The sequence below is a fragment of the Hydra viridissima genome, unplaced genomic scaffold (genome assembly GCF_058129835.1).
Source record: "Hydra viridissima isolate aposymbiotic clone 2 unplaced genomic scaffold, HvirCarnegie_v1 scaffold_10, whole genome shotgun sequence".
Classification (NCBI taxonomy): Eukaryota; Metazoa; Cnidaria; class Hydrozoa; order Anthoathecata; family Hydridae; genus Hydra; species Hydra viridissima.
The window spans coordinates 6,017,402-6,280,277 of record NW_028324309.1 but is presented as its reverse complement, the minus strand read 5'-3'; the positions used below and the strand labels follow the sequence as shown (position 1 = coordinate 6,280,277).

The 262,876-nt window shown below is 29.7% G+C and overlaps 30 protein-coding genes, 2 long non-coding RNA genes and 5 pseudogenes across 56 annotated transcripts; 18 read left to right on the top strand and 19 right to left on the bottom strand.

Annotated features, from left to right (window-relative positions):
* Window positions 1-6,815: 6,815 nt before the first annotated feature.
* LOC149882862 (ubiquitin carboxyl-terminal hydrolase 10-A-like) lies at window positions 6,816-20,928 on the top strand. Of its 14 annotated transcripts, none has more exons than XM_090100714.1 (11): window positions 6,837-7,137; window positions 7,331-7,440; window positions 15,349-15,426; window positions 16,675-16,876; window positions 18,212-18,356; window positions 18,517-18,675; window positions 18,826-18,951; window positions 19,246-19,338; window positions 19,451-19,595; window positions 19,691-19,750; window positions 20,650-20,928. In XM_090100714.1, exons 4-11 carry the CDS (start codon window positions 16,704-16,706, stop codon window positions 20,826-20,828), a joined length of 1,080 nt encoding a protein of 359 aa, XP_089956840.1. In that variant the 5' UTR covers window positions 6,837-7,137; window positions 7,331-7,440; window positions 15,349-15,426; window positions 16,675-16,703; the 3' UTR covers window positions 20,829-20,928. The 14 variants fall into 14 exon arrangements, with proteins under 14 accessions (XP_089956836.1, XP_089956837.1, XP_089956840.1 ...); XM_090100712.1 differs by having other exon boundaries at window positions 7,306-7,440; XM_090100713.1 differs by having other exon boundaries at window positions 7,250-7,440.
* A 4,746-nt stretch (window positions 20,929-25,674) lies between these two features.
* On the bottom strand, window positions 25,675-35,266 carry LOC149882861 (uncharacterized). The gene is made up of 12 exons (XM_090100532.1): window positions 35,086-35,266; window positions 34,300-34,408; window positions 32,373-32,587; window positions 31,856-32,038; window positions 31,016-31,189; window positions 30,620-30,709; window positions 28,338-28,531; window positions 27,846-28,107; window positions 27,368-27,688; window positions 26,680-27,156; window positions 26,277-26,459; window positions 25,675-26,187 (listed from the first exon to the last, which is right to left on the bottom strand). Exons 1-12 carry the CDS (start codon window positions 35,144-35,146, stop codon window positions 25,817-25,819), a joined length of 2,640 nt encoding a protein of 879 aa, XP_089956658.1. The 5' UTR covers window positions 35,147-35,266; the 3' UTR covers window positions 25,675-25,816.
* A 2,597-nt stretch (window positions 35,267-37,863) lies between these two features.
* On the bottom strand, window positions 37,864-39,260 carry LOC145193282 (uncharacterized). Its single transcript, XM_080070731.2, has 2 exons — window positions 38,601-39,260; window positions 37,864-38,364 (listed from the first exon to the last, which is right to left on the bottom strand). The coding sequence occupies exons 1-2, from the start codon at window positions 39,203-39,205 to the stop codon at window positions 38,058-38,060; spliced, it is 912 nt and encodes a 303-aa protein (XP_079926857.2). The 5' UTR covers window positions 39,206-39,260; the 3' UTR covers window positions 37,864-38,057.
* Window positions 39,261-40,419: 1,159 nt separating this feature from the next.
* On the bottom strand, window positions 40,420-45,406 carry LOC145193208 (uncharacterized). Of its 2 annotated transcripts, none has more exons than XM_090100136.1 (3): window positions 44,288-45,406; window positions 41,034-42,306; window positions 40,420-40,928 (listed from the first exon to the last, which is right to left on the bottom strand). In XM_090100136.1, the coding sequence occupies exons 1-3, from the start codon at window positions 45,156-45,158 to the stop codon at window positions 40,622-40,624; spliced, it is 2,451 nt and encodes an 816-aa protein (XP_089956262.1). In that variant the 5' UTR covers window positions 45,159-45,406; the 3' UTR covers window positions 40,420-40,621. The 2 variants fall into 2 exon arrangements, with proteins under 2 accessions (XP_089956262.1, XP_089956263.1); XM_090100137.1 differs by lacking the exon at window positions 44,288-45,406 and adding an exon at window positions 43,209-43,387.
* A 2,385-nt stretch (window positions 45,407-47,791) lies between these two features.
* On the top strand, window positions 47,792-52,892 carry LOC149882860 (uncharacterized). Its single transcript, XM_090100135.1, has 2 exons — window positions 47,792-51,197; window positions 51,736-52,892. The coding sequence occupies exons 1-2, from the start codon at window positions 47,792-47,794 to the stop codon at window positions 52,449-52,451; spliced, it is 4,122 nt and encodes a 1,373-aa protein (XP_089956261.1). The 3' UTR covers window positions 52,452-52,892.
* Window positions 52,489-54,795, top strand: LOC145192747 (uncharacterized). Its single transcript, XM_080070069.2, has 2 exons — window positions 52,489-54,067; window positions 54,247-54,795. The coding sequence occupies exons 1-2, from the start codon at window positions 53,020-53,022 to the stop codon at window positions 54,447-54,449; spliced, it is 1,251 nt and encodes a 416-aa protein (XP_079926195.2). The 5' UTR covers window positions 52,489-53,019; the 3' UTR covers window positions 54,450-54,795.
* Window positions 54,796-55,377: 582 nt separating this feature from the next.
* LOC149882859 (uncharacterized) lies at window positions 55,378-55,868 on the top strand. 2 transcript variants are annotated; one of them, XR_016444545.1, is made up of 2 exons: window positions 55,378-55,530; window positions 55,664-55,868. It is a non-coding gene; the product is annotated as an uncharacterized LOC149882859 (long non-coding RNA). The 2 variants fall into 2 exon arrangements; XR_016444544.1 differs by having other exon boundaries at window positions 55,378-55,534.
* A 2,327-nt stretch (window positions 55,869-58,195) lies between these two features.
* Window positions 58,196-63,778, top strand: LOC149882858 (contactin-associated protein-like 2). Its single transcript, XM_090100793.1, has 3 exons — window positions 58,196-58,577; window positions 59,717-61,215; window positions 61,339-63,778. The coding sequence occupies exons 1-3, from the start codon at window positions 58,324-58,326 to the stop codon at window positions 62,892-62,894; spliced, it is 3,309 nt and encodes a 1,102-aa protein (XP_089956919.1). The 5' UTR covers window positions 58,196-58,323; the 3' UTR covers window positions 62,895-63,778.
* Window positions 63,779-72,457: 8,679 nt separating this feature from the next.
* LOC149882857 (uncharacterized) lies at window positions 72,458-77,918 on the top strand. The gene is made up of 7 exons (XM_090101142.1): window positions 72,458-72,712; window positions 72,898-72,959; window positions 73,297-73,530; window positions 75,543-75,626; window positions 75,748-75,778; window positions 76,129-76,157; window positions 77,280-77,918. Exons 1-7 carry the CDS (start codon window positions 72,571-72,573, stop codon window positions 77,409-77,411), a joined length of 714 nt encoding a protein of 237 aa, XP_089957268.1. The 5' UTR covers window positions 72,458-72,570; the 3' UTR covers window positions 77,412-77,918.
* LOC145192751 (uncharacterized) lies at window positions 77,881-81,145 on the top strand. Of its 2 annotated transcripts, none has more exons than XM_090101144.1 (8): window positions 77,881-78,112; window positions 78,257-78,343; window positions 78,757-78,829; window positions 78,938-79,018; window positions 79,168-79,194; window positions 80,070-80,224; window positions 80,343-80,380; window positions 80,518-81,145. In XM_090101144.1, the coding sequence occupies exons 1-8, from the start codon at window positions 78,026-78,028 to the stop codon at window positions 80,669-80,671; spliced, it is 702 nt and encodes a 233-aa protein (XP_089957270.1). In that variant the 5' UTR covers window positions 77,881-78,025; the 3' UTR covers window positions 80,672-81,145. The 2 variants fall into 2 exon arrangements, with proteins under 2 accessions (XP_089957270.1, XP_079926201.2); XM_080070075.2 differs by lacking the exon at window positions 77,881-78,112 and adding an exon at window positions 78,457-78,636.
* A 2,549-nt stretch (window positions 81,146-83,694) lies between these two features.
* On the bottom strand, window positions 83,695-91,907 carry LOC149882856 (phosphatidylinositol-3-phosphatase SAC1-like). Of its 2 annotated transcripts, none has more exons than XR_016456572.1 (17): window positions 91,780-91,907; window positions 91,279-91,382; window positions 91,001-91,081; window positions 90,727-90,854; window positions 89,342-89,491; window positions 88,143-88,202; window positions 88,032-88,065; window positions 87,272-87,352; window positions 86,859-86,965; window positions 86,397-86,483; window positions 86,101-86,300; window positions 85,759-85,844; window positions 85,287-85,667; window positions 84,905-84,998; window positions 84,702-84,794; window positions 84,240-84,300; window positions 83,695-84,133 (listed from the first exon to the last, which is right to left on the bottom strand). XR_016456572.1 is itself a non-coding variant. In XM_090100922.1 (17 exons), the coding sequence occupies exons 1-17, from the start codon at window positions 91,806-91,808 to the stop codon at window positions 83,982-83,984; spliced, it is 1,797 nt and encodes a 598-aa protein (XP_089957048.1). In that variant the 5' UTR covers window positions 91,809-91,907; the 3' UTR covers window positions 83,695-83,981. The 2 variants fall into 2 exon arrangements, 1 of the variants encoding a protein (XP_089957048.1); XM_090100922.1 differs by having other exon boundaries at window positions 86,101-86,169.
* A 3,520-nt stretch (window positions 91,908-95,427) lies between these two features.
* On the top strand, window positions 95,428-99,092 carry LOC149882855 (cytochrome b-c1 complex subunit Rieske, mitochondrial-like). The gene is made up of 2 exons (XM_090101358.1): window positions 95,428-95,701; window positions 98,320-99,092. Exons 1-2 carry the CDS (start codon window positions 95,506-95,508, stop codon window positions 98,928-98,930), a joined length of 807 nt encoding a protein of 268 aa, XP_089957484.1. The 5' UTR covers window positions 95,428-95,505; the 3' UTR covers window positions 98,931-99,092.
* A 1,091-nt stretch (window positions 99,093-100,183) lies between these two features.
* Window positions 100,184-102,399, top strand: LOC149882854 (uncharacterized). Its single transcript, XM_090065378.1, has 2 exons — window positions 100,184-100,703; window positions 100,836-102,399. Exons 1-2 carry the CDS (start codon window positions 100,343-100,345, stop codon window positions 100,976-100,978), a joined length of 504 nt encoding a protein of 167 aa, XP_089921504.1. The 5' UTR covers window positions 100,184-100,342; the 3' UTR covers window positions 100,979-102,399.
* Window positions 102,400-109,038: 6,639 nt separating this feature from the next.
* LOC145193371 (uncharacterized) lies at window positions 109,039-112,184 on the top strand. The gene is made up of 5 exons (XM_090100819.1): window positions 109,039-109,481; window positions 109,608-109,845; window positions 109,942-110,126; window positions 110,215-111,189; window positions 111,885-112,184. Exons 1-5 carry the CDS (start codon window positions 109,089-109,091, stop codon window positions 112,104-112,106), a joined length of 2,013 nt encoding a protein of 670 aa, XP_089956945.1. The 5' UTR covers window positions 109,039-109,088; the 3' UTR covers window positions 112,107-112,184.
* Window positions 112,185-115,421: 3,237 nt separating this feature from the next.
* On the bottom strand, window positions 115,422-119,708 carry LOC145193174 (uncharacterized). Of its 2 annotated transcripts, XM_090065687.1 has the most exons (4): window positions 119,561-119,708; window positions 119,186-119,483; window positions 116,385-116,478; window positions 115,422-115,947 (listed from the first exon to the last, which is right to left on the bottom strand). In XM_090065687.1, exons 1-4 carry the CDS (start codon window positions 119,581-119,583, stop codon window positions 115,562-115,564), a joined length of 801 nt encoding a protein of 266 aa, XP_089921813.1. In that variant the 5' UTR covers window positions 119,584-119,708; the 3' UTR covers window positions 115,422-115,561. The 2 variants fall into 2 exon arrangements, with proteins under 2 accessions (XP_089921813.1, XP_089921814.1); XM_090065688.1 differs by lacking the exons at window positions 119,186-119,483; window positions 119,561-119,708 and adding an exon at window positions 118,381-119,137.
* A 5,869-nt stretch (window positions 119,709-125,577) lies between these two features.
* LOC145192741 (nucleolar protein 6-like) lies at window positions 125,578-140,037 on the bottom strand. Its single transcript, XM_090099418.1, has 26 exons — window positions 139,921-140,037; window positions 139,372-139,494; window positions 138,811-138,930; window positions 138,543-138,725; window positions 138,277-138,442; window positions 138,010-138,153; window positions 137,627-137,778; window positions 136,663-136,783; window positions 136,497-136,546; window positions 136,096-136,197; window positions 135,796-135,911; window positions 135,152-135,329; window positions 134,674-134,796; window positions 130,659-130,807; window positions 128,782-129,028; window positions 128,536-128,641; window positions 128,300-128,454; window positions 127,983-128,146; window positions 127,696-127,848; window positions 127,491-127,588; window positions 127,261-127,382; window positions 127,054-127,140; window positions 126,620-126,811; window positions 126,407-126,508; window positions 126,272-126,331; window positions 125,578-125,842 (listed from the first exon to the last, which is right to left on the bottom strand). Exons 1-26 carry the CDS (start codon window positions 139,993-139,995, stop codon window positions 125,729-125,731), a joined length of 3,402 nt encoding a protein of 1,133 aa, XP_089955544.1. The 5' UTR covers window positions 139,996-140,037; the 3' UTR covers window positions 125,578-125,728.
* On the top strand, window positions 131,877-134,610 carry LOC149882853 (metabotropic glutamate receptor 3-like). Its single transcript, XM_090099419.1, has 2 exons — window positions 131,877-132,082; window positions 132,195-134,610. Exons 1-2 carry the CDS (start codon window positions 132,034-132,036, stop codon window positions 134,564-134,566), a joined length of 2,421 nt encoding a protein of 806 aa, XP_089955545.1. The 5' UTR covers window positions 131,877-132,033; the 3' UTR covers window positions 134,567-134,610.
* A 152-nt stretch (window positions 140,038-140,189) lies between the features above and the next one.
* LOC145192750 (DNA replication complex GINS protein PSF3-like) lies at window positions 140,190-141,374 on the bottom strand. The gene has a single exon (XM_080070074.2). It carries the CDS (start codon window positions 141,027-141,029, stop codon window positions 140,409-140,411), a length of 621 nt encoding a protein of 206 aa, XP_079926200.2. The 5' UTR covers window positions 141,030-141,374; the 3' UTR covers window positions 140,190-140,408.
* Window positions 141,375-141,451: 77 nt separating this feature from the next.
* Window positions 141,452-143,634, bottom strand: LOC149882852 (transcription elongation factor SPT4-like). The gene has a single exon (XM_090099421.1). The coding sequence runs from the start codon at window positions 141,884-141,886 to the stop codon at window positions 141,536-141,538; it is 351 nt and encodes a 116-aa protein (XP_089955547.1). The 5' UTR covers window positions 141,887-143,634; the 3' UTR covers window positions 141,452-141,535.
* Window positions 143,635-148,039: 4,405 nt separating this feature from the next.
* Window positions 148,040-151,045, bottom strand: LOC145195963 (zinc finger MYM-type protein 1-like; annotated as a pseudogene).
* A 2,245-nt stretch (window positions 151,046-153,290) lies between these two features.
* On the top strand, window positions 153,291-154,161 carry LOC149882851 (uncharacterized). Its single transcript, XM_090065711.1, has one exon. It carries the CDS (start codon window positions 153,291-153,293, stop codon window positions 153,999-154,001), a length of 711 nt encoding a protein of 236 aa, XP_089921837.1. The 3' UTR covers window positions 154,002-154,161.
* A 1,988-nt stretch (window positions 154,162-156,149) lies between these two features.
* On the top strand, window positions 156,150-163,623 carry LOC145192745 (phosphoenolpyruvate carboxykinase, cytosolic [GTP]-like). Of its 2 annotated transcripts, XM_090100404.1 has the most exons (8): window positions 156,150-156,438; window positions 157,831-157,973; window positions 158,753-159,000; window positions 161,087-161,271; window positions 161,354-161,742; window positions 161,987-162,302; window positions 162,388-162,858; window positions 162,984-163,623. In XM_090100404.1, exons 2-8 carry the CDS (start codon window positions 157,971-157,973, stop codon window positions 163,274-163,276), a joined length of 1,905 nt encoding a protein of 634 aa, XP_089956530.1. In that variant the 5' UTR covers window positions 156,150-156,438; window positions 157,831-157,970; the 3' UTR covers window positions 163,277-163,623. The 2 variants fall into 2 exon arrangements, with proteins under 2 accessions (XP_089956530.1, XP_089956529.1); XM_090100403.1 differs by lacking the exon at window positions 157,831-157,973.
* Window positions 159,754-168,056, bottom strand: LOC149882850 (uncharacterized). Its single transcript, XM_090100405.1, has 3 exons — window positions 167,850-168,056; window positions 163,962-164,171; window positions 159,754-160,863 (listed from the first exon to the last, which is right to left on the bottom strand). Exons 1-3 carry the CDS (start codon window positions 167,927-167,929, stop codon window positions 160,779-160,781), a joined length of 375 nt encoding a protein of 124 aa, XP_089956531.1. The 5' UTR covers window positions 167,930-168,056; the 3' UTR covers window positions 159,754-160,778.
* Window positions 168,057-168,548: 492 nt separating this feature from the next.
* On the top strand, window positions 168,549-170,314 carry LOC149882849 (uncharacterized). The gene is made up of 4 exons (XM_090100402.1): window positions 168,549-168,657; window positions 168,908-169,205; window positions 169,290-169,386; window positions 169,740-170,314. The coding sequence occupies exons 1-4, from the start codon at window positions 168,602-168,604 to the stop codon at window positions 170,129-170,131; spliced, it is 843 nt and encodes a 280-aa protein (XP_089956528.1). The 5' UTR covers window positions 168,549-168,601; the 3' UTR covers window positions 170,132-170,314.
* Window positions 170,315-172,763: 2,449 nt separating this feature from the next.
* On the bottom strand, window positions 172,764-176,654 carry LOC149882848 (uncharacterized). The gene is made up of 3 exons (XR_016456078.1): window positions 176,469-176,654; window positions 173,513-173,938; window positions 172,764-172,940 (listed from the first exon to the last, which is right to left on the bottom strand). It is a non-coding gene; the product is annotated as an uncharacterized LOC149882848 (long non-coding RNA).
* Window positions 176,655-182,334: 5,680 nt separating this feature from the next.
* LOC149882846 (xaa-Pro dipeptidase-like) lies at window positions 182,335-191,565 on the bottom strand. 2 transcript variants are annotated; one of them, XM_090099940.1, is made up of 16 exons: window positions 191,424-191,565; window positions 190,558-190,735; window positions 189,959-190,086; window positions 189,562-189,625; window positions 189,264-189,311; window positions 189,118-189,179; window positions 188,848-188,892; window positions 188,696-188,771; window positions 188,432-188,478; window positions 187,706-187,774; window positions 187,544-187,621; window positions 187,211-187,359; window positions 183,185-183,369; window positions 182,972-183,079; window positions 182,754-182,837; window positions 182,335-182,664 (listed from the first exon to the last, which is right to left on the bottom strand). In XM_090099940.1, the coding sequence occupies exons 1-16, from the start codon at window positions 191,432-191,434 to the stop codon at window positions 182,533-182,535; spliced, it is 1,464 nt and encodes a 487-aa protein (XP_089956066.1). In that variant the 5' UTR covers window positions 191,435-191,565; the 3' UTR covers window positions 182,335-182,532. The 2 variants fall into 2 exon arrangements, with proteins under 2 accessions (XP_089956066.1, XP_089956067.1); XM_090099941.1 differs by having other exon boundaries at window positions 190,645-190,735.
* LOC149882847 (metabotropic glutamate receptor-like) lies at window positions 183,479-187,014 on the top strand. The gene is made up of 3 exons (XM_090099939.1): window positions 183,479-185,273; window positions 185,416-186,140; window positions 186,247-187,014. The coding sequence occupies exons 1-3, from the start codon at window positions 183,901-183,903 to the stop codon at window positions 186,849-186,851; spliced, it is 2,703 nt and encodes a 900-aa protein (XP_089956065.1). The 5' UTR covers window positions 183,479-183,900; the 3' UTR covers window positions 186,852-187,014.
* A 1,445-nt stretch (window positions 191,566-193,010) lies between the features above and the next one.
* LOC145183192 (uncharacterized) lies at window positions 193,011-199,511 on the bottom strand. Of its 2 annotated transcripts, XM_090099937.1 has the most exons (8): window positions 199,255-199,511; window positions 198,480-198,645; window positions 195,664-195,968; window positions 195,063-195,191; window positions 194,633-194,779; window positions 194,127-194,323; window positions 193,675-193,834; window positions 193,011-193,349 (listed from the first exon to the last, which is right to left on the bottom strand). In XM_090099937.1, the coding sequence occupies exons 2-8, from the start codon at window positions 198,521-198,523 to the stop codon at window positions 193,231-193,233; spliced, it is 1,101 nt and encodes a 366-aa protein (XP_089956063.1). In that variant the 5' UTR covers window positions 198,524-198,645; window positions 199,255-199,511; the 3' UTR covers window positions 193,011-193,230. The 2 variants fall into 2 exon arrangements, with proteins under 2 accessions (XP_089956063.1, XP_089956062.1); XM_090099936.1 differs by lacking the exon at window positions 198,480-198,645.
* LOC149882845 (uncharacterized) lies at window positions 196,506-197,516 on the bottom strand (annotated as a pseudogene).
* A 2,462-nt stretch (window positions 199,512-201,973) lies between the features above and the next one.
* LOC149882844 (uncharacterized) lies at window positions 201,974-202,915 on the top strand. The gene has a single exon (XM_090100963.1). It carries the CDS (start codon window positions 201,974-201,976, stop codon window positions 202,913-202,915), a length of 942 nt encoding a protein of 313 aa, XP_089957089.1.
* Window positions 202,916-205,026: 2,111 nt separating this feature from the next.
* Window positions 205,027-210,823, top strand: LOC149882843 (uncharacterized; annotated as a pseudogene). The gene is made up of 5 exons (XR_016456576.1): window positions 205,027-205,135; window positions 205,255-205,422; window positions 205,580-206,339; window positions 208,961-209,886; window positions 209,969-210,823. The product of XR_016456576.1 is annotated as an uncharacterized LOC149882843 (transcript).
* Window positions 210,824-213,273: 2,450 nt separating this feature from the next.
* LOC149882842 (zinc finger BED domain-containing protein 4-like) lies at window positions 213,274-214,028 on the bottom strand. Its single transcript, XM_090100962.1, has 2 exons — window positions 213,734-214,028; window positions 213,274-213,671 (listed from the first exon to the last, which is right to left on the bottom strand). Exons 1-2 carry the CDS (start codon window positions 214,026-214,028, stop codon window positions 213,274-213,276), a joined length of 693 nt encoding a protein of 230 aa, XP_089957088.1.
* Window positions 214,029-217,361: 3,333 nt separating this feature from the next.
* LOC145201721 (uncharacterized) lies at window positions 217,362-220,244 on the bottom strand. The gene has a single exon (XM_090099902.1). It carries the CDS (start codon window positions 220,007-220,009, stop codon window positions 219,206-219,208), a length of 804 nt encoding a protein of 267 aa, XP_089956028.1. The 5' UTR covers window positions 220,010-220,244; the 3' UTR covers window positions 217,362-219,205.
* An 8,603-nt stretch (window positions 220,245-228,847) lies between these two features.
* Window positions 228,848-229,575, bottom strand: LOC149882841 (uncharacterized; annotated as a pseudogene).
* Window positions 229,576-229,595: 20 nt separating this feature from the next.
* On the bottom strand, window positions 229,596-231,202 carry LOC149882840 (uncharacterized). Its single transcript, XM_090101271.1, has 3 exons — window positions 230,355-231,202; window positions 230,063-230,257; window positions 229,596-229,953 (listed from the first exon to the last, which is right to left on the bottom strand). The coding sequence occupies exons 1-3, from the start codon at window positions 231,168-231,170 to the stop codon at window positions 229,699-229,701; spliced, it is 1,266 nt and encodes a 421-aa protein (XP_089957397.1). The 5' UTR covers window positions 231,171-231,202; the 3' UTR covers window positions 229,596-229,698.
* Window positions 231,203-234,209: 3,007 nt separating this feature from the next.
* LOC145193870 (uncharacterized) lies at window positions 234,210-238,587 on the bottom strand (annotated as a pseudogene). Its single transcript, XR_016456277.1, has 9 exons — window positions 237,654-238,587; window positions 237,348-237,480; window positions 236,965-237,257; window positions 236,702-236,884; window positions 236,251-236,494; window positions 235,579-235,912; window positions 235,115-235,273; window positions 234,901-234,997; window positions 234,210-234,598 (listed from the first exon to the last, which is right to left on the bottom strand). The product of XR_016456277.1 is annotated as an uncharacterized LOC145193870 (transcript).
* Window positions 238,588-248,473: 9,886 nt separating this feature from the next.
* Window positions 248,474-252,214, top strand: LOC149882839 (cilia- and flagella-associated protein 418-like). 2 transcript variants are annotated; one of them, XM_090099332.1, is made up of 6 exons: window positions 248,474-248,668; window positions 248,755-248,893; window positions 249,447-249,522; window positions 249,781-249,899; window positions 251,027-251,178; window positions 251,516-252,214. In XM_090099332.1, exons 2-6 carry the CDS (start codon window positions 248,760-248,762, stop codon window positions 251,617-251,619), a joined length of 585 nt encoding a protein of 194 aa, XP_089955458.1. In that variant the 5' UTR covers window positions 248,474-248,668; window positions 248,755-248,759; the 3' UTR covers window positions 251,620-252,214. The 2 variants fall into 2 exon arrangements, with proteins under 2 accessions (XP_089955458.1, XP_089955456.1); XM_090099330.1 differs by lacking the exon at window positions 248,474-248,668 and having other exon boundaries at window positions 248,682-248,893; window positions 251,516-251,823.
* The last annotated feature ends 10,662 nt before the right edge of the window (window positions 252,215-262,876 follow it).

Sequence of the window (262,876 nt, the reverse complement as noted above, 5' to 3'; positions counted from 1 at the left end):
AAAAAGAGAATGCTTTTAAAAAAATAGAAGCATATTTAACATATATTTAACACGAAGTTTTAACATCTTAGCATGCATTTGAATCTTAATCAAAAAAAATTATTTTTGGACATTTTAAAATGTAAATAAATTAAAGGTATGGCGTGTGTATTGCACAAATTTATCTGAGAAAAACTTTCTTAGTAAAAAACTTATGGATTATGAGAATATAAAAGATAAAAAGGCAAAGACCAAAATATTAAGACATATGAAATCTAAATTTGTGTTGCAAAATTTAAGTTTTTCTGATCTTTTATTAGAGACAAGGGTGTTAATTATGTGTTAAATTGCGCATGTGTTGAATTGCATTTGAGAAACGATTTTTGTACTCATGAAACTTGCGGTTGAAAATTTAACTTGGATTCAGCTTTCAAATTTTAGCATCAAAGAAAATATTTCAAAATTGGTTACCTTAATTTTCTTCATTTTTAAAAAGTTTAACTTGTAAACCAAGAACCAAATTGGTTTGAAAATTCCAGATATTGCCGCTGAATAACTGACTGTATCAAAAGAAAATTGAGTTCAACAGCATAGAAAAACTCTAACAACAAGCATCACAACACCATTAATTATTTGCTTGCTGTTACCTTACCAGGTTACCAGTTAGTTTTCTATTGTTTGAATAAAGTGAACAGATTTCAAACAAAGAAACTACACTAAAGTTTGGTAAAGATAACCTTAGGTGACTGTGTACTAGCAGATGGAGGCTGATTGTATACAGATGGAGGGTTTCTTATTGAAGAAAAGCTAGCAGTTTAGACTTCTGAACTTAGAATACCACTTGAATTTTTGCAAAAGGAGCGTAAAAGTTTGGTAAAAATTATACCAAGCAAATTTCTATATATTAAAAATATATTTAGCCGCCTAAATAAAAAAGCACATGCAACTTATTCATAATGTATGAACGGATTTTTATATATGTAATGGCTACAACAACCCAGGTTACAGAAAAAATATGTACTTATTCTTCTTAATCTTCCAATAAAATCAGACTTCAATTAAAACAATATTAATTTTAACGTCAGCAGTCATAACTTCTGTACTTGATTTAAACAGGTTTATTCAGCTTTAGATTATTTATTAAAAGGCATTGTCATAAATATAACACATTACATATATATTATATAACAAGGATACAAAGAGTTTATTGGATATTGGAATGCTTTAAAACGATTCTGAGTGGTTGAAGAAAAGTTTTTGTTCATGGAAATTTTCCTCTAAAATGAAGCAAAGTGGGATTGAAGTGCGCAATGATTTTTACTTCATTGAAGACTTGATAACTCAATAATGACAGAGTGAACCTATATAAAATATTACCTATATTTTATATAGGTTCACTCTGTCATTTATTGAGTGAACCTATATAAAATATCAATAACTTTGAAAGCGTAACAAAATCACTTGCCAACTCATTTGCATCAATATCCATATCATTACCTACAGCCAAATTATTTTACAGGTCACTGCTGTGTTTCTTCATGCTGCTGCAATTACTTAGCTGCAAAAATTGCTGTCTCACTTTTTTGTCAACAAAGAGTTTCATTGATATATTTGTCAGCTGCTTTGACAAATGTTGGACTTAGATTAAGGAAATGTCTTTGTCAAGATCGTAGGAGTTACATTGATTTCCAAGCACGATGAGAAAGTAATACCTTTTCCAGTCCAAAATTTCCTTTTAATTCAGTCTATGTTTTTAATCAGTATGAGTTTGAACGTTAAGAGATCTAGTATTTTTGCAATTTAGAAAAACTTTTGATCGCTGAGTTTGACATTTTTGGTTGCTTTTGGTTGGCAATTCATGAATTAATTAAAGAAATCTTCATCCAGAAGTATTTTGTTATTTTTGTTTTCCTGCACGCTTATTTTGTTAGTTTACTTCGTTTTGTTTCTCAGAACCATAAGTTCCACTCGTTACGGTAGCACATACTAACAACCAGGCTGCCTGTTAAGCATCCCCATAATAATGCTTCAAAGAGTTTAATTACTTTTACTTCAAAAAATTAGTTTGAATTCAAACTTTTTATCAAGCATGATTCAACTTATTTATACAAGCATGATTTATACAGCATGATTCAACTACCCGCTGTCTCACCAGCATTTAATTTGACTTCCTTTTCTGATAACACCAACACTTTTCATCACTATGCGGTTACAAATTTTATACATTTTTGATCCCGGTTCTTGGATACATCAAGCATGAACCGCTACGGGGGAAATCCTGGTTAAATCAAAGCTGTGCTTGTGGAAGCCTGTTGGATCACATTCTCAAGTGAAGTGTCCCACATTTCCGAAATTTAAACAGATCATAATGCTTACATCAGCAAGATCTATTCGCCTTTGTTGTACTGATTGTTGCTGCAACCTTCGATGAAGATGTACTTATTGTCTTCAGCCACCTTATTATTACCTTATTGTCTTCAGCCACCTGCTCAAATGTCATAGCTGTTTCAAAAATCGTAGGGTAAGATAAATTTTTAGTTTCCAATAGCAGACATTTTCTTACCACATCATTGAAATCCATTATAAAGTGATCCCTTAACTTTATCATTAAAATTCTTCAGTTGATCTTAAAAAATTTTTCAAAACTCCTACACGCTTTTGTTAGTTGATATTTTATTGTTGAGAATTTGAAGCGTCTAATTAGGGTATTGCTTTCTCATGTGAGCATGGTTGCCTTTATAAATATTTTACCATTTACGCAATACGCAAATCAAAATCACAAGGTATCAGAAGAGTTTTTTCTTCAATTCTATTTACGTACATTTTCATAGTTTCTTATGTGCTTTATAAAGCATTTATCAGTATGGTATAACATAAAAAATTGCTAATATAAATTACAAACAAAGCATTTCTAAAAGTACAAACAGTTAAATGTAAATATTTTGGAGTAATTAAAACAACACTTAGGTAAAAGAAAACAAAAACCAGTCAATAATAAGAATTTAAAAAACAACCATTATTAACAATTAAAAATCAGCCGATTAATAAAAACGTTTTTATTCTTGTAATGATGTAGTGATGAGAGGTAGTAAAGTTTGAGCAATAAACACCGACATCTAGTGGCTGCAGAATGTGTGATGAATGAGCTGGTAAGCAAATTAAAAAGATATTGGTTTCAATTCAAATAAGTAAGACCCGATTGGTGACATGTATCACATCCATCTACGACTAAAATAACAATGCCTACAATTGGTAACCATAATTAGATTTACTTAGTTAAATAACTAATTGATTAAAGTAAAGATTAAACTAATTACCTGGAGTTTTTTTTAATAACGGCAACATACACTCCAGTGAGCCACTTCACAAATTGCTTATCCTCCAACCATCCGAATGGAGATATGGCGTATACGGCATCTTTTGGACCACTTAAGGACCAAACTTTGTACAGAGGTTTTTTTGATTTAAAAAGCAAGACGATTACCAGTTAGTAATCGTCTTGCTTTTTAAATGTAAGTTCTACCACTGCCAGCGCAACTTGCTCTTCGATGTATGGTTTATCTTTTTTCTTTAAGAGCAAGCTGTTTCGAGGTATATTTTTTATTAGAGTAGATTTAATAATAAACATTTTAAAATTTATTTTAAAAAATTATAGAGATTGATTGGACACATGAGAATTAATAAATTCATAAAAGCCGTATTTAACAAGTGAGCGTTATATTATGTTATATTACCCCACAATTCTCCGTTTTCTTTTTTAACTCATCACTTTTTTCCGTTTAATGGCAAAATTAATTTTGAGAAAAATTCTTGACCAGGGGCCAATGCTATAAACATAAAAAACGAAGTTTTTTCCGTAAAACACGAAGTTTTTACCGTAAAAAGCGAAGAAAAAAAAAGTCCATTGCTATAAACATTCAAAAAACTCCGTTTTTAAGATAAAAACTTCGCTATTAAATCCAATGCTATAAACGAACAAGGGAATCGCCTTTTCAGATAAAAAATGCGTTTTTTCGAAAAAAAACTTCAGATAGATTTTTGATCTCAATTTTAGATATTTTCTTCGTGATTTTTGGCGGCCATTGTTGGAACAACGTTAGCGCTTCAAAATCATTGAACATTCTTTGTTTGTGTTTTTATGCAGATATTTTATAGATAAAGCTTAAAAGGATTTTGGTAACTTCATAATAAACTAATTACTTAAAATCTGCATTTAATCGATTATTCAGTTCCTTGTTGTGCTTCGTTAACAATGCATGCATGAATTTAAAATTCCATACTTATTTATGAAGGTTTTCGATAGTAATTCTGGTTAAACAAATTTTTCATAGTGTTTGACTAAAGAAAAGTATAAAGAGTTGATAAATATGCCATATAATACACAAATACACAACAAAATAATACACAAATACACAACAAAATAAAATGCTGTTTAAAGAACTTAAAATGTTACTAGCAATAAAGATCAGAGAAAACAAAGAGGTTCTTCTTGGGAAGCTTAGTATGTTTTAATTAGCAAACTATTTAAATAAAAATATGTATTGCTACATTATATTTTATATATATATATATATATATATATATATATATATATATATATATATATATTTACAAATGTTATAGTATAAGTATGTAATATATAGTATATATTAACATAATATAAGTATGTAATCAATCAATCATATTTCTAAATAAAGATTTTACATTCGAGTTTATATACAAATAGTTATAAACTAATGTAAAGTAAGCTACTAACAGTGCTAATGATATATAACAAGGGTAATAATAATGGCAATTTAATCATTCTATTCAAAAACAGCAGAGATATATTACAGTATATAAAATTAACAGTGATAACATGATGTAATGTATAGTATATATCAATTTTATATATATCTAAATATATATATATATATATATATATATATATATATATATATATATATATATATATATATATATATGTAAATATATATATACTTCCAATAGTTTTATTAACTTAATACACTAACATTGAAAATAGCTTCTCCTACACTGTATAATACGATAAATTGTGTTGGTAAAGATTCCATGACAGTCTCTGAGAACATGAAAAAAAACATTTGTGCCAATAGAATGAAGAAATGCTTTGTATAATGTTGCAAATTGCTTAGTATAATGTTACAAATCATCTTTAAGCCTAGTTTCTAAAAAATCTAATACAGCTCTTGGGACTCGATACTGCTCTCGAAAAACGTTGTCAGAAACATCTTCGTTAAAAAAGCGACCATTAAACTAAAATGATATTGAAAAACAAAACAAAAATATAATTTCTGCGCCTATTTAGTTTGATTTCTGATTTTGTTCGATAAAAAATCATTATATATATATATATATATATATATATATATATATATATATATATATATATATATATATATATATATATATATATATATATATATATATATATATATATATAGTAATTTTAAGTAATGTTTTAAACACCAACCTCTCGAGGCAATCGGTGGCGAAGCTAATTTTCTGCAACTTCGAAATCTAAGTCTTCGCCCGAAAAAATTAAATTCATGTTCCTACTTTAATTTTACACAGCTTTTTTAAACACCAAATACTAGAATGTAAAAATATTCATAAAAGTAGAATAGACAGCACAGCATACTTAATGACTAATAAAATTCATTAATTAGGCCTAATAAATAAAAATTACAATAAAAATTACTATTATATAACTACTATGTATTACGGATAAAAAAAGTTCGTGAATTTCAGTGACGTTTACGTTTTATGCTTTATAGCAATGGGCGAAAAAAATACAAACAGCGATAAATTCTTCGAGATTACGAACTTTTTTTCGTACGTGAAAAATTTCGTTTTTACGAAAGATTTTTTTTCTCGAAAAAAACTTCGAATTGTTTATAGCATTGGCCCCAGTATACTTATTAAGTTCAATGATATCAAGTTTCATCTCCGAGATTTTCATGTCCATTTATCAAAAAAAAAGAAAAAAAAATCATTACAAATTCGAAAACTTAACAATTAATCAAAAAAAATTTTTTTTTTTTAAATTAAAATTTGTTATCTTATTCATAAAAATAATCTCTACAACGTGTTCAAAAAATATTTGCAAAATATTTATTTAATAATTAAGAGCAAAGGAGTAAATATTGTCATAACTATTTCATTTTACCCTGCTTTTTTTTTAACAAAAAAAAATGAATAAATTTCAGAACTTTGTAGAATGCGCTTTATTTAATTTTTAGCTGGTTATCTTTATGATACTTGAAATATTTGTTTAAAATCATGTTATAATTTGTTGCACTTAGATTGCAGCAAATTATATTAGTATATAGTTTTCCTTAAATTTTTAAATTAGAAGTTGATTACTGTAGATAAACTTACCTATATAATATTATTAAATAACATTTTACAGTTGCATTATTAAACTGTTAAATTTTTACAGTCAGGTTACCCTAGAAGTAAATTTTTACAACATTAAGTTGTTCTAATAGACATTTGTTCTAATCATAAATTGTTTTTATTGAGGGGTATGTAATCGTTTTAAAAAATCATTTTTAAAGTCTTTGTTTAAAAGAAAAATACTTCTTTATTTTGTGAGCTGAAATGAAAAAGACCAAAATGCCTTTCTTAAATTTTGTTCTGAAATCTTTTAGAATATTAAAACACCTCACAAACTTACACTTTTTAATTCTCTTAATCTTTTCAGCTATCAGCAGATATTTTTAACAATTTGGTTTGATCAGTATTTTGAGTGAAACTTATCAAATACTGTAGTTTTAATAAAAGTAGTTATTTAACTACTTTTATTAAACTATCATTTTTTTATTTTTTTTTATGAAAAGGTACTAAGATAAATGTTTGCTGAAGTGATTGGCACTTTTTTATTTCCACCTTTAATTTACATTTTTTCCCTTTGCATCAAACATCTCATTCTTTGCTGGAGGCATACTCAAGGAACATTTATTAGAAATGTTTATCTGCTAAGAAATAAAGAACTATACGAGGAACTTATTGAAATTGGAAAATTAAGTTGGGATGTCTTTTGTTTCATGATTGGTGCAATTAGATATGTTGTTACAAAGAGCTTTGAAGGCATTCAAGAAGTTTTAATTCAGAAAGGATCATTTGCTGGTTATCGAAGTAAGCATATTAAGCATTCTAAAAACTAAATATTCATTTTATTCTTTATATCAATTTAAAAATTTAAATTTTATTTCATCTTTCTATGAAATTTTGAAATTAATTATTTCAGATAGAGCAGGTCATTAACAGTGACCCTAGCTCTCATTTCAATCTCAAATCTTTAAGGAAAATAGCATCCTCATCTTTAAAGGTGTGCCCAGATGAGTCAGTAGGAATCATAGAAGTGGGAATAAAGGAGAGCTCTCACTTCAGAAGTTGTTAATAACAGATGGACAACAAGAATTGTTACATGAAAGAAGGGTGAGTGTTATTAAACAGTGATTGTTACTGATTATCAGGTCAATAGATATCAATAATTTCTAGTTAACTTTATTGATCTGATATTCATTAACAACCAAGCAATTTAGGGTATTATCTAACGATTACTGATTACAAAAGATCAGCAATGAGTTATATATGCTTACCTAGGACCTTAATAAAATTTTGCTACTTGGTGAAAAAGAAGTACTTCCATTGTTGTGTTATTAGTCATGTTTATTTATATCATTAAAACAACTCTTCAAAAAAAACTTGATTAAGTGATTAACTAGACCTACTCATTACTTACTCCTGTTGATGATCTGAAGTAAAAATAACCATCAGCAAACATGATTAACCTCTGTTCCTAAACATCAAACATTCAGGTAAATTGATTTCTGCTCATAACTGAATGTCGAAGTTCTTATAATGTGACTGAAAAAAACTTTATTTAAAATGAGGCTTAAACATAATTGTGTCTCAACACAACTGGTTAACTACATGATTTACATCTGATCTACATGATCAGCATTTGTAAGAGTCTTCTAAGGATTTTATGAAAGGAATTAGAATGTTGCAGAGAAAATAATTAGAAGGGCAACTTCTTATTTTGGATTTCAAGAGAAAGAAAGAATGATTTTTTTTCTGAAAGCATCCTTGTTTTGGTTTTTTAGAAACTTAGTCTAAGTTACTTAAATAGTGGTAAATAATTTTCAAACAGAATTTACAGAAGCCTAGTAAAAGCTTCTATTAATGTTTTTAAACAAAATATTTAAAAATTGATATTTCCAATATTTCTCACCAGTTAGAATGCAAAATAAACAACTTCAGATTCAGTATTGCAATTTTTACTGGGTTCATCAGCCATATCAAAGTCTGAAGATGTGTTGTATGGCAGTGATAATGGCTCTGGAGCAGAGGATTTTTGCCCAGATGTAGGTGGCATACATTCTTTTTCAAAAGTTGTACATTTCGAGTTGTTGGAAAGTTATCAGTATTTTTGAGGGCTGAATTGTGCACAGTAAAAACTATTTTAGTAGCTCTTTTGGTTGTTAATCTGTGGCAGTCAGAGGAATGCATGAAGAAATGGTGACTAAAAGATCTCTCAACTTAAGTGAAGCTTCAAATGCCTTTCCACCAATTTATTGGACTTGCACAGTGCATATCCTAATTTGTTTATCTAACTATCAAAAGCTAAAAAAATTTCAAACATCTCATCAGGAGAGTCTGATGAGAAACAGTAAATAATAACTTCACTACTCTACATCAGCTATCATAGAATTTTTTATTAAGAACGGTCTAAACAACACACACAAGTAACCCAAATATGGTCTGTTATATTTTTGTCCTGAAAATGTATATTCCTGGTCTGAACTTGGTCTACATCCAGTCTGGTTCAGTACAATCAGTGAGCTGGTGTAATACTTTTATTGTTTATTCCAGACTGTTTTTTATGTCTTTCTCAACCTAGAGTTGAGAAAGAAAAAAAGCTCATTTTTTGTCTTTCTCATCCATAGGTATACCACAGAATATGTACTCAGATTGAATGACTTTATTTGTTCATCATTTTAAATTGATCATTAAGTTGTTGGTGTTAAAACTGTACATTTTATTGTAGCAAGTATTTTAACAATGAACAAGTGTTTTAATGCACTAGGCCAGCCAATTCTGTATAGAATTTTTATATTTTTTTAGTTTTGTTTTTTACACCCAATCATTTGATGACAGTATGACATGACAGAAAAAATTACAGGTCAATCAAATAACAGAAAAGGTTCCTCAAGATTTTACTCATGATCCAGTGCAACTAATGGTAAAATAATGTATATTTGCTTTTAACCAAATAGTGATAAATGGGTTAAAAGCAAATTTATTCACTCCAGACTTGGATGACTATAAAGATGATTATTAAATGAAAATCCATTACCATCGAATTATGAACCTTAGCCAATATATTTTAAAACACGCTAAATGCTCCCAAAACTATTTCAGCCTGTTTCCAAGTACAACACTGGACAACTCCATATCAGACTATGATGATTGATACTCAGGCTTTTGTAGCAGTTGAAGTTGATGTTATGCAGTTATCTATGTTGTTCTCATCTTTGATGGATGCTTGTAAGTTCAATGGAATGCCTGCAGCAGCAATTTTTATTTGGACTGAAAGTGTTTTAGCTTGTTCAAAAATGGCCAGGAGTATAAGAAAATGTCAGGACTTTGTTTTGATATACCAGCGATTCTCACTGTCATAATCTCTTTTCTTAGCTTGCCGTTGCCATTTTTTTAGATTTTTTTTAAATGAAATATAAAGTATATGATTAACATATGCCATGATATTTTTTGTTTAAGTGATCATAGAGAAAGAAACATTGGTTTTATTACTTATCACAAAATTTGTGCAGCTGTTGTTTTTTTTTTTATATATATATATAATATATCTTTAAAAAGACCAGAGATTGAGCTATTTGCTAAACTTAATGGGTGCCTATATACAGTTTTAAGTTTGATCAAGCAGATTTCATTGACAGTGGTATCTTGTCAGGGTATTGTAATATACAACTTGCAGTAACACTTTTCCAAATTTTAATATTAAGAAAATTACAAAGAGTTAGCTAGGCTTGCATGACAAATCTTAGATGACAAAGAGAACGGTTCTGATGAATGTATACAATTTTGTTTACCGTAAGACTTCCTGACAGCTGGAATCCTGAGATTAAGATATGACATGAACTATCATCTTTAGTATCAGAATGTGGAACATAGAAAGATTCAGTTTTTCAAGACCATAAGTGAATAACCATGAGGCTCCTAAGCAATTTTATTCTGAATGACTGATTTTTTATAACTTTTTACATAATTTTAGCATATATATATATATATATGTATATACATATATATATATATACATATATATATATTTACATAATTTTAGCACATATATATATATGTATATACATATATATATATGCTAAAATTATGTAAAGACACACACATTATTATGATATACATATATATATATATGCTAAAATTATGTATAGACACACATTATTATGACCTTTCAACTTTTTATTGAATGATTAACAAAAGCTTAAATTTCCTTTGTCATAAATCAATGAAAATTTCCTCAAAGATAAAGAAAATGGGTTTATATTCTGCTTTTATTTTTTTTAAATGTCACACACAACACTACATTTCTAAAATGGTATATAAATAATAGTTGTGAACAGTATAAGTATGTCTTTCTGCATCCTTCTAGAAATTTCTGAACCTCTTGGAACTTTAGGGAGTTTTATGGAATGCTTTGGATATTTTTATAAATATCTGGAACTTTCTAGCACTCTCTGGAGTCTAGAAGTTTATGGAAATTAGAAAGATTAAAAGCTGTCTGATAGAGCAACGCTAATAATAATTATTATTGTTTTTCAGAAATATATCTAATTATTATCTTCATTCATATTGTCATAAAAGAAAACTGCTTCCACTACTGATAGAAATAAGATGATTGGGGCGCAGAATCTTGTAAGATTTTATAAGTGACATAAGAAAAGAAGAACTGTTTCACTTGAAGAAAAGTCATTTGAAAATAATATCAAACTCAAAATTGTTGCTCACTATCTGTTCCTGAGGGAATCCATCTAAGCTAGATGCGAATGCATAAAGCAAATTGAGAAAGAATTAACAAGCTTACGGCAAAAGAAATTAAATTTTCCAACCAAAAAAGCAAGAACCATTTGTTGACAGTTATCTCAAGATGGGATTGATGCTCAGACACCTTCACAATCTGGCATATTCAGATCCACTATTAAAGAAGCTGATAAACTTAAATGAAGAGAACATTACATTTTGAAAACTGATCACTGCATTTTACTAGTAAACATATTAATCACCAAGGATATCAAGTGTTAAAGAATGAACAACAAGAAGTTAATTAAAGAATGAACAGAGAAAAAAGCAAATACTGTTGTCAAAGGCATAACAGCCATTCGATGAATACAATTTGTGGAAGAGTATAAAGATGATTATAGAAGACATTACAAATGTGAACTCTGGAAGAAGGAATGGGTTCATTACTCAATTACAAAGACTTTTTTTTTTAAAAGAACGAGAAAGAACCACATTCATTGGTTGTCAATACCATGCCCTAGACAAATTTCTTCACATAGTAATGGATGAAGAACTTGGAAGAAACAACACGTCACCAAACATTGAATATCCTCTTATTCCGGAACTTATAAAGAACTACAAACAGTTCAGGATGTATTTCAAGAATGGTAAAGAAGTTATCACTGAAACAGCATGATGGTGTCATGACATGAAGTTTCTATTTCATTTCACTTGTGTTTTTCAGTTTTTTGAAAAATCTGGAGTATTTCCTAAAGTAAAATTTTAGAAAATACCCATCTTAAGCAATGCAATATGGAATTTCCGAGCAAATGATGAAACACCCAGAAAAAATCAGCCAATCAAGTGTCTTTAAGAACTTTTCAACATCTGTAAAAAGAAAGAAAACCTTCATCTTAGATTTATTTTGTCTAACAAAACACAATATTATATGCTCTGCTTTAGTTGGACTAAATACTTCACATTCTTTTTCATTTTATACAGTAGTTTTTTCTTCTTATAGATTTGATATTTAAGTTTGTAATCTTATACTTATTTGTAATTTAATGTGTTACAGTGTAACAATAAACTGTTAAGTGCTTAAAAACTAAACAAGTACTCTCCATTTACAAAAATTAACAAATTTTAATGGTAAAATTGTTTATTTCTTTATCTATACGCGTGGTAAAATTGAATTTTTGGTTTGTGCATGAACTTTTTCAATAAGTAGATCAAGTTAATGTCTTTTTTATGAGTTTTGAACAAATTTTTTTAATCTATGACCCAGAAATATGAAATGCAAAAAGTCATAACCCTAATATATATATATATATATATATATATATATATATATATATATATATATATATATATATATATATATATATATATATATATATATTAGGGTAGGTCGAATTTACCATTTTTTTTCATTATCAAATTAAGTAATGTTGTAGTTACTGTAACTAGGGTATAACAACAACTCCACCAAATTTCAGGAATACTGTATTAAAAATGGCTTGCAGATTTGCATTTAAAGTTTTCAATTATGCCCTAAATTTGTAAGTTTCTAAAATATTTGGAATTTCAATCTTTGTAAATTTAAATTCCAAACAAGTATTTCGATTCAAAGTATCTCGTTTTGAATATATAACGCAACCAATAAAAATGTTTGTTAAGTTACAGCAGCCAATCAAATTTGTCGCATCTGGCAATTGTTAAATGAATAAACAGATAAATATAAGATAGTAAACAAAAACTTTAACAAGAATTACAAATATTATAAACTATAAAAAAATGCCGAAAATTATTGTTACACCTATAACACGAAAAACAAGTGGTAAGAAGTATGGTGGTGGTCCATGTGAATTATTAATGATGGAGTCAAGTACTTACAGACAGGTTATTCAATACTACTACTATCTTATTCATGTAAAGCCAACTATCATAGAAGTTACTGAGTAAATTATAAATGATTTAAAATCAAATAGGGCTGCAGTGAATCCTAATCTACCTCTAATAACTGACAAATCTATTGCTAGAAAGGTAAAGGATCTTCTCATTCTAGTAAAAAACATTAATCGCAAGTATGGTAGAGCAAGTACCAAATGAAATCTTGATGCAAATTTGGAAAAGCTTTTTGATATTTCTGATTGTTCTTACTCATTGAATATGCTACCTTGCAGTGATAGAAAAGTATCATGCAATAAAGCAAATTGCTCAGAAGAACATACTTTATGTATTTGCTCTCAAAACACAAAAGTACCTCTTGAAGATAGAGTTTATATTCGAGATCAGAGGCAGAAGACTGGTCCAAAAGGAGCTTATCAACATTTTTCAGTTGATAAGGTAGCTTTCAAAAGAAACAAGAGGATTGATCTCAAAGAGTAGTTGATGAAGCAGAATCTCTCATACAACAAACAATGTCATCTGAAGAAGCTAGCTGTTCAACTGAAACTGAGGTAAACTTATTGTGACTTTATTGATATATTTTAAGTACACACAAATTTTGTATGCTGCAATTTCTTTTAGGAAGAAGCTGAATAGCAACCAATAAAGAAATTTCCTGGAGACTACAACTTAATTAAACTTCCCAGGTTTGCTATGGAATTAGTCAGAAATGAGTGTTCGTCAAACTTAGGTGCAGCTCTTGCAAATGCTTTACTACATGACATTAAACATATTTTGAGAAAAGATGTTGATATCAATCACATGTTGATTGACAAGTGCAAGTTAGATAGGGATAAAGCACAAGTAAAGATAGTTAGTGAAGGTAAGATCTAGAGAAAAAAAATCAGTTAATTTGCCTTGGTGTGGATAGCAAACTTTATCAGACCACTCGAACTTCTTGCATAATAAACTCACCTGAAGGGGAATTCCTCAAAAAATTTATTGAACCTGAAGATCACCTCACATTCACTTATGAAGATGGAAAATCTACTGGAACCTATTTGAGTCACCAGGAACCTTTAGTGGCCTTCTTGGCAAAAGATGTGCTGAAAATATTCAGGATTCACATCAAATTTTGTTTGAACCTGTCAAAAATCCTATAGTTGATGGGTATATTCCAAAAGAAGTACTGAAAGACCTTAGTGGTGATCAAAGACTTTTATTTGAGTATTGCAAAGGAGTAGGGTCTAGTAAAGTTGGTGATAAATGGGCTGCTTATAAAATTGGTCCACTTAATCATGCAAGGTGGTTAACTCTAGCTATTCGCATTCTCTGTTTATATACAAGAGACAATCAACCAAACCAGTCTTTAAAAAAACAAGTCTACTTTATTGTTCAAGTTTATGCTCCAGCATGGTTTGAAATAAGGACATCATCCAAGCTGCACGACTCTCCTCATCTTCTTTTTTCTGCTATCGTTCGACTAAATTTGATTCTCCCATTTAATGATGTGATACATATTGTGAAGCAGAACATTAAAAATAATACAAGACCTGAAAACATTCTCTATGCCATGATTAAAGATGATGATTACAAGATCTGAAATCATGATTTTCAATCAATACTGAATCTTAGACAAAGGTATCTTTTTAAGTTATTTAATTGATTTAATAACAAACAAAAAAATTCTTATCTTTTAAACACAATCATAATTCAGTATTGATCACAATTTTATATTTACAGAATGAACTTTACCAGTTTTTAAAATGAATTTTAAAAAATTCCTGTAATAAATTCTGTTAAGCCAGATATTCCGGACTTCCCATCTCACTCCCTAAGTGTAGAGCAAACTGTTAAACTAGTATCGGAAGCATCCCATTACGTTTACTGGCTTGAAAATCGATACAGCTGCATCTTGACAAAGTTGCTTAGCAGAAAGATGCGTCAAGCTTATATGTCAAAAGGATATTATTCCCATTCATATGATGATATTTTGAATAAATTCAAAAAGTTAATAAATTAGATAAACAACTTTTTATAAGTTTAGAATAATAAATTATAAAAAAGATGTTTAGAAAACTTTTTAACATATTCTCACAATTGAAAATTTTAATTTCCGATTATCGCGCTTTTTATAGCATTTTTCGCACTAATTCGAAAAACGCTATAAAAAGCGCGATAATCGGAATATCACAATAGTCTTTAAAATTAAATCCGCAAACCATTTTTCATCAAAAATCACTGAAATTTTTTGAGGTATCTCATTTCAACATTACACAATGGGCCAGGGTAAAATCGACCTACCCTAATACATATATATATATATATATATATATATATATATATATATATATATATATATATATATATATATATATATATATATATATATATATATATATATACTTTCTTTTTATAAAGTCATTCCTGTAAAAATTGATGGAACAGAATTTACAACTGTTGTTGGAATAAAGGATGAGAGAGCAATTAAACTTGCAGGTATCTTACTCAGATTTTATTAAAAGGTTTGTGCATTTTGAAAACATACTAAAATTGATAGTTTACAAAATATTCATATTACAAAATGTCAAAGTTAAAAAAAAAAATTACAACATTTTTCATGATTAAAAATGTCAAACAAAGAATGTTACAACTTTTTTATTTCTGTTCAATAAAAACGCCTTAAAACATGTCAAATTTTTCAGGTTTCTACTTCTTTCCCTATTGAAGCAATCTGCTAATATACTGTAGAATTGTGTTTCCACTTTTTTGAATGATAGAAATAATTGTTTTTGCAAAACTAGCTTTTGGTTAAGCTGAAATGTCCTTTCAACCAAAATTTTATACTTTTTGATAGTAAGTAAAGTACTTAGGCGGTTTTGTAAGGTTTTTTATTTGTTTGTCGCTAGTGACAGAATTATTTTGATTCAGAGAATAGTCTTCCTTTGCCTATTGCAAAATAAAAACAATTCTCAAGTTGTCTTTAATGTTTTAAAAAATAAATAGTGTATGGAATATTAGCAACATTCTTATTCATTTTGAATGCATTTGAGATAAACTGTTTTCTTATTATTATAGCCAATAAGTTTATAATTAACAATATTAACTAGTTTAACAATGAATTTTTTCTTTTTTTTTTTTGTGAAATTGTAATTTTTGTTTTTATTTTTTTCCCACTAAAAAAGGAAATCAGCTCTTAAAAGCTGCTTAGCAAATATTGTGTACATAAAAAATGAGCAGAGTATAATATAAAACAATCAAGTTGCTTGTCTTACATAAAAAGAGGCAACTTATGTAATGCTTTGAAGCTTTTTTTTCTCTGTGTTTGTGAATAGACTTAGCATCCAAGTGCCCTGGATACAATTGGAATAATCTGAAATACTGTTAGTAAATTACCAGCAACAAAATACCAAGACTGAATAATAATTTTGATATTATCAAAAAAATGTATTTTTCACTTCTTTATTTATCAAATATTTTTGTTGTCAAATATTTTTGTATAATCTTCTTTGTATTGCTTTTAAATTCAAGTATGTCAAGTGTATAACTGATCTATTTTTGTAGATTCTTTTAGAATTTAATGAATATTAAAAACTTAACTTATATTTGAAAGAGAGAAAGAAGTTTGAAATGTATAAATGTGTTATTGCTTCAACAAATAAATAGTAAACTACTTAACATTTGTAATAGTAAACTAGGTTGGTTTAAGAAAAATAGTAAAAGTTTTTAAAACTCTGGTTCTTTTAGAATGCATATGCAATTCGAAGATAGATTTAATGCGCTCTCAACTTATACCTTGTGGCTTAATCAATCAAGGTAGTTGGTGTTACATCAATGCCACACTACAAGCTCTTCTTGCAATTTCACCAATGTCTAGTTTTTACAAGTCCCTCAAAGAATTTCTGAATACAAATGTAAATGATACATCAACTCCTTTGACTGATAGCATGTAAGAACTTCTTTGTAGAGATTTGAGTTTGTTTATTAATAATATAGGGAGTATTAATAAACATATCAATGATTTTTATGTTAAGACTAAACAGAAATTAGTTTCTTGGAAAAAATTAGGATATTTGAATTTAATTAGTCTCTGTTACTAATTACAAAATCTATGACCATTATGATATCTTTTTGATAACTCTACAAAATTGTATCTGTATTATTCAGGTTGTACTCATGGCCCGCATTTCTCTCGGCGGCCATGGTTGTACTCATGCAATTTGTTTTTCTATCTAAATATTACAAACTGTATGCATTAAGTTGAAGCAAGAATAGAGTTCAATATATTTATTGTGTCATAGCTCATTTGTTAAACTGTATTGGACCTGTAAAAATAGTTCAGATCCCTAGAAATTCAATTTGAATAACATGATTACAAAGTTGTAAGATTTTATTGAGTATTATAAAACGAATGAATAAATCTTCAATTGTTATTTTTTAGATTTATTTGTTATTCTTTCTCATTTAAAGTACACAATTAAAAGGTGTTAAATTACACTAAAAAGGTGTGCAGCAGCATGAAATCACCAGAAACCCTTTTAATTTACACTGTGCTTAAGTTTTATGAGAAAATTAAAACATTCTAAACCTTCAAAGTAAACATAATAGTTCTTATTTTCAACGTTAGGGACATACTCTGGTCAATTTTTAGAATTAATGAATAAAATAAATTTAAAAAACTGTAATCAAAGTCAATTTCTTACAAAAAATGGACATGTTTTACAATTAAGCTGATAATTTATCATATTTTTGTATGTTTATATTGGTTTATAGATACATAACCTGCATGGTTTTAATAATGACTTGTTTCCTAATCTACTAGAAGGTTCTTAATAATCCCAAATGAACTGGTGCACTGACTATTTTCTCTTTTATAGACTATTACTATAATGTATCATTACTAAACAAGTATGGATTTCTTCATTGTTAATCTTGTAAAATATGGTAAAAAATCAAGTGGGGTGTTTTTAATATTCTGCTAATTTGATTTGCAATTCTTTTTGAGGCAAATTTACTGCTGCATATAAAAGAGAATTTCTTTGTTCTTTTTATAAAATTTATTTCTTGTTTGCTACATTTGCTTAATAGAAAATAGTTTAAAGTAGTTTTATCAGCAGAATTGTGATAACTACAGTTATGTACCCTTATGTAGATAATTAACAGTGCATAGATTTAGCATTATTTGTGATGACATGTAATTGGTTAAATAAAAATTGCTTACAACTTTGCTAACAAAGACTTAAGTATTTTTGTTTTTTATTTGAAGACTTCCCAATTGATTTAGGATTGCTTTGTTCAATGAATTTGAGTGCATGAATCAAAGTGTTATGTCAGAAAAGCAAAGTGAGGAATTGAGAATTGGTCCTTCATTTGAGCCAAAATGTATTTACAATCTCTTAACTGCAATGAAAATAGCTTTATTTGAAAAGGTTATATATTTGTATTGTTTGAGTTATTTTAGGCTACACTCAAGATTGTTTCCAAATACTTTGTTCATAAAAATGAGATAGAGACAAAAAAATTTTTTTTTAATTTTTTAGTTTCCTAATGAAATTCTTGTTGTTTTTATCATTACAATATTTTATTCAGGGTCGTCAAGAAGATGCTGAAGAGTTTCTTTCATATTTATTGAATGGCATTCATGATGAGTTAGCTGCATTAAGTAAACTGCTGTTGAAAAAAATAAAAATTTATGATAGTTCTTGGTTTCATGTTGGTCCCCCAAAAAAAGAACTAGCTGACAGAAAGGTTTAAAATGCATATTAACTGCCATGTGCTTTTCTAAATAAAAATAAAATATTTTTAATGGCTTTTTTTTAACAATATATATATTTTTTTATTTTCTGATGTAAGTAAATAATCAGCTAAAACTTAAAAGCTTGAAAACTTTTTTTATAGATAATACCAGATAGTTCCATAATAAAGCAGATATTTGGCGGTATGATTCGATCATCTGTTGAGCAAAATGGAGTAAAAGAGTCAACAACTTTGCAGCCTTTCTTTACTTTACAATTAGATATTCAAGTATTTTAAAATTTATTTTTTTCAACAGAAATTTACACATTTTTTAAATAAATAATTGAAAGATAATTGTTTGACATCACCACATGGAATAAAAGCAGTATTTTAATGAAAATGCTTTTAGATACACAGAATTGTGATATTTAAATTTGCTGAAGTTTATTGTTGTCTGGTGAACTAAGTTAAACTTAGTAAATTGATGTGTTGTTTTTAAAGAACTAAAAAGATATCACCATGTATTTTAGAATATACAAAAAATGTAGTTTTATTTTTTTTTATTAATTATTAATGTTTAAGGGAGAGAATATTTGGTCATTGGGAAATGCACTTGAAGCATATTTTGTTAAAGAAAATCTTCAAGGTTTTACATGTTCAAAAACAAATGTTGAGGTTTTTTTCTAATTTTTGAAGAATTGCTTTAGATTATGTTTTTGATTGCATATTTTGTTGTTATATAGTTTTGATTTGTTTAGTTATTTCAATAAACATTTCACAAATGTAGGTGGAAGCTTCACGTGAATTGTCAATTGAAGAGCTTCCATTAGTTTTTATCTTCCATTTGAAATATTTTGTCTATGATCGAACAGGCGGAAGTCAAAAATTATATAAACCTATTGATATACCTGTTAATCTTAAAATACCCCAAGGTAAAGATTAAGTTGATATCAGAATTTATCATAAAAAAGTTTTTTCACACTTATATTATTATTATGTTGTTTTTTTTTTCGTTTTTTTTTTCCAGATTTTTTATCACCCTCACTGAAAGATTCTTCATATGGTTTTAAGTATAGACTTAAAGCAGGTAAGTTTTTTGTATGTGGTTATGTTTTACCAATCATTACTACTGAAGCAATATTTTAAATATCATAAAAGTTTTTTATAAACCATCAAAATTTTTCTACATTATCTTTTGGATCACGCAAACAATGAAAGCAGCTATTTTTTAAAGTAAACAAATATTGTTTTTTTGCCACAAAGTTCAACTTTTTTAATACAATAAGATATATTATTGTAATGCAGTATGCTGTAATACCGTGTAATACCAAATAAGTCAAGAATTTGAGCCATTCAAAATGGGCCACAAAAGTAATCCAGGCTAAATATACTAAATCAAGTTATATCTGTTGCTAACAAAATTTTATTTTGCTTTATAAGTTTAAAAAATATTTTTAGTTAATGTAGTACTAGAATTATTTTAAAAACTTACGTAATCAAAAACTCCCTGTATATCCTATTCTTTTTCTTTTTTCTTTTCCTTTTTTCTTTTTCTTTTTTCTTTTTTTTTTTTTTTCTTTTTCTTCTTTTTTTTTTTTTCTTTAGTTTTATAAAAGAACTCAGTTAAAAAGCTACTTGTAGTTTTGATACATCTCTTTTTGTATTTATGCAATTATAACTTCTAGAAGTCTTGAAAAAATATATCCACAAAGTTCTTAAGATTTTCTTTGAAAGCTCCAATTCATGCTATTAACCCTAATTCTAACCCTGTCCCTATAAATCCATTCCTCAGTGCGAAAAAGTGAAAGCTCTTTGTCACAATTCTAAAATGTTCCTGGAATCCAAGAAATTAGCACATCTCAAGAAGACCTTAGAAGATGTTTAAAAAATCGTGAAAATCTGAGAATATTTATAAATTTTTGCAAATGTGCTTACAGACATGGAATGATTCAAATTTTTTCTGTATTAATTTATTTGCTGTTTTAGTTATTTATCATCATGGCGAGCATGCAGTAGGTGGTCATTACACTACAACGGTACATCACAGCAGTCAGTTTGGTTGGGTCAACTTTGACAATGATATGATAAAAACACTTTGTGTTTCTGAAGTTTTGCGTAGACAGCAAGGCAGTGTTCCCTACTTACTATTTTATGAAAAGCAATAAATAAAACATTTTGAAAGTGTTTTGAAAACGCACATAGAAAACAAAAGTGCTTCTTGTTGTAACACATTAACTTAAAATACTAATTTACCATCAGTCAGAATACTGTTGTTTTTTTTTTGTTTTGTTTTTTTTTAATATTCTGCATAAAAAAAAAATAAAAGCTTTTTTTTTATATAGAATATAGGTATTTGTTAGATTTCCTTTGTTTCATATGGAATCTATTAACTATAGAAGATCAGAAAAACATGAGTATTTAGTCTTAGTATAGAGTTGTCCAATGATCTTCTAACATTTCGATGAAATGTTAGAAGATCATTGGAAAGAACTGATGTATTTATTTGGAAGTCTTAACAAATCTATACAAAGATCTGTTAAGACTTCCAAATAAATACATCAGTTCTTTCTGGATATCCAAATGTAATATTCAATAAAAATATTTAGTTTCTAAGGATGCTGGTGTTTTTCTTTTTTGTCTCTTGTGTCCTCTAGTATGACGTAGTAATTAGGTACACACGTAAACGAAAGAGTTTTCCAAACTAGGAACAACGAAGGTTGTCACACTGGAGTGTTGACCCCTTTCGTATCTGAATAAGTAAGAAAAAAAAGATATTGACTTCCAAGATTTTAGTTATGACTAATAAGAAGTTCAAAGTTCAGAAAATTAGCTTTTCAATTTCAGACTTCAAAATCTGGAAGAAGGCCTTTCTGACACCTCGTAAGTGTCTTCTGCAACGTTATATATATTTATTTTTTGATATTTTTATAATTTTCTAAACTTTTTATACACTTAACCGCAAAAATAACGCACAACTTATACATTTCGATTTATGTTAATTGTCGTCAATGTTATTATATATTTTGACAAACATTAAGAATAGAATAATGAACACAACTATTTCTATGATAATAATAAAATTGACTTTGAGAGTGGTGAAAAAAAACAAACTAAAACCAACAATATGGTTCGTTTAACAAAATAAAGTAAAATCATTATTATTGTTATGCACACTAATACAGCTTAAATTGAAACATTTTTGACTTATCAATAACTAGTGTTACCACCTCTTGATGTTACTACAGCCTGACTGCGCTGTGGTATACTTTCAATTAGAGATCTAATCGTTTCTTGAGGGATATCTTCCCATACTTGGATAAGACTTTGTCGCAGCTCGTCTAGGCTGTTAGGTGATGGATGTTGGCTTCTAATACGGCGTCTCATTATGTCCCTAAGATGCTCTATTGGGTTCATATCTGGACTGCAACAATGTTTAAGTATTTATATCTGGACTGTAACAATGTTTAAGTATTCATGTTGTCTAGCATTATCCTGCATAAGAAAGAATCCATCTCTAATGTACGGTGCAAAAGGTACCACAAAAGGTTCTAAAATGTCTGCTATGTATCGTTAAGAAGTCAGACGTCCACCATTAACAATAAAAAGTTTTGTGCGAGCTGTTAAAGATATTGCACCCCATACCATCAATGAGCCACCTCCATATAAAGTGGTTTCTCGAATGTTACAAGCAAAATATCTTTCATTTGGTCTTCGTACACTCTTTGGCGGCGATTAGAACTTTCAAGGCAAATCCTTGACTTATCTGTAAATAAGACCTGTCCCCAATCATGTATCCTCCACGGCATTGGTAGCTGCCTTGGCCAAGTCGTCTAGCGTGATCATTGGTCTCTACAAACCTTTGTAGAACCCTACCGGCTGTTGTATGAGATACTCCAAATCTTCTACCAAGTTGGCAATTTGTTAATCCTTCATTAGATAAAGTAACAATTGTAACACATTCATCACAACATAAATTTCGTCTAGAACGCTGCATTGCGAACAGATGTGTTGCTTAAATGACAGTTATCTTTTCTACTGCTAAAATAATTAAAAACCATTTTGGGCCAAGGATATCCCCGATGTGATCAGATCATAAATTCTGTCTAAGTAATAATATTCGGGCCTGATGCATCTGATAAGAAGAAAAAAAGCAATCTCTTTCTTTATTAGATTAGCCCTGAAAATGGGGGTTAAATAGTTCTTCAACCAGGGACCGTATTCAAAGAACATTTGTAAAACCTACCGGCTAAAAATCGTAAATTTTACCTACATAAGTTGTAAATATGATTTGTGTGCGCAAATTTATTATCACAAATCTAAAAAAATGTTAATACCAGTGAAAAAGTTTTGGTTAAAAAGGAAAAGTAGGTAAACTTTGTTTTCTTACCAATTCAATAAAGATGCAATAAGTGACTTTTAAAACGTTGCTTTTTATCTTTATTTTATTACTGATTCCAACAAGGTGAAGAATCCACCGATTATTGATGCAAAAATAAAGTTTTCTTTACTCATTGACAGCTGGTGGTCCACATTAACTTGAAATGGTTCACATTAATGGGTTAGAGGTCCATATTCTAAGATTCTATACATGAGTTTTAACTTAAGAACTTGATGAGTCAAATACGTAAACAATATATATATATATATACATTTAACTACATTGAGACAAGTAATGTTTAAATTATGCAAAAAAAAATAAAAAATTCAATATCTATTATTATTATTATTATTATTACTATTATTATTATTGTTATTATTATTATTATTATTATTATTATTATTATTATTATTATTATTATTATTACTATTATTATTATTATTATTATTATTATTATTATTATTATTATTATTATTATTATTATTATTATTATTATTATTACTATTACTACTATTATTATTATTATTACTATTATTACTATTATTATTACTATTATTATTATTATTATTACTATTATTATTATTATTATTATTATTATTATTATTATTATTATTATTATTATTATTATTATTATTATTATTATTATTATTATTATTATTATTATTATTACTATTACTACTATTATTATTATTATTACTATTATTACTATTATTATTACTATTATTATTATTATTATTACTATTATTATTATTATTATTATTATTATTATTATTATTATTATTATTATTATTACTATTACTACTATTATTATTATTATTACTATTATTACTATTATTATTACTATTATTATTATTATTATTACTATTATTATTATTATTATTATTATTATTATTATTATTATTATTATTATTATTATTATTACTATTATTATTATTATTATTATTATTATTATTATTATTACTATTACTACTATTATTATTATTATTACTATTATTACTATTATTATTACTATTATTATTATTATTATTACTATTATTATTATTATTATTATTATTATTATTATTATTATTATTATTATTATTATTATTATTATTATTATTATTATTATTATTATTATTATTATTATTATTATTATTATTATTATTATTGTTATTACTATTATTATTATTATTATTATTATTACTATTATTATATAATAGTAAGTGCAATTTGTTCCTAGAAAATTTGCTCTTTTTATCGAAATTGGTTAAAAGTAAATCACGATGAATAGTAAAATATGTAAAAATTCTGAGTTTGTGAATCAGGGAAAAGTGTCCTAAAAGATCTTTCCTTCGTTAGCAAGCAGTAAAACTAAAAATATTGAAGTTAAAGCTGCCATTTCTTAGATTTGCTGGGGAATAACGGATTCTTCTGACGTTTTTAGTAAGATGCTACTTTTTGCTTGAGTATTCAAATAATTTTCTTCGTTTAAAACTTAGAAAATTTCTCAAAAGTGAAAATTTCTCAGCTCGCCGTTTTTCCCCCTTGGACTTTTCATTTGGTAGTGATCTCTTTAGTAATGTGATATCTTTAGTCACGAAATCTCGCACTCTATTAAATACTTTCTTGTGAGTTAGAAATTGATTGTTGGAATAACTTTAGTTCTTGAATTCTTGTATAAGTTTATGTTTTATTCTACCGAAACATCAAATTCTCTTGATGATTTTAAAAAAAAAGCGTGTGGTATGTGTTTTGCACAACAGCGTCCATTTTCCCCTATATCAGCCTTTTAAGATAAAGCGAATTTCTCTAATTTTTATACGTAAATTTGTTACTTAAAACTTGTCATCAAAGTAAGTTTAAAGGCTTTAGTCGAATAGCAATTCTGCAACGTCTTCAAGGATTGAAGCAAAATAATTAGGTAAACGAGATATAGCAATTTTATTTCTGAAATGTTATTACTTTGTAAATATATAAAATTATTTAAATTCAATTTATTTCAAATGACTCATATAGAAGTTTGTATTATATTCGTTATAAACCGAAAAATCCAAACCTAATGGTTAATTATGCAACAAATTATTTAGGAATTAACAATATTTTATCTTCTTTGTTGGTTCCTGCGCCATTCAAACTTATTCCTTGTATTGTAGGTTGTCCTTGTTTTAGGGTTATATTTACAAAGATTTGGAAATCTGACTAATCGAGGCCAGTTAACAGGTATTTTTTTTTTTTAAAAAAAAAGAAAAAGAACGAAACATGAACGTACCGAAGAAAATGAAATTTAAGAAATGGGTGGGTCATAAAGAATAATAATAAATCATTAAGAACTGATAGTGAATCAGAAATACATTGTAACAAAATGGATAGTTACTTATAGAAGTCTACTATAAGCATGAAAAATAGAACACCATACAAGGTAGAAGAAACACCATGCATGTTAAAAGAACACCGTACAAGGAAAAGTCAAACAACCAGTCCGTTTGTGTTATTCAACCAAACTAGTGATTTTATCTATGATTATATATGTGCTTTATCGTATTTAAAAAAACTGAAACTGGACGTACCATAACGAACAACGTTAAAGAAATATTTGATGTTGCAAAATTGAAAGGCTTCAATGGTGCATAATATGGTGCAATAATGGTGCAATATAATGGTACATGATATTCTTTAATAACGATTTAAAGTTCATTCGTATTTATACTAATTGCGTTTACATTTCGAGCGATCTTAAATGTTTGGAGTTACCAATAAACATTGATCATACAAACGAGAAACAAATTCAGAACAAAGTTAAACAATTAGCAGACTAAATGTTGACGAAAATTCTTCCTTTGAAACATCTCGTTGCGCACTAACTGTGATTCGAGCTGTTGTCCCAACTAATCTGGAATCACTCGGTGCACTATATTGGAACTGAATAAAGGTGTTTTTTCGAACGGTCAAAGTTTGCTTAGATGGCGAAACACTTCCGTGGCTGGCCTTCACACTGAAAGTAATAGATTCTTCCTCGCCAAAATTGAACACCATCATTTGAGCATTGGCATTATTAGATAATCGTACGGTAAACATATATCCGGCATATGTGGGAACCATAAAAGCAGTTTTTGCTGTTGAAACCCCGAGAGATAGGCGTTCAAATTTAGAACCGTGTTTAGTCTTACCTAAAACATAAAACAAACATTCGATGTTCTTTTTTCGAGGTTCATTTTTAAAAATTTACTTCATCAAAAAAAAAAAAGAAAGACCCTACCGTAACATCTCACTTTGAATGGCGAATTAGGAGGCATAAGCTTGGCAGAAAGCATGTCAGCTTCTCGTTTGACTAAAGATAAATCTAAAAGGTTGTTTCCTTTCAAGTCCAAAATTTGACATTTAAGAGAATTTGATTCAACATTCTCGCCTCCGAATCGTATAATTATATCGTTTTCATAGCCTACAAATGTAAGAGAAATAATTATTATCAAACTATAAAAACAGCGATGATAACTCCAATTGCAATAGCAATTAGAAAACATAATAATAAAAATAGAACGGTAATCACAACTATAAAATTGCTAGTGTTAACAGACGATAAAAGATTAATAATTTTATAATTATGAAAACAGTAATAGAACTTTTTTCAGCGAGTTTAAACTTTGAATTTTTATAAAAACCTTTGATAGGATCACTGAAAAAATAAGCGGGGCTATTCTTTGCGGGATGCTGCTGATAAACAAAAGAAGTAGCAAACTCAATTGGATCACGTGATACTGCTTGAACACTGTATTTGTAATCTCCTACACTTGATGGGAAGTTAATGGTCCATTTACCAAAAAAACCTTTTTCAGAGTTGGATATTTGGTAAATCAAGGCCATAGAGGTAGTTGTAGTTGGTGACACTGGTAAACCATTTTCATAGCGTAATTGAACCAGGTCAGCTGGACTTTTGCCACTTGTAGAAATAGATACAATGATCTTTTCAATGCCATCATCAACTACAAAATCATGACTAGTAGTCTCAGCTTGCCTTTTAAATTTGCTGCGCTTTGACGTTTCACCTGCTGCAATTACCGTGTCTTGCTGCAAACTAGTTTTCACATATTCTGTAAAACTTAATATTTCTTTGTCATCTTTCAAAGGGAAAACCTGACCTAAGATTAAATTATTTTACTGATTTTAAAATATGAAAAAATTTTAATGTTTTATAAGAAATCAGCATATGATAAAAACAGCAAAACCAATTTTATAACAAGAAAAAAAAGCAGAAATATCCAAATTTGCAATAAAACAACGCAACAAAAAAAACCCACATTACAAAAAAAAAAGCTAACTGGGTAAGAATAATAAAAACTTGCAATATACCTGATGTGTATGATGCAATCTCTTTAAAACTATCGATTCCCGACCCACACCCATCTAGATTTGCAAAAAAAGTAATTGGTGAGGAATAAGATGAAGCAGCAGCTTTTAGAGCATCAATGTTTGATCTTGAATCGTCTTTTGCACTGGCATCAGTAAAAACAAACATAGGGCTGCTGTATTGTGGTCCAGTGTTAAAAGCATTTAACATACCAGCAAATGCTAGCTCAGGACAATCACCACCACCGTATATGGGAAGACTGGTGATTGCATTTATGACTTCTGCTCGCTGTTTTTCACTTTTATAAACAACTGGTCCAACATCTGATCAAAGAAAATACATAAATATTTATATCTGGACTTTTCTTCGAATTTGAGAAGAAAAAAAATTTATTACACAACCATAATGATCAATCTTTAGTGATCATTTAAGTGATTAATTTCAAAACAATGAAATGTAAGAAACTCTAACAATATTTACCAGGATCATTGAATGGGGAAAGTATGTAATCAACAGGAAACTCCCTAGTTGTTTCAATTATAGCCTTAGCAATTCCTTTTGCAGCATTAATTTCTTCAGACATAGATCCAGTTGTATCCATCACAAACATCAAAGTACTGGCACCTTGACTTGATATAATCTGTGAAAATTTCTCTTCTCCAACTTTTGATTTTATCGTTTGCAAATAACCTTCTGATGCTTTATTAATGTCATCAATTGGAAGTCCATTAACGATCTCTTTCTATAGAGAGATGAGATATCTCTACATGAACATTTCATTCTATTAAGTGAATATAAATACTGCTCCACTTTTAACCTCATTTTAGGCCTAAACAGTGCTTGTTTATAAAATAACCTTTTTTACTGCATTATTTCAATAGATTTGAAATAATACAGTAAAAAATGTTATTTTATAAACAAGCACTGAACAGAAATCTTGGCAACTTAATTTTTTGACATATTGAAACTTACTTTCATGAAGTTGAACAAAGATTTCCCTAGAGTGACACGAGCAAAATCAATTGATCCTCCTTTTGCAGCAGTTACTAAAAACTCTTCTAAGTCTTTCAGAAGAATTTCAACATTTTTTGGAGATGTAGGATCAACTGAGATAAACTCAGCTGCAACAGCTTTTTGAATTTCAAAGATTGCTTTCAAGGATTTACCTAAACAATCAAGAAACTTACATTGAAATTGAAGTTTTTAAAAATCCCCTGCAAAAAAATTGTTTTTTAATAGCCACTAACATAAATAAATTTATTGAGATCATTGTATTGCTCACAAGAATTCCATATTCCAAAGATAATGAAGTTATGCATTTAGAGCCAATTTTTCATGAGGAATCAATTTTAATGTTTTAAAGCCTATTAAAAACTTTAAAGTTATTATATTATTAGCAAAATACATCTTTTCATGATTAAGCAAGTTTGCACACAACTTTGCAAAGAGGCAAATTGTCAAAAAAAAAAATTTTTTTAGTTCTTTCTCTTAAGTAACTTTAGTAGATGCTCTCTTTCAAAAACAATGGTGCTATTTACACCTTGGGAAATAACTTTCAAAAACAATGGTGCTATTTACACCTTAGGAAATAACTTTTAACAACTGTACTTTTCAGCAAGTTTATTTGTAACTGATATTTAAACATCAGTGAATTTGAAGAAATAAATAAAAAATTACAAAAAAGTTTTAAAAACTTTTCTTTAATGTTTAAAACATTATTTTTAAACATTATTTTACAGTTTATTCAAAGGTTTAGCTTTTTAGATTGAAAAATCTTTCAGTTATCAAATCAAAGTCTTTTAATCTTATTTTATGTTGTTCAATTTTTAAAGATGAAATTATGTTGCTAGAACATAATTCATTGATAGGCATGATATGCAAGTAATGCACAAAAATTAAATAATTGTAAAGGTTCCACAACCTGCATTTTTAATGGTTTCTGAAGACTTGAATCTATTGTGGCTCTTTTTAATGTGGCTTTTATACCATCAAATGGAGATTTACCATGGCAGGTAACAAAAAAGGTCTATTGTCTTTTAAGCAAATTCATCCTGATGCATGCATAAGTTTCTAAATTTTTTGTTTGCTTGTATATTGACCTACACAATCATTTGAAAAATTTTCAATCTTCATGGCATTTAGTCTTGATAAAATTAATAATTTACAAAGCTGTAATTTATAATTTACAAAGCTGTTATTATCCGCAAAATTATCCAGTGAAATGACAATTTCATTGTCATTATTTGCTTTTGTTTGTTGTAAATATTGAGCTTGTTATTTCAAAATATAAGAACAAGAAATCAAATTATGCAACAAATTACAAATAGTATCAAGAAAATCATTAAATTGAATAGCCATAATTTTAAGTGAACAGAAATCTGTGTAACTAAGTTCTTGGTGACTCTTTTACTCAAAAAAAAATTTTTTTTTAATGATCAAAGAGTCAACAGTAGAACAAATAGGTCATTGATGTATCACTCCTAATTATCAACAGAATATACCAAATGCTTCATTAAATTTTTGTAGTTTTTAATTAACTTAGCATTTTAGTGAATAAAGCAAACATGGTGAACATTTAGGTATCTATACTGTGGATACCTGACTGTCCTCCATTAAAATATCATTTTGGTCTTAATGAATTAACAATGATCTAAGTCTTGTGTAATTTATATAACTTCTTTTGAAACTTTATCTTTCTTGAACATCCAAATGATTACATTTCAGTTACAAATAACCTTGCTGAAAATTTTTATTAAAAGTTGAATATATTCTAAAGCATAGATGACACCATTTTTGTTTTTAAAACAGAGCACCTATTAAAGCTACTCTAAAGAAGCTTAAAAATTTTTTTTGACATTTTTGCTTCTTTCCTAAGCAATGTAGAAACTTGGTTACTTGTAAAAAAAAACTATTTTCCTAATAAAAAAAAACAAAAAAACTTAAGGTTTCATTAGAATCAATTTTCTATGGCGAATTCATTAAAAATGGATTCACCATAGAAAATTGATTCTAAATCTCATCTTTAGATTTTATGAAATGTATTTTTTAAGTTATCATGTAAATCAGCCTTAAATGGTAAATCTTATTTAAAATTTAAGTATATCAAGAACTACTTTGAACTGGGTGCCCAAATTTTACCCGAAAGATTATTTCATCAAGTTTAGTAATTGTATCAAATTTCAACAAAATTGAAGTAGTATAGTTTAAAATGTTTGAAAAATGAGTTGATATTTATTTAGTTGAATTACTCTTACCTGATAAAGGTTTTCCTGGATTCGATGAACTATAAAATGTTTTTAAAAAATCATCAACAAGTGCTTGAGCCTTAGTGACACCATCCGCACCTAAACAAAATTTTAAAATTTTTTGAGCCTATTAACATTGTCAATCTTTTTTTTTTTTCCATTAAACTTTTTTAAATTTTATCTCATTACATTTTAAATATGTATAAATTCAATTTTAAAAAAATTGTACATTCTAACACTGTTCTAAAATATGTTAGTGAAAATGTCCATAATTGAATATGTATTTGCATAATTTAATATGTATTTGCATAATTTAATATGTGTTTGCATAATTTGGCACAGGAATTTGGCTGACTATGTATCATTAGTTTAAAAAAAAAAAACTCAAAGTAAAACTACACCTACCAGGACAAAAACTATTTTTACATCCACGACTTTCCTCTTTTAATCCAACACAATCTTTACCTCCATTTTCAGGTTTCGGATTATTGCATTGACGAGTTCTAGTCTGAATGCCTCCTCCACATGTAGTAGTACAAGTACTGAAATCTGTCCATTCACTGAAACCACCGTCCACTTCTAACAAAACATACTACTTTATATATACATCATATATATTGTATACATATATCATTTAAAAACATATGCATGATTTTTCTAAAGAAAACTAAAATGATATGCATGGTTCAATGAAACATAGTTAATGATGATTTTTATTGTAATGTCAATTTCCCCTGACTCTCCATCAAATTATAAGGAATCATAGAAAATAACTTCATGCTTTTATTGAAAAAGTGTTTACCTAAAGAAGCCACTATTTTAATTATAATACTTGTAGGTAAAATATCTTTTGCAAATTGCCTTTTTTTTATTTTTGTTTTTTTGTTGTTTTTTTTTTTGGACATAAAATTAAAAAAAAGCATAGAAACAGAAATCATTAATAACTATTCACAAATCATAAATATCAATTTCAAAAATTCAATAAACTTATACTCTTTTAACAAAAACCAATTTATTTACATAAAACTTATATATGTAAAATTTATGTTAAATTTATATATGTAACACTCATACTCAATTGATTGACATTATTATATCACATACCTTAATAACTTACTTACATACCTTAGTACATCTCAAGAAAACAAAAGTTTCATTTAATTACCCTTGTAAATGTTATCAAACATTCCTGATGTACCAAGAATATAGCAAAAATACTGCAGTAAAAAGATAAACTCTGCTTACCTTTCACACATGATGATCTTGTACAAACACTTGTTTCAGTATTTGGCCCAAGAACAGTGCATGGGTTTCCATTACCTAGCTTAACAGGATTATCACATTCCCTTCTTCTTTGCACAAATCCACTGCCACATGTAACACTGCATGTTCCCCAATCACTCCATTCACTATAACCGCCATTTTGACCTAAACATAGTTCCAGTTAGGTACAGGTAAGTTATCTGCTTCTAGGTTATCCTATTTTCAAACTTAATTCTAAAAAGTAAGGATACAGGCACAGAAACAGTGTTAGGGTGTAAGAGTCATTTTTGAAAAGGAGATGCTTACTAAAGCAGGCTGTTTACTAATAATATTGTGGACTTAACAAAACTGTAGACAGAGGTTAACTAGAAAGTGAATATTCACATCACTTAATTTTTTGATTATTATGAATAGAGCTATTTTTCAGAAAAACTAAGTTTTTTGGCCATATATGAACATCAAAAAAGAAATTTAATAGTATTTCTTAATTATTACTTACCAACTAAATAAACATATTCACTCCAATCAGCACCCACACATTCAACATTAGTTAAGTCATCACATGCTTTATATGAAGTGTTAATGCAATTGCTTTTGGTTGTTCTAGCATTGCTGAGAAAATTTTTAAACCCATAGCAAATACCATAAAAGCGAATTGAAAAATGGGAATAGCCTTGTGCTTTTGCTTTCTCTTCACACACGGATGTCAAATTTCTAGATACATTTAAAAAAATTTAGGCATGTCTTTTTTTTTGTTTTTTTTATTCTAACATTCAAATTTAACAAATTTGTTACTCTCAGTTAGTGAATACAAAAAAAAATTACAGTTACTTTATTCCATAAATTTGATATTGGCAAGTTTATGTTACAGTTGTACCAAAAATTGTTTAAACTATTTGTTATGGATAGAAAATTTAAAATATCCTATTAAGCTCAGCATAAATCTGAGACCATTGGAGAGAGAATGAAGAAATTTTAATTCAAGTGAAGTTTTGATGAAATTTTCAAAAACACTCCGATATAATATCAAACTTGCACAAGTATACTAAAGAATTAGAGAAATTCATTAAGTTAGAATTTAGGTTACAGAAAAAGTTTTGTTATGCATGCTTGTCTTCAGTGTCAGAGGATATGGATGTTAGCTTTGCCATCTGAGGTGATTGTGGAACTTTTTCTGTTATTCTGAACCTTTTTCTGTTATTGGAAAACTATTAGCAAGTAAACAAAAAAAGATATAATAGGGTCCACAAAGACAGTGCAAAGATGTTAAACTAGAAAATTACAAATATCAAACATCTAAAAAAAAAATCTATTTTGGAGTGGTTTTTGCTGTAGAAAACTGTGAACAGCAACCTAACTGAAATTATTATAGTTGGAAGTGTAAGTGTAAGTTAACTGAAAATCAAAAGCCAAGAAGTAGAAGTAAAGTTATTTGAAAATTAGAAGTAAAGAAGTAAAGATATAAAATTTTGGTGTTGGAGGTGGAATGGGATTACAATTGAATATAAAAATTTAATTCAGGAAATAAAATAATATTAAAAACAAATATAAAGATAATACAAAAATGTAAAAGCCCAGATAACTGGAACATACTAGGTGAGATATCAAAATATTTCCATGAGCAAGACAAATGCTTGGAAAATCTGAGTCATTAAAAAAAAAAATTAATGTAATTGGTTTTAAAATACTACAACAAGATCTATTAAAGAAATCAAGGAAGTGCAAATACATTTAATGAATGCTAGTGAAGTAACTCACATTATAATAAAGTGCTATTAATTTACTTTTGACAAACAAACACAAACAAAGATTTAAATAACATACTGCTTTGCTATAACTATATGCTTATTACTATAACTATAGAAAATTGTACATATTGATGACTGCTTTTTTCTATTATATCAGTCATTTTTATTCTGGATGACTCATAAAATGGAAATAAACAATCATGCTAAAATGTAGTAAACGTTTTTTGATGGTATCAAATTTTAAATACTTAAATCTTCAACAACACTATAGATTGCAATAGATTGCCACACATAATTTAAAGGCGCTACTACACTTTCTCCCCCCTCCCCCTCCCCCCCCCCCTCTGTTTATGATTGATTCTGATAGAGAATTTTATGCTGATTAAGAATCGTATAAAAACATGGGTCTCAAAATCAATGGAAAGTGCTCTAATCTGAAGTTGAAAGTGCAAAAATGTACCACAAATTGCTAATATTCGCCATCTTGAATTCACTATCTTTACGGTGGATTTTGTTTTCAACGTTGATTTTGAGACCCATGTTTTTATATGATTCTTAATCAGCATAAAATTCTCTATCAGAAAATCAATCATAAAATTAGGGGGGGAGGAGGGGGGGGGGAGAAAGTGGAGTAGCGCCTACTTTTAAATAACTAATTGGTAGAAGAAAGATACTGACCTTTTAACAAATGAAGAGAAATTCACCCAATCAATTTTATCTCTAAGGTTAAATAGAAGTTTAGCATCAGGGTTTTCTGAAAAGCAACCGACCTTTTGGTAAGTAGAACCTAAGGAGTCAAAAAACATTTTATGTATATGTATATATATATATTGGAGCTTGGTGCAACTTGACCTTGGTGTAAGTCATTAGTTACTAATGACTTAAAATGACAAATGCAGATTATCAATTGATTTGAAACAAATTTTTACAAAAAACACAAGTGCTCCACTGCCAAACTTTGATGATTGCACTATTAGACTTTTAATAAATTTGTGACTTGTTAAGATTATGGCAAAGCTCTCATGAATACAAAACAGATTTTTAGAAATAAAATTCATTTTTATCATTAATTTTTAAATAAACAACTTTTAGAATTTCTTTAGTTTTAAAGTTTCTCCACTATGATACTGAATTATTTTTTTTATTAGTAAAAGAGCAACTTTATACCCGGATGTTAAAACTTTTAAAAAAAGAGCTTCTTTCAAACCCGTTTCCAAGGTTTGCTAAAAAAAATTCTATCAATAATCAAATCCATATTAGAATAAATAAGTAACACATCACCTAGTTACACATCACCTAGTTACACATCATCCTAGAGAAGATTTTTTTTTCGCATATAACCATTAATAGTTTTTAGCAATAAAAAAACAATTTTCACTGTGGTTTGTAAATGATACACATTTTTCTTGTCTCATTAAAGTTATTGAAAGCTGAAACTTCACTTAGCGTTGTAACTTCACTTACCTGAAACTTCACTTAGCGTTGATCCAATTGCTAATAAAGCAATTAAACTCTTCCAACTCATAATTTATTGAATAAAACTCCCTCAATAAATTTACATGAATTAATTACCAATTTTATGCTTAAAAGATCATAAGAAGCAGCTCTACTTTTATAAGTAAAAAGACCATTAAGTAAATATCTGGATTCGTTTACAGGTGTAAAAATATTAATCCTTACTCAATTATACCGCGTTTGTTGATGAGTTTTACATCGATAAAAAAAAAACAGTTTTTGCAGCTGTTCAAGTTAGATCCAGCAAGAACAATGCCATTTTCATTTACCGCTTATGCACAAGGTAAAAGAATAATATTCGCACAAAGTTGCTGAAAGGGATTTCACATAACCGTGAAAGTTTTACCTACAACATGCGAACAAGAATGGAACAATTTTTTTTGTAAAAAAATTGTAACATTTTTGTTCGCATGTTGTTGCAAAATGGAAGAGAACTTTATACATTAAATTCCCTTCAGCTTAAAATTTAAGTTTGATACAAGAATACAAAAAATTTAAATAAAATGAGATGTTTATTTCTGTAAAAAAGACACCTTTTAGGCACGGGAAGTTATTTGTAAAATACGTTTTAAACACATTTTTTCATAACTCTGGGTGAAACACTGTACAACACTGTACTCCTTGGCGAAACATTGCACTCCCTGAGTGAAACGTTACACTAAAGCTCCGAAGAAGAAATCAACAGCAAAAAAACCTTTTTTTTAAAAAAAAAATGAAGACCATTCAATTTTATTCTTCTTAAAAGCAGATAAATAAAAGTGAGTATACGTTTGATAAAAAAAAAAAAAAAAAGATTTTCATTCCTTTTACCATCCTTTCTAAAAAGTAAAAAAAGATTGGAAATAAAAATATGATGTATGATTTTTATGTGGAAGCTCCAAAACATATACTTTGGAACTAAACATTTTTGTTTTGTTTTTCCGTCAATAACTAATGACAAAGAATAAAGTAAAAATACCAGTCATTTAGAATAAATCGAGTTTAAAATGATTCATACATTTAGAGATACAACGTAATAAGATTCCAGAAAAAAAAGTTACGATGCCTCGCACAAGTTTTTTTTTTTTTTAATACTTTATATTATTTTGCTTTAACTCTTCAAGACATCGCGCAGAAATGTAAGAATTATCAGAAATTTAAGAATTATCAGAAATGTAAGAATTTAACTGCTACTCGATTTAATTCTTAAACTTATTTTTCAAAATAACAAATTAAGTGAATTTGTCTCACTAAAACCTTTGCTGTTTTAAATTCATAAAGACTTCTAGTTTAACAAACTTCAGAAATTTCGATTTATCTTAAAAGACTGATATAGAAGTCGTGTTTAGCTTTCTATTGTCAAGAAAAAGCTAAACATGGCATCTTGAAATTAGACATCGGCGTTTTGGTGTATTCCATATATGGATTATTTCTTAATATTAAAATTATAGCTATGTAATATTACTCAGAAAAATTGAAAATTACTTAGCAGCAATCATTAAAAAACTTGTAAATGCGTCATAAAGAATGATCAATAACAGGTTTTGATATCTCCTTAATGCATTAATGTCCTTATTAATTATCTAATTTGACGATGAAATGTGCAGTTGTCAAATTTTAGAGAACTTTGGAGGTATGGAAATATAGAGAAAGTTGTCAAATTTTATAATAAAATATTTCATACTCATATAAAAACAATATTAAAAACATTTTAAAAAATGAAAAGAAAATATTTAATGCTTAAAATCCAAGAATTAGGACAATTACATTGTAATTGAACCTCACCTTTATACAATTTTGATTTCAGAAATGAAAGACTGTCCTTGATTGGAGAGCTTTTGAATGATTAGCTGTACTGAAAACGAATTTAAAACTAAATTAAAGCTAAATACCTGAGAAACCAAATATCATGCACAAGGTTTATTAAAATAAAGATGCTTAAAAAAAGAGACAACAGTAAAAAGAATAGATGTTACTGCAGGGAGGAACAGATGCTACTATAGGTCCAGGTTGAAAAGAATGTCATGAATCAGGAAAAAGTTATACAACTTTGTTGTTTTATTTGTATAATTATGGAGCGATAGTAACAGGATTGTTAGCTGATGGAAATCATTATGTATCATTGGCTCTGTCATGTGTCAGGAGTCTATTAAGAGACTCATCCAGAACAAATTTTATTGTCTGAGTTAAAGAATCTGCATGAATTGGTTGTCTGAACAAAACATAAAGTTGGACTAATCAGGTCTAGTATTGAGCTTGGGCCTGTCCACCCATCGTTGCTAGATACGATGTTTGAAATACATCTTGCACATTGGATACAAGATGGATATCAAACTCTAATACGCAAGAACGGTTGAACAAAAGAATTATATTGAACTGAGGAAGAAAGCCCTTTCAAACGTGTTTTAAAGAAGAACTGACCAATAAAATTGCAACACGACAAGAGGAGCTTTTGGTAATGATCTCAATACATTTTACTGCGGTAGAAGTGGAAGCTATAATTAGATTTTGGATAATACTTAAAACATATTGTTTTGAGTATCCACAAGACTTGAATATCTTGACCTCAATAAACTTTTTTTTATTCTATAACATATAACATGACCAGTTTTGACTTTTTTCTCTCTTCTGGGTAACTGTACGCAAATGAAAATTACGCTACAGATATAAGACTGTTTTTGTACTTTCTCTGTGTTTTAACTTTTGCAAGAAGAAAATTTTTCTATGAAGAGTTTTAATATAATCATTATGGGTTTATCTTTTTAAAAACACACAAGTTTTAAATATATACAGTAAATATCTTAACTATTATCTTCTTTTAATTTTTTCAACGTGGAGAAGCTTTATAAGTTAATAATACCTAGTTCATTTAGATTTTGAGGACTTTACATTCAAATCTTTTTGTATTTAATTGTTATACATTCTTTTAAAATAAGTGTAGATTACTTAATTTGAAAATGATTTTGTTTATTCGAATAAAATTCATCAATAATTTGGTTTGAATACATTTTTATAGACGCTCCTTTATTGATTAGGAAGTGGGCCGCTTCAAAATTTCCGGAGCAGATAGCATAGTGTAGGGCAGGCCATCCAGCAGCATCTTCTTCGTTGAGATCGACACCGATATCGCACAACGTTTTTAAAAGTTCCAAATTACCATCAGAGGCAGCGACATGTAGCAGCGGGCTTGAAGAACTAGACTCTTTACGACTTAACTTCGACCATAAACGGAACGGAGTTGACGGAAGTCTGAAGAATATAAACCTTTACTATAAAACAAATTTCCTTAAAAAAAAAAAACACTGCGCTGAAGCGCTTGTATGTAAAAGAAATAATAAAATAAAATAGAATAAAACAATATGATTTTTCCTCAGAGGAAATTATTGTCTTTAAGAGGAAAAAAGCAATTTTCTTATCAAATGCTTAACGAAATTATCCATCCTGCAACAAAAGAGATAAGAAACCGCAAGCAAATCTATTTTTACCTGTTGTTGATTGAGTTTGAATCTATGATGTTCGAAGACTTCTCCTCTCCTAATAAATTCCCTTTGTAGAAATTGAGAGAAAGAGAAGCCGATCGATACTGGATTGTGCCTACACCTAAACGTCGTTTTAAAGAGCCGATACTCCCGACTGAATAAGATCTATCGTTTTTTACTATTTGGTTACTATGGTTATCAAGGCTATCGATAGATTCTCGACTTCCTGATTTCTTTTTGCTCATTTTTTCCCACTTTGATTTCATTTCATTATTTACTTCTTCTGATGGGCTCCTACTACCACTATCCGTTAAACTATTTCTGTTCCGTGAACGTACGGCAATTTTAAATACATAAGCGATGTTTAAGAGCCTATCTGGCGTCGTAACTTCTGTTCCTTTTGTATTTCGCAGCTTATTAGTCATGGAGGGCGAACTCGGTTGAGAATGTACCGCTTGGGGACTTTTTTGCACTGAACAATTCCCATCGCTCGATTGAACTTTATTTTCAGACGAATCGTTATTAAACGTTTCAACACTATGTTTTCTTTCGTGATTTTTTTGAAACTGAAAGAAGCTTGTAAAGCTTTTTTTTTTTGTTGTTGACGTCATTTTAGAATTCGCATGCAACGATTTTACACAAAAAGACTTTAAAAAACATTTTTTTTTTTAGTTAACATTTCATTCTTATGTAATTTACTAAAACGCGCGCATGTCCAATATAAACTTTGCTATCGTTTTGTTCGGACGGAAGTCTATTAAATAAATTTTTTCTGTAACTGTTTACAGGGATTTTTCAGGAGTCGATTATTTCAATTTGTAGCAATATCTCAAATAGCTTGAAAAACAGTGGAGACTTTTTGTAGTGAAGTTTGGTAATTTTGCTCTGATGAAACTTTCATCTTTCAGCAACCCTATGATCAGAAGTAAGATTTCAGACGAGACAGTCCATGTTTTACCCCATGTGATACAATAACATTCCAAGTGATGAAATAAAATGCATGTGATACTTTAATGTTTTATCTGCACTCAAACAGAACCCTAGAGGGTAGTTTTAAAATTATGGACTGTGTGTCTAACTATTCGATGAACATTAAAGCGCTGCTCGTAAGAAATAATTTAGTATGGTTTTGTTACGATACAATGATTTACTATACTGCCGGTTTAAAGGTTTCTGAAAGTTGAAACTTTCATATATTGAGTTGCATACTTGACTTAAAATTTAAAATTTATATATAATGTTAACTTATTACAAATGAATAATAAACTGTAAATCATAAAGTATTTTTTATATATAACATAATAGGTATAAATATATATAATAGGTTATTAAATAATTATAAATTAATGATAAATTAATTATAAAGATTTTTTTTAAGTCTTTTTTAGGCAGGAAGGGTTTTATAGGTCTTAATTTTTTATCATTTTTCAACTCATTTTAAAAACTAAACCAAACAATAATAATAAATTTTTGTTGTAGCAAATCTCGTACTCCTACTCTCCGAAATTTTGTTTTAATAGCTCCATATAAAAGTTGGTGAATTTATTTAGAGTTATTTTTTAGCTCCTTCCACATTAATTTAAAAGTCACTTCTTTTCCATATTTCTATGAAAATCAATTCTTATTATATAACTAAAGACCGTTTTCGTCTGAGCGACAAAATTTTGAGCAAAAAAAAAAACGGATAAAAGTTCAATTAGACAGGCTTTTGCATTTGAGAAAAAACACGCAAACAAACATTTAACTTATTTGACCATAATCCTATTTTGCTGAAAATTTTGTTGAGTTTTCGGATTTTAGAAGACAATTAACATGAACAAAAACATGGGTTTATTGGAAATTTATTGAACACATCATGATAACATTTTCCATAAAGTGGCTTTCAAATTATGATTTGAAAACTGTCGAAAAGTTATTTAAATATCATCTATCTTTATTTTTATATTGCATTTAAAACTCTTGTATTTGAAATACGTCTCAGGTTTCTATGAGTAATCTCTGTAAAATGCTGTTGTCTATAGTGTTTGCTATGCAGTTTGAATGCAGTTTCTAATACTTGCACAATAACTATTCGTAACCTTCATAGAGTAGTCTTTTATTGAGGCCCCATAATCAATTAAAATTTGTGCTGCTCGGAAGTTTCCTGAGCAAACAGCATAGTGTAAAGCTGGCCATCCTGAGTCATCAAGCTCGTTAATGTCAACCCCTATATTGTTGAGAGTGTTTAAAAGTTCAATGTTTCCCTCTGAAGCAGCAACGTGAAGCAGCGGAAGAGAGTCTTGATTTTTTTTAACTTTAATGCTTGACCAAGTTTCAAATGCAGGAGTTGCAAAACTAGAAAGTAGAAAATATTATCAAAAACAAATGGATTAAAGAACTAAAGGGATTATATGAGATTAGAAATATAAATAGGGTTTGAAAATGTTTAAAAGTAGTTACCCATATAAACTATCATTCTGTTTCTTTTTTGCATATGTCGAATCAAATATTGTGCTCTGATTGAATTCAAGAGATAGATGATGGCGAGTCGGTTTTATGTTTGCATGCTTTCTTGACGGGGCATTTTCTGTGCAATCGATTGTTACTGTAGGTAGATTTTTATTCATAGCGTTAGCTACGCATGTAGATCCATTGGATGGTTTCCTTTCTTTTTTATTTTTCTTTAAACTATCCCTTCTAGATTTTTTGTCATTATTATTTTCATCGTGTGAAAATCTTCGTTCTTCTTGCAAGCTGTTTCGTCGAATCGCAGCCTTAAACGATTCTGTTAAACTTGTTTTACGCTCTATTTTTTCGTCAACTGGCGTTTTAAAATCAAGCGTACATCTTTTTAAGATATTATTTGTTTTACTAAATTGAGAGTCATCAGTGCTTTTTCTTTTAATGAAATGAGAGTTGTCAATACTTTTTCGTTTAATAAAGTGGGTGTCATCTGCGCTCTTTCGTTTAAATAAAAGAAAATCGTTGAAACTTTTTTTTTTTGCTTTAGATGTGTAGTTCATAGAAATAGGCTCATCATCAACATTTTTCTCTGACCCAGAAATATAAGTCATGTCCGGTAAGCTTAACTTCCTTGTTTTAGGCTGATGGTTTGTCTCATTATTTGATTCTTTATTTTTAAAAAAGTTTTTTAGCAGATAAGGATTGTTTTTTGAGTTAGGAACGTTTGTTTCGGCGATCTCGTCTGTATTATATTTGTTTGCCGAGTTTTTATGGGTTGTTGTAATGGGTCTTTTTAAACTGAAATTTTCAGATGCGTATTCGTCGAACAACAGTGATTGAAACTTCTCTTGTAAGTCTTTAAACTGGTTTTCTTCATCATTACAAGAGTCGTTAAACTTGTAACGGACATTTTCAGTTTGTTCATTGACAGAATTGTTTCTTCGGCGGTTGTTGGATTCCCCTGCATTAGCTGTTTGAAACTTCTTTGTTAGGAATTTTTCTGCACTTAAAACAGCCGGTGCTGAACACCTTCGAATTACTGTCAATTTACCTAATTGAGCTCTGGAATGCTGATTTTCGCTATCAGTAACAGAAGAAGATCGAAATGAGCTACTATCACCTTCTGAGCATAAGTCTTGATCAAAGATTTCTTTATTTTTTAATAAAATAGAAGACGCCGCAGACGATGTTTCTCGATATGTAAAATCATCAAAATTTTCTGCAACACCGTTTTTGTTTTGCAGATATATAGGTAGGTAGTTAAGCTCACCTAAATAAACAACAGAAATTTTTGTTCGTTTAATTTAGTCTGTTACTCTACTAATGATCGAAGATAGTTACTTAAAACAGATTATAATCCCAAAGATTCTCCTGTTCAAAAACATTGAAAAAAACTTTTTTTTTTTTAATCAAGACAACTCAGGTCCACGAAGCTAAAATTACTTTAGTGAAATAACTTTATAGCAACTAGTTAAAACTAGCTTCATTCTTTTTTTTTTTTTTTTTTTTTTTTTTTTTCAACTATTTTTAATTTCGAGAAATTAACTATTGTTCTTCCAAACAAAGAAACTCAAAGAAACAAAGACAATAAGAAAAATGTTAATTATGTAACGCTGTAACAAAGCTAAAACTTAGTATCCTGTTAGATGCTTTATATAACGATATTACATGTTAAATAAATCGATATTACATGCTTGATGTATCAATATAGGGATTTTTAAAAATGTAAAATTTCTTATGAGCAAGTGTTTTGATCACAGAAGTAAATGAGAAATAAATAAAAATCTGATTTTAACGCCAGTTCGATTGTACTTAAGTTTATGAGGTCATTTGTTAACGTTTGAACAGATTTTGCAGATTTTACAAACAGATTTTACAAACAGATTTTATTTTTAACAAAACCTGAAACGCAGAAAACTATAATCATTAAAAAACTGGGCAAACAAATGTATAAAGTTTTAAATGCTTTAAACTTAAATACTACAAAATTGTAAAAAAAATTTAAACAAAGAAAACTGAAGTAAAAATGAAGTTGTTACATAACCAGCTCCTAAAAATGGACACACGTATTAAAATCAAATTTAACTCCAGCATTCGCTTATTTTAGCGTCGAGCTTTATTTAAGCACGGTTTACCTGTAAGAAAATATTTGCAAATGAAGAAGTTCCGTACCGTAATCTTTACTCAAACCATTACAGTCACGTACCGCGTACATCGTTATTCACAAGAATTGTTTGCGGACTTTTTAAATGAAGGTTTATTAAATTGAACTTTCACCAGTATCACCAACCACCTATCAACACGACCAGTAACTAAGCAGCACCATAACAAGTATTCTCTCAACAATACAAAGTGTGCTACCAATAAATATTATATATAAATAATTTTAAACAGTACGCCGTTTTTAAATGCACAAAATTCGTACAAATCATTAAAATAATTTCCGTCATTAAACCAACCGACATACAGTTTCCGTTAATAAAGAAAATGCAAACAATTTCTTGTTGAACTGATATTTCAAAAAAAGGCAATTGTATATCCGTTTTTTAAAAAACGGAATCGCAGATTGGTTTTATGAACTTGGTGAATTGAACCAGATATATACGAAATGCCAGTCGTCGTTAAATCATTATTTAGAGCTAACAATTTTTAGAAATAAATGTTTATCCATCAAAAATGACATTTAAAATTATAAACTGTGTTTTGATCGTTAAGTCCTCTGCGAGCCTAATTACAATAAATTTTGAAAAAAACGTTGCACTGCATGTAATTATGACTAAAAGTAATAAGAATTAACAAAAAATTTCTCTTGATCTTAATTCTTGTTATTATCAGTCATAACTAATAGTAATAACTAATAGTAATAACTAATAATAATCATGAGAAATTTTTAATATTAATTATTAAATAAGTAATATTAATCATGAGAAATTTTTTGTTAAACTATTTTATTCGCAAAAGATTTTTTTATGTATAAAACAAGAAATTTGCTAATGAATTTCTTTTTTATTTAACATTTTAAGAAGAAAAAAAAAAAAAAAAAAAAAAAAGATTTAAGCGGTTCTTCTCGAAGTTTTCTATAAAAAGTTAAAAGGTAAAAAAATGAACTGAGTAAAGGTGAAGAAGTCATGCAAGTTGAGCTAAATTTAGTAAAATTTTCAACTATTTTTCAAATATGTAAAAAATGTTTAAAGATAATTCACATCCTATTAATTATTCTTTTTGTTAAGTAAAATATAACATAAATATACCTTGCGGCAAGGTTCGCTCATTTTGCTCATCGCTTTCATTTATTTTCTTCATAATTGATTCTGAGTAAGAGTAGGAATGTGGTCGAATTTTGAGTTGAAATGGCTTCTTTAAAAACGTATTTGTTGAGAAAGAGGCAACACGTCGACAGTCTGTTTTGTTATATCGTGCCCGACGTTCTTTACATCTTGCAGAAACGGCATTCATGTTTTCTATGAGAAACTCACTTAGCATGCTGTCCTCGTGAAAAAATTCATGCTTTGGATGAGATTTGTTGACTTGTGATTCTTGAAACAACCGGGAACTTTCACTTCCAGATGAAGAATTCATTTTCTTCGGAGGAGCCTCTTTACATATATCAAAATCATTTTTATCCCATTCAAAAACGTCGTCTGAAAGTTCAGAGTTCAGTATCTCGGACGATTCGAAGAGTTTGTTTTTATTAAAGTTGTTTAGGAAGCATTTTGAATTAAGATTCAAAAATACGTTTTCTGATTTATAATTTTTGTTTTTAACTTGAGTTTCAATATTTAGATTTTGAAACTGAAAGGAATATTTCTCTTCTCTTTCTCTTGGCCTCAATTGCATTTTTCTAAATTTCGGTTCTGAGTTAGTAAAGGACTGAATAATACTCTTAGTTATGCCTCGATTGTTTTCTCTTTTTTTATTCTTGATGCCACCAAAATATGAACCATTGTAAAGTTCACATGGTTTAAATTGGCTTTTAGCATTCAAAACAACCTTACGTGATATATTTTTTTTATCTAAAATCTTTGAGCTCAAGTCTCCTTTCCTAAGCTCCCAAGCTAAAATTTTTGCCTGCAGCTTATTATCCGTAATATTGTTCCGAGGACTCATGCTTGTGTAAACCATTACTGTGGCTTCAAATTGCGAGAAATTATAATTTTTATGTAGTAAATTGAGGAATGTCACAGCAAAATTACACTCGGAATTTATGAAATTATTCGCTTGCTGTAAAAGAAAAATAAAGTTAACATTTTTGTATAAAAACAGAAGAAAACTTTGATTATAATTTTGTAACTTATCATCTTGATAGCAATACCTGCAATACAACGTTACTAAAATCTTCAGCTATTCCACATGTAAAGACTTTTTATTAAGATCATAAATATTTTATAAAAAAAAAAGCTCAACGAGGGGAAAAGTTTAACGAGGTATTAGGAAACAAAATAAAGTTTTTTTAGTTTGAATAAATAAAGTTTAATATATTCACACATACTAGAGTTATATATACCATATGCTTGATTTTATAAGCAAATAAAGATATCAATTTAAAGCAAACATCATCATCGGCAAAATTTAAGAGCAGATCCTGGAAATAAAAAGCTAACATTTTAACATAAATTAACATTTTAGCATGAATTAATATTTTAGCATAAATTGATACTTTAGAATAAACTAGCTTGACAGTTGAAAAAGAAAAGAAAAAATTGAAAAAGGACTCTCTGTGTTCCGGCTTATATTAAATAGAATAAAATTTCCAATTCCTCTCAAAAAATCAAAAAAAAAAAAAAAAAAAAAAAGAAAAGAAAAGGAAATCAAAAATACCTTAACAAATTCTTTTTTCTATATACAGTTTACATTTTTAAACTGAAAAAAATCACTCTAATCGTATATTACCAACATCAGAAATAAAAAAATAGGGACTACATTATTACAACTACATTATTAATACTATGGCTGCTGAAAACAATAGCTTAAAAGAAAAAGAAAACTGGTTACGTAGTCACATGAGGAGAAAACATTACACAAGGAAAAAGTATTTTTAAAATGATAAGCAAATTCTATAAAAAAAATTTTTTTGATATAAAAAAATTTTGCGCCGTTTGTTGTTGTTCAAAGAGAATCAGCCAAAAATTTCTTCTTAAAAATTTCTTCTTAAAAACATTTTACCGTTTTTTCATATACTTAAAACTTTTTCTGAGATTAAAAACTGATTTAAAACGCTAATAATAAACCTAAAAATGTTGATAACAAGTTAAGTTCTATAAACCAACCACAAGACATGAATTATCTTGACCCTTCAATTACGACGCAAAATGAGTTGCGTTTTTTGTAGCCATATACAACTAAACAAATTCATAAATATTTTCTTTCTGCGACAAGTAGACAGAAATACTAATATTTCCTTCAACGATTGATAGCAAAGCAAATAGTTCGTAAGTACTCCCCAACCACGTCATTATTGCAAATAAACCAACTTAGCAGGAACATAAGCCGATGAAACCTTTTCTATTAACTTACCTTTTTTATATGCATAGTGCAACAGCGATTTGAAATCCCGCAAAATATTTTCACTCTAAGTCGAAAGATGTGGAACAAAAGCCATATCTTATTGGTACCCAGTTAAAAAATGAAATGTTTGTTGCAACGAGTCCAAATCGTTTGATTGGATCAGGAAGCAAACATTCTACGATCTTTAAAGGAGCGATAACAAAATGTTGCGGTTGATTCGGTTTTAAGAAATTTCTAAATTTATACTTAGCATTTTGCTTTTCTCTGACTTTAAAAGCGTGTTTGCTCTCCTTAACAAATAAACATTGCAGAGCTTCATTTATGAACTTTTTAATAATCGATTTTATATATATATATATATATATATATATATATATATATATATATATATATATATATATATATATATATATATATAAAATCGATTATTAAAACCAGAGTTAAAAGGGTGGGTCTAATCAGAGTTAAAAGGGTAGGTGTCATCTAACACCAAGATTTAATTTTAGAATAAATCAGCGAGAAGTAGGAAAAAGTAGAAGCTACAAGATCTGTTTGTCCATGTTGGACAACTAAAACAGAAAACCTGTTCTCAACTTTTTTTTTTTTTTTTTTTTAATTTTTATTTTTACTTTCAAAGGAATGAACTTTTAATAAAAAAACAATAACAACAATAAAAAAATAAAAAGGTTTTTATCAAAAAAAGGTGTAACTGGTGCTTATCACTGCGACCAAAAATTTTTACCCAATTAAATATTAGTCTATATTTTGCAAGACATCGAATCACGCTTTTAAAAAAACACTTTGATAAGAAATTATTTCTCACCAACAAACTTCAGTTGAGGATGATTTGTTTAAATCTTAAAGCGTGTATTCGAATAAGATAAATTAACCAATGAAGCATCAAACAAAATCACAACCCGTTCACTGGACGATATAAAATTAGTTGTTACTCTGAGGCAAACAGATTGTTAAAAGGATGTTATTTTATGGAAGATAAATAAAATGCTAAACACTTTAGTTAACCTCATGATTTTAAATAAATTTTTCCAATTTTTTTTTTAATTTTTAACTTTTAAAAAAAAAAAAAAAAAAATGTTGCAGAAAATGTTTTAAAAAGAAACTTGAAAATTTTGTTTTTTAAGTTGAAATTTTAATACCAAACAAACACGTGCAACTATTTTTTTATAATCTGTTAAAAATAAACTTGACCTTTCATATGTTTAGATGCAATTTAATAAGGTTTAAAAAAAATGGCACGAGAGAAAACCAAAAAAGAAAAATCGAGCAAACACCACGTGAGTGCAGCTAAGTATAGAATTTTGAAAGAAATATCAGAGAGCGAATATACGAGCGATACAAAAGCTGAAGATTATTCTAGAAAATACAAGAAAGACGTCTGCAGCTGCCGTAGCTGCATCAGAGGATTATACACAGCTTCTGGTCGAATGGTTGTAATATCAAGTCCTGCTTCAATGAATAACGACTCCCAACTTGAAACAATCACTACTGAAACTTCGGAAAAACAGATTTTAAACAAGCGACGTTTTAACAAACCGCCAAGATGTCTTCGACGCATTGAAGAAAACGAATCAAATGTAAAGCGTTCAAATTTTTCTCATTTACCAAAAGAAATGAACACTGAATGTCACAAAAGAAGAGAGAAGAAAAAGAAGCTTAAAAGCGTGGATCCTTGTTGCCCTTTATGTTCAAAACCCTTTGTCTGTCCAATACTGTTGCCATGTGCTCACACTTTTTGTAAGGATTGTGTGACAGTATTTGTAGAAACAAGTGACGGGAAGAAATTTGCATGCCCTGTTTGCTCCACAGATATATCATTAATGGGTTCCGACGAAGAACTCTTTTGCCCAAACTTCATAATTTTAAGAACAATTGAAAGCGATGAAGGCGACAATAGATTATGCTCTGTGTGTGATCTTGATCAAGAAGCTCGATATTTTTGCGAACAATGCTCAGATTTGTTGTGCCACGAATGCAAAGAAAGGCATCGTGTAGTAAAAAGTACAAAAGAACACCCTGTCAAGCGAATCACATCTGATACAGATATATCTAGCGCCGTTAAAAAAAGATATTTTTGTTCTGAGCATGAAAAGGAGCAGCTATTACTGCACTGTTTACAGTGCCAACAATCTGTATGCAGAGAATGTGCGTTAAAGCATCATCGCGGTGACAACCATAACTGCATTCCAATTACTGAGGCTGCAAAACGGTACAGAGAAATTTTACAAAGAAAACTTTATTCGTTAAAAAGTCGTTCACCGAGTTTACAACTCTCTTTAATGGATGTTAAGCGGGTCAAAAAACTTCTGAAAGACCAAGTGAGGATTGTCAGACAAGAAGTAGGAGAGAGCGTAAAAAGAATGATGAAAAACATCAAAGAAAGAGAGAAAATTCTGTACCAAAATGTTGTTCAAGCGTACAGAGTAAAAGCAAAATCGTTAAACGAGCATCGAGATGTTATCCTTATTGAATTAGAACAATATGAAGCAGCGAGTCGATTGCTGCAGCAACTTGAACACCACGAAAATAACGTTGAAATGCTCCAAATGAAAACGACAATCGATAAAACTTTAACAAAGCTTGATAAACCAGTGTATTCTTTTGAGTTGGAACAAGATACTTTGTTGTTTAAATCGAACGAAAAAGAAGTATTAGCAGCTATTGATAAACATGGTGAAATATTTCATTTTTGTGATAAACATAAAAAAGATACATTAAATGATTTACTCAGTAAAAATCAGGTTAAAAATCTCCGCACAAACGAAAATAAATCCATAATTGTAAGTGATTTTGATGAAACAGTCTCTTCTTCTGTAGGGAGTAGTCAAGATGGTCGAGTTGAAAATTTCTCAAATGCTCGAAAACTGCGAGCTAGAGCCCACTGGAGAATCTTGCAGTTTCGTCTTAAAGACATAGCTGACTTAGGTAAAATGAATGCTCAAACAAATGACAGTTTTAGCATATGCCACGGAACACTTTCCAATGGAGTTCAAAGTAAATTAATAGACTTATCAAAAAAAACAGAAAATCAGTCAGCAAAATTTAAACTTCAAGAGCATAACACCAAATGCGAAGTTAAAAGTATTGAAAATGTTAAAATGTTATTAGCTCCTCATTCATTAGAAAACCAAGCTAAGCGCGAACGTGCTTTCTCTAACTGGCTTCTCGTTCAATCGAAAATTTATGATATTATTGATTATGGAAGAATGAAAGGTTTAATACCATTTAACTCCAGAAACATATTTGTAAAATCCAATCGACGACGTGAAAATAGATTTTTGCTAAAGATCCGGCACTATAGAGCTACAACAATACGTGCCCGGGCAAACTGGAAGATCTTAATTTCAAAGGTAACTTTCGAAAATAAAAAGCAGTATGAAATAACACAAAACTTGACTTTGGATGATTACAGAAAAAAATTGATAAACACAAAAAACAAAGCGGCCAGTAATAAAATTATTGCAGGTAAAGTGAGAGCATCTGCAAATTGGCTTCTTGTTAAAGCAAGGTTAAGAGACGTCCTTTTAATTGAGAAGTATGGCACACCCAAAGACTGCAGCACTTCAAAAACTGCTATTAAAAATTCAAGCCTAAAGGAAACTTATGAGGGTTTTCAATCAAATAAAATGATGTCGTCTGACAAAAAATCAGAAATTGAGACTTTAAAATCTTTATACAAAAAAGAGGAAAAAAAACTAACACAAATTAATGCATTAAAAAACTGGAAATGGTTGTGTGATAATAATTCATCAAAAAAGGAAGAAATTAGTTCTTCACTGAACAAAATAGACTTTGAAAAAGTTGATGGCGAAAGAGACGAAAAATCTTTCAATATTTCATTGAACCAATCAGCGAGTAGCTTAAATTCAGATTTAAGTAATTGGAGAAAACTAGTCGTTGGTAAAACTTTGAACGCAAAAAGTGATCTCATTTGCGACGATTTAAAGGACTCTAAGAACTCAAACGCTTGGAGCAATTGGAATTCTTCGATAAAAGGCAAACAAAAAAACGAACACGACGGAAGTTTAACACAATTAAATTCAATTAACTCAATTAAATCAAACAGCATGGCAAACGTTAACGAAGAATTGATGGTCTTTAAAAATTTGACTGCTCTTAGCAATTGGGACAACCTCATAAAAACCGATCAGCAGTATGTTGAAAGCACTCCAATCAAAACTTGCGCAAAACCGCCTAAAAGTAAGTCAAAAATACCTCGTCTGAAAAATCACACGCCTGAAAGTGTCAAAAAGCAATCCAACGGAAACCTTTTAAATCGCTCTAAAAGCAGCGATAACTTAGTGGTTATCAAAAAAAATTATAATGGACCGTCAGGCATACCTGTAAGTGCTAAACCTAAGAACTCGGCCGTAGGTACATGTAAAATCTCTTCAAGCGCGCCAAATTTAACCAACGACTCTTTTAATGATAATGTTGCCTTTGAAAACTGGATTAACTTGATAGAGAAAGCTAATGCCACATCTATCTTGGCTGACAAAGAAGCTTTTAAAAATTGGAAACGTTTTTTGAATAGCAACAACGCAAACTCTCTGTCTGAAAGTAAAGAAAAAGATGCCATTAAAAATTGGTCAGACTTAATGAATCAAGGTACACCAAAAAGCAATACAAACGGAAAAGGTAACGCAGTTGAAAAGAAATAAATCTGTTTAATAAGGCAAATTATGACATTTTGAATTTGAATTTTTAGGCCTAAAATTTAAAGCAAACTTTATCGAGCCTTTTTTAAAGATTTTTTCTTTTTTTTAAACTACATGTTACTTCTTTGAAAATCAGTGAATTAGAGGTTTTTGCATAAAGTAAAAAGAATAATTTTAAAAGTAATAATGAACAAGATGAATTTTAGAAGTTCTAGCTTAACATTTAAGAAGTGAAACAAGATGAAATAAAAAAAATAAAAAAAAGTTTTAAAAAATTTAAGAAGGGGTTTACATTTTTGTAGAAAGTTTTTATTTAGGTGTAAACGAAGATGTAAACGAAAATATTATGGAAGATCTAATGATTGGTGATGATCTGTCGAAAAAAAAAACGACAGATGCGCACATTTGTCGTTTTTCATCATGTTTTCCATCATATTTTTTATCGAATTTTACATTTTTTCAAAAAACTTGAGTTCATTTTAAAAGAGGTTTTCTACAGAAAATATCTTTAATTTTAGAAAAATCAAAAGAACCCACTGTTCAAGATGAAAGCACGCAAAAAAAACCTTTTCCTACACCACATAAAAATTTTACGGCTGACGATACACAAGCTTTCTTATATTGGGAAAAGCTGATTGAGGGAAAAATAATTCGAGATAAGTTATTACCTAGCGTTGACCTTAATGAAGGTACAAAGTTAGCTGAGCAAAAAAACATGGAAACGGCGCTCAAATCACCTTCGGCTAGTACAAGCTCTATTAAATCTAGAAGTAGTAGTGTTTTTAAATCGTTTAAGCAAAAGATCTCTCGCACAAGCTTAAAAAGCAAGTTTAAAGAAGAAGCAGCTGATAATATTATCCACGATAAAGATGGCAGAATACTTAAGATGAAAGTAAAAGATTCAAATAATGTGTACCAAGAGTTGCAGGTTAAGTTTACATCCCCAGATAATAGTATACTATCAGCACACGTTACCTCAAACAGTGACGGAACGTTCACTATTTATTCTTGCCCTCGAATTGATAACGATTTCAACATGTTTGTCAGCATACATGGTGATCAATTTACTAAACAGCACCAAGTAATCAATATATATGGGTCATTTGCCACAATGAAGAAAAAAGAAAGAGACTTAGCTTGTAAAACGATTAGTCTCCTTCGCTGGCATTTAACTCCAGGTTTGCTGACAAAAAGAGGTGATAAAGTAATCGCAAGAGTTGAGCGCAAAAATTGAACCGCCATTTTTTCAACATCTGATAAACAACCGGAGTATTTCCAGTGTACAATTTTAAAAAAATTTGAATACACATTTTCTTATGCAAAAAACTCATAAAAAATGTTTTCATGAAAAATTTAAACTGCTTCAGTTTTTGCTGCGGTTTTAATTGTTAATAATTTAATTGAGCTTTCATAAAAAAATTATAAAAAAATATAAAACTTGGCTTTTAAAAGAGAAGACAGGGTTTTCGACGAAAATGTCCAGAAAAAACTGTTCAAAATGTTGCTCCTTGGAAATAAGATATAAACTTGCTGTCAATCAAAACAAAAAGAAGTAAAACAATTCTCGTACTTTGAGTAATACAAATTTGAATAAACTGAGAGCCTTTCAATTGTAAACCAAACTACGTTTAAAAGGTTTTCCAGGTTAATAAAGTTTGGTTAATGAAGCAAAAAATGGAGGAAACCGAAAGAAAAAATCATTAAAAGTTGAAAAAAAAGTTTTTTCAATCTGTCACGTAAAGAAATTACTTACTTGGAGGGCTATAGTCTGAATCTGGAAGAAACTTAAGGTGTTCACATGAATGAATGGTCAATTACGCCCAGAGCCACGATGCATTAACTGCAGTTATATTAGGGCTCGATTATCCAACTATTCACTTTGTATATTTTGGAGGCAACTCTTTAAAGGAAAGAGGAAATTAGATAAGAGTTCTGACCATAACGAAGAAAAGAATGATGACAGAAAGAACCATTATTCATCTTATGAGAGTTGGGCGAAACTTATTGATGGTGTGCAATTGACTGAAGAAAAATGTAGAAACAAACTGCTGAAAAACTCACCAAAACTAAATCAAAAGGTTTATAAAAACCGAATGGAGCTTGTTGACCGAATGCAATCGACCGTAGAAGAAAATGCATTCGAAGCACTGAAAGATTCGACACGTTTTAAATCCGATCAAAAGATTTATATGTCTCTTAAACATTGGAAGAAACTCATCCGTGGTACATATGTGACGACAAAAAAAAATAGGGATGAAGAAAGGAAAAAACCTGATCCGACAGACTATTTATCTTATAAACGTTGGAGAAAACTTAGTAAGGGTACACAGTTGACGGCAATAGAACATAACGACGAAGAGATGAAAAGATCCAATCAAACTGCTCTAAAAAGCTCCAATCAAACAGTTCATTTATCTAAAAAACATTGGAGAAAACTCATTAATGGAACTCAACTGAAGGCAGAGGGTCAAGAAAATGAAACGGTAAAAAATTCTGCAAAAGTTACATGCGATACTAATGACGAGAAAAGTTCATCCTTAAATTTTTGTAAGAAAATTGATATTGTTCCTGACTTGAATGAAAATCAAGCTCCTCCAGACATTTTAAATAAAGTGTTTAAAAAAGACAATGGGACGTTTTCTAATAATGGTCTAACTCCTGCTGAGCCTAAAACAGAAGTGCAAAAGCGATGGGATGCTGTTAAAACAAGCTTAGGTTTCCCTGAACGTAAAGTTTTTCTAAAAGAACGGCGACCGATGCCGATCGAATTAAACAATATTTTAACTAACGAGACCTGCGATGAAAACTCATTAAACAAAATCAATGAAACTCATGCACAAAAACTTTTTGGTGAGAATTTTTAAGTTAAAAACAATGAAAAATTTTGTTTTTCTCTTGCTTTGAAACTGTTTTTTTTAATCGAAGTTTTTTGAAGAAATAATAATAACATTAATAATAACAATAATAGTGATAGTAACAATACTACAGTAATTGTAATTGTAAAATTCGTGAGAATTTTTTCTTTTTAGGAAAAACCAGAAATGAAGAACTTGAAAAGAATTACGAAACTTTTTCCAAAAATTTAGAGGGATGTAAAGATCTTCATAATTGTAAACCACCTCGACCACCTTTACCGATCTTAAAAAAGACTCGACACATTCACAATAAAAAAGCTGAGGTGAAACCACCAAGACCTTCCTATCGACCAATCCTAAAAATCGACCAATCCTAAATACAAAAAATTCAAGCCGTCAAGGTAGCTTGCACCAACCAAACAGACGACGAATTTAATGCGAAGTGAAATACGTTAACAATAAACTAAAAACCAAAATTTGTTGAGAAAAGTAGGTCTCAGGTCTCTAATATATGATCGCTTCCCAGCGCAACCCTTTTGTAATTCTTTCATATTTATTTCATATTTAGAGTACTGAACTCATTCCTACTTATTAGATTTTTTGAGAAATTTTTTAACACGTCAAAAACTTGTCAACAAATTTAATTTTGATCCTAAGGTACATCTTTATCTTCATCAGATAAACTATCGTGTTCTGAGAAAAACTATCGTGTTCTGAGAAAAACTATTCATTTTTTTCTCAGTAGAAAACCTTTGAATTTATCAACAAACCGTTTACTGTTGTTTTTTTCTAGATTATCCTTCTAAAAAATGTGATTCTAGAAAATAGTGAAAAGTTAATTTTTCTAGATAAAAGATAATACCGTAAGATGGTGTAACCGTAAAATGGTGTAACTGGGCCCTTTTTTATTTTTGTTATTAAGTACTTTTTCGAAGTTTTTATTTTTGTAATAAACCTAATAACAGAGGAAAATTTAAAGAAAATGTGACGTTTTTTTAAATACTAAAATTAGGCTTCCTTTTTACACATTTTTAGAAAATATATTAGTAGATATGATTCAAAATATGAGGTTACCAATTTGTACTACGGTTTTGGGTAAACAGGCACCGTGATACTTTATTAAAAAACTTAAATGAAACACTGAAAGAATCTTAAAATTTGTAAGATATTCTGGTTATTAAATTATTTAGAAAAATAATAAAATTAATAGCAACTTAGAAATTAATTTAAAAAAAAAAAAAAAAAAAAACCTAATGAAAATTAAAGCAAAACTTTAGGAAACAGTAAGAAATAATAAGAAACAATATCTTTTTTATAAATGTTTAAATTCATAATTCAAATGTTAAATTCATAATTTAAATTCTAAATTATTTATGCCTTTGTTAAAACATATCATCTGGAAAATTGAAATATAAGAATAAAAGATGATGGCAGACAAGAAACCGTGGTATCGTTTTGGCATGTGTGCTTTTTTTGAAAATTGCTTAACTTTTTTTTTTGCCTTAGGAAACGTTAGCCGCACATCTTACGTCACAATGTTGACAAATGCTTCTTAAGAGGAAGTCTATTAATTTTTTATTTTTGTTTATAGAAAAACCGTTAGTTAAGAAAATGAGCGAAGCGGTGAAGCAAACAAAAAGATCTCAACTCAACTGAAAAGAAAATCAAGGTTTTATGATTAAATTACAACAGACGTCACAAAACCATTTTCAATCTACGGGAATTATTTCGTTGTGATGAAAAAGTTGTAAAAAGATTTATTCAAAGTATTAAGGAAAATTTTTATCAAGAGAAAACATTCTGGTGTTTTAATCAAAAATCAACAAAACGAGAAAATGGATCTTAAGTCGTACGAAGTGTTTTATGTAGCGCGATATTTATAAAGGAAAACTTTAGCTAAGCTCTCTGGCGTCAAATTCAATATCTCTAGGATCAATTTTTCTTTAAGTTTTGTATTGACAAGTTTTGTGGGTTGGCTATAGCCCTCTTCCGCGTCAGTTGTTATCGCAAAGCTTCCGTTTTTTTTTGTTTTTTATTGTTTTGTTTTTTTACAAAACATTTTTTTTGAGCTCACACTTAAAAATGTTTTTTTGTTTTGATATTTCAATTTTTAAAAATTAAACCGTAAATGTTGAATATCTTATCAATTTCAAATAATTAAAATAAATTAAAAAAAAAATAAAAATTGCTGCGTGTTCAGTCGTACTGACAGTAAACTAGTAATAGTAAACTAGCAGTAGTAAACTAGCAAACTAGCATAGTAAACCCACAAAAATTTCAAAAACGAGTTTTACGCAGCAGAAGTGCGTCTCTATGCTGCATCTAACTGTAAAACTTCGAGAAATACAAATCAATATAACTGTAAATGGCTTCAGCTTAAAAAAAAAAAAAAAAAAGAACTTAGCATTAACTTCTATTGAAACAGTTTTTATGTCCTCTTATTAAAATTTATCAATGTTTTTATAGGAAAAAATGACCATCTCTAAACCTTTAAGTACTAAATAAAGTGAAAACTATATATAGCAAAACTTTAGTAAAAGTATATATATGTGAAACTTTAAACTTTGTTTTATTCTTCGAGCATTATTATGAAAATTCAAGATATATCCTTAACTCAAGAGTATAAACATTAACTCTTTTGCTGCGCAACACATTTAAAGATTTTGTGCTCGCAATGCGCACATATTTTAGTGGTGCGAGTTTATTTTTATTTGACGAAGTTCGATACAGCGAGTTAGATAAAGTTTGATACAGCGAGTTTTTTCCTGTAAAACAGTTAAAAATTACTTTTTAAAAATAAGAATCATAAATTATGACGATGTTTATAATGTTAAAAAAAAAAAAATTTAATACAAGTTTTTTTCAAATATTAGTTTATAGTACAATCTTAGATTTAAAAACCAAACGACAAACGCAAAATCAAATACGAACACGCTGATATCCTTTCAAACTATTGATTATCTGGCAAAAATAGTCGTGTTAAGCAAGAAACTATTTAAAATCAAGATGCGAAAATAGTCGGTATGAGCGTATGATGAATTTATCTCACGAACGTATGTATTGCGCAGCGAAAAGTATATTCGTTTTGTGCAGCGAAAGGATTAATAGCTTTTAGCAGCTTCTTATTCTTTTGCAATAGGAGTAAAGTTATGATGCTAATCTTCAGATTTTTAATTTTAAGACTTTTTATCATTTGTTATGAATCAGGTATATTACATATATTTATTACAAATCTGGTATATTACAATTCTTTACTATTTAATTAATTTTTATAAAAGGCTGCAAACCTGGAGTCTTTTAAAGTTTCATTTAAAACAATCATTTAAGCTCAGAACAAAAGTGTATAGATAAAGCTAGGTTCTAGGCTTCCTTTGAAAAAGATGTTTACTTCTAAAATTTATCTGAATATAAAAAATAAACATCGAAGTAGAAAAAAATCAACCTCTCTTTCATTAATTTAAGCCTTTTTTAAAGCAAGCGCATTTTAAAGTAAACACACAGAAAAAAAGAGTTTTATGGTTTACGCAATTTACCTGATTACTATTCTATTTTTTTTTTTTTTTTCATAAATATATGCGTAGTGATTTTAAGCTGGTGCTTGTAACAATTCACCTGAATATCTTGCGATCAGTGCTCTTAAACAACTTGTATATATAAAATAACACGTTTCTTTTTCATGAAAGCTTTTTTTCTATAAATAACTTTAGGTCATTTTTTAAACTCATCAAAATCTTTTATGTATTTTAAATATCGATAGAGAGAGTGGAGTGAGAGAATGAGCAGAGTTAAAACTTGCAAATTAAGTTTAAAATTTTTCATAAAAGCGTCCTTTTGTTATAGAGTAACGCATTATATCATTTTATGCATATTTAATCAACCCTAACATTTTAAATGAACCAATTTTTAAACAACTGTGTCGCTGTTTTTCTATTCAATCTCTTGATCGAATTTTTTTAAGTTCTCCGAGCTTTTCAAAAAAGTTCATCAATATCACCTGCCATTTTAAATCCACGAGGTGTTTGGAAAAACACCAAAGAACGTTCTATCGTTTTGAAGGAAGTGAGATAAATATAGACATCAGGAAAAAAAAGTCAACGTCAGCGTTCTGCACCGTTTATTTTTTCTTGAACCTGAAAGATAAAAAAGAACATTGTTAATACATACCAGTGACGTAATTTGGAGAATCCCTTCTATTAAAAGTTTGTTATAGCAAAGATTAGAGATTAAGCAATTGTCCTGAAAGGGACCAAGATGCAGAATTTATTATGGGTTACTTGTATTTTTTATCTGATACTTGAGGAAATAGTTTGGGTAAATGCTGATGAAACTACTGCAAATTTTGGTGGTAAAGATTACATTGCGTTCAAAATCGCAAATAAACAAGAAACGCGAAAAGATAAAGTCACCTTACGTTTTAAGACGACGGAAGCCTTCGGTGTACTCATTTACAGCTGCGGAGAACAAGGCGACTTCCTTCTCTTGGAGCTGCAGCGAGGAAAGCTGGTGTAAGTATTAAGTTACTGAAGTACTTTTCTCGTATTTAAAAAGTTTGTTGTAAATATAAAAGCGTTGTAAAACGAGAGATTGAGCAGGTAGCATCATACAGCTAAGATATAGATATCAACAACTGTTTGATCCAAGTTTTAGCATTACAAACAACTTTTTATTGAAAACGCGTAAAAACGTGTGGGATTTTGACACGCGAGTAAGAGGAAATTTGTTCTAGTTGTGAAAAATTACCGCTATTTTTAACTGGTTCCAACTGCATTTGTGGCTTATCAACGGAGACATTTTAATTGCAATTGATGCGTTATCCAGTATTGCAATCGCCATTAAATAATTACACTTTAACGTGTATTTTTTAAGTTAAGGATAACTATTGTGATTGTGTTGTGAATTTTCGGATTAAAAAAAATTAAAGTTTTCAAAAGTTTTAAAACTTAAATATTTAAAAAAAAGGAAGTTTAAAAATGATTTTTTTTTTAAATTTTAAAGTTTTAATTTTTATAAAGAACAAGAAAAGGGAAAAAAATTTTAAAAATTGCAGAGTTTTAGCATCATTTTCCTTAAAAATACGAAAACCTGCCCAGCATGTATTAGAAAACCTGCTAAACAATAAATTGGAAAACCTAATATTTGCATGAGAACATATGTCAGCGAATCTTCTCAGTGAAACGCGCTCCCGTGGAAAAGAAAACGACTGTTTTAGTGAATCGATCAATTGTTTAAACGCGCTCCCGTGGAAAAGAAAGCGACTGTTTTCGATCAATTGTTAAAAGAAAAATAAAAGTTCATCAGGATTTTTTATGTTTTAACAACCAATGGGAATTGCAGTGATTTATATCGATTTACACCAAATTGTACCTAAAAAATAAAAATGGGCCAGCTGCTGGATATGTGGTCCTTTAACTCAATAAACTCAATTTTTTTAGATGGATATAATATATCCACCAAAGAAAAGACTCGAAATAACTCCCATGAATTTGTAACAATAACATCACGTTGATGGGGTTAGCTAGATGATCGAGTTGATGTGGTTTATTTAAATTAAGTTAAATGAATTAAAGAAACTTTATTAACTTTTAAGTAGGTTAGGTTTGTTTTATTGTAAGGTTTTATAAAGAATAGGTTCTTTTCTATTCAGCTACACTGGAAACTTCGGTTCAACCTTAGAAGAATCTGGCGCTCATCAAATAATTCACCCAAAACAATGTAACGACAACCTTTGGCATGATGTTGTTATTTTACGAGAAAATGGTACCCATGTTTATTTTACGGTAGACGATAAAACTCAATCTCACGTTTCACACTTGGACTTCGAACAACTTAATCTGGATGATCTTTATATTGGAGGTCTGGATTTGATTCAAGAACACAATGCACGTTGCTTAAACACAAAAGAAAAAAGTAACTTTATAGGCTGTTTGTCAAATGTGAGATTTAATAGCATTGATCTACTTTACGGTGCAATTGAAAAATTCACGAACTTCAAAACTTTTGGTCAACTTTCTTTTACATGTCCTGATCGTAAATTTGATATCTTTGGATTTCATTCAAAAAATTCTCTCTTGTTGTTACGAAGAAACATCCTCAATGTGAACGAACTAAACTTTGCTGTAGAACTCCGAACATTTGAACCAAACGGGCACATTGGAACGCACAAATGCACGAACGGTGCAATCGAGCTCATACTTGTAAACGGAAAAATTAACTTTATCATTTCCTTTATCGGCTTGTCCGCTCACACAGCTATTAATATAAAATCAGAGATAAAAATTGATGACGGCAACTGGCACATGATTAGGATTCTTGTGCAACGGAATGAAGAAATTATTAAACTTCAAGTGGACCATGTTCCGGAAACTCATCAATTTAAAAGTGATTTTCGATTGGGAAGCAGTGATGGTATAGGAAATTTCATGGGAGAGATAACAATTGGAGGCAGTACACAAGAGTTTCCAACTTTAATTGCTTGTTACAGAACGATTGAGGTTGAAAGTGAAACTGTTTTTTTCGAATCTAGTAAAATAATAATAAAACATGAGGTCACCAAAGGCTGCAACATTAACGATTTGTGCTTCCCTAATCCATGTCTTCATAAAGGAAAGTGCTCTCAATCTTTGCAGAAGTATACCTGTAATTGTACTAACACTGACTATTCAGGAAAAAATTGTGAAACGTGCGTTTACAAACGAACCTGTTTCGAATTAAAAGCATCAGGCTTTTACGCGAGTGGCTATTTTAAGCTATGTGCTAATAACGAAAGAGTTTTTCAAGCATATTGTGATATGCACTCAGGGGAAACTATAATAGAACATAATATAAAAAACGACACGCAAGTAGATAGGGGTGAAATAGTTGGGCAGACACAACCTATTTATATACACTCTATCAAGTATTCTGTGGATACAGTTGCCATTGTGGATTTGATGGAAATGAGCATTTCATGCAAGCAATACATTAGATTTGATTGTTTCCAATCAAAGTTATTAGATGGAGTCGGAAGGAAGCGATACGACGATTACAAAGGAGCACGATGGTTGTCCAGAGATAGTGTACGGCAGCATTTTTGGGGTGGATCAACTCCTGATAGACAAACATGTAGCTGCGGGATGGATCAATCGTGTGCAAGAGGAATTGATGGTAAAGAACGTTATAAACTTAATTATCACTTACTTTAGGAAACGTAAAACTTATTGAAATTACATCAAACAAAATACTACTTTCAATTCACTAAGTTTTCTTTCTTTTTTTTTTTTTACTAAGGTTCTACCTACGATTGTAACTGCGACGTTGGTGACGCCACATGGCGTCTTGATGAAGGATATTTAACTCAGAAATCACTCTTGCCGGTCACCGAAGTTCAATTCAGTATTGGAAAATCAATGAACATTAAATCTTACTTTAGTGTAGGACACTTAAAATGTTCGGGTATAAAAGAAATTCCATCTGAAGTCTTTTTGACGACAGTGGCTTCAAACATTAAAGTTGATCAACCAAAAATTATTAACACTTCCATGATTTACGACAAAAGAAGCTTTCGAAACGTAACTATTGTTACTTCCCAAGTTGTAAGTGAGAACATCGATACTCTCTTTTCAAAACCGTGGCTTATAACCATTGTATGTGTCGGAATTTTGCTCTGTCTATTATTAGTTGTGCTAGTGTTAATTCTATTTCGGCAACATGTCGGAGATTTGTTAGTCAAGTGTGTATATGGAAATCACGTGAATAAACCTAAAATAGAAATTGAGGATTATAAAAGATATTCTACGGTGACCGAAAATCAATCTGATTGGGATATTCACCATTTGTCAACTACTTTTCCTACAAGCACGCCAGCTCCATCTTATGGCTTAACTGATGACGAAGAAAATACAATTGACATGCGTTGTCGCACAGTGGAGGATGTAAGAGTGAAACGCAGTTTTAAAAGAATTAAAACCTGGGGAAGTCATACTGCTTCTGCGCCAACAGTTATGGGATCAATCAGCAGTCTGCAATATGCAAATGATAATGTGCAGGCGACAAACTTTGATGAAACTTTATCCAAGTCAAAGTGCGAAAAAATCTTCGGCTCTTCTGATACAGCGTTTAGCACAACGGCAACAGACGGTGAGGCAGATTCTATAATTGATAGTAGCGCATCGGAATACAGTCAAAAATCAAGCACCAATTCAATTAAAAGCTCTCTTAAAGAATCAGAGCATGAGTCTCCTCGAGGAAGCAACAAGTTTGAAAAAAATACCGTCAACTCCTGCTTTAAAAAAATTGAAAACCACGAAAAGTCTCAGAAAAATTCTGACAAATATTATCACATCCCTCCAACTATATATGCTGATTCGATGAAAAACTTCGTTCCTGTAATGCCGCTGCCAATAGGTGGTTTCCACAACCTTAAGCCGATTGTAAGATGTGGTCTTCCACTCGAATACGGAAGCCATTTAACAATGATTAAGAATGCTTCGAACAGATGTCACCTTAAAAACGCTTCAATAACTAGACTAATTCCAGTAAAACGTGTTTCGGTTGCATCGGAGCCTTATAAGGCGTATACACATCCTACAATTCAAGAGAGGTGCGAAGAGACATCTGATAGTGAGCATGACACGCTACATTATTTCTACGACAATCCTCGTAATTCAGATGGATTTTACGATAACAACGATGGAGATCAAGGTTCCTCACCTTCCTCGGAAACAAGACCTTTATTTGATGAGATAAACTCAAGAGATGAACGCGAGAGAGAAGCCGATGAACAAATCAAGTTACTTAAACGAAAAGTAATTGAGAAAGCAACTTCAGTTGATGAGGGATATTAAAAAAAAAAAACACGCAGCAAAAAATCAGCAAAAACCGAAAGATTTTGAAGAGATTACATTTACTTTACGCTTACGTAAACTAAAAATAAATACGTTCGTAGCTAAAATAAATCTTTAAAATAACTTTGCTAAATGAAAAAATTATGAAATAGTAAGAGTACAAAAAAAAAACAAAAACTAAAACCTTTCAACATGCAGGGCTCCAAATTTATCTTTTTTAAAAAGAGTTTTATATTTATTTTGAAGTTTAAACCTCGTATTTTTATACCACTTTGTAAATAGTTGTTGTTACCTAAGATTTAAAACGCTGGTCAAAGCGAATTCAATATAATTGGCAAACTGACCTTTTAATGGCCGGGATTCTTAATAGGCCAAGTATTCTTCTTATCTGAGAACGCGTTTTTCGACTTGCATCTATCATTAAAAAGAGTCTTTCAGACGTCAATAAGTACTTGTTATGATTTTTGTGTTTTACTGAATCTATTTTTAGTCATTTTTTTCTGGTATAAATGGATTTAAAGTTTTGAAATTGCTTAGAAATCTTTATTGCTGTCGGTAAAAATTGCTTAACAATTTCTCGAAGAAAAAGCCACAATATTTACAGCATGTTTTATAATTTTTCAGCATATTTGGCTTTTCCACAAGTCCTTTGCCGCATGTTTGGCAAACATTTTCAACTTTGAAACAGTATTTGTAAGACTATATTACGTGACTTCGTAAAATATACAAGCTTACTAAACACCTAAAACCATTATGAACTCGTTTGACCAAATAAACCTCACGCTTAAAATAACGTGATTATTACTTAAATATTTATTTATAATCATTTGTATTCGTTTGCTAATTTTTATGAATAGGATTACATTATTATATCATTAACTAAATATTTCTATTTTTTCTTTTTACTTATAAAAAGTGAGTTGAATAGGAACAATAAAGAAAATGAACCTTTAGACAAAACGAAGCGCAAGCATTTTTGTATGGATGTTTCACATTCTTATTCGGAAATTTACCTTGAGGTAATTAAATAGGATAAAGATTTATCCTTGCCCATAAAGATATAACCTTGCCCATAAAGATATAACCTTGCGCATAAAGATTTAACCTTGCCCCCTTGGATAAAGATTTGACCTTGCCCACAACTAACAGACAACTTAAAAACCAATTTAGGGAATTATACCAAAAAAAGATCTGGTTTTGAAAAAAAGCAAATAACACAATAGATGCACAACTTAGTAAAAAGTCCACAAAAAAATTCACGCACTTTACTCCTTCATAGGAATGGTGATGTTCTTGCAAGCTGCATAGTAAAGACATGGTCTTGCAAGCTGCATAGTAAAGACATGGTCTTGCAAGCTGCATAGTAAAGACATGGTCTTGAGGAATCCAGAAAGAATATCTACTGTTTGACATCAGGGCTAATCAGTTAAAAATGTTTTGCAAAAGAGCAGATAATTCATTAAATCATCGTCAATTTGGAACATAGATGGGTCTGGTCTTTAGTTGGATAAAAACGCAGCAAATGCAGCAAAGAATACTAATTATGCTAAATCAATTGACATCTGGCCAACGTAAAACTATTACACATATAGTTGCTGTAAATGCTGCCGGTGGCAGAATACCACCACATTTGATACCTAAACAAAATTGGGAATGGTTTAATATAATTTAAAAATAATTCAAATATTCAATTTTTATTTTAAAATTTTTTATATTAAAGTATATAAAATTTTGATTAAGGCTGAATACGTTGAAAACAAACACACGCACACAAACACACAAGAGTTGGACAAAATAAGCAAAATTTTCAAATGTTTATAGTTTCTTCATGTACGTTATCATGTTCTACTAAAGTCTTTGTTTACTTTCAGATATCATAAGCAAGAAATAAAAAAAGTAAAAAAAAGCATAATGACGAACTTTTCAGACTTCAAAAGATGACATTGTTGGTGCTTGTATGGCAAGCGTTTGTGTTACAGATGTGGGGAATTATTATAGGTTTCCCAGAAACATTAATGAATTCACCGTTTTTACGAACTTGTTATTATTGTGTTACCATGTGAGAATAAACTGTTTACAACATCAACTCTTTTTTATATTTAATTCACAACCACAACATATTCATTAGTACCCTAAAATAGATTGCAATTATAATGCGTAATTCCCCATAACCCGCCCAAAGCTAACATAACATAAAGTAAACAGCTATTATTATAAATACCCTAAATAATTGCTTTCTAGTAGCTTGGAAGAAGTTACTCACGACATACTCCCCCGATTAAAGCTGAGATTTTGGCTTTAATCAACTTCCTTCAATCTCGTTTCCATGATGTAATTGATCTTCTGTATTGCATCCAATTTCGCCCGTCTCGTTGTTCTTTTCAAGGTATCCCATTTTGATTGGGTTATCAAGTTCTCACCCAATTCAATTTCTATTGTGCCTCACCATCCATTTCCAGGCTAAACACTAATTGAATTGGTCGTTCAATAATATAACCACTTCCTAGTCGAATTTTAATGCCACATGAAACTCTGTCCTTCCGTTTAACTTTGTTTCATACTTATCCAGTATTGAGAAGTGCCTTGTCTTTCACATTGTCTTTAATAAGAGCCAAGCTTCCGGACACCTGGCAGTTTCATGTTGCTTCTCTTTTTCTTTACTTGTTGTGGTTTTACCATCGCGTGTACGTGTTCGTTCATCTATCTTTATCTTAGGCGATCCTTACAATTTTTTTTTCTAAACTTGACTCTCTGTATTGTACAATCACCTTTTGTTGTTAAATCGATATCTTCTTCAAGCAAGATTGCAGGTCTTTCCCTCATTAATACGGTTGGTGATAGCCGAATTGGTCACCTTGGTAACAAAATGGTATATTGTTCAGAGAGCACTCCACATACAACTATACTTCCTTCAATTCATAAAAATTTAGTATTTGGAAATTTTACCGATTGTTTTTGATAAACTTTTCTTCCAATTAATCTTGCAAATAAATACTGTATAGTATTTTTCCAGTGATTAAAACAGTTGCACTAAATCCCAATACGTCAAACTATAAAAGTTTGTTTTTGTAATTATAAATCTAATTTGTATTTGTAATCGCAAATGTAATTTTTATATAATATTTTTATTATTTTAAATGTTTTCAAATATTTGAGAAGTTACAAAAGTGATTTTAATCGACGTCACAATGATATTTTATTACATATAAAAAAAAAAAATGGTAAAAATTTTCCCATTTTAAAATAAGGAAATTTTTAGAAACGTCATCTTTAACATTGACCAATCAAATTTTAAATAACTAGCTTTTGATATTGCAATATATAAATATTATACAACTATTTAAATATTAATTGGCGACAACAGCAATTAGTGATGGTTCCACGTGATGGTTCTACACTGTTTGTCAAATGAAGAATGAAAAATCCACGATGAAATTATTGTTAAAAAATGTACCTTTCGTGTTCTTTGAAACTAAAAAAAAGTCTGACGGCAACAAAAGCAACGTGTTTCAAAAGTACTTTTATTGAGTGGATCTTTTTTAGCCTGATGATCTTAAAGATGAATTAACAATCACTTCTAAATACAGACCTCCGTACAGCTAAACAGACTAACACTGAAACACACCGCTTTTTGATAACATCAGGGTGACACATATTTAAAACATCGATTGCATATAAACTTAGAAATTATGAAGTAATGTTCATCAGTTTTAACTTTATATGTAATCGATGTTTTTAAAACGTGTTTAGACTCAACAACTGGTTCTCATTTGACTTTTGCTGGTGTACTCTTTACATTTTAACACGTTCGCTGCCGAGCTATTTTAAACTATGCGTTATTTCTTTGCCGAGCTATAATGTCTGCAATGATTGATTTTTGCCGAGGCTGTTTTGCGTGGTTTTATTCTTATTGCCAAGGCTAGATATCAACATTTTAATCTGAAATAATTCTTTTTAATTCTGAATATAACTGACAAAAAAAAAATTGTATTTCTTAATTACATCTTATGTTTCTTAATTACAACTTTCAAATTCTCACTTACATCTTGAAAAGGTGTAGTAATGTAGCTTATTTTATGCATTATTATTATAAATAGTGTTTCAATTTTTTTGCACATGCTCATTGGCAGTTACAATGAGTAAAAAGGTAATTTATATTTTGTTTTCTTAATAATAAATTGTTGTGTTTTTTAGACTAGAAGTGAAAATGTATTTGATAACTACATTATACTGTATGTTATTAAAAATGAGAAAAAAATTTTGAAGTACACGATGTTTTTTAATACATTAAAATACATTTTAGTGTGCACTTCAAATTTTTTACACAGTATACTAATTAATGTGTTTTATAGATGAGTAATTTCTTTTTTACAAATAGATGATTTATAAATTTATCTATCTCCTATTAGCTCAACATAGATATTCCACAATTGGATCAGCACATATGATTATGGAAGAATGTGAGGATAGTGAAGATGATGATATTGAAGATTCGGATTCATTTTTCGCTTATACTACTAAGTTTTCGAGCTTGACTGCATCAGAATCAGGTTCTGAAGATAATAACACTGAAGAAAGTGATGACAATCAGTACACAGACGTTTATCTAGCAGCCACTGCAGATGATTTTTTAATGCCGCCGAAAAGAGCTAGAACAACGTGTGGTCCATCTAGAAATTCAAACCAATAGAAAGATGAGCTGAATATTGTAAAACAAATTCAATTTACTGCGGATCCTGGTTTGAAGATAAACATGGAGAGCAAGAAACCATTAGATTTCTTTAGACTATTTGTTACTGAAGAGCTTATAAATACTATGGTAGTTGAAACTAATCGCAACGCAACGCAAGAAATAAATAAGGAGCGTCCCCCCAGAAGAAGCTCACGTTTTTAAAGGTCCGAAACCAATAAATTCGGACGATATGCGGCAGTTCCTTGGAGTTCTTCTTCATATGGGGTGTGTCAAAATGCCATCTTTAGAACACTATTGATCTAAGAACAGTCTCTATAGATTTCCCTTATTTTCTAGAATAATGTCACGAAACAAATTCCAACTAATATCACTTAAATAATGCAATTTATAACACCTACTGCCCTAATAAAAATATATCAATCGATGAGTCGATGATGGTTTGGAAGTGACGTCTTGTATTCAGGCAGTAGGTAAAAAGTAAAAGACATAAGTATGGTATCAAGTTCTATGAGCTTTGCTAATCAGATGGTATTGTATTAAAAGTAAAAATCTACTCTGGCGAGACAACTCTCGATAAACATTTGTTGGGTCAAACGGGAGCTATTGTTTTAGATTTAATTTAAAAATTTCTGGGAAAAGGTTATCACCTCTACACCGATAGTTTTTATAATTCCTTTGAATTAACAAAGCACATGATAAATCAAAAAACATATATTTGTGGTACTTTAAGAACTGACCGAAAGTCAAATCCAAAAGAGTGTACAAAAGCAAAACTGAAACAGGGAGACGTTATAAGCAGAAGCAGAGAGGGTGTAGTGGTTGCTAAATGGAAAGACAAAAGAGATGTGTTAATAATTAGCCACTTGGATTCGTTGCAAATGATTGAAGTGAAAAACAGAAGAGGTGAGAAGAAAACGAAACCCAACATTATTAAATATTACAATCAATATATGTCAGGAGTAGATAGGGCGGAACAAATGGTATCATATTATGATTGCCGAAGAAAGACAATTAGATGGTATAAAAAAGTAGCACTTCATCTCTTTGATACTTTTTTGTTTAATGCTTCCTGTCTAAATAGCAAATATGGGATAGATCAAATAATTTCCTTGCTTAAGTTTAGAGAATTAGTTGTTACGGATTTATTGGGTGAACGTTTGAATAAAATTGTGCCTCGAATCACCGATATAAGTTTCCACTACTTGCCTTTAATACCACCGAATGAAAAGAAAAAATTCCCAACCAAACCATGTCGAGTCTGCTCTAAAACAAAACGTAAAGAAACATGATATGAATGTGCTGTTTGTGAAAATAGACCTCCGTTATGTATTGGCGAATGTTTCAGAATGTATCAATTAACAGAATAGGTTTACACTTAAATTTTCATGAAATAAAGATAAATAAATACCAATGTTTCATTTTTATCTGTTTTAAGCTATTTCTGTCTTTATCCGCATTTAAATTAGGTTCCCTGGATTTTTAAAATAAAAACTTGAATGTAATATTTTCTGAAACCAAATGTGAAGCTAAGAAAAAAAAAAAAAGAATAGAAAAAGCCAGTCATGCACAAATATCATTTGAAATAAGTTAGTATAACTACGAGTTTACTCGTAATTGGCAAGCTAATGACGCCGGCTTACTACGAGTATTCTCGTAGTTGGCAAATAGCAAAGTCCCGCTAACTACGAGTATGCTCGTAGTTGGCAAATAAATGACGCCAACTTATTACGAGTATACTCGTAGTTGGCAGCGAAAGTGTTAAACTCTCAAACACCACTTTCACACTTTCGTAATTTTCTATGAGAATTACGAAATTAGTCAAAGAAAGAGAAGGCGATCCATTTTCAGTGTAAAGAAGGACCACTTTAAACTTTTTATGAAAAAGACGCCACTAAGGAGGAATACATGAGACTTTGATCTCTTTAAACAAGTCTTTAATAGCAAAAAACAAAAGCAAAGTTGTATTTTTTTTTCGTAAAAAGCAAAAAAATTCTTCACGAAGTTTTTTTTGGTCATTTATTAAAATGTTACTCGAAGTCAAATTCCTCTGTTTTAACTAAAAGCTATAATTTTTCTCATTTACTTTTGGCGAGTTTTTTTTATCTAAATTTATCTTAATCTATCTTAATTTTATCTTATCTTGTCTTATGTTAATCTTATCTTATGTTATTCTTATCTTACTTTATTTAATCTTATCTTATCTAATCTCAAACTTTTTAAGTCTTTTAAGCCATTTAAGTCTTTTGATTAATAAATTGTGGTTTGCATAATACAGATTTGATCACGGTACTCTTGCTGTCATGTCTGGTACTAGAACTTTCCAATACATCAACTTTAGAATCAATTAGTTCTCGACGAAAAATTACAGAAAACTTTTGACACAAATGTTGAAATCTTTTGGCATTTTACCAGCCAAATGTCAACTTTAACGAGAAAATTAAATATTCAAAAACTGTAATCGTAAACATGACCAACAGATTCTTTCCATATTCTAGGCACTGCAAACCTCAAAGATTTTTTTTAAATAAAAAAAAAATTTCGTAAGCAATTGAATAATTAAATTGAAAGAGGAGCTGTCTCTAAATAAAACTGAGCACAAATAAAATAAATTAGATATTATAAACCACCATAAATTACAGTTACAATATTTATAATTTTTTAAAACATTTATACGAAATACATTTAACAAAGGATTTTGAGTTTGTTTTAAATAAAGATCAAAACAAACTCAAAAACCTTTCAAACCCCGATTTCTATATTCGCCCAGCTTAATTGAAAAAAATAGTTTTTTTTGTTAGACCTATTATGAGATAATGAAGTATGAAGATTCGAGAAAATGAAGGATTTGAGAAAACTTGATGTATTGGAGCTGGATTTATTGACGGCTTTTAATTGGGTCTATTAGAACTTCCTGGGTAACCATGACTATTTTGAAACTGTAAATAGCATTAGCTATCCATCTGACCTGATTTGTCTCCCCTGGTTTTTTTAAATTTCAAACCTCTCGACGGAAACTCCCCAAGAAAGATCGAAAACTTCATGTTGCTTGAAGCGTTTGAAGATTATGTTGTTTGGCGCAGATGATAAGGACATGCATTTATTGAAAATTAATGCAATATTAAGTACTAGATTATGATGACCCATCCTAGATGTAACAATTTTTTATTCAACTTCTGCTCTAATATAACACACGTACGCAAACTCACACCCACGCGCATATAATGTATAAGAGAGATATTAATGGATAATATTAGTGTTGTTACGACTTTAAAATTATTTGACTGTCGACTAAATTGGTCAATGTATTTTCAAAGTCGACCAAAATTGACTAATACATTTTTAAAATCGACTAAGTTGACTAAAAATCCATTTAGTCGAAATATTTAAATAAAAAATTTTATTATAATTATATACTTAATGTTGCTTGACAGTTTATTTTTTAGATGCTAAGAAACAAATAGAACTTTAAGAGAGTAAACAAAAAAACTAGGTGGTATGTAATACTGTTATAAAAACACATGCTGTTGTTATATCAAGAGCCTTTTCTTTGTTCAATTTTAATTCATCTATTACATGAATTAAGATCGAATAAGCAAACAAAATAAAACGGAAATTACAATTACAAAGTAAAGAAAAAAAAACAGATGGGCATTTTAAATCATTTTTCAATACAATTAAAGCAAGAAATTAGCAAAAATATTAATTAATAAAAAATGGTGGTGTAGAGAGTTGGGGTGAGATGGGGCGGCTAAACATTTTTTAGGGTGGCAGATTTATAAAACTTTTTCACATTCTCAACTGAGTACCATAACACATTATTTAGCATTTTATTTTAAAAAGCATTAGCTGGTTACTATAATGAGAAAAAGTAACATTAATGAAGTGGTGCTACATACAGTAAGCTAAGGTTTAAGTTTATGTGATGCAGCAAATAAGGTTCAATGTTCAGATATTTTGGTTGAATTACAAAAACCGCTGTGAATGATATTCTTATGCATGGCTCAACCTTTATAAATAGTTTGTTTTTACAAGATAAACTTCTTTTAAAGATACCTCTTTACTCATTTGTCAGCATCATAACAGTATTAAAGATTAACAAAATTAAATCAAGTGAAAAATTGAAATAAGGTTATTAGGATGTTTACCCAACTAAATCAAGTTTTAGTCAATTAGTAGGAGACCCATAGTCGATTAAATCGACTATTCGATTTTTTAAAGTCGACTAATTTTGACTTTCGACTTTCGACTGATCGACTTTTAGTTCATTTAGTCAAAGCCGATAACAATACAAGATAATATAGATAACAATACAAGATAATATAGATAACAATACAAGATAATATAGATAACAATACAAGATAATATAGATAACAATACAAGATAATATAGATAACAATACAAGATAATATAGATAACAATACAAGATAATATAGATAACAATACAAGATAATATAGATAACATTGAATTTATTATTTTTGTAAAAAGTTATTACTGTTTAACATTTAACTTTACAATCTGCTAAAAGTGCAATAAACTGTTCTTTACTGCTAAAAGTGCAATAAACTGTTCACAAACAGAGAAATAGATGATTTGTGTTCTAGAACCCAACCAACCCCCAATGTCCTCCTCCGTCATGTTTTTACTGACTATGGAAAGCTCATCAACGCGTAAATCTAACTCATTACTGTTTTAGGAAATCTAACGTGCTACAGTTAAACCAATTAAAGATTCCTAATTAACAAGAAAATCTGATCTTTGATGATTACTTTTGTTCGTGAAAAAAAATAAATAAATAAATAAATAAATAAAAAATATTGTTGACATTTTGTAACACGTGCACATAATTGTTGGTTCCGTAAAATGCGGATACATTTAATCAAATATTTTTAATCACAATGTTTAACTTCGCTGCTTACATCGAAGGAAAATCAAATTACAGAAAAATCAAACCCTTTATTTTGTCAAATTTATAATGTTTTAAAATGACCAATAAAGAAAATGAATCTGACAACATCATATCGGTAGAAGCAGTTAGGGAATTTCTTCAAAAAAACAACGGAAAAGTAAAACAAACTGAACTTGTTAATGAGTTTCGAGTCCAACTAAGTACTCCTTCAACAAAAGGCAAGAATTTGTGTCTTTTCTGTCAATCTCTTTGTTCGTACACAAGCAGTATTAAGACAGTTTTTCAATTTTTCTTAAAAATAATAATCAGATTAGTTTTATGTATAAGTATGTGCTTTCTATTCCCACAATTTAATCAAGCAATATACAATATTATTCATAAATTTGTTTTATTTTATTTTTAGTTCGAGCTCGTCAAGAATTTAAGGAAATTCTGCAGTTGATTACTGCTGTAAAAACTGAAAATGTAAACCTTTTTCTTATATATGCATATATGCATTTATGTATCCATCTATCCATCCATCTCTTACATACATAGATACATAGATACATACATACATAGATACATAGATACATACATACATACATAGATACATACATACATAGATACATACATACATACATACATACATACATACATACACACATACATACATACATACATACATACATACATACATACATACATACATACATACATACATACATACATACATACATACATACATAAGAAAGGGTTGTTTTTTAATGTTTTTAAATCTATTTGTGTTAATATTTTTGTGAAGACACTTTTAATTCTTCAGGGAGAGAAGTATATTGTTCTTATAAAGCAAGCCCAGGAACATTTTCCAACATCAATGATTAATCGGAAAGCTCAACGGCCAGTTTCAGTACGCAATGCTCTTGTAAAATCACGCTATGATTTTCTGCAGTCAGTTGACAGAGGATCCTCAAAAGAGACAAGTGATGACGAGGATTCTGTTTCTCAGCATAGCTCTAATACTCTTCACTCAGATTCTGGTGTTTCTGATATTTCGGTAAAGAAGTTTTTAAAATAAAATTTCTTAAGTCTAAAACAGACCTATTTACACAGTATTTTTTTTTAAAAAGCAATAAAATAAAATGTCTTATAAAAAGTTTTTTAACATAACTTAGTTTTTTAAGTTCATTCACATGCTGTTTTAATGTATAGTAGAATTTTGTATGAAACCAGTTTTATGAACTTAACAGTATTATTTTGGATTTGAGATAGATCCTATGTGATAATGGTCTAATGTCTTTTGACAGTAAAAAATATCAATGTATGAATGAAATTTATCATGTGTATAAATGAGTATTAAATGAATACAAAAGTGTTCACAAAAATTTAGTTTATTTGGGCTTTATGAGATTTATAGTTATACAGTATATCACTTTCATAAATCAGTCCCCAAATGTAGTTTTCATGTATTATAATTTATTAAACTTTTGTTAATAGTAACATTCAAAGTGTATTTTGTGTGAATAAAATCATGGTGGCAGTAAATAAAGTATTTTAATAGGAGAAACAATATCTACATATTTTAAAGAATTAGAGCAATTTACTTAAGGATTTTGGGGTAACAGTTTACTAAAGTGATTCAGTGGTATATACCAGTTACCTATGTTGTATGGCTTTATAATACTGTTGTTTGAGCTTAAAGTTGTTTGCTTTTGAATGGGTGTGTTAGATTTGGCTTAAAGCAAAATCTTTCTTTTGATGTTGATATTGGATTATTAAATTTATATAACTTTATTCAAAATAAATTTAGTATGACATCAAAAGATCTTAAAGACATCTTTGGAGAAGTAATATTTTAAAGAATGCTGTCAGAAAAATAAAAAATTTTAAAATGTTAATTGTGGAAGATTATAATTTGATCAAATATAAAAAAATAATGTGGAAATAATTGCAAGCACAAGTGGTGCCAGACTATCATCTGTGGGTTCAATCGAGACAATCATTAACTGATCTTTAAAGTTTGATTGCTGAGCTATCTGGAATAGTAACAAGTGTTGAAATAGTTTATGAATAAAATCACAATCTGACTAACATCACCACTCATCCTGAAGTTTCCAAAGTTGCATATCAACCCTATAAAGAGGTTTATATTGAAATTTTACTTGATGATCTCTGGGAGGTTCTCACAATGACTCTGATTTAGATAGTTGGTTTATGTAATTAAAATTACATTAACATGTAGCTTAATACCCACAAAGCACTTTAAGCCACACATTCATGTCTGGAAGCTCTTTTTTAGAGAGTGTTTTGTGTAATCCAAACAGCTAACTCTGGGAAATTTTATGTTTTGGAACTTAGTTGATTTTTATGACTGGAAATAAGGCCATGTTTGCATCACATGGTTAAAGTCACAGTGGAAAGTGGTTTAATTAGTCTTAAATATAAAAAAAATTTATGTGGAAAAGGTGTTGATCTTGATTGTTAAAGTTTTACTTAAAAAAAAACAGAATGGTTTTATTTCTAAATTAGCCATTTCAGTTGAGGGGTGGTACAGATAAAAGAAAGCAAATTTTGGAAAAACTTGTCTGTCATTTGCTTTTAACTGGTTTGTGTACCACAGCATTTTTTTTTTTTTTTTTTTTTTCATGATATTTATTGTGCAACTTTTCTATTCAATTTACTTTTTTTTTTTTAAAAAAAAAAAACATTAAGTTTTAACTAAACATACTTTGATGTATCTGTAACTCAGTACTCAGTACTACAGTACTGCTATATCTTCTTAAATTTCTTAGTAAAAATATATTCAGAGATGGAGAACTATATTTTCTGTATGTTTTCCAAATAAATATTGAAATAACAAACATAAAAAAAGTTGTTTTTATTAAAAGAATTGTGACATCCAAAATAATGCAAAACTACAGAAGAAAATCTTGACATCTGTTTAAAAAAAAAAAAAAGAATGTCTGTATGCTGGATCTCCATTTCATCCCAACTGCAGATACCTCATTTACACTTAAAGACAGTATTCCTGGGGGTAAGACTATTAACTGTGATGATTTTTTGTTATAGTCACGATTATCAGTGGCATCATCGCAGAACAGTTTATCCTATAGAATGCAGTGTACTCCAAGCATGGATTCTATAAATACTATGGTAATTTCTGCTTTAAACATTTCTTCCTAAATTTGAAAGCTCTATATTTTATTCATTTGATTGCTGTAACATTTTGGTTATTTGATATGTTTGGTAAATTTTGAATTCATAACTTCTTTAGTTAGTAGAAGAAGAAGTTGATGACATTGAAGGTATAACATTGGATTCTTGTTTCTATTTTATGAAATATCTTAGTATTGAATTATCTCTTCCATTTAAATGGATCAATACCAAAAAACTTTAGTTTTGAATTGCAAATATTTTTTAACAAAAACTTTTATACTATAAAACCACACAAAGATAGCAAAAATAATTCTCATGAAATTTTGGATTGTATATTAACATGATTTATGATATGAAATGAAATAAGATTTTAGCAATTAAAAAATGATTTATTAGAACTGCTTAAAACTTAGTACAGTTATTTTTTTCTGTATTTGTTATCAAAATGAATAATATATGTGTCAATGCAAATTTTTATAGGATAAATTTTCTTTTTTAGATGTCATCGGTCTTAATGATGGTTTAGATGTAAGTTGTTTCTGTTGTATGAATTGATTGTAATTTCATAAGTATTTCATTTTTTTAATATCAGAAAGATTCAATTCAAAATTCAAAAAGATTTCTTTTTAATATCAGAAAGATTCAAACATAAAGTTATCCAAAAATGTTGTTTTTTCTTGTAAAAGTTAAAAAAGTTTGACATTCATCGTCTTGAACTTTAAATAAATTTGGTACATTTTTCTTGCATCAACAAAAAAAGTTTTAAATATATACTGCTCCCAAGTGACTAACATTAGATTTGACCTAATTTCCTAAAAACTTACTAAGGATTTTGTGAAGCTGGCATACCTTATGTAAAGTTTTTTCAGTAGAAAGCCTGAAATATCAAAAACTTGAATACTATAATTAACCCCTTAGCACACACTCTTTAATTAACTTGAGTGGGTTTAATTTTCCAAAATGTACAAACTTGTTAAATCAAGCATTGATATTTTTGTATTGCTATAACAATCACATTTGAATAAACACTAGTAACAAATAATGGTAAAATACTTCATTGTACAAAATAAAAAGGTTTAGTAAGTAATGGATTTATAAGTAGTATAAGTAGCTAATTTCATAATGATCAGAATAAAGACAAAAAAAAAAGACAAATTGGCTTAATGAAATTAATTGTAATTTTTAATTTTTGCTTCTTGATAAAATTAAGGTTATGGTAATGACATGTTTGTCAGTGTCAATTTAAATAGAATATCCTTTTGAACATCCATAATTGAGATTTAGGATTTTTTTTTTTACACGCATGAATTGAAGATAATATTTACCTAAAAGTAGAAAGCTTAATAAACAAATCAGCATCATTTACTTCAATCTAGTTACCAAACAAATTATTGATTTGTGATTGGATGTTCAGGTAGTTTAAAAATTTGTGATTGGGTGTTCAGGTTTACAGTTTTAGTTTCAAAACATTTTGTAAATAATATTGTTTTACTTTAAACCATCAGGTCTTACCAATCTCAATAAAATATTTGCTTTAAATGCAAATCACTTTTCAAAAATAATCCACCTTTATGATATCATGAATAATTTTTTTCAAATGATGTTCACAGCCTCTAACATCATCATCATTATTCCATTGTAATTCTTTAGATGCTCCCGGAAGAAAAAGAGTGGATGCTGGCTGCATGCAATGGAAATTTAAACAAACTCACTGCGATTTTAAAAGACCATCCCAAATTAATCAACAAAAAGGATTTTATTATGGTTTGTGATAAGTTTTGATGAATATGTAGTGTTATATATACATATGTTATATATGTTTTCAAAGTTTAAATAAGTTGCTTTTGTTTTTGAAAAGTCAATAATGATACAACCTGCCATTCCTGTTATATATAACATTAACTATTCATTATTATAAAATTTTTACAATTACATTTTTTATTTAATTCACTTTTAATTATCTGAATTATTTTTCTTATTTCAACCTGCCAACATTTGATGACAACATTTGATGACATGGTTTTTTGCAGGGTGTAAGTTTTTTTTTCTCTTTCTTTTTTTGTAATGAAATTATTGCAAATGATTTTTTAAGTTTCTATAATATTAGTTTAAGTTGACTATGTTTTTTTGAATTCTATGACGCTGTTACATTCTATGATGCTGTTACATTTAATTTGAGCTAATATTTAATACTTTAGTCTATAAAAGGTTGTTGTTTCAATTGTAACTTTTTTGTCCATATAAAATACATTCAAATTTAAGGTCTTGTTTACAGACTAGAGTCCAAAATTATTTTAAAAAATGAAGCATTAAATCAGCAGCTTCAGTGGCTTATCATGGTTTTAAATTTAAGAACAACTAGAAGCAACAGAGTTTATCATTAGCTAAATCTCTTAATGTTTCAATTTCTTTTTATATGCTCATTGCTCAATGCTCATTTACTCTTGCTGATGATCTCAAATACTACTTTGGTTTTTAAGTATGTAAGTGAAGAATTGTATTTTTTTTTTTTTTCTACCTTAAATATATTTAACAAATAAAATATATTCTTTAGTCTTATGTAAAATTAGACAGAGGGAGGAGGTTGGTTAAGTTTGTTTTTTTTTTTTTTTTTTTTCTTCTTGTAGACAGCACTTCATTGGGCTGCTAAACTTGGTCGTCCTGATATGGTAAAGTTCATTATTTCTGCTGGTGCTGATATTCACTGCAAATCGGTAAAATTATATGATTAAGTAAATATATGAAGCCTTAAAATAGTGTTTTTGTACTATCTGTTATCTTTCTTAAATATGTTTTTATTTTTCATTTTATGCTTGGCTCATTGCAGCATGTAAGTAAATATGTTTATTGCTGTGATAAAGGTATATTACAAAATTCTTTTTTAAAACACTTATGAATTTTGTTTATATTAAAAAAAAAAAAAAAAAAAAGAAGAAAATAAATAATTTTTATATTTATGTTACGATCTGTTTTCTTTTTATATTTTGGATTGGATTCTGGTTAGATGGTATGAGTTGCTTTTATAAATATTTAAAAAATATTTTGTATTTATATTAAATTTATCAAGTTGTTGAGATAAAACATTTAAAAGATTAATTTTTTTTTCCTCTTTTTTTTTACCTACTAGGGATATACTCCGCTTCACTTAGCAGCTATCAGTGGCCACAACCAAGTCATTGTGCAATTAATCGAACTTTATGGTGTGTTATTTTAATTTTCTAAGCAAAAATTTGTAGTTGTAGAAATTTCTGTCCCAGGTTTGAATTTACTCCATTCTCTTTTAATGCATCATCTGCTATTTAAACTAGGTGCTAACATACATAGTCGTGATCACAGTGGAAAAAAACCAAAAGATGTTGTTAAAGACACAGTTCTTTCTGATGTTCAAAGTAAACTCTTATATATAATCAGCTCTTATATGTAATTCTGTTTATCAAAAATTTTAAGAAATAATGTTGCAAAATATTTATGTTTATGTGATGTTGTTTAAACTTACATTACATTATTGTAATTATTTTCATTTTTTTTCATTTTTTAGGAAAGCTAGGGAGATCATTAATTCTTGGTTGGTGCTTCAGTTTCAAGTTTTTTATTTTCAAAAATTGCTTTTAAGATTTTTTGTTTTGCGTTTGTTTTTTTGTATTTTTTTGTATTTAAATAAAACTACTTTCGTTAAAGGAGTTCACCGTTCACATTTCTAAATTTAAAAGAAAATTTATAAGAAAATTTATAAGAAAATTTAGTAGTTTAAAGTTCCAATCTTATTTTCTTCGCCACGTAAGTATTTCTTTTTTCTTTTTCCAATAGAACCAGATTGGGTAAGGTCGAATGCCATCCTTGAAAGACGAGGTTCTTTACAGAATCAACACTCGATTAATATATCTCCGCCCATCAAGCCCAAAATGTCAAAAGCGTTAAGACAAGAATCTGTTCCGCCTTAAACATTCAGGACTTAAAAAAGATTGTTAAATATCTCTTAAATATCTCTTTTTTTAAATTTACTTGAATTTTTAATGAATATCTTTTTGACTCCGTGTGTGGCTGTCAACTCCATTAACGTTAGTATTTAAGAAAATCTATCGTCTCAAAATATTACTTAGAGGGTTTTTTTGATAGCCGGTTTTCTTGTAATTTGATTTTTCGTGATTTTCTAGACATATATATATATATATATATATATATATATATATATATATATATATATATATATATATATATATATATATATATATATATATATATATATATATATATAATTTTATATATATTTTTATGTACGAATAGATATTTTAGTCAAATATATGCAGATTTTATATTGTGCAATTTCTTATAATTTCTTTGCAAACGGTCACTAAGACGTCCCATAAAAATGATTTTTTTAACGATGATCAAAAGTATATTTTATGAAGTGTACCTCCAAGTGTACCCTTGATATTACAGCTTCTGATGTCGTTATTCGCCATAACTCATTGATTCCTGTCTCCAATATGCGTCAAAGAAGTATCGGTAGTTCTGACACTGAGATAAGTCCTAGTAGCACCCCTGAACTAACCAGATCTCACCTAAAGTCAGTAAGCGCCGTTTCTCAAAGATCGGTAAGAATTACTCCCAAGTACTTCCGTAATTATGGTGAATCTGTTTGATCTGATCGTTTTTTATGAAAGTTTTCTTTTTTTTTACTACTAATTCATATTTACCTTTTTTTCTTTAAAGATGTCTTTCTTAAAAATAGCCAAAAAGCATGATACCAGGTGAGTAAGCTTTGAATTTGTATGCTTATTTTTGATGAAGCAGGAGCTATTGCATTATAAAAACCAACAATCGTTTGTTTAACCGACTGATTTCTTTATTTACTTACGTTTAATGAGACTTTAATTGGTTGGTTTAGGTTGAAATCGGAAAATTCCCGCGAATCTCCAAAGTTACCGATTCGACAAATAAGTAAACCAATAGTTAGAGAAAGACCAAAATCGCAAGTTATTTCCATTACGCCTGATGTATACCACCAGCTGATCCAACCAAAGCCTTCCTTTGAGATATGAATGATATGCAGATGTGTGGTCTCTTTGAGTCCAAGCCTTTGCATTCTTGTTATGGTCTTTATTTTTATTTGCTTGAAAACATCGATAGCAATTATTTTATGATTGTTTAACCGTTTTTAGGTTAAGAATTCTTGATGAGATTTAGTTTCACTATTTGTAGGTATTTTAAAACTTAAGTGCAAAGCTTTCAACTAAAGAGCTCGACATTCAATCTGTAGTACATGCAATAAAATTTTTTATTCACTCTACATTTCATACTTTTTTGCATTTATAAAAAATTTCTGTAACGAGTAATTATTTATTAACCATGTCACAAAAAAAAATATTTTAATTTTTAACGATTTGTAACAAGTCATTTTTCGTTTTTGTTTGGAAAATTGTCTTTTTATGATAAAGCTGCCATTTTGTACACATACAGCACTCCTTAAATTATGTACAAATAAACATAAAAATATAAAAACAAGAAAAGCGTGATATGTTCTTCTGATTTTTCTACCATTTTGGTCGTTTTCGGATTTATATTTTAGAAAATCTAGTTCATGGCTAACTATACCAATGAGTCATTAATACAAATTAGCTAAGTGTATACTTGGATAATTTGTATCGATAACTCATAAAGTCCTATTTCTTATATAGGATTACAAAAAATAGAACATTCTCTATTATCCTTTTCAGTTAAGAGTTTAATCCAAATTTTTATGAAGTGGCTTTCGAGTGATTTGCACAATTCAACTTGTGGTTGAAAGTTTTTTTGGAATTCATTAGGCCGCAACAAGATGTTTTGCAAACTTTTTTATGCTGAAATTCAACAGTTTTCTTGTGCACATTTTTTACAAGACCTTTTTTATGCTGAAATTCAACAGTTTTCTTGTGCACATTTTTACAAGACCTTTAATTTAATCACGTTCCTCATTAAAGGAAGCCATATTCTTCTTTGTGGTAAATCTTTTAATAGCCACGGAATCCCTTGATAGCATTTACAAAATTATTTTGAATGGAAGCTTTGTTGCAGGTGTGTGCAACCCCCTTGCCAATTATTGATAATTTCAATAATTGGCAAGGGGGTTGCACATATCTACAACATGTTTCTTGCGAGCATAGACGTCATATTGGCATCGTTTGAATATCTGTTATGATCGATGATAACCCTAATGAGTTTAACATGATTGCATTTACAAATGGTTTGCTTTATATGGAGTTGCATAAGAGTAGAGAAAATTGTTTTCTATTGTAATTTGGTACTGCATACAGCGTCGCTGAAAAAATTCTTTTGATGCGAAGAACAAACCCTCAAAATTGTTTTTAACGCCTAAAGCTTATTCACCATATTCTTCTCAAGTAAAGGGTTACGAATAAAAAAACTCTTTTTGAATTTTAGTTTTATGTTAAAATTCAAATTTTAACATAAAGTTAAAATTCAAAAAGAGTTTTTTCAAGTGTTGGCAAAAAAAGCCGTTGTATTAGGTTCATATCCATATATGTATCCTTTGGTAGATTAATCTTATATACTTGCTGTTTTAAAATAGCCTAAACATTTTCTATTTGGCAACATTCAGGTACATTTACAGGATTTTCATTTTTACGGACGAGATCTAGGTTATTTTCGTTCAACTAGTTAATCATACCTTTAGCATAATGAGCTCTTGTTTGATCTTTTTGAGCTTTTGTTTGATCTGGCTAAAAGATGTAATTATTGTCTACGTGATGTTGTTTTATAAATGATATTACTCTTTTTTGTAAACATTCCTTTAAGTAGTTGTACTGATTCTTTGAGATTTTCCTATTAAAAAAGTAAACACACACACACACACGTATATAATTTTCGCTTCCCTTTGGTATCCATTATTTTCAGTTTTCTTCCACTTCTAATCCTTCTTTTTGATCCTAATCTTTTCTTTGCATGTTGAATTAATCTACAAATGGTGTTTTTTGACATTTTTTTTGCTTTAAAATGCAAAAATTTTTAAATCGCTTTTTTTAAAATTATTTAGATTAAATATGCTTTATAATGCAATAATGCACGAGTGATCACGTGGTCATGAAGGATAATAAGGGAGCCTCAAAATTTGTATCATTTTTTAGTTGTAACTGTTTATTGCGTTTTGCATTTTTGCAAAAATATTGCCTCAGGCTTATGTTATTTTTATTGAAAAAGCTGTGCTCACTTTCTTGATGAAACACATCTACGGTAATCTTTTGAATACCACAATGGTAGAATAATTGCATAGAGTATCGAAAGTAACCTCTACACAGGTAAAATGTCTTTATGATTGTAGGTCTTAAGAAATTAATGCTAAGTGCAAATTAATTTTGCCCATGACTAGTGCTGCTGGAGACTTTGTTATAAATGAAATAGAACGAAGATTAGTAACATTAAGATCTGCTGGATTTAAGATATCAGATTTATTCAGCATTGATATCAGGTTGTCATTAAACAATTTCTAAATTTTCGAGTATTTATATCTAAAGACCAGTAAAAATATTTTTTGACATCTAATAGTCCATTAGGTGTCCTAAAACTAAAGCCCAAATTTTGGGTTTAACTTTATTCAGGTGGTTCTCGTTCTATTAGTCTAAGTATAATCATTAGGGTTTCATGATGACTAGTAAAAAGCAGCAAGATATGAAAAGGTTAGTGATATTAAATCGATTGATAATTTAATCGAAGGAGCTGTAGATAAAATTTTCTCTCGAAATAAGAAATCAATTAAAGCCAACTGGAATTGTTATTGCCCACGCAAAGAATTGTTAAAAAACTAAAACGTGAATCATAATACAATCTGTTACTAAGAAGTGGTGTCATTGACTTAAATATAAAACACATAAAAATATATTATCCAGAGGTCTTGTTGGTGAACCCCTAATAAATTTCCATTCAGTAAAAAACTTTTCGATTTAGAACAACTCGTATAACTTTGCAACTCTTTGATACAAAATACAAACATATTGAAATATATTGAAAGAGTAAAGATTTTTCATTTGAATTGGAGTTCTTTTTCGGGAAAACGAAATGAAAAGAAACATTTCCAATCTTGATTGCTATGTTAATGTTGAAAAAAATTCTTTCTTAAAATTTAACAAATTTTATGTACAATACGAAACAAAGCAAAGAAATATTTTTAAGGCAAAGGGCATTTGGAAAATTAGAAAACACGTAACATTCGTTCGAAAACTAAAAAAAAAAATCGAATTAGGAAGTGTAAAATGAAGGTACTTAAAAAAACCTTCATTAATAAAAATTTTCTTTTTCGAAAAATTTTTCATATGGGTTCATTTCTAAAAGAAAACTTTTGAAAACTATTAATAGATGTTAATCAGATTGAGGTTTTACAGCTTTGTCCCATTTGTGAATCAGGCGAGGTTTATCCACAAATTCAGTGCCATATAACGAAACGAAGTATAATGTTATTAAGCAAGCAACTCCCCAGAACAAAACGTAAGTAAGTTGCAAACGGAAATCCGCTGAAAAACGAAAACAAGCATTTTTATGCACAAATCAATTATATTGGCAGTTGGTCAAGTGTTGGTCGAGTGCATGAAAAATTCATTCAAAAAATTATTTACTCACTTGCAGGTAAAAGAAGACTAATGATGAACATCGAAAAACCAATTAACAAAATTGCAGGTAGCTACAAAGTAAAAATAAATAATAATGATGATAATAATAATAATAATAATAATAATAATAATAATAATAATAATAATAATAATAATAATAATAATAATAATAATAATAATAATAATAATAATAATGATGATGATGATGATGATGATAATGATGATGATGATGATGATGATGATGATGATGATGATGATGATGATGATGATGATGATGATGATGATGATGATGATGATGATGATGATGATGATGATGATGATGATGACAATAATAATAATAATAATAATAATAATAATAATAATAATAATAATAATAATAATAATAATAATAATAATAATAAATAAATAATAATGATAATAATATGAACCCCATCTAAATTTATACTGAAAAAAAAAATCTAGTAAAACTCACAGCAAGAAATTTATAACCAGTTTTAACTTGTAAGGGTGAAACTTTATCATTAACAGATATGTGATAATTTCCTAGAATAAAGTCAATTCCATCCTGAAAAAAATATAGAAATATAAAGCAATAAGTAAAAGTTACATTAATTTGTAAACTTATCTTATGAACCTTCACAACAAACAAACAAAAAAAATAACTATAACAAGTACCTGCCTAAAGCCATCTGCGAAATTATTTTTGTAATATCTTATTAGCGAATTTAAACCATCTTGTAGTATGCCGTAGCCTGATCGTTTACCAGTTCTAAAATTATCAAACTACATTTGACAAAAAATCTTAACAACAATTCTCTTTAAAGCCTGTATGATGATTAATCAGTTTAAAAAAGTAGCACTAACTTGTTGATTAATAATTATGTTTGTATATGTTAATATTATTGTTGCATATATCAATATTGGTGCCTAAAACCAAGAGACTAAACATAACTAAATAAAATAAATACAAAACAAGTTCTAACATAGTTTGTTTTTATTTAAAAGAAAAAAAAACAAATCCTTAATAAATCTTAGTAAAATTAATTCAATACAAAACCTAGTGAAGTCTGTCTTTAATGCTCCTGTCCCAGTATACTGATGTGCAATCATATCAGCATTGTCTGCCCACACATTTTTAAATATATACTCAAAATCTGAATAATCTGTTATATGGTTTTCAACTCCAAGAACCCCTATAGCTTGTAACTGCTTCTCAAGAACATATCGTGCAATCACACTTTGTACAACATTAGTACGATCTAAACAGTCTATACAGTTTGTGCGGAAAACACCGTTTTGTTGCTCAACAACATTACGATCACGGTTAACTCTAAAATAAGACATCATGAAAATTGAGCTTTTCAGTTGATCTAAAAGGATGTCAAGACAATGCCAACGCATTTTGCTACACTCCTTGTGAAAATCGAACGGCACATATCTAAAAAATACAAAACAAGTCATTAGCAATTAACTTTTAAAGACTAAACTCTAAAACAAATAACTAAACTAATAAATAAGAAATTACAAACTTCAACTGTATCTCATTGTAACCACTTTGGAGAACTGTATCTTTAAATTTGTCACCTATCACCTTTTCTGACCCTTTCTGATCAATCTAAAACAAAAAACAATAAAGAAAATATTCTCTACAGACCTTTTGATTTTTTACCATTTTTATCAACAATAGCAACAATTAGTGCAAATTTTGTTCTGGAAATGTTATGAGAATATCTATATAAGAAATTTTTTTATCAAGTTTACATGCTAGAGCTGTCTCTAACCATTTAAAAAAAACAACAAGATCAACATTTATTTTTGAAGTGGGACGTTAAGCACAGATAATCTAAAATTAGAATAATGATAAAACTTACTAAATTCACAAGAATTTGTTTTCCGTAATAAACAAGTTGACTATCAATATGACGCTTAAAACCCTCTACCTGTAATAGCAATAATAATAATAATTAAAAAAAAAAAAGATAAATACAGCCTACTTTTGAGATGAAATTATCCTAATGAGTACTCAACATGTAATTCTCCTCAACATGTAAAAGACTCTTATGTCAGACACCTAAAGCCAAATATAAATGCAAGCAATAAATTCTACCAGCATTAAAAGAAGATATTTCAGCAATATTTAGCTTTGATGCTAAAATGAATAACTTACATGGTTGCAAGATGGCATAAGCATTGGTATAGGTTTATACTTTATAGTAGGGTACTGTGACCAATACAGTGGTATAGAGCCTCGAGTCTATAAAAAAAACTATAAAGTTATTTAAACCAAAACAGCAACAAAAAAAATATATAGCTTCGTAAAGTAAAAGAATAAACTATTTTGATGAAAAAATTAGGAAATTGTGAATAGAAATAAAATTTCTTGAACAGAACTTCTAACTAAAACTATAGCAAAAACATTAAAAATTAATAAATTGGATGCAGGAAGTTTAAAAATGAAAGTTTTAAATTTTATTTTAAAAAAAGAAAAAATGGAATAGTTGTCATATTATTTCAAGGTAATTAACTTTTAGAAAAAAGATTTTATTCAAACTTTTTAATATAATACTTTTAGTACATTATATTTTTTACAATTTTAAATGCATAATTATCTGTCTGTATTAAAAAGTACCTGAATGAAAGATGCTATTTCACCGTTGCAAGCTATCAGCTGCTCTGTTTCAACAAAGTTTGCAACCTCACCACTTTCATCCAAACCTCTAATGTTGTAACGAGTACCTAGTTAAAAAATTTTTTTGCAGGGTTTAGCTCTTGTCCATTTTTTTTTTAAAGTGAAAACTTTTAAAAAGAAGTAGAATTGAAAAATAAAGGCCTTTAAATATAAAATGATTTCCAAAAACTTGTGATAAAACTTGTGGCAAAAAAACTAGCTGCTACTATGAACACATTTTACTTGAAAAAATATTTCACAATAATCCACACAACACTTTTCTTGCAGCTTAAATAAAAAATTTGCATCAAGTTTGCTGAGCATTGAATTTACACAGTAGTTTGCCTTATCGTACAAACTAGTAGAACTCTCACCTGCTCTGTAACAACTTCTGCGAGATATCAAAACAAAATCTATTGGGTATTGTTTGATGGAACATTTTTTTATCGATACAACTAAGTATTTGTTAAGCAAAATTATTGATTTACAGGCAAATAAAATAGTGCACTATTGTCAAAAATAGGGATAGTGCCTTTTGAGCTGATTTGAAAGTGCCACCTACATGGAGTGAAAGCAGAAACATTCCACTGTCCAGAAATGCAAATTTTGTAATGCAACTATAGCATTTGCAGAAATAAATTGACTTTGAAATTGTTGAAGTGTCTTTGTGCTTAAAATTGTGTTAGAAAAATGCTTGTTAAATCTGCTCACAAGCATCCAAATGAGAATTGATGGATACCTAGCTGATGTTTATACCCTCAGTTATAAGTACTTATGTTTAAAACAGGAGTAAATTCAATTTATTTCCACAGGTTTCATAGTTGGTTTTTTCAAATTTGTGTTTCTGGACAGTTGAATGTGACACTTTTGGGTCTGCTTAAAGGGCACTATCCCTATTTTTTGACAATAATGAGTGTGGCAACGATATGAAAATACTCAATCAAAATAAAAACAAACAAGATTTTAAAATTTATATTTAGAAACATTTTGAAGAACTTTACAACAAAAATAGTAAATTTATTTAAAATAATAAACAAAAACAACCACCATTAACTTAAGCCAGATGGGCAGTAATAAAACTTGGGACTAAAACATTACTAATTCCCAAAATTTTATTTTAAATGAGAAGGATACATCCATGCATAAGTGGAAGTACAAATGAGCTGAGCTGAGAAAGTAAACTGTTTCTTTAAATTAAATAAATTAAATTTAAATTTATTTAAAACATAAGCAAACAAACTTTACCTCAGGTTGTACAATAAATAAATTCAGCATGCTTTGATTCCATACAAAACGATGATCTGCCTAACAAAAAAAAATTAGTTTCTCATCTGAAGTTCTAATAAAAGGCTTATGACTCAATAAAGATGAGCAACCCCTAGAATATGATTTTTCTTGATGTCAAGGAGCACTTTTTAAAAAGATACAACATGTTAAAACAAACAAAAACCACATGATATAACTGTTATTTTAGTGCAAGACTACTAACTGTAAGTAAACTTGCAGGCAATTTTACTTTTTTCAAATATTTTTAATGTTAAAGCAGAAAAATATAAAATATTTTTATAATTAAACAATACTAAACAAAACTAAATTAAAACAATCTATTTCAGTATTATAGAGTATTTTTCACATATTTGAACAAAAGTTCAAATGTGAAAAATATCAACTGGTAGAGATATAGCCCAAGGCAAACAGAACATGCATCTGCTCAACTTGTGCAAACTATGAAGAGCAATTTTATGTATCAGTCTGAATAATTTTAATTATTAGAACTTTAATATAATTTACAAATACTACAAATGAGTTTAATACTACAATGAGTTTAATATAATTTACAAATACTACAAATAAATTCAGTCATTTGTAGCAGTTTACAAATTTGGCCGCTGTATCAATACTTTTTTTAACTTTACCCTTCAAGTACTTTAAAATGATATTAAAATAAATATTACACCAATAAAGTTAATATACCAAACATTCTTTCTGAAAAGTCCTTTGACACCAAGAAAAAAATTTTCTTGACTAAGCAAGCAAGAACATGTATGCATACATACTTGTTTTTATGTATGCACATATATACATAGATACATACATACAGATACATAATACATACATAGATACATACATAAATTTCATGCTCATATGTATGTATGTACTTATGTATGTATTTATGTATGTATGTATGTATGCATGCATGCATGCATGCATGCATGCATGCATACATACATACATGCATGCATGCATGCATGCATGTATGTATGTATATATGTATGTATGTATGTATGTATGTATGTATGTATGTATGTATGTATGTATGTATGTATGTATGTATGTATGTATGTATGTATGTATGTATGTATGTATGTATGTATGTATGTATGTATCTATGTATATACATATATATGTATATACATATGTATGTATGCATGTATATCACCTACTCTTTCATAAAGAGGTGCATCTTGAAAGTCACTGCTTGTGTTGAATAGCCTCTGAGCAGAATGAGTTATATCAAATGTGTATGAAAAATAGAAGCCATCAGTTTGTAAAGCACTCAGTGCCATTTGAACAAAAACTCTGTTATCCCTGATCTAAAACAAATATACAATAAATATATCCAAATATTAGTCATTTGAGTCATTTTACATAAAATCAATGTGGGATGTATTTGTATGTTTAAAATCAATTAGGTTTTAAATCCAACCTTATTTTGTAAAAACATGCATACAAGAAGTTAGCATTTGGTCACCTATGTTTTCAAAGATATGTTAGATAATTTTTTTTCAGTGCTATATTTGGTGGGTTAGGCATTCAGAATTTTTTTTCAGTGCTATATTTGGTGGGTTAGGCATAGTATTTTCTTTACATCTTTGGATTTATTTAAACAAAAAAAAAAGTTAAATTATACTCTGGTAGAAAAGAGAAAGGTAACTATTAAAACAATCTTTTAAAAAACACATCAGATCACATAGTGTTACCATAAACAAACCAATCAGTTTTAAAATAGTACAAATAGCTTTAAAACTTATTTTTAGCTTTTAAACCGTAAATAAGTTTAAAATTGATAATATATTTCTCGGAAATCATTTTGCTTTTTTTAATGCAAATCATATACATCTTAATCAGATAAGCAGAATTGGTATTCAATGAAGTTAACACCATCAAATTACTATTTTCTTATGGCTCATAGCAAAATAATGCCACTTAGCTTTTATTTTAAAATTTTCAACGTGATGGTAAAGATTACTGACCAGACCTACACATCTATCACTAAATAAACAAACACGAGGAAGTCATGATTATAGAATCTTGATTTGTTCAAAATAGGTATTACAGGATATAAAGTATCTAGGGAAATGTGTCAACTAACCCTTGAAACCCTTAACTATAACACCAAAGTTCACTTTCAACTTAGTTTTTACTTTTCTAAATGTTTTGATTGAGATTTGTTTATAACCAACTTACTTATAACCAATAAATAGTTCAGTAAGAAGGTAATCTTTGATTCAAAACATCACAAAACATACTATGCATTCCATATTACTTTTATCACAATTACATTAACAGCATTAACTAAACCGTGAAATTTTTTGCGTTACATAATTGCTCATGAGTATTTTCGCAGCTTGACAACTAAAAAAATTTTTTTTACCAAAATTATTAGCTGAACCTGCTTCAAAAATATATTTTACCTGTTTTTAAAAAAAACTATTGCTTCAACCAGTAAGTAAAAAAAAGACATGATTAGGCAAAAAATAAAAATACAAAAACTAAATCAACAGTGACTAGAACAAGATACAGCTAGGTTATTTTATAGATATATTACCTGGTTTTCTGTGAGGTGCATAGTACCTTTTGGAAAAGGTATCAAATCAGCTTCTTTCATTTGCCAAATTTCTTCCCCATTAACATGACCAACAATTTTTCTTTTTGAAACAACAACCAGATATGGACCTGAAGGGGAGAAACAAAACCTAAGGTTTTTAAGATATCTGATATCTAACTCTGATCAAATTAAGAAAACTTGTAAATCATTTGAGTATAAGACTATAAAAAGATAACTAACATAAAAGATGCAACAAATTTATCAAAAAAGTAACCTGCAATTAACTGGAGAATCCCAAGTATTCCATAAATTTCTCTTACTTCTGCAGATCTTGGAGGAATTTGACCTTTATTCTCTATAAAAATAAATAAATAGAAAATAACTTAATACAAAAATTAAGAGATTAAAGTAATTAAAAGATTGTAAAAAATCAAGAGAACTGCAAAAGCATAAAATAAAATTTAAAAGCAATAAATTTATTAAATATATTTTCTTTTTGAGTTTCATTAAATAAAAATACTCTTATTTGAAACTATAAAAAAAATTTATCACCATTAAGAAACAGCTCATGTGTAAGTCGATCAATTTCTAAAATTTTTGGGTTTTCACCAAGTTGAACTAGTGGTTGCACATAAAACTTCTCATTGGTAGTGTATCTAAAAGTATTTAAATGTAGTGTTTAAAGTTTGTGTTAAATAAAAGTATATATGAAGAAAAATATCTCAGAAAATTATTTTTATTTAAAAAAAAAAAAAAAAAATGAAAAAAAAGGAAATATTCTTGTTAGTAACATATAAAAAATAATAGAATATATTTCAAGATGTATTGATCTTAGAGCATGAAGGAGATTATGTTAAATTTGTTGCAACAAAAAAATCTCTCATGAACCATGAATTCATTTCTCTGGCCGATGAATTTATTTAGTGTATGAAAATTTATTTACTACATTTGTAAACATACTTCAATTTTTAACCTTTAATTGATTAGTATATCCTTACATTGCACATTTTTATGTATATATTATGCAAATAATAAGGAACATAAGACAGTTACAATCTTAAAACTTTGTAGATCCCCATCATGTTATCCACTAATGATCAGGTTTCAGAACTCTGTGTAAATAATTGCTGAAGAACAAAATAAATTTAAAAGCAAAATATAACATTTAGGACAGTAATATTATATGTAGACATAGCCTAGATAGCTCATAAACTTAAATGAATAGTGTAATTATAATAATTCTTTATTTACACGTGTAACAAATATTCAAAACTTAATTTTTTCTCAAAGGTTATTTTATTCACTTTGCTGTAAAAGAATGCTGGTTTACTGATAAACTACATATAGTCATTGTACTAAAATTCCTAATCTTTATATCATCTTATACATCTAAGTTTTTATTGAATAGCATCATCCAAAGAAAGATATTTTGCACTGCTGTATTTTAAAAAATGAAAGAAGCAGTTTGTTATGAGTAGACTATGGACTTGTATGTATAACATAAACTTTGAAACGCGCATGCGTAGTAAACAGGAAAGGAAACTTACAAGAAAAAAAGCTCAGGCCAACTTAAACAATTTTTAAGAGGATCTTAGAGGAGATTTTAGGAAGTTTGCCTACACCTCTTCATTATTAATCTCCTTTATTAGTACAAAATTATGCCAGAATGCAAAGATATCAGAACGGAAGGATTTACCCTCAGCGTAATAAAACGTCAGAACTGCAAAATATCTGAAAAGAAATATTGAAATTAAATTAGATTTGCGTTTTCCTGAACATTGTCCTCACGCCATCAATTTAGAGGTTATAGATCGAGTTGAATTCAAAAAAAATTTTCTACAAACCACCAGAAATAATTTTTTTTGAAAAAAAAAAAACACAATATATTTAGAAGTTTTTTGCGTTTTATTTATGAAACTCTAGTCTTTCATTTGATTTGAAAAAAAATTAGTACTTTTAAAAATTTATGTCAAAGCTCTGATTAAAATACTTGGTGGTACTAAAAGACCAGAAATTAAAAAACAAAAAATTTCTTTTAAAGAAAATAGGCTTAAAAAGAGCTTTTTATTTAAAAATCATATAAATTCTTAAATTTAAAAATTATTGAAACGTATCTAGAATAAAACAAACTGATTTCAAGATTCAACTTTATGCTACCTTTTTTATTTGCCAAATCTGAGATAAACTCAACCATCCATGACCATCATGTTGTTAAATTATGTTAAGCATAAAAAGAATGCACATGCAGCGTCTATTTTACTGTCACCTTAATTAAGGCTCTTCCTTGGGTTTCAGTAGTTGCGGTTTGACTACAACTCACTTTGCATTCCTGGATAAATACCTAGAGAGGTGAGAGGTCTAAACCAAATTTTAAGGAGAAGTCTTGTAAGACAAAAGACGAAGGATAATTTAGGTCGCTTCGTTGATGTACCAAAAAGTCTGGGTTCTAGTACTAAGTATGATAGAAACACTGCTCGATGAGCTTTTAGAGATCATGAACTACTGCACAAATAATATAAAAAAAGTTTTACATCATTCTTTTTATTTTTTTCTCAAAACATCCTGTTAGTCCTGTATAATATACTACAGTTTCAACAGAGGTATAACAGAGTAGCATGTTACACTATATCCCAGGTATCCTTTGCCATTAGTTCTTCATAAGATGATTCACAGTACTCAGGTTATCAGAGAGAAAGCAGCTCCTGTCAGCATTCCGTCTGAGTAGACCCAGGAGGGTTTTAATGAAGATTACAAAAACTTACAAAAACATTTTATCAACAAGTTTTAAAATATAGAAATAAAAAGGACCTTAATGCGGAAACAGTGACCCATATATTCGCTCTTTGTGTAGGATGTCAACCTCACTATTTTGCATCAAATCCCTATTGAATTTTTTTTATAGTTTAATATGTATTTTATAACTTATACAATACATAACTTATACAAGTATTTACCACACCCAAAATGTATGTTACATAAAAAACGGAATGAATGAAACCCACACATCCTTGCATTAGAAAGTTATCAATTCTATATTTAAAATTAGTTCTGACACCCTAAAAATTCTGATATCGGCCCGCTGCTGAATTTTGAATATTTTAGACGTTAGGTTTTTATGTGGCATTGAAAGTTAGGGCACTAAGTTTTTATCATCTTACAAATTATCCTTAAACTTGAAAAAATCTTTCTAAAATAAAAAAACTCTTTAGTGCTAGGAAATCATTAATTGCATGCAACTTTATTTTAAATATACATATATACAGTGTGGAAAAACCTTTGTTCCATACACGAAAATGATATGACTCTATGTAAAAACACAAAATATTATTCGAGAATAAACGGAAAAATCTTTTGCAGACTGATAAATCAAAACTTCTTTGAAATCTACACAGATTTCATCTTCTTTTCAAATCTACCCCAGTATTCTTAAAATCAAAAAATCCTTGCAAAATTATACAAGTCTTTCTGATAGAACTTGATTTAACAGTGGCAGCTTATTGCAACCCCATATAAAAATATGATAATATTAATTTTAATGCTTAAATGATAGTTTAGCATACCTTTACTATTTAATTTAGCATTTAAAAGTTCGAAAAATCTTCACAGATGGTCTTTATTATTACAGCCTCCAGACAAGAGCTGAATTTCTTACAAGTGTGCTAGATGTAGTCAGCTGAAAGATTGTCCCTAGAAGTCTTGATGAAGCACCCTATTTAAGTTTGGGTATTGCTTGATATAAGCTCATGGTTGAACTCTTAGTTGAACTTGCACCAAGTTGCTGTGTAATAAGGTTGAACTTGGACTAAGTTTGCTGTGTAATAAGGTACTCCATCCTTGATTAAGACAAAGTTTTTATTATTATTAAAGTTGACTCGTATTGAGTGAACGAATGGGGTTGAAGAACATTCATTAGGTGCTCTTTAACAACCATAGAAATTTACATGCTTGCTCTGATGCTGTGATGGCTAACGATGAAACACTTCTTAACTCGGAAGACGACTAGAGTTTTTTTCTTGAGAATCTAAAGAATGTTTTTTTTCTAACTTGAGATTGGCTTCAATACAATCTTTTACCACTCTTCTAATAGTCTTCTCTGACACATTCATGTTTGTGGCCATTGTCCTCATAGCCTTTCAGGCGTTCCTCTTGATGCAGGTCACGAAAATTTTGGTAGAAACTGAAGACTTTTTATCAATGCTGGGATTTCATTTTGTGTTACCATCGCTCACCAGACGTTTTTTGATGTTGTAGACTCTTCTTGATAGATTAAAAAACTTCACAATGTCGCTCGAGGTTATTATTTATAAATGTTCTCTTGCGTTTTTAAACAGAAATTTTTATGCAAAAGTTAATGTTGACATTTTTTAATGTTGACAGATTTTGGTTTTAAAAAACACAGCAAAGTAACAGTTTCAAAAGTTAGTTTAACCACCCAACCAAATAATTAATGTTATTGTTTTTTAAGTTCAGATTTCTCAAATGTAGATTTTTTAGTACAAAATGAATTTTTCATAATAAAAATGATTACTTGATCAAAAATGAAAAAAGGGTTTATGTTGATGGCAATTTTACTAAAAATTATGCGTTAAATCACTTTATTTTACTGAATATCAACAGGTTTTTTAATTCTGCATAAATTTTTAAATTAAGAGTTGCGTTACCCAGTTATTTAGAAATAAGTGATATATGCAAAAATCATTCGGTAACCGTTCAAAAGGGTTTTAATGTTACAGAACTCTGTGGTGTTGATGAACTGTGTACAACATCATACAAGAAAAAATGATGTCCAGTCGAAACTTGTCTCTAAGTTTTTCCAAACACCTTTCCCCGAAGCTTATTAACGTTAGCAATTCGAGAGTAGTTCTTCCTACTACAATTGATATAACGAAGCCGCATGTTTTTACAAAGCCAATGTATAAACTTAGTGCTGTGTCCGGTCCTACTTCAAGTTTGTCACTACTTTCCACAGGATTAGGTATTCACTTAATATGTAACTTTTAGATTTTCTTTTTTGTTTTTAAATTAAATTACTTTTACATAGGAATAATCCAAACAGTTGTAGTTATGTAAAGTAATAGAGAGTTACAATTTGAGATTTGTCCTTCTTTGTTATTACATATATGACTGAGCTGACATGATATAGTTACTGAACACAACCTGTTAGTAATGCATAAACGATTTTCTAAACTGTTATGCAAATGGTTTTTTAAGTTGTTAATCATAGTTTAATGCCTGCATTTCTGCCATTGTGCTTACCTGCAATGTCTTGATTATGCTTTGGTTTACTCTTAAATATTTTGTGTAAGCTTTATTATTGTTTACAGAAAAGAGTTTAAACCAATTTTTAGGATCTAAATCAATTATAAAACATAATTTTTTTACAAAGTGAATTCATTTTTCTTTTTTATGAAAAATTATAACATGATTTTCATGGTTATTGTTGTTTTTGTTGGTATTGTTGTTGTTGCTGCTGTTGCTGTTGCTGTTTTTGTGTATAAAACATTAATTGAAGCAATGTGTATTGAATATGTAAAAATATATATGCCAAAATGTCATGCTCTGTATATAAGATCAGCAGCCACGTAAAAGGGCATGAGCAGAAATTTATGATATCTGAATTAAAGCATTCATGTCAAGATCTGAAGAAGTAATACAAGCATATTAGTTTTGAAAAACTAGTAAATTTTGAGATTAACAGTGTTTTCTTTAATTTTGTTAGCTTAACTTTAATAAAACTATTTCAGAGTCTGTTGTGTATGCTGATTGCTTCACCTGTTTATATTAGGAACTATACATTACTATTCTGTTCTTTTTTCAAAAAACTTAATTTTCAATTTCTAAGCTTTTTTTTATATTTTAATATAAAAATCAGAATGAATATTTAAATGATGTTTTTATGGAAAAAAATTTATACTTTTAAATTACAGAAAGTGAATTTTACTTCCTCAACTAGAATGTTTATTCAGTAATCAATTATTGGATAATATTGCAAGTTTTTGTTACAAGCCTCTGAGCAAAATAATGTTGACAAAAGCAAAAAGATAAAAGTCCAAAGCAAAAATAAAATGCCTTAAAAATTAAGCACACCAAAACAGTTTTAAATATTTATAATTAATTCATTACATAAAGTTTAGGTCTTAAGCCATATCAATTTCGTTTTATTAAAATTCATAATGCTTTAGAAAGGAGTCAGCATTTTTACGTTTTCACTGTCTTTACAATTCTTTGTGCTAACCATATTTAAAATAAAAATTGAAGTTATCCATTACTTAATATTTCTGTTATAATCACTGATTGAAATATTTTTAGCATCACTGTGCATTTCTTATTTTGTTAAAAATCCTTAAATTGAACCATAAAAACTACCAGATTTTTTTTATCAATTGATTGGCATAAGTTTTTTTTACAGTTTTATTTGCAGAAACATGAAATCAACAAATTTCAGAAAATACTTATGAAGGCCTTAAGATTGGATTTCAAAACCTAAGTGTTAAATAGGTATTTAGAATATTTTATGAAATCCATCAAAAACTGCATTATGGGCTGCAATTGTGAAGGAAACTTAAATAAATTATGTTCCTTATACATGAATCATGATCTTCAGTTGTGATCTTCTGCATCAATCATGTTCCTGCCAACAAAAATCAGGTTTTTATTGGGAGGAAAACCATTTTATTGTTATTTTTGAGAAGTATTCAACTGTTTAAGACCTTGCCTATGGATAATGTTTTTACTCTTAAAATTTGAAGAGTGAAAGCAGAAGTTCACAACTGAAAATTATAATATTTGTGAAGATTATAATTTTTGTGTTTCCTTTTTTAATTGCAGTCCATAGTACAGTTTTTGAAAGAGTTCATAAAGTATTCTAAATACATGTTAAACACTTTGGAACCCAATCTTGAGGTCTTCGAAGTATTTTCAAAGATTCTTTTAACAACATGCAATTGCTATGACAGATGTGGTATGACTTGTAATCATGGAAGCTGCACATTTAGGAATTTTTACCGATGAACATTTCTGAAAGCATCCATTTCATGTTCAAATTAATGTAGTCTAGGTTCAAATTGTTTACAAAAGATTGTAAACATAACCAGGTATAAACAGTGTAAATCCTCTTGTTTTAAATATTTTTGATTTTATTATAGGCTCTTTAATATATGCTATCAACAATTAAAGTATATCCTATCAAAAGTTATTTATAATATTGTTTTTAACAATTTAATATTGTTTACATCTTGACAGGACTTTTCTTTTAACATTATTTGCTTTACTATCATTTCATAGGTAATATTTATGTGGTATAAGAAATCATATTTATATTTCACTGAAAGTAAATTACTTATATGCATGTAATTTATATATCATGGTGAATTTTAGTATAGATTTTAAAAGCCATAAATCAAACGTAGCTATTTGTATCTGAGGTTAACTCAGGCGGTGTTATTGACATAATTTCTGATTTCATGCTTTTGCAAATATAGTTTAACATATAATAATCAAACAATTGATGAAACAGATGGTGTTTCTTCTGTTGTCCCATTGATTTTATATATTATGATTGTATTTAATTTTTTTTTTCTTTTTTTCTTAAAGGAAAAATGCAGCAGCGCTTTAGTCACACTGATATATCAGTACCAGATTTTACTTCTTATCGACGAGATTCTACCAAAGACCCTACATCAAAAAGCTCTGAGAGTGATATTTCTCGTCGAGCATTCACTTACATTATGGTTGCCGGTCTAGGAGTTACTAGTGCTCATGCTGGCAAAAACATTGCCCTTGAATTTATATCATCAATGAGTGCTTCTGCTGATGTCTTGGCTGTTGCAAAAGTAGAGGTCGACTTGACAACCATTCCTCCTGGTAAGAATGCTACCATTAAATGGAGAGGCAAACCTCTATATGTGCGCCACAGAACTCAAGCTGAAATTGATCAAGTGCGTGCTGTTAATATTGCGAGCCTCCGCGATCCACAATTGGATGAAGATAGAGTAAAAAATCCAAGTTATCTTGTAATACTTGGAGTTTGCACCCATCTCGGTTGTGTACCAATTTCCAACGCAGGAGATTTTGGGGGTTATTACTGTCCCTGTCACGGCTCTCATTATGATGCCTCTGGAAGAATTAGGAAAGGACCTGCACCATTAAATCTTGAAGTTCCTCCCTATGAATTTACATCAGATACAACAGTAGTGGTGGGATGATGAAGAAGAATTTAAATTTTGTTTAATTTGATGATTGAAAATGAAATAAAAGTATTCGAAAGTTCTAAAAGTAAAAGTCTTATTGAATAATATTTTTACTTATTTTTTTTGGATATATATGCCATGTATCCCATTGATTATCTTGTGAAACCTTTAACTCGCTCATAGTCTAGTTTCTTTCCATGTTGGTCAGTAAATCTAGTTTCTTCTCATGTTGATCAGTAAATTAAATTTTATCGAATGTCACAGTTGATATTTTTGGGGATAGTGCCCTTCTAGCTAACCCGAAAAAGCCACCTATATGGGGTGATAGTGGACACATGTAGGTGTCCATAAATGGGTGTTTTGAAACCAATCTATTATATCTGAGAAAAAAAATCAATTTTAAGTTGAAAATTTCCCAATTTTTTTACTGTTTCGATTATTTACTAAACATGCCATAAAATTGAAATGGGTCATTGGAACTTCATGAATTTTTATGGTGTTGTACCTGTATACTAAGGCTATCAATGTATAAAATTTCATGCAGATATCTTGCTTGGTTATAAAGTTATAGGCCAAACGTTTTGCAAAATCATACATTTTGACAGTGTTGGTACCAAAAGTTTTTAAGTTTTGGTAAAAAAATTCTGTTTAAGATGGAAATGTTTTTCAGCGGAAAAAGTAAGAAGTGGTAAAAAGTATTGTATTTTACTGAGTATAGTGCGCACTTTTATTTTAAAAAAAATGATTTCAAAGAAAAAGGTGCATAATTTAAAAATGATATTTAATAGATGTATTCCATATTTATTGTTAAAAAAGTTGATTGTGTACTATACTCATGCAAACTATACTATATAAAATACTGTAAGATGTGTAAGTGGGTAAATGAACTAAAGAGAGAGTAGATATGAAAATAGTTTGCTTTTATATCAAAACTATTTTAATCCTAATAAATATACTTTAAAGCTTGCTTAAATTTTAGACCAATCTCCAAATAAAAGGTTCACCCTCACTTTTGTGACCGTCCATATTTCTGCATACAGGTAAAGTTTCGATTTGTTTCAGTTGCATATATTGTCAATAACATCAATTATATTTTGGCTTATAAGTCTACAAGCTCTTGCCTATTTTTTTAAAATTCTTTCCATTTGCACAACTAAGAGACAGTTTAAATTTCAAGACTGGTAAAACTATTTGAATACTGTTGCATTTACAGGAGACTAAGCAATTTCTCACAATGCCAAATCATGCAAGAGGTCACGAGGTCAAACAGAAAAATTGTCTAACTTGCCTTAAAAAGTTCACCAGGCAAATAACTTTATTCCAATCGCAACGTTTGTCAAAAATCTATGGGATCAACTTAGACTTGGGTGATGGAAGAGTGCCTCAAGGAATATGTTATAAATGCCGGACAATCATGAAGAAGCGAGATGAAGGCAAAGAAGTTGTTCTACCATCACTGTATGACTTCAAGTGGCGAAAACTGTGACTGTCTCGTCTGCAGGATTGGGCGTCTAAAGCTGAATGAGAAACATCCGCTACATGTTTCTCGAGCTGATGAGAAAGGGCCCACTGTGCGCTGCAACGATTGTCTGAGTCCCATCGGGAAAGGCTTTCCTTACAATTGTAACCAATCCACGTTTCGTGAAAACCTCAAAGGGCTAGCTGCTCAAGATGAAAAAGTTGCAGAACAGATTGCTGCAAAGGTGATTGCAAGCAAAACAGCTTCACCAAAAGGCACTGTAAGGCTATCAAAACCATCTAGAGGACCATCTCTTCCTGTGACGCCAGGTGCTTCATTTAGTAATGAATACCTTAAGTAATGCTACATTGACATGACAAATATTTTTATTCAAGAAGCATTTTTCTCCTTAATAATTTAGTAATTGGAAAAATGTTTCATAAGCCAATTTGTAATTACAGGGCCAAGTGGAGATATACCAAAAACCGTCTCTCCTGCTTTGAAGACACAAGACATGGTCAATGTTCAGCTCAACACAGGTTTATCTAATGTGGGAATAATTGGCAAAAGTAGTAAACCAGACTTCAGGCACAAAGCTTGTTGAGCCGAATTTTAACAAACATTTTCTATCTGCTGGTAGAAAACTGAGTGATTTTTTTACCCACTCAAATATAAAGGCTTCTGATGCAAAAGGTGAAACTGGTTCAGATCACACTGTTGCCCACTGTAAAAACATCACTGACCTTATCAGCACAATCAGCACATCTCGAAATGTTTCAACTGAGCGAATTAAAAAAATCGGAATCGATGGTGGCAAGGAGTTTCTGGAGTTTTGTTTGGGAGTCATCAACAGAGCCACAAAAGAGTCCCCACCTCAAAAGCGTCTCTTGACTGACAGGCTTGCAAAAGATACGGGTGTAAAGCGCCAGATGCTCATGGCAGTTGCAGAAGAGTTTCCCGAGACTTATGAGAATGTCCACCAAATTTGGTTGCTCATTCAAGTTGATAGAGTGAAGGCCATTGTTGCTTGTGACTTAAAACTGGTCAACATTCTCTGTGGGCTTCAAGCTCACTCAAGCTCTCACCCTTGCTCTTGGTGTAGCGTTGATTTCACAAATCTAGAGAGGGCTGGAGCCTTGAGAACACTTGGGTCACTCAATGAGAGCTATAAAAGCTTCTTGAGTGCTGGGAGCATTCTTGCCAAGGCAAAACACACCGGCAATGTTGTCCATCCACCTATCCTCATTGGAGCCGATGACACTCTCATTATGGACATTTTGCCTCCACCGGAATTGCATCTTTACCTTGGAGTTGTTAACCACATTTTTCAGAAGATGAAAAGTGTACGGCCCAATGCCGAAAAATGGCCAACTTCTCTTAACATGAAACTGAGCCCATGAAACATGAAATGGAGGCATGTTTGAAGGAAAAGATTGTCGCAAACTTCTTCGGAATGTGGATAGGCTTCAACAGTGGCAGAAGCTGAGTCTTTAGAAGTTTTTAGATTCATCGAAGCGCTCAGGAAGTTTGATGCTGTAGTGAAAAGCTGCTTTGAATCAGACCTTGAGGATGACTTTTTGGACAAAATCCAACAATTTCAAGACTCATATCTTGCCATCCCGAATGCTATTGTCACACCCCAGACCCATATGGTATTTCACCACATCAAAGACTTTGTGAACTGCCACATGTCACCACTTGGAATTTACAACGAATAGGTATTTGAAGCAGCTCATCAAGACTTTTCTCATCATTGGTAACGATACAAACGACTCCCATCTCATCCAGAATACGCTCTTAGACTTAAAAACTGCCTTGTGGACTACAGCAAAAAGCACCTTTAATAGTCTTACTCTGCCAAAAATGCCACATTTTATAATTCTAAAATTGTGCAGCTTATTTAGAACTGTTTAATTAAATAAGAAAGTAGGTGTTTCTTGAATCAAGAAAAAAAACCTAAGTTGTGATTGAGAGAAAGTTGTTAAGTTATCAATTTAAGAAGAAAATAAAATTTTGGAGTTAAAAGCTTTAACCTCTAATATTTAAGTTTTCTTCAACTCTTCATTTCAACTATTTCAGATGACTTACCTGAAATAGTTGAAATGAAGAGTTGAAGAAATTCAAGTTTTATTGCATCTAAAAGTTTTTTTCAGCTTTGAACCTTTACTAAAGACCCAAGGTGCATGAAGAGGAAGCCTTAAAATTAACTTATTGGGCAAAACCCCTTCAATTTGTGTTATGTGTGCATGAATTCCGTTATATTTTACAATCTAACTTTATTTTTTAGTTTTTCATGCAAAAAAAGCCATGGTTACTTATAGATTTTCCATTTTGAACCTATACTAATGCATAGAAAATGTACACGAAAAAGGCCTATTTTTTAAAAATCTATAAACTGACCTAAAAGTTGCAATTTTTTGTTATTTTTCAATAGGCTCTACATTTTTTTATATTGATTGGTGCTCAGGGTAGCAAAAAATGCAAAATGGACCCCTCAGTTAGTCATTTTCATTGAAAATCAATTTGCCAATTTTATAAGGAAATTTTGGGGCTCGAAATGATTTTGTGGCCACAGTTTTTTAGCAAATGGTCAATTTCAAAATTCTAATAACAAAAGTTGTTGCCTATTGCCTATAGAGTATACATACAAAAATTCAGGGCAATCAGACAAAATCTTTTTACCAAAACTAAAAACTTTTGGTATCAACACTGTCAAAATGTATGATTTTGCAAAACGTTTGGCCTATAACTTTATAACCAAGCAGGATATCTGCATGAAATTTTATACATTGATAGCCTTACTATACAGGTACAACACCATAAAATTTCATGAAGTTCCAATGACCCATTTCAATTTTATGGCTTGTTTAGTAAATAATCGAAACAGTAAAAAAATTGGGAAATTTTCAACTTAAAATTGATTTTTTTTTTCTCAGACATAATAGATTGGTTTCAAAAAACCCATTTATGGACACCTACATGTGTCCACTATCACCCCATATAGGTGGCTTTTTCGGGTTAGCTAGAAGGGCACTATCCCCAAAAATATCAACTGTGATGTGTCTGCCATTTATTTAACAAGAAACAGTGAACGTTTTATTACCTTTTATCTCTTAACACTGGGGTGTAAATTCCAGAAAAGAATTTTAACTTTTAATCTACTAACTATCAACCTTTTCTTACACCAGAAACTAATTTATAAACTGCAAACACGACATCTAGCTAAGGAGCTGTTGAAATAAGTTAAGCGGACTGGTTTAATTTTTCGTTCCATTAAACCGGATTAAAGTTTTAAAATCGAATATAGTATATTGGAATTTATGTTTTCTATGAGATTCTGAGCATTAAAAAAAAAAAATTATCTTTTTTATCAATACCCTCAAGGGCCAAAAAAAAAAAGTTCAAATCTAAAAAAAGCGATAATTTGAGTTATTTTGACCATGGGGGATGTGTTAGCGCGGTCGAAAACTAAGAATAAAAAAGCTCTTTTAAGCATAAGAATGAGTTACCACATGAACTTCCTCTTTCTGAAAACAAAGAAATTTGTATGTTTGACAAAAACATGCACTATTTTTTGCACACTAAAATCCAGCTTTTCTATTTTTATTGCAACTGAGAAAATAAAGTTCCATGAACATCAAGAACCTGGACGATCTCTGAGTGGATGCCTGACACACTTACCATTACACATCGCTGATAATTTTGAATTTTTCAAACTTTAGCAATTAGATTTATGATCATCGACAGAGGATTGGACCATTCAAACTGTACGATGGATGCACTGAAAAATAAATTTTTCATTGTTAGCTGCAAACCAGGGTCATGAATTTATAAACACGGAAGGAGAAACACTTTCAATTCCAAAAAATATATTTATTAATTCCATATCAAACGCACAAGAATATCGGTTGATATTCACAAATAGCAGTACAATTATTTTTTTCAGGTTGGATTGAGACTCAATTTAATCTACTACAAGTGCTGCTATAATAAGTCAATTTACTCTACCACGATTGCAGCTCTCTTTACTTATGCCTTCCGGTTATCTGATATTTTAAAGGATGCCATCTCAAAAAATTGGTGTTGAAGAATCAGCTAACAATGTTTTATTTTGTCGCTGCACAGTAAAAAAAAAATGTTCTTTGTAAACTTAAGTTTATTTCCTTCTTCAAATTTTCTTCATATCTTCTTTTAAATTTTCTTTCAAATTTTAAAATGCTGAATTATAGAACTTCTCACATCTAGAAATTAAACGTTTTATACCAAAATATTGTTCATCACATAGGCGCCGAGTTCACGGGGGCGACAGGGGCAGTGTCCCCCCCCCCCCCCAGGAAATTTATACTAATAATATATTATCACGGATTATCATGAGGGCGAGAGTATCTATTCGCCCCCGAGATAATCCGTGATAATATATTACTAATTTAATTTTCCTGGGGGGGGGGGGGGCACTGCCCCTGTTGCCCCCGTGAACTCGGCGCCTATGGCTCATCACATAAAGGATTATTGCAAAAACTAAAATGAACAAACAAAACAAAAAAATAATTGGTTTTATACAATATATTTACAATTATCATTATTGTCCGTCCAGTTTTATTGTCTCGATGTACAATTTAACTGGTGTGGCAATTCTGGTCCAATATTATTTCTACACTCCTTGCATATTTTAAATCAAAAAACCTCTAAAATCAGTTTTGTAAACAGTTTTGATTCTCAAATAATATAATCCAATCCATCTCAAATATCAAACACGTAAAGTTTTTAGTTTCTACTGATAGGTGTTTAATCAAAAAGAAATCATAACAGCCACACAATGCACCACTGATGGAGTGTTGATCTCAATGCACCACTGATGGAGTATTGATCTCAATGCAATCTCAAACCTTTTGAAACTGTTATTTTTCAAAACATGATTGTAAACATTTTTCAATACATTATTGTAAACATTTTAATTTTTAGAATCTCAACCTTTTTTGAGAGTTTATTATTGTTGAAAAGACGTTGGTTCTTTATTATTTTTGGTATTTCTTAATTTTGATGTGGAAAATTTAAATAACATTTAACAATTAAATTTTTGTTTACACAAAAAGTTTGCTGAATTTTTTAAAAGTGGTTTATGGTTTTTGGTAAAATACGGTGAGTTGTGGTGAGGGTGTTACTGATGCTAGCTTGTGTGATGCTTCGTTTACTAGTAGCCACAGAATACTCGAGGTCTACGGGTTTGATAAGCGGGCAAGTTCAGGGAATATTGCCCGTTAAAACTAACATAATTTATACAAATACTTGTATATAACTCGTACAATTTTTTAGGCATATACAAGTATTACTTGCAGTGGTGGATTAAGACTTTTCGGGGCCCGGGGCTATTTAAAGTAGGAGGCCCCGTTCCACTAACAACGACAAAAATGAGTAAAACAAAGACTTTCTTGAAAACGCTATCACGGATATTTATTTATATACAAATTTTATATTTATCTTATTGAACTAAGTTGAGTGATTTTTTTTTTTGCTTTTCTTCCCCGCAAACTCTGCAATCACATCGTTGAAATCCAAAGTTTCTAATAATTTTGACTCAATAGTTAATCTTGCTATATTACTTAAACGACTATGGACCATTGTTGATCGGTGCATGTTCTTAACTCTTTTAAGAGAAGAGAATGATCTCTCAGCCTCGCAATTTGTTATGGGAATAGTTAGAAACAAGCGATATGCTATATAAACATTTGGAAATACATCAATAATATCGGTTTCAACAATCCAATTTAAAACATGCAGAGGAATCAATGTGTTTTCAGTCTCAGATTTATCTTTTTTATGCGAAAAAAAACCCCGGAGGCTGCAACTTTAATAATGTTACAAATTGTTCTATTTCAAATATGAAACTATCTTCTAAATCATTTGAGTACACGCCTTCAGTTTTTTTCGCGCTAACTTGCAAATCCATGGTACTAATAGTTAACAGCTTCAATAGAAATCCAAATAACTTATTTACGTGGTTGTAACCATCACTTCTTACAGTTAATTTAATTTTGGCTCTTTTAAGTTAATAAAAGATTTAATTTTCAAAGTTAATAAAAAGTTATTTGCTTTGAATCGGGGCCCCTAAAATTGTGGGGCCCGGGGCTATAGCCCCCCCTAGCCCCCTCTTGATCCGCCACTGATTACTTATATAAAAAAATGTAATATATAATAAATATAATATTTTAGCAATCGTAAAAGCTCGTTCCTTTTACCCAATACCTTTAGGATGCCCGTATATGACCGGTAAATTTTATACAATGATACGATATTTCAGCTGTTATTTAAATTATATACATTTATACACACAAACAGACACACACATATACAAAATTATACAATTGTTTTATCAGAATTGGTGAATGGGTCAATTAGCACAAATTAGTTGAATAAATCAAAAACTTCAATAAGAGCTGAACTCTGAAAGTTCCTTAATTTACAGTTATTATGGGGAGGGTATTTCTGAACTCTGAACTGAGAACTTTATAATTTTATTAAAAATTGAGACTTTCTGATTGCACGGAGCAAGAGGAGAAGAAGAAAAGACAGAAGTTCCGCCTCCTCTTGGGATTACAAAGTTCTTTGAGAAACTTTATTTAACAGTAAAAGTTCACTCTGAGATTTTTTAACCCCTTAAGCCTCAAATCTAACTTTTTTTTAACAGGTATATACGAGTATGAGTGAAAATGCACAAAAAAACCATCAAGCGTGTACAGGCAACCACACATTGTACGAGTAATGTCCGTACGTACTTGTGTAAGAGTAGGTAATGGAAATGCCCGTACACTTGTGCTTGTTGTATAGGCATTAATACTTGACCAGTACTCGTACCCATAAATATCAAGCATTCTATCAATATTCACTGGGAGTGTATGGAGTGTTTTGTTAAAAAGTCGTTTGTTGATTTTCAGAGATATTTTCAAGATTTTAGGTGATTATCATTAGTGCGTGGAAAACCGCCATAGTTTTCTATGAAAAATTCATTAGTAATTTCATTGGAAAAGCATGATAGTTCTCGATGTAAAGTTCTTGTCTAATTTCTCCTTTTAAATCTCAATTTTCTTTTTTTAAAATAACGTATGATTTATTGAACACCCCTTTTTATATTAAAACGATAAAGCAGAAAAAAAAGTCACTAGTCATTCAATAACCTTGCATCGCCAACCTTTTGTTCCATGTCATATTTTACTCCGTTTAAATTTTTCAGTAAAATTACGACGTTAAAATTTTACTGCTTTCGTTTTCATTTTACTGTCATAAACTAATACATTAAATAATAGGTTACTTTCCAGGCTAGATTTAAATTCATTTTTTTATATAATTCAATTTAAATGTAAGTTAGAAATAAATAATTTTTATAATGTTAAATTTATTTTTGAAGTTTTGAATCAATTAAAATTTTACGTTCCCAACGAAGTAAGTTTTCCTCACCTTGCCAATATCTCTATTGCAATAAATCAATTTGTTGCCTACAAGTATTAAAGTTTTGATATTGCCTTTTAAAGTTTTATTTTTTTCCTCTCTCGTTTACATCTTCAGGAAACTTCATGCCATTCAAATATTTCCTGATCATGAAAGCTAATATTTTTGTGCATCTTGAAAACGTCGCAAACTGTAATTTAAAAAAGTCTATAAAATAATTAAGATAACAGTAAAACTATAGCAGTAACCGTGACTTTGTGTAACTGTGACTTTAAATTTGCCTTTTTTTGCACATAAGTAACATCTTCATCTTGCTATTAAATTTTTTTAGTCCTGTGTTCTTATAAAACAACTTGCGTTCTATAAGTTCTAACTTGTGTTCTTATAAAACAACTTGCGTTCTTATAAAAATTGATAAAGTTGTTTAACTTCTTTTCCTTACAAAACTTTTTTTTTCTTTGAATTTTCATTCGTTGAAAAAAGTTTTTGAGAAGATTTGAAAAAGAAGCTAATAACCCTACTTAATTAAACGCTTTTCAATAAATTCATGTGTGACTGTGAAAAGTGTGATTGCCAACCTGATCTAGACTCTGCAAATTCAGCTGTCGTTTGCAAAAATTTCAATCAACAGCATGCTATTTCTTTTTACTCATTCAACTATTTAACTGTTTTTACTTTTAACAAAAAATAAAAAAAACCTCTTTAGACATATATCATTTTATTACTGTTAAATGTCGACGAATAAGTAAAGTTTCGCAAAAAAACTTTTAGTTCCAAAACATTAAAACATAAAATTTGATTCAATTGATTTATGCATGTAAAGTTTTTTTTTACGTCACAATGAAGCTAGCTGAATAAGGGGCTCAGAAGCATTACGGTTTGTCCCTAAAAATGTCGAAGTGAGATCTCTTCATTATTAAACTTACATTTGATTTTATTAGAAGCAATAAAGGATAATAAAGTAAAGGATAATAAAAACAGTTATTGATTGGAAATTCCCTTGTGATTTTTCCTTAAATCAACTTTAAAATATAAACTTCATAAAAGTTTACGTTTCATAAATGGATTTTAATTTAAAGATTGCAAAGGCAATAATAGTGTAGTTCCTGTTAATATTACATTAACGCTCCTTGTAAAAATCAAAACTATCATTACATTTAACTTTTATTGTTTTAGGTCCCGAGCAATTAGTTCTGAACAATTGTTTTTGATTGGTTAAATTAAACTACATTTCAATTTTTTTGTAATTTGATTAGTCTTTTGTCATCTGAATGAAATTTTATCTTTGTTTTAATGATCAGATAAAAACCTTGAAAATAATTTCTTTCATAAGAAAAAAAACATCTCGAAGTGACAACAGTTACTGCTTATTTACGGCTAATAACTTTGAAAAAAAAGAAATGATTGCAGAGTTGTTACTTCTATTGAGCAGTCTTAACGCAATCGAAACCGTAGGAATTTGTAATGCAGATTGGTGCAATCCTAGCCATGAACCATATCCAAATATTGTATCAGTGATGACGGGCTACAACATTCTCTTGGGTAACCCGTTCGCGTCAGGTTTCACACAAGATCCCGGCTTTTCAACAGGTTACATTTTTGTACCAACCTACCTGACAGCGGAAGGTCGATACGCGCTGCATGGCGGTGTCACTGTCCGTCAGGTAATTTTCTTTCCTCGTTTCTTTTTCTCTTCTCACAGTTTTCAAACTGTTAAACAAGTAAAACCTAGTCTAAAAAAAATCAGTAATTTCTTTCGAGAAAAATCAAAATTTGGATTATTTTCATAGGTTGTTCAATGCAGCTTGACACTGAGTACGGATATCATTACAACTGTGTCTGGTTACAAACAAAAAGTTGGGGCGAAATCTTCCCAGGGAACCACATTCACATCCAACATGGAAACTGAGGTCAGTGCAGAGCTTGAGGGTATTGGCATGAAAACCAAAGTTCCGCCTCTTGTTGATGCAGCATTTTCATCAAGCTCTGATTATCAAACGAATGAAGAATTTTTTACCAAAAATAAAGGTTTTTTTTTTCATGAAATTTTAATTTATAACATTTTGTATTTTTTTCAAAAAAAGAATTAAAATTTAAAATTCTTGTAATGCTTTTTTTTTCTAGGAGTTTTAACAATGAATGATGCCACTTGCTCCACGTATACGGTTAGAATAAGTCCGTTCGACCCTCCTCCTTTTACAGAAGGCTTTTTAAATGCAGTTAAAAAGTTAGATGGCGCGCCCATATCTCAAAGGCAGTCAGTTTTTAACAGTTTTATTGAAGAATTTGGAACTCATTTTCTTCAGCAGGTAAAAGCTTTAACCTAAAGTTGTTTGCATAAATATCCCAATCGAACTAATTGTATTTTATTTGTAAAAAAAAAATACTTTGTTTCAGACAACTATGGGCGCAAGAACTGCTATTTCAAGGCGATACTCACAAGCTGAATACAAACGAAACAACGATGAAAATATTGAGAAGTGCAATCAAGAACGACTAAATGTTCATTTAGGATCAGGTGTCGGTTTTGGACAAACGAGCCAATCCTGCAATAGTTTGGGAAATAGTGTCAACAGCGCTACCGTGGAAGGCTTTACTAGGGAATACATTACATCGTACGGTTCAAAACCAGCAAAGAGTTTGATAGACTGGTCTCAGCAAAAGTTCGAATCACCTATGCCAATTAAAATGGAGTTGAGTTCTCTCTTAAACTTGTTTTCTAGCTCATACATGAAGAGGTATCCAAATATTAACTACAAAGATATTTTAAAATGGATGGCTCCGCTCTATTACAACTATTGCGAAACGAAAAAACTTGATCTTGGAATCAAGACGTGCAATCCACTTACCAAAAATACCTGTGGGTGGGACGATAACTGTGTTCCGAAACAGCAATTCTGCAACAACATTTTTGGTGGTGGCTATTCCTGTTGCACGCCAAAATGTCTAAGCCTGCCATGTAAAAACGGTGGAACGTGTACAGACATTACCGATATCTCTTGTACTTTTAGATGCTCTTGTCCATCAGGTTGGAGAGGAAATACATGCGAAGAAAAATACGTTGTTCAAGAAATTTTGACTGGTGAAGTGGAAAGAGAAATGATCAGATACGTCGGAAGAACCAATGATGATTTCAGAAACATATTAAAGGACTCATTGAGCCAGTTATATCCTGCCTATTATTTTACAGTTAACTCTTATAACGAAGTATCAGGCTTCGATGCCCATTCTGTTACAGGTTGGTTTGTGAGTATTTTTCGAAAACATGGTCGAAATGTTGTTGTTGGTTGGGCCCAAAAAAGTTCAAGGTTCCCCCCTGGCGATAAAATGAATCAAATAAATAAAGCAGTACAAAATGCAGTTACTAATTACGTAAGTTTTTAACAAACAAAAATTTTAAATACTAAAAGCTCATTTAAAATTAAGGTGAATAACAACTAAAAAAAAAGAGGGATTCTTTGAAAAGATCAAATTTTTGATATTGAGGATATAAGGTTTTTTAATGATCCATTTTAACAATTGTAAACTTAGTTTTACCTGATTCATTTCAAAAATTTGCATGTTTTGTATAAATTGTAATAACTTAACATATTTTGTATAAATTGTAGAAGTATAAAAAAAGCATAACTAGCAACTAATCTATTGATACTTCTCTTGGCCTGCAACAGAATTCAGCTTCAGATTGGTTTAAGTATTTTACTTCAAACTTTCAAGAGCAATTTAATATATCCAGATCAATTTAAGCTTGTAGTGATTTTTTGTCCTTTCATTGTTTTGGGATAGCTCTATTGTCTTAAAGTATGTAAAAATTGTCTGAAAGTATGTAAAAAAGTATTGTAAAACATGTGTTAGCACAAACGTTTCAAGGGTTAAACCTTGCAATAACGTGAAAAATCATGTTACAAGTGTAAAATACTTACTTATATTAATATATCTACTAATTTAAATCAATAGACAATTTTAAAAGTTTTATCAAAATTCTGAAATTTTTATTTTTTGTTGGTTATCCAGAACCTGAATAATTAACACTCTAAATGTTGTAGAAGTATATCAACTTTTATTTTTAGGCTAAGGAAGCCAAGCCCACTATGGATAAAGCTTGGAGCACGGCAGTTAGCTTCGGATATCCAATTACAATGGTTCATGTGGTAAGATTTGGTTGTGGACTTCGTTCCAGTTGGAGCGGACATACATTTTTCGTTAACCTTGTTGCTAAAAGACAGTGTGATTGGTTGAATAAATGCGAAAACCACGAGTCGAGCGTTATTGTTATGTATGGTAGCCCGTGAAATGAGAAACTATTCGGGGCATTTCTTTTGTACTTGTTAAACGTGATTAATTTTAAGTAAGAATATTGAAGAACTCAATTTTTACTCTTTTTTTAGAAAGTTAGAAGGGTTACGACCATAAAATTAAAAGCGTAAATTAACTAATGACCATTTAAAAACCTATTCTTAAAGTCTATAAATAAAAGTCTGATACATTTATCATTTTAATCATATTTAACTGATTCTAGTTCAAGGAAATGAAAAATTGACGCACATAAGTCATTTGATTTAATTAGTTTTGAAATATGTGAACTAATTTAAATGTTATTACTCAATCACTTTTTTCTAAATCTAATCATACATTGAAAATTATAAATAATGTAATAACAAAGCATTCAATTTTCTTATTGAATTATGATAATTATCTAATACATCCTTCTGATAAGAAGAAAAGAAAAAGGCTTTTAGCCAGAGAATAGTGTAATATTTAGGGTTTGGGATTTTTTTGTTCATTTATTTTTTAAATCTCATAGTGAAAAAATATGCCTCATGACCTCCTAATCGCGTTGTAAAAGAATAACAGAAAAAACTCTTTTGAGGCTCCTAAACTCGGTCTTGAATTTTCATAGAATGTCGCAGTTAAAAAACAATTTAGTTTAATTTACAGTTAAGTAGGCATTTTCGATATACAGTAACAATCCATGTAATACAGTCTTGCATTTATGTAAACATTTACAATTAGCAATAATGCTTAAATGAGAAATGTAAAGACTATATCATGTTGTTGAATTGATGAATCAAGGAGGGGCTAAAAATTGCAAACTTCGATGGTGTTTTTTTCACTGGAACTAGATTGAAGTTCATTTGTTTCATCTAGTATAAAAATAGAAAAATAATTTTTTTTTAAAAAAAACATTTTTATAATCTTATTAGCATCATGAATAATTATATTAAAGTGCAACGAAATACTCATAAGTTTCTTTACTTTAGTTTTAGTTGAGAAATAACTATAGCGATGAAATTTGCTATAATCCTCTATGTCTGTCGCCTCAGATTAATGCCTTATGCTTGTTTTTTAGACTCAATTTTATTTCCGTATGGCTAATGATGGTTATTTTCTAGAATGAATGACAAAGTTGAAAGGAATTTTTAAATTATTCTCAAGATATTTTGATGTTTTTAGATTGATTGACACAGTTCATTTTATTTGACCAATCGGTTTGCTGTTTTTCTAATCATCTGTTAACTTATGACACAAAGATTAGAGGTTGTATAAAAGTTTGAAACTGGGGAAAAATTTTCTTATCAATTCGGCGTGCGTTCAAAAATAGTAGAGCTCTTTTGAAGTCAAATATTGCGATTAAAGAGTGTAAAGCGATAAAGACCGTTTCAGAAATCAGCTTTTTAACTAAGACTGAACTATTACTATATTATTTGATTTTTATTCAAATTTTAATTTTTGAAGTTGACAATGTAAAGTAGAAGAATGTTTTGCGTTTCTCCAATTATCAGTTAAGGTTCCTCTAACATAATCTAATCTAAAGGTGGAATAAGACAAATTAAAAACAACGACTGTTCTTAAGTTAAATTACGGCTAAATCACTTTGTAAGCTCTTTGTGGAGGTTCATCATTGTCAGCAAATGTTACAGTGTTTGTCTTCGTGGGTTTAGGCTGTAGTTTGGTCATTTTTGGTTTTCACAACTCAATTATTTGTTCGTTATTATCGTTGATAAAAAAGTTGTTAACTCTTGCTATCCTGACTGCTTTTGTATAGGTAGCTGGTGGACTTAAGAGGACTCTCTGTTTCAGATTAGGGTCTTGTGTGAATAGGTTTAACTTTGTCTCTTTGGTAACGTTTAGTTCTTGTGACATGTTTTCAAGACTGTCAAAGAATTTTTGCAGACCGTTATGTCAGGTTGTATATGTTTTCATCCATATAAGCTCTGGGGGCTAAAACTCATTTTAAAAAGGTCTGTATGAGTAAATATGCATGCTGTAAGGTTTTTTTAGGTAGGGATTTGTAGTATGTAGATGCGGACTTGTTTAGGCACTGGGGAAATGCGCAAAGTACTCTAATTACTAAAAACTACAAACTACTTTAATTATAAAAAGTGGCTATTCTTTTAAAATGAAGAAATTCATTAAGGCCCTCTTCGGAGCTTATACTTTCATTTTTTTACTACATTTCGGTAGGCTGGAGCTTTATTTAAACATAGAACGTTTATAGCATAGCATAGCCATTTTTTCAACATAGCCGTTTTATTTAAACATAGAAATAGACAGGAAAAAGTTATTTATCTGTGCAGAAAATTAGAATTGAACTCAAAAGTGAATAAACTGTTTGAAGTTTTTGATATGGCATTGGTTATGTAGTATACTAAGTGTTAAACCAAATATCAATATAAAAAATAAAGATTAGCAATCTTGTGATTGAAGAACGTTTTTGGTGGAAATTGGGGTAACTTTGCACAATGTACAAAGTTACAACAAATGTTGTTGGTCATCTAACATGCTAATAATCTTCGAACAAAATGAAATAGTGCCCGAATTAGACTTTCAATGGGGCAAAATAATACTAAAATAGATTTTTTGTTTCTAATTAAACCTTAGAGTTCTTAGTCTTTCATAAAGTAAAAAAAAAAGAGGTTACTTAGTACCAATCCCATCATGTATCAAAAAGCTATTCTTATTTAGGTAATGTTGTCCCAGACCCCTGATTAACATGGTACATTTTTTAAACAATCTTGAAAAATTACTTTTTTAATTTGTATAAAGTAACAATTAAAATAGATTTTAGATTTCTTAAGTAAATGATTTGCTGGTTTACATCAATATAGTACAAGTTTAAAACAGTTTTTTATTGATGAAAATTACGAAGTCAAATTTTTGTGCAAAATAAGATATTTTTACGGTATGAATTTTATTTTTTATAAATTTTTGTATTTTCTATCAGGTTTCTTTGTTTTATCTTTACTGGAATAACTCTAAATTTTCTTTCGTATCCCTCCTTAAAACTTATCTTTTAAATTTCTTCTTAATCATATTTCCGTTGGACCTCTTATGTGAGGCGGGTATTTTTAATTTGCTATAAACTGAGCTTCAAATTCTAATTTTCTTGAATTGTCAGTTTTTGTTGTACATTTGTAAAAAACGTCCAACACTTTTAATAACTTTTAGTAGAACAGCATTTCTTTAGCACAGTCGTTTGTGTAACTATAGTAACAGTAATTTGTATAACTTTATTTGCATAGTTTTAGTAAATTTACAGCTGCACGCTCTTTCGTCTATAATATATCTTTCTTTTATCATTGATTTATAGTATGTTATTAAATAGCTTTTATTAGTTCAGAATCTAGTTTTTTACGAATATTTACAAACGTTAAATAGTCATCAATTAGTTTTTTCTACAAAGTTTTCTGTAAAAAAGTCATTTAACCTGTCATTATAATAATACAATTATAAATGATAATACGATTCAAACCCAGACTTCGATCTCCGCAACGTGAAGATATTGATCATTACTGGGTACCTTTGTAATGAGTACGAAGCGCACGTTATTTGAGCAGCTAAACGTTTGCTGCCAATCTTTAGTTAGCGTTGCAAGTTGCTGATAATTTTCATCTTTTGTGCTTGTCATTAAGTTATAGCCAATCAATCTTTCGGGATAAACCAATCTGTTGATCACTTTGATACTGGTAATTTTATAAATATATAGCAAATCTACTTTAAGCCAGTTTACTGGATCCATTTGTGTATAAGATGTCGTCTGCAAATCACCATCAATCGCCATTTCTGGACGGGTGTTATAACTGTAAGTGGATGACTGAAACACCCTACTCAAGCTTGCGACGTTTTTGTTCTCTAAATAGAAACGTTTCAAACTTTATTCGATCATATTGAAAAAACCCAAAAACCTATTTATAAGTTTCTTCGTTTTGCAGGCCGTGATTTTTGCTATGAAAATAAGAAGGTATGAAGGTTTGAGAAGTTAGTGAAACTAATCAAAAAAACATGTTTTTAAAATAAACTTTTTAACAAAAGTTTAATTAAAATTTTGAATTAATTTGAAATTGAATTTGAAGTTTTTTCCAAATCGATAAAAGCTAACCAACAATTACAAGGACTTTGATTTAAAGGTTTTGGCTGAAAGATTGCAAAAACCTGAACCTTTGTTTTAAATTTAAAATACTTTTTTTTTTGTTTACTTTGTTATTAACTAAAACAAAATAAATTTTTTGACATTTATAAAGCAGGTTAAGTATCACTCTAAAATAGTTCAATTCTGTAAAGATTCTTACTTAAGCAAATGTAGGTATGGTTGACTTCCTGGCAGACATCTCGACACCATTCGTTACTTAGACATGGATAGCTTTGTTCGCAGAATGGTCCAACCTGATGAAATTAAACTTTAAATAACAATAATTTAAAAAAAGATTTTGACTTTAAAATTTTGACACAAATATAAAATAGATTTGTTCTTACATTTCGTTCTGGTTGTTTTTGTCAGACCTTGATATGCCACTTTTTAAAACCGGTATAGCAAGAGCTTTATTTAGAATTCTATTTAAAAATAAAAACGATGCTCACGGTTAGAGAACGACGGTGGACGAACAGCAAATAATTTTTTTATCTCGTTTTTCTAAGTGCTAACTAACGATGATGTACATTATTTATAAATGTAGTTTATAGAAATATATTTTGACTCTTACGACAAATTACTAGTTCAACTTTAAAGCAATTTTTTCGAATTTTTGAAGTTATAGCTTATTACATTGTGAGGCAGATCTTTTTTATACTGCTTTTTTTTACCTTCAGTTATTTTTAAATTAGGGTTATGGGGGATGTTAGTGATACGTAGTTTGGGAGGAAGGTTGTGTAAAGTTATTGGGATGTGTCTCAAGGTTCTTTGTAACAGTAACATTTTGACTTTATTACATTACGCGTGTACTTTTCTTTGGGAGCGTTATTTCTTAAATTTTAACTACACCAATCTTTTTCCTTTAGATAATCTTTTTTATCAATAATGAATTCTCGACTTTAAATTTCAATAACACTGTTTCTACCTCTTCCTTCTTCTTCCTCTTTTTCTTTAATGATCACGGCGTATCCAACTGCAACTTCTATGATTTTGAATCAGCTTCCCCACTTCTAGCCTCCTCTTTCGCCTTCGCATTTTTTGACGTTTTTTATTAGATTCTTTGTTTTGGGAGTTGTCTTCTTTTCCTTTTTGTAAAATATTTATGGTTAAATTTTAGGTGGTTAGATTGAAACGAACGGCATCTTGTTTACATTTCCGGTTAGAATCAACTTTATCATAATAGTATTGCTTTCGAAAGTGGTAAACTGATCAAATTTTTTAACCTAAAGGTATTAACGGACCTTTTTTAGTAAACTCCTTAAGGAGTCTTGTTTCACTAACTATTATTCCTTTTTTAAAAGATATTTGAGTGTAATAATTAAAGGCTTAACGTAAATAGCTCTAATGTCATTTACGTTTGAGTTACGAGTTCAATCTGATACGAAATTCAAGACATTATGTTCATCTTGTTCATTTATAGGCAGTATAATTTGCAAAATTTGAAAGTGTAAACGTGGCTGAGAAATATTTGCAAAGATGAATATTAGTCTTGTGCTATAACGTAAGTCATCATCATCAACGGTCAAAAAATACTTTTAATAAGTTAGCATACTTTTTATTTGTCTCCTTAAAGAGGACAAAATACGAGCATTTATGGACTATTTATGGACTATGTGTATTTAAGGCCTTTTCAAACCTAGAATTCCATTTCTAAGCACGTTTTTCTCAGAGGATGTCTGAGACAAGTAGTACGAGGATTAAAGTCTGACGTCTGAGACCAAGTAGTACGAGAAATGAGAAGCAAAGACTTTTTCTAAAAGGATGAAGTTTTATGAGTTTCAATCACACATTTCCCATAATACTATTCAGCTCGGAATCAAAACATGACATTAATAAGCACACCTACTTATAATACTGATCATCTTCAGCCCTTAGATATTTCTATTTTTAAGACTTTGAAAGTTAGTGAGAAGGTATATTGTTCATAAGGCTAAGGAAGTCTCTTTACCTACTGGCTAAAGCAGAGCAGCTGTTAATGAAGTCATTTTCACGAAGAAATATTGCTCAAGGAATTTATCCTTCGGACAGATTGTAGTACACTACCAGTTATTTCTGTAGTAGAGCTAAACAAGACGCTAACCGAAAACGAATCAGTAACCTTTTTCTCACTTGATTTATTAAACAAGAAAAAGAATCAACTTGACTAGATTCAATACCTGTATTATCTGATTCGCCATCCACAACAAATACATGTTGATAACCTAACCGATCTACTTCCAATCAAACACACTCATCTCTCTGAGTATCCAACACAAACGTGCTCTTGCAGCAAATAATTGTTGATTAATTATTAACAAAATACTGAAGTTGGGCTTATGTTAACAAAGTCCAATTGAAAAGTATTTATTAATAATAATGCCATGTAAAAAATCTAAAAAAGGAATAATTCTTTAGAAAATATTTTTCAACACGTTTATTACAACGCTTAGTTTTGCGAAATACTGATTCACTTTAGTTCATGTCACATGACACAGGCAACCTTTTAAATAAAAAAAAAATTCCAAACTTTTTTTTAGATGAAAATAAATAACGCGCTAAATTTCGAGTTTTTCAAAACAACTTTTGAATACAACATTCTTAATGATTTTCTCATTTTTTTTTTTTTTTACAAAATGAGAAAATCATGAATTTTTTCCCCCCGCCAATAACAGAAACGTGAGATACTGTAGTCTTGATACACTGTATATTTGTGATCAGCATAAAATGTAACACTAAATTGTGTTAGTATATATATAATGTATATATGTAAAAGCCTATTAAAGAGAATTAAAACATTTTTTTTTTTTGAAAAATTTTAAAATCAATCATTTATTATTTACAATTATTATCATTCATTAGGAACTATCCTAACCAACTTTATATTTAGTTATTAATAATTAGTTTTTCTTTGTTTTTAAAAATTGTAAGTTGTAAACTGTTATTTACTCTTCCCTCAGTATATTTCTAAGAAATAATTCTTACATTTTTATCACTGGTCATGTTTGTCGTCAATAAATCCCAACCCACTCTTGTTTCTCTCAGTTGTGAGCTTGAAATCATCTCACATAAACTCTCATCTGCTTTGTAGTTGAAAGCAATACATAAAGGATTAGTTAAGCAAGAAGTTCCGCAGTCTATCCTTGATATAGAACGCAACGTTTTATTGACGTCACCCTTTAAGTACCAGTCTTTTGCAATGTTGAAGAAAGCGTAATGAATGCACGGAAGTCGTGTAATGAAGCACATAACGGCTGTTTCAAAAAATATTTGACAAAAACACCTAGATAAATGAAGAAAAAATAAAATACAAAATTTTAGAATTTTAAATTAGACTAAAATCTTATCATATCTACTTACCAATTTAACATTTTAAATCGCATATTAAAAAAGCCAATTATTGTATATTTGTAACTGTGAAATTTTCAAACTTCTGATTTTAAAGCTAAAAAGCATAATGTTAAGTTATAATCATGAGTTTCTAATAATGAATCTCTGATCCTAAAATCAAGCATAAAGTTGAGAATAATGATGCCATGGTTGCAGTATTCCAAGCAACAAATTCCTTTCAAAATCTTCAATTTGCATTTTACTATTTTAGTAAATTTTTAATTCTTCTTTACCTCAGACTTACATTATGGCCAGACTTTTATTGCTTAAGTGATAACTTTTAAAAATAAATATTTACTGTAGTAAAGGCTTTAATTCGATAACGAACTGCGTTCATTTTTTTAACGCATGCTATAAGTAATATTTACGAAAGGACGTTTTACACTAGTAAGCAAATAAAGTAGAATTGATTTATTTAGAACTAAACGTTTTTCTGAACTTATTTGAATCACTTATTTGTAAAGGTAATAATTTATTTATTATGATCTATGATTTATTGATGATTTTTTTGAAATTTATTTTGCAAGCACGCTTAAAAAATTAACAGTATTTTTTAAACCAAATTTTGAATAGATACGTTTTACGCTCAATAAAACCAATTTTTATGCTCTAAAGGTCTAGCGGGGGGTATTTTTCAAAAGGGATTTCTAATCACATATGGTCTAAGGACATAAAACAAAAGAACAAAAAAAATGCCCAGCTGAATCTCTATTGGAAATTCTTTCAAAAGTTATTAACCTTGAATACATTTTACTTTATTCAATCTAAATGCGTCAAATACAGCATTAACAAGAACACAAAAGATGATTTTGCATAAAAAATATGTTTTTCAAATGTATCATTTTAAAATTAATGTGCGTTTGAGTTAACACGGATGGGGTAACTTTCACATTTAAGTTAACACGAAGGGAGAACTTTTACATTTTTTGTTAATTCTAATTAGAGTAAAATATTATCAAATGATTCACAAACTCTGCTGATCACTCGGGATCTTAGAACTCTTCACATAATTCTCTTCGGAAGTATTTAGAATGTTCTATGAAACATTTTTTCAATGACTAGAAATTGGCAGTTCTCAAACACCTCCAAGATCTCTCCGAGAGTTTTGGTAAGAGATCTTGGAGGTGTTGGAGAACTACATATTTCTAGTCAATGAAAAAATCACAAACAAGGAAGATCACCGTGTGTAACAAGTTCAGCATGAAGCTGAAGAGAACAAAAGTTTGCAACAGTTTTGTTGCAGAAGTTTGCAACAGTTTTGTTGCAGAAGTTTGCAACAGTTTTGTTGCAGAAGTTCATGACTTTCTGGGGAATTAAGAAAACTGAAAACTACGAACAGCTACTTTTGACTTTCACAAAGAATTACTTTCAAATGGGATATTAAATGTCTCTTAAAGTCTGCATCTTTGAGGGCTTACTGAGAGGAAAAAGGCAAGGTATTTCACCACGATATATTAGACTTTCTAATTCTATATTTGGATAACCAGGTCTTCCTGATTTAGTAAATAACTCCAGGCAAAGTTATTGCTCAGATATTGAGCTCCAGTTTTTGCTCAAATATTTTACCGACTTAAAGTATACAGCAAGGCTTCAGAGATATGTATGAAAACAATTCGAATTGCAAAAAATAAGTCTTTTTTGAATGTAGAATAAGCATCAAAAATTTATTAACGGTTAAATTATTCTTTAAAAAAATTGTTTGTGAAAAGTTCATAATTCTAAAAATTGTATCCAGATGCCATTTACACACAGGGAAAATGAACAATACTATATAAGATGATAATTTGATGAGTAGTTTAAGATTTAGGTTAGGACTTTAGTAGTTTAAAGGGTTGTGCGGGTATTTTCCCTTTTTCCCTTCAACCCTTGTTAGCAACCTACTTGGGATAATAACTCGGATAATTGTTAGCAGCCTACTTGGGATTATAACTCGAAGAATAACTGGTGTTTCGCATTACTTTACTATCAAGAAATGAAATCCGATAAGTGAGCAAAATACTTGATGCTGAAAAGTTAAGCTGAAAATACTTGTGTTGAAGTGACCAAAATACTTGATGAGTGCGGAAAAGTTGGAACATTTTTCACCCTTAGAATTGTGGAAAATGATTAAATTGATCTAATCGATTTTAAAAATCTAAAAATAGCTGCACCGCCAGATATTTTCAGATTTTCCAAATTAGACCTTAAAAATTGTAACAAAAACGAGATCCAAAACTAGATTTCACGAAGCAGAATAGTGCTAAATTTTCTAACAGAAAAATAGTAATGAACGAAACTTTCTAAAAGAAGTGACACTCAAAATGATAAAGTTATTGATCATACTTTTCAAAAGCTATTAACATATCTTCTCCATCACAAATCGTTTTAGGGAATTTTAAAGCAAAATAACCAAATACAACTTTGAGGAACTTTCATTTTTGTTCAGCAGGTAAAAATTTTAACTTAGAATTTTTCCTAACTACAGTTGAATCCCGTTAACTCGGACCCTGGATAAGTCGGACTTTTATTAAGTCGGACAGAATTTCAATTCCCTTTGAACATTCTCTATCAACTTACTGTAAAATCATCCGCTTAAGTCATACCCTGGTTAAGTCGGACCATTCGCTAACTAGTACTGTTTTCTGGGGTCCCTTCGGCAAAAAACTTCGCTTAACTAGGACTTTTATTTTGAATTTGCATATAAGTGCGTATAATAACAAAACTTCCAATATTTCAATCAAAATTCCAAACTCTAAACGCTCGAAAATAAAATACTTTTGCGTCAAATATAATTAAACGTAACTGAACATTTTCACGGAGAGCTTTCGATTTAGTTAAGCTTCGATTAAATTCTATTTGTTGTTAACTATTACATTAAAAATTTAAAAATATCAATTAAAATTCAAAATTTAGAACGTTCGAAAACTAATTTCTTTTGCGTCGTTTCAAATAACATTGAATGCTTTAAAGCTGTTTGAAAAATAATTGTGCGAGTCACTGAAACAAACATCATTTTTTGGACTTTTTTCGTTTATAGTATATATCATATATACAAAAATATATATTTCACATAAGATTATATTGTTTAGTATATATGTACGTAATATTTATATATCGAGGAACTTTCGATAAGTCTCGAAATCTCAATAAGTCGGACATTTTCAAAAAGTCTGACTTAACGAGAGCTTTGGTTAATTCGGACATTCGCTAAGTCAGACAAAAAATATATACCCCTTCAGAGTCCGAGTTAATGGGATTCTACTGTACGAATAAAATGTAAACGAAAAAATCTTTTATTTTCCAAACTAATATTTTCTCTTACGAGCTCAAGAAGTGCAATTACGAGCCTACAAAATGTGAAGAAGACCAATCAAGAGCGACTGAATGTTTACTTGTGACCTGGCCCTGGTGGTGGACAAACGACGTGACAGGGTTTAATGACCATACAGTGCAGAATTAGTTTATAAAAATTTAACGACATTGTCAAAATGTTGCTTTGTTTTTAAAATATGGTCGAAAGAATTTATGATTTTTCGCGTCGTAATATAAAAAGGCATTGTCTCTATGAATAAAAATAAATTCATAAGTTTCCAATTTACTGATTTCAAAATTAATAAGGTGTAAAATTGTTTTGAGATGACTTATGTATAGTTATAAATTTACATACATTTTTTTGTACGATTAGATATTTTAGTCAGATACAGCTATTCACGAAAGTTTAAACGATTACAGAATTTTAAGATACTATCTTCGGTTTTTCTTGAATAAAAATCTAACGGAAAAAGGTTTCAAAATAATTTTTTTTCCAATATTGTATAAAGGTGAGTTTCCACTCATCTGTTTTAGCCACGGGAAAGGGAGAGGAATGGGAAAATGAATCACGTGAGCATGCGCAGCTTGTAATTTAATTTGAAAGTTAATCACTGCGCATGTTTACGTGATTACTTTTCCCATCCCGTTGTCTTTCCCGTAGCTAAAACGGATGAGTGGAAACTCACCTTAAAGGTTATTTGTTAACAAAATAAAAAAAAGTAGGTTTTGACTCATCACTGTTTACTCAAAAATTTCATTAAAAGGTAGGTGATACAAATTAAGAGGTGTCACAAAAGTTTAAACGATTTTATTTAGGATCAATTATTTGCTAATTAATTGATAAATCCGGTGCGAAAATTTTTTTTACTTTTAAATAAAGTCAAATTGAATCGTTTACAATCAAAAAATTTATCGCAACATCATTATGCAGCTTTTAACTCATTAAAAATCAACTAGAAATATTATAAATTTCAAATTAATTTCAATTTTGTGCAAATGGGTTGAAAAACAGTATCTAGTGAGATCAAGTGGCAAGTTATTGGTATGGCGAGGACAAAAAATCACACAAACGTTCAAAAAGGCAAAATACTTCACGTTTCTGAATCTTGCGTTCGAAAAACCTGGGAACTTACCAAGGACGTCTCCGACATGCTGCGTACTGGGAGACCATCCAAACTCAGCAACCGTGACAAAAGAGGTATATTCAGAATGAGCAGAGAAAAACCCAGACTCAGCAACAAAAAGCTAGCACAAATCTTCAACGAGTCAAAAAATAATCCAAAAGTTAGCAGAGAGCTCGTGAGACGAACGTTGTTGGACAAAGGTATTGGACCGTAAACAGCTGCTAGAAAACCCATTCTTTCAATCACGGATAAACGTTAACGACGAGTGTGGTCCAAAGAAAGGCTGGACTGGTCTGTAGAACAGTGTGCAAAAGTTTTTTGGAGTGATGAAGCTAATTTTCAAGTCGTAAACCGCAAGGGGAGAATCTATGTCAAAAGATTTGCAACTGAGAAATATTCAGACAGGTTTTTGCAACATCGTCGACAAGGCGGTGGAGATTCGGTTAGCATCTGGGGATGTTTTTCTCACAAAGGTATAGGCTTCTGTGAGCTGTACGAAGGCCGAATTAATCAATACAACTACAAGAATACTTTGGAAACGTGTTTAGTTCCATTAATCAGACACTTGTAGGGCAGAAGCAAGCAATTCATCTTTCAACAAGACGGGGCTTCAGTTCACACAGCTCACTCAACCAAAGAATATTTTTTGAAAAAAAAGTTCAATGTGATGCCCTGGTGCCCTAGATCACCAGATCTCAACCCAAGTGAAAATATTTGGTCTTGGATCGACAATCAACTGACATACCATGAAGTTCAATCAACTCAGCCTTTGAAACAACACTTGAATGAGTACTGGCTGAAGGTACCTCGCATGATGTGCATGAAATTAGTTGAATCAATGCATAAACGAGTTTATCTTTGCTATAAAAACAAAGGAGGACACTTTAAATATTAATTTTGCTTTTTTTCCCCAGTTTTTGTTCGAATGTTGCAATTCGTTTAAACTTTTGTGCTTCTTATTTTTCCTATATGATTTTTTGTAATTGTTTTTTTCTAACTAAATATTAAAGTTTTTATAATATGTTCATATTCATTTTAAAGCTAATTACTTTTTCTTTAAATAATAAAAAAAATTAATTCGATATCATTTTACAGTTTTTTTTTATTAAACAATAACCAAACATACTTGATAAAAATTCTGCAATCGTTTAAACTTTTGTGAATAGCTGTATGAATATGCAAATTTTACATTGTACATTTTCTCAAGATCCAATTACAAGGATTCATGTCATTTGTAAAACGGAAATGTATTTTTTGTAACCTTTAATTGCTGCAATAGAATAATTGGTTGAAATGGTACGTAGATCATGAGTTACGTATATAACCTGTAAGGTAAGAAGAAATCGTTGACAGGGTTCTTATCTTAATTTTCATTAGTTATGGCACTTCTTTTGTGGTTAACTTTTAGTTTAAACAGTTTAGATCTGCTTCGTTATTTTTAACTTTATCAAGTAATTTCGATTCACTAAAAATGTGACATTCGTGAATAATTTGCAGGTCGTTATTACAGGCCTAAATTCCTTTACAATTGTTTATAAAGTAGGACTAAACCGATGGTTTGAAGAAATCAAATGACATAGAGTATTTTTATCTCAATAATAACTGAGAATTAAAAAAAACTTCTAAAATTTATTGTTCGAATTTGAATTACTGTCGCGAGTGGACCATCAAATTGATTTTCAATCGCTTCCAAGGTAGATATCATTCTACTTGATTTCAAGACTCAATCTTTCCTTAGGACAATAACATTTTTGACAAGTCCCTTACCAATAATTTTGAAGTCATCAACAATCGCTGAAATGTTCGGTGTAGACAACGGCGTTGAACCTGGCGCAATCTAATGATTACAAAAGTAATATTACAAAAGTAATATTTTACAAAAGTAATTATGTCAAAGTAAGTTATATCGTTACATTTGATGTGTACTAAACCAAACCTTCTTCTACAATGACATGCCATAAAAGGAAAAAACCCAAATTATTTTCTTACCGTTGTTGATTTAGTTATGAACAACGTCGAATTTATAAAAAATCCGTAAGAAATCCAAATACAAACAATTACTCATGGCAATAATTCGACTAGCAATCCTACTAATTGCATGCCATTTTTAGTGGTGCAAAGTAGCATTGATAATTTTATTAACTAGCTTTCAAGAAACTTGAGTATAAGACAAAATTTGTTTAAAATTGTAAACAGAGCATTAAAAAATCTATTCAGTTAAAGATGGCTTCTCATTTAAGGTTATGGTATAAATGCATGAACTTACTTTTTTATTTGTTTTTGTTGCCTTTGTTTTCACAAGGGTTTGGTAGTGAGCATGTAAAATCTAAAAAGACTGATCCATGTAAGAAACAAAGAATAGATGAAGAGAACTTCACACTTATACATATAAAAGTATTACTTTGAAAGGTTGCGGAGATAACGCACTTAGTTTCCAAACAACTCCAATGTTTATGCCTCCATAAGCATCGTAGAAAAACAGAGCGATCTCCGAGAACGCACTCTAAACAGATATCAAGAGATCTTTAAAAAAGAAAATTCATCAGAGAATTTTTATAAAAATTATATTTAATAAGAAATATCAGAATAAAAATCAAGCCAAGCTAAAATTTACACGTAATTCTTCTAGATACAGCTTAGGCGGATTGAAGTCAACAACAGGCATCGATGTGCTCGCAATTGATTCTTTAATGGCAGACGGGTTAGAACGAAGAGTAGAATCAATATTTAGATAGTAAAGAGGAACCATATCTTTATTTAACTCGATAACTACATGGTAATCGCTCATGGGTGGTCGAAAGATGGGCTAAACATATGTCTCACAAGTAGAAAACAAAATAAAGATAGAAGTATAAAGTTAACATTATTTTAATTATGGATGTAAATCGAAGTTTCACCTTAAAAGGTCTTTGCATTTAAAATCCAAAAAAATTTTTTATAGATAAATGTCGATATCTTCTTCATTATGATTATAAATGTCGACATCTTCTTCATTATGACTCATTTAAAACGTTTAGTAAATATTTCTAATTTAGACAATACACTTACTTCAACAACAAAAACATTATTTGTCCAAAAGTTGGAGTCAACATATCGTAATGCAGAAGCAGCTAGTAATGCCAAACGATATAAAATCTAAAAAGAAACAGAAATTAAACAAATACTAACAAAAACGTAATAAACACAAATCTCAAAATCCACACACACGCACGCACGCAATCATGCACGCGCACATAAATTATTGCACTTATTCACCTGCTTGTTTACGTTCTTTGTCCATATTCGCCCCTGGTGGTCGTATGAACAAGCTACGAACATTGCTGGGAGTTGATCCCTATTTAGTTCAAAGTTTTCTTTTATTTTTTCAGATTCTTCATCTAAACAATAATGATTTTAAGTTAATACATTGTTTGCCAGAGATTTAGCGGAGATTTTTACATAAAAATGCTCAACTCTAAACATTCAATAATATTAAACAAATTTACTTGTAATTTGCTCATTAAGGTTTACAATAACTGGTTCAATATTCCAATCATGATTAGACATGAACTCTAAGAAGCGTACAAAGCCACACATATGAGATCTAAATTCACTGATCACTGATTAGAAACGGCATTCATCAATACATAAATAAAAATTATCTACAGTTTCATCATTTTTCAATAAATTAATTTACTAAACAAAACTTACCTGGGTGCTTCTAAAGGATGAGGTGTTAGGAACAAATAAGCAACAACAAGCTCGACTGCTTCCTCTGGTAAAAACTCAGAAAACATTTGTGAAGCTACCCATCTTTTTGCCAACCTGACAGTCAAAGCATAGGCATGATGTTGGCTGTTAAGGCTTTAAAAAAAAAAAAAGGAATCATTCAATCAAATAAAATGATAAATAATTGAAAAAACAAAATTTTGACCTCTTATGTTATGATATGTTATGATATGTTGTTATATATTATTATAATATGTTAATCCTAATACCTATTAATTAGACTGTTGTGCAATGGTTTTTTTACAATTGCAATATCCAATTGCTGAGCAGCAATCTCACACTCCTTTTTAAGCAGTGAACCTACATTTAAATTTTCTTGATACAAAATCATCTCACGATAATGTACGACAGAGATGCGAAAAACATATCCATTCTAAAACAAACATTTTTCAAAGAAAACATTCTAGTATCTAATCATTTACAGGAAAAAAAATCTATTTCACGCAAAAGCCCTAAGAGCAAATATCAAGCTACTGAAATAGTACCAAACCATGAATAAACTCCAATCTAAGAATACAACAAATACCTTGTAAACATCAACAAATGCAGGTGAAGCAACAGCTGGTATTTTGATGTAGTTACGAATACATTCAGCTAACTTAATGTGAAATGCAGATTTTATATGTTGAATAGCAGAGATATCATCAGGCCATTTTCCACTTGTCTCAAATTGTAATACAACTGCAAAAAACATCCATCATTTTTATCTATTTCTGTAATTTTAATTTAACTTTATAAATCAAAACAGATGCAAATAAATACCATTAAAAACAGGACACCAATGAGGCAACTTCTTCCCAACCTTAGGGACAATAATATGATTATTGCTTTGACCAGCCTTTAAATTATGCTGGAAAGGAGTATTGACCTAAATGAAATATATCAAAATTAAATTCTTAGATTAAGAAAATTTAACATCCTAAGAAAAATAAACAATTGCAAAATACTGCATTAAATATGTCATAGATATTGTAAAAATTTTAAAAAGAGCAGCAAAATATTTTATACTTCAGTCATGCGGAAAGCTGGATCTACTCCATCAATAGAATTAATTTTCAAAGGCAAACTTTCAATTGCATGGATTTCTTTACAAAGCTTTTCAAATGTTTTTATGAAATTGATTCCTTCTTCTTCTCCACAGCCAGGTTTGTATTTGCTTTTGACAGGTTCCTGAGTTTCAATCCATTTTCTTTTAAGACAAACATTAAATTCTCCACCATGATAAAGAATACAATCAGAAGGTATACTGCAATGCCTGAAAATATGGGCAGAGTTCAATCAAAAACTAATGGATGTGTTTGTTTACATAAAGATTTTGAATAAATTTAGAACAGTTATAGCACTTTTCATCTAAAAGATTTTAAAGAAATTTGGTAGTTGTAAATTTTACATTAACAAAAGAAAAAACGCCTTGATTCAGGTTATAACTCTATACTGTCCCCAAGATTATAACCAATCAAAAAAATTGACTAAATTTTTCAAACATTCATCAATGGTGTGCATGCCCTTCTGCCATACAAATTCTTGAAAAATAGAAATCTGAAAAGAAAGTTAGATATTTACTGGGTGTACCAGCAATTACTGTCAAATAATTACAAATTTACTTACAAATATTAATAAAATTTTTCAACAATATTTATAAAAGGATAGTTCAATATAAATGCCTTGCTTAATTTAAGATTTGATTAGATCTCCATATTTTTCAATGACAGCTTTTAGATGTGAAAGGAAACGCCTGACAAATACTGATGAGATATTCTCTTAACATAGAGTTCCATGCTCTTGTAATGGTTGACTTGAGAGATCTGAGACTTCTATGGTCTTTTTTGCATGTTTTGTCTCCACAACACTCCAGTTTGAAAAATCAAGTGGATTTAAATCTGGGCTCAAAAAAGGCTGAAAGTTTTTAAGTCTAAAATTGGCCATATTGTCTTTTAAGAGCTGTTGAGTGTTTTCTGACCAAGCCTAAGAGCTTCATTCTGTTGAAACAACTCTAACAACTCTCATTTGATAAAGCCTTCTTAAGCCATTGTATTACATGTTTTTGAAAAGGCTGATAAACCTCTGTATTCATTTTTTCTTTCATTTCTCTAAAGATGGCAGACATTTTTCACGATTTGAACAGAATCTAACACAATTAATGACTGAGAATGCTGTATATGGCATACAGTTGGGGCACTGCCACCTTTCTTTTAAATGAATCAAAAATTTCTTCTGTTGAGTCTTTCTTTCAATGTATATGTACATTTTCCCCAAAATCATATGAAATGGAATGATATGGAATAATTTGAAGTGAATCCATCTTATTGAATTAATCCTTGAACTTTGAAATGGATTAACAACTATAATAACAATATTATCAACTGTAATAGCAATATTAACAGCAAAATTTCATGATATTGATTTCACATCCCTTTAAAATAGAAAGGTACCTTTTTTTTAAAAAAAAAATTTTAATCTGTTAGAGATTTTTTTTATGAGGTTCAAATTTAATTTTAATTTTAAAATTGCAGCTTTGTATCAACTTTTAGGACATTACACCAGATCTTTGGTCATAATTTGGAAACAGTATATGTTTGTGAACTTAAAATTGGTACTACTTCTATTTTTGACATAACAACTTCATCATGTTTTATCCAAAATCTGAAAAATCAAATATTTTTGTCTCCCTACTTTTACATAAAATATTTTTGTCTCCCTACTTTTACATAAAATATTTTTGTCTCCCTACTTTTACATAAAATATTTTTGTCTCCCTACTTTTACATAAAACACACACAAAAAAAAGTGAAACAAAAAAAAGACTTCTTGATTTTCAAATAAATTCTTCATTTTTAATTATCTTGTGCCATGTAAAACTTAAATTTACAAAGAAAAAAACTTACAGCTGTAGAAGATGTTGAACAATTTGTTTACAAATAAACTTTGTTTCTTCTTTGTTTGCACAAGACCACAATACAGCCTCATTTATGCTTCCATCAGGAAATCTCCTCAACTCTGACTTTGAACCCCAAATTTGACGAAACTTTTTGGCCTAAATGAAGTTATTTAGAAAACTTCAGTATGTTTTAAAAAAAGTTTTTAATAAAAAACCACTTATCAAGAAAAGTAAAATATATTGACAATATAATAATAGTAAATAAGTATTAATAATATTAATTTACATTTATAATGTTAACAAACTACTACTAAAAATAATTTATTCATAACCTTATTAAATTTATAACAACAATTTATTTATAATAATAATAAATTTACTACCATAACAATTTACTTATAATATTAACAAATAAAATTTAAAAAATGTGCAATATAAATAGCCTTTTTGTAATAACAATATTTAGTAACAATGATAACAACAATAATAAAATAATAATAATAATAACTTAAAACTATGTTAACAAATTGGTTATAATATTAGTAATCATATATCCACAATACTATTAAATATACTAAATACACTAAAAAAATTTACAATCAAAACAATTTGTAAATAATTTAGAAGATGAATAACTTTTATTTGTTGAATACTAGTAAATACATTAAAACCAAGATACAAAATGGCAGCTATGAAATAATACAAAAAAATCTAGGAATAAGAACAGATGGAGGTTTTATTGAACTATGTAATAGCAATCCTAGAAATAAGACTTTGATTGGTGATTGTTTTTTGATTGGTTATTTTAACAATTCAAATCAAAACTGTATTATGTAAAACACAGCTGAAAAAATCTTTTGAAAGTCAATAGTTTTTGTTAAAGAAACCTTTTGTTTATTAAAATTATTTTCACTTATAAAAATGATTGCAATGCTGCATCTTTAAGTATATATGAAAATATTGAGCATTAAAATATCACATAAACTTCAACATATGTTTTGACTCAGCTAGCATTAAAACATCAAACAAAAATTACAAAATCACAGTCAAATATTGTTTTTGATGTATGTTTCAGAAAGACAAAATCTCAATCAAACACTGCTTTCAACTTAAGGATTACAGCAAAACAATCAACTGGATTAAAAATGTAAACAAACAAATCATAGCACCTTCTAAATATGAAATAAGAAACATTTGGAATGTTTGTTTAATTTAAAATTCCTTCAAGACTTAAAAAAAAAAAAACTCTATTTACTTTTCCACATCACATATAAAAAAGCATAAACTTTCACAAAATTGCAGATGAATATTATTCACTTGAAATTTTCTCATGGTTATCCAAAAGTAAAAAAAAAAATGAATTTTGAAATTAAATCTGAAGAATGACTATCCTTTTACTAATATTTATGGGATACTTTCTTTCAGTTAAAGGTAATTCAATAATTTATTTTTTGCTGCAAATCTTTTTAAATTTGATAAAACCTTGATAATACAATAAAGCCTTGATAATACAATTACTTTATAACAACCTTATTTTACTTAGGACTAATCATTGATATAGCTGGAATATTCAATTATTGTATGCCAGAAATTAATGAAACAAGATGCACAATAAATACCCTTGACATAGGAGACACATATGAATATGCTATGAGGTTTGCAGTTATAGAGATTAACAAAAATCCAGAATTTTTATACAATCATACTCTCAGATATGTGCCCTATAGTGTAGAACAAAAAATATCAGTTTACAGTGCTCTTTCAAAGCAATCAGTATTGTCTATTGGGCCTTACTCTTCAGAACTTTCAGAGTTTTGGTCAAATTTTTTATGGGTTGGAAGAAAATCAACTATAAGCTATGGTGCAAGCAGCACCAAGTTTTCAAGGAGAAGAGATTATCCGTCCATTTTCTCAACAGTGCCATCAGACCTATATCAATCAAAATTACTTTTTCAATTAGCTAAGCGTTTCAACTGGCAAATAGTTGCTGTGCTTCAGACACAAGATGAAGATGGAGCATCAATGACTCTTAACTTAGAAGAAGTTATAGGCAAAAACATTTGCATAAAACACATTGAAAGAATCAACCAAGACTCAAAGCAGCATGATTATGAGAAGGCCTTTGCCTCCTTGTTACAGCACAAAAATATTAAAACTGTGTTTGTGTTTTTTACTTATGAATCTTGCCAGTACTTTTTCATAGCAGCTGAAAAATATAAGAATGAATTAAAGAAATTTCAATTTGTGTTTAGTACATCCTGTGGGACTATGTTGCACATACCAGAATCAGTTCAACCATACTTTGAAGGAATGCTTACTATACAAATAACCAATCCAATGCCTGATGATTTTCAGAAGTACTTAAAATCAAATTATGAAAATTATACTTACAATAAATACACACCAGTCAGACCAGTCATCAAATCAGTTTATGCTGCTGCTTATGCTATCCGCAAGTGGTTAAAGGAGTGTCAAATGAACCCACAGGACAAAGACTTATCATGTGCAACAACAGATGGTAAAAAATTCACTGATGTTTACTTAAATGATCACTTATATAACATAACAGAAAATGAACAGACTGAAAAACGCATGTTTAATGACTTTGGTAGTGTGGAAGATAGCTACGATATTTACCAATACAACAAAGGTGAATTTAAACCTATTGGATTTTGGAGCTACGATGAATTTTCAAAGAATAGAACTGCATTACAAATAAATCAGAGTATTGAATTAGAAGAATCAATTTGTAGCTCTTCATGTAAAGAGAACCAAATTAAAATTCAAACAAGTGAGTGCTGTTGGACTTGCAGCCTTTGCAATCCAGAAGAATTTATAGAAAACAATGTTTGTTCAAAATGTGCTATAGGAACAAAAACAAATGAAAAACAAAAAGAATGCTACCCACTATCTCAAGTGTCAATGAGCATGACTGACACACTGGCATATGTTGTGATCTCCATTTCAAGCACTATAATACTTCTTTCCATTCTATTAATGGGTGTGTACTTAAAAAACCGTAACAAACTAATTATAAGGGAAGGCAATTCCCAACTATGTTCCTTAGTTGGGGTAATCCTTATGTCTATAACACCTATACTTTATGTTCAAAAACCATCACCAATTGCATGCCATGCTCAAAAGCTTATGTTTGGTATGCCACTAACACTCTGCTATGCTCCATTGGTCTTAAAAACTAACAGGATATATAGAATTTTTCTTAGCTCTGAGAAACCTAAATTTCGGGGATTAATATTAATCTCAATGACCTCTCAGGTTTTACTCACGGTTGGGATGGTTGGCATTCAACTGACAATGGCAGTTTTTTGGATATTAAACACCAGTCAACCAGTGGTTGTAACAGAATACAAATCTACTTATGTAGAACACCATTGTAATTCATCTAGTAGAAACATGGCTTTAAATGCTATCTTTCCTTTTGTTTTAATGCTATCATGTGCCTATTGGGCATTTAAAACACGAAATTTGCCAGAAACTTACAGTGAAATAAAAAGTATTGGCATTACCATGTATGTAACAGTTTTTCTGGCTGCAGCTGGACTTGCAATAGCTTATATTCTAGGTTCTCATACTCAAAAACAACTGTACACCTTATGTTTTACATTTCAAGGTATATCAGTTGTCACATTATATGGTCTATATGCCATGAAGATAATTACAATGTATTATCGCAAAGTCACAAAAAGAGATAAAAAAAAAAACAAATCAAAAGAGCTTGATACAATAATGAACCAACTAGCACTTTATACCATGAATCCAACTCTAACAATGATGGCTGGAATTTATGAAAGAAAAGAAAGCAACCGTTCTGTAAGTTTATCAAACTCAACGAATGTTACAAACAATTTATCACCAATATTAACAGTTAAAACAGAAAATAATGAAACAACGTAATTGTAAATATAGCCTAATAAAATTTATGAAGAAGTAGCCTCTATTACTTTTTGTTTGTTTTGAATGTCTCAAAGATTATTATATCTGAAATAGTTTAATTTACAAACCTCTGGCTGATCTGCAGGCGGTCCCATAATAAGAGTATTTTCTGAAAACTGCGTATCTAACAGTAAACCAAACCAAAGAGTTTGCTCTGACTCATTAATTTCTTTTGAAGATGTAACTGGCCACTGAAAATGAAGAAATCAATGATAAAAATAAAATATAACTAGACTGTTACTAGATTATATATATAATATATATATATATATACATTTATATATAAAGGTTGTTATTACAAACATTAAAGTTTTGGTTTTCATTAAAAATAAAAAAAATTTCTCAACAATGATAATTTCTTTGGTTACTTTAGGTAAGGTAGCAAAAACTTATTTTAATGAAAAAAAATTAGAAAAATTTTTGTTTTGATTGAAAAACTTTTTTCTTTATAATAATTTTGTTAGTTAAATTTCACTTTACACATATCCCTTTTTTTTTTGAATTTTTATAACTTAAATGCTTAAGTAATTTTGACCAGAAAAACACCTTTTTTTCCTCTGCAGGTTTCTCGAACAGTAACCGTAGCCTTTTGTCTAGTCCAGAGACAAGAGTTTCTGAGACTAATTTTGGAACAAGCTTTAACCAGTCTCCTCCATAATCCATAACAGCAGTCTTATGAATGTTTCCCATCAGCTTGTTACGTAACTCATCAAGATTGAAAACTCTTAATAGGTCATAAGATTAAAAATTAAAGGTCATCATCCTGTGTAATATTAAAGCAGTTGAGTTAAAAGAGCCTAGAATAAGTTATTTAAAATTCTTATCTAAGTAATAAAAATAAGATAAACTAAAGATTGTGAACTATTTAAGGATAAAAGATATTTTTTGCCTCAAATGAAGCTTTCGCAAGTCCTGTTCTTTTAAATATTAACTGCATCAAATTATAACTTTTTCTAAAAAATTTATCTCATTTTTCTGTTGCTTAACAAAATTTATCTCATTTTTCTGTTGCTTAACAAAATTTATCTCATTTTTCTATTGCTTAACAAAATTTATCTCATTTTTCTATTGCTTAACAAAATTTATCTCACTTTTCTATTGCTTAACAAAATTTATCTCATTTTTCTATTGCTTAACAAAATTTATCTTATATATTTTTCTATTGCTTAACAAAACAAAACAAAAATAACCGGAAAGAGTGATCAGCAACTTGAAGAAAATGCTGCTGTTTGATGAACAATGGATCAAAGCCACTCACTGAAGAATTGTCAAGAATGCTTAATGATAGTTTTGCTTGGTAACAAATCTTAAAGAAATTTCTAAAAACTTGAAATCTTTACATAACATATGCAATCTATAACATTTATACAATTACTTTTATTATCTACTTAAAATTTTATTACTAATATTTCAGTAAAAATAGCAAACAGGAAAAGAACAAGCTTGAAAAATGATAAAAGCAACCAGCAAATAAGACAAAACTTCATTACCATGCTATAAGTTGATTTAGTAATATCTGAACACAAGTTCAGTTCTCCAGTTGAGTCAACAAACACAACATCAAATTTCTCATGAAAATCCACTATTGATTTCTAAAGAATTCAAATAATTGGTTTATAACAAATGCTAAATAATTTGTTAATGAAATAAACTTTACTCATAACTTAATGGATGTTATAATAGTTAAGCTAATCTTTTAAGTGAATTTTGAAAGTAACTTAAATAAAAAGCATAAATTACACCTTAAACCAGTATATTCAGAATCTTTAGCAGAGCTTAAAGATGACATAAAGCTCAAGGTAATCAAGGTTACATAAAGTTCAAGGTAGTTAAGATTTCAAATCAAACTGTCAAAGCATGAAATTCTTCTCAAAAACAAGTGTTAACTTACATTAGTGTCTTCACAAAGTGTGATGCCATTTTTTGACCAGTCCGATATTGCTGAAATAGAGAAAATAGTCTAGAAAGAAAATATTTTATATTTTTTTTCAATTTTTCAAAACTTTTATAAAAACTTTCAGAGAATTTTCTTGAACAAATTTTCTATGACTTTTTACCCAAGGAATGCATTATAATCTTGAATATTTGATAGGAGCTAAGATTAAAAGAGATATGTTTCTTTTTAAGCAAATATACCACAAACATGGAACCAACAAATCCATTAAATATGCAAGCACCCTAAAAAACAAAATATCATTATGCATTTATACTATTTACATTAATTAAATTTAGTGCTTGATATTTAATTCTTAATATTTTTTACAAGTATCCTGCCTTAGTTTTTATATCTACATATGTGAATATATGTATATGTATGAGTATATACACACATATATACACACATATTTAATATTATTTATTTTTATATAACATTTTTTATTTTATTTATCATTCTTTTAAAATGTGTTAGAAAGGTAATTCACCCAAACTTGCCTCAAACCATCCCCAGAAAACTATATAGTTTTCTAGAGATGGTTTGAGGCAAGTTTAAATTTAATGAAAAATATTATATAATATTTTTCATTAAATTTATTTGCTTGAAATGTTTTCTTAAAGGTCGAAAACTGTTATACTAAATTTTGATCAGCAAAAGTATTATGGATTTGATTAATGGTATTAGTGAAACACTAGATATTGTAGATAGTGACCAATAGTAGATTGGTGACATTAAAATCAAATACTAATGTGCATTACCTCATCTTAGTTCAATATCAGATTTTATTTAGATGTTTCTTTTTTTTTAACGCTCATAGTTTATAATCTACGCACAGCTGACTTTGTTTTGCACATTTTTAAAAGAAGTATACTCTACTCTTTTTTTATTAACTTAAAAAATCTGAAACTATGTTATCAACAATCATTTAATATACTTATAGTATATAAATTATTTTCCCTTACCACTTATATTACAAATCAATAGATTTACATTACAACAAGAATTCTAGATGCTTGTTTCTACCACATACTAACTCATAAACAAGTAGTTAAGGAGCTTCATTTAATAAAGAACAGAATTCAAACCTTAAATGTTCTTTGTTTGAGCCATACTTTAAAGAGACATACAGCCTCTCGAATTGCTGGAGATTCTTTCAATGCTGCATATAAAACCTTTAAGTGATCTTCAAAGAGCATATCAGAAAGTATGCCACTATTATAATGAGGAGTTGATATAACTAAAAGAAAGATTAATGACCTGATTTTTTTAAAATAAATAGAACTTTATACAATTATATATAAATAATTGATTACAGACTAAATAACTAAGTAAACAAATATTAGAGGCACATTACAACACTCTATATTTAATTTGCAAGATTACAAAATATTTGTAATCTTACAAAATAAGTTTAGAATTATGAATAATGGAAACAAAAACCAAAACAAAATATTATGTATTTAATTACGTAAATCTTCAGCTTTTGAATCATCCAAATCATTAAACCAATTTGATCTGATGTTATTTTTTAAAGGTGAGAACCGTGACAATTTGAATATTCCATTGGGAATGGACAAATAAATGTTTATTGAAAACTTTTTCAGTACCTTTCCTAAAAAAATAATATTCAATCATAATATATTCATTCATTACATTTCATTTTGTAAATTATGAATTTTGTGCCCACCCTCTTGACTATTTGAGAGGAACTAATTATTTACACCAATTACAAAACCTTTTAGAGTTAAATGCAGAGTTGGTCTATATTGGTCATAATAGCAGGCATAATGAACAGAATCAGTAAACTCCCAATCTTTCAAGTAAAAGGCAAGCCATGATAAATATGCAGCCCTTTTAAAATAATATCGATAATTTAAGTTATCACGAGGTTGCAAGCAATCCTATAAAAAAATTAACAATGGATAGTGAAAGCAAAAAAAAGTATTTTTATATATATATATATAGACACACAAACACTCTAAAACATTCTCTAACTATTACCGATGGCATCTCAACAGCAATATCGATGGATGTTCTTGGCTTTGTCATGGTTTTTAAAAGATAACTCCCTATAACTGTAATTTCTTTTGGAGCAATGTATTTAAATTTTCCTTTTACTTTTGCTCTTGGAATATAATCAGGAAGAGGAAACTCCACACCAATTGGTAGACAATTACCAGATAACTAAAAAGAAGTTAAATTTATAAAGGTTTTCAGGCATTACCCGTTTTCCAGGAAGTTTTATAAACTATGTGAATAAAAGAATCACCTTGTGCTCATCTGTTTGAGAAGGTGTACCTTTAATGAAAGAATTTAGTGAATGGAGTGCCATGCTCACTTTCTTCGCTTTTTTATCTTTAAAGCACACCTCTTCCAGGAGATATTGAATCTATTTAAAGCAACTTTATATTTATATATAGTTTAAAAAAATATATATTTTTAGGAACTTTTGTTTATATTTTGATACAAGTGTATGTTTATAATAAATTTTTCTTCTTTTAATTTGAAAAATTAACACTTGTATTTGATTCAACTTTTTTTTCTTTTCAAGAGGATTTGAAGTCACAAACTACAGTAACAAATATACAGCAACAAAAAACATAAAAAAGTTTTATTTGCCAGCCAAAAAAAAAACTTAACTTATAAAATATATTATGCACGAATATCAAATGTATTACTACATGTATATTTTCATATTAACATATGTTAGCATGTATCAAATTTTTACATTATTTAAAAAGTTGACTTCATAAAAGGATTTTCTTGACAACAATAAACCTATGTTGGTTCAAAAACTAGAACTGTAAAAAAATATATATATATATCTTACTTGCATTCTGAACAAATTACTTTTATATAAGTTCTCATTTTCTCTCAGCTGATTTATTTCTTCGCTTGTTGGTGCACTATAAAGAGAGGTTTTCTTCCTTTGCCTTTCTTCAGCTGACACTACCTTTAAATTATATGAACATGTAAAAATCAATCAAATACTCTCTAAAACAATATATTATTACACTCAAAAGTTGTTTACTCTGTAAAAAGCAAAAATACAAACTTCTTCACACAGGTGTTAGCAAATTTCTTTTGACAACTTCTGAAATAATTTTCTTTTAAAAATTTACATAGAAAAAAAAAAAGAAAGAAAAAAAAAACCTTTTTAAATGTAAATATTTAGATAGAAACAAATACATTTATCAAATAAAAATAGTTAGATTATAATAAATAAATTTAAGATAAGAATAAACATAGAGTATTGAGGATTACAACAGAAAAAATACTGGTAAGAAATTTTATCATAAATACAGCAACATAAATATAACATGAAATAACTGTAAAATAATAGACAAATTTGAAAGCCAAGAAAAACAAAATCCTTCACTTTTTTTGTATTCAACTTCTTCTTTTTTATCTTGACCAAACCAGCACTTGTGTTTGATTCAATTTTTCTTTTCATTTTAAATGTATTATGTGAGCCTGGCACTTACTAAAATTCAAAAAAACTGGCATGATTACAAAAATATAATTATTTTCTTTATTTTTAGATACATGGATGCCACTGATTTTGTATTTTTATGTATTGTGAATTCAAATAAAACGGAATTCTTCAAGACAATTATTTGAAGCCATAAGTTAGAGCAACAAACAACATAAAATCTCTTTTCTTTTGTTTATTAAGATGTTCTTTACAATAAAATTTTGTTTGCCAGCAAAAAAAAAAAAAAGAAAAATTCATAAACTATTCCAATCTAGAAAGAAAGGGAGGCAGTGATTTTATTACAACTTATCTTAAAAATCAAACAAAATTAAAAAAGTTCAAATAATAGGTATTTTTAATAAATATAACTAAAAGAAATAGTGAGAATATTATTATTCCTCCAAATCAGTTCTTTTTCTTTTTCTCTGTGAAGTTAGCATAATCGAACTAAATAGCTTGCCAACATTACCTAGCTGCCATTCAATAAAATCTTTTAATGCTCTCTGTCCATTGTCAAATAAAATAACTTCCATTTCATCTAGTTTAGCTTTCATTCTGATTACATTATGATGAGATGCATTTTGACAGTTGTCCATAATTTGACGAAATCGCTTCACAAAAATTTCCAGAAGAGTTCTGGCAACTATACCTGAATCCACATGTTGAAAATGTAACATTTTAAATCCAAAGTTATAAAAGTATGGTCCCAATCTGTGCAAATCTAATACATTGGGATCTGCCTTAAATATCTGTCTGAAACTTTCATTATATATTTTTGGTAATTCAACTGATGCAATGAGCCTCCTACGTGTGCAAAGTTCAAATGCAAGCCAACAAGGTACTTCTATCTTGGTTCCCTGTTGAAGATGCTCTTCAGAGGTACTAGGATCTAAGAAGCCAAGTCTGTAACATGGTAGTTCAAACTGCACAGGAACTTTTTCCTGCGTTGTAACGATATCATCCAAATCATAGTAGTAAACACTTAATGGCCGTGGGGTAAGTGCTTGGTTCATTAAATCTTTAATAGATCTTTAATCTCCAATTAAACAAAATATTTTATAAAAATTGAGCAATTTTTGTAACAAAGCTTATGTATTTTCTATTTTAATAATAATAATTTCACAATAACTTTATTTTTGACCAAATTCAATTTTAACATCAATTTAAAACTTAAATTAGGTTTACTCAGTCAAAAATTCAAAAAAAAAATTTTTTATAGCTAAAAGGAAACTATGCACATAAAGAATATAACATTTTTAAAATAATAAGACACATGTAGCATATAAGACATCAGCAAAAACATTACTTTCCAAAAAAAAGTAAAATTACTAACCACAAAGAAAAACTTCCCACAATTTAAAAAACTCTTTTTTTTTTTTTAGCTCTATTTATAATGTTAAGACATCAATTTAGCAAAACTTGAATTACTATGTTATTTTTATTTTTTACATTTTAAATTTGTATTTAGTGTTACTGATAATAGTTCTGGGAAAAAGTAAAACAACAGTCTACAAATATTTCAATTACTAGATGTATCTCGAGATCTATAAGGAATCCCCCTTGATTTTAAATCTTTAACAATATCAGAAGGTAGCTTTCCATGAACAGATGTTGCATAACAGCCAGGTCTAAGTTTATCGATTCTTTGCCATTTAGCAACCCAGCTATCTTCAGGGGTCATTAAGGAAATTATTCCATTAAAATTTGCACTAGTACATGATAAAGTGTTTTCATGATCTCCTTTAAGATGGAGATAGCGCTCACAATTGTCACAACCATCTCTTTCAAACTGCTCTAATGTCTTTATCATAGAACATAGTAAACAGGAACGCAAATGACGCAACTCTTTTGGCACACTTTCCAAAGACATGCTTCTTTTATATTAAGCATAACAAAAAAATATGATAGGCAAATGAAATACCAGAAAAAATGCATAGATTTTCAACAATTTCTATCATTTGATACCTACACATACTATATATATCCCACAAATAAATAAATGTGAAATATGTTAAATGAATTTAAAGAATTACCAGAACATCAAACCATAAATTTATCAAATATCAGGTTTTTATAATATATGAAGCATTTCCGCTAATTATTACACACTTTAAGTAAACTGAAACAAAACCTTCAAAAATTAAGTAACATAAATGATATTTACAGTTTGTAAGCATCTTATTACATTTGATTAAGTATCTGAGAAGGTTAGCATATTAAATGATAAAATAAATAACTATTAGGTCATTTAGTCTGCTATTCTTCTCAGGCTAGAAGAAACCTCTATTTTAAATATCAAGGGGTCCTGCCACCAATATTATGGTCACCATAGTTACTTCCTATTTGTTTTATTAGCTCTAGAAATCCAACTCTAAGACTTCAAAATCTAACTTTAAGACTTCAGTGAATAAAACCATATGAAAATACAATATTACTATGCTATAGACATTTTTTGTGCACTGCAATATATTAAAAAATTCTAAAAAATGTGTGTTGAGCAAGAGGCAAAATATACTTGTAATACACTTAGTGGTATAAAACTTACTATTTAAAATATTTGGATATGGAAATGAATGAAAATGTTGAATTGAATTCCAGGTTATTCCAAAATCATCTGCAAGACAGTATTTATAAGCATACGTTTAGTTTGCAATTTTAATACAATCAACAAATTTAAGATCTATACACCTTAATTCTTCTACATCTCACATTAAATATAAAATGTTTATAATTAGCAAACTGGTAAAATTATCAGCAAGATGAGTGTAGTAATCTCAAGAGAGAAAAAAGAAAGAAGAAACAATAATAAACTCAAGCTGTATAGTAGTATAATTGTTGTAACAACAGACTAATCCATGCAAGAAAAACTCTAGTAAGTCAATTTAGGTAAAAATGTACTAAAGATTTATTTTTCAAAGAATTTTATACATAGCTAAATTTATGATAAGAGAAAGATTGTTTTCTTAAAATGTGCTTTAGAGTTATAACGATTTTCCATTCTACAGTAATTTACCTGTACTTGATGAATATGAAACTAAGCATATGTAGGAATAGAAGATATAAAAAGATAGAGATCTACCTACATAAATTTTAACATATTTTGTCACACAGATTAAGTAAATAAACGTGATATAAAGTAATTTTTTTATCTGTTTCTGGCATATATGTATCAATTCTGGAGTGTGTTTATAATTCACTATATCTGGGTTTTTTGTATATTCTCCGATTCTTGATTATTTTTGTATATTATTGTATATATATTAATTGCATATCACTCAAGGAAAGATGAAATAACCATTACTGAAGAAAAGATGAAATAATCAATTATCATTACATTAATTAGATTAAATAATCATTAAAAATGTGAAATAATCATAGCGGACTAAAAGAAACTATACAAGAAGAATTTATGCAGTCTATCAAGGTACGATGAGCGAACAGTGGGTGAATTCTCAAAAAACTTCGTCAAAAATAAAAAAAAATTAAAGTTATTTTAAACTTATTATTTTGTAACAATGTAAACAAATAGCTAGAGCATTTTATTTCTTAAGAGGAAAGTTCATAAATTTTTTTAGTAGCTAAATCCACGCAGCCAAACTTTTTTAAAAAAATCTTTTTAAACGCGTCGATATTGCAACTTAAAACAATGAAAACGTGCTTTTTCTGATTTTGTAAAACAACGAAGTTGTACTTAAAAAAATGTTAATTATCATTAATTAAAAAAAATTAAAAGTTATTTAGATAACTTTTAAGTAAAGCTTTTTAAATTTTGCAAATTTTTTGTAAAAGTAGATGTCAAAAATGTACATAATAGGATTATTTTTTTCCTTGAACTTTAATTTCAAACAACGTTGAATTTATGAACCCCCGAGATCCTACTTAATTATTTTTGGATATTGTTCATAAAAATCTGTTCTATTGATTCATGAAAGAAAGCACCTTTTTTTACTTTATAACTTTAAGGATCGAAATTGGGGACTTTTTTTCAAATAATTAGTAAAATTGCATATAGACTTAGGTGTAAGGCTTTTTAGAAAATTGATTTTGTACAATTCAATAAAGTAACAAAATATTTAATAACACACATAAAATTGCAGACTTTTTTCAAAAGAATCAATCGAACAACATAAAAAATGATGGAATTCACTTTTTTTAAAGATATATATTTTTATATTTACAGATTAATTGTACGTATTTTTATATTTCTCCTTTGCATTATTTGTCTAATTTTAAACTTCAGTTTTATAAAATTATAATGTGTATATGACTTTTTTAGTTCAATACTTTTACATTCAAAGGTTCACAAAGTTTGAAAAAACAATTTCAGGTTTAGATAAAAAAAAAAAAACTTTTTTCAGTCATACACAGTTGCGTATAAGAAGGCAAATTTGTTTCCAGGTTCTGTAATCACAGTTGTGTATAAAAAGGGAAATTTGTTTCCAGGTTCTGCAATCACAGTTGTGCATAAAAAGGGAAGTTTGTTTCCAGGTTCTGCAATCACAGTTGTGTATAAAAAGGGAAATTTGTTTCCAGGTTTTGTAACCACAGTTGTGTATAAGAAGGCAAACTTGTTTCCAGGTTCCAACAGTTGTTAGGAAAAACCGAAAAATCCTTAGTTTTTTTAAATAATTTCATTTTAGTTTTAAATTTGTTAGGTATAAAAAGTCTTAATAAAATTAAAATTAAAATGGAAAGTTTATAATTCCACAAATATGAAAGATTTGAAAACACATGACTGGTGGTTGAAAGCTTCAATATATATTCCAGATATTTTGTAAGATATTTTAAGTTTCTCACTATTGAAGTTTTCAAATCGTTTAAAAGAAACAAAGTTTTTCATATTGTTCAAAAAAAGAAGAGAAAAAAAAAAACTCAAGTGCGTCGATCGCTTTTAAATTTTGTCCAAGCGAACGAAATGAGCGAACGAAACGCTGAAAAACGGAGGAAATGCGTACCATATTCAGTTCGTCCGAATTAGCATTTGCAACTCAGTGCAAGTTAAGGTGGCTACCCACTATTTAAAAAAAATATTGATAGAATCGCTTTTTTACCTCACACTTAAACATTTTAGTAGCATTGGGATCAAAACAGATAAAAAAAAAAATACAAATTTTTCATATTTTCAACATTACGTCATTAATTATGTGCATAATTAACTTAAAAACAGCATATTTTTCAACAAGGATAACTAACTGCCAAATTTTTCAAATTAAGTCAAACTTTTCAAAAACATTTTTTATTGTATGAACTATGTGCTGAGTCAAAAAAAAATTATATATATTTTTTAATGCTCTGGAATTTGCAATTTAGTGTAATGCTTAAATTAAATACCAAAATAGCCCAAGTTACCCAAATTTTTATTTGAATAGGACGCCATCGTGTAAATATTTTTAACTCAGCACATTCACCTAACTACATTTTATCTCTGTAAAAAATTTCAAAGAAAAATATTATACCAAACTAAAGATATCTTTGTTAGAAGATAGAAAATTTTCAACTGTCGCTAAGGCCGTTGCTATGGAACTTTTCAAAACTTTATAAGTTTGCCCCTTTTTAAAAAACAAAATTAGGGTAAGTTATAAAACTTTTATACTATTGTTGTACGACATTTATTGCTTATAAAGGTTAAACCTTCAACAAATAAGAATAAAAAAAATTTCACTTTTTTTTTATTTTTTCAGATTTTAATAGTGGGTAGCCACCTTAAATTTTTAATAACATTTGTGTGCTAAAAATACAGTTAAAGATTTAACTTGCACTTCTCAAGAGCGTCCCTGTTTATAAATTCAAGGTCATATGTTTGTTATGCTCCTATACTCCCAGTGGGGTTCGCCATATAAACTTATCTAATTTAAATATCTCAAAAAATTTATTCAAATGTAATTTCACTGATATAAATATATTTTTTAACAAGTACCTGCGTTTTGAATCTGGTATATACATGGCACTCTATAGTGAAGGCCTATTCATCGCGCAACCGTAAGCCGTGACTGGGGGCCTATTTTAACATTCTAAAAATTGCGAAGATGAAAAGCTCTCATTGAAAAACTTGGCAGAAAATTTTTAACTTTTTCAAATTGATCTTGTTTATTCTTTTATATTTCCAATAACTTTGCATTATCAGTGTTTTTTAAATTATAAATTTTTGTAAAAAATTTTAAAACACTGTATTTTTACTGACTTGTTAACTCCTTAGTGTGTTAGGTGTTAACATATATATATATATGAAGACCACACTGGAAAAACGATCCAGCTACATTTTTATTGTTTTGAGTAAATTAGATTTTAAACTTCAAAACACTTTAGCTCACACCATAGCTTACTTATTTGTTAAGCTAAATATCTGTGTAATTTGATCGGTTTTCTAGTTATATAGTCAATTATTATATCGTTAAACTGCAGCCGAATATAACAGGAGGAAAAACCCCCAAAAAAGCAAAAATGAAGCTTGATCGTTTTTCCAGTGTGGTCTTTATATATATATATATATATATATATATATATATATATATATATATATATATATATATATATATATATATATATATATATATATATATATATATATATACATACATACATACATACATACATACATACATACATACATACATACATACATACATACATACATACATACATACATACATACATACATACATACATACATACATACATACATACATACATACATACATACATACATACATACATACATACATACATACATACATATACATTCATTATGACTGATATGGGTAGTGATCTATTATATTTGAAAAAAAAGTGTTTGAAAATCTTATGTAATGGTTTACATATTTTTATATTCTTTTAAATAATTATACTTTATAGAGGCCAAACGAGTGTTGTGTATATGGCTGCAAAACTAATTATCAAAGTACCAAAAACAATAATAGCTTTAAAAAAATACCAGTTTATCGCTTTCCTAAAGATAAGGAACAAAGAAATTTTTGGATAAAAAGTATTCCAAACTCCAATCTTTTAGTTTCAGATGAAACTATTATTTGCCAATTACATTGGCCAGCAGTTTTTGAAAAAGTTACTGTTCAAGGAAAACAAAGACCAAAAATGCCACCATCTGTGTGGCCAGGAATCCCTTCAAGTCAAGTACCTACTCCATTACCACATCATCGCACAACACAGAAATCTTTAAGCATTGTTAGAAATGTTTGAACTAATGAATTTCGCACTTTTTTATTGGCTGATACAGCAACATATATTGATTTATATAATGTTTTAAATAATATCAGGGTTTATTCTGTTCCAGTAATAACATATATGATTAAAAAAACAATGTACAATCTATTACCTTTTATGATGGCATTCCTTTCTTTAATTCTTGTTAAAATTTTTGAGAATTTAAGTTTGAAACATTTCATTGTGGAATTAAATATTTCATAAAAAGTTTGTGTAAAGGTTGTATAAATATTGTTGATTCTTGGTCAAAGTTTGAGGAAATACTACATTTTTTAAATGTCATGGAAATAGATTATAAGAAAAACATTATTCAGCAACAAATATCAGTTATGTCTGCAAAGCTTATTGGAAAAAAAAAATGAATCAAATATAATTATACGTAGTTTTGAATATTTTTAAACATCTCGTGCTTTATACAATAAACTAAGAAACGATTTTCAATTGCCATCAGTTAGTACTTTGACATGCATAACATCAAAAGTTTGCAAAAATGACGATGTTAGTTTCTTAGACTCAGTTTTCAAAAACGTTGAAGAAAAACAAAAAATTTGTATAATTATTCATGATGAAGTATATGTCAAAAAAATGATGCTTTAGCATGGTGGAAAATTTTTTGGAAAATCTTTAGATGGTCCATCATTGTCTAGAACTGTGTAGGGAATTATGATAGTATGTCTCAAAGGTGGTCCTAAATTTCTGTATAAGATGATTCCAATTCAGTGGCGGAACTTCAAAATTTGGGCCCCCCCCCCCCCCCCCCGCAAAAGAATGTTTTTTTTAAAAAAAATAAAGCTTCACATATTAAATAGATATTTATTTCATATATCATATTTAAAAACAAAAAATTAAATAAAGATAAAGATAACTTCAAAACGAAACTAAAACTTAACCGAACTTAAATAGTGAAAACTTTCCTCCTTGATTTCATATTGGCAAAATCGGTAATGATGTTTTTCATTTCCATTTTTCCAGCCGCTTTTGCCTCAATAGAAACTATTGCAAGGTCGCTTAAACGTTCTTTACCAATGATATTTCGTAAATAATTTTTTATTATTTTAAGTTTCGAAAAAGAACGTTCAGCTGATGCAACAGTAACAGGTAATGTAAGAAACAATAACAATGCTGTTATCACTTGTGGAACGCTTGCAGCTATAGTTGACAATTTTACTATGAAAAGGTCAGCCAATTCACGTATAGATGATATTTTTGATATTTCATCGTGTAGCATTGACTTTACCATAACCATTTGCAGCGGAAATTCAGTTGTTATATCTTCACTATATTTTCTCTGAATGGCTTCTGCACAGCTTATGATCTCACGTTCTTTCATTACCATTAATTTATTTGGATGGATGCAGGAAAATAATTGTACTACTTCTTGCATTCCTTTAAATCTATTTTCGAGTTGGTTGATAACGACGTCCAAAATTTTTATAAAAATATTGATGCGAAAAAATTCTTCACTACTATCAAAACGGTGATCTGTAGATAATTCGTCAAAATGCCTTTTCACAATTTTTCTTCTTTTTTGAAAAAATATTGCAGGAATCTGCCACGTAGTCGCTATTTCTACCGCTTCAAGTTTTGCTGAATCAAACATCTTTCTATATTGTTTTAAATTTTTGCTGGCATTTTCTAGAGAACCTGAAGCTGCCGTAAGATCTAAATTTTTAGTTTGCAGCAATTTTGATGGTATATGTACCTCATTAAGGATTTTAGACAAAAGCACGCACAAAAAAACAAATTCGAAACTGCTCATATTTTTTTGTATTCGTACTGCTTCTTCGCGTTCTTCACGTTTTGTACTTGTTATTGATATCTCGGAAAGAGCTTTCATTATATCAAGAAAGCGAATTTTAACGGCGAAAAGAGAAGTATTTCGTCCTGCCCATCGCGTTGGATTTAACCTTTTTAATGTTATTTGTGATTCTCCTGTATATTTGGATAGTAGATCCCACCTGTTTATGCTATTTCCGAAAAATGAATACATTCTAGCATTACAAAAAATGAAGCAACTTCAACACAACATTTAACCGCATCGTTAATAACAAGATTTAAATTATGAGCTGCGCAATGCATATACATAGCATTGGGTTGATTTTTCTTAAAAAGGGCCTGAACCCCATTGTATATCCCACTCATGACGTTCGCACCATCATAACCTTGACCCCTGCAGTTACTTAATTTTATATGATGTTTTTCTAACAGATTTAAAATTTCTTCATGTAGTCCAGCAGCAGTGTGGTTATATATTTCCGTGAATCCCAAGAAAGCCTCTTTAATTTCAATTGATGTGGCTTCATCTTTTTCATTTTTAATAATTTTTACGTATCTAAATACTTGACTGAGCTGATCTCTTTTAGTAATATCTTGTGTTTTATCCATTATAATTGAATAAAAAGGTGAACTATTAATATCAGCAGTAAGAGTGGCTTTTAAATGTGTTGCAAGGCAATGTATGACTTCATTTTGAATTTGATGGCTTAAATATTTTATAGATCCATTTGGCATACTCAAAACTTGCTTCATAACATTATCATATTTAGCTAAAAGTTGAACTTGGGTTAAAAAATTACCATTATATTCATTGTCAAATGATTCACGATGACCACGAAAAGCCAAAGAATTTTTACAAAGTGCTAATGTTATATTTACTATCCGCTCTAAGACTTGCACCCAAAAATTTGATTGGTATCGTATTTGTTCTTCTATATTTTTATCAATTGTTTCATTATGTCGCCATTTTTCATAAATGCAACAAGCAAATATATGTTGTTGACTATTTTCGTGAATTTTAATTTTTTTAGAAAGACCACGCCAATCTCTGACACCATGCACACGCCAGTTATCCTTTGCTTTTCGTTCTTCTGAGAAAAGCCAACAAGGCTCACAATAAACGGCATCAAGTTTTGGGAAATAGCAAAGCCACATTCTTTCTATAGATCCATATTTTGTGGTAGTTTTAAAATATTTCTTGGAAAACCTACGGTTTTCTTGCAAGGGGTCGCGTATAAAAGGACCTTTTGGCCGACACGATTCCGATAATACAATTATTTTCTTAATATCTTTTGTTAGTATTTTACCATGAAAATTTGCAATGTCAGTAGAAAATAATTCACTTGATTTTTCTAAATTAATTTGTTCAATGGCGTCATTCGTATCAGAGTTTGAATCTTCCTGGTCTTCATTTCGGTGGTTTCTCGGAGACCTATTCACATCTTCTTCGTTCACATTTTTATTACCAGTAGCAATGTTTTCTTCGATATCATCATGTTCTACTGACTGATTTATACATACCACTTCTGCAGAGTTTTGACTTTCCACTTCCGTTTCCGCTCGCTTTTCGATTGGTTTCAAAAACGTTGTTAGCTTCGGCAATTTAGCTAAAGTAGCTTTTGTTTCTTTTAACTTTCTTCTTTTTGCTGCACCGCTTGTACTACTTAATTTCTTTTCCATTATTATGAGTCAAAATCTAAATTATTACAAATTTATAAATTCAGTACCTGTTGTAAAATTTTTAATTATTACAAATTTATTAATTACCTTTTATTAAATATATCAGTGAAGTAATAAACTCTCGTGCAACAATACTTTATTATTCGTAACACGATTAAATAAATTGGAGACTAGTAATTCAGATAAAATAAGAAATGAAAAGTTAACTTAATACAACGGAAGATTTAATATAAAATTGAAAATGAGAACATACATTTAAAAGTTAATTTGTATATGCAACAAGGATTATAGAATCATTATCCTTAATATGCAACGACATAACAAATAATATTGTTTATATTTTAAAAATGTTGAATATGCAACTAAGAACTTATAAATTGAAGAACTTCTTACAGTTTAAAAAAAATTTATAGGGGTAGGGTGGGGCAAGATGACCTGTGGGGCAAGAAGTCTTTTTGCTTTTGTGAGAGTATCATAGAATAGCAATGTTTTATTCCTCTATTATACTATTGATAAAGTTACTGTGAAAAGTAAAAAATGTTTTTAATATTGCTGTTAGTTGAGGTTTAAATCGGTTTATAACTTTTTGGAGTACTTTGTTAGTAAGTTGCTTCTAATTTCGAATGTTTATTGGATTGGCAATACTGATGCGATTAAGGTAAGGAATGTGTTATTTTATAGAGAATTCATCTCACAATAATATATAGTAAAGAAAGTTTATAACTGAGCAATAAAATTAATTTTATTTGTATTAAACTTGCACTCACTACAGATGAGGCAAGATGTCCTCGGTTACGTGGGGTAAGATGCCCTCAAAGGGCTTCTTGCGTCGTGGTTTTACGGAATTTCTACCATTTTTAAAATGTGTTTAGAACATTAAAGCGTTTACTAATTTAGTAATTGACAATGTTTATATGTTGGTTTATATGTTGATAACTATTATACATATTTATAAATAGCTTTTTAAAATAACTTTATATTAGGTAAATGTTATAATGTGTATGCTAAGTAAAATGAAGCTGTATCACATGCAATTGCTGCAATTCAGTGCATGTTTGTAAAACTTTTACAAATATGCATTTGCATTCAGCTGAATGAAGTTGTATTACATTCAATTACTTATCAGCAATTGAATGTAATACAACTTCATTTATTATCACATGCGTGTAATACAATTTTTACTAAAAAGAGCTGTGTTTAGCTTGCAACATCATATTATCAATAATTGCAACATCGTATTATTATTAATAATCTTGAGTAATTTTGTATGTACATGTAACTTTAGTAAGTTTTTAACTCAATCCATAATTTAACTCAAAGAAAGTTAATTTATGGATTTTATGTAATGTATAAAGTAATAATGTATTAAATAATTGTATAATACTGTGTATGTGTTTGTATGTTCATATAATTAAAATTTTAGGGTTTTAATATATCATTAGATACATATTTAAATATTACAAATAATGGTGAGAAATTATGTGCGAAAAACACAGAGAGGTGCAACAAATAATAGAATAAAGTCAGCATTAGATGCAATCAAGATGGGCTGCAGTCTAAAGAATGTTGCATCAGAATTTAGTATTAACAAAAAAACATTACAGCGTCATCGAGATGGAAAAGTAAAAGTAGTTGGTGGTTTATCTCTGGGTGGAAAATCTCCTGTTTTTAGTAAAGTATTTGAATTAAAGATTGTTACACAAGTTCAGATTATGGAAAGAGCATTATTTGGCTTGACAACAATAGATGTGCGTCGCCTAGCATATGATTTTGCTAAACAAATGGGAATTGATAATCCTTTTAATAAAGAGTCAAAAATGGCAGGAGTGGATTGGCTGCGAGGATTCATGTCTCGCAATCCACAACTTTCTATTCGAACTCCACAAGCCACCAGTATAAGCAGAGCCATTGGCTTCAATAAACCAAAAGTAAATCAGTTTTTTTCAGTATACAAGTCATTATTTGAGGAACATAAGTTTTCAGTCAAACAGCTCTGGAATATGGATGAAACTGGAATCACAAATGTCCATAAGTCAGGAAAAATAATTGCAACGAAAGGCAAACGACAAGTTTCAAAAATGACTAGTGGAGAAAGAGGTGTTACTGTGACAGTTGTGTGTGCAATGAGTGCAAGTGGCGCTTATGTCCCACCATTATTTATATTTCCCCGTAAGCGAATGACTGATAGGCTGGCTGTTGGTGTACCTTCAGACTCAATTATTAGAGTTAGCTCCAGTGGATGGACTGATTCATCTTTATTCATTGAATGGTTAACACATTTTGTTGCTGACTCATGCATCTAAAATTAATGAGCAATTAATTGTACTTGATGGTCATCACAGTCACAAAACACTTGAGGCCATTAATTTTTGTCGTGACAATGGGATCCATCTCATAACTCTTCCACCTCATTGTACACACAAGATGCAACCTTTAGATCGTACATTTTTTAAACCATTGAAAGTTGGCTACAATACAGCAGCAAGCAACTGGATGTTAACACATCAAGGGCGTAGAATTTCATTTTTTGACATGGCAGGTATTTTTGCAACTGCCTACAACTTTACTGCAAACATTGACAAAGCAATCAATGGGTTTAGATGCTCTGGTTTATACCCAATAATGATGAAGCCTTTGACGCAGCTTTGCTCACTAATGAAGTTGAGCCATTGGGAATCTGTCAGCAATCTAGTGAATTGTCTAATTTGCCTCTTGTTGCACCTATACAGTTGCCAAATGTCATGAGCACAACATTTACTGCTGCAAAATTGAAGGCTGTTGATGATGCAGTTTTGCCAATTGTTGATGAGTGTCTTGGCCTTAAGTCTCCCTTAAAAATTTTGGAAAAGATTTCTCCACGTCCCAAAATTCCTGTATTAAGACAACGAAAGAGAAAGACAGAGTCAGCTGAAAATCTTACTTCTTCACCTTTCAAGAAACGACTAGAAGAGCATGAAAACAATTTAAAAGAAAAGCAACAAGCAGTCATAGTGCGTAAAGAAAAAGCTGCACTTAATAAGGTGATCAAGCAAAAAATGAAATCAATAAACTTGAAGACAAAAAAGGTGAAGAAGCCTGAAAATCAGAAAGCAGAAAGACCTAATGAAATAAAGAAACAAATGAAAAGGAAGAAAGATATGGTTTCTGCCTCTGAAAGTTTTATCACTGATACAACTCTATGCACCATTTGCTCTTGTCCATACAATATGCCACCATTTGATGATTGGACACAATGTACTAAATGTACATCTTGGTACCACTTTTCATGTGGTCCAGAAGATTCAGACTTATGCTACTACTGTGAATCATAATCATGTATATGTTATTTGAACATTTATGTTAGTGATATAAATCAAAAAGAAGTTATTTATCTTCAAGACAATTGCATAAAATAATTGCAGTTTATATTTCAGTTATTTTAACAAAATGTAAAGAGTTTTTATAAAGAACTATTAATAGCTTTTATTCTAACTGTTAGTTATTTTTAACAACTGTTTTAAAGGTTTGGGGCAATATGCACTCCTTGGAGCATCTTGCCCCACGGCTGGGGCAAGATGTCTCCTTGCAAAATTATTAGTTTTTTTAAATTTAAAGTTTTATATTTTAGGGCCCACTATACCTGCGGAAAAGAGTTTTATAGTATAAATATTATTGAGAGTATAATTTTTTTTATATGAGGGCCCCCTATAGCTGGTAGCCCCCCCCCCCCCCCGCAACGCAGGGTCCTGCGTCCAGTAGTTCCGCCACTGTTCCAATTTCAAAATTAAGTTTAAATTTTCTGTTTGAACAAATAAACTCCAGAATAAAACTTATAAAATCATCATCTGGCGATGTAAAAGTTTTTATCTGATAATAATTGTGTAAACCAAGCATTTTAAAAATTTTATCATACTATTCCAGAAAAACCTTGGAAAACAGAAGATGGGATGTATTTACTGTTTGACTTTGTTCATCTTTTGAAAAACATTAGGAATCTATGGCTTACAGAAAAAACTGGGGAACTAGTGTACAGTGATAATGGTATTCAAAGAACAGCTAAATGAGAGCACCTTAAATGCTTATATCAATTAGAATCAGAAAAGTTATTCAAATTTTCAGGCTTGAATGAAATTGCAATAGCTCCCAAGCTCATTGAAAGGCAAAATGTATCTACTTGCCTTAAATTTTTTTTAGATAAGACATATCATACCTTGCTGACCTATTCTCAATTCTCAAAATATTGCAGTTTCCTCAAAATATTGCAGTATCCTTAGTATTCAAATTCTAAGGATACTGCAATATTTGTAAATAAAGTAATAACCTGGTAGAAAATTTTGAATGTGAAAGGTTGTGGAACTGATGTAAGACGCAATGATCCATTAGAAGCCCCTATTTGTAATCCTTATGATTGCCGTCTTAATACTCTACTTCAGTTTGGTGATTTGGCTCTAGAAATGTGTTGCAAAAATGGCAAAAGAGTGAAGCAGTTATCTAATGGTACTGCAAAACCGATTCACCATACTTGCTATGGTATTGTTGAGCTATGTAAATATTTATTAGCAACAGCTCATGATTATGTTCTTCTTGGTATGTTTATAAGTTACCACTTAGAAAAAGAATTTCGGAAATTGAGACAAGATTCTAGGGGTGCCTACTTTATAAATGTTCAACAAATTATAGAAAAATTGCATATAAATCACACTGAGCTTCTTGAACATATTTGTTATGTGAAGCAGGTAGTGAAATGTTTGACAATTTAGAAAAACTAGAGTCATCAATTTCTGATACTACCAAAATGTCTTTGATTTATATTGCTGGTTATGTATGTAGAAATGAATATAATGAAAACAATTTGTTCAATCAAATATCACAAAGTTTGGTGAGTACCTCAAGTCTATAGATCGTGGTGGTCTTAAAATTCCACCAGACAATGTTTTTTTGCTTCGTCTTATTCCATTCGATAAAAGATTAAGTTTGTCGTAAGTCCTTAAGTGACATCTTTTTGCTGGTTTCTGAATTTTACTATTTTGAGATTAATCAAAAACCTTTTAACACACTTGCTAATATATTTTTAAACAATTTTTGTGCACAAATTACACCAAGATCTAATAAACCTGCATTAAAAGTTTTAAAGTTATCATAAATTTGTTAAGAAAAGAATGATTTGTATCTGTTGTTATTAAAATATTTTTACAAATATTGTCTATGTTTTTTTTTTTTAATTCAAAATTTTAATTTTTTTTTTACATTTTAATGTAAATATTTCTAAATAAACTCATTAACAGTCATATTTTGACTCCAAAATATAATTTTAGAGCAGAGTTGCTGATAATCCGTAAAAATAATAGGCCCCCAGTCACGGCTTACGGTTGCGCGATGAATAGGCCTTCAGTATAGATCGCCTTGGCTATATAGAATATTGCAACTTTAATGTCAAATTCGAATTCAGTAATTCAAAAATATTCTATACGCAAATTTTTATGTAAATCAACTGACTTTTCAACTTTTGGCCAGGTTTTTCAAGATTCCTTTTACTGTACAGCGTTAAAAAGTTTGAAAACTACACGTGAATTATATTAAAAATAATTAAGTTAAACAAATTATTTCTCTTCCTGCAAGAATAATCGAAGTATTGTTGGCTGACAAAGTTTTAAGGAGCAAATTTAATACAAATAAAATAGCAGCTTATAAAAACATATTTTTTTAGATTCTCTTTTCTTAATCAGCTGCATTTCGACTTGGTTTGCATGATTGATGAAACAGCAGCAGGTAATAATTGATTAGAGGTTTTTTGTCAAGTTGGGTGATCTAGACAAAAGATAACTGCAGGTTAATCTAGAGTTTACAATGTTTTACTTAGAACTCGCCTCTTCTTAAGCCTTGTCTATTATAATGAATTGAAGGATTTCTTTCACATTAAAACTTTAAGCTAAAACAATTAGAACAGATTTTCAGCGAAGAACTAAACAAAATTTTCAATACGTAACCCCCATGTTTCGATGATTGAAGTTGCTTTTCTTTTATTTCTTTTGATTGTAATCATCATTCAATCAAAAATATCATGAAATATCTAACGTGAAATATCTAACGTTTTTTTTTTTAATGTCTAATGTTTTATTTTTATTTCAAACTTTTGCAATTTCCAATAGTATTAAATGTAAATTTATTTTTTTACCTTGACCTCTTAAGTTTGTCTTAAAATTTAAAAAATGTAAAGGCTGGAAAGATGTTTTCAAACCATTCCTAAAGCATCAATGAAAAGTTTTATCGGTCTAAGCCGGCCTACACAATCTATGAAATTTTTATTTCCAGTCTTCCAGAAAAGTTTGTCACGTACAGTAAAAAATGGGTATTGGCTTTTCTTTGTTGCACAAAAAATCCCTTAAATCCTTACTAATATACTAATGCGCTTTTATTTTCCGTTGTAAACGACAATACTACATTATTTCTGAATGACATTTTCTTCTTTAACTGGTTATACCCATTTTTTTTATTCCTTCCCTCTCGTATTTCATTTCAGCCTTATTCAATCCTCACCTTTATTTAAAATTTTTTCAACTGTTTCCTTAGCGTTATTTTTTTCTTTTATCTTTAAAAATACTTTGATTAGGCTTTTTACATAAACATGACCAACGTGGTTTATATTGTTCTATATGATTTTTATTTTCAACGTACAGCTTATGGCAGCGTGTTAGAATGTTGCAGAAAAATAATGGTATTGAACTTATGCTAAGCTTTAGTGGAAGCTTTAATGGAAGATATCGAGGAACTAACCATCCCGCGTATTAGGAAAAAGAATCATTTTTTCTTCGTTATAATATAGATTGACCAATTTTACCAGGGGTTTTAAAGTTTGAAATCAACGAAAACAATGAAATCATTTTAGCTTGCCATAGAGAGAGTACATGTATATTTGCATTGATGAATATAGATTGAAATTAATATTCACTGATCGCATCGCAAAATTTTCACTAAACTTGAAAATCAAACGGCTTTTTATATTCCATTGTTCTCTTTATTCATGCCGCACAATACGTCACAAATATTTGAAAATTATACGTCATTAGTAGTTGCTTATGACGCTAAAATTTGAAAGAAAAATATTGTTCTTTGACACACATACTAACACACCTTCGGTTTTTACGTGATAATTACATTTAGAGAAATTTTATCAACTGAAAGATTCTCGAAGATCATCACTCATTAAATTTCACACACCAGCCAGTTTTCGACCGAACTCACCTATAAACAGCCTATTCTAACCATCGTTATCTTTAAGTTTATAAATTTGCCGAAAAACTATGGTAAGATTTATTTTTTATCTTTTTTCAACTAAAACATTTTAAATTAACATATGAAAAGGAATTTTATGATGTCTTGACAATTGTGTTCTCACGTTCAAACAGAGAGAGCGTTTGTTGAACTATCATGTTCAAACAGAGCAGGCGCTTGTTGAACCCACTATATTCTTCTCATTTTTAAACGTTTTTCTATACATTCTTTTTTATGTTATATATGTTTAATACTGAACTCAGGTATTTTTACTTCCTTTTCATGAAGAGTTTTTTTAGCGATTTAAATTTCATTTTTATATATGACTATCATCTATTTATCTATTTCGTATAAACTAAAAGTAGACATTAGTCATCTCACACGCATTGAATCTTTTCTTTTCCAATTTTTTTTGAGTCGTGCTTCTTTTGTGCTAAAAATTATGGATTTTCCAGAAACTTCAAAAACATTTTGGGCAAAAGCTAAAATAAAACCAAAACTACTAGACCAAAGGATAACGTACAAAATTAGAAAAGTAAAAAGAAAAGTTGTAAGGTATTGTGTACTTATGGGATGGGGTGGGTTGGGGGCAGGGTTGCTCATTATTACGCGCATGTTCAAATGAAGTCTTACAAACTGCAAGTTTTTATTTAAATTTTAAAATAATATTCGATATTTTGATAAAGCTGTATCAGCACACATTCTGGGCTATTTGGTGTATTACTTTTAATATATATCATTATGCGTGGAAATGGTATATATCATAATGTTACCACGCGTAATCTGTAATATATATGGTAATGCATTTTAGGTTTTAAATCGGAAAGTAAAAGAAAGGGATGCAGAGAAGGGGAATTTCATACTTTGCCCAGTACAAGTTATAAACGGAACATTCCAATCTTTGCCATTTGCGGTCCAATCTTTCGTTGTTTCAAAAGTTCAACTTTTTCGACCCGATAGCCTCTATATTTGCGATGGTTCCGAAAGCGAAGGAAAAAGTTTTGCAGAACTTTTAGTTAAGAATGGAACAGCAGTGGAGTTGCATAAACACGTTAACTGGTTTGTTACTAGTTTGTAATTAATTTCTTATGAGTTCATAATTGTTTTTTTAATTGGTTCGTATCTGGTCCGTAATTTGTTGTGTGCTAGCTAATAGCTAAGATTGTATTTAAGCCGCTGCGCTTCTTTTTATTTTGTATGTTACGTGACACAGAATCGTGCCAGTATACTAAGAAATCTATCAAGGAAGTTAAATGTTAATATTAAGTCTCTTTTCGGACTTTTGCCATCGCTATACTCACTAAGGGTCTGCGTATCATTTCATTTCCGTATCGTTATCGATTCGATATGATAGCGGAAAAAAAGTGTTATCGGATTGACGAGAGTTCCGGTATATACCGAGATTTAAACTAACTACAATACCGAATAAAATTTTTTTACCGATTTTTTTCGTAATTATTCAGATAACACTGTTTTTTTCGGCTATCGTATCGGAATATAATAACAGTACCCACATTATCTTTGTAATGATAATAATAACACAATATAATTGATCCGTAATTAGCTTCTTTCTTCAATTCAAAACTTATCAAGTTTTAAACTGAAGGAAAATACAGTCAACAACATTTCCATATTTTTGTACATAAAAATGAATGCATGTAATCTGCACTTTTTTTTTAATTTTTCTTTTTTATTTTAGAATCAGGAATCAATTTTAACATTTGGAATGAAAAAGTAAACACGCAACACTTTTAATGAAAAAAATGATTTATCTACTTTGTATAACACAAAAATTTCAACTATCACGCGAAAAGTTTCAAAAAACACGCAAAATATTTCAAAAAAAACACACGAAATTTCTATAATTCCTTTAAAAGTATAACTTTAAAATTTTTGTAATAAATCTTAAAGTGCAGTATTTTTTGTTTTTACACAAATTTTTTAATCAAATTAAAATAATTATTTCCAAATTCGGCTTTTCATACTTTTTATCAGATTTTCCAAATAAACATTCGAAATGTCTCGTCATCCTTTTTTGGTGGATAGAAGTTTTAAGTTCTTAGATTGTATTACATTGTCTAAAACTTCCTTATACAGTTTGTGCCAATATTTTTCATAATTTTTCAATAGGGTTCAACTTGGGTGAACGTGATGGCTAATCCAAAACACTTATATTTTTTACTCAGAACTATTTTTTTTACACTTCGTACCGTGTGAATCGTGTTATTTTCTTGGAAAATCCACTGCATGAAAACCTTCACTAAATTCGATTTAAATCTCATCTAACAGATCTTCTTAGTTCCTTGCATTCATTTTTGTTGTATTAAAACACGTTGGAGTGTCTCCATGGAAACTAAATGAGGTCATGTCATTACTGTCCATCCTCCAAAGCAGCAGTTCATAGAAATGGTACTTTTTTTTATCAAATTATACCATGTTATACTTAAAACCATCAGGTTTATCAAAGTTAAACTTTATTTTGTCGGAAAATAAAACATTTTATCATTCTGCATCCATGTCATACGGTCTTAGGCAAACTAGAACCTTGCATCTTTACGCTTTTTGTCAATGGCGGTTTTGTAAACATTTTTTTATTCCAGTGATTTTTTCACTGGAATTGTTGACAAAGATTATTAGACTCGTCTTGTGGTCACAGGTAATTCCAATTCAGTCCGTATTTTTCTTGCTTTTGGTACTCAAGACGATGCCAGGCGCAAAAAAATCTATATTACTTTCTAGTGATTTTTTAAAATTTCCAGCCTTACGGTGATTTTTGTCGCAATTTTCACATAAATCTACAAATTTATTCTCTACATGATAACACATTTTGATTTTCTTTATAATTTGTCTATTTGACAAACCCACATCTTTGAAACCAACCAATTTTTCCTTTTCTTCCTCTTTTTACTCCCTTCCGCGCGGCTTTTTAATAATCAAAAAAATAACAAATATTTGTTAGAGATACACAAAACTTCCAAATAGAACAAATAAATCAAACTTGACTCAAATTTTAGTAAAAAAAAAATTTTTATGATCAGTTTTGTTTGCACATTGCACGTACAAATTGCAAAATTTTTTTTACGGAAATCTCGCTGAATGCAGAACATTTTTAATGTCATTGACAAGTTTTACATTCAACCATTAGCTACGCCGTCAGAACAAACCCACTTGACGTGGCTCGCGTAGAATCTAAAACTGTCATTTGCACGCAAAATAAAAATGAAGCTATTCCAATAACCAAAGATGGAGTCCTGGGTCAAGTTGGTTTTTGGGCAGACATAGACGAGACCGATGCCAAGCTGAACAACTTATTCAACGGGTGTATGAAAGGTATATTTTGTGCACTTAGAAAATATATAAGTTAAAAAATGAAAGGTTAAGATTTGAAAAACATTTTTTGAATCAATAACAGGTCGAACAATGTATGTTATCCCGTTCAGTATGGGTCCCGTTGGGTCACCGCTTTCAAAGATTGGGATACAACTTACAGATTCTACTTACGTGGCGCTTTCCATGCGTATAATGACTCGAATGGGAGAAGATGTGTTAAGAGTACTTAAAGATAGCGATTTTATAAGGTGCTCGCATTCAATTGGTAGACCACTTCCTGCAGCTCCGGATCCTTATAATTGGCCGTGCAATCCAGAAAATACAATCATTGCACATTTTCCTGCTCGACGTGAAATCATATCTTTTGGATCAGGGTACGGTGGGAATTCTTTGCTCGGAAAAAAATGTCTTGCATTACGTATTGCTTCTTACATTGGTAAAGATGAAGGTTGGCTTGCAGAACACATGTTGGTAAGAAGATTTTTTACTTAACGTATTTAGCAAAAGCATTTCAAACTACGTTAATGGTACTGCTAACAGTAAACACTTATTCAAACTTATTACACATTACAGCAGTAATTCTCTCTTTTTTTTTTTATTGGTTACTAGTTAAGTTTTTTTTGAAAAACCTTGCTGTGTTGATATTGCAGTCAACTATGTCATATATTAGTTTTTAGTGTGTGTTTTTATTTGTTCATTTTTATTATTTAATTAGATACTTGGTCTTACAAACCCAGCTGGTGAAAAAATCTACATAGCGGCAGCATTTCCTAGCGCTTGTGGTAAAACCAACCTTGCTATGATAACTCCAACCATTCCAGGATGGAAAGCTGAATGTGTCGGGGACGATATTGCCTGGATGAAATTTGACAAAAACGGTCAGTTAAGAGCAATCAACCCTGAAAATGGATTTTTTGGTGTTGCTCCTGGTACATCAACTGAAAATAACCCTGAAGCCATGTATTGCTGTAAAAAAGATACGATTTTTACAAATGTTGCATCTACTAGTGACGGCACATTCTTTTGGGAAGGTGAGATTTTAGATTTTACTGATAAAGTAAAATTTTGGGAAAAAAAAATGCCTAAACGAAGTTGCACAAATGTTTTCTTTTTAAGGTCTTGAAAAGGAAAGAGATTTCAGCAACGTAGAAATAACAGACTGGCTTGGTAAAACATGGAATGCACAGAGTAATAGTAAAGCTGCTCATCCTAACTCCCGGTTTTGTTGTCCTGCAAAAAACTGTAAAATTATGGATCCCAAATGGGAAGATCCGGAAGGAGTTCCAATATCAGCTATTTTGTTTGGAGGACGACGACCGGAAGGTGTCCCATTAGTTTATGAAGCGTTTGATTGGAAACACGGGGTATTCATTGCAAGTTCTCTATGTTCTGAGACTACAGCGGCTGCAGAATATACTGGCAAAAAAATAATGCGTGACCCTTTTGCTATGAGACCGTTTTTTGGATATAATGCCGGTAACTATTTTCAGCACTGGTTGAACATGGAAGGTCAAGGATATAAACTTCCAAAAATATTTCATGTAAACTGGTTTAGAAAAGATTCAAATGGAAAGTTCTTATGGCCAGGTAGGTACAATATGGTCAAGCAAAGTTAAGAGAAAAAAAAACATGCTTTGTGGTCAGTTAGAAACGATATGGTTTAGAAACTTCCACTTTCTAGTGTAGATAAAGCTTTGTGGCTGTTTCTTTAGGGTTTGGTGAAAATTGCCGAGTACTAAAATGGATAATGGAACGGGTTTGCGGCAAAGTGAATGCTGTTGTCTCGCCGGTTGGTTTGCTACCAGATGTTGGAGGGCTTTATTTGAATGGACTAAATGAAAAGATTGACTTCAAAGAATTGATGTCAGTACCTACGCCCTATTGGAATGAACAACTTGATGACCTGGAAAAATATTATAGCGATCAATATGGTAATGACCTTCCTCAAGAACTATGGGTTCAGTTAAAAAGTTTTCGAGAAAGATTGAATGATATGAATGCTTAGTAATTACACTATAATCATTTTTTAAGTGGAAATTGCCTTCAAGGCCAGAGAGAAGTCTTAAATTTGTTTTTCATTTTAAAAGATTCTCAATCTATATAGTTTTAACACTAAAAGGAAAAATAAACCTGATGATTTATTACATTATATACCGTATAGTTTCTCTTATAAAAGAAGCCCATAAAATAAATGTATAACTTAGAAATTAGTTCAGCGATAAATGCTGAATGTTTGTTTTTTATATTACGATGTGTAAAGTTCGTTCGGTAAAGTTATGGGTTAAGCGAAGATAAAATGTAATTATGGCTTCGCATTTAAAAATTAGCAAAAGTTCTTGCTTTTTACGAAAAGTTGTTTGCTTTATATTTATATTATTAATATCTTGTATTTATATATATTCTCTTGTATATGTATGCTACGTATTCTAAAAATATAAATTGGCTGTCTAGTTAAGTGTATATATATATATATATATATATATATATATATATATATATATATATATAAAATGCAAATCTGTATTAAGTGTGTATATATATATATATATATATATAAATATATATATATATATATATATATATATATATATATATATATATAAAATGCAAATATTTTTATTTGGCATGCTAAAAAAGTCGTAAGAAAAAAAACGTGAAACAACTTTATAATTTTATCACATAACAATTACCTAAGAAAATATTTCCATGTCTCTCCATCACACCTTGTGACATCTTTACCATAGACATACAAACATTTTAGTTCCATTTCAAATCGATTAGCTGTTAGTGACCTGAACCTTTGAAGCACAGTCTCCTTAATTTCTTTTGCACATGTAAAATTATAAAATATTGTAAAACCGATTGACGACATGTCACATTGATCAGTGTGTTGCCCTGATCTAAACAATGCATCAGGTGGGTGTTTAAAGAGTTGAAGAAGTCTCTCCAACAAAATGATTTTATAATTTAACATGTATATACCCCGGATGGCGTCGGTAAATAGGGACAAATATTAATGTCTAATTGATTAAATTTAATTATATAGATCTATATATGATAGTAATTAAATATTTTACTATCATCTTTTAAAATCTGCAATAGTAAAAGAAGTAAAAATACAATGTCCATTAAATATTACAAACGAGCTGCGATTATTGTTGTTCTTCTTAAAGCTACATAGGAGCTGTTTACTGAGTAAAAAATCGATTTTGATGCTGCGGAGATTCTGGAAAAACACGCCCGTCGCTACGACATAAAAAGAAATGAGGCACTTGTCACCGAAGTCGTTATACAGATTGACTAAAATCAAAGCAAGTTCACGCGCTCCATGGCCAAAAAAAATTAACGTATATCATAAAACCATATCCAAAACAGTCACAGAAAACCTGGGAATGAAGACTTATCCAATGAGAATTGGTCAGCTGTCACTTCAAAAGACTTCATTTAGCAGTTAAAAAAAACCCCAAGCACAAAGCTTCTGGCTCGTAAGATTTTTCTCTGATAAGAAGAATTTCCGAAGAAACAATCACTAAAAATGTTACAGTTCAAAATATAAAAGTTTCGACATGACGAGCATGTCAAAACTTAACCTGCATATGATTTTGTTATGCATAACTTAATCCGTAATTAGGGTGAATTTAACAAAATATTTTTTAACTTAAGTAATCTTAAACCTTTTTTTTTGGACTGTAACATTTCTAGTGATTGTTTCTTCGGAAATTCTTCTTGTCATTTGAATGTATTTATCAGCAAAATATAATACAAAATACACAGCAGAATCAGCCTCAAGACTGTTACAATCAAAAAGTGTCCATATCTTGGAGCCATCACAACGTCCAAATCTTTATCTGATTGAATATGTTTGGGACTATTTAGGTTAACAACTTAAACAAAAACTGTTGAATCAAACAAATTTTCGACGCGTTGAGCTTTTGAACTCCACACCAAGATATTGTCCGGATACTACTTATACAAAAGACTATCCAACTCATTAGAGTCAAAGCGGGTCAAACCGATCATACTATTTTTTCAATCACTGATCGAAAAATTTAAATAAAACCGGAACTGATAGGAATATTTAAAAAATAAAAACACCAGAAGAAAGAGAACCATCTCCTCTATTCAAATGTGTCAAAATAAAATCCAAGTCATTTTTCAGTCATTTTATTTTTAAAAAAGTTTAAAAGAGAGTTGTAAAAATTTGCTTTTTTCTTTTATTTGCTATCGTAATAATTCTGGAACCATAGTTCGTTTAAAAATAATTTTACCTCTATCTTGTAGAAAATTTAATTTTAATACCGATTACATAATTTTTTTTTCGTTTTATAATTAAAAATTAGACAATAAAGTAAGAAAAATTAATATTTAATTTTTTCTGGCAAAACCGATCATTCACACATTTACTTTAAATTCCTTTATTAAGTAGTATGTGAATTTTTAAATTAGGCACATAGGTGAATTAAATTATTGGATTTTCTCATGTGTTAGTTCCGGGTTCTTCCTATATAAAGTTATTTTACAAAAATGACTCAATGATATTTATTAATTATTCACTTTCAAGATGACAACAAGTAAAAAGTCATACAATGAAGAAGATATAGAAGCTGCGTTAAATGATATAAAAGAAAAAAATACTTCAATTAGAAAAGCTGCATTCAAATATGGCATTCCATTCTCAACACTAATAGGTCGCAAGAACAACAACAATGCTAGCTTCAAGGGGTCAGGATCAACAACAGTACTCTCACAGCAAAAAGAGTCAATTATGGTGCATGCGTTCATATGTGATTGGGGTTATGGTTTAACACGAAATGATGTCATGGACTTCGTATGCGGTTACCTTCTTCGTACAAATCAATTAGGCCTATTTAAAAACGGCAGGCCTGGCAAAGACTGGTTTTATGCATTTATAAACCGATGGTCTAAAGAAATTTCCACAAGAAAAACTCACACTTTAGCATCTGTCAGATCCGCTTCTTGAATACAAGAAATAATTGATAATTATTTTGAAGTTGTCATTAAACAATATCAAATGTCTGGGATAACCTCTGGTTGTCACATTTGGAATTGCGATGAAACGGGTTTCTGTGGTGATCAAGGCAAAGCAACTGTAGTATGTCGAAAAGGTGCAAAGCGTGTTTTGAAACTCACTGGTAACAATCAAAAAATCCATTATACAGTGAACAATTGCTGTAATGCTGATGGATACTTTACACCACCATTCGTGGTATACAAAGCAAAACGAAGCTTTAGAGCTGAGTGGGCTTTAAGTGGTCCGACTGGCACCCAAATATTCAATTTCTAAATCTGGTTGGATGGAGCATGACACATTTATTGAATGGTTGAAGGAAGTGTATATACTAGAATGTCAAGCTATTAGTGGTACTCATATTTTACATCTTGATGGACATGTCGTCTCACGTCAGTTTAGCAGTTGTATTGCTATGTCGGAAAAACAAAATAAATTTGATTTGTCTACCATCCCACTCATCTCACATTCTTCAGCCACTGGACAGAGGTGTCTATTGCCATGTTAAGCAAGTGTGGAAGGCAGTTCTTACCAAATATTACAAAGACACAAAATGCAAAAACTTAGATAAAGAATATTTTCCTACGTTGCTCAAACAGGTGTATGAGAGGGGTAAGTATTTTACACGTTTGCACGCTATTGCTGGTTTTGAATATACTGGGTTATTTCCACTTAACAAAAGCAAAATCAATCAACATGCATTAGCTATCTCCGAAACGTTTAGTCAACCGACGTCTTCAACGCAATTGCAAACAATAAAGTCTTTAGCAATATCTTCTGAAGCAGCAACAGCAGCTTCGAGGTTCGACAAGTACAGAGCACTACATGAGAGAATGAAAATCGAAATGGAAAATGAGCTAAAGAGTTTTTTTCAAGATATAAATCAGTCTCATGTAAAAAAATCGAGGCAACCTAATATTCCAAAAATTGCTGGCCAATATATTACAGAACACGGTGTTGCAGAACATCTCAAAAAAAGAGCAGAAGTTAAGCAACTCAAATTAGCTGAAAAACAAGCTAAAAAGCGTAAAACCATCTGCAAACTCATAATGCAATTGGCAAACCCTGCAGAAAAAGAAGTAACTCAAAATATAGAACCGATTACAACACCTTTATCCAAAAGAAGAAAAGTTATTAAATGCAGAAAGTGTAAAAAAGAATTACATTCAGACATGATGTCATGCGAGAATCCAAATTGAATTACTTGGTTCTGCAACAAAACATGTTTGCCAAAAAATTTTGTAATGGGTTCAGGTTTTTTTTGTTGTAAAAAATGTAAACCTTAAATCTTTTATTATTTCTGTATGCTATATAAAAAAAATATAAAAATATATACATTTACATATATAAAATATTAAATTTATGAAATGTATTTTATATTGATCGGTTTTAACAGACTTTCTGCTAAAAGCAATCTTTTTTTTTTTCTTCTAGTTTTCATATTTTCAAATACAATTAAAAAAAAAAAAGTTAATAAATAATGTGCTTGTTGGTATTTTTTATCTTATTTAAAAAAAATAGTTTAAAAATTTTAAAAAAAGTTAGTTACTTGGTTTTTATTGCTCGGTGATCGGTTTGACCCGCTTTTACTCTACTTCTGCACAAATTTGAACCAAAACCAATTTGCATTTATTTTGATTTAAATTGGTTTAACTACAAAAAAAATTCCTTAGGGACCATGCATCTCAACAAGGAAAGCGACAGTTAAGAAAAAGAAATAAGAAAAAAATAAGAAAAATAACAAACCATTTTAACCTCATCCAATAACTTAACGTTGAAACTTAAAGGAAAACAATGAATTTTTTATTTTTCAATGCGCACTTTAAATAATAAATAATGTAATTACTTAACAAGTAAATATTCATCACCCACAAAAAAAAGACCTTTCTTTGCGTTCTTCGATTTGTTTCACTCTTTTGAAAAGAAAATAGCGAAATTAAAGACATTCCAAAAGCATTTTTTAGCGCGTAAAAAGCGATTTGCAAGTTTCATGTAGCTCACATTTGTTTTATGATACCAATGATTCTATAAAATCTCCATTTAATTTAAAGTGGTAAGGTAACAGATTGGCACGTACACTGTTTCATACAATATGTTGCAATTACAACATAATGCAATATGCAAAATGTTATACAACGTATTACGGTTTTAAAAGTACATTAAGCGTTAAAAATAATCATGAATTGTAACTAAGCAGTCGAAAATAAAAAAATGACTTGCACATACATATTTGAACAAGTTTACAAAAATAAACCAAAAGCACTTCTTATACATTTAAGACATTGCACGTCTCAAAAATCGATGGAAAAAGTCGTTCGTTTTTATCATGAAAAAATGATTTCCGATTTAACGAAATGGTAAGTTACTCAACATTTATGTTGCTATTTCACATTTAAAAGTTTTTTTGAAAGATATTATTTAATCAGACTATGAAGTGTTAAATATTTTTTAAAATACCGAATTTGTTAATTTCGCTTTCAAAAGATTTCAAAAGTTAAAAAATTCGAATAAAATTTTTTGAAATTTTTTAGCACAGTGTTCTCACGACATCTCTCATTGTTCTAAAGATTTAAGTTTTGAGTAACGGTCTTTTTTTTTGTTAACTAGGTTGTTATTTATCGTTATGTATGAAACAGTTGTTATGTGCTTTGTTACTCGGCTACCGTGTGTTTATTACGCACGCTTTAACATTTCTCCTTACCGATACATAAAAGGAGAAGTTGATAAAGTTTTGCATTCCATCACAAGAGTAGATTGTGGTTTATCGTGTATCACAAATTCTGCATGCTTGCTCGCTAACCACAAAAAAGATGAAAGTCTATGCGAGTTAATCTCTTCTATAGGAACAGAGACAACAAATATAGATTGGGATGTACTGGTGACCAATTCAACGAATGATAAAAACGTTAGTCGCATTTATAGCTCTTTTTAAATAGATGCTGCGTTTATTAAATTTCTCATTTAGTTCTTAATTTCTTATCCTTTTAAGGTTGGACCATATTGTGAGCAGAGTTATCCATGCTTAAGTACAGAATGGTGTAGAGATGTCTGTAAAGACAACAACGCACATACCTACGTGTGCTTAAGTAAGCCCTTGTGCTTGAAGGGGATTCATTTTTAGCGAGTATATATCTAATATTATTCCCTCTCTATTTTTGGGTTTTCAATAATTTGAAATCCCAAAAATAATGAAGGAATAATTTGAAATTCCAAAATAAAACTTTGAAAGGAATTTTATCCGGAAATTTGTCCTCCTACTTTTGCGTAAATCATTTTTTTTTTTTTTTTTAAATCTTTAAAGTATATCAAACGAGCAGACAAAATTCACTCAGCTGATCTCATTCTCAGCTAAACTCATTCACGACTGGATTTTTATTGAATCTTTTTAAAAATAAACAAGTAAAATGAAATGACTACTACGATGCCATTGTTTATTTAGATTCCAAAAATGTAGCTCGCTTTGGTTCAGTTTCCCAATCATCAACTTTTAGCTACACCACCATCGCTAAAATGGCAATCGACAACGACATCATGACTTATTCTCAAACTGACATAGATACAGTCAACTGGCTGAAAGTTGATTTACTATATCTATATAAAATCAACAGCATCAAGGTGACAAACAGATTAACAATGTCACAGAGATTGATTGGTTATAAGTTAATGATAAGTGCTAGCGATAAAGATGCCGATTACAAACAGTTAGCAAATTTAACAAGTAGTTGGCAACAAGTTTTTAATTGTTCTGAGGTGGTGCGATTTGTTCTAATTACAAAAGTACCTACTTCTGATCAATATCTTCAAATAGCAGAGTTAGAGGTCTATGTATAAACGGATTTTAAAATATTTGTATGTAAAAGAATGATTGCGGAATTACAAAACGCATCAAAAAGTATTTTAGATTTTAATCTAGACTAATTTATATTTTGGTAAAAAAAATTTGTTAAGTAACTACTAATTATTTTGGTAAAAAGTATTATTTAATTTTTAACCTTAACATTCGCCGTTTTTTTATTAAATGACCTTTCTAAATATTTCATTTTTAGTATCTTGATTAATAATAATAATAATAATAATAATAATAATAATAATAATAATAATAATAATAATAATAATAATAATAATAATAATAATAATAATAATAATAATATTAATAATAATAATAATAATAATAATAATAATAATAATAATAATAATAATAATAATAATAATAATAATAATAATAATAGTTATAATAATAATAATAATGATAATAAGTAAATGATTGAATAATTAGAATTGAATAAAATTTATAATTTAAAAAAAATTGATCATTAACCAAATAGTTAATAGTTTTGTTACATTTTTTATAACCTTTTTTTCGTATAAAATTATTTTAACAGAGTCTTTATTTTTAAAATGAAAATTCACAAAAAATAGACTCAAATGTCTTTAATATGGTTATTTTTTTTGTATGACCTTTTATTTAGTGACCAAGAATAAACAGTTTAAATCTACTACTAATAGGGCTACTAGACAAGAATGTACACCCTAGTCTTATGGTGTTTTGTTTTAAGAATCACTAACAGTTTAAATCAGGGTTCTTATTGATGTGTATTTTGATCTCATTTTTCTTTTGTTAGTATTTTCCGCACACCAATCAAATTTTTATCTTCCCTAATTATTCGTTTAGTGAAAAACCGCCTTTAAATAAAAAAAAACGAATGCAAGCAATTAATGCAATAAAACCTTCTGTGAAAAAAACACTAAAAATTATGCTAGGGAATGCCTAAAACGTCAAATGCATCAATAATTGATGCTGATATTAAAAATCAGAAAAAGAATTTTTGATTCGAACGTATAGTGGTTATAATTATAAAAGTAATTATAGATTAAATTATTCTTATGCAATGCTTTAAATTAAAAAAAAAGTAGATTAAACAGAATAAACGTTTTAAGTAAATGTGTTAAACCAATTTATAGTAATTCCTTTACTTATACTAAAGTTCTAAACTAAAAAGTTATAAACTTGATTTAAATCAGAACTATTACGAACGACTATTTAATAGCTCTTTCTATATCATAGAAGAATTATTACATACATACATACATACATACATACATACATACATACATACATACATACATACATACATACATACATACATACATACATACATACATACATACATACATACATACAAAGATATATATATATATATATATATATATATATATATATATATATATATATATATATATATATATATATATATATATATATACAGTGGAATCCCATTAACTCGGACTCTGAAGGGGTATATATTTTTTGTCTGACTTAGCGAATGTCCGAATTAACCAAAGCTCTCGTTAAGTCAGACTTTTTGAAAATGTCCGACTTATTGAGATTTCGAGACTTATCGAAAGTTCCTCGATATATAAATATTACGTACATATATATTAAACAATATAATCTTATGTGAAATATATATTTTTGTATATATGATATATACTATAAACGAAAAAAGTCCAAAAAATGATGTTTGTTTCAGTGACTCGCACAATTATTTTTCAAACAGCTTTAAAGCATTCAATGTTATTTGAAACGACGCAAAAGAAATTAGTTTTCGAACGTTCTAAGTTTTGAATTTTAATTGATATTTTTAAATTTTTAATGTAATAGTTAACAACAAATAGAATTTAATCGAAGCTTAACTAAATCGAAAGCTCTCCGTGAAAATGTTCAGTTACGTTTAATTATATTTGACGCAAAAGTATTTTATTTTCGAGCGTTTAGAGTTTGGAATTTTGATTGAAATATTGGAAGTTTTGTTATTATACGCACTTATATGCAAATTCAAAATAAAAGTCCTAGTTAAGCGAAGTTTTTTGCCGAAGGGACCCCAGAAAACAGTACTAGTTAGCGAATGGTCCGACTTAACCAGGGTATGACTTAAGCGGATGATTTTACAGTAAGTTGATAGAGAATGTTCAAAGGGAATTGAAATTCCGTCCGACTTAATAAAAGTCCGACTTATCCAGGGTCCGAGTTAACGGGATTCAACTGTATATATATATTCATATATATACATATATATATACATATATATATATATATATATATATATATATATATATATATATATATATATATATATATATATATATATATATATATATATATATATATATATATACACATATATATATGTATATATATATATATATATATATATATATATATATATATATATATATATATATATATATATATATATATACATACATACATACATATATATATACATAATTTATTCAAATCATCAGTTTGACGTTTATCATTTGAATATTTCTTGAAAAATCAAATTTTTAGATAGAAAACCAAAAACAAGTTGAAACAAATCTGTAGTCGTAGGGATGATCCAAAATGTGGAGAACTGATTGTTAATCAGTTATCAATGTTTTGAAAAATAATACGCGTGAATCAGTTAAATAGAGCTTTTTTAGTCGGATTTTACGTGTCAATTCAAATGTAGTCTTTCAATTAAACATTCTAACAAATGCGAACTATCGGATGAGTACCAGTGTAATATACCCCAAACAGGCAGTATTAGTATGTGCCTATTTAACGGTATTTATTCGCGCATTCGTTTTCTCAAATCTAAAAAGAAAATACTTTTCGAAAAAAAACAAAAAAAAAAAACAGATAGATGAAGAAATCTAACTTTTTCATTTTTTTTTTATTACCTTTAAAATTGTAATTTTTAACAGCTGCGTTTTCAAACAAAATTAAGCAACTTATTCAAACAACTCCAATCAGATATTTTTATTGGTAAGTGGACGTGAGTAACTAATTTGGTTCTTGCTGCGTGTTCTACGCAAAAATTTTTGTCAGACGTTTGCAAAGAGCAACATTTTTATAACTCTAAAAAATGTTGAATAATCTTCAGTAATGTAAAATATGTACATGTGTAAGTTTCTTGCTTTTTAAAGTATGTTTACTGTATTATATAAGACGACCTTAAAGGTGCCTTTCTTTGAGAGGCGATCCACATTAAGAGAAAATTTATTGATAAAAATTTATTTCTCATTTTTATATTTACTTTCATTAAAAATTTACTAAAGTTAGATCCCAGCTAAACATTGAAGCTAAATCGTCAATAAACTTTTATGTTTCATCATTAACTTTAAACAATAACAAAATGCACCTTATGAATGTTAAAAAATAAATACCTTGTTTTTACGACAAACGGCGCGTGGTTCGACTTATATTTGATTTAAAAATTGCATTTGAGAATAGTTTTTGCATGTTTCATACACAAGTAAACGATCTATTTCGCCTCTCTCGGCAATTGCGATTCGTCTTTGTCCACCGCAATGTTGGTTTTTTATTAAAGGACAGTTTTTAATTAGTTCCAGCTCGTTTGTCTCGATTAATTCTGGTTGCAGCTCTGTTGAAGTCTGATGTAACGTTCCATTTTTATTAAATTTTTTTGCAAAAAATCTTTTGACAAGGTTTTTCTTTTTCGGTGGCTTCGTTCTTTTTCTGTCGTCTAAAACTTTATTCCCAGCTGCTATAATAGCGCTTGCTAAGTCAGGATCAGATGTTGGCACGTCAACGGTTTGATCAAATTTTTCATTTATTTTTGTCGTCATAGTCTTTTTCATTTAAAAAAAAATATTAAAATCACGATTAGAACAAGACAAATATTTTATAATTCCTCCTATTTTTACTTCTGATATTTTGAATTTCGTTTCCAGAATCTAATATAAAAAACTATGGATTAAATAACTATAATTGCAACTTCTTTATAAAAATATCTACTAAATAAACATTTATTAATATAACCAGACTAATAAAATCTGATAGCCTGGAACAATCTCAAACAAAAAGTTTATAAACTTAAAAAAAAAAGCAAATTAACAAAAAATCTTTGAAGCCATATCGAATTATACTTGAAAAATGTCATCCTCTTTCACAATTTATCTTCTAAAAAAATGTTCACTCAAAGCTGAAAAAATGTTCAGTAATAGATGTCCTTCATGCAATCCGTTTTATTTTAACCTGGTATTAAAAAGGTTTTGTTTTAACCTGGTATTAAGTAGATAAAGACAAGGTAATAATGCTTTGTGTTGAAACTACAAATAAAATTCAATCTTACAGTCAGAAGCGGGATTTGCATCCAAAAAAAAAAAAAGCAATAAAAAATTTATTACTACGACCCCTCACGACCGCACGCATTACAATAACAAGCACTTATCTTTAATAAATCTTGAAAACAAACATATAGGGTTGTTGAGGAAGTTGAATAAAATGTTAAAAATTTATAAATGAAACATTTCGCAACCAATTAAGCAAGATTACTGGTTTGATGTTTATGCCCTTAACTTTCAACAGCTTGCCTAAAACCTCGGCTAAAATATAATTATGGAATGTGAAATACTTTTAATAGTTTAAGTTTATTCAAAAGTTTGTGAAAAAGTTTTTTTCCACGCGTTTTTTAAATTGCTTCGTATAATAGTTTGGTGAACCCAAACTATTATACTGAGAATTGACTAATATATATATTATATATTAACATTCTATTAATATTCTACAAACTTCAAAGTACTGTAACTTTTTATATTAACCGATTACGTGTTAAACTGTAATCTTTTTAATTACAGTATATATGTTAGAAAAATATTTATCAATAATAGCTTATATAATAATACTCAATATATTGATGTTCCATGCGATAATGTCTATCAATTAACGTTATATAATATGCAAAGTAATACACTTATGTTATATATATATATATATATATATATATATATATATATATATATATATATATATATATATATATATATATATATATATATATAATATGCATACATGTAATTATATAAGCATTTTCTAGATTACATTATTGCTTAAACTAAACTGTTTTCGTGAATTTTCCAAAAGCTTAATTACTAATAAATGTTTAAAGCTCGCACAAGATAAATCTCATTTGCTTTTTGCTCTCCATTAATGAAGCCACTTATCTTAAGAACTTCATCTCTTTCGAATGAATAACTAATAACACGGGGTTTAAACTCTTTGTCAAAAATTTCTTTAACTAGATTAACTAGTTTATATAAGTTTAACAGATGTCTGTCACTTTATAGATTAATAGTAGTAAAAATAAAACGTTCATTATTGTCTTTCGCGTTGGAAGATATTGCATACTGTGATGAAAAATATCTACCAATGCGAATGACAATAAACTTTTTATTACTGTCATTCGCGTCGGTAAATGTTTTTCATTAAAGCTTAATAGATAGGAGTACAAACTTAAGGAGATAAGAGAACTAACTTAAGGAGATGGGAGGACAAACTTTCAAATGCAAAAAATTAGATAAAGATGTAGGAAGTTGGAATTCACGCCTGCACCAGGTAACAGGCACCAGGACCGTAGGAAATGTATTGGATATAAAAAATGTCAAGTCAATGATAAAAACCGAAGTCAAGTAGCTGTTGCTCCAGTTTTTACACTTAAATCAAACGCCTGCAATTTAAACCTTGAAATTTAAAAATATAAACTTTCCATCAAAAGTAAACAGTCTTTCGAAGAATATTTAAAAGATTAAAAAATTTATTCTAAAAACATGGTTTTCCGAACAAAACATTGTTTGACAAAGATGTTACTTTTAAAATGAAGTTTGGAATTTAACTTCCGGAAAGAAAGCAGCGCTTAAAAACATCAGCGCATATATAAAATCTTAAATAATTTTAAACATAGTCTTTCCAAACTTTTTTAAAAGGATCAAATCATTTGAAACGGATATCAAAGCAAGAAAGGAACACTAATTGACTTCTGCCGGATTTATGGGCTGCTGCTAAAGACTGATTTTCTACACTTCTGAATTTGTGCTATGCTTGTTTGTGTGTGCTTATATTATGTGGTAGAATTTAAAAGATGAAAATAACTTTGTAACAGTAAAAATAAAAACTTTAGAATGCTACTACTAAATATGTTATTGCTGTTTTGTTTTTTTTTCTTCAAATTTTTATTTTACCAGTGGAAAATCAAAAATTTAAAACTGACTTTTTATCAGAACTAAAATAATAATAAAAAAAAAATCTTCGAAATCGAAAATATTTTTTAGATGTAACTTTTATTTTATAACAAATAACCGGTTACTATAAAAAGCTGGTTACCATAACAAACCGATTAACATGGTGTTTTCATCGCACTTCTACTCTCCTCTGCTGCATTTGTCTTTTGTATAATAATTATACTGAATCCATTACCAAAAAGAAAATCTATTTAACAAAACCGTTGTTTCCAAAAAGAAAGAATACTCCTTATGTACGAAAATCACGAAATATGTTAACAGAGGTAAACATTTCTTTATTTCAAAAGAAAAATCGGAGATTGTTTATATAATTTATTTCATGATAATGCGTTACACTGATAAATACGTCAGAATGAGGTTTATAAATATCAAAACAAACATAACTAAAAATTATTAAAATTATGCAAATTCGAAATAAGTGTCCGATAGTGAAAAACATTGTACTAGCGAAGAAAATACAGTACCAATAAATGATAATCGGAAGTATATGCGTTGTTAAGTTATCCCGAGGGAAATTAAAAACAGCTGCACTCAATGTTTTTCATAAAGATTGCTACAAAAATAGTAAAAAATGATATTTTGAATATAAACCTAATTGTTTTCTACATAAAATTAAATACGTCAGGAAATAGAAGTCGAAAGTCGTTATTGTTGAGTCGTAAAAGTTTTCTAAAAACCAATTGAAAATTCTTTTTTAAGATAAATAAAGAACCTCTTCCATAGAAAAAGTCACAGAAAAAAACTAAATTACGTCTCAATTGTACAATGAAGTCGCAAGCGTTATAGTTTTTAAAAGTCGCGTTTGTTATCATTAATTCTCATCAACATTTTGTTATTGTTAACACTTATTTTTCAACAGTATTTGTATTCATTTAGATCTTTACGTTCTTTTATCTTTCAGAGGATACAAAAGATTGTTTTATAAAAAATCTTTGGGATGTTTTGTTTTTTCTAATCGCGCAAGAAATATGTGTGATTAATTATTCTATGACGTAGCACTACGCAAAACGCACTTCTTCCACCTTTTGAGTACTCCTTTATTTTTTACTGACGTCATCTCAATTTTACTTTTACTTAGTTTGAACTTGTAACAGAGTGTTATAAACCAACAGCATGCGGTAAGCTTTAGTACCGCAGCACAACACTAAAATAGTTTTCGTCCTTTAAGGGTTTTATTAACGTTATCTCTCGAAATGACCTAAAACATAAGCTAAAGCGTCCAGGATGAAGTCCACAAAACAATATTATGCTTAGTTTTTTTATCATTTCAAATGTTACAGTGCATAATTCAAAAATGTTTTGTCGACAAAGAAACACGCTTTGATGTTTCTCAATGTCAACAGAGTATTGGCATTAGTTTCAACAGAGTTTCATCACACTAACCAGTATCAACAGAGTATTGATATCAAAAGAGCTTGACAACAATAGAGTGTTGGCATTAAGAAAAAGATGACTGTTGTTTTAAATAAGTTTATTGCAATCAACGCGTGTGCAATCAACGCATGTGATCGCAATAATGATCTGAAATGTTTATCGCAATATTTTTTCTTGAAGTATTTTAACATTTGTATTACTAATAACTATTATTAATAAAAAAGGGTACAAACTCCTAAACTGATAACAACAATTAACATAATGATAACTTCTTATCAATTTTTATCTGTGGTTTGTTTTTTCTTATGAAACTCTATTTATACTTTTTTTCACATCAGAATTTTATATAAGAAAATTAATATCTCTTCGTCAATAATCTTTGTCAATATTAAATCTCTCTGTCAGTTATCCTCAATATTCCTAAAAGTCGAAGAATAGTGAAAAATATTTACAAAGAGATTTAATGTTGATTTCCTCCGTTTACAATTGATTATTCTGAAATGAAATCTGTTGTAAAACAGTTTTAAAGCGATATGTTTTTTTGGACATGGTATACCATTCAGTTGGAATCATCGTTACAATTACAACATTACAATTATATCATTACAATTATCATGCTGTACAATACTAAACCTCAACGTATTAGACATTTTTGAACAATTCATTTTTAAAGGGCGTTAGAAAAGTCATTTTTTTGAACCTAAATCCAGACAGCTTCCAAACTTCCTTAAACTACATAATCTAATTTAATGTAAAGTACGAATCAGGAAACTAAACCTTGCTAGTTCCTTTTGATCATGAAATCTTTTATAACTCCTGCATTCATATGCAATTACCTGCTTTAGGCATCATGAAAACTTTAAAACGAAATTAGATGATAAGAACAAAGGTACAAGGTTTTCTTTTCATATAAATCAAAAAGGTTTTCTTTTTACATAAATTCGTACTCCACCGTCATTCATTTAAGTTCCATTTTTTTTGTAATTAACATGGTAATCAGCAACCACAAATAAAAGTGACATAAAACAAAAACAGACACAAGTCTGTTTTATCTTTGCATTTGCAATGAATAACAGGCCATAAAATTTACTATGAAAACTAGAGCTGTACCAAACGTTTGGTTAGGTCGAGCTTTGGGAATTTATTTGGGAAAAATTGCAGTTTTAAAAATTGTACCGAGTAGGTACGAATGCGTGCTTCAACTGTACATTAGGTTAATATAGAATAAATGTTTAAGTACTGTTTTAGTTTGCAGTTGGTTTTAATTAAAAGTATATTTTCGTTTAGTGGCATTTTAACATAAATAATACTTTAGTGTTACTACATAAATCTCGTCTTCGAAGTGAGACTTAAGAAAACACGTTTGCATTTTTACATCTTTAACACCACAAACAGCCATCCTAAAGTAAATTTACCTTCAATAGTCTTTTAAAAATCTCTTTCTATTTTTCCAAACAAAGTTTCTTAACTGATGTCTTAATTTTTTTTTTTTACTTTTCAACATTAAATGCTTTAGAACACAGCGTCAAAGTTATTAAAGTTAACAAGCTTTGCTGATATAACCGTGTTGATCGTTGCTTTCACTTCTCCGAAAAATTTCAAAATAAAAGCTCAAAGGAAAATTTGAAAATCAAAAGATTCTGTAGCCGGGTTTGGCAAACGTTCAGGTTCGGTTTATCAGAAAAAAAGCAGCTTGGGCGCACTTCTTGTAAAAAATATGATGAAAACTATAAGCTTGCATTACATTAACACAAGAATACAAAAGAGGTGCAAAGGTAAACACTTTTTAATAAAAATTTTATATAAAATGATATTTTGAACAAAATTCTTTTTTTTTTTTTTTTTGATTGTTAGAAGAATTGTATACGGTTCTTATATATTTTGAGTGAAAATGTGCTAATTATGAACTACCAAACTTCGACATTTCCTTGATCTATTACCTGAAATCTTAGACTATAATTTGTGTCTGTGTGTATTTCGTATAGCATATTGTTCTTTTTCCTGTCTATACCCGCGCTTTTACAATAAGATCTTCATTTTTGGCATCCAAGGTTTTTTTTGAAGGAGAAAGCAAATAATTTTTAATACAATTATGTGGTTGTGTAAGATTTGTCATCAACTTCCTCATTACATGAATAAGATTCTTCAACATCACGGCTGTATTTTTCTTCTACAAATTTTATTTTATTATTATTTTTTTTAACTTTTTTCTTCTTTATATAAACTTCTTAATTCTTTGGCTTTCAATTCTTGTGGCGCGAAAATTTAGGAAAATTGGTCTTTAGAGTACAACCAATCAGTAGGTTGTATTCAGAAGACCAATTTTCCTACATAATTGCGGCCTTCTTCTTGGAATTTTATGACTAATAGCAGGCTAGGGGATAATTCTTGTATACTATAATTTTAATTTTTGATTCTGGTTTTGGAGATCTCATATCCAAACTTGTTGGTTTCTCTGATTCTTGATGATAAAAATTATTCACACTTTGTATAGAATCTACAAAAAAACTACCAAGCACTCATGGTTTTTTTTTTTTTTTTTTTTTTTGGCTTTACTTCCGTCAAGTTACATACCTCACGGAAGGGAGTGTTCGACGCTTGCCTACGTCACTCCGATTTTACGTCTTGGCGACAGATGTTATTGTCAACCTTGACGGATCTACCTTGAGGCCCCCGAGTGTCCGAGTTAACGAACTGAATAAACGATAAATCGTCTAACCCCGGATCCTCCGCCCGACTTTAGCAGCCCATGGTCTCGTCTCTCATCAACCCGAACCTCATCGGATTTTTTACACCACCAAGTGGTGCCCGACTTTTCGGCTCGAAACCTCATCGGATTAATACACCACTTAGCGGTGCCCGACTTTCCGGCGCGAGTCTAGAATCGAAACTTGACCTTGGCCAATAGGCCGAGAGATGATCTTACTTCACCCTCAGGAGAGCCAACCGACCAAACATGTTGATCAGGTTTACTTCCCCGTCAGGTAAGTAAGTCAGGTAAACCAAGCACTCATGGTTACTGTACTCATCAATTTTCTTTACTGTACTCAGCGAATTTTTTTAATGTTTTGGAATAGTGCGCAAAATGCTTGTGGATGTCTGGCAAGGTTTTTGTAAAATTTCATTATACAAAAATCTCCTCAGAAAGATCTTCCAGGTAAAAAACATTCATCGATTCATTTTTAAATCGTTTTCGAGAATAAATGTAGACTGCTGGCACAAATCTACCAATTTAATTGATTAAAAAAAAACAAGCAGTTAAAAATGTTAAGTTTGTTGGAAATTAAGACACAGCTTTGGGAAAGTTAGATATTGATGTAACGAAGTTTATGGGAATGGGTACGGAAGTTGAAAAAAAGGAAAGTGTTGGGCATGTTCAGAAGAGGATGGGAACTGGTCTCAGTGAATTTAAGAAGAACAAATGTATAAAGTTAACAGATGAAAATACAGTAATAATTAGAAAAAGACTATAATAGTTACATAATTCTTATTGTTGTTACGGATAGCTTCCCCATAATAAATTTGCATTTTATCAAAAATCTTATCTGTAAGCAATAGGCAAACAAATGAGATAAAATAAAAATTTTAATGGTAAACTATCCGTAACTACAAGTTAACAGGAAGTTCAAAATCTTTAGATGAGCAACATTCTCTTTGTCCAAAAGCATATTGACACTTGGTGTACGTATTGGAGAAACTGATCATAGTTTAGCGTTATTAAACGGCTTCCAAATTAATTGATTTTTTAAACCTCTTTTTACATACCCTTCAAACGAACCCTTCAAAGACCCTTCTTCGAATCCCTTCAAAGCTTCTTAATTGCTGCTTGCTAAATCTCACACAAAATCTGTAGGTGGAGTTCTTTGGTCAGACTAAATTTTGCAGTCGAATAAAAGAAATTTCAGCCATTAAACTGTTGCCGAAACCGTACAACAATTTAATGGTGGTGCTGTATCAAGAGTAGAACTTTTAAAATCTATCGGATTACTAACTTCTAGAAATATGGCTACTGCAGTCCAGAAACAAGATTTGCTGGACTAAACTAGAATTAGGCGTCATAAGCTGTGAGTTCAAAAAAATCTGAGATCAATGAAACAGTTTATCTTACCGGTAGTTTTGAATTATCTACAAATATTTGTGCCATAGTAAATACATTTTTGAAAATCGCATATCTTCTGCCTATAGCAGCAGAGAGAAATTTCGAGCCCCGGGGAAGTTTTCTTAAGGGGCCCTCATTAATGATCAATTAAATACCCAGAACCAAAAGAAACGTGCTCTGGTCATTGAAAATTAAAAATAAAAGTTAATTAAATCTTTTAAAAGTCAAAACTATTTAAATCTTTTGAAAATTATTTTAAAAAATTTGTTTATACACACAGAGCCCCGGGAATCTTCCCCGTCCACCCCCCCCCTCTCGGCGGCCATGCTTCTGCTTGTTAAGATACTCCTTGAGGTGTAAACTGATAATGAAAATTTCCATCCCAGTGAAATCTATGGCATATGGACGTTTTCAAAAAATCTACGAAAAAGTGTTTTCAAAAAGATCACGCATTTTTTTAAAAAAAAGAAATTAATTTAGATATTTAAATATAATTAAAATTTTCATAAATTTTCATAAATTAATCTCTCACAAATATTTATTATGCACAAGTATTTTTATATAATTCTACGAAAAAAACTTCATTCATTTTACTTGTGCATTTCGCGAAGATGAAATTAAATTTTAAGATTTAACAACTAGTATAAAGAAAAATTGCAAAACTCATTTCGTTCTACAGTAACACGTTAATGTTAGATTGTTTTCCTAACGCCATATGCTGCTCTATTTCATTCACTGTCCTCGGAACGTCAGTCAAACATTCGCAACCATTTGCAGTTATCAGCACATCATCTTCTATGCGGACCTTAAGGAATAGGGAAAACCTAATTTCAACCATTTATTCATTCAATATTAACTTAATAACACAAGTTGTAAAAAAAATAAAAAAGCTACCCCTCCAAAATCATAATACTGTTCAATGACCTCTCGAACAATGAAACGTGCATGAGTTGGGTCATCTAAGTATTTGCTGATCAGCTAAAAATATGTAATAAATAATTTTAACTATCAACATTTTTTTAAACAATCTTAGGAAAATAATATAAAGATATGCCGATATTATAAAGAAGGCTAAAAAAAAAAACTTATGCAAACAAAAAATAAGTAAAAACCTCCGGTATAAAGTAAATTCCTGGTTCAACAGTGATAACCATATTTTCTTCCAGATCCCGCACAGTTCGTAAACTTCGTAAACCGGCTTCTTTAGGTCTTTCTTGACCCTAAAGATAAAACAAAATAAAAAAAAAATGAACATCAAAAATAGTTGTTCCATTTTTTTTTTCATAAAAAAAAAAAAAAAAACTTCTTAAATAAAAAATTCTTACAGCTAAATATCCTCCCACATCATGAACATCCAATCCCATAAAATGACCCAAGCCGTGCGGCATAAACAAAGCACCGAGCCGCACATTCATCATTTCATCGACGTCTCCTTGCAATATACCAATCGCTTTCAATTCCTCAAGGTGGGTGCGATCGGCAAGCAGATGCATATCAACCCAATTAACTCCTGAATTATAGTTCATATAATAATCATTTGATGGTTTGATAGAGTAGAGACAGCGAAATGAAACTTTTAAATACAAGAAAGTAACTTTAAGCAATTGATTTTTGTTGGGATGAAAATCTGCAATTTAAAATCAAATCTTGAGGTTAAAATACTTTAATTACAGCGGTATTTATGAAGAGAACAAATAACTGATATATTTCTCTCGTTTATTTTTTAGGCTTTGTTTACAAAAAAAAAAAAAATAATAATAATAAAAAGAGTAGCAATCATTGAACCTTAAACAATTGAACCAATATAAATATGAATTATCAGCCTGAATCACGTAAATAAGATGATTATTTTTAAGATTAAAATCAAAAAAAGTCAACCCGACTCAAAAAATGTTTGTGCAGCTATACTGACATTAAACAGATGTCGATTTGTAAAAAATCAACTGTGAACGCAATATAAGAATTTAAAGAGAGCACAAAACCGGAGTGGGCGTGCAACTTCGGAAACGCTGAAAGTAAATACAAAAGCATTTTTCAGAATATGATTTCCGAATCGATACCTGTGATTCTAATGTTATCGTTTATTTTCGCACAAGACCTTCAAGTAAAAGACAAATGCCTGGCGGATGTAGTTATTGGAGGATTGTTTCCAATGAAAACAATGCACAGTTTTGACTTTAAACAAAATAAAATTTTAAAAAACGCAACCACATATGAAAGGAATAACAACACTAGTCAAACAATCAAAACTTCTGAAGACTGCGACGGATCCCTAAGTGCAAAAGGCTTACAGGAAGCCTGGGCAATGTTGTTTGCTGTTGACCGAATCAACAATAACCCAAATATACTTACAAATGTTACACTAGGTGTCCATATCGAAAACTCGTGTGATTCTGAAGAGATAGGGATTCGAAGCAGCATGAGATTTGATTTTGTGACTGCAAATAATGTGATCATTTCCACGGATAGTGAAAAAAACACGGATTTTGTTAACCAGAAAAAATTCAATGCTAGCGGACAGAAAGAAAATAATGACTTTCCGAGAAATTCAATTGCTGACCAGTCACTTAACTTACCAAAAACGGTAGCAGTAGTTGGCATGCAGAAGAGTAGCATTAGTAAAAGCATAGCAACACTAACAAATTTATTTGGGATTCCATCTGTAAGTTATGCAGCAACCGACACAAGTCTTAGCGACAAAACAGTGTACCCTTTATTCGTAAGGACTATTCCAAATGACCAATTGCTCGTAAAAATGCTTATTACTCTGATACAAAAACTAAAATGGAATATATTGTTCGTAGTATACGATAGTTCCACTGATTACGGAAAATCAGCTTTTGAATCTTTTTTAAAACAATTGGATAACGAAAACTTTCAGAAGAAGAAATCCGAGCGAATTTGTTTGGCAGCTATAATTGAATTTAAATCAATCGAAAAGGAAGATGATAAATTCAAGGATCAATTATTGTCACAACCTACAGTTAAGGGTGTTCTCCTCTTTGTGCATAAAGAATCTGCTAGCACCGTTTTAACGCGGGCTTTTCATGAAAATATTTCAGACTACACGTGGATATTTACAGAAGGAGTAGACATGACCATGGACATTCGTCAGATGTTTAAAACTAAACTCACCGAAATGAAAATTATCTCTTGTGAACCAACAAACTCAAATTTCTTTAGAAGCAAATTGTTTCGCGAATACAAAAAGTTTATCGAAGCGCATTTTTTAAACCAACAAGCACATCGATTAATTCCCATTACAGAACAATGCATAAAAGAAAACTGCATGGAATCAAAAGAGTTTTCTTTTTTCATACCGTACGTCATAGACGCCGTAAATTTGGTGGCGTATGCTTTAGCAAAACGTTACAACTGCGCTCAAGGTCTGGAGTGCATAGTTGAGGATCCAAGGTTAGTTAAAACTTGTGAACATAAAATTAATAAACGTTTATAATAAACGCATTAATAAACGGTTGTTGATTTGTTGATTTTTTTCCGAATATTTGTTATTTAATCTTTTACTAAAGGATGAGCTTTAAAAAAATCAAATTAGGTCACTCGTTTCCGAAATGCAAAACGCAACATTTGCCAGCGCACTTGGCTATCGATTTGAGTTCAATCAAGAAGGTCAAGTGATGGGTCAGTATGAGATTTTTAAAATTGAAGGAAAAACTAAACTCGAGCGTCGGCTAATTGGTATTTGGAACAGCAAAGACGAGAAAAAAATAATCATCATAAATCTATCTCGATGGATCTTTTCTAACTCCTCGTGCAATTCTGAATGTTCGTTAGGGTGGGGTAAGATCCCAACATTACCTCAAGATTGTTGCTCGATTTGCATCAAATGCAAGAAAGATGAGTATGTCAACTCAGATGGATGTTGCGAATCGTGTCCACCTTTTTTTACACCAACATCTAACATTTCTGCATGTAAAAAGATTTCAGAGAAAATTCTCTTAGTGAATGAAAAAATAAGCATCGCACTTATCGTGACTGCAACCGTGGGCCAATTGCTTGTCATCCTAGTGGCGTTGACGTTCATTAAGTACCGTCACACGCACATGATTCGTGCTTCAGGAAAAGAAATGTCTTATTTGATGCTGCTCGGAAATTTTCTCTCGTTTACAACGCCGTATTGCGTTATTGAGCACCCTATGGAAGTGGCATGTGTACTAAATGCCATAGTGTCAAGTTTCGCCTCCAGTCTGATTGTTGGGCCTTTAGTTGTTAAGACGAATCGTATATACAGAATATTCACAATAGATGTATTATACAAAGGTAAGAAATTAATAATAAATAAGGTTCAAATTGAAAACCTTTAAGCCTTGTACATTTCGATATCAAAAACAAGTTTACTTAACTATATTTCTGTTATTTGCATTAGGTATATCGAAATTCGTTAGGACAAGATGGCAGCGAGTTATCGTTTCATCGATTGTTTTAGTACAGGTCGGAGGGTCACTTGCAACAGCATTTATAAAAGATCCACCTTTATATTTAAAACATGTGGACAAAGATGCAGAACCATACTTACTTGTAGAATGCAGTTTCAATATAAATATATTAAGTCTGTGCTGGGTTTTCCAAAGTTTGCTTATTGCAGCATGTACTTATCAAGCCATATTAGCACGTAATGTTCCAGCAAACTATAATGAAGCAAGGAATATAATGTTATGCATGATTACAATGGCGATTGAATGGATCGTTGTACTACCATGCATACATTTTGGAGGTATATCTTTGTTTAGAAAGATTATGCTTCCAATAATTAACATAATGTCTGCAACAAGTACGCTTTTGTTTATATTCGCTCCAAGAATCTATGTTGTACTTTTTCGACCAATGAAAAACAAGGAAAACCTACCACATGGAAAACTCGGGACAATCACTCCAAAAGAATCGCGGGAATCGCGGTCAAACACAAGCATAAGGGATAGCGGAACAGAAGAACCATGCATCAAAAAACCAAAGTTAAGCAGCGACACTTAGAAAATACTTTTAAACGCGCTAGTGCATTCTTTATTATTAGTTTCTTTTCTTTTTGTTTGTTGTTGTTTTTGTTTTTTGTTTGTTTTTTTTGTTTTTTTTTCCATAGTAGTTCTGTAGCAGTGCTTATTCAAAATTTGGAATGCCGTTGATTGGCCGTTTCTCACTAAATAGTTAGTGTTTAAGTTTCTGAATAAAAGTTTCATTAAATACGTAACACCAACAGTTTTAATCTTTCTTTTTAGGGTGTACCAATCAAAAGTTAAATAAAAACTAAATCAAATTGGATTGTTAAAAAATTATTTTAAATTTTCAGCAAAAAAGAGTAATTTTAAAAATAGCATTCGAATAATACTAATTACCTGGCTTACAAGCATTTATAACTGCACAACTAGATTTTAAAACAGCCTCATATATTACTTTTTGCTTAGGAGTAAAAACCCCGTTGCAAGGAAACGAACAGGTTATGTCAGATGCGTAACAGTAATACTCGCCTCCCATATCAAACAAACTAAAAACAAAATTTTCGTCTAGAAATACTTGTAGTTTGATAATTTCAATATGAAAGAAGTAAGAAACACTAGAAAGCATTCCGACAACAAAAGAAAAATACGAAGAAAACAATAGAGAAACGTTAAAAAAAAACAACAAGTTAACAATCTATTTTATTTTAAGATGAAACAATCAAAGCTCACCACATGTCTCCATCAGCAATTGTTTTATCATTCGGCGCTCCAGCATGACCATAATGTAATGTTGCACAATTTACACCACTGAAAATAATGCAGATATTTTATTGAGTAAAGTATTTATCAATCACACACATTCACAAAGATACTTAAGAGAAATTAAAATACCTGGCAGCAATACAACAATAAGAAACTCGTCTACACCCGCCTCGGGCATGAACATAATGTTCAAACAAACTAAAAAAAAAACATAAGATAGATTAAGATTTCTTCATTTGTAGGTATAATTGATATAAAATGTATTTATGCTCTAGAAATAACCATAGAATAGATAGCTGTGATGTAATACGTTAGGAACTATCCATTGATGTAATATGTTAGCAATGACAATATACAGAAATCAAAAATTGATGTTTGGTTAGCTTGACATCCAGCTTAACAACTACCGAAGAACTTAAGCTGAAATTTTTTGCCAATTTGCAAATTACTTGTTAATTAAACTCAGATGCTTGGTCAAAAATAACTACTGATAGACTTTTGAATAGACCTTAAATTCGCAAATTACTTGTTAATCAAACTCAGATGCTAGGTCAAAAATAACTACTGATAAAAACTTTTGACCTTAAATTGAGAATAATTTAACAATCGAGTTTATTTCACTTAATGACATTTAATTTTTTTTACAGTTTTTTTTTTTTTCTTCACCTATTTCAATTTTTAGTGCTTCTTCATTGAAGAGGGAAATGAAGATGGAGATAATAAAAATGGAGAGTAAAAGAATATTTTTCGTAAATTATATAATGTTTATTTAAGAAAAAAAAAAATTGATGATGCAATTAAAATCATTTAAAGTTTTGAAGATGTTACAATTAAAGTACTTTAAAAAATGGCTACCTTTCCAGTTGATATTCTTTCATGTTTGGACGAATATGTTTCATAACCTAGGAAGAAAAATAAATGGTAAACTACAAAAACAAAAACATTTATTTGATAACTGAAAACTCATACTTTAAATTAACAGTATTGAAGATGAGGAAAAACAATGTTGAAAATAATTCAAACAACGAAGGTGATATTTTTGCAGAAAAATAACTAAATTTCAACGTCTTTTTGCAATCAAAATAAAAACAATGAAATCCTTCTGAAAATCTTTTTCACCTCTTTGTGGGCTTCACTGCTGACTTTGTTTGTGTAGCGAATGACATCAATTTCAAATGGAGTCTTGAATACACGACTTAATAAACATATTAAATTGTAAGAGCAACTCATCAACAGGTTAATAATTTAATCAACTATAAAAAATAACTAACCATTCTGTAATTTCAGGAAACAGAATTTTATCATCTACAAGAAATCTGAAATAGAAATGAAAAACTTATAATATAACTGCCATATATTAAAAACTAAGAAATTTGTAAATATAGTAATTTAAAAACTCAATTACATTTAATTTTAAACATGAATAAAGTATATTTTGGGAGTTGTTTTTAACACTAAACATAAATACAAAATTGTTTGGGGATTTTCTGTAACTTGTTTGACCCTTATGAAAAAATAAAAGTTGTAAAAATATCACCTACCCACTTATACCATCAAACTTTGCCTCAGATGTATATTTACCACTATCTGTGTTAAGTCCATGCTAGTATTAATAAAATATCAAAATAAAAGCTGAACCAAAAAAGAGGCCATTTCATCTAATAATCATTAGAGTAAAAAAACACACCAGAGTAAGAAGCAACGCAGCATGTTTTGATGATAAAACTTTTGAGATCTAAAACATAAAAAAAACTACGTATTGAACATAAAAGCATACAGCTACTTGAAATTTTATGATACCTTATCTGATTTTAACTTTTCTAATCAACCACTACTTTTAGCTTACGGCTAAAACCTTCTCAGAAACAATACTGTAGCAGCATTTTCTTCGTAAAGAGAAATAAAAAAAAATTACAGCAGACAAACAAAATTACAAAAACTATATTTTTTTAATATTAAGACATAAGACATAATTCTTCCTTTACTTCATCTGTGAAATAAACTTCATCTACAGCGTACAAGTTCTGGAAGTGTTCTGTAGGATGAATTCTAAATTTACAAAAATCAAAAATATATATATGGTCTGTAAAATACAATTTATCATATATGCTAACAAATATATGATGGCATGCTTCTAATTGTCAAACTAACGCACTGAAAAATAATTTTCAATTTAAGTTTTGTTGATCAATATTGAACCAAAATTTACAAAAATTGTAAAGTTGAACTAAGAGCACAGCATCATCAACTTGCTGAATTAATGAGATTAAAACATAAATACAACATCATTAAACATGTTTAATTTTAAAAAATCTCTTTTTATACTAAATACTTGTTACAGACTCAAACATAACATAAACAATTAACACACTTAAAACTTGCCTGCCCATCCACACAATATATGACTCAGGCAACCTTGGTACAAACAAGATAGATTTTCCACTGCTAATTTCAACTGCACCATAGCAGTCAGGTTCTTTCACTCCAAACAACCAATGGAAAAATGATTCCTAAAAATGACATGAAAGTTAAATACTTTCCAGGTGTTTAAAAATAACTTTAAAGACAAAAAATCTAATAAAAAAATTAAATTTTTTTTATGTAAAAATACTTATCTACAAACCTAATAGCATAAAACATTGCATCAGGTATAGTTAAAACTCTATTCTAACCATATAAACATCTTTTCTAATAAATTGTGTTCATTTCTGAACCAAACACTAGTACATTGTGAATGTAAATCTAGCTAATTCTTAATTTAATTCCAGATACTGCTTTAAAAGAATGTCATTAATTTGTACTTGTCATTAACTTGTACTTGTCAATTTGTAAATGTCATTAATTTGTACTTAAATTTAATGCATTATTCTAAAAAATTAGAAACTTTTAAATATTGGCTCCCTGGCTCAGTAGAACTGTTGTTTTTATTTATTGTCTTACATGCTCAATTAAGTTGAAAACTTGTTTGTCTAAATACTTACTTGTCTAAATAAAATTTCTGTATCACTGCAATATTGAGTCTTTGACTCACCACCTTGCAAAATGATAAATGCAGGACTTGTTAATACCTTTGGTTTAACTTTTTCAACTAATCGCTTCCTGTTAAGAGCATGAAGTTCCCGTGGAACTTTATGTGTTTGATTACCAAGATGAAAAAACCTATAAAAGAAAACTTCAATAAAACTTAGATCTTTTTTTTGAACATATATTAAACTTATATACACTGTATATACTGATTTATTTGAAAATCTACTGTATAAGTAAAACTACCATAGATAACCTCTCTTTTATATTTGATCTTAAAAAGTTTAATACTTTACTTGCCATAAGTTAATTTTGTTTATAAGTTTTGGTCTTTTACTAAATGTCTCTAAATGGCTTGCCTATACTTTCTTTTTACTCCTTCTTAATGGCTTAAAGCCTTGACATATACACCAATAAATACTGTATACAACAAAAGGTAATTCTATGTGCAAAAGTAGAGGGTAAAAATGAAATTGTTTAAATGAGCCCTTTAGATTTTCTTAATGTTTAGTTTAATGGTGTGTTTCCAATATTGCCTAAAAATTGGGTTTAGAAACTTCATAAACAATAAAAAGCAATTATAAAATCACATTAGTTTTGTTAATAATAATTTTCTATTGTTATTATTATTGTTGTTATTATCATTCTCATTAGTATTTTTTACGTTATTTTGTGGTGCATCTGTTTATTGTCACTTCCAATCACATTCAGTTTTTATACAAAAATAGATTAAGATACATGTTAACTTATTTATTTTTGTTTAACGAGTCTCTCACAATTCGTTATATAAATAATATTCTTATAGTAATAAACTTTTACATACTGCTCCTCCATATTACAAAATATTCAGTCGTGTTCCCAGAAAAACAAGTCACGTGAGTTATTGTACGAATCTTATCCAGTTCTTATAATTTACTTAAATGAAGTAAGTGTGAATTGATTTATGATTTTACCGTTAAATATTTGCTTAAATAAAAAACAAAAAAACAATAGATTATAAATACACTATTTTAATGTTTGGAAAAAGCTTATAAGGTAGGCGTATAGGAGGAATCGAAGGATTTATTTCTCCGCTGGTGTTAATGTTTATATTTTACTCCGTTTAAAATTTTATTCCACAGTAAATTTTTAACATTATCATTTTACTGCGCAGTAATATTTTAACTTTAAAATTTTACTGCGCTCGTTAATATTTTACTGTTATAAAGCAGAAATGTAAAAGTTTATAAGTGGAGCGGATAAGAATGTATTAGCAGGCACTTATTATAGGATTCTTTATGAGTTTCTATATGAGGAGAAAAGAGGAAGTACATGATTTACTAAATTATATGGCTACTTTAAGTTTTCTTCTTATGAAACTTTTATTACGTAATGCATATATTATGCATATATTACTTTCCAAGCTAGATTGATTAAATATTTTAACGTTATACACCAGTGGTTCCCAACCTTTTCTAACCCGTTCCCCAAATTATATATCATAAAATCTCCATGGACCCCTTTGCTTTTAAAAATTATTACAAGGCGAACATTTTAATAATGTAATTTTTATTCATCAGGACAACATTTTATTCAAGGTGTTTTTTAATAGAATAGACTATCTATGACCCAAAAATATTTTATCTTAGTTAATATATGATACAAAAACTGGTCAATGTGAATTCTGGCACTGCTTACCAGCAATTAATATCTGAATATCTGGTTTAGTTTTTGATAGAGCACATCTAATATCTGCATCAATTTCAAGTCTATTTCTTTTTTTGGTTTTTATAGATAACATGGCTGAAAACCCTGCTTCGCACAAATATAATATTGAAAAAGGAATAAGGGCTTTAAGTGCAATTGTTGAACACAATGGATATGAATTCCTCATTTTCAACCAGAAGTTATTTAATGGTGTTATTTTGAAGTGATCCTTAGCAGTGGTATTATTCTTTAACTCTATAAATTCTTCTTGTGCTTCCTCATTCACATTTTTCACATCACACCCAGTGGGCAAAACGACGTCCGTGGGACGTCCGAAAGAGGTCCATTTTGGTCCTTGGGACGTCTCACGGGACGACTTAGGGACGTCCTCCAGACGTACCAAATCAAACGCTTTTCGTCCGTCCAACGAGGATCTAAAGAGACGTCCGTAGGACGACCTTGAAGGACGTCTATAGCACGTCCTACGGACGTTTTCTACAAGTCCTGGATCGCTATTCAGGCAGTTAAAAATACGTCTTCGGCACGTCCTAAAACCATTTTAAACATTAGTTGATTCCGAACATTTAATTTACTCTTAAGTGTAAGACTTGCAACTATAACCCTTATAACCCATGTAAGTGCTACTTTTATAAAAACATACATTATCCAGTACTAAATACTATAATTATATATAACCTTTCAAGACAAAATAATAGTATAATAATGCATTTATACAAAACATTTATTCTTATAAAGAAGAACTGTTTTAAATTCTGTTGGTTGTGTATACATGCGCTAGAATAAGAAATATTAAAAAACTGTTTATGATTTAAAAAAATGTATTTACAAAATGAAAAAATAAAAGTAATCATAAATAATATTTCTTGTCTGATGTGAAACCACAAAGAAAGAACCAGTTTTATACGAGAAGATCCATTTATTAATTATGTAACTACAGGATTTCTCATTGCTTTATTTCGAATCGCTCGTTTTAAAATATCACCAATGTGATAATCTAATCGATCTTTATGATAGTCTTCCTTGCTGCTGTTAAGTAGTGCACCTACAACACAAAACATTAAAAATAAAAAGTCACAAGAAAGCCACTAAATCACAAATTTTAATACTAACATTTATTTGTGTTTTACATATATAAAAATATAATTAACCTTCAAAATGTGCAAAAAAATGATTTTAAGTAGATTTTAAATTGATTAAACACGCCTCCTTTTGATATATCGCTGATATTGCGCTATGATGACTATAACATTTTTTTAAATAGAAGCATAATGGAAAAATTAGCCTTAAATCAAAATGCTTGTAACAGAAGTTATACTCAAAAATAACTTAAACAACTTTCACACAATAAATTTATTACATTCATATACCTATCAAACACAAATAGTGAAGTGTCTTTGAAAAAGACTGCTTGTTCTTTAAACCATACAGACTAAAGCCATTCTGTATTTCTCGTGACATCATTCCATCAAGAGCAAGCCTTACTGCCGTTCTTGCGTCTTTTCCTCCAATTTCTTTTATATGTTTTTTCTAAAGAAATTAGCCAAGACAGAAATTTAAAAAACTTGATTAAAAACATTAGGTGTAAAAATAACCAACAAAGATATTAAATCAAAAATTTTAAAAAACTTTTTTTTGTTTTTAAGCTATTCATGCAAAATAAAAAAATTATTTTTTTGAAAATAATTCATTTAATTTTAATACTTTGAAACGAAATTCTTAATTTATTATAATCTTAAACTATTAATTGAACAAATATAAAAATTTATAAATCTGCAAGTGTTTAAAATAATTGTAACTGTTGGTAAGAATTGAAAACAACCTTCTTTTGAAAATATGCATTGTCTTTGAGTTTACTCTCTTCTGCCTCAAATTCTGCAATGCTTTGGAGCACTTCTAGACTGCCTGAATCATTATTTACTGCCATATCATTATCTCGAAGCAATCCAAGTGTTTCAGAAATGTTTTTTTGATTTTCTTCTAATTTTGCTAGCCGCATAAGCACAGAGTATTGAAATTCTATAAGGAAATAGCCTTGCATTACCAAAATAATTTAATACTTAAGTAATAACCCATGAGGCATCATGATAGGGTAGAAAAAATCCAGAGGGCAATTGAATCTATAATGGGTTTGGGGACCAACTGGATGTGGCTGCAAGACATTGAAATATAAAACAATTGAATTTACTTTCTCAGTATTTATTAAATTTTTCAATGTCATCTAAACCCCAACCCCAGACAATATCTTATTCTACATCATGTCTAATATCCACCTTATGGTATAAAAATTACATAGAACAATAAAAAAAAAAACTTTTAAGTGCTTACGTTTGGTAGACATCTTAAAAGAGGTTCCACCATCAGTATATGTTTTAAATTTCCCACATGTATTTTTTGTTGATATTATTGGATTTACCGAAAAAGATACTCTTGTCGGTGATGGAAATATTGCAAAAAACCTTTTAGAATCAGTTCCTAAAAAAAATGTTAAAATAGGTTTATATATTGGAACAAGTTAAGGAAATAAAACTTTATATCAAAAACAAAATTTTAAAAAGTTCATCAAAAATTAAGTTAATACTAAGTGACTTTAACCCGAACAAAGAAATCTGGTTGGGTTAGAGAAAAAAAAAATCGAACATAACACGTGCCTCTGTTGGTTACTATTATCAAAAAATTAATTTCTCAAATAGTGGGAGATATCTTAATATATAATTTGCTTAAAGTAATTAAAACATACACTAAAATAATTTTTCACCTTTTGAGCTACTTGTTGGTGTATGGAAGTTGGAAGTTTCCAGTTGTGGAAATTGAGATAAGGTATCTTCTTCTGATATTAGGGCAATTGACCACTTGCGTTTTATAACTGGACTTGCAACACATTTATCTATTTAAAAAAATTGAGTGTTTTTTTATAAAAAAAAAAACAAAAAACTCAAAAAAAGCATTATAAAAGTGAACTAAATAAACTCAAAAACTTTTTGCATTATATTTTATTATTATAACAAAATTAAAAACAAAACACTCTGGAAACAAAATTAAAAACACTTGGTCTTATGCAGCGGCCCAGTTCATTGTGGTTCGGGTTAAAAGGTTTAGAAAGAGTTGTAACCACAATTATAAAAAGTATAACAAAATGCCTATTTGACTGTAGTGGTCTCCTCAGTCTTAAGGTTGCAAATTTCATAAAAACAAACAAATAATAATAGTTTCTACATGTCTGATAGAGTAGGGCAGTAATTATGTTTTTGCCAACATTTCAGAAAAATTATAATGAAATATGGATCATAATTTATCAGCATATTTGGATAAAACGAAAAATATTATGAACTTTTAATTAATAAAATAAATTAACAAACCAATTTTTTCTTCCATTTCTGAATCACTTTTTTCAGAGTCAACTTTTGTATCATTCTCTGTAGTTGACAAAAAACTTATCATATCTTGCGCTACTGATTTGAACCCAGATTCCAATAAAACTTTCACTATCACCAAATTTGTCCAGTTGCTCTCAGGAGTAGACCATCGAGAAATATAGAAACTTAACAATTTGTGTTTTGGTGGCCAGTACAGAATCATATTTTCTAAATCCACCCAAGGACATGGCGCAACAGTTTTCACTTCTTGGTTGTTTTCAATAATAACCAGAGCTGACCATAGTTGACTAAAAGATATTTTGGTAAAAGAATAAAACAATGTTTATCATTGTTTTATTCTTTTACCAACATGTTCATCATTGTTTCATATAATACACAGAGAAAAATATTCCTTTATTAAACTAAACATACTAATGATAAAAAAGAATAGTCTAATAGGTAATATATTCACATTAAATTTGCTATTATCAAAAACAGAATAACTTCATAACAACTTTCTTAAAACTATCAAAAAGTATTTGATATAAGTTATAAATAATTTAGTGGTATATTTATTTGTCCTAAATTATAATAAATATTAAAAATATTTGCTTAAAACTCTAACTTGCAAGGCAGTTCCTGCATGCGATTCATAACTATTATAAGCAAAATGTTCAAATTATTGTTTTAAGTTTGAATAAAACCAATAGAAAAATAGTCTTATAAATACTGATGTTAGATGCATAATCATTAAAAAAAAAATGATATCAATATTTTTTAAAAAACTTTGTTTATAACATTATTTAATGAAATTGTAGACTCTTATATTCTTATACTTATTTCAATTTTTCAGAAAATAACCATAAACTGATCTTGACTAAAATTACTATATATAGAGTATATACAACAGTATCTGCAAAAAAATGTTTCATTGAGCTTTTTAAACTAATTTAAAGATCTTCTAGAAGAGGAATTACAATGTAACCACTCTTGTATGGTAAACTCACACATTTTCTAATCAAATCTGATTTCTGTTTTCTGCAATAAATAAAGTGAGCATTTTTTTTCACATTATAAATGTTTAATTCTTTTGAATCAATAAAACAATGGAAAAAGGATTCCAGATGTAAATCATTATAAAACCGGCATCTGAAGCTTCCATCATTTTTTTTTCCAGTAATATATACAACACCATTGTTAACCAAAAAGCAGGAATCCTTAATTCCTACATTGATCTTTGATGAAAAAACCTCTTTTAAACAAGATACATCTTTAAGCTCACTAAGCCTATTTTCAATCTGGGAAACTGGGTTATGCTTACTACATACAAGACACTTCAACTTTTGTAAATAATTTTCAAACTGGAATGCAGAAACATCATGTAGGTTAGAGCTAAAATGCTCTACATCATCAGTGATGTGTAATAATGAATGTACATTATACACAACAAAAGTATTACCATAATAATGCTTTGCATTATTTACAAAATAATAAGTTAATTCTTTAGCTGAAGACAAATCTTCAAGACACTTGACACTCTTTTCACATAGCATTCTAATGGCCAGAGATAAACTTAAAAAATGCTTATAACATTCTTTGCTAAGAATACCTTTTAAAACAACTATGCCAGTGTAAAGAAGAAAACTTCTTTACTCAGTCGCTTTCCATCTGTCCAATTCTGAAAGAGACCTTGGTTGACAAACAAAGTCAGTAGGCAATATGCTGTTCAAAGCAACTAAACAATCAGACAAAAGATTTTGCTGTACAGAGGATAGACGCCCTTCAAAAACACCTTTAAATGTTCCTTTATAAAAATATAAAATTCGTCACATGACTCCAAGACAAACAAGGTGCATGTAATCAAGTGAAAAGTCTTTTATAATATTAAATGGCAGTTCAACCAAAGGTGACTTATTTAACTGATGACACTTACCATTGTTGTCAGACTCACAACATTTGTTATCCCGAAACAACTTATTGGTACGCAAAACAACATTATCTTCTTGGTCATTAAACACAATTCAGTGATCTTTACTTGAACCTTTTATGGTACATCTCTCACATGAAAAATACCCTGTGTGTTGTACAATACTTTTTAACATAGATCTAGCAGGTGCATCACATGTAAAACAAAATATAGATATCTCATAGTGATTGCCATTTATTTGAACTGGTTTAGCAACTAGTTCTTTTAGCTCTTTTATGAAATCAAATAGAAGAATTTTAACATTTGGTTTTTTGTTACCACCAAAAATCCCAACAACAAAAGGATTAAAAACCCCAAATTGGACCAAAATCGGCCAAAGTTGATAGGAGCTTGATTTCCATAATGGGATTCCATCAATATTTATTTTCAGATTTATTTTTTTTGAATTATGATTATGAAGAGTTAAAACTCTTTCTAAATTGCTTTTTATGCCAAAATAAATACATTTTCCATCATTATTTTTCAATTGAATGATATTTGATTGTTTTGTGCCTAATAAGGTACGGGAATCTTTTGGCAAGGAACAACCTTTTTCAACAAAAATTTGGATCAAATCGTTTATACATTGTCTTGTTAAAGAGTGTTTTAAAGCTAAAGATTTTATATCTCCCCAAAGTTTTTTATAAAATTGATATTCATCATCTAACATGGATCTATTTGAGCTATTTTCACAAACTAAATCTGAACACAAACCACTAACATTTTCAAAATCAACATCATTAACATTATTTGTTTGTGAAGAAACACCTTCAGACTCAGATAAATTATATTGAAGAGGAAATGTATTATATGAACACGAATCAATAACATTTTCTAATTCAGTATTACTAACTTTTTCCAAAGAAAAACTTTTCGATTCAGATATTTTACTTGCATCACACAAAATATTATTCTGGTTCACAAAAGATTCTATCACACTGTTATCATTTTTTGATCCAACCTCATTTGACAACATAACTACAGAATTCCTTTGATTAAGCCAACGTCTGTACCTTTTCCTTAGAAAAAAGCAAAACACATAAGATATATATACATATGCAATTTTAAAATTTATTAGACAAATGCGTCTAGGTAATAAGTGAAAATGAGTTCAATATGAATTATTATAGCACTTGCCTAAGCAAACCAAAGAGAATTAGCCAAAATAAAACAAAAACAAGATGCAAGCTATTCAGGTAGAAAGAATATATTATTACGTTGACTACGTATAGTTAATTTTTAGATAAGAATAAGTATATGTAGTCTTTATATTCTTTCTACATGGACTGTAATCTGTAAGCTTAATGTAGTCTACTTAGAATTCTAAGTTTATTAATTATTATTAACTTATTAATAACTAATAAATTTAGATTTATATTAATAATTAATATAAATAATTATTTTTTACGTAGACTACATATAAGTTGTTCTTATTAATAAAAGTAATCTTATTCATAAGAATAACTACATATCTCTTATTCGAATAAGAGAAATGTAGTCTATATTGGCAATATATTAATAGCATTACTATTTCTATATATTGATATATGTAGCAGCTGCAAATAGCCTTACGTAGCAGTTAAAATATAAACTAACTTTATTCAAAAGAAAGAATTAATGAAAGTTACCTTGCTTTTTTCTCTAAATTAATTTTTCTTTGACTTTTTGTCGACATGATAAATTTACGATGTTACGAAGTTGTAAGTTAAGTTAATGAAATTTCATAAAAGAAAAAGGACTGCACATTCAAGTAAAATCCGTTGTTTCGTAAATCCTGGGGACGAATACAATTATTTATAAAAGGGATGTCCTGGGGACGGTCGTTTTTATATTATTTAAGCCTTTAACAGTCCGCGCGTTTTCTTAAAAACGGTCGCTATAAGTTTTGCGTTTTTTTTGAGATGGTCTCTAAATGTCCCGGCTTTTTAAAAACTTCGTTTTTTTACTTTTAATTTAAAAAAAAGTTTTCACTATTTTAACACTATTAAACACTAAAAAACACTATTGTTCATGTATAAGAATTTATAACCATACTATAATAATAGAAAATGTTTATAAAAAATAAGTTTTAATATTCAGTCTTTGTGTAAAAAGTCATAAAACATGGAGCTCCACAAAGTCCTACATCACATTCTACGCATTCATATCTAGAATCTTTTCTTTTTTTGTGTTTGTGACATACCACACACCTTCTCTGAGCATTAATTTTTTTTTCAGATGCTGGCACATATGATGGAAAATGTCGGTCAATCAATCATAAGGGGTTGTTTGCTACCAATCTAGAGTGAGATTTTTTTGGCTGTTGGCCATATCGTTGAATCATTGATGTGATTAACATTGTTCTAAAGTTTAAAGGTGTCATATTACGACCCATTTTTTTACAAATTATTTGTGCATTAAATGCAGCTTGATTAATTAAATGAGTAAACACTTTCTTGTACCACTTTTTACCCTTTTTCTTTCAACTTCGTATGATGTCATCATTTGGTCACTTCTATCTACGCCTCCCATATTTTGATTATAATCATCAATAACTAAAGGAACTAATTTTTCTTTCCCAGCTCTTAAAACATTTTTAGCTCCATCAATAGTGCAAGTTGAAATGGTATAAACATCCTTTTTATCTTTCCAATGTGTTATCATGATATTTGTTTTTTCTTCGTAAAGAACTTTGCGTTCATTTTTTTTTAGCTTTTCATGGAAAGAAATAGGTAAACCTTTTCTGTTTTTTCGAAGTGTTCCTATGGTATCTGTAGATCTTAGCAATAATACTGATGAAAGTTTGTAGGAAGAATACCAGCTGTCAATGTAAAGCTTGTAACCCTGATCAAGTAAGCCATTCATAAGAAACATAACAACTTTTGTTGCAACGTAGCGATAATCTGAACTTAGAGTATTAGTCAGCTCAGATCCTGTATATAAAATGGATTTCCATACATATCCTGAATCTGACTCACATAATGAAAAAGTTTTTATACCAAATCTGGCACTTTTGCTGCGATTAAACTGTTTTCCAAGAAAGTCTACCTTTCCACAACAAAAGTGACTCATCAATTGATATATTTTGTGTAGGTGTATACACCTCTTGGAATTATTTTGTCAAATAATCCCATACTGTGCTTATTTTGGATAAAACAGGATATTTATTTGGTAATGTGGTAGAATCAACAAAATGAATAAACTTATCGATTAACTTGAACTTGTTATAGGATAACAACCACTTTATACCAGCACTTGCAAACAATGGATTTTTGGTGTAATACATTTCATATGTGGGCTTCCAAAGTACTCCTTGATATAAAAAAATTGCAATATATTATCTGACCTCTGAAACTGTCACAGGCAACCAACGCCTCATTCTGGATTTAACTGATAATTCTTTTTTATTTATAGTTTGGGAAGCATATCGATTGGTTTCATTAACAATAAACTCACAAATTTCATCTGTAAAGTAAAGCTCAAACAAATAAAGAGGATCATTTTTGACTATATCTTGATTGCACCCAGAAATACCGGTAAATTCAAAGGGGTGAACTCTATTATTTGAAGGTTCAGATTTCCAGATCGGTATGTATGAGCCAGGAAATACATTTTCTAAGGAATTGTCACTAGAACTAAGAGCATCGACCAATGCAGGCATTTCTTCTTCTACACTTAACTCTAATATCTCTGGTTCGGAATTTTCTTCATTAGAAACATCAGATAAACTAGGCGCTACTCCACTTTCTCCCCCCCCCCCCCCTAATTTTATGATTGATTCTGATAGAGAATTTTATGCTGATTAAGAATCGTATAAAAACATGGGTCTCAAAATCAACGGAAAGTGCTCTAATCTGATGTCGAAAGTACAAAAATATACCACAAATCGCTAATATTCGCCATCTTGAAAAGTGATTTTTTTTTGTTTAAAAGTTATCCTTTCAAAGTATCAACAGCCTGGTTTTTATTTTTTATATAAAAGATTTCGAATAAAAGAACAAAGAACCGGTGCGTTAAGTTTCATAATCAGGTGTATTGACCGCATTTTTTTTCTCTTACCAGGTAATGAAATTCAATGGCATTTACTCTTATCGCGTCAATTTGCTTCAACTGGATTCTTAGTTTGTTAGCTTGAGTGTCTTTTAAAACTTTTGTCAAATAAGTTGAAAAATTCTTTCATTGATTATATTTTACAATTCACTTTAAAACAAGATAAAAATTTTTTAATTATAAAAATAATTCTTTAAAACTATTGACTTTCTTTTAAAACTTCAAGTTAACCCCCCGTGAATTCATTTTCATTATGTTTGTCATATAAAAAGGAGTGCTTCAGAATAGTTTTTCTGCTTCTTCATTTATCTACATATCATGGCTCTTCGAAGACCAACAATAGACGTTTTTGACTCACTTTCTTTGACAGAAATAGGAGCAAAATTCAAATACGATATCGAAGCTACAATTCACTGGTGCAGAACTTATGGTTTACTCGCTGAAAGCATGAATTGTAGTGTATATAACGTGCCCTGCACACAGCAAACAAAGAATGGGTCAGTTGATCAAGTTATTTGGAGATGTCCAGTCAAGCGCTGCAAAAGAACCTTTAACATTAGAAAAGGCAGCTTCTTTGAGAAATCTCACCTACAATTGTGGCAAATATTGGGCTTAACTTACGCTTGGAGTAGAAGTGCAGGTAAGAGCCGGGGATTATCAATAAGTGATTTAAGGCAAGAGTTAAATATCGGAAACGACAGCACCATTGTTGATTGGAATCAATTTTGCAGAGACATTTGCGTCTCATATTTCCTCAATAACCCTGATCCAATAGGCGGTCCAGGGTGCATTGTTGAAATAGATGAATCTGTTTTTTGTCGAAGAAAATATCAAGTTGGTAGAATAATCCCGCAGCAGTGGATATTTGGTGGGTATGAACCTGCAACGAAGAAAGGCTTTTTGATTCCTGTCCAGAACCGCGATGCTGCAACATTAATTCCTATCATACATCAATGGATACTTCCTGGCTCTATTGTCTGGAGTGACATGTGGAGAGCATATAATGATTTGCAAGCTCCAGCATATTTACATGGTACCGTTAACCACACCCTCAACTTTGTAGATCCACAGACAGGTGTAACAACAAATCACGTGGAAGCTATGTGGTGTCGAGCAAAAGCAAAATTCAAATCAATGATGGGGCCAACTAATCGCGAAATGGTAGCTGATTATTTATCCGAGTTTATGTGGATGCAGAGATTTTCCGAACACCGGTTTTTTCACTTTTGGGATCAAGTTTTAACAGCATATCCTGTTTGACATCCTGTGTGCATCAAACGTAACATACATTATAATTCATGCCTAAGGTTGTGTAAATCAAAAAACGGCTATTTTCATAGCCACACAAAATTATTAAGAACATTTTTTGCAAAGAACATTAAGAAAGCCCTTTTTTATTACTCCATGAAAGTTTGTCTTTCCAATTAATTTTTTTCTTTAATAACAAAAAAAAAAAAAATAACCGAAAAAATAATCGTAAATTCTGTTACAAAACTAAATTTCATAAGAAGGAATCGCAATTTCGCAAGAGCGACACGTTTTATAACTTTATAACTCGATCGTCTGCCTGATAGCTCTGGAAAGAACTTACGCGTCTATATTAGCCATTCCAGACGATTTTTTTATAATTCAAATAAACATATACAATGATTCTTACGTCGCGAAAATAAAAATAAAAAACGTCATAAAATATGCAAAGGAATATAGATATATATATACATAATTTCTGTATACAAATCCTTAGAATCTATTCTTCAAAAAAACATAAATAAATACTTGTTATAAAAAGAGAAAAGAAAATAAAAAGAAAATTTCGTGTTTTTTGTCAAACGTCAGATGTTTTTCGTTGAGCCGTGGAATCGCTATCTATATTAAACCAGAAAAAATTCCTTATAGTAAAAACCAGGCTGGCAATGTTTTGCGGTTAAAAACAATATCAACCGTAAAGTTAGTGAATTCAAGATGGCGAATATTAGCGATTTGTGGTATATTTTTGTACTTTCGACATCAGATTAGAGCACTTTCCGTTGATTTTGAGACCCATGTTTTTATACGATTCTTAATCAGCATAAAATTCTCTATCAGAATCAATCATAAAATTAGGGGGGGGGAGAAAGTGGAGTAGCGCCGATAAACTATACTCTTCTTCTGAAATCTCACTCAACTCCTCTTTTTTATCGAATATATAATTTTCTATTTCCTCGTGAGTAAATTTTTGCTTTTTCGTTAATAATTTTTCCACTGAAAAAACATGCTGTCTGCCATATTTAAAATAAAAGTGAACACGTGCAAAAGTAAATTATTGAATAAAAAGCTTATTAATTATCTAGTAATTAATTTTGTGACGATTAGAAGTATAATTACTCATAAAAAGACAGAAATTATGAGGAGATACACTAAAACGTAATATTACGGCATGGACATTCAGGAACCACTTTTAGTTTGCGTAATATTACGGCATGGACATTTAGAAACCACTTTGGATTTGCGTATTATTACGGTGTTGCGTTAAAAAAGTTAATCGTTAAAAAAGTTTATTAAATGTGAAATCTGCGCATGCGCAAAATAATTACAACTTTTTTAACGCCTTACGGCGCACTATGCATCGCTTAGCGGAAATAGGATTTTGTGCATATTTTTTAGTGATTTTTCATATTTAAACTTTTTAAGTTTTTTTTTTTTGCATTTAGTTTTTAACTCTTTATAAAAAAAAAATTGTTTTAAGTTTTTTTAAACTTCTGACATCTTAAGGGTTTTTTTGAGGTTTTAAAAAACTCGCATTTTTGTTAAAATCCTTTCAAAGTATATGATAAGTGTTAAATTTCTATATTATTTTTATGCGAAATTAAAATAATCATGTATTTAATTGAATGTAAAACTAGAAATAGAAAAAAAGGGTTTTGGCATAGCATTTTTTTGCTGATTTTTTGATTTCTTAAACATTGATTGATTTGAGCATGTGGTCACAGAGGTCGCCTCGTTTTTTTTGAATAAAATATAGCTACTGCGAATTGAATTTACTGCCATGCAAAAAAATTGAGGCGACCTCTGTGACCTCATGCTTAAAAATCATTTTTACTATTGTGAATTTTATTCAAAAACCGACTAAATTCTGTGAAGTAAATGAAAATTCCGTAGTTCAACAACTTCCGGTAAGTTTTTATTTGATTCAGTTTTACCTTGCGATGATTTTTATTAACTATCAAAATGGCTACATTCACTCTTCGTCAACTTTTAACACATACATTTCCCCCAAGGCATATATTCTTAAGAAAAAATTTTAAAGCCTGTGCAAAACTTTTGGAGTCTAAGTTTATTGCACTAAATAATGCTGGTTGTATGGTTAGTTTCAAAATTTTTCGAAGACTAGCTTTTGAGTTGATAAAAAACTTTAACAAATGTGGAAAAAAAAGCAGTTTGTTCTTCACTAAATACAAAGATTTTCTGGATAAAAAAAATAGAATACAAATCATATGTCTGGTAAGTTTTTTATTAATTCTAAAATAAAATGTTATATATATATATATATATATATATATATATATATATATATATATATATATATATATATATATATATATATATATATATATATATAGCTTAGAAACAGATCCTGAGCAACAGATAAGGAAATATGAGGAGGGACAACTTATTTTAAAAGAGGGTGAAAAGCTGATTCAGCAGGGTAACCTGCTCATCAAGCAGGGTGAACAAAAAATGAAGGAGGGCCAATTAATACTTGAAGGTCTTAGACTGAAGTTAAACAGGTACGTATGTGTGTATTTATATATATATATATATATATATATATATATATATATATATATATATATATATATATATATATATATATATATATATATATATATATATATGTATATATATAAAGTTAAAAGTTGTACACACATTTTATACATGTTTTAGGAGAAATACTGTAACAATGGGAACACCTGAAGCACCAAAACCTAGAAAATCTTTTTTAGAACTTACGAGTAGGATGAAACGTAAAAGAACTGATAATCTTCAGGGAAAAGAACTGGAAGAACTTCAACATGCTGTAAAAAGGTTTGCCTCTAATCCCTCTACTGCACCCAGGTCTAATTTATATGGTCCAAATTTATCATTGCATACTTTTTGCAATTTGAGACTAACAGACAGAACATGGGCTGAATTTAAAAAAATTGTTACACAAAATCATCATCTTGTTCCTCCAGGTTTAACCAAGTTAAAAGAATACAAAAAATTGACATATCCAGAGCAGGTGAAATATTCAGAAACTGAAGTAAAATGTAGTCTATTCAATATGATCAAACATTCAGTTTCTAGAGTGTTTGAGTATCTTTTGGAGGATGATGATAATTTTATTAAATTTTTAGCACAGGAGGAACGTGATAACATATATGTTATTTGCAAAGTGGGTGGTGATGGTCAGAGTGACCAATCTGAATTTCAGAATGCAGCAACTATGAAGAGAGGTGTGGATGATTCCACTGTGTATAGTATAGTGTTTGTACTGTTGGAGATTCGAAGTGGAAAAAAGATACTATGGAAAAATTGTAATCCAAATAGTCCAGATGCAACCCGTCATCTTATGTTTTGTTTTGCCAAAGAGACTACTAGTTTTATTCAAGAGAAGTTTGAACATTTACAAAATGAAATTTTGTCTTTAGAGAATTGTAGTTTCGCATAAAAAAGATCGTTTTTTAGTTGTGCGTAAACGCCGATGTATCTTTGTAAAATTCAACACAATTTATATACAAGTTAATTCCCTAGGTATTCACACATATCTTTTCACACATACAATTATTTACAAGTAGGCATTCCCTAGGCATTCACACATATCTTTTCACAAATACAATTATTTACAAGTAACGCTTTAATGACATATCCTTTACGCACATAACTATTCACAAGTAACGCTATAATGACATCTTTTACGCACACAATTATTCACAAGTAACGCTATAATTACACTCCCCCTTGGTCATAACGACCACTTCACCTCACGGACTATATCGCTCAGGTGCCATCCTTTTTCGGGTGCTTCTTCGCAACATTGGCGTCTGGTTTGTCTCGTCTTCCAAAATAACTTCTTATTTTCAATTCCAACTTGTAATCCTAGAACTCTCGCCCCTTCGGACACACGAACCGCCGGCTTACAATGTAATCCATACATATCCAAATGATCAAGTACACTGCGAACTGATACGATGTCTTCATTTACAAGAATATCATCAATGTATGATGATGTTCCCTTCCAGATCTTTTCGTCTTGCGATAGAACTTTGTCCAAAACTGCTTTCATTATGACGGGCGCAACGTTCAGGCCAAATCCCAAACGTGTTAAACAAAACCTCTGTCCACGGAACACAACAGTTTGGTAAGCCCAGAGTTCCTCGCTGATTTTGAGTTGCATGTAGGCCGATGATAAATCAATAATTGAAATATTTTCTCCAAGCCGTCTCCAGTCTCGAAGTTTGTCAGCACATGCATCCGTGTTCGCCGTAAATGGTTCAATAAACGTGTTCAGCTCCCTGAAGTCTAACACTGGTCGCACTTTCCCTTTGTTTTGCTGCACCACTGCCATAAGTGGAACCAAACCTTTTACTGGACCGTGTTTTTTCGCTTCGTACTTTTGCAGCCATTTTTTCTCTATCCACCCTTCAATTTCTTTTTCGTAATCGTGTTTTATGCCGATGGGGATGGTATATTCAGCAATTCTATTCACCAGATTTTCAGGTTTGGTATTCCATTTCCACGCAATTATCCATTCTCTATTTTTCTTTTCAAATGAAGCTGTGAAATCCCGAGCCGTTATATTCATATCATGAACATCTATTGACAAATCGCTTTTTAAACCAAGTAAACATGCTTCTTTTTTCATAAAACAAACATCCCGCGTTGCAGAAATCGATACTCCACCAAGTGCCACTATTCCATTCATACCCATTATGAAACAAAAACCCAGCGGTTTGAAATTGACCACAAGTGCTTCCACACACACTGTATTTCCATTTGGCGCGGTGATTTGAGTTTGGCTAACACCTTCGCACTGCTGTTGTTGTCCATTTACAGTTACCACGCTCACTTCTTTCTTCGTTATTTTTGTCGCACATTTTTTATAGATGATGCAGCAGGTACACCCTGAGTCAATTAGCACATCCTGAAATACACCGTTAATATCCAAGAGCATGGTAGGTAACGCCATTATTGATTGTTTAGGGAGAGAACTGGCGCAGACGTCTTCTCCCTCACTCCGTTTTTTGGACACATTCTTGATATGTGTCCATACTCTTGACACGAGTAACACAGCACATCGCTTGACTCCCGTCTTCTACTTGACTTGTTTCGATAATTATGTCTTCTTAAATGACAATCTCTCGCAAAGTGGTTGGGAAGTTTGCACTCATAGCACACTGATTGTGTTTTATCTTCTAGCAACCTCGGATCACTACTTTTCATTGCAGCTACAGCAAATTTTTCCACCATCCCGTTGTTCCGTTCCTCGATCATCAGAGTCCTTGCTCGCGCAAGTATTTGAACAGTTGTAAGATCGTCCATACGAGAACTCGATCTCAGCATTCGTCGAACTTCCTCGGGGAGCCCAGCAACAAAGGCACACGCGATCGCTTTGTCTGGTAGCCCACCAATTAGGGTAGACAATCTTCGTAGTTCTGCCAAATAAACATCAACTGCTTCTCCATGTTTCAGCTTTCTCGTGACAAACTGCTCGTAGGCTGTGAATGCATCAACGGCAAAAGCTTCAAGCAAAGCCTCCTTTATTCTCTTAAAATTTTCTTTATCAGCCTCTGTTAACTGTTGATACACTACGAATGCACCATCAGTGAGACGGAGAGGAACCACACGTGCCAGATCGGTTACACCAATTACTTTACATACCAATTCAACCTTTTCCAGCCACTCCGCAACTGACTGTTGATCGTTTCCACTAAACTCTGGAATTAACTTTAAATCAAGTTTAGTCGCCATTTCGCCGAAATAGCTTGTAGTTTCGCATAAAAAAGATCGTTTTTTAGTTGTGCGTAAACGCCGATGTATCTTTGTAAAATTCAACACAATTTATATACAAGTTAATTCCCTAGGTATTCACACATATCTTTTCACACATACAATTATTTACAAGTAGGCATTCCCTAGGCATTCACACATATCTTTTCACAAATACAATTATTTACAAGTAACGCTTTAATGACATATCCTTTACGCACATAACTATTCACAAGTAACGCTATAATGACATCTTTTACGCACACAATTATTCACAAGTAACGCTATAATTACAAGAATATTAAGTTTACACTTCATGACAATACTTTTGTTATAAATTCAAGTTTGTCAACTATTTATACCACAATGAATGATGGTAAAACACTTAATGCTGTGGTATCAAAAATGCTTAAAAAAAATATAGCATCTCAGTGCTGTCATGTATGTCAAGCAAGTCCTAAGGAGTTTAATTTGGAAACCATTTGGAATAAAGATAAAGATGTAGACAAGAATATATTGAAACTTGGAATTTGCAGTCTTCATTTGTGGATATGCAGCATGGAGTGGGTTTTCAATACTGCTTGCAAACTTCCAGCAGTGAAACAAGGAAGAAAAATTCCAGCAAAAAACAGCCAAGAATTTATTGAAAACAAAAAAAAATTCCAGCACTTATTCAAAATACAATAAAAAATAAGGGTATCTTTGACAGGAAGGGAAGTGGTACATCCAACACTGGCAATGTTGCACAAAAATTCTTTAATAATCCATCTGTGACTGGAAGAATTCTAAATTTGAATACCACTATGATCAAACTATTTAGGGACCTGCTAATTGATATAAATAGTACAACCGCAAGACCGGATGTGAAAATTTTCAAGCAGAAATCTGAACGTCTGTTTGGTCTCATTTCTAATGATCAGTTTTTAAAAGCCATTCCAATGTCACAGTCTGTGCATAGAATGGTAGTTCATGGTGTTTCTTTTATTAAATATTTTAAGTATCCAATAGGTTCTTTGTCTGAGAGTGCCATTGAAGCCAGGAACAAAGCCAACAAAACTGCACGAGTAGGTCATGCACGATTAACTTCTTTTGCTGAAAATACTAGGGATACAGCTAATTATTTATTTATGACATCTGACATGTACCTATACTGTAAGAAGAACAAAATGCAAGAGGTATAAAAGCTATACTGCAAGAAGATTAAGCTGATAACTGTTCTTAAGGTAAATATTGGAGAAAGCTATGTATATCTTTAAATTTAAATATTTAATGTTATCGTTTAATTTTATTAATGATACATTTTAGGTGCTGGTGGTAGCCAATCTGATATTTCTGAGATCTTTTTACATAATCAAACAGTATGTTTTTTTTTATGCTTGCAAAAAAAAAAAAAAAGTACTAATTGTTAGAAAAGTTGAAACATAAGAATCCCAAACTTTCATAGTGCAATTCATGAAGGCTTGTTGTAAATATTAAATGTTGCTCCACATAAGGATTGCTGAGATACGTTTAGAGTAAAAATTTTAATTATATTTCAATTGTATCTATTTATTACAATGAATACAGTTTTTTCTTGAATGTATAATTATTAGAATTAGAATTTGATAGATAATTTCTATAATAAATAGTTTATATCTTAAACTATACTATTTATTAACAAAACTTTTTAAAATTTTAATGTGTGTTGTTAAATAATTTTAGGAAGATAAAGAGTAATGGTTCATATTATAAAAAGAAATCAAGGAAGCATCATTAAACCATGCAGCTGTAGTTGATAAGCAACTTTTAATAAACGGCTATTTTCATAGCCACATATTGTTAAAAACCTAAAAACGGCTATTTTCATAGCCACATATTGTTAAAAACCTATTTTAGCATCAGAACCTCTATTCTGCATTTGAGGGGAATGGAACTACTGGAGTATTTATTTTACTTTTATTTATAATAAAATACTTATGTTATTTCCTTTTTTATTTAACATGAAAATATAAGTTGGAGACTAAAAATGCCTGTAACCCCTAAAAAAGATAAACTGATATATCAGACTTAAATAGAGACTTAAAACTGATATATCAGTTTTAAATATCAAAAACTATCGGTTTTATATCTTTTTAATCAAAAATCGAATTAGTCCGGATAAACCAACTAAAAAACCGGAATAAAACCGGTTTTAAAAAAGACCGGACTTTTTTTATAAATATAAAAACAAACAATTTCTCATAATTGATGCTTTGTTCAAAAAATTACTTCAAAATGTTAAACAGTTCTCTAGTTATAAGGCTATTTCCTTTTTTTCTATCAGCGCGACGCATAGTGCGGCGTTAAAAAAGTTTGCCCGTTGAAAAAGTATTCAAAATGGTACCGTCAACCGGGGTAACTTTGGTCGCCGGGGTGACTTTGTTGACCGGGGTCAATTGTTGATTTTTTTTTAAATTCCTAAAATTTAACAAAGATAACATGTTTTAATTTTGTTAGAGATATCAACAATATATATCGACTATTATATCAACAAATTTGGTATATCAACAGTTTTTGTGAATATCGCACAGTTACTTCGTAGACTACATTGAGTTTATTTTGGCATGTTTTGACACTTCTGATACATTTATTGAACCATTTGAATTCTTAGCCGGTGAAAATGCCGAGGAAATATAAGCAAAAGCGTGGTTCAAGAGCATATGCAACTTCATACAGTCAAGAAACGTCCAATGCTATAAAAGAATGTTTAACTGGAAGAGTAAGGCTAGTCGAAAGTTCGGAATATACGCTTCCCATTTGCTTTAACCGCTGGACGTTGCTGTTTTCCGTCCGCTAAAAATAGAAACGCGCATCAAAGAATCAATACCAAAAAATCAGTTCCTCGGTCTTCTTGCTCTACTGCAACGTCAATTGAAAAGCGATAATTTGAGATCTGACTTCAAGGCTAGTGGAATATTTCCCTTCGATAAAGAAATGGTCATGAAGCGTTTGCCACAGGTTAACAAAGACATTGGAAGAGGTACCGGTAGTACTGTTAAGGAAGCATTCAATGAAGATATAGAAGGTCTATTAGTGAAACATTGTGGACAGGATGGGAAAACAAATCGCACCAGAGGGAAAAAGATCACACCTGGCAAAGCGATAACACCGCAAGATCTGGTGAATAACACAACTCCTACCACATCAAAGAATAACAATAACACCAAGAATAACAGTAACACCAAGAATAACAAGAAAAGGGCAAGAGTTGAACAAGTGTCATCATTCTCAGATGACGATAATGACCTACTAGAAAATGACTGTTAATGACTTTTGCACAATAACAGGGAGCTAGTTGCAAAATTTTTTGTCCATTTAAATGTTCTTTTCATGTTTCTCTAAGTGTTTAAGGGCTGATGATTTTTTAAAACTCCAAAAAGTGACCAATTTTACCCCATAGCAGGGGTATTATTGATCAAACATGATAAAAACCTGGGGTAACATTGGTCACTTTTCGGCGTTTAAAAATAAATATTTGTAATAAAAAAATATAAAAAATAAATATAGAGGCCTATAGCCAAGACCTATAATGTTATTACCACAAGAGAAAACTGTAAAAAGTTAATAAGATTCAGAGATGTTTAAGAAAAACTGCCAAAACTGACCAAAGTTACCCTGGCTACAATACTCTTTAATTTGCGCAACCCTCAAATCCACAACAGAATATGCTTTGATATTTTGATTAAGGCATTGGGAAGCATTCTTTTTTTATTTTTGAGCAAAAGCTCTCAAAGAGAGTTTCAATTATTTTTTCCAAATTTTTTTTCCCTGTAATTTTCTAATTCTACAAAGTTATACAATTCTCATGACATTTTCTTTTTCATTTGACCTCCTCATTGTATCAAAGCTTTTAAACTCCTAAATAAATTATATTTCATGAAAAAATAGAACATAGATACTCACTTCTAAAAGAATTATACTATACTAATTATAGTAATATATACAAAATCAAATATTTTTAAATTCTCATATTATAGTTCAAAAATATTCACATTTCACCATGAGCTCCTGTTAAGCTATATCTCTTTGCAGTATATACATTTCCACCTATACTAAAAAGTCTTTCACTCTCCACAGAAGACAGTGGGCAGCTTAATTACTTTAAAGCAAGCTTTGCTAATAGTCGCATTTTGGTTTTCTGTGATTTCCACCACAGCAAAAGATTGCTTTCTTTGTCAATAAGGTCTTCATTTGAGTTGTGTTGAATTTTGTTTAATAAAGTTTCATTTGAAATTAAAGTTTGTGGTTGACCGATTTATTTAGAATTAAATCCTACAAGTTCTTCAAAGCAATTATCAAAACCCATTTGTACTATATCTTTCTATTCATTTAGTAATGTACCATTATTTTCTAATTCTGAGTCAATATTTTCAATGTCACAAGCTGCAGACCGATCATTTTCAGTAACTTTGATGTTTTTTATATTTTCATGGGTTTTAATAAGTTGAATGGTTATGTTCTCAGTACTTGTTTTAGCAGCTGAAAAGGTGTTTTCATTTTTGAACATTTTTAATTTGAATCTGGGATCAAGAAATATTGACAAGATGATGTTATAGTTATCAGTATATTGTTTGAAACTATTCTCCATTGAATTAGCTGTCATCAATTAAAGGTTTATTAATGAAATGTTTCAAAAACTGTATCTGTGGTATAATATCTGAGACAATAGAATTTCTTTCACTCAAGCGAACTCTTGTTTTGTGGAAATCTTTTAGCAAAACACAAAACTGTCCAATAATCATCCATTTGTTTGCATTTAATAAAGGAAGCTTACCATTTTCAAGTGCATATATGGTTAGAGGTTTCCTTTGATCATAAATTAGTTCTAACATATGACGGGTACTATTCCACCTTTTTGGAACATTTTGAATAAGTTTGTGCTTAGGAACATTGTTTGCTTCTTGAAGAGCTTTAAGTTTAGGGCAGACTTGGGGAGAATGGCTGAAATGCCCAACAATTGAATGCCAGTTTGCAATGACATTCTTGACAACTGTTTGTTCAAAAATACACTCATTAATTACTAGTTGCAGTGTGTGTAAAAACAAGCCATACTATCATACGGGCTATCTTTAATAGCCTTGACAATATTTCTACCATTATCTCTAGCTATTAAATGAATTTTTGAAGGTGATATTTTAAATTCAGCCTTATCTTCAATCAATTCAGCAATATTTGCTGCTGTATGCCGCTCAGGAAATGGAGCTACTCTAAGTACAACAGTTTTCTGATTAAATGTATTGTCTAAACAGTGACCTGTCAGGCTCATGAAGCTTTCATTTGAACTACTGGTCCATATATCAGTAGTAAAGCTTATAAATTCAGCAACTGAGTAAACATGGACAGCCATTTTTAACATAAAGTTTAAAATAATTTCATCAACTGTGTAAACATGGACAGCCATTTTTAATATAAAGTATACACTAATTTTTATTATTTTACATACCCTAATGAAACAATGCAACTTTTTTAACGTCTAATTTCATTCCCTAACGAACCTCCTTTGACCGTACTGCGCATGCGTTTCGCATGCGCAGAACTATTTGTTAACTTTTTTAACGACTAACTTTTTTAACGCAACACCGGTGTAGCAGCTTAAAATAACTCCCTGTAAAAAAATACTCCCGGAGTACTTATTTCCTAGTCAAAAAGTACTCCCCCAGTCATTTTAAGCTAGTAAATAAATACTCCCTTTAGTAAATAAGTACTCCCAATGAGAGTACTTATTAACAATTAAATTAAATTCGAAAAGCAATCTTTTAATGACAATTGATTTTACATTTGTAAATTCTGTTTTGTGGTAAATTGAGCAGTATTATGTTATAGTTAAGTTCTTAAACTTATTAAAAACCAAGTGAACTTAGTAGTATATCAAGGCTGAAAAAGGATTTGAAGACATTGCGATACATCGCTTGTCGTAAAATTGTTCCTTCAATATCGAAAGTAAATTTTACACACACTTAAAATAAAAAATGGCGAGACATGTTGATTTTGTTGCAATTGAAAAGTACCTTAAAGAAAAAGTTTATCCTCTAGAAATTAAAGCTGATAAAGGAAAGAAATCTAATTTTCGAAAAGCTTGCAAAAATTTTAGCATTTTATCTGGACAATTACTATACCGTAGTAAAAAGTTAGTCGTTGCTTGTAAAGATCAACAGCAAAAGATAATATCTGACATTCATTTTGGTCTTAGTGAAAATTCCAAAGCAAAAGCAATGGCCTCGCACCGTGGAAGAGATGCAACTCATCACAAAATCTTTAGCAGGTTTTACTGGCACAATATTAAATTCGACGTAGAAAAGTTTATTCAAAAGTGTGATCAATGTCAAAAACATGGTAGAATAATAAGTTCTTCAACAGAACTGCATTCCATTCCAATTGTAAGTAAAGCAATGGAACAAGTTGGAATTGATGTTTGTAATTTGCCAGAGGTTGATGGTTTTAAACATTTAGTTGTCTGTATAGACTATTTCACAAAATGGTCAGAAGCTAAACCTCTTAAAAACAAAACTGCTGATTCAATTGCACTCTTTTTATATGAAGTAACCTGTCGACACGGGTGCATTAAAATACAAATTAATGATCAAGGAAGAGAGTTTGTAAATGAAGTCAGCGAAAAATTGCATGCAATGACAGGAACTGAGCAAAGGGTAACTTCTGCTTACCATCCCCAATCTAATGGCTTATGTGAGCGTCAGAATAGAACTATAAAAGAAGCATTAGTTAAAGTTCTTGATGAAAAAGCTGTAGAATGGCCCTACATTATTGAAGGAATTTTATTTGCACATCGTGTTAGCAAGCACACTTCAACAAAATATTCACCATTTTTTCTATTATATAATCGAGAACCCACTTTACCTGTAGATGTTAAATACGGAATGGTTGATATTAAAAAGCATGACATTGAAAGTTTTGACAGAGAAACTTTTGATGCAGTTCTTACTTCTTTTATTTCTTTACGAGAAAAAGTTTACTATACCGCATTCAAAAACATTCAAACTGCTCAAAATAAACAGCAGAAAGTTTATAATAAACGCCATCAAGCACCTCATTTGATTGGAATTAATGATAAAGTTCTTTTAAAAAATCAAAAAAGGATAGATAGAAAAGGAGGAAAATTTTCATTTAAATGGCTTGGTCCATATACAGTACATTCAATTTCTAAAAACAACTTGTGCACTTTGGTTAACCAAAAAAATACTACTCTAAAGAAAAAATACAACGTTACTTTACTTAAGCCATACATTGATAAAAATAAAAAGTCATTATATAATGATATGTTGAGTTCTTGTGTTGAAACTGAAGAAAAAGTTACAAGTTTATGGTGCATGTTACCTGACGAAGTTGTTGAAATGATATTGATTAGTGCAGTGAAAACATCCATTATTGTTACGGAAACATATCAATCGTTGTATCATACCTGTAAGAGATTTAAAAACATTTTGCAACAAAAAAAAAAGTTTCTTCTTCCGCGTATTTTCCTTAAATTTCAAGATCACGAACTCTCAAGTTTAATGCAACGGAACAATAGAATAAAAGTAAGTATTCAAAAGTTATTAAAAATATTTGGATCTTTTAGTGGAGTTGCAGCTTGCTTGAACAATATTGTCAATAATGAAAAATGGAAATCTGCATGGATTATCATTTGTGCAGAAAAACATTCATGGTTTACAGTTGAACAAACATTTTGGAAATCACATCTAATAATCAATTCAGTTGACTCAAAAAAGGCTTTAAAACCTCAAAAACTATGGTTAAATTTTCCAAATCTTTATCATCTTAAAAATGAAGATAAACAGATTTTGTTGTCTCATAATTCGTGGCTAAATGACAACATCATGGATGCTGCCCAAATGCTTATTTGTAAACAGCTAGGACCAAATGCAGAATTCCAATCTGTACTAAATTCTCAAAAATGTTCAAATAATCCATACCAGCCAGTCAATACTGAACATATTCAACTTATGCATAATGGTTCATGCCATTGGTTTCTTACATTTTGTTCTAATGGAAGAGTCAATATTTGTGATAGTCTTTATGATTCACTGAATCCTGTTTCTTTGAAATGTGTTCAGTCTTTATATAAAAACAATGTTAATAGTAATGAAGACTTACTTATAACTTTTCTGCCTGTACAAAAACAAACAGATGATTTTAATTGTGGATTGTTTGCTGTTGCTTTTGCAGCCGAATTATTAGCAGGTAAATCACCTATGGAAACGAACTTTGATGTATTGAAAATGCGGGGACACTTGTTATCATGTTTAAAGTCTCAGCATCTTTTACCTTTTCCTCAAAATAATTTTTTTTGTTTATAAATATTGTATTCAAACACAATAATTACAACTGTAAAACTTTATAAACTGTAAATAATTACTTTTATCTATTAATTATTTTTTTGTACCAAAACCGCAGGCCGAAAATAGTGCTGGGTTCCAGTATTAGCATTTTTTTAGAAAAGAAAAATTAGGAAGAAATTTTTAATAAGGGATTTTCTCATGATAATCCCAAGGAATCATAAGGATTCTAAATACTACAAGATATAACTGTTTAAAATAAAAATAAAAAATTAACCATGGGAAACCCAATAAAATGCCGATTAAAGCCGATTACCAAAAAAAACGGTACAAGTAGAAAGAAAAAATATCCTCTTGATAAAATTTGGAGGTGCCACGGTATTTTTATAATATTTTTGAAAACTTTAAAGGAAGTAAAATAATAAAAGATGCAACCTCTTTTCAATGTAAAAATACTGTAAAAACCATCTGTTTTTTAACCAATGTTGTTACGCTTAAAATTATTTAATCAATACGCATCAGAGATGCGACGCGCCACCTCAAATTCAGTGTTATATTTATATATTTCAAAATTCAACTTTAGGGGAGTACTTATATCCTGGGGGAGTATTTTTATCCCAGGAAATAATTACTCCCTTGAGTAATTATTTCCTAGGATAAGAATACTCCCGGAGTACATATTTCCTAGGAAATAAATACTTCGGGAGTATTTATTGACGGGATTAACTTTAGACTGCTATACCGGTGTCACGTTAAATAAGTAGCCCGTTAAAAAAGTAGACAAGCGAGCTATCTACGCATGCGTCATATTACGGCTACTTTTTTAACGCCTATATGCGTTAAATAAGTAGTTCGTTAAAAAAGTAGACGAATTGAACTATGTGCGCATGCGTTGTATCAACAAACAAGCAGTCATTTAAGTTTGGAAAATGTTAAACAGTGCATGCGATATTTTTTGTTATCAGAAGCCATTATTTGATGTTTTATTTTTTAGCTTATAGTTTTAATATAAATTATCCGTTAAACTTAGCTCGTTCTTCTACAAGAAATTTTACGAGTTCATGCTTAAATTTCTTGAAAAAAGATTTTCCGACTACTTTACGCTTTTTGAACGTTAAATGAGAATTCAATTTAAATTATATAAATAGATGTACAGATACGCAGATAAATGGGAACTTTAACTTTAGATTGGTATTAACAGCACGAATTCGTGTAGAATTATTCTGATATTTTTGCAGAAACAGTCCAGGAGAAATAAAATTAATTCATTTACTGCAGAAAACTGAGCTTTGTAAAACACACGGGTTTCACTCGACAGCGATGTCACCTAAATAGCGTATATTAAAAAAAAAAAAAAAATGTGACCTAAATTCATAACTCTTTCTTTCGCTGTAAAATGCTTTAAATTAAAACGACGTTGAAGAAACTACACGGTTAATACTAAACATTCATTTCCAATCTTTTGTGTAAAGCAATCGGGTATATATATATAAATATTTATATATCCATCTCAATACAAAAAGAGCTCAGTAAAGTCAGCACGTGCTAAGAACGTTACTCAAAATACATTTTTCCAGAATATTGAACAAAGCGCAATTCTTGCTCGAGGATTAGGATGACGCTCTTTTTCTGTCATATTTATACATCAAGTACAGAACATTGAAAAGTAGTCAATCAGAACTCTAAAAACTGAATTGCTAAGATGTTTTTTCCTTCCTGTTCAAATGCAAATGCAGACATTACTCTCGATACAGTGCTTCTTAAAACTCCAAACAACTCTGTTATTTCTGTAACACTAGCGCCTGCCATACGTGCACCAAAAAGTGTCCTCTTTTGAAATTTGACTAAAAGTCCGTCAATAAGTTTTTTTTTATTTATTTCTTAATTATGATATCTGAAAAAAAAAAAAAAAAATTTTAGAGCAACATGATAAAGTACATGAATAATTAATAAAAAGCCACAAAAAATTTTTAATTTTGAAGATTTTGCTCTTTTAAAGCTGGTGTTTGTAGTATTTTGACCAACCCCTGTATATTTAAAAATCTAAAAGACATTGATATTATCAACTGAACTTGAATGTTAAAGTTTATACTAAATAATACTGACAAAACATTCCTATGTCTCTACAAGATTTCTAATTAAACAAAATACCAGCAGAAATAATACATAAAATTATCTTCAATTCCCAATTATGATTATAAATGCATAACAAGAAAAATTCAAATGACAATCAATTATTATTCTCTTGTCTGCACATACAAAAAGAATTACAGTCAAAAGAAAAAGCACACCTTTTATGACTGTCTAACACAGTAACAAAAGGAAACATCTCTAATTTACCATTCTCAATACATTTCAGGTAATGTTGCCTCATTTCATTATGTCTCCATAAAACTAAACTTGGATCGATACCATTGCATAAAGCTGTTGCATTTGCAATTGCAAAAAGACCACAATCATTTCCATTTTTTTGTGTTTGACAATTCATCACTTCCACAGTTAAGTAGTTGCTTGTCTTACAATTCAAGTAGGAACGTGCAACTGTGTGCACTGATAATGGCACATCATCTTTATTTGAACTATTAAAAAGTGAATCGTAGTACTGGACACATTTTGAATGTGAACCAACATCAGAGGAGACATTACTTAAAAGTACCCAGTGTGATTTTCTAACGTTAACTATTTGCACAAAAAGATAACTTTCTGAATGAATATAACTAACTGAATTAAAAGAACTAAAAATACATGAACTTTGAAACCCAGATATTCTAGGAAACTGAAATGAAAGTAAACTATGTGCAATATCAATTAAGGTATCATCTAGCCAGCCAGATGGGTTTTTTAAAATATTTAGAGCCTCAGCTTTAGCCTGTGCTGACAACTTAGAATAAAAGTTCCTGGCAACAGAAACTGCATGATAAACTCTAGTAAACTCTGATCTTCTACATTCACTTTTTTTAACGATATCTTCAAAATCTGATTCAACACTTTTTAAAACAAAATCAACTGGCTTCTCTTCAGCAAGAACTAACATTTTGTTACTGTTATAATTGCTAGGAGAAGAGGAAGATTTTCTCACTTCATTAACTTTTATTTTTTTTCTCCCTAAATCATACCTTATTATAGATATATGTTTAACGTGACACCGGTGTCACGTTAAATAAGTAGTCCGTTAAAAAAGTAGACAGATAGCTCTGCGCATGCGATAAGCATGCGCAGATATGATGTTAAGTTTATGTTAGGTAGGTGAAATTTATCGTTAAATAAGTAGCCTTGTTCCGTTAGGTAAATGTCACGTTAAATAAGTAGCTCGTTAAAAAAGTAGAAAAACAGTCCTGCGCATGCCCAAACATACTATAACTCTCAAAATAAGGATCCTAAACCACAGCATTAAAAAAGTACCTGAGATTTTAAACGTAGAAAATGGTGGTCCATGACTATTCTATTGCTGATGTTAAGCAATATCTTTGTGATGGGAAAATTAAGAAATTTTTTAGTTTGAAACATCGTAAATCATTTCTAAAATATGCAAAGAATTTTCAATATTTTGGTATGTATTGACTTTTAGAAGAATATCTGCTTTTAACTTTAAGTTTACTTGGAGATAAGTTATTGCAGATATAATATATATAAATATTCCATATAAATGCTATGACTTATATATGTTATTTAAAAAAATCTATTTTTAATTTAAAATTCAGCCATAACCTGTACTGTTTGATTTAAAATGTGGCACATTTGATTTATATCCATTTAATCCTTTTCTTTGAGATGGAATTTTGTACTACGTAAACGCTTGTCATAAGCTACAAGTTCTTTCAACAGATGAAGAAAAGAAACTTGCTTTTAGAGATTTGCATAACTCAAATCATGGTGCCCATGTTGGAGTTATGCACATCTCTAAAAGCAAGCTTAATTAAATAAAAGCATCTCTAAAAGCAAGCTTAATAACACCAGAGTAAAGCTAAAAAGTGCTTTTTACTGGCTAGGTAAGAGTATTTGAGTTTGTTTTTCACTAAATATTCTCTTTTTTTTACATTAAAAAAGACTTAACATGGTTATTTTTAGTTTTATTGTAAAGAGAATACAATTTCTAGAGTTATATACTTATACTTTTTATAATGTAATGTAGGTATGGTTAATGATATTACCAAATGGGTAAAAGAATGTGACAAATGTCAGAGGATGGAGAAAATTAAAACATGTGCTCCAGAACTGAAGCCTATCAAGGTTAATGAATTATGGGAAATTTTAGGTATTGACCTTATTGGTCCCCTTCCACTTACAACACAAGGTAACAAATATATTTTAACTGTTACTGACCTTTGGAGTAAGTATGTTGAAGCTTTTTCAATACCAGAAAAGTCTGCTTCTTTTGTTTCTAAATGTCTTACTACTTTGTTTTATCGATTTGGTCCTCCAAAAAAGATTATTTCAGACCAAGGTAGAGAGTTTGTAAATGACTTAAATGAATTTTTATTTTCTACCTTTAATGTTAAGCATTTAATAACCTCTGCTTATCATCCACAAACAAATGGACAAGATGAAAGAACGAATCAGACTATTAAGAGAGCTCTATCAAAAGTAGCTAATGAAACCCAGGATAATTGGGATACTTTATTAGAGCCAGTCTTGTTTGGTCTCCGTACATGTGTACAATCTTCTACTAAGTACACACCATTTTTTTTAATGTTTGGCAGAGAAGCACGCCTTTTTTCAACTTTAGCTCTTAATGATAGTAATCTTAATTTTATTGGTGATAATATTTCCATTTTGAAAGGTAATGCAACTGAAGACCAAATTCAAGAAAGAATGGATTCTTGTATTTCAGTTCATGCTATAGTAGATAAGAATATTTGTATTGCACAAAAAAAAATGCAAAAGTACTATAATAAAAAACAATGGAAAGGTTTCAAATCATTTAATTTTAAAGTAGGTGACAAGGTTTTAGTAAGGAATTACAAAAAGATTGGTCGTTAAGGTAGTCGTATGGAGCATGATTGGCTTGGGCCTGCTACAATTAATGATTTTAAACCAACTGGTGCTGTTGTGTCTGTTAATGGTAAACTTTGGAAGTCAGCTGTAGCTTTACCCAATATGAAGCCGTACTTAGAAGAAAATCAAGGTTTGATCTATACAGATATCTTAAAAGAGCATAGTTACTGTTTGAAAAATACTGATCTGATATATATAAATGAAGAATCCTATAAAGAAAATTCTAGTTGCTCTTCCACAGCATTAGGTAAAAGAACACATGCAAAACATACATCTATAATAAGGTATGATTTAGGGAGAAAAAAAATAAAAGTTAATGAAGTGAGAAAATCTTCCTCTTCTCCTAGCAATTATAATAGAAAATCACACTGGGTACTTTTAAGTAATGTCTCCTCTGATGTTGGTTCACATTCAAAATGTGTCCAGTACTACGATTCACTTTTTAATAGTTCAAATAAAGATGATGTGCCATTATCAGTGCACACAGTTGCACGTTCCTACTTGAATTGTAAGACAAGCAACTACTTAACTGTGGAAGTGATGAATTGTCAAACACAAAAAAATGGAAATGATTGTGGTCTTTTTGCAATTGCAAATGCAACAGCTTTATGCAATGGTATCGATCCAAGTTTAGTTTTATGGAGACATAATGAAATGAGGCAACATTACCTGAAATGTATTGAGAATGGTAAATTAGAGATGTTTCCTTTTATGACTGTGTTAGACAGTCATAAAAGGTGTGCTTTTTCTTTTGACTGTAATTCTTTTTGTATGCTCAGACAAGAGAATAATAATTGATTGTCATTTGAATTTTTCTTGTTATGCATTTATAATCATAATTGGGAATTGAAGATAATTTTATGTATTATTTCTGCTGGTATTTTGTTTAATTAGAAATCTTGTAGAGACATAGGAATGTTTTGTCAGTATTATTTAGTATAAACTTTAACATTCAAGTTCAGTTGATAATATCAATGTCTTTTAGATTTTTAAATATACAGGGGTTGGTCAAAATACTACAAACACCAGCTTTAAAAGAGCAAAATCTTCAAAATTAAAAATTTTTTGTGGCTTTTTATTAATTATTCATGTACTTTATCATGTTGCTCTAAAATTTTTTTTTTTTTTTTTCAGATATCATAATTAAGAAATAAATAAAAAAAAACTTATTGACGGACTTTTAGTCAAATTTCAAAAGAGGACACTTTTTGGTGCACGTATGGCAGGCGCTAGTGTTACAGAAATAACAGAGTTGTTTGGAGTTTTAAGAAGCACTGTATCGAGAGTAATGTCTGCATTTGCATTTGAACAGGAAGGAAAAAACATCTTAGCAATTCAGTTTTTAGAGTTCTGATTGACTACTTTTCAATGTTCTGTACTTGATGTATAAATATGACAGAAAAAGAGCGTCATCCTAATCCTCGAGCAAGAATTGCGCTTTGTTCAATATTCTGGAAAAATGTATTTTGAGTAACGTTCTTAGCACGTGCTGACTTTACTGAGCTCTTTTTGTATTGAGATGGATATATAAATATTTATATATATATACCCGATTGCTTTACACAAAAGATTGGAAATGAATGTTTAGTATTAACCGTGTAGTTTCTTCAACGTCGTTTTAATTTAAAGCATTTTACAGCGAAAGAAAGAGTTATGAATTTAGGTCACATTTTTTTTTTTTTTTTAATATACGCTATTTAGGTGACATCGCTGTCGAGTGAAACCCGTGTGTTTTACAAAGCTCAGTTTTCTGCAGTAAATGAATTAATTTTATTTCTCCTGGACTGTTTCTGCAAAAATATCAGAATAATTCTACACGAATTCGTGCTGTTAATACCAATCTAAAGTTAAAGTTCCCATTTATCTGCGTATCTGTACATCTATTTATATAATTTAAATTGAATTCTCATTTAACGTTCAAAAAGCGTAAAGTAGTCGGAAAATCTTTTTTCAAGAAATTTAAGCATGAACTCGTAAAATTTCTTGTAGAAGAACGAGCTAAGTTTAACGGATAATTTATATTAAAACTATAAGCTAAAAAATAAAACATCAAATAATGGCTTCTGATAACAAAAAATATCGCATGCACTGTTTAACATTTTCCAAACTTAAATGACTGCTTGTTTGTTGATACAACGCATGCGCACATAGTTCAATTCGTCTACTTTTTTAACGAACTACTTATTTAACGCATATAGGCGTTAAAAAAGTAGCCGTAATATGACGCATGCGTAGATAGCTCGCTTGTCTACTTTTTTAACGGGCTACTTATTTAACGTGACACCGGTGCACAGTGACTCAGAACGATCAAAAAACGGTAAAAATTAAATAAAATTTGACATAAATCGTAAATCAATAATGTTATATATCAAAATAATAATTTTTGGGTCAAAGATTTCAAATTTATTAATAAATTTTTTTTTTATGCGTAGCTTCGACGCGTATAACGCGCGCTTATGCGCGTATACGCGCGTTTAAGGTGACTATACGCGTACAAAAATTTTTTTTTTTCAAGTTTTAGAATCTTCAAGACAAACACATTATTTTGATATATTACTCTACTTGATATTTTTATAAAAATGGTTTTTAAAGGAGGTTGATACATAGAGAAAAAAAAACTGAATTTATTACATTCATTTTATTATTTACATTACAATTAATTTAATAACTTCATCTGGTAACGGTTTTCCTCGATAGCTCTTATGTTTTCTAAAAGATATGCTTGATACTTTTGGATCTGATATTACTAGAAGGTAGTGCATCTGATTCATCATTGTATTTAACCTTGAAATTTTTGCCGTGTGCTTAAGTCTAGAATTTCTTATCTGTTTATTTAAACTCTCCAGTGCATCTTCCGAATATACCCCGACTGGTAAAGGTAATTTATGTGATATGGAAGAACTATGAAGCAGCAGTTTATGTACAGTGGGAGGCATAACATACCAGTTGTACAAACTCACTATACGTTTAGCTGTTTCAGTGCAGTATAAATCTAATTCATTGATATTAATAGAATATCCACAAGATATGGTTATGAGAATATTATGCAATCTTTCAATTATATCACAATCAACTTTAGTAATTTCAGAAAAAGCTTTAGTATTTTTAAATGCTCTTCTGGCAGTATTGCCGTCATTGGTATTTCCAGACCCAGTTTTAGGCATGTCAACATATAAGCTTAACCGTTCCCTGAAGAGTTCCTGAATCTGTTTTTTTTTTAAGTCTACAGATAATTTTTCCTCAATTGTTTTTGGCTTATACTTTTTAATTTCAATTTTATAACTCAAATGAAGAATAAATTCCAAGCATTTTATCCAGCAATGCAAAGCTGAAATTCCAAGCCCCAAGGCTGACTCATTCTCAGTTTTTGCTTTTAATAAATCAATATTGTTCATTTCGTTGGGTTTAGCATTGCAAACATTGTAGGATTGAGTGGATTTTGTCTCTGTAAGTGCATTAACTACTTTATTATCAAACATTGTAAGATCAACTCTATAGCTGATATTAAAGGTCACCTTTCTTCCTGCAATATCAAAAACTTTGCAAAACGTCTTTAAGGTATTTATTTGATTTTTTAGATCTGATTCTTCTTCTCTGGATAAAATTGGACTCTCTTTTTTATATTGTAGATGAAGAGGTCTACAAAAGTGACAACTTGAAGGATTTGCATTTTTCCAAATTTCGCCATCTTTTACTTTGAGCAATAAAGGCACAAAAGCTGTACTAAAAAGATTTTCTTCACTCTTAAGTTCTATACTTGTGATGCTTGTTTCAAAGTATTTCTGTTTATAAACACTTTGGCTTGATGCTCCATCAAAACCAATCTTTCCATATAAAACTCCAAATATTTCGTTACCTTGACCACAATTAGGCATATCAATCATTTCAGTTATTCTACTCACAGTGTGATCTAACATGCTTTGAAGAGTACACTTTGCAGAAATTTCAGAAAAATGTATATTCTCAGGATAACATTTCAATTTTTCCACCAAAATATCGTGCAAGGTAGGATAAATATGTACATTGTGAACAAGAGCTGAGTTTCTGATCATTTGATATTGTTTATCGCTGAGATCAGTGTTCATTTTTAATGCAAGAGCTTCCTCTACACTCATAATGATGGGAAAGGTTTTATCCAAAGTTTTATCAACTTTTTCTATCTCTAAAAGATTTGAGATATTGTTTTTTAAAAAAGAAGCTTTTTTTTTTTCTCCAGCAGCATTTGCACTTTTTGCAGAAGCTAAAAATAGAGCTTCATGATGTTCAGTGGCGAGTTCTTTTATTTTTTTTCTTTTGCTTTGCTCTCCAAGAACATTCCATTGCTTATGGGGCCTTCCAGAACCAAAATGACAATTTTTATTGTTCATAAGGTTTCTTTGAAGCCAACGATTTTCTTTTTGTATAAATGTATCATAATTTCGTCCACATTGTGTTAGTTTTCTCTTCACCTTTGAAATAAATATAACTAAAGCAACCTTTACTTTATTTAAGTTTTCTTTGCGAATTTCTTCAGTATTTTTTATTTCATTAAGTAAATCCTTCCATAATCTTAATTTATCCACTCCTAGTTCACGTATCTTTGGGATAAGATCTAATCTTTTCATTGTTATTGTTTTTAAGAACCATCAATATAATAAAACTAATAAATCAGAAACATTTTAAATTACATTATATATTTTTTTACTTTACACTGTTTAAAATTTTATTTTGTAATGGCTTTAACGATTGTCACATTGTTACATCCTGTAATAACACTATTTTACTAAGTTAACTTTATATTACAGGAAATACTAAAGTTGTTCAGTCAAGCTTTTTCAAACATGTTGTACCTATCAAATAATAAATACTTTTAAAAATGGCGGAAAACGAGGTTTTTAAGTGTTTATCAACATTTTTATTTCTTTAATAACTTCCAATACCGCAGGAGACCGCAGTAATCCCTTTATAATTTAAAAGTAGAAATGTTAATTAACTAGAAAAAATGTATATATTTTTGGAACTCGGTGGAACATTTTTTTAGCTGATATATAAACAGAAAAAATACAATTACTTGCAACCTTTTTTTTAGAAAAGTCTTTAAATTTTAACAAAAAAATTAGACTTTTTTTTACTTTTGAGTAAAGTTGAAATATATAGAGCCAAAAGATTATCTTTAAAATAAATATGCACTTTTATTTAAATTAAAAATACTCTATTTTAGTTAAATAAAAATCTCACATTTTTCAGATTTCTTTGAAAATAATATCAAATTTTTTTACTTCTTTTAACTATAAAATACAAAATAAAAGTTTTATGAAACAATTATTTATACTTTTGAAATAAAAAATTATTGCAATTTAATATTATTTAAAAAAGGGCACTTAACTTATAGAAAAGTTGTGAGGGGTTTATTACCATTTTTTTGCTGTTTTGAGTCACTGTGCGGTGTTGCGTTAAAAAAGTTAGTCGTTAAAAAAGTTAACAAATAGTTCTGCGCATGCGTTACGCGTGCGCAGTATAATTAAAATAACATTATAGGTCTTGGCTATAGGACTCTATATTTATTTCTTTCATTTTTTTATTACAAATATTTTAAACGCCGAAAAGTGACCAATGTTACCCCAGGTTTTTATCATGTTTGATCAATAATACCCCTGCTATGGGGTAACATTGGTCACTTTGGAGTTTTAAAAAATCATCAGTCCTTAGAGAAACATGAAAAAAACATTTAAATTGAAAAAAAATTTTGCAACAATGCTCCCTAATATTGTGCGAAAGTCATTAAAAGTCATTTTCTATTAGGTCATCATCCTCATCTGAGGATGATGACACTTGTTCAACTCTTGCCCTTTTCTTATTATTCTTGGTGTTATTGTTATTCTTTGATGTGGTAGGAGTTGTGTTATTCACCAGATCTTGCTGTGTTATCGCTTTGCCAGGTGTGATTTTTTTTCTTCTGGTGCGCTTTGTTTTCCCATCCTGTCCAAAATGTTTCACTAATAGACCTGCCATAGCTTCATTGAATACTTCTTTAACAGTACTACCGGTACCTCCTCCAATGTCTTTGTTAACCTGTGGCAAACGCTTCGTGACCATTTCTTTATCGACTCTTCGCTTACTTAATTTACTTCGCTTATTGAGTAATGGGAAGGGTTTAAATTGTCCAGCATGAAACATTTTTTCAAGATGTTGTCTCATAAACTTTTGATTGTATGATATAGTTTCGGGTTGTTTACCGAAAGCCAAATGCACAGCATTAGCTATAGCAAATAATCCACAATCCAATCTTCCGGTCTGTTGTTGGACACTTTTAATATTTACAACAATACTTGGTGGAAATTCACAATTATAATCGGCAAAATTCTTGCAACATCTGGCTAACTGATTAATTAGATGTGAATCTAGTTTGTTATACATACTGTCATAAAGTGAAATTGATCCATTTATTGAACAGGAAGTGACCCAATGAGAATTAATAAAATGGATCTGAACAGAAATTTTATCTGTACCAGGGTTGGCAAAAAAACCCAACCCAAAAAAACCCAAAAAAACCCACCTTAAAAAAACCCAAAAAAACCCAAAAAAACCCAAAGATATTTGGGTTTTTTTAAAAATATCTTTTTTTACAACAGATTCTTAGCTTTTATAAACCCTATATTGTAAATAATATTGGATTTATTATTATGAAATATATATGTATATTATACTTTTTAGTTCAAACTCCTTACAGAATAATCCATAATATGATTAATCTTTTGTATAGCTGGTTGGGGTTATACAGAAAAAATTATTAGGGAAATTAGTTTAACGCCTAAAAAGAAAAAGAAAAATCAATGAAGATTACAAACTATATTTCATCAAGTTTCAAAAGCTTAACAAAATGATTGGCCATTGATGTTTACCAATCAAATTCTTCGCCTCACAAATGTCTGTATATCCGAACAAGCTTTTCAGCTCTATCGCTCCCTAACCTATTTCTTAACTTGCTCCACACAATACCAAAAGTAGAAAACACTCTTTCTATGGAGCCAGTGCTTGCAGGACAACTATGAAGAGATTGAAAAAATTTTGCAAACCTTTCTGGCAGTGGTAAAGATTTTTGATGCAGCCTTTGCTTCAAATCTATTATACCCCACCATCTTTCACTTGAAATTGTAGAAATAAAGTTATTGTTGAACATGTGTGGTGGAAAGGTAGTTGTGACTTTTAGCCTGAAATCATAGTATCCAGCCACGTATTCATTGTGCCTATCACTTAGCCAAGCTTCTGCAGCAGCTTCTTGTTCAATGCTTAAAGATTTTCCTAAAATTAAAGAATATTGTATTCCTGCTTTATATATTAAAAATGAGAAATGTAAATATATGGATATTATGTCATAAATTGTGCTGTAGTCTAGAATCAACTAATGTCTTATGTAAGTTATATAAGTTAAAATAATGTAGTTTTAAGTTTGTTCTTTCAATTTTTGGGTTAGATTTGGTTGCCATGCCTTGGTATTTAATATCAGTCAAATTTGCCAAAAAATGAAAAGGTTCCATTGCTTCATCAAATTTTAACTTAATTTCCATATAATATGGCTTCAGGTCTTCATCCTTCAGGAGAGATAACCAAACTTCACATGCATCTGACAATGATATTGAGTCACTTTGTAGCTATAAATATAACTTCTTTTTTTAAATATCTTTGCAAATATTTTAATAGTATATTGAAGCCATAGTTTAAAATATTTTAATGAATAACAATTTTGCTTTACATATCTACCTTATCTAAAGCTATCTCACATTTCTCCAGTTGAATTAGAAGATTTTTAGCTTCTCTGAAAATTCCAGCATTATCTATAATTTTCTTGATATTATGTTTAATATCACCTTCATGCTTCTCTATAATATCAAGGTAGTAGTTATAATTTTTAATATAAGTTTTTAAACAGTCTACTTGAGAGTTCCATCGTGTATCATTAGGAAGTTGCGGCATAACTCCATTCCTATCATCCAAAAGCCATCCCTGAAATTAAGAACTAGTTTAATTAGTTGATATAATTCACTGAATAAAAAAGTACAAAAAAATTAAACTGTAAAATTAAAATAATATATTATAAACAATATTTACTCACATGTGGTTGGTGATGGTTTCGGAAGTATTTGTTCACTTCAATTAAATGTGCCAGAAAATTTGGTGTCACATGCTTCTCAACTAAATTTAAGTAATGAGCTGAGCATCCATATGTAAGTAACAACGGATACTCCTCTTTAAGAACTTCTTTCATCTTTTTCATTTTGTTTTCATTATCTGTACAAATGGCAAATACCTGTTGGAAGTAGAGAAATATTCTTATATTTTTAGTTAATTTAAATTAAAGTAAATACTATGTACATAAATACTATATTCAGTATTATTATACTTACATCTTGCTCATAAACCTTCTTGATGTGTTTTATTGCTTGAATGGCTAATTGAGCACAATATTCTGAAGTTTTTTTTTCACTTCCTGCATCTATAGCGGAGATTAAATATGGGGTCTTTCCATTATGTACACTGTGAGCAATAATTGGATCATTTCTGACACTGCTCCAACCATCTTGTATCATTGTAATAGTACTCCTATTATTTGCAAATTCACTTTTCATAGATTCAACTACTTCATCGTTCACTTTATCTAGTAACTCTCCTGAAAGTTTCTTCCGGTTCGGAGGATCATAACCAGGTCTCAAAAAATTAACACAATTTTTAAATTCTCTATTTTCTACAGCATTAAATGGAATATTGCATGCAAAAAAAAATTTGGCAACTTGCAAGTCAAAAACATCCTTCTGGTCTGAGCTTGTTCTTGAAATGTAGCTTTCTATTAACTTTTGTTTTTTATATGAGGTTGGTGTTGAACCAGAGTAGCTACTCCCAAAGACACCAGAAGTGCTTGATGCTTCAAAAGATTCTGAAGTAACTGGGCTAACAAAATTACACAACAAGTTTACAGATGTCTGAGATGATACTTGGCCATCATTTAAAATAAAATTCTTATTTCGTTCTGTAACATCAGCAGATGGGTTTTTTTTTTTACATTTTTTTAAATGAATTCTGATTCTTTCTATTTTTTGGCTATTAATAATTTCATTGCAATAATTGCACTGGCACTGCAGTATTACTTTTCCAGAAACAGTTTTTGATAACTTAGTCACGTCATTCCATTCATCTGCAAGCTTTCTTCCAGATCCAGGAGCCATAATATATGTTCTTATTAAAAAATGTTTTTTTTTCTGAAAATCAATTCTATTATGATTAAAATATAAATAAATAATGTCAACTAGTTAATAAATCAGGAAATTCCGAAACACTTTGCAGTTTTAAAAGTGATAACATAACAAAAGTCATAACATAACAACATATTCTCCTAGACTAGTCCAGGAGCTCCAAAATATGTTAGAGACTTAAGGTACTTTGGTAATAAAAATAAGAACATATAGGGTAAATGAACTATAAATTTAGAAATTTAACTTTCCTTTCTGGAAATTTTTATTTCGTATAAATGGTCAGTTTTGAAAAAACCCAAAAAAACCCATAAAACCCATAAAACCCAAAAAAACCCATTTGAGTTGGGTTTTTTTAAAAAACCCAGGGTTTTTTCCAACCCTGATCTGTACTTACTGCCTTAAATGCATCAGTCTGTGACAACAAGGTATCCTGCAAACCAATAATATCTGGAAACTGTTTCTTTATTATCAACTGAGCTAAATTTATATGTTCATCAGTCAATTCTTTGCCATCTAGTATAACTTTTTTCATTGTCAGTGTAAAAATAGAAAGTTCCTCAGATATAGGCTTAGACTTGGTCACTTATCTGAACTTCACAACAACCATGTCTTGTAAAGCATGTATACAAGAACTCTGCTGCACTTGTAGCTGTTTTATCAGATAAGGAAGCAGCTTCAGGCCACTTGGAGAATAAACAGGTGGCTGTTATGATATATTTATTTCCCCTTTCTGTGAAAGGAAGAGGTTCAATTAAATCAATTCCAACAGTACTCCATACTTCATCTTTAACTTTAATAGGATGTAGTTCAGCTGAGTATTTTTCAAATGCTCTATAAAGTATATTATGAAGAAAATAATATAAATTATGCATATTTATATTATTTTCTTCATAATATACTTTATAGAGCATTTGAAAAATACTCAGCTGAACTACCCCTTTTTTTTTTTTTTTTTTTTTTTTTTTTATGATTGATTATGATAGAGAATTTTATGCTGATTCAGAAAAATATAAAAACATAGGCCTGAAAATCAACGGAAAGTGCTCTAATTCGAAGTCAAAGTTGTAAAAAATCCCACTAAAAACCCTAATATTCGCCATTTTGAAAATAATAAGTTAATGATCTTTTTGCTGACAAAAGCCATACATGTTTGTTTTTTTTATAAGCATATGAAATTTTTGAAACAGGCTTGGGTATACTTAAGCAAAAAGTTAAAAGAGGCTCAAAAATATGCTTAAGCTTAAGCATATTTCTAATAAAATATGCTTATTTCAATACTTTTTTAAAGTGTGCGCGTTACTAAAGGTTAATGGGTATAAGAAAAATAAAAAATTGACTTAAGCTCTGTATTTGCCTTGGTTTTAATGTAGCTGAATTAATGTTATAGTATAATAATAAAAAATAAAACATATATACTATATACAAACGTTATTAATGAAATCAAAGATAGAGCTTAGAAATAAAATAAACATTTTAAATATGGTGTTAAATAAACTACACATTAAAAGTGAGAGAGAGAGAGAAAAAAAAAGAGAGAAATAAAACACTTCAGAGCGACTCTTAAACTTTATGTTTTTATGTTTAAGTATTGAGGTTTAGGTTTTGCAACACAATGACTTCATTACTTCATAAAGTCGTTGCATTGCAAAATATAAACTTCGATTTTTGTTGTTTTTGTTGGTTTAAATTTAGAAATATATATATTTAAAGTTTTTAATTAAATAAAATTTAAATTTTTAAAATAGTTTATTGAGGCTCAGGAATATGCTTACATATGCTTATTTTTTTTCCAAATCTGAGCCTCTATATGCTTATAAGCGTTATGCTTATAAAAAAAAACATGTACATTAATAGCATGGTTTTTACGTTAAAAAAGTTGTTAAAGTATATTTATCTTGCGCAAGTTTTTGTGGCAATGAAAGTAGCCGTTTTTTGATTTATTAGAGAATAAACTATATTGCAAGTAATGTACTTTTGTAATAATTTTTAAAAAAGAATTCAACAGTTTTTTTTTCCTAAAAGAAGAACTTTTGAAACTTAGTTCATTGTTGTTTTATCACATGTAAAATTTAGAAAAAGTAACCTTCAAACCATTTTTTTTTTATAAAAAAAACCAGCGTACGATACAATGATAATTATTCATCAGTTTGTCTGCATTCTCAAATTCTACGTTCAACCTTTTTTTGAAATCTTCCATTAATTTCATTTCGTTATAACAATTTCGTTATAATACTTTAAAACAGTAATGCAAAGGCTAATGGAAACCAGGTCTGTTTGTTGCGCAATGTAACGGTAATTAGTTTTCGTTAAAAATGAAAGCGTTTTGAAAAAAAAAGGCGAATATTAGGGTTTTTAGTGGGATTTTTTACAACTTTGACTTCGAATTAGAGCACTATCCGTTAATTTTCAGGTCTATGTTTTTATATTTTTCTGAATCAGCGTAAAATTCTCTATCATAATCAATCAAAAAAAAAAGGGGGGGAGGGGGAGAAACTGCAGTAGCGCCTAACAAAAAAATTAATTTTAGTGAATCACGGTCGTTTAGTAGTGCTGTTATTATAGCATGCGCAATTTTTACGAAAAAAAATCAACACTTTCAAAATGGCTACGGTCCTTGGCAACGAGCGTAATTTTTCACTAGAAACCAAGTAATTGCATATTTGCCAACATAAATAAAATCTTTTGTTGCTATTTTAATTCAAATTAGTTTAACGATAACCCAGTTGTGTACTAAAACACTTAAAACAAGAGAAGGAACATCTAATCGTTCGTTAACATTTGTTGTTGAGAAAGGTGGCTGGTTAACTACTTGTGATTTGTTTACACTTTTTGGACCCTGCGTTCTAGATTTCTAATCGTGGAAATGTAACCAAATTTTTTGAAAAAGTATGAAGAGACCTTCTTCCATTTATTTCTTTTGGCTGTTCTTTGCATTCAATTTTTTTAATGGACAAAAAGACGCTTTTCTGGATTACCTTATTGACAATTAAAACTACATTTTATTTAGTTATGTTTTTTAATAAAAAAGGAGCTATATATTTTTTAACAATATAAATGCTGTTGCCAAAAGTATTTTTAACTATTAAAATTATCTTTTTTTTTCTTTCTTTTACATGATTCAGGAATTAACACCCTACTTTTAGGATTAGTTTTCTGATAGTGACATTTTAGGATGCTTTTTAACCGCTTTGTTGGGCAAGGGATAGATTGATAAACGCGCTTTAAATTGTTAAACTCATGATGAATTGATTCTCCACCTTGTTCGCCATAGAATCCAAAGCCAGCACCCCATTTTTTCAAAAATGGAATAGCGTGATCTTCTAACATGTGTAACTTTGGAGGCACTGAAGCCTCAGGCCAAGTTGTACGGTAAAAATTCATCAATTCATCAATATTTTTTTCTAAAGAAAAAATGATAGCAACATGAATTATGGTGTACTTATAATCCCAGCTTTATAAGTTAAATCATCATAATTATCTTGCTAGGTATTGTTGTAGTTTCAGTATACTCTTCAACCTCAATAACTATAACACAATAAAATTTCCAATCGCTTTGAGAAACTCATTAAAAGCAGAAAGAAAAAGAAAAAAATCAAATAAAACATACCAAGTTCATTTAATATTTCTGCTGTCATGGTATTTTTTGAGGAGAATATGCTATAGCATGCAGAAAATTTATGAAAGAGTAATTTATATTTTCTACTGATTTCAATTGCTTTTTCGTGAATGCTTGTTCCAGAAAATCCTTCATCAAAAACAAGCTTTGGAATAGAATTACACAACATTAGTATAGAGTTTTTCTAAAAAAAAAAATTGTCTCTTTAAAAGATATATTGCATGATTTTATATTATTTGTTATTATTGTTATTAATAATGTCTCAGATTTCGAATAAATTCATTTATAAAAGAAAGGGAACCTGAAGCATTTTATGCACATGATTCCTGATAAAACTTTTTCCATGGTATGCTTGTTCCTGAACTTTCAGTTTTTGTAATGTTGTTTCAATCTGTTGTGTGCATGGTCCCTCACCTTTCTTCAGTGTAGATTGAAGCTCCAGAGTATTACATTGTTTTTTCTATGGAAGTATTATAATTGCTTTTAAATAAAAATTAGTTAAATAGCAGGATTAATAGCTTCCATGAGGAAACATTGGTCTGCAATCATCCAGATATAACAAATAAAGTACTTAAGGTGGTACTAGCCTATAAAATTTCAAAATTTTCCTCTTTTTTTTATAATACAAGTTTGAAAAATATTATTTAATAACACTGAATTTTTTTTCATTGTACATAGTTTTTAACAAATATTACACTGAAAATCAAAGGATTGAGAGTTTAACATTATCATGTCATCAATGCCAAATTTTTAAGAAATCCTTACCATTTCCTTTTTCCTTTTCTTTAGAAAATCAAGTTGAGGGAAGTAAATTGACTTTATATTTTCCACATTTTCAGGATTATTTAATGTAGCCATTGTCATAGCATCATTCACCAGCTGCATTTGTTCATCAAGATTAAAAATAGAACTTTGAAGGTCTGACAGTTGTTTTTGCTTTGACATAAATTCATGATATTTTTCAGAACAGATGCTGCTATCATTATCTAATACTCCTTCTGCTGCTATTAGAATATCCAATTCATGGGCTTCTTCTTCAAACATGTTGAAATATTTAAGATAAATCCCAATAGCAATGTGCAGAGTTGGTAAAGAAACCTTGGTACAAATGTATGCGTATGAGTTATAATTAAAAAAAATTTAATTAACTTTTAGTGATGTTGTACAGCAAAGAAATTATAAGTAAGAGAAGCAAGTAATATTTATACACATATTTGTATGTATGGAAATAATATATATATATATATATATATATATATATATATATATATATATATATATATATATATATATATATATATATATATATATATATATATTATATATATATATATATATATACATATATATATATATATATATATATATATATATATATAAATATATATTATTTCCATACATACACATATGTGTATATATATTACTTGCTTCTCTTACTTATACTTCATTCTTTGTAGAACTTCTATTTGTTCTTGAAATCTTGTCATGGCTACTTTGATGTTGACTCTGTAGTCCTTTCCTCAAAAATGTTGAAAACAATAGTATTTTCTTTACTATCTAGATTTAAAGTATTTACAATCTGGTAACTCATCTTAAAACTTCCTCCACCATAATCTCCTCCAATTTTAACTTGAATATCTTTTTCAGGAATGAACTTATGATGCACAAGACCATTACAACTATATATATATAAACAAAAATATAATTTGGCATCTTACAAAGATATACAAATCATATAAATTATATTTTAATGCTGTAAGCTACACTTGAAGTGTTAAAAACTGCTTTAATGTAAGAAATGTGTCATTTGCAAATTGATATATGCTACATTTGCTTAACTAATATTTTATCTAAAGATTTTAATTTTTGCTTAGGTAACTTTAGAACTTTCTAGTTTATCAAGATGTCTGAGAATATGTGTTGAAAGATCTTTTATCTAACCCCAAGGTGCTTGATTTATTTCAAGGTGAAAGGAGCATTTTCAACCACAATGTCATCTCCAGACCAGGTTTCAGCAACTACTCTCTGAGAAGCATATGATGCTGTGCCTATGTCAAATGTTTTAAGCCACCTGTTAAGAAAATAAGTTATTTCAGCTTATGTTGATATCAATAACTAACTGATTAGAAATCATTATCCAATTGCAATTACCTGGACATTGTTTTAAGTTTTTCCCATGGGATACCCATATCTGTTTTTATAGCTACCATTTCACTTGCACTTATTTCAATATGTCTAACTGTTGAATTTGCTAGTATTGATTGTCTTGTCTCTGGTGGAAGAGCTTTTACTAATTTAGAAGTTTGATAGCCAACTGCATTATTTAAAGTGCCTGCTACAACTTCAAGATGCCTCTTGATGGAAGAATTTCGACAGCGGGTGGTTGATTTTGCTGCCTGGTTGCTACAGACATAAGCTTTTGGTGTATGTGTAAATAACACTGGCTGGAAAGTAAGCAAGTAAATTAATTATAATTTATGGTTTAATAAAGCTAATTTTGTTTGTTTGTTTTGAAGTAGAGAAAAGTTACTTACTCTTGGCCCTCCACTTTTAAATTGAACTGATTTGCCTCCTGATTTTTCCATCTTTTGTTTAATGATGTGAAGTGTGGCTTCTACTTCTAGTGGAATATCACTATCTTTAGTTAGCTTAAACATCTCAGATATAGTGATACTTGATCTATATGGTGTGGATCTATATGGTGTGGATGTATATGGTCAGATATAGTGATACTTGATCTATATGATGATGATGATGATGATGATGATGATGATGATGATGATGATGATGATGATGATGATGATGATGATGATGATGATGATGATGATGATGATGATGATGATGATGATGATGATGATGATGATGATGATGATGATGATGATGATGATGATGATGATGATGATGATGATGATGATGATGATGATGACGACGGTGATGATGACAATGATGATGATAATAAGGATGATTTTGCAATACAGATAGTTTTATGAAACTTATATAATTGATATTCTTTTAATGCATTGAATTTCTTTTTGCATGCAGAACATACAAGTGTCAACATTTTAAGCAGGGAATCAATTTTTTTACTTGCCATCAAGTCGTCATAATAAATATTTTCTTTGCATTGTGGGCAAAATGTTTTATTTAAATGCTTTTGTTTCATTTCTTCAACTAGACATAAAAAGCAAAACAAATGTTCACATCGTTTTAGTGTAACAGGTAATTTTGGTATTTTATTACACATACAGCATAGACATAGCTCTAAGTAAGGGTTTAGTTCATTTTTAAGCTCTGATATATCTATATTTTCACTCAGGCTGTATATAGTGTTAAGTGTTAAGCTTTCTTTTATTGATGTAAGCATGGCAACTGTCCAACGTTTATTTTTTCCAGGTCTTCCTAAAAAATCTTTCTTTGTTTTCAAAATTGATTTTGTGCCTATTGCTCCCTTTCGTAGTTTCTCAGCCATCTGACACACTACACAGTTGCTGTTGTGTAGCTGCCAATATGTTGTGTTGTGTAGCAGCCAGAAAATAAAAGTCACAGATGTTGTTTTTTTCCTTTTGCTAACATTATTAGCTGTGCAGTGACATTTTATGACATTTATGACATATTCTTTTGGGATGAACACTCTCTATAATCTGTCAGTTTGACAAAAAAAACTTCTTCTATTTTGATTTTCAGGCTAATACTCATAGGGTATTGCTTTTTTCCGAGCCATTTGCCACAAACTCTGCACATGAATTTCAAATTTGTGTTGTGTAGTTCCATCTAAAGACAAAAAAATAATATTTGAGAATGCAAATTTATAAACAACAATAGCAGATTGAGTTGAGTTGTAGCACTTATACATAGTTTAGAACCAGCCAAAAACAGTGCAATATTGTCATCACTTGTAAGCCATTAACGTAAAGTAAAAAAATTGAATGCTCAGTAAAACTTGCTTTTTTGTTTTGTATATAGACTGAATTTCAGTTTTAAAAAAAAAATCTAGAAATTCTACGATCAGATTTTATTTTATCCTGACTTAAAAATTCTCAATTTTACCTTTATCGACAAGCTGCTTTTTCAGTTTTTTATATTCGCGCGCAATCAAATTTCAAGGTTTTTTTAAGGCTGATGTAAACTTTGCTTATAATAGGAACTACCCCTACTTATATTTTTTTTAGAAGATTCCTATTTGTAAAATTGTTTGAGAAAATGTTAGGATTGTAGCTATTGATAAATCATAAATTTTTTTCATGTTTACATCGCTTTCGATTTCTATTTTTGGAGCATGCGCATAATAACATAGCGCTGTTTCGCTTTATGTAAATGACCGTGGAATAAACCTGTTTGCTCTTTGACACTTATCACAATATTTACAAAAATTCTTAACATCATCTACCATCCCTTTCCAGTAATACCTCTCGGAGAGTTTTTCTAACGTTTTATCTCGACCAAAGTGTCCACCACCAAGAATTGCCGAATGACAGCCTTCGAGAATCATAGTTTTTTGACTTGTTAGAACTACTAGCAGATCCATGTTTCTTTTTTTATCGTAATAAAAAAGTAAGCCATCCTTTACCAAAAATCTTTTGGACTTTCTTCTTAACCCATCTTTTCTAATCTTATCCATGCCATGAGGGTATAATCCTCTGACAATTAAATCAACAAGATTGTTGTATTCTTCGTCGTTCATATTTTAAATATGGACTCATGATTAATTTCTGTTTGTCACGCATTCAGCAGCAAATTTTCCTGCGAGCGGCAATTTTTCCTAGGAAATAATGCAGCTGAGCAGCAGATTTTCCTAGGAAATTATGCCGCAGCCGCAAAATTTCCTAGCAGCAAAATTTCCTGTGACACCGTAAAAAACGTAACGACAAAAAATACGAAAAAAGTGCTATGGAGTGTCTGCTATAATTGCATTAAAGTTTTTTATTAAAAATTTATTTTCATGGTGGCACTTTGATGTTAGCTCGCTTCGTTTATTGACCAAGCCTAGTTTCGACGTAATAATGTGGTACTTTTCGGTCAAGCACAAATTACAGTAATTACCACCAGGTCATCAGTAGCGTACCGAAGGTGGGGCGGGGGGCGGTCCGCCCCTGGCCCCACCTTCGGTACGCTAGATAATAAACATCCACAGCAAACAAACCAAGATGTAAGAAATTGAAATGACATCTTGGCCAATAAGAACCACCGTGACTGTTTTGGAGGCCCTCCGCGAAGCTTCCTCCCCCACACCCGCGAGTACTAATAAATAGATTCGCCCGCCCTACCTACGAGTCTATGGTTCATGATGGTTTAGGCAGACTGACGGATGTTTATGTTGTTTCGTTAATGTGATTAATATACTCTATCATTCAGTACCTCAATAATTCGAGAGCAAATCACGTCTTCAGTTCGTCATCACCAAGTTACATGGTAAGTTATAATTTTATTCCTGCATATAGGCCTAACAAGGCTGCGTGAGAAGATTTTAGTAGAAGAAATTGTAACCTATGCCCATCAGTTTTCAGAAACTTTCAATAATGTAGAGGAGGAAGAAATGCTGCCTTAATTAAAGAGGCTAAGAAGGCATCTGAAGGTTTCTGGCATCAAATTAGATATTGCAGCTGCATGGACATCCTTGAAAATGCTTCAGTTTATCATTGAAATGGACTTTCGTTTGACGAGCTTGGCCATAATATCAGTTGAAAACGAAATTGCAAAACGTGATATTTTATGAGTTAATCAAACGATTTGCAGAAGTCAAGGCTCGCAAGAAAGCATTTTAATGTGTTTCTAGAGGTAACTCTTTGCTGTAAATCTGTTTTTTTTACTGTACATTGTACATCATTGTATTATCATTTAAAATAAGTAATCAAAACTAATGTTTTAGTCATTTGTGTACATAAATGAATTTCTATAAGTGATAAAATGGCGTTAATGGATATATATAAACATATAAATTGATAGATAATGATAAAGATGGTGTTTGCTAACTTTTGTTTATTACAAACGTTTTCAAGAAAGTGGAGAAAGATAATGTGTTATACATACATTCATTAATGTAGTCTATATATATATATATATATATATATATATATATATATATATATATATATATATATATATATATATATATATAGGCCCCATTACCAAGTGCCGCCCTAGGCCCCAAAACATGTTGGTACGCCACTGCAGGTCATTGCGTTTTATTAGTGAATTACTATTTGCAATGACCTGTGTTTTTTGTAACATCCTTAACACGAAATATATTGATTGATTGATTGATTGATTGATTGACTGATATATAACTATTTTATATACTTACTTCAATTACAAGATGATCTTAGCGATGGTTATTTATCTTAATATGATTCTTTATATAATATATCTAAATTAATAATTAAATTCCAAATCTAAACTAATAATTTAGTTCCAAAAGGAAAAAAGTTTCAACTCTCTTAAGAGATCCTTCTCCACTGGCCGCGTGCAACGGAAAAACGCGCTCTTTCAAAGCCTAGTAACTAATGACAAAACGACGTTAAACGTTAAACATTAAGCATTTCTGTAGGAATTATATTATAGATTATATTATAGATTAGGAGTATGTAAAAATTTTCATCGTCAAACTTTTAAGTTAATTATGCTAATTAAAATATAAGTACTGTGTTTTAAACATGATTTGAAAGAAAAATTTTTCTTGTTTAGTATGGCTAGGGTAAGGACTATTGTAATTGTAATTGTAAAAATTAAATACAATTACACATTACAATACAATAATATTGTATTGTAATATTACAGAAACAATAAAAAAATTTTATTTTGGTATTGTATTGCTGTGATGAAAAACAATTACAATAAGTATTGGATTGTTTTTTTTTTCTAACAATACAACGAAATTCGAGAACTATTGTATTGTATTGTTTTAATGAAATAAAATTACAATAACTATTGTATTGTTTTGATGAAAACAATTAAAATAACTATTGTAGTGTATTACTTTACATTATAGCAGAAAAGCTGACGTATTTTAACGTATTTACATTCATCTCTGACGAACTTACTATTATTTTTGCTATTTTTTTTTTATTTACGGATTTGCAACATATTGCAAATTTTATTTTTTACATATTTAGATTTCGCATCACCTATCTTGTTATGTATTTCTATGCTCTAAATGGCCGCAAAATATTGCCTGTCTGATGATAGCCTTACTATTATGAAAAATTACATTCATAAATCATTTTATTCAGCCCTTTTATTTTTTTCTCTTGATTTTAATACTGCAAAGGTACTTAAAATATATACGAAAATTAACTTTAGTAACACAAACAGTTAAACATAATAATTCTTCTTAAATATAAATGTTAATGTCTTGAAATGTTGAAGAACCAACATAAAAAAATTAATGATGACGAAACGAAGAGCCAAAAGGAGATTTTTCTTGATGCGTTTAAGGCCTGAAAATAAAACAAAATGTTAACCGTACTATTTTTAACAATATCTTCATATTCATTACTTTTCCAAATATCTCATACTTTTTCTTACAAGGATTTTAATTGCTAAAAGTTATACTGGAATGAGTTGTGTTTATAAGATTTTGGTATAAGAATAAGACTATTAGATGTTTAAATATTTCCAACTAATAAATACCTGCACCTTAAAGTTGCCTTTGTTTGAATTCAGGGTGATTTGTAATCATCATTATCATCAAAACTCTGACTGGAACCACTGGAGACCTGATTAAGTTGATCTTCATCATCTTCTGAATCAATTTCTTTAAAGTGGCTGTGATATGCATTGCGCTTAACTGAAGTTGAGATTCTGCTAGAGGAGGCAGCAGACATGGAACTGTTCATGATGAGACTTAGATGGACCTTCAAGTTGACCTGAATAACATTATTTCAGCATTTTTACTCTTCTTGACACTTTGTATCAAAATATGAAAGGATATTTCCTAACAGTTTTAGTCAGTTAAATTAAAAGTTTGCATTTTGACAGTTCTATAATTTTTTTTTTAACTTTTAATCAAATTTTTTTAATTTAAATTTTTCAAATTAAAGTAAAATCAAAAATCAAGTTGAAAGAATTAAAAAAGATAAATTTGTTACAGCAACCAACAAACCCTCTAACAAACTGCATTTACCTGATTCAAGTTGTAAATCCCACTAAATTATGACTTTGCTGCTGTTGTGATGTATATACACCAGACGAGCCACATTAGTTGGGTCCAAACGACTTCGTAGTGGAGTTACAATATTTTCTGCCTCTGAGAAAACTTGTTCTGATGCTGCAGAAGATGCTAGGACGGAGAGCACAGCACGAGCAGCTGTAGACAAAAGTGGAAATCGAAATTCATTTTGTTTCCACCAGCAATCTAAAAAGTTGGCTTCAGCAAAAGCTTTCTCAGCGCAGCCATGATTCTTAAACTTTTCTTCAAGCTTGGACAAAACAGCTGCGCAGTAGTTCTTCACATCTTCTGTGTTTTCTTCTGTCATGCTGTCAGAGAAGATTTTGTGCAAGTTGAACACTTCGGGAATGACTTCATGAATTGATGGCTTGTCTTCAACAGACAAGGTGTTGATTGCGCCTTTAAGCCTTTTCATCAAGGGCAAAACTTTCTGCCAGATTTCAAAAACGGATTTATCAGGAATTTCTCTCCACCAGGTATTCTGCTTGACAGGGAATTCATTTTTCTTTCCTTTTCTTTGTATGTACAGAACAATAGGCTTCGCATCTAAAATTGACTTCAAGCAAAAAAACATACTATTCCAGCGTGTCTTGACAAAGCTTTGAATTTTATGGAGTGGTCCTTTAAACAAATTTTTTTGTTTCAAGTGCGCTGCAGTGGCCTCCATTTGACCTGCAATCATAAAACTAACCTTTTTACTGCATTTGATTATGAATCTTTCAAAAATTGAAATTTTCTTTTGACTTAGGCAACTCAGAAAGTTTAACTTGTCACGCTTTTATATTGACACGCTTTAATATTGTCTGGACACGGACCGTGTCAATTCTTCCGCGGAAGAATTATTTATTACGTAATAAAAAACCATGACTATAAAACAATAAAAAACCTAATTTGTACTAGTCGGCTGGAAAGAATTAGGCAGTCTAAAATTAAAGTTAAAATACAATTTTTGACTTATCAAAGTTTAAAATTTTAGTTAATTAAACGTTTATTGTGTAAATACTAAGTAGATAGCAATTCAACATAAAATATTTTTTGAATAGGGTAAAATCGGTTGTACCCGAGAATGAACCACAAAATATTTAAGAAGATTTTATTTAATAATATATTATATAAATTACAACTAATATAATTAATGAAATTCTATAGAAGTTTTGGTATACTCTTTTTACAATACAAGACTTTACTTATAAGTAGTTTTGTTAGAAATTTCCCGAATTTTAAATTGCTAATTCAGGATAATTTCGTAGCAATAAGGTTTTTAGTTTCCGCTCATTGTGGTATTTTATTGGTATTATTACGTAAGGCATACGTTCGCAAATGTTCTTTTGATAATTAATCCGTACCAAATAAAAAGAGTGCAGTTTTTAATTTATTCATTTTGTTTGCAGACAAAAAGCCGCAGAAATTTAATTTTTAATCTTTTTGACTACGTTGGTAATGGTGGTTCTCAGTTCTTCAGGAAAAGCTTGTAGCTAAAGCAGTTGAAAAACATCCAGCAATTGTTGATTGTGTTTGTACATTAATGTCATGTTCTGGAAGTTGTATTGAAAATTGCGATTGCAGGTGTTGGAGCTATGTTGGCTGGAAAGACGTTTGCACACAGTATTAGAGTATTATGTATGATTGTGGAAGAACTAATTTCACTTTTGTTCTCTAAAGACATAAGTGATTTTGATTCTTTAAAGATTCATCTGAAAAAAACAGCAAGTAATAGTAGAGCATCAAAACATTGCATCGACTGTTTAATAAAGCCAGTTTTCATTGTGTTATCCCAGTAGGCACGGGACCTAAAGAAGATGTCTTTTGAACGTTGAAAAGACGTCCAAATCGTTCAAAAGAATTTAAAAGGTGTTTTTTTTACGTTCCGTACCCACTGGGAAGGTTTATGCGCGCCGAACGCGAAAGTAACTGGACTTTGCATTTGTGGGCAATTTGACGAGCATTCTGTAGTTTATTGGGCCGGGCGAATAAAAATGAGCAATTGCTTTTACTCAGTAATTGGTCAGCTTTACGTGAATAAAAACTTCAACAACTTTTCTTAAGTTTTTATTCACGTAAAATTGAGCAATTACTGAGTAAAAGCAATTGCTCATTTTTATTCACCCGGTCAATTATTGTAAAATATTCTTTAATTTTTAAACTTAAAGAAAACTATTCACTTCATTTTTATTATCTATTTTACCTTTCTCAGGACGTATTTTATGTTGAATCACTGTCTTAGGTCTGCCGAATCCCTTTCATTTGCAGAAAAATGATGGTTTCTTTTTTTTTGATCCCGTTAATTTTGATTTTCAATATTTAAAGTTGCCCAATATACCATTCTGGCACCCCTTCCCCCTCCCATTATGTTTCAGTAAAATAGAATCAGTCATTAAATATTAGTTGTACCCTATTTCAAGGGTACAAGGGTATATAGTCGGCAACTGGACTATTAAAACATTTATTAAATTTTGACAATAGAATAATTTTTTTAATTACAATAACAATATATTGTTATAGTATTACAAAGACAAATTACAATACAATAATTATTATTATCGTAGTGGGTCATTACAATACATTTTTTTTTTCAGTTATTGTTATTGTTTTATAATGATGAATTGCAATACAAATTTTATTGTTATTGTATTACAGAATTACAATAGTTATAAATCACAAGTATTGTTATTGTTTCTAAATTAAGTTAATACAATAACAATAACTATTGTTACTGTTTTTGTTTTCATTACAATTACAATTGTCCTAACCCTAAGTATGGCTATTACTTTAAGTGAAGATAGTTTACTGTTTTTGAAATATTTTCTGAAAAAATGGAAGTGGAATAAATTCACTTAAGACATTGCATGCTATATGATTTTATACAAGAAAAATTGCTGTTGGAAGCCACTAATACAATTCGTTCTGCTATTAGAATTTATGCTTCAGAAGTAAGAACTTGTCGAGGATGGTTTGTTAGGCTTAGCAGTGGATGCTATAACTTAGAAGACCAGCAACGCTCTGGGAGACCATGAGAAACAAAAAATGATGATTTTTTAAAGTTGCTTGATGAAAATTAGTGTTGTGACCAAAACTAAAAATTGTAACTAACTTAACTAATAAAACCGTAACTAAAAAACCGACTAACTTTTTAGACGAACTAAATTTAGTCGAAAAACATATTAGTCAAACTAATATTAGTCGGCTAACTTTTTAGTCTAAATAAAATTAGTCGACTACATTTTTAGTATAACTAAAGTTAGTCGACTGACATTTCAGCATAACTAATATTAGTCGAATAAATTTTTTAATTTGCAAAAAATATATTGTTACTACTACCCAAAAAATACTTTTTTAAAATGCCTTAGTTGTGAAGTGGTTTGAGCGCCATGTTTTTAATTATAAATAGCTGTAAGTTGCAATTTTTATCTACAAGACATCTATTTCTAGGTTAAATTTTCAGAGTTTTTCAGGTTTTCGGAGAAAGGTTTGCAAGATATACACTTGGAATTTTGCAATAGTAATAAAACTTACCTAATTAGTTCCACCTTATTGTTAAGTACTTGTTTTAACTTTCAATGAAAAGCGGTTCAGAACTGGATTTTTTCAGTTTCTAACTAAAGTGAATTATATTTGAAAGGTGTGTTTTATGCAGAAGCATTTTCGGATTTCCTTTATATAATACCTGCAATGATTTTTTGAGGTAATGATACCTAATTTATTTCGTTCTACACTCATAAAAACGCAGATGTTTACAGTGACAATAAGATTATAACAGTTAGTCAATTAATGTTTTTTATTATTTCTATATAGTGTAATTGAATATATATCTTGTTTAACTCTCAATTTTGTTTTTCTTTTAAAAATTAATATTCAAATGCTAATAACTAATTATGTTTTCGGTATAAATTATCAGCTGTTTTTGACGGAGTTGTTCTGCTAACAAACCAATTTTTGTTTAATTCAATAAAAGAAAATTTGGGCAATACTAGGCACAAAAAAAACATTTTTATTAGTTAATTATCGCAAATTATATTAAGTATTTTAAATTTCTTAAAAACAATAAATTTTGATAAATGTCCTTAAATTGATTTATTTGTCATAATTCATATTATGTTCATATAATTTCATGGTATAGGTTATTCAGTCTTTATTAGCACTAAATCTTATTTTAGTCGACTAATTTTAGTTAGACCAAAAAGTTAGTTGACTAATTTTAGTTACGCTTTAAAGTTAGCCGACTAAATTTAGCTTGACTAAGAAGTTGGTCGACTAAATTTAGTTAGACTTAAAAAATAGTCGGCTAATTTTAGTTAGACTAAAACTAACCTTAACTCCCGCCCCAAATGAAAATCCACGTCAAACGACAATAAAATTAGCTTAAAAGCTTTCAGTTTGTTAATCAATTATTTCTAGAAGTTTGATTTAATTAGGAAAAAGTTCAAAAAAAGTTGAAAGTGGATTCCGTTTGAGATTTGAGTGAAAGAAACGTGATTCGACGATTGAACAATTGGATTTAGCAAAGTTTAGGAAAAAGAATTTTAACGAAAAATTATTAATGGAAATAAGAAATAGACTTATTTTCAGAACCATAATAATAAAAAACAGAGTTTAAGTTGTGATCAAACAACAGTTTCGACTCCAAAAAGAGACTACTGTAATAAAGTGATGTTGTGAATTTAATGGGATATAAAAGGTGTATTGTATTTTGAGTTATTGGAACCTAAGCAAACTGTTAATGCTCAAAGTTGTTCTAAATAATTAGGACGTTTGAGTGAAGACAAAAGAACTAAATCACGTCATAGAAAGTGAAAATTCGTATTGCTTCATGACGAAAAGTCGTATTGTTTTCATGAAGCACAATGGATCAGTCTAATTGCCATTCTTCCTAACAATGGATCTAATCTAACTGCTTTTCGTGACTTATATGTGTGCATACTTTGTGACTAACATGATGCATTAACAACATCATGGCCTGCCGTAAATTTTTATACGTTCTTCTTAGGGCTCATATTATTCATCAAAGTGACAAACGGAAAGAATTTGGTTATCTGAGACGCATGAAAAAAATTGCAAAAAACAGTATAACTGCAGTGAACTGAATGTTTGGCATATCATTTAGTAAAAAACAACACCTTCAAAAAAACCATAGCTAAACAAGTTGTATTAAACAGGTTGTCAATATCTGTTAGCTTGGTTTATGCTAATCTGTGTTCAAAGTTTTATAATAAACGGAACACTTTAACAAAGTTATGGCGAAAAAACTAATAAAACCAATGGACCCAAGTTCGCAGAACCGAGATTGGCCGCCATCAGTCATTTTAAGGGTTCTATGCCTTAAACCTAACCCTAAGTATTTCCCTAATTACTCGTTTTTACCCATTGCAAGAAAATTTTTTAGTTGAAAACTGTCTATGCACAAAAACTTAAACGTCACACGGTTTTAGATCAGGTTTAAGTCAGAATCGCACCCCATTCAGTCAGTCTCAATATTATTTTTAAAATCTGAGCATCTTAAGCGCGTTCATAGTAACGAATAAAAATGGCGTTCTAGCTCAAATTTTTTATTCAATAATTATAAAACAAGCAAATAACTGTAAATAACCTGTTTACATGCATTTATTATTCTGCTACATTAAGGCACTATTATGTATATAAATATAGGCAGTAGCTTAGTAATTATGTAAGAAGCACATTTTATGTTATACTGAGGTATGTTTTACATATAAAAGACGTTTAAAGTTATCTATTAATAGTTTATAACAAAATTAGGTGATTTTTCTTGTTTTGTAAAAAAGATCACATGGACGATATTGATGATTTGCTTGATGAAGTTGAACTAAAGTATTGCTCTAAAGAAGAAAAAAATGTTAATAGGATTCAAACAAAAATAAAATTTCAAAAGGATTTTAGTGATTCACAGCAAGCTGCAGTAAGGTAATTTTGTACAGAATATTGTAAAACGTTTTTATTTCTTTAAAGGCCTTTTAAAATATTTGAACAGCTTTTAATTTTTTCTAAACTGCTAAAAAAATTTCTTTGGCACTTAAGAAATTTTTTGATTCAAAAATTTTTGAATGAAAAAAGCAAAATAAAAAAACAAAAGTGTCAGTAAAAACAAAGTTTAAAAACATTTAAAATGCTATTCTCTGGGATCTATAATGTTATAAAAAATTACATTGCAAGTATCAAACCTATAGAGAAAATTTATTATTCAAGTTTAAACATCATTTACTTGCTGCAGTTCTATGAGAAAGGTTTGAAAAAGATTTACTAGATTGTTAAATAAAACATTCTTGGTTTTTTCTAAGTGATTTTCTATGAATTTGATAAGTTCTATAAGTCATGTTTTCTATAGTTAATGATATTTGCTTTAGATTCATGTTCATTTTAAAATTGTTAACATCTCAATGTGTTTCCATCTAAGCATGCTTTTTAAGATATATCAATTTCATAAGTTGATAAATGTTTTTATATAATATACTTGTAGATCAAGGCATAGTGAGCTAGATGATCTTGTTGATGAAATTATGAAAGATGATGGATTAGACAAATGTCTTAAAATAGTATATTATTAATTTTATAAAAAAGTATTTTAGTTAACTTATGCTATGTTGTTTCCAATATTCTTTTTTTGAAAATTATGTTTATAGAAATAAATCCTAGACAGAATCTGCTTATTTTATGTCTCTCTTTGTAATTAAAAAATTATTTACTTTCTATGGTAGTTTATACAATCAACTAAACCAAATCATAGTTAAATTGATGAAATAAAAATTTACACTGAAATTATTTATTGTTTTATTTGTATTATTTTATTTTAGAATCACTCTCAAAATTCTTCTTCAACTGAAAAAGAATCTAAACTGAAGTTAAGATGTTCTGAACTTTTCGTTGGTGGTACACTGATACAATTGGGGGCTGCCAACCATATAAATAAAAGGTTTAAAATGTTTTTCTCTCTCTTTAAGACAAAATTAGAAATTTAGGAAATTTATTTACTTTTTTGAAATGTGTATTTAAAACTCACAATTGGATGGAATATTGTACAGTAAATATTTTGTCAAAATTTTCAAAGAAAAACAAAAAATACAAACTATGAAAAACAAACATACAAATTTCAAACAAATGATATGTGTAAGGTTTAAACCTTTAAACTTTAAATTCAAAATGAAATGTTTGAATTCTTTTTTTTTTTTTTTTTTTGATAAATTAAACAATGATCTCAGGACAAGATATCTAAGCTTTTGTTTTTTAAGAATGACTTGATTTTTGTTTTAATTTTACCACATCTAATAGTAAATTCATTTAAAGTGAGATTCAAATTTTTCCCTGTGCTTTTAACATTTTGAATTCAGACTTTTGATTAATAAATTCAGACATGCACCTCTATTTAATGAATTAAGACCTGTACTTATGTCTAATAAATTCAGTCTGTATTTACAGTTAATAAATTAACAAAACTTAGCTGGAACTATGGTTTAAGTCATTGGAACATTAAATACTTAACTTGAAAATGATTTATGAAATTCAGCTGTTTTTAGTACTATTTGGGAGTTTTTTGCTATTTGCAAGTTCACCTGTTTTCTTGTGTAAGAAATGTTCCCACACTAAGGTTCTATATATCACTTTGATCACACACAGTTTTTTGTGTGTGATCAAAGTGATATATAGAACCTTAGTGTGGGAACATGTATGATCACCATAGTCTTTACAATAGTCCATATTACAGTGCATCACTAATACCATGGTTTTATCATTTATTATGATGAAAATTTTAAAATAACTTTGAAATAAAGATACCAAATATTTGAGATTTCATTGATGCAACCAAATGTGTAAAAGTATAAAGTAAGATCTCGATTAGTTTGTGCAGAATAAGTCCATTCTAAATTAAAAGATTCTTCTATTAAGTTACTTCTGGACTGTTTTTTTTATAGATAATGTCAAATTTTGTTCTTAATGAATTATACAAATATAAAAATAAGTTCTTAATGAATTACATAAATAAAAAGAGATTTTATTTGTCAATATTTAATTACTTTTCCCTGGGATTTCTTTTATATCCAGGTTATGTGATCAACTACACTGTCTGACATGTGATAACAGAGTTGTATATTTTGATAACTTTGAGTGGAAAGAAGACAAATGTGATTACTTAGTGTTTAGAAATAGCTATCCTGATTTTAATCGATTAAAGTCTGTACTTCTTTTTAGAAATGGTAATTTTTTTTTTGTCTGTAAGAAAAAAGTTGATTAGTTTTATTGTATTATTATTTCTTGATGAATATTAATATCAGTTTATTTCTTAGACTTCTTAAATAAGGAATAGAGTTTTCTGGGCCGGGGATTTTTGCCCTAGGAGGCTTCACTCACTAAAGTCTATTTTTTAAATTTTTTGACAAAAAAAAAACTAGAAAAATCTAGATGACAAAATATTCTAATTAAATTTTCAGCAGCATAAAGCGAGTTTGTCATTATTTAAACTTTTAACTTTACGAAGTTTATTGTTGTAAAAGTAGTTTTTTATAAGCTCTTGTTATGCAATCTGTTTCTAAGGTTATCGGGCTTATTGCTGTCAGTGCAGCTGGTTGACTGGCAGCGATTTGATTGAGTTGGTGAAATGTAAACCAAGTTTTAAATGGATATGTAAAAGACATTGACGTAATTGTTTAGTTAAAAAATCGATAAAGAGGCCAGCATTTTGCTCAACATGTTTAGTGAAGCAAACTCATGAGTGTATTCTCATATGGTTTTCGCCTTCGCGTGATAAGATATATTTGTAATTTTTTTTGTACTTGTCTTTTGATTTTTTTAACCCGCACTCGATTCTTCTTTTTTTTATCTTTTTTTTTTTTTTTTTGCAATTTAGAAATGCCAGTTTGTATAGATTTCTAAAGATTTTAATAATAATCGCTCGCTTGATTAGCTTTGAGTATTTAATGATTTTTAAAACTTTTCTCTCGAATAATTACATTTGAGACATGTTTATCTCTTTATAAACATTCTCATCATCCGGTTTGAAATTCTTATTTAACAAAATATTTTTGATCAGATTTATTTATGAGTAAAAAATTTATCGTGTGTAATAAAATTTAAGAACTTTTTTTTCTTTCGATAATTTCGAAAACATAATGGCGATAAACTTCTACTGCCAGGAAACCGATATTAATTTGATAATTGGATTTAAAATATGCTCTCATATTTTATTTTGCAATTTTGTATTTTAATGTTTGACAGATTAGAAAAACTTTCAAATTAAGAATTTCTTCAAATTCAAACTTTTTAAAAACAAATCTTTTTTCCCCTATTTTAGCTCGTTTAAATTTATCGAAATTTAAACGAGCTAAAATAGAGGAAAAGACAACTGGAAAATTTGATAAATCGTATTGTCTAACATATGGTCATTCATCCAGCATGAATTTAAAAATATATTTGCAAAAGTAAATTTGCTCTATTCAAGGCTTCTTTTGTTACAAGTGCTTTTAAAATGGACAGATTTGAAAACACAATTGTTCCCTAATGATCAATTAAAAAACAGTGGACTAATAACATTAGTCAATAGATTTTTGCTGACTTAAATTTAGGGGTTGTTTTTTAAGCTAAATTTGATACGCTTATTCCAAATCTGGCTTCCTTTTTTTGTCTGTCGCATCTACAGTATATTCGTGTTTTACGATTAAATGGATAATAAAAAAATTAAAATTTCAATCATTTTAACAACATTTCCAATAAACTTATTAACCATGATTACAAACACAGAATGTTGAAGCCACAATTTCAGTATGTGAAAATTAATAAGCTAAACGAATAAAATTTTTGTTATCATTAAAACTTTACAAATTGGGTGTATATATTTATATAGCTACCAATTTACATATTAAATAATATATCTGTTTCACATGTAAATGTAAATCAAGAAATATTCAATTTGAATTTGACCAATTTATAGATTTAAATTTGAAGAGAATTTGAATACTTTACTAATAATGAAGCACTACAAAATGAAAAAAATAGTAAGTTTAAACTTGACTTTTTAGTTGTTACAGTGATAATTGCTAAAATATTTCCAAGTAAAGAGAAAATATGGATCAGTAGGCAAGTACGTCATGAACCCCAAAAAAACCTAGTACTGAAGTTTTTTAACTAAATATAGAGAAATTAATATGTAAAGTTATAGGCTATCCTATAAAGTTATGGGAGTTCAACTAGTACCACATGTTTTCAAAGAAAAACAATTTGAAACCCTAAGATCGTTAAACTGCCAATTGCTTTCAATCTTGTAAATTAAAGCTGAGATGAAGAAGTCGGGTTTTAAATAAAGAGCAACAAATAAAAAAATAGGACAAAGTTTGAAAGCTCATTCCTCTTTCAACTTTTCAGATAAAACTAAATTTCAAATAGAGTTTTTTTAAGGCATCATCAAAGTTTATTTTAAAACATTTATCTAGTTTTGATGACTAACAGTATCAAGCCTTGACTTGACTGATGAAAATAGCCGTTGCATCAGGTTCATATCCAAAATATTAAGAGAATACTGTATCCTTTGGTAGAGTTGTTTAACATTTTTTGCTCGCTAATTATTCTTGTATACTTGCTTATTTAAAACAGCCGAAAAGTTTTCTATTAGGTGACATTCCCGTACATTTACAGGATTTTCATTTTAACGGACGAAATTTACGTTAACTTGGTTCAAATCACACTTTTAGCCTAATGAGGTCTTGCTTGATCTGGCCTAAATATGTAAGTTATACTGATTCATTGAAATCTCCTTATTCAAAAAATAAGGTTTTTTAAAAACCCTTTTCTGAGAAACATAACCAAAGCATTTTATGATCTTCAAACTTCTTTTTTTTTTTGTATTTTACATCTGGCTAGTCTAATATTGCTTGTATCAAATTTTCTGTTTCCATAAATTTTCTATTTCTAGAAATTTTGATGCAAGCAATATTAGACTAGCAAGATGTAAAATACAAAAAAAAAGAGAATTTTTTTGCACATGCGCTCTTCTTTCTTAGACTTAGTAAATCTCGTCAGTTTTAATGAATTTTTAATCTTTTTTTTTTAATTATTTAGATTAAATGTGCTTTATAATAGGGAATGTCCAAATCCCGATAGGAACCAAATGAGACTCGATTGGAATGGGTATAGGGCACCGATAGGAGCCAAAAATTATTTTATGGATTGTCCGAGCGGGTATAACCCGACAACACCGATAAGATTGGTTAGTTGAAATTTTATATACCTAGTCCGAATAAATATTTCGGGTAATTTAAATTATTAGTACCCAAATATTATAGATCCAATCGGTACACAGACCCGATTACCAGTTAAAAAAATGAAAACCGAACGGTTCTGTTATCGAGCATTGTGTGAAAAAGGTCCATATTGTTCAAAAATAATTGATATTTCTTAAAAAATTACAAAGAGAGGAATATAACCCCAATAGTTGAAATAATCCTATTTTCACTTGGTATTTTTGTCAGTTAAACAAAATTTAATATATTTCCTTTATACTGTTCGTGCAATCTAATTGCAAAAATTACTGTAGTTTACCCTTTATTTGAAATGCTCGACTATAATTGCGTGTTACGAAAAAATTCAAGGTAAGCCAAACCCAGCAAAGATCGTAAAGGATCATTTTGTGTTTTCAGAACTGTTTCCTATTCCGTTTCTTGAATTTATTTGAGAAAGGCTGCGATTTTAAAATTAAAATCGGACGTGCTTAAAAGAGCAAAACGCTTGCCAGTCAGTCACGTACTCAATAATCACAAAGTCTAAGTGATGATACTCAAAACGAAGAAGGAAGTGAACGTGAAAAAGACATTCTAATACTATCTTCAGATCCAGATGACAAGCCTCCCCATAAAAGTAAAGCCGAAAAACCAAGCAATACTTTGATAATCAATTTAATTTCTTTGTTTAGTGGTTGTAAATTTTACACAGGGTGCTGGCATGACGTAGTTCTTGTAAATCTATTAAGTATGTTTTAATCTTTCTCGTCTCCGTTAAAAGATCATTTATTATTTTAAATTTGTTTAAATTGTTTTCGTATTTTCCATCTTCGTTTTTCTCTCTTTGATCATCGTCAATACTTTTTTTCGTTAAACATTCTTTCTCAATTTTCCTTCTCAATTTTTTTGTACTAAAAATGAAACTCTACGAGTTCTAATAATTTTTGAATTATTTTACTATTGTTATTTTGCTCCTCATGATTTTGAACCGATTTCATTTTCACTAGACATTGAAAACCTTTTGACTTCAGATAAATCTTTTTTGCTAAAAGAAATCCACTGAATTAACTCTTTTACTCTATCTCTTTTGGCATGAGCAATCTTTTGTGTAAAGTAATTGGCATAACAATTTAATAAAGAACTAAGTTTAACATGCGTAGTGTTCATTTGGTCGTCAATTCTAGCCTTAAAGATGTGCTTGCACAAACAGTTGCTTCAATTACGTAATCTATGTACGGAAGGAAATCTTTTTCTATGATACCTTTTCTCTTGACCTTTGGAAAAAAAGCAATTTTTCTCTGCATCTTTTTGTTGTGCAATGTGTCTAAAATATTTGAAAACGGTTTATCTCTGTTATTATCAAAAAGCTTAGAAAACATATTTCAATAACTTTCTTAGAAAACATATTTAAATAGGGGAGAACCATAATGAATGGGACGATTATTGAATGGGACAAACTCAAATTCTTATAGAAGCATCGATGTTAGGATATTCAAATTCCTGTAACAAAGAGTGATAGAAACAAGAACTCAACTGAACGACTCATCCATCCTATTGCTCTATGACCGTAATGACAATGGATGTTATTGTGTTTTCGAATGTAAAAAGTAATTTTTTTCTGATTTTCCAGCAACTTTTGAAGTTATGGAAAATAAAATACCATGCCTAAAAAGATAGCAGTCTCTAGTACAACAGTGAGTAAAACATTTAAGCTTAATTATTAAAATTGTTTTTGATGTGACTAATCATTTTTGGATAAAGTGATGCGCATATTGAATGGGACAAAATACTACCTATTGAATGAATTTAACAAAGTATTATTTACAGCTCAGCAGAGGGATGCTGCAGTCCCTTACTTTTATCCCCATGGGTAATGGGTATTATTTACACACTTTTATACTGCAATATTTTACTTAAATAAAAATAACTAAATATAATATTCTAAAATGAGAAAGTTCTGCTTTGATTGAAATTTAACTAGAACTAAAATGTTTAAAGTTAAAAATATTTTTCGTGTGGTCTTTATGTATGTATCTGTATATTTAACTACATTTACAATTAATAAACTAATTTGAAAAATGATTGAATTGAACACGTTTATTTTTAATTCTTTTATGTTTGTCCCATTCAATGAGACATACTTAATGAATGGGACAAATGTCATGCTCCAAAAAAACTCTCTTTTTTCCAATAGCCAAATGCAAATCCAATTTTTTTGTTTTACTATATCATTGCGCAAGAGCCGGTGGTTATCAAACATATTCAAATATACATATATATATTAAACAACATGTATATATTAAACAATTTTATCTACGTTTAAAAAGCATTTTGCAAAAACCTTCCCATTCATTGAGGTTTTCCCCTAATTTTTTTTTTCAATCTCTTCTCTTCCTATGGAAACGAATCAAATTTTGTAATTAACAACAATAAAATATCCCGAATTTTATCATCAGAACACAATTTACTCAAACTGTCTAGCGAACTTATAAAACTTTCGTCGAACTAATTAAAGATTTTTCTACGACTAAAACTATTTTTAAACATGGTACTGCTTTACTAAATGCCCTCATGAGGAAAGCATAATACATTTTAGTTATCTCACTACGGCTATCATAAGGTCATGGAAAATACCATCACGTATAGTTTTTTTTCTCTATTATAAAATGGTTTAATATTATCGGTTTTTGAGATTGTGGAACAATTATCAATCAGTGCTTCAACACCTCCATCTTTTTGGACAACATTAATGTTGCCTTGATGTCCGATTTTTTCAAGATGTATGGTTTCCTATAAGATGGTTAATTATACACACTGCTCATTTTTAGAGGTTTTAAGTTGAAGTTATTTTTACTTCAGATTTTTTTTAACCACTCTTTCGAGCAGGTTGACATGAAATAGAAACCGTTGAAAACGAATTAAAAACCGCATCTTTTTTCTTTTTTTGACCACTTTTCTAAATATTTAAAAACTTCAAAAAATGAGGGGGTCCTAAACTTTATGTGGCTGTATCTTTTGAGCGTCAAAATATATTTTGATAAAGTTTGAAACCTAATTACAATTTATGATTGATTTCAAGATAAAGAACTTTATTTTTTCAAAAAATAATTTCTCTCAATCAGGGGGATGCAGGGGTCAATTTTCAAGGGTATTCCTGCCCCTGTGATCCGGACTGCCGTGATTTTTAGCAAAATAATTATCATTTTAATGAATATTAGCAAAATAATAGTTGCAATTATCTTCTTGTCAAAAATTAATTAGGAATGCAAATTTTCCATCTCTACTGACACACACAAAACATGAATAAATCTCCGATAACAAAATTAGACAAATAAAATGCCACAAACTGTATTTTAAAAATTATAACATGTTACAAAAATGAAAAAGAAATAGGTATTTTTTTAATCTAAATGTATTCTTGAAAAATCTTCTTACAATCTCGTTGAACTGTATTCAACAACCATAGCTCTTAACTTTTCACCGTGATGGGCGTTTTTCTCAGACACAACGAACCTTTTCAATGTCTTGTTTAAGTTTTTATGCACATCTTCAGATGTTTGTTCTGATTTAATGCCGAGCGGGATTTTCTGCCTACCGAGATACTCCTTGAGATAGAACCTGATTATGTGAAACTTCCATCCAAGTGTAATTTTTATTGCGAATACATCATGGACATATACTTTTAAGTGAAGCATGGACATGGACAAACTTGTCTATTTTTTCTTTGAAGGATATATCAAGTTTCATCCCAAAACAAAATTTTAAAAGCAATTAAGTACCTTCTATAAACCTCCTCAGGGTTTCAATACATTCCAGATATTCAATTGGAGAATAAAGTGTCATTTCGTCCAATGATCTTAAAACTTTGGCACAGTTAGGTCCATCAAAACCACCACCATTATAGCCATGCCTAATAACCGTTTTCTTTTCATGAAACTCCTTCAGATTTTTATCAGTGAAGAGGAGATCAAAAATTTTACTAACATGGTGTTCATAAATATGATATTCAGGTGGTGGAATTATGTTGATAATTTCTTCAGTCAATTTCTCATCCAACAGACATGGATAAGTAACATTTTTATAATATTGCATCCGTATACGAGGTTTGTTATCAAATTGGTATTTTTTGAATTCATCTGCTAGTGATCCGAAAGTCCTTTGAACTCTTTTTTCATCCATCGGCTCATCACATTAGCAACACGAGTATTTTCCACTGTGACCCTTGATTATAGAAAATAACTTATAGGTATTGTTTACTTAAAATATAAAATATAAATGTAATAAGATACTTACTGATAATCCGATGATGATGTTGATCAATTTGAGGTCAGAAGCAAAGGTAAACTTCAATTGATTGAGTTGAAGGAGTAGGAAAAGTATTTTCAGATTGTGATGATTCTCTTCTACGCTTCGAACTATGCCTAAGATAATCACTTTATTGATCCCAGTGTACTTCTGGTTTCTTGGTTGAAAATCTAATACTGATGGGTCAAACACGTTCATGACAATCTTTAGAGATCCCTGTCCTCCATCAATACCAACGCATACAACAGAATTAAAAATATCCATTTTTCTTAACTAACTTCAATTTCAGGCACAAACCAAGTGATTTGCAAACAACAGTAGAAATACCCTTGAAAATTGACCCCTGCATCCCCCTGATTGAGAGAAATTATTTTTTGAAAAAATAAAGTTCTTTATCTTGAAATCAATCATAAATTGTAATTAGGTTTCAAACTTTATCAAAATATATTTTGACGCTCAAAAGATACAGCCACATAAAGTTTAGGACCCCCTCATTTTTTGAAGTTTTTAAATATTTAGAAAAGTGGTCAAAAAAAGAAAAAAGATGCGGTTTTTAATTCGTTTTCAACGGTTTCTATTTCATGTCAACCTGCTCGAAAGAGTGGTTAAAAAAAATCTGAAGTAAAAATAACTTCAACTTAAAACCTCTAAAAATGAGCAGTGTGTATAATTAACCATCTTATAGGCAAATTATTGTAGCTTCTTGTTCAACAAGTTAAGTAAATACGATGCACTCCATTAGATAAAAGTACTTCGATTAAATTCTCAGTAATTTTGCTACAGTTATAAAGTTTTATTTTGTTCTGAAAGTTGTTTTTGTTTTCGTAATTTTATTAATAACACAACTGATACGTCAACAGTACATGGAGGTGCACCTCAAAAACCAAATCACCCCAAAAAATACAGTCAGAAAATGCAGAAATAAAAGTAGGAAATGTCTCAAAGTGGATATATATTGGTTTAATTCTAACCACAATGGATTTGGTAATATAGGAAATGTCCAAAACCGACATTTTAGTTACTGTGAAAATTTTTTCAACTTGCATTCAAATGGTGGAAATCTAGGTGTGGTTTTTGGGGGTGCATTTTAAAACAAAAGATATGATTAAAAACAGCTCTACAAGACTATTATGATCAGAAATGAATCTAAAGATACTTCAGACTTTTGTAAGAATATAAATGCTATAAGTAGATACTAAATAACATTGGTTTTCTTTTTAGGTTCTTAATATATAATATATACACCCAATCCACTAAGACCATTTGATTGAGGGTTTTATTGGGCTTAATGGTTTGAGATTAAACTCATACTTTTTTGAATATTTGAGTAGCTCTGTGCTAATGCATGAGATGTTATTAACAATCAGATGATATTATGTTCTTTATGTTCTTTCAACAAGATGTTCTTATGTTCTTTCTTGTTGAAATGTTTAACAACATCTTTATATTGAAACATCAATTTTGTTATCCTTCAGCAGAACCTTCTTCACTGTTAAAATCACTACCTTCTATCGGAAACAGACATCTTGGTTCCTTTGCAAGACCTTTTAAATTGTTTTTGTGAATACATTTTCGGCATCTTTCTTTTGTTTGGTGGTTTTTCTCCGTAATCTCATTTACAATATTTATCACATTTTTGGCTTTCTTTGATTTTTTGGGTTTTGACAGCTTTTGTTTGAATTTTTGGAAGTTCTTGAAATCAGTTTTTTTTTTAGTTGGTTGGATGCTTTTTTAATGGAACTCATCTAAAGCTCCTACAGCTTGTTAGAACTTGTCACGCTAATGTTGCAGGCTCACTTCATTTATTCTCCATCAGATCCTGGTGGACATGATGGTTCTAATACTTCAGGTTGGTTTTGATGCTTCAGGTTTTATACATTCCTAAACTTTTTTGAACATGTCTCTCCTATCATGTTTTCATAATATTCATTCTAAAAATAAATTCAAAAATCTAAATGTAAAAAAAAAAGTTGTTAAACCTTTTTAACCTATTCATCTTTTGCTTATACGTTGCTATGTTTAGTTATTTTTATGGACAATAAACATCTAGAGTACTTCTGTAAAAATTTTAATTTTTCTTTTTTATTTAATATCTTTACAAAACCCACGTGGTTTCTAGGATACCTATGACGTGGCTTTCGTGGTACATTGAAGTATAAGTATAGTTTAAGTACAGTGTAAGTTTGCTGTGCTAAAATCATTTAAAGAGATATATATTATAACTAAGTCCTGCAGAAAATAGCGTCTGTATTCCAATCCGTTCAGAAATTACGGCCAATGTAATCCATTTGAGTTTTGGGTTACATGACGAAAAATGTGATAAACTTTAAAAACCCAGCAAAGGAACATGCATGGCCTAATGAATCATACTACCAGGAAGAACTCCATCAATAGGTATCTTTCACAACCAATGTTAAAAAAATCATGTAAACTTGGTAAAATCATGTAATCATATAAACTGATAAACTTAAATAAACTGAAGTGTAAATTTAAAATTATAAAAAATGGTTGACTAGTCAGTTTAAAAACATCTTTTCTCTCTTCTGTTATTATTATCATCATTATTATTATTATCGTTATTTCAGTTGAAATAAAAGGACATTTAACAAAATGCTTGATGATAAAGTTTTAAATGATTCTTTTACTTTGTTTAGCGAGATTACTGACTCTTGGGTACACAATGAATATGGCGTTCAATCAGAGCTCAGTATTTCCATTGAATATCACTTAATATACCCTCAAGTAGTTGACTTTCCAGTAATGCGCTTGTCCGATTAAAGGTGTCAGACTTCTCGTCACACCTTATTGTATTATTCTGGAAAATTATTGTTTTTCGCGAAAATGTTTTTATTACTTTATCGCAAGAATTCAAGCAGAATTCAAGCAGATTGCCTATATCGCGTAAGCTAGAAAATACTTAATAAAAAAAATGCGCAAAGTTTTGTTGTCCTGTAAAGTGAGTTTTCACTACAAAACAAAAATCTTTATAGAAAGTCTAGTTTTTTTAAGCTTTCCTCTCATTTATAATTTCTTTGATTAGAAAATCTTACAAAAGAATTATTTAAACCATTTCCCTTCCTGTTCAAGGATTACGGCTTCCCTTTTTTCGGACCACCAGTGCTTTCCCCCTTTTATTCAATTTAAAGTTTTATATCAGTCTACCTCACAACCTTTGGGAATGTTTTTTATTTTTTATTAGCTGCAACCATTTTTGTTGATATTTGACGACTGCTCATTCTTTTCCTTATACCTAAAAATCGGGATATACAACACCTTGTTATTTTCAGAGGAATATAATTCAGATCTTATGCTTCTTACATGTAATATGAAAAAAAACCTCTTCTTATGTATCTATTTCAGATACCATATTTAGGTGATTGCTACTTGAGCGTATTTAACGTTGTTAAGAAAATTAATTTAGTTCATTCTTGATTTATTCAGTTGTAACATCAGAATAAAAACACCAAATGGAAATTAATGAACACAATTAACTGAAAATCAGTTGCAGGATGCCCAGTAAATACTTTTAAAGTGTCGTATAGGGAGGTTGCTAGCAAGTATGGCTTCACTAGACAAACGAAAAGAAAACATTTGATTTGCTCTAACTCAGCAACAAGTGACTTAATTGATATCAAGAACTGTTTTTAAATCGAGGTTTTCGATATAAAACATATTCTTAATAAATGTAAAAGACGGGAGAAAACACTGAAACAACCAATAGAGTTATATGTGGTATTTACCTGATTATTCTGCTAAACAGTATCACCCATAAAGTTTAAACTATGGCTTCGGGGCATATGCTTGACAATCTAATTGCAAGTGGTTTAAGGACTGCAAGTGGTTTAAGGACTGCAAGTGCCTCTACTGATCGTGCAGTTTTGTCACGTAAATTTATTCTAACTTACAGCGATTGTCAAAATTTATCTTCTTTGAAATCGATCTTTTATTTCTACGCCAGATACATTACTTTCAATGATGCCCAGTAAAACAACACCAAGTAAGAGTTGATTACATATATAATGTCTTACGTGCAAGAGAAATTATAATATCTGTTGTAAATAAAACGTTATAAACATTATTTTCTATAATTGCAGAGTTCAATGATGATCTCTCTGTCTAGTAATATGTAAATAAACACAAATTAGTGGCAATTAAAACTTTATGAGAGAAGTTTGCTAGCAAAATTTAGTAGCAGCAGTGTGATTGGGCTTTAGTTCAATACACAGACATACAGGACGAAAGATTCTTGTAGAGGAGTCTGATTAACGCCACGAAACACTGCAATTTGTAATAGAAGAATTATTACCTGATCGAAAAAATTCTGGTGATTGGTCCTATTTTACTGTTATACCACAAATTTTGAATGTTTTTTATAAGCAAG

Coding starts and splice junctions, on each gene's coding strand:
- LOC149882852 (XM_090099421.1), bottom strand. CDS start 141,886: ATGTCTTTGGAAAGTGTGCCAAAAGAGTTGCGTCATTTGCGTTCCTGT.
- LOC145192745 (XM_090100403.1), top strand. Junction 159,001..161,086: donor TTGCATAAACACGTTAACTG/GTTTGTTACTAG, acceptor TTCAACCATTAG/CTACGCCGTCAGAACAAACC. Junction 162,303..162,387: donor CGGCACATTCTTTTGGGAAG/GTGAGATTTTAG, acceptor TTTCTTTTTAAG/GTCTTGAAAAGGAAAGAGAT.
- LOC149882842 (XM_090100962.1), bottom strand. CDS start 214,028: ATGGCTGTCCATGTTTACTCAGTTGCTGAATTTATAAGCTTTACTACT. Junction 213,672..213,733: donor TAAAGATAGCCCGTATGATA/GTATGGCTTGTT, acceptor TTGAACAAACAG/TTGTCAAGAATGTCATTGCA.
- LOC149882854 (XM_090065378.1), top strand. CDS start 100,343: ATGAAGGCAAAGAAGTTGTTCTACCATCACTGTATGACTTCAAGTGGC. Junction 100,704..100,835: donor ATCTCTTCCTGTGACGCCAG/GTGCTTCATTTA, acceptor TTGTAATTACAG/GGCCAAGTGGAGATATACCA.
- LOC149882860 (XM_090100135.1), top strand. CDS start 47,792: ATGGCACGAGAGAAAACCAAAAAAGAAAAATCGAGCAAACACCACGTG. Junction 51,198..51,735: donor AAGCAATACAAACGGAAAAG/GTAACGCAGTTG, acceptor CTTTAATTTTAG/AAAAATCAAAAGAACCCACT.
- LOC149882849 (XM_090100402.1), top strand. CDS start 168,602: ATGGAAAAAGTCGTTCGTTTTTATCATGAAAAAATGATTTCCGATTTA. Junction 168,658..168,907: donor ATTTCCGATTTAACGAAATG/GTAAGTTACTCA, acceptor TTTGTTAACTAG/GTTGTTATTTATCGTTATGT. Junction 169,206..169,289: donor ATTCAACGAATGATAAAAAC/GTTAGTCGCATT, acceptor TATCCTTTTAAG/GTTGGACCATATTGTGAGCA.
- LOC145192747 (XM_080070069.2), top strand. CDS start 53,020: ATGAATGGTCAATTACGCCCAGAGCCACGATGCATTAACTGCAGTTAT. Junction 54,068..54,246: donor TCATGCACAAAAACTTTTTG/GTGAGAATTTTT, acceptor TTTTCTTTTTAG/GAAAAACCAGAAATGAAGAA.
- LOC149882853 (XM_090099419.1), top strand. CDS start 132,034: ATGACTATCCTTTTACTAATATTTATGGGATACTTTCTTTCAGTTAAA. Junction 132,083..132,194: donor ATACTTTCTTTCAGTTAAAG/GTAATTCAATAA, acceptor TATTTTACTTAG/GACTAATCATTGATATAGCT.
- LOC149882855 (XM_090101358.1), top strand. CDS start 95,506: ATGATGTCCAGTCGAAACTTGTCTCTAAGTTTTTCCAAACACCTTTCC. Junction 95,702..98,319: donor ACTACTTTCCACAGGATTAG/GTATTCACTTAA, acceptor TTTTTCTTAAAG/GAAAAATGCAGCAGCGCTTT.
- LOC145193371 (XM_090100819.1), top strand. CDS start 109,089: ATGAAATTTTATCTTTGTTTTAATGATCAGATAAAAACCTTGAAAATA. Junction 109,482..109,607: donor GCGGTGTCACTGTCCGTCAG/GTAATTTTCTTT, acceptor TTATTTTCATAG/GTTGTTCAATGCAGCTTGAC. Junction 109,846..109,941: donor ATTTTTTACCAAAAATAAAG/GTTTTTTTTTTC, acceptor TTTTTTTTCTAG/GAGTTTTAACAATGAATGAT.
- LOC149882846 (XM_090099940.1), bottom strand. Junction 189,312..189,561: donor AAGTTTATTTCACAGATGAA/GTAAAGGAAGAA, acceptor TTTATGTTTTAG/ATCTCAAAAGTTTTATCATC. Junction 188,772..188,847: donor TTTCCTGAAATTACAGAATG/GTTAGTTATTTT, acceptor ATGTTTATTAAG/TCGTGTATTCAAGACTCCAT.
- LOC149882850 (XM_090100405.1), bottom strand. CDS start 167,929: ATGCAAATTGGTTTTGGTTCAAATTTGTGCAGAAGTAGAGTAAAAGCG. Junction 164,172..167,849: donor CACCGAGCAATAAAAACCAA/GTAACTAACTTT, acceptor TGCATTGTTTAG/ATCAGGGCAACACACTGATC. Junction 160,864..163,961: donor ACATGGAAATATTTTCTTAG/GTAATTGTTATG, acceptor ATTATTAAAAAG/CCGCGCGGAAGGGAGTAAAA.
- LOC149882840 (XM_090101271.1), bottom strand. CDS start 231,170: ATGGCTCCTGGATCTGGAAGAAAGCTTGCAGATGAATGGAATGACGTG. Junction 230,258..230,354: donor AGAAGGTTTATGAGCAAGAT/GTAAGTATAATA, acceptor TACTTCCAACAG/GTATTTGCCATTTGTACAGA. Junction 229,954..230,062: donor GAAACCATCACCAACCACAT/GTGAGTAAATAT, acceptor TCTTAATTTCAG/GGATGGCTTTTGGATGATAG.
- LOC145192741 (XM_090099418.1), bottom strand. CDS start 139,995: ATGAAAAGAAAAATTGAATCAAACACAAGTGCTGGTTTGGTCAAGATA. Junction 134,797..135,151: donor AACCTGCAGAGGAAAAAAAG/GTGTTTTTCTGG, acceptor CTTCATTTTCAG/TGGCCAGTTACATCTTCAAA. Junction 130,808..134,673: donor CGCCTGCAGATCAGCCAGAG/GTTTGTAAATTA, acceptor AACTTCATTTAG/GCCAAAAAGTTTCGTCAAAT.
- LOC149882856 (XM_090100922.1), bottom strand. CDS start 91,808: ATGATGGGGATCTACAAAGTTTTAAGATT. Junction 85,845..86,100: donor AACAAATTCTTGTGAATTTA/GTAAGTTTTATC, acceptor TTTTTGTTTTAG/ATTGATCAGAAAGGGTCAGA. Junction 84,301..84,701: donor CTGGTTATAAATTTCTTGCT/GTGAGTTTTACT, acceptor TTTACTTTGTAG/CTACCTGCAATTTTGTTAAT.
- LOC149882857 (XM_090101142.1), top strand. CDS start 72,571: ATGACCAATAAAGAAAATGAATCTGACAACATCATATCGGTAGAAGCA. Junction 72,960..73,296: donor CTGCTGTAAAAACTGAAAAT/GTAAACCTTTTT, acceptor TTAATTCTTCAG/GGAGAGAAGTATATTGTTCT. Junction 73,531..75,542: donor CTGGTGTTTCTGATATTTCG/GTAAAGAAGTTT, acceptor TTTTTGTTATAG/TCACGATTATCAGTGGCATC.
- LOC145183192 (XM_090099936.1), bottom strand. CDS start 199,301: ATGTCGACAAAAAGTCAAAGAAAAATTAATTTAGAGAAAAAAGCAAG. Junction 195,192..195,663: donor AGAAATGGAAGAAAAAATTG/GTTTGTTAATTT, acceptor TTTTTTAAATAG/ATAAATGTGTTGCAAGTCCA. Junction 193,350..193,674: donor TCACTATTTGTGTTTGATAG/GTATATGAATGT, acceptor TTTGTGTTGTAG/GTGCACTACTTAACAGCAGC.
- LOC149882851 (XM_090065711.1), top strand. CDS start 153,291: ATGCTCTGGTTTATACCCAATAATGATGAAGCCTTTGACGCAGCTTTG.
- LOC145193174 (XM_090065687.1), bottom strand. CDS start 119,583: ATGCGATTTAAAATGTTAAATTG. Junction 119,484..119,560: donor CGATTTAAAATGTTAAATTG/GTAAGTAGATAT, acceptor TCATTTATCTAG/GTGTTTTTGTCAAATATTTT. Junction 116,479..119,185: donor ACATGACCAGTGATAAAAAT/GTAAGAATTATT, acceptor TAATTTCATCAG/GTTGGACCATTCTGCGAACA.
- LOC145193208 (XM_090100136.1), bottom strand. CDS start 45,158: ATGGTTTACACAAGCATGAGTCCTCGGAACAATATTACGGATAATAAG. Junction 42,307..44,287: donor TGAGCGAACCTTGCCGCAAG/GTATATTTATGT, acceptor TTGTTTATTTAG/GTGAGCTTAACTACCTACCT. Junction 40,929..41,033: donor CAGAATGATAGTTTATATGG/GTAACTACTTTT, acceptor TCTACTTTCTAG/TTTTGCAACTCCTGCATTTG.
- LOC149882862 (XM_090100710.1), top strand. CDS start 6,852: ATGTTTGCTGAAGTGATTGGCACTTTTTTATTTCCACCTTTAATTTAC. Junction 16,877..18,211: donor ACTCCTTTGACTGATAGCAT/GTAAGAACTTCT, acceptor CAATTGATTTAG/GATTGCTTTGTTCAATGAAT. Junction 18,952..19,245: donor CTTTACAATTAGATATTCAA/GTATTTTAAAAT, acceptor TTAATGTTTAAG/GGAGAGAATATTTGGTCATT.
- LOC145193282 (XM_080070731.2), bottom strand. CDS start 39,205: ATGACGTCAACAACAAAAAAAAAAAGCTTTACAAGCTTCTTTCAGTTT. Junction 38,365..38,600: donor TCAAACTCAATCAACAACAG/GTAAAAATAGAT, acceptor TATATTCTTCAG/ACTTCCGTCAACTCCGTTCC.
- LOC145192750 (XM_080070074.2), bottom strand. CDS start 141,029: ATGAACCAAGCACTTACCCCACGGCCATTAAGTGTTTACTACTATGAT.
- LOC149882844 (XM_090100963.1), top strand. CDS start 201,974: ATGGCTCTTCGAAGACCAACAATAGACGTTTTTGACTCACTTTCTTTG.
- LOC145201721 (XM_090099902.1), bottom strand. CDS start 220,009: ATGTTAGTTCTTGCTGAAGAGAAGCCAGTTGATTTTGTTTTAAAAAGT.
- LOC149882839 (XM_090099332.1), top strand. CDS start 248,760: ATGGACGATATTGATGATTTGCTTGATGAAGTTGAACTAAAGTATTGC. Junction 248,894..249,446: donor TCACAGCAAGCTGCAGTAAG/GTAATTTTGTAC, acceptor ATATACTTGTAG/ATCAAGGCATAGTGAGCTAG. Junction 251,179..251,515: donor TGTACTTCTTTTTAGAAATG/GTAATTTTTTTT, acceptor TCTGTTTCTAAG/GTTATCGGGCTTATTGCTGT.
- LOC145192751 (XM_090101144.1), top strand. CDS start 78,026: ATGTTTCAATTTCTTTTTATATGCTCATTGCTCAATGCTCATTTACTC. Junction 78,113..78,256: donor CTACTTTGGTTTTTAAGTAT/GTAAGTGAAGAA, acceptor TTCTTCTTGTAG/ACAGCACTTCATTGGGCTGC. Junction 80,225..80,342: donor GCGCCGTTTCTCAAAGATCG/GTAAGAATTACT, acceptor TTTTCTTTAAAG/ATGTCTTTCTTAAAAATAGC.
- LOC149882847 (XM_090099939.1), top strand. CDS start 183,901: ATGATTTCCGAATCGATACCTGTGATTCTAATGTTATCGTTTATTTTC. Junction 185,274..185,415: donor TGCATAGTTGAGGATCCAAG/GTTAGTTAAAAC, acceptor AAATCAAATTAG/GTCACTCGTTTCCGAAATGC. Junction 186,141..186,246: donor AATAGATGTATTATACAAAG/GTAAGAAATTAA, acceptor TATTTGCATTAG/GTATATCGAAATTCGTTAGG.
- LOC149882858 (XM_090100793.1), top strand. CDS start 58,324: ATGCAGAATTTATTATGGGTTACTTGTATTTTTTATCTGATACTTGAG. Junction 58,578..59,716: donor CTGCAGCGAGGAAAGCTGGT/GTAAGTATTAAG, acceptor TTTTCTATTCAG/CTACACTGGAAACTTCGGTT. Junction 61,216..61,338: donor GTGTGCAAGAGGAATTGATG/GTAAAGAACGTT, acceptor TTTTTTACTAAG/GTTCTACCTACGATTGTAAC.
- LOC149882861 (XM_090100532.1), bottom strand. CDS start 35,146: ATGAGTTGGAAGAGTTTAATTGCTTTATTAGCAATTGGATCAACGCTA. Junction 32,039..32,372: donor TGAATATGTTTATTTAGTTG/GTAAGTAATAAT, acceptor AACTATGTTTAG/GTCAAAATGGCGGTTATAGT. Junction 28,532..30,619: donor TCCAGGAAAACCTTTATCAG/GTAAGAGTAATT, acceptor TTGATTGTTTAG/GTAAATCCTTGAAAGCAATC.